Below are 250,239 nucleotides of genomic sequence, written 5' to 3'. Positions count from 1 at the left end.
ACTGATCAAGGAGCTATTCTTGATTCTTTGGAAGGAAAAAAAAAAGGTTAGTAAGCTGGGAATAAGCCAAACAAAGAGAAGTGGGAGGGGAGAAAAGGGGACATTGATGTTGAAAGTAAGGGAGGCCAGTGGGAGAAAAGCAGTTATGGAAAGGAATTACAGACTGGGAAAGTAGGAGAGAGAAGGGATTAGATAACATGATCAATTGCCACAGAACAGAGGACACCCAGACAGAGCCCAGGAAGGACACTCCAAGTCCAAAGGCTCCTACTTTGCCTGCTTTCACATAATCCACTCCTCTTATGTGATGCAAAAGTTTACATGAGTGATCAATAGTCTAACCTCCCATGGAACATCTTTACCTCAGCTCAGAATCTGCTTTTCAAGTCAATTTTTAACACTATCAGCTTCAAAACTAAATTTGTCTCAAGCCAACTCCTCCATAGTGCTGAGTTCAAGTCTTAGTTTTATAGGGGCGTCCAACATGAATATTTTTCATATCTTAAATAGTAGCAGACTCTCATAATTATTAATTTTGTTATACAGTACTTAAAAAAGAAAAAAACATCATTAACCAATGGCATTTATGGTTGTGTAAAATATGCCTAGATCACTAATCTGTTATTTTCGAAGTCAGATTGGCTTGTCGTTCCTTTTCAAGTTTCCCTACTGTTTTTCACATGCAAGTCTCTCTATGTTCTACACGCTCTACACCTTGCTCTATGTTCGCTGTACCACAGCTGAATTTAGTTCATATTTGTGTTTGACATCCGTGAACACTTTCTGCTCTCTTTACAACTCCTGTAACTGGTTTTATACAGCTCACAAGGCTGCATAAAAGGATCTGACCATAGGTTAGTTCTGTTTTAGCTCTGGTGTCCTTGTGTTGCTGTACTTTTGAGGTTCCTGCCAATAAATAGCTCACTCCCCACAGAATAACTGCTTGTGATTACTTTGCATTAGTTTAAAGAAGATTCATAATGTTTAGTGTTAATGCTCCACGTCTTTACAAAGCTAAGCAAAGGGCAAACCTAGGTAGGTCATTATCCTTTAATAACGATATAATAATCCAGCAGGAATTGGATAACTGTGGTTTCATCTAAACAGCATAAAAAACAAATCACCAGGCTGGCCAAGACAAGCCCAGAGAGAGTCTGGCAGATGTCAAGACTCCCCTGATAGTTTAAAACAATGCTGCAACCAGTTCTATGCCACAGCAGCTCCACGTTTCCTGGGCTACAGCACAGGTGACCCAAACACTGCCCTCTTGGTGAAAAGACCAACACAGCTCTGTCTCCCTGGGCAAAACTGGGACTGCTGTTCTCTCCTACCTCATGTGCTTTTATAATTAAAAACACAACTTTGCTCTCCAGTAAACTTCCTATCTGCAATCTCCTACTGTTTCACAGCTTAATATTATGAGTTTGGGCAAGATTTCAGCTGTTATTTCTGCTCCAGATACTAGGCTTACTCTAAACAGCATCTGTACATCTGACTTGATTAGAACTTTTTTTCCCCCATTCATAGCCATCTTTCCTTTCCTTTTATTAATCCATTATGAGTCAAATTAAATTTGTATGACTTATGTTCCAAGCCCCTATGGCAGGGGGTTGGAACTATATGATCTGCAAGGTGTCTTCCAACCCACACCATTCCATGAGTCCCAGAAATCCAGATTAATAAAATCTGAGGGAGTCTCTCAGCACTCAAGAACAAAACTGTTTTATACATTTATTAATGGAAGATTAAACTCCAAAAGTACAGTTGATACAGAAATCCTGAGTAAAAGAGTATATATTCAAGCATATGCTCTTTAACTTTCAACAATAAAAGTGTTTGTCACCTCCACATAGCTCAAATAGGAGTCAGACTAAAAAGAATAGGATTATCCGAAAACTGGGATTGAATAAACTCGTCTGGATTTTTCTGCCGGTGTAGTCCTACAAATTATGCTTCAGTCTTACCTGCAAGAGTATCCTCACAGCTACAATGATTAAAAACACTCCTGAACAGGCCCAGGGAATTTGAGAGTTATTAAAACACAAAGAGGCTTATATCAAAACCCCTAGAAATAAGTTTCTAGGAATCACAAGTCTGTAGGCCATGGAACAGGCATGAGAAAAAAAGCAGGAAGGGATTCCATGAACTTGTTTTTCTCAGGCCATAACCTTGACCACTGAGTACCCTGTGTCACACCAGAGCATTTCCTGCTGAAATCCTTTCAAAGACTTTGAGTTTCTCATGCTCCTTCCAGTGCCCTCAGAGCTGTTCTGTCATTTCCTTAATTAATTTTTTAACTTGGAGATTTCTCTGCAATTCTTTAACAGAACAGTACAATCATTGCAAATTTTTTTTCCTAAAAAAATGCTTTATGGGGAATATCTTAGAGTGTTTTCCTTTAAACAAAGGCTTATGAATATTTTTCTGTAGCCCCTTTCTAAATCTTGGGGTGAAGAGTCTACAGCAATTAAGAGAAGTTTGGAAGAAATACCTCATAATTGGTTTACTAAACATAAAGAGCAGGCTGTGTTGAAGCTTAGGCAATTTTATATTTTGGAAATTGATAAAGGGCAAATTCATTTTAGAAGATGGAAGTAGAAACAAGAGCTGTTCAACAGCAAATATGAGAGCTGTTCAAAGAGTGATTTTTATTTGCCATCCAGGATAAGGATTCATCATAAAAAGCTTCCACTTTTGTTGGAGTGGCTGGGGGAAAACCAATCTTAAATAAGCCAAAGCTAAACACGGAAGAACGAGTGAGAAGAACTCAAGGGAAAAAAAAAAAACAAAACAACAAAAACCACACCACCAAAAGCACCCCACCCAAACAAACCGTTGCTGCTTGTTTCGACTACACAGCATTTCTTTCAAATCAAAATTGTTCCTTCTAAGCCTCAAAAAAGCTGGTTTCTCAAAGTTACTGAAGTTCCCTCCCTGATTTCTGATGGAAGCTCAGACTAAACCAAAGCATTCCTAGGCAATGTTACAATTCTGAGGACGCAAAGTTTTCCAGCAGAAAGATGACTTTTCCAGAAACTGAAAGCATTTTAAATATCAATACCAGTGTTGATTCAGTTACTTTAGATTAACATTTCAGTCAACACTTTTGAATATTGTATAAATTAATTTTCCTGCTATTCCCATACCTTTGAGGATTTGAGCCTAAAAATTAAATTCTGCTTATATTAAAAAGTGTTTCAGAATTCCATTTAAAAACCTTGAAGGAGAAGGCAAACAAAGAAGCCTGCCTACTACATTTATTGCCTATTTAAAATCTTGTGGGTGGTTGTTTTTTACTCCTTAGTGCTGGAAAACAGAAATGGCAACTCATTTGAAGGCCCAGCATAGAAGCATTGGCTGTATATACACTGGCATATAGATGTAACAGTAAAGGTTTTATACAGAACCCCTAAAAATAACCAGAAAAATCTCTCCAGCTCCAGTAGGCTTTGTGCCTATGCCTGATTTTATTAAGGTAACAGTTTTGACTTATTTCCTCTCAGGTTTGAGTTTTCTTTAATGTACTGCCTTTTTCTTTATGTTTTAAAGAATATTTTTATGTTTGCTCTTGTCTGAAAACCGGGAGTTTTATTATGCCTTAAAGGAGTATAAATAAAGCTATTTAAAGAACATGTATATTTTTCTTCCTAAATCTCAAGGTGAAATTTATTTTCAAACTAGGTTTGGCCTTCATTTCTACTGTTGTTTGAATATGCTAATTTTATGCAGATCAAAAGTTCAGCACTTGCTAGCACTTTGAGTTCATAATACAAGAAAAAAAAATATATTTATAGGTGGCTGAAATATAGTTTCAGTTTTCACTCCATAGGAAAAGAGTATGGGAAAAGCCACAGCTTCAATATACTTTGCAAGAGACAAGTGAAGGGATTGCAGAATAGAAACTGGATGAGAAAAAGAGGCACCTGTTTTTTTCCTCTCTGGAGATTACCTGAGAACTCCAGCTTATGAAAAGAAACCCTTCAAACACCGTGTCTTCCACTGTTCTGAAACAGTCATGCTTCTCTGACAAACAAGAAAAAGTTTAACTGCCACAGAAGTTCAGTGGCACTCAATACAGGTGTAGCCAATAAAGGTGCGACAAGACACCGTATGATGTTGAACATAGATTGGCCTCCTTTTGCAGAGATAGAGCAGCAAAAGGCACGTGAGGCTGGCAGAGTCGGTAACCCTGCAGGCTGTGATGTCCCAGCTGGACACTACAGAGTTTGCTCAGCCAGGCTGTGGAAGGAGAGACATCCACCTTACCTCCCCTTCCTGACCTTTGCCTGTCACTGCAAAGGGATTAAAAGCACATTCTCTAAACATCAAGTGGCTTTTTTTCAAGCTTAATGCCATCTGCCATGTGGATCACTAGTGTGCCCACTGTGCACAGCCACGTGCTGCTGCTTGACCACGACAGTCAGGATGAAAATGGTGTCCTGGGCTGCCCTTGGGAGTTGCTTTGTCAGACTCCTGGTGCTGCCCCAGAAGCCCCACATCTCCAAACCGACATTTAGTCAGTACCTCTTAGTTCAGTTTGTCTGATTAGAGACATTGAAATCTTTAGAATTATATCTCATTAGATTGCTCAACAAATATGGAAAGTAGCATTGCTTACTCATTATTAGTAATTTAGTACAAATTCCAGGTCCCTTGTGAAATGATTTCTGTATTTTCTCTTGCTTCTCTCTTTTTAACTCCACAGATTTCTTCTCTGTCCCTTTTCCTTAATTCCTGATGTTTTGTTCGTGCTTTATCACTTCACATCAAAATTTAATGCCCTTACAAGTCACCTGTTAGGAATATTCTTGCATATTTTTTCAGCAGAGATACAAGAGCTGTCCAAAGAGTGATTTTTATTTGCCATCATATCTATGTGAAACAGAAGTATTTGTTCTAATTGAAATAATCAAATTATAAGTGCCCTATAAAATGGGTTATTCTTCTGTCTTCTAAACAGAATTTTTCCATGAGCCTGCCTGTGAGCTGAATGTTTCAGAGGTCAGCCATCACCTCAACATGAATTCATTTATGTAAAAGAGTATGTATTAATGCAAGGCACACAATGTCTACACTGAGGAAAGACAGTGGTCAGATGAAGGTGAAGACTCGAAATTTAAAGGCTGTTGAAGCTAGAAAAGAGGAAACTGTCCTTACAGTACATAAACAGCTCACAAGTACAGATAAAAACACTTCTGGGTATTTGTGAGTTCGGCAAAGTCCTCTACAGCTAAGATGGAAACTGGGACACAGACTGAACCTCAAAGTCCTGAGTTTGGTGGTTTTCTGTGTCTAGGTTGGTTTGTTTGTTTTTTAATGTAGTCAGACTGCAGGGACAGCAAAGCTTTGCCAGCCTTTAAATCCACAGAGAAATGCACACGAGATGAACAGCTGTCATTTGAAAAGGTGTTGCTGTATGTCCCTTCTTTGCCCTTCCCCTGAGAATCCAGTGCCAGAGGAAAAGCACTACAGTCCTGGACTGACAACCCAAGGGATCGGCAGTGAAGCTTTCCCAAGCAAAGAAAAACCTGTGCAGACACAGCAGGACACAGCCCCCTCTCCACACCCCTCCTTCAATTTGACACCAGCCTGAGATCTCAGTTGAGCTGTTTCCAGCTATCAGGATAGCAAAATATTTATAAAGTTAATTTTGGGCCCTCATGGTGGGATAGCACACAGAGTCTGACACCTCTTGAGAAAACTGAGTCACATCAAATCACTAGTCTCTGGCAGAAATTCTATTGGAAACATATGCTGCTACCATAAAGTGCTGCTTTTATTTCAGGAAGAGACGGATCTGAAGCGGTCTGCGTTGCACAAAGAACTACCAATATTGCCATATGCACACTCTATAGAACTGGTCTGAAAGCTGCTTTTAACTTGTGCAGGAAAAACTGCTTTCCATCTCCTAACGGAGGTACAATAGCACCAACTGCTGCTAGCTCAACCGGTGACTTCTAGATCTTATTGCACTAAAGCAGGAACAAAAAAAAAGGCCAGCACAAAAGCTCATTTACCTCATGGATCAGCTGCAGCCCATCTTTGGCCTTAGCTGCCAAGGAAGCTCTTTCATCTCTATTCAGCTGAAACCTTCCCTGATCTGAGCACTAAGACAGAAACCACGCTGAGGAGGGGGAGACCCAGAGAAGAATACATCTTCCTGGTTACAAAACAATAACCACACCTCTCCCCCTGAAAAATCAGCCGAGAAGTATTTCCTCCTTGCAATTAGATGGTATTAAAGAACTCCGATGTCACTCTCGTGCTTTGAAATGGCCTCTCCAGATGTTCTCTATCTCCATCACATATTCCTGTGTGTCTGTCCCACCCCCTTTGCCTTGCTCAGCAGTCACACTCAAAGCAGAGATGCACGGAAAAACCCAAAGCCGGCTCCAGGCTCTAACGAAAGGACTGTGGGAGCTGAGAGATTTTAGAAGCCACATTTAGCAAATGTTCTAAAGAACTTGACTTGAACTCCATTTCTAAACTCTCTACTCTAACAAGAGTATTCGGGAAAGGAGGAAACTTTTTAAAGGGAAAAAGGATTACACTTCGGTGCTCTATTCTTATCCAAAGAAGCCTTCTTTCACACGTGATGTTCCAGCATCAATAAAACACAGCAGATTGTGTGGGCAGATCCTTTAATAATTTGAAGGTAAAAATAATGGAGCAATTACAAGGTAGCATATACATCTGTAAAGCTCCAATCTTATGGCTAATAATAGTCAACATTGCTAAGAGTTTAAGTGTTATTCATAACTTCTGGTTGCCTCTGAAGTGCAGCAGGTATGAGGACCTTATCACTTGACCTCCAGCCAGAGGGAATTGGCCATTTTCTAACCATGACTGTCCACTAATCTGTGCTACAATTTGACCATTATTTTGACTATTAGCTTGGCTGTTTACCTGTATTCTGATAACTACAGAATTCCAGAGCCCCAAAACTCTCTTGACTGCTGCTTGTGAACAATTAGAAATACGTAACAAAAGACTCATGTAGAGGTCAGGGAGGAGATTTTAAAATATGATACACAAAAACATCAGACTGTTAATAAATGTAAATATATTGATGACATCTGTAAACACTGCTTGGAAAGACAACACACCTGCTTTTCACCTCTAACATGTCTACTTCAAGAACTAAGCAAGTCATGGTAGGGTAGCAGCTCTAACCCAAAATCTAATGCCCAGAATCAAACCCAGCATCCCAAGATAAGGTGTTCCATGGCTGACAATGGGCTCTGGAAAGCCAGATAAGGGCCCTTCCATTTGCAATGTGCCACCTTTCCACACAGGAATTTGTTTCATTTTAATCCACTGCATTTCCCCATAAAGGCTGTCATAATCAAGTGAGCAAACTCTGGCCTTGGTTCAACATCTTTCAGGGGCAAGACATTTTCAGCAATTGCTATTTTTAACATGTGTGAACCTGCTCCGCTAAATTTCCTTTTAGCATTGTCCAAATAAACCTGCCTGAGTATGTAAATGGTTCATATGTTCTGCTTTTTCCTTTTTTGAGCTACTTTGGATAGCAAATGACATTCTTGTGACAGTTACAGCAGATTGTATTTTCTGGTACAGTAAAGCAAACTCTCAAATTTTTTTCTGTACAGTAAAGCAAACCATTTTAAATATCACTGCATTTTAAGGCTAGAAGAGACTGAAATGCTCACCCAGCTTCCCACAGAATAAATCAGAGAATTTCATCCTGTGATTGCTATATCTAACTCATCTCTAAAACTCATTACTCCATTTACATCTTGAAGTATCTCAGTATTTAACAAGCAACATTCTTTTGACTTCAAGAAATAAATTACACTTCAATTTAATACTGCAGCTCACTGCAAGCAAGAATCCAACACCTTCGTAATTATCAGACAGAGCATGTTACTGTAGTTCATTAAAACTAGAGTTCTACCAGCATTGAAACAGTCCTTGGTGCTTTAACAGTAGAAAAAGCCTCATGAAACTGTTGCGTTTACTTTGAATGGTTCCTTTGATATTAGGAATGGGGATGCTTCCCATTGAATTCCCTCCCTAGACAACCCTGGTAGAGGGATCTTTACTGTTAACCATCACAGGAACTGTGAAACAACAGGATGAAAAAACAGATGCTTCCTGAAATTGGCAAACTGATAGGTAACAGAGCTCGACTACATTTCCCTTAGCATACAAGGGAGAAATTGGAGCTCGCTAAACTTGATTAATCCAAAACATTCAATACTCAGTTCCAGTAATGAGAAACACTGAAAAACCTGGTTTCACTTGGTGAGGTAAATGCATCTCAGAGGTCTTTTTGCTGTTAGTGAAAAGAACCTTTACTGATGAGGAGCAATAACACTGCGAAGAAGATTGATGCCATGAGACAAACCACAGTGAGACCAGATCAGTGAAACTCCAAAAACCTCTGAGATTTGGCAGGAAAAAAAAAGATCTCTGAATGTTCCTAAGACACATAAAACTGTCTGGATAACATAATTTTGCCTGGTATCTCACTGACCCTAACCATCAAAGACACTTTTGGTCCTGTCTCAGTCAATAGCTTCAGCCGGAGGGGAAGAAGGAACATACCTTAAATTAAACTATGAAAATAACCGGCAGTGGCTTCTGACTACGAGTCTTGATGTTTCATTAAAAAAAAAAAATCAGATTACCCTGTTAATCTGCCAGAGACAAACAGAAGTCTCTCAGAATAACCTGAAACATAAAAAAACCCTTCTTAAACTGACATGATTAATTCACCAGTGGTCAGAGGACCAAGGAAGAAAACTGAGAGGCATATTGGTTAACCTGTAAACAGCAGGGGAAAAAAAACATAGCTAACACTCGAAAAAAAGCAGTGATACATTTATCCACAAAAAAAAACCCCAAACAAAACCAATCCAAAACCTCAAACAAAAAACCACCGGGCAAAACAAACCACTGGTACGGGGACAGGCTTGTGTTTAAGGTACGTTATAAAAAGTAACTTATAAAAAGTAACTTTCTCCATCTGGTTCTGGTAAAGATAGCAAGCAACTCTTGTTCTTTGCTGCAGAAGCTGAGATAGTTGTGAATAAAGCCAGGCTGCTAATTAGCAGGGAAAACAATCAGCAAATAAACTTGATTGTTAACATTTACATAGCAAAATCATCCTGGCCATTATTAGAAGATTACTCAGAACAATATTTAAATACCACCACCTCCCGCTGATTACAAACTGACTGATTAAACTGAAGAGACAACTGAAACTCACTGCTCCCCTCTGCCTCGCAGCGCCTCCTGCTCTGTGGGCAGGCACCTCATCCTCACAGTCACTCAGGGAAAAATTGCCTGGTTCTTGGTCAAAGATCTGGAGCCGCAGGGCCAGCAGGGTGTGAGGGATGAGCCACAGCTCCTGGGGAGAGGCATCCTGAGGTGCTGCAGCAGCCCTCTTGTTAGAGGGTAGGAATGAGCTAAGACACAAGCTTCTTGTTTATCATGGCATGAAAAGGGTCCTGCTTTACAGCTCAGCCATCCCGACTCCAGCTATTCACTGGCTCTGGCTGCAGCAGGCTCCTGCACTGTAGGTTTCCCTTGCAGCCTCTGACTACTGGTTATTTCCTGCCTAACTCTGACTGGAGGGATCAGTGTGCAGACTGTGGCTGCAGGTTCCAACAACAGGTTCCAACTGCACACCCAGACTGACCTCACAGCAGTGATTCTCTCTCCTCAGCATCCTCCTTCTTCATGATCCTCTGGTTCCCTCTTCCTCAAGGTTCCTCCGCCCTCATGATCGCCCTCACCAGCCAACCCACTCCCTTTTATCACACTTGTCTTTATTGGATACAGCTGTGACTCATGGGGTGAGGCTGCATTGGGTAATTAACACAGCTGTTAATTATCAGGGAGAGGTCACCTGGAGTCCCTTCTCCTACACGGAGGCAGCTGAGGTGGGGAGAGGGAAGCCCTGAGGCAGGGGTGGTTGCTGGGACAGAGGTCCCAAGGCACTGGAGGAGCTTTCCCTGGAAAGCACCAGTCTGTTGACATGGAAGCCACTGACACAAAGGAACGTCAGCCTGAGACTAACTTCACACACTTCTGTTTGATGACAGACGCAAGATTAACTGGGTCTTAATACTGAATGGCACATTGTACATCTCCACCACATACAGGAATGATCAGTGGCCTTGAAACAACGTGAGATAGTAAGGAGACAATGCAGAGGATCTGTGGGCTCATGGAAAAGTCCAGGTCTTTGGAGATCCCTGGGTCCACCCTCCTGTTAAAAGCAGGGTGACAGACTGGGTGAACCAGCGCCCATAAAGTCAAGCCTGGAGTACTTGTGAGCGTCCAGTGAGGAAAGAAGTTTCCAGTATTTTGTGGGCAATCAGTTCTTATGGGTAATTGCTCTAATGAAGATTTTTTTCCCCCTTTTCTTCATTCCAGACAGAGCTGTGCCTGAAGAAGCTTGTCCCTGTTTACTCCTGTTCTGTCACTGTGCATTCCTCAGGAAGAAAAAAACCATCTTCTCTTCAGCTACCTTTTAAGTACTGGAAAACACAGTAGACCTGCCCTGACCCTTCAAAAATCCCACATTAATTTCTCTCCCAGTGATGAAATAAATGACTGTCAAGACAGGAGAAACATACTGTATAAACAAACCAACACAAACAAATGGCATTTCTCTCAGACAAAACTTACAAAAAAATACATCCCTAACCATGAAAGTGAAAACAGAATAATCCATTTACATTGAACCATCTAAATACACTAGCTCCATTTAAAAAATAGTTTCATACAACAGAGAAGTCCCCAAAAGGATTAGTTAGCAGGGCTTAGATTACAGGCACAAAGTGGCCCTCCAAAACTCAAGATGAAGCCTACTCAGTAAATACAAGTTTTAGGTTAAGACTGCAAAACATTCACTTACCCTGAAGGCTTAGATCCTTCCACAGCAACTGAATCACAAAAGCCCAAGTTTCATGGATTTTTTTTTTTCTCCCAGAAATGTATGTTACGTGTTCTTGACCATTTTATGCAGAATCTAGAGTGAGCCTTAAAGGATGCACCTACATTGGTGCTGCAGTTTGGGGGAAGAACAAGTTCCCACAGAAAGCCTGGATGTTCTCTGCTTAATTTGCTTGCATTCTCTGTTGTTACATGCTATGTAGACGTTTCACATCTAATTTGAGAGAAACTTACTTTAATACTGGAAATACTTGATCTAGAATCAATAATTTTCTTTCTCAGTGCTCTTTCATAAGCATAATAGTTAAAAAGTCACCTGTGGAAAATTATAGGTAAATCATATTAGCTCTGCATGACACAGATAATTATATTAGACTTTGCACTTTACCCTGCAAGTTTGGTAAATCAGGTTTATCATTCTGTTGAAGGATGCACACATCACTACAAGTAATTAGAATTAAAAGGGGTGCACAGGAAGGTAGAAGTTAATAGAACAGAATGTCTTTTCAAAGGGCACAAGGCATGCCATTTACAAGTGGAAGTCAACAGCAATCATTCACACTCTCCAGCAGTCAGCAGGCAGAAATTCTGCCTTCCAGGCACATACGATACAATGCTTGGACTTGCTACCTTTACAGGGAAATAAAGTCATCAAACACTAGTGTCACTGGACAAAAGCACTGAATTTCTAGAAAATGTAAGGATTCCAAGTCATCCAGCTCAAAAGGAGTGCTTTACAATGTCATTCGGACCAGACAGGCCATGGCACTGCTCATGCAAAATGAATCTGGTGCCGTGCAAGCAGCTGCTTTCTGACACTTCTGAGGACCTGCAGCTTTCTCCTAACATCAGAATAGTTAAAGATGTTTTTTTTACATTGTGATCAATTTTCAATAACAGAAAAACTGCTGTCTTTAGCAGTTATTAGCTCCATACTCAGCTAATGTAAAAGCTGTGTCAATTTACCTCATGACCTAAATTATGTTATGCAGGGTCAGCTAGCTTACCCAGGGAGAAGGATGCCATAGTTAGCTGAGTCAGATGACCATTTCATTAAGATTGTTTCAGTTGCACTTTCTAATAAAGGCAACGGCATGATGAAAAAATTGTATCATTTTTTTAGCTTGTAAATCTTAACCTAAAAGTTCACATATAGACTTTTTCTGACATATTACAGAGAATCTTCTGATGACTTCATCTAACCTCCAGAGCATAAAACCACAGCAAAATAAAGTTAAGCTATGATAAATCATGACTGCCTGTGGGCACTGTAGAAATACGACTCCTTTGATGGTCCTGAACCTCCTCACCTTATCATCATTTTATGACACAGCCGAACCCCCATTTCTCTGTCTGGATGCTAAAAGCTTCAAGGTTATTGCTGGTTTTAAGGAGTCTTTTAGTCTGCAGACAATGCCATCCACTGCATTGCTAAGTGTGGCATAGAACATTAAGAGCTGCATTAAAGAAAACCAGACATTTATCTCTGTATGTCATATATAAACTTTATATCATCTTTTACTACTATAGGAAAATATTTGACATGGATATGAGATAGCCCATGACTGTTTATAAGGTTAGCAATATTGTTCTGGGCAGCTGAGTTATTTTCACAGAGAGTGGGCAAGTACTGCAGTAGAGTACAAAGATGGGAGAGCCTGTGAGAACAAGGGGAAGTAAATGCTGTGAAGTAGCACTGGACAGCAGGTAAGAAAACCTGGCTAAGGGTTGAGACAGTGTGGGAATGATGACTTCCTAAACAATTGGGTTGCTGTGCCCCCTAAATCAAGCAATGAGCACAATCCACTTAATTTTCCTGTTTTTCACTTAAGCAACTGCTTAGTTGTCTTTCAATTAAGACACACTGCTACCTGCACTGGACATTAACTCCTGTTTCAGGAGATACTGGTTATTTAAGGAGCCAAAAATTAGAAAATATTTACACCTGCCGCCTCCCCTGATGCGACTGGTAACACACCCAAAGGTATTAACACCAGAAAAACCAGTACAAATCACAATTTCAGGCTACAAGATGAGCAGCATTAAAAAATATGTTGCACAAAAAATTGTTGGGCCAGTGATGGCGAATTTATTACCATTCTGCAGACTTGACATGTGACAGATGAGAATGTTTTGAAGACACCTGCTTGACATTTCACATCTCATATCAAATGGGTAAATCCCTGACATATTCTATGCATTTCAAAGACTTCTGGCAGATTTTATTATCCTGAAGTTCTCAAAGGCTATTTATTGCTCTTGGAGATGGCCTTCAGTCTGTATCAGTGTAAAAACAAGCCCCTGAGAGGCAAATTACTAAAAGTAGAGTTCCCCTTACCAATGATTTCTTATATAGTTTAGTTAAGGTATCGATTATTGTCTCATGCTCTATGGCCAAGTGTCAACTGTGTTCTGAAAGGAATTAACATGTGGAGAACACCATACCTTGATTCTGATACATTACAAAAGTCATGATATAAAAAAATGACAATGTCCATCATGATGGATGCACATTTCTCAGTAGAACAGTAATGTACATGCACAAAGACACAAAATCAACTGGGTTTTTTTATTTACTTAATTCTGTACTTATAAGATCATCCAGCTGCCTTGATTTTTGGGTGAAAGAAAAGGCAAGATGAACAGACCTACAGCTACTGACCAACGCCAGAAAAATCCAATACGAAGTGAAAATAAAATCCAAGAGGAATTTTACACCAGTGAGCGGATTTGTGGATCAGTCAACTTGACAAAGGTAAAACAAGATTATTTGGAACACAATTTAGGGCATTAATCCACACAGAATAAATTTGTTGTATACAGACTTCACAATGCATTATTGCAAATGTATTTCAGTTTAGTACTTTCTATGTTGCTTGGGTTTGATGGTGTTCTTGTTAATTTGATGTTGTTGTTGGGTGGTTTTTGCAGGTTGTGGGGTATTTTTTTTGTTGTTGTTGTTGTTTTGCTATTAATCTTTAATCCCATTGTTACCTTTTTAGCAATTTTTCAGCAGCCAGACTAATTGCTTCCACTGTGCATAAAACACAAGCTCTTTCTTGCAGGTTTTATTACAGAATAAAAAGATGTCCTGTCTCCGGTGGAACTTTGCAATCCAAGTATGGACACTTCAGCTGAGGAGGGGTTCAGCCCAGAAGTCCCACGACAGACACAGCTGCTGAGGTGCTGTTCAGCTACACCCTCTTTTTCTGTGACCATCTGAACTTTCTAAGGGCATGCTGCAAAATTTATTGATAACTCCCAGCCCTGAAAAACCATCAAATCCACACTTTCTGCTCTTGGGATTAGTAACAGTTGCTGTGGTTATCTCACAATTCTTACTCAATTGGAAATAGCTCTATTATAAGAGTTGAATAGCACCTAAAAAACAATTATCAATTTTTTTTTCACTGCTTATGATTTTATTTTTTTAAATTTGATCTGTCTCACAAAATCAGTAACAAAACTAATGTGGTGCTCCTCAAACCCTTTGCCAGCTGTGAACAAAGGTAATTAAGTGTTCAGATTTCGCTCAGTCTCAGGTTAAGAATGACTCAGTGGAGCTCAGGATAACCATTCTGCACCTAAGACTAATCTGCAGTAACTGGGAGAACTCTGCACTTAAAGGTCCTTAGAGAATAATTAGTGACATACCGGTAATTAAAGAAATACTAACAACTAGTATGCCTTTGGTATTTTTATGTTCAAAACTTCAAAGCTTCATTGCTACAAGTCAAAAACTAAACTAGAAAGAAGCAAGATGAAATATTCAGCAGGTCATGCATGCATTTTTACCGCTTTTGAGGTTTTTGGTGGTTTGGGGTTTTTTAAGTTTGGAAACAACTTTAAGACACAATAGGGAGAAGTCTGTCCTGTCTGTGCCCTGACAGGGCAGAGGAATCATTCCTAGTGGTATGCTTAGATAAAAAGACTGTGGGTCAGGGAACAGTCCCAGTTTGGCAGAAACAAGCCAGAGGAACAAGTCAGAGAAGCAGAAGGGTGGCTGGACAGGTCTCTGGAAAGGATTTCAAGAGGGAAGAAACAAGTCAAACATTAGAAGCTGTTTCTTTAAGGTATTTTTTACATCCTATTTCACCGATAAAAATACATTCAGTGTTATGAAACTACAGGTTTTGCCTTAACTGATAGGAACATGAGAACCATGCCTTGTTTCTTCTTTCAGGGCTAAGATGACTGTTGCAATTAGAAAGACGTCCCACCTTTTGAAGTCCACAAGATATTTTTCCTAGGAATTTTCAGAAGTTGGACTTGAGCTAATGCTGATCTATAACTCTAAAACATCATTAATACAGTTCAGATCTTAAATAATGGGTCATGTGACAAGATATTTCCAAAAATTTAAATTTAACAGCCTATTAAACACAAGTTTATGACAGTTATGTCATAGTTCAAAGGTTTAGTCTCATGGAAAGTTTGTTTTCTCTGTCATTCAATAGTAGCTAATCCCATAGGGTTCTTCTGAGATTTCATTTGAATTTCAACCTTCAAAACCACTATTAAAATTTGAGCCACTGACACAGGCCAGAACTTATAACCCACACACTCATAAAATCTCCAAACTTTCAAGCAATTGCAGCTGAAGATTTACCTCTGACAGTTTCCAGTGATACATGCAGGAACCTTGTGAAGCAAGTAAACAATTTTTCTGCATTTGAAATACACCAGAAGAATTTACAGGTGGAAATAAAAAACAGACACTAAGTTATTTTTCTTACAGATTTTCTGTACCACCTCATCTCTTTCATTTTTACATGTGAACTAGTATCTGAAATAAAGTTTGAAACATTTGAGATTGTTCTTTGCATTTGCATTCTCACTGTAAAAATGATAAAATTCTTGTTTAAAGAAAATTTAGCACAGTAAAAGTCTGGATGCATGGCCTGTCACTGTGTTCTACCAACCAACAGGTTGTGCTGGATTAAATCTCATTCTCAAACCTGCCCTCTGTGCAAGCATCACCACTGAGAATGACTCAGGGAGAATCATTCAATGACAGCTGAACAACCACAGAATGTGCTGAGTTGGAAGGATCCACAAGGACCATCAGATGTTACCCACTGGATCAGAGGCCCATTCAAACCAACTTTATCCTTGCCAAGTGCCTGAGCTCCACTCCAACAACTCCAGCCTCAGTGATCCGTTTTCTGTCCCTGCCTCAGAATCCTTGGGTCATGCAGTCTCAGTGTAAACCCAAACCTAAGATGGGAAACTCCCCAACTGTGGCTGAAGTATGCAAATGTACAGCAAAGGAAGCAGAAGTGCCACCTCTCTAAAAAAAACCATTCAGTTACAAATGAGCAACTCGGGATATGACATTTGGAGATTCCAGCTCGTGGTACATTTTTCCACACATTAGCTGCACTGTAACCTACTTGGCCAGCAGTTTCTTCAGGCAGGGATTTTAATTTTTCATGAACACATTGCTCTAATAAAGTACTTGGCATTAGTTATGGCTTTTGAACTAAAATGCATTCGTGACATTAAATTTTAAAACCACTACGCCATTAATTTTGATCAGCTTTTTTTTTTTTCCTGGTATAGTGTTTGCAAGAATTAGCAACTAAGTGCATATTTCACCAGCAAAAGAATAAAGGCTGTACTAATAAAACTTACTTTTGCCTGTCCCTGTAGAGAATGCCAATATTTTATACAACAACTGCACAGCAAATGAAAGCCAAAACCAAATTTGCTGTCAAATATAACATAATAGTTTAACTTATGATGAAGGGTAACTTAGCACACAAATTTGCTATCTAGATTTTTTTCTGAATTCAGACAAAAAGGTTTACAGCATTGCAGAATAGTTCCATAAATTGTCTAGCTCAAGCACTGACTTCAGTACCTATTTGTAAAACCACCTTCCTACAAAAATTTCCAGGTAATAGCTAAATAGCTGAGCCCACTCAGCTGAGGATGCTGATCTGCAGTTTCTTCAGGTATGCAAGTCTCTGCAGTTGCCCTACTTTACCTTCCAAAAAATTTCCTCTTTTGTCTGCTTTGTTCAGACTAACATTCAGAAGCTCAAATAGTATAAATCACAGGTATTTGAGTTTTAAATATAAAATCATTACTTCAGGTACAACGACTGGCCCCACTAACCCTGTTACTGAAAGCAATAATCACCTGCTGACAGTATGTGAGCCCAATTACAGACTGCAAACCAGTTCTCAACTTCTCATGCTTCATCTCACTCATCTTGTACTCATGGAACAGTGCAGAGTTATGACACTGAAGGTGCACAACAGGAACAGCCAATTTGCTATCTGATTCTCATACTCGTGTCTTTCAATTGTTCAATAAACTGCAGTCAGGGAAGTAGCTCAGCTATAGTTGTACATTTTAATTGAATACAATTTACACACTTTATACACCTCCAAGCAGTGTGTAGAATTTGCTCAGCAACAAGAAAGCAGCTCAGTAAAACAGATGTCTGCTCCTCCAGCTTCCCCACTTCTTAGTATCAGTTTTCTTTATTACTCCACATTAACGTGTAGATAAATTAAGCATAACATAAGTGTCTAAAATTCCAGCTGCGTTGCAAAATGCTGCTGTAAGGCTAAATTTTTAAGTCCAAGTAGTTTCATAATCTATGTGCAGTTATTTATGAAGCAGGAATGCTATTCTGACAACCTAATTAAACTTCCAATAATGTCAGCAGGAATCTGATTGCAAAATGGCTCATTTTATAAACATCACTACTTTTATGACTGACAAAAATATGCACAATCAGGTGCCAGCTCCTTCACAAATACACATTGTATAACTTGGGTCACAAACTGCTTGCCAGTACAAAATTCTAAGATGTTGAAGATGTCCTCAACCTATAAAAACCAACACAGGTCACACAAAGATTGCATGGATGTTGCTCCTCTGCCCATTCCACATCCGTGTAACTTCAGTAGTTTCAGAGGAGTTAACTACCAATAAATCCATAAATCTACATCTAAAGCAAGCCATCTCTTGTATACAGTACTGGATCTGGGATTACACCTGCATTGAAAACACAGGTGAGGTACAGGACACCGAAAAGGTAACTGAACCTTGCCTATTGCAGACCCGCTCTATGGTCTGCATATCACACTGCATGTGAAGCACACACTTGTCCAAAATTTGCTCTTGGAGTTGACTGCCTAGAAGTCTCTTTAAAACATAGACCATGACGCACTGAGTCTGAAAAAATGACATTTCTAATTGGAAATGTTCAAGTTAAAAAAAGCATACACAATATCTCACTGCTTAAAGCAGAACTGAACTGTAAATTGAACCACTTGCTCGTGTAGCAGCTGCTGTGCTGGAAGAAGCCATTACAGCTTTGCTCTGTACAGTACAGGTTAAAACCAAGTACTCAATGTTTTAGCCAGCTCTAGGATGACATGGACACATTTCTAATAAGCTTAAGTACAGGGAAAACACAGTAATGGGGTACTGCCCACACAAACAGGAGACAGCCCAGGAGTCCTGCAGTGCCCACTCTTCCCAGTCACCACGCTGAATCCATTCCAAAATCCGGGCTCAGCTGCTCCTCATCGTGGGATTCACGGGGGGTTGTTTTGGTGGTTTGACTTTTTACATTTCCTTAAGACCATTTGAAAGTTTTACATTTCCAATTAAGACCATTTGAAAACACAGTCTCAATACAGCAGGGATGCAAACATACAACTAAAAGTCAGATGTCACAGTCCTCATAAACTTAAGGCATACTTTTAAGAACCTCTTATGGATATGTGACTTTGGGTTTTATTAGAAATGAAGTTAACATCAAATAAAAAACCAAAACAGAATAGGTAGAACATTTTATTTTTGTCAAACCTTAAATGTAAAGTATATTTAAAAAACATGGTTTGGAATTTCAAGAACAGGAATATAAACATGTATTTTTCTATCCCAGAAAAAAAAAAAATCATGCAGGTGTTACAGTATTTGATCATTCTCTACATTCACTGGTATGCAACATCAACTTAATGTTATTCCATAGATACAGAGATGCTGTAAATTGGTACAAATACCAGGATCCTCTGGCCTCACACTGTAGATGAAGCAAATCTGTTCTTTGGTAATTGGAGAAGGCTGATTTTCCCTTCCAATGCAGGACTCTTAGGAGGCCATATTAGCCACTCAGCTCAGAAAATTACAACTCCTGTAGACAGTCTGGGCTACTTTTGTCACGAGAAAATAGTATTAGAGGTATAAATGCAAAGTTAAAATTATTCATTCCTTGTGGTGGCTGTTCCAGGAAAAAAAAATTCCAACTTTCTCCTCCCTCTATTCATCATTTAATCTAGGTAACATTTAGACTCATATGCAAAGATATTTGCTAGATGGGAATGTACACATGCATACTTTCAGTTTAAAGAAAGAGACGTGTGGAGAATGGCAATTTAAAGTTAACGTGACTTGAATGTACACCTGTAATAAAGTTTAAAGATTTAGGAAACTGGGACATTACAAATCCAAAAAATGTGTTAATAGATTTTTGATCTTCCCTTTTCGAACAAAGACTGACAGAATATACATATACAGGTTGACATTTTGATTTATGGAAAACAACTTTCACTTTGCTCAGTTTGCAAGTCCTATTGACTAAAATGTAGTATCATTCACAACAAAATATTTTCAGTAAGTGAAACATTAAGCAAAGAAACCCCAAACTAAGCTCAGAAGCTAAGTGGTTTAGAAAGCCTGGGAACATCTATGTGTGCATCAGTGTGTCTATAACTTTTTTGTACACTATATCTATAGACACACCCACACATTTATTTACACACATCCGTGCGCACACGCACACACGCACACACACATGGGGAACCTGCCGTGGAGATCCAGCTATCATCTACTCAGGAACAAAACACATTATTTAAAAATGTGGCTAATTTAACAAAACAGAGAAGAAACTGCTGCTATCAAAATATACAATTTGGATTGCAGACTAGAAGGCTAACAACATTAAAAAAATAGTTTTAAGCAAAACCCCTTTGCTTCTGAATAACAACAGGTATCAACCTGCCATAGCGTGAATCATCCAAGTAAGGTTTTATAAAAAGTTTAAACTGTGACCCTTGCTCACTTGTAAAGTTCTTGACATATATAGTGCGAACTCTGGTCTCCAAACTGGAGCCCCTTCCATTTTTTTCAATCCATACTTCAGGAAACAAATGGCAGCTGAAGGATTCAGAATCTCAAGTGAGATTTGTGCTTTACCATATACCTGCAAAAAAAAATAACAGAAGACAGCGTTACAACCCTTGTGGCATTTATAGGAATTTTACTCGCAGGAATAAAATACACTGGCATTGTTAAAAGAGAATTCTTAGGGAATTAGAAAGTTGCCAAAGAGATGCAATGTGTTATGCATAGGATTTGCCTCACTAAGTAACAGCTGGCTACTGCCTTGCCTCAAAGAAAACTCATGTTTTCCAAGGCATTGCATGACCTCTAACACTGAACGACTGTTGTAAAGACAACTAGTTCATTCTGGGAGTTCACATACATTGTTCATCTGACACTTTTCAATAGAAAGCCATGGAAAGTTTGATGATTGTATTATTTTTACAATTCCCACAGGATTGTTCTTTTTCACTCAATCATTTAAGCAGTTTGCTGTGAATGAACATGAACAAGTTAAACATTCATGAAATGCATGGGCTTCTCCCCTCCCTCAATATTTCATCAACTGCTTCATGACAACAAAGTTTCTTCCATGTTCAACATGAACAAAGTATTGCAGTGAACTTCACCTTCAGGAGGGTTCTGACCCAGAGAATCAGAGTCAGAAGGTGGGGAATCATGGGATTAATCAATAATTCATGGTAACTACCCTCCCTTTAAATCCACACTTTGGAGATTATTACTTACAGTCTGTAAACATATACCACAACGTTTTATTAACTGTATCATCAGGGAAAATCAAAACAAACAGTACTTCCAAGCTAAAACACTGTTCAGATGTCTAAGTTGTAAACAATTCCCCTGGCTACCAGGACTTTTAATTCCCACCAAAACCACACAAGCATGAATATCAAGGACTTTCAGCAGGAAACGTACCTGTCCAAAGTTTCCCAGAAGCGTAGGAATACTGGCCTGTCCAAGTGTCTTTTGTGGTAGCTGAGTTCTAACACTGTTACATCCCATTTCTGTACATTGGGATCCAGGCGCACTTCATCGTATTTGAGATGAAAAGCTTTAACTACAGCAAACAGGAAAGTATTTAGTATAAACAGGAACACTTTAGTGTTTCTTTACTGGTCATAGAAAATTCCCACCCCACCCTTCCTTTTTCAGAATGAAGTCTGAGAGTAAACTTAACAAGCCCATAACCCAAAGAAGTCAACTGCTCACAAAAGGGCACAGTTAAATATAGAGGTCAGTGGCTCTCAGGCTATTCTAGGGTGAAGGGAAAGGGCAGCCCCTACTTTTAGATGCACAGATTCCAAGGGAGCAGCAGAAACACACTGCCAAGTCAAGAACATTCTCTTTGAGAAACAAAGAAGTTCTTTCTGAAAATCTCTGAAATGTCAAAGAATTAAAAATAATAATAAAAAAGGTATTTCTGAGACCTCTGAGTAGGAAGCCTGGTTATCTCCTAAAAGAATCTGTAGAAGATTGATAGTAGAATGCCAGCACAACCCCCACATGCTACATAAAGCATTCTGAGAAATTTAGTGACTGCCAATTTCTGCTGATCCGGTACTCAGTTAAAAATGGTAAAATAATTAACTGCTATTTTTCTCTTGGGAAGTATTGTCACACATGAATTAGGTAAAGCCTAAGCATTTACACAGTGATCATTAAAACCAACATATTTAAGCCTTGTACAATTCCTATCTAGTAACCCAATTTGATGATTTTAGCAGTACTGGAAAAGTAAAACACATCATCAGTCTTGTGGAAACTAGTTGTTTTTAATTCTATTGTCGTAGCCTCTTCGGATACCACACCCTTAATTTTGTCTTCCACAAAATCAGTTCTCTTTTCCAGATCCATCTGGGAACTTCCTAGAAGGCTGCTATGTGAAATTAGCATTATTTTGTTGACAAACTGAAGAAATGATCATCTGACTTGTATCACCGACCGATAAATCTCCAAGCTTTGTGATTAAGAATACATATACATTATCTCTGCTACACATTGTTGCATGTACTCATATAACTTCAGAAAAAACAAAGATATACCAAGGCCATGCATTTACAGAAAACTCCATTAACACCTAACAGAGTCTCTGTATTCAAGTTAAATGTTACTAAGCACAAGAGGATGCACTACTGAACCTGAAACTAATGACTATTAAAGCTCACTGATGTGCTCTGGGAGGAACACCTTTCCAATGGTATTCAAAATTAACTATTTGTTTGTGAAACTGACAGCATTCAAAACTTCATCACAAACATTCACTTGTAAATGTGAAATTAGGCTGGTTTGGTATGTGAGTATGAAACAGGAGGCCATGCAGAAGGAAAACTAAGGAGCACAGTTTTAGAGACTCAGCTAATGAAATGTTCTGTGACAAAGCAATTGATGAAATAAAACCAGTCTGGCAGGCTCTGGCCCAGTACGCATTTTACTGAGGAGTTCTTTCTGGTAAGCTACCTGCTTTTCCAACAGGACAGTAACAAGCCTTGAATACTTGGTAACCAGAACAGACCCAGAGACACAGAAGAAGAAATGCAAACTGCAGGTGAAACAATAAGCAGCTGCAAATCCCAGAAAACACATTTGTGAAGACGACTGAACACTATAAATATGACAAAACAATAGCTTCAGATAAAAATAGATACATAAAACTGGACTGATGCTGTCTGTGCTCCCTTCATTTACCTGTTTTCATTTGAAGAGTGAATAAAGTCATTAGGGAAAGTTCTAGAAACACACTTTATCAGGAAAATATTTTAAAAATACCATGCCTTGTAGGAATGGAATGCATTTCTAAACTGAAGATCCATTTCAATGTATGAATTAAGACTAGATACTCCTCTTTCACTTGAAAAACATAAGAATTCGTACACCTTCAGCCTGAACTGTGCAGGCTGTGATTGTGATCTTTTGGCATGTGAAGACCAGGAATGTCAAATTCCTATGGCCCTCCATACATGTGTATATTTAAAAATTACAAAATTAATAGGAAGCAGCATGTAACTTCTAGCTAGACCTTCAATATTTCATTGCATTTTTCTTGGCTATGCTTTTCGCAATTGCCATTTTCTCAGTATCTTTATTTTGAAGGGCTATTTCCTTCTTTGATTAGTCTCTTTTGTTAAACTCTCTCCTGTGGCAAAGTTTTACTTTCACAATGACTTTCAGGCTCTTTCTTTCCCTGCTCATTCTCGATCCCCCCTTTAAGTAACTCATTCTATTTTCTTGTACACAGACCTATCCTTAGCTTTGTGTCCCACCCAAGTTTTTGCCTTGCTGCTCACCAAAGCAGCATTCTCTTTCCAGATTCTATTCCAGTTCCACATACCAAAGAGGGGAACACACAAAACCTGATCAAACCTGTTTCCTCATCGCACTGACTGCAAGATGACAGGTGACTGAACTAAGGTGGGTTTGAGTTTGAGTCTGTTGCCTTTTTTTTTTTTTTTTAGCGTGTGTATATGTGTTGGTTTGGTGTTTCTTGAAACAATCGGAAACCATAGGGCACCATCAAAAGGTCTGTTTTCTAAAGCAACTCCAAACTGAAGCAACAGAGAGGAGAAGCTGACAGATTCCTTAGGTATGATGGCCCACCTCTCTGTCAGACGGGTGAACTGTGCCAGAGAAGTGCCTCAAAGCACCACAGCTGTGGGGACTCAAAAAACCTGTTCAGATCTACACAATGCGAACATCTAGCTCACTTGAAACTTAAACTTTTTAAAACTTGGAAGTTTTTGTCAGACACCAGATCACATTTTCGATGCTTTCTTAGTGGCACACTAGGTGATTAATCCTCTCTTCAAAATAGCTCTGGAATGTGAAGACAGCCTGTAAACCTGTTATCTATGAATTGTTGGAATACACATTGTCTGCTCACCCTTCATTTACAAGATTGGAAAGGAGATTTGTACACCAGCTATTTGTGACTCTGGCAGCTGACAGCTCTGAGGTGATTTCCATGAGCTTCCACAGATCTGAGCAGAACAGCCACAAAGGGCATGGGAATATTTGCCATCGTGAGGAGACCAAGGCCCAAAGTCTGCTCAGCCACCAGCGCCCAACAGCACTTTGGCAGCTCTGTTACCAGCATAAACACCCTACAAGAAACCCCAAACACAACAACAACCCCCAAACCAAGGAACAAAACAAATCCCTTACTTTTTGCAAAGATATCAACAGGAGATCCATCGGGCAGGAGCCAAGGCCAGCCCTTGAACTGCCAGGCGGGCCCCTGGACAAACACGGCCACCACGCGGTCCCTGGAACACACAGAGGGAGGCACATGGGCATGGCCTGGAGCATTCCAGTACCTGCTGTCCCAAACAGGCAGTGTGCCTTAGGCAGCCGCTTCTTCTATACAGCAGGATAGCACATTTAACAACCACACCTCCAGCACAACTGCTTTTCCTCTTGTAAAGAAAAAAACCCATTGCCGTGATTCCTCTGGGCTTTCAGCCCTGTCCCCTTGCAGAAGGCAGCTCAGTTTCTCAGGCTACAATTTTTAGAAGTCAGTGTTTATTCGTGGTCATCATTACTTTGCTTTTGAAAAGTGCTCCATCATATTCGGAAATAATCTGCAAACGGCCCTTGAAACTGAGATGTGCAAATTTAAAAGCCTTTATTCTCAACACTGCTGACTTCCAGGCTGAAAATTAATGAGAAGCAACAGCTGCTAAATTTCTGCAAAGTGAAATGTCAGGTATTTCAGGTATTTTAAGAGTACACAACCATTACCTGTGGTCTAAGAAAATAAATTTGTGATTAAGATTTTGCCTTGGTAAAATTTTAAAAATCTCACCTTTGAGAATAAATGACCTCCCCACAAATGGTCTATCTTTCTCTTCAACATTTACATCATCCAACCATGGTTCCTACCTACCACACCAAATAATTAACACTCTAATCTAATCCCCAAATTTAATTTATCATTAAATCAACTAAAATCCAAATGAAAAATAATAATCAAGGTGAAGTTTTGTGGTCTGGGTTTTCGATTGGTTTTTTTTTTTTTTTTGCAGGTTTTATAATGGCTTCCTTGGGTAAAACAAAGATAAAAAAGCACACACCATTTCATGTCTTTGGTCAGAAATACTTTAGAAAGTAGTTTAGATGGTTCTTAATGGTTTGATCATTAAACAGTTTAAGTCCTGCTTAATATCCAGAATTTAAATCCACTGATTTGTGATTAGCTCAAGTTCTAAATACAAAGAATAACTGATTTAGGAACAGAACCTTTTCAAAGTATTCCTCTCCATTAAAATCTAATTTGGAAATTACAAAACCACAATATGTCATTGTCCACGTCCCTGATCTTCTCACTTGTGAGGCAGAAGTAAAAATGCTGCATAATGCACACCATCAAATAACAAAAAAGGTGTCAAACAATAATAAAAAAAACTTCTCCGGAGTTTTCCTGTTCAAAGAGAGCTATTTTTAATAGCACTGAAGAATGGGCTACAGACCAAATAATCTACTTCCACCTTCTCATGAAAGTAAAAACTACCTGTGATTCTCTTACTGCAACTAGGGCTCTTCCTTCAGAAGTAAAATTCCAGTAGTTACAATACTGGAATCACAATTCAGTCTTTACTGTCTGATGTATTTTCTTTCTTTCAACTACTAAAAAATTTGGAGTGTCAGATGCTGATGACCTGCAAACATATCTTCCCAACAGGCTCTCCCTCAGAAAGCAGACAGGACAGGAGGGGCTTTCTCGCAGCTCACGGTTCAGTGACCTGCACATTACACTACCACAACCCAGAACAATAATATGAACATTTCTATTGGAATTTCGGGAACACCTCTGGCAAACCCAATAATATTAACTGCACTGCTCACACTGTTAAAATATAAAGTGTTGCAAGTTTTAAAGATCTTCTGGATTAATTTAGTTTCATATTATTTTCAGCTGAGGACTCCTATACAGTTAATACAAATCTATCCCTAGACTTGTATCTTCACTTTTCAGTAGATTTCAGTAGATTATTGCTCCCCTCCAAATTCTGCATTGCCCTGGGTAAGAAACTGTGTAAAGGCGAAATGTTCTTACCAGTCCTGTGGCATGAGTTTCAGAGGTTGGTCGACGACTCGGTAAGGGACAGTGACGCTGACTGTGGTTCCCCCCGGCTGCATCTGGTCCTTCCTCCTCTGTATTAGAGTCTCATTCTCTCGTTGACAGCCCTGCTTCTTCTTCTCATCTGATGGTACAAACCTTAGGGAATAGCAAACCCCTCAGTAGACAAGGGCAATTTACTGGATGGAATCAGCAGGAAAAGTAACAGCTTTATCAGAACTTGGCGTTATTGACAGCAGCCACTGAAGCCACCTCATTCTCACGATGCCAAGTCTCCATCACTACTCATTCAGAACACCAAAAAAAATGTAAGGATAACATTTCAGAAGCCCTGAGGATAAAAACAGTCACACTAAAAGGTCCTCTGTGGCTCAAAAATACAGCCTGAGCCATTCTTAGACATTTGGGGCCTTACACAACACATCTGCCAGATGAGGAGCCAGACCACAACCTGCAAAGTGACCACAACTCTTGTTTTTAGTGACCAAGGGTAACCTGGGCATTAAAACAATTGCTTCCAGGAGCAAATTTTAAGAGCTCTTGGAGCCATTAGAATCATTACCAATTAGAATTTTCTCAAGAAAGCTGGGATTTTTGGTCAAAAACAGGTATGAGTTAGGTTTTATTTTTTTGGAGGATGGCGATTTTACATTACCAATTATTCATCCGGTTACTATGATACATGACACTACAGTTTTTTGGGGTTTTTTCCTTAAATAGATTCTGTCATGGAGTAAGTGCTTGTAAAATCCAGAAAATGGCCCTCATGTCATATATAACCTCCATATGACAAGATAAATGCTAAGATGTGACACAGCTTTCCTCCCTCCAATTAATTACAGATCCTTAATCTTTCAGCCCCCTCACCTTAAAAAACAAACACAATTGCATTTCAAGGCCCTCTTCTTTACGGTGATAATAAAATACCCAGAACAGGTCTCAAAATTGGCATCATAAATGTGAGAGTAGTGCGGGCCTTTTTACCGAGAAATCTCAGGGGATTTTGAGACAGATAAAAGAAAGGCAACAGAGTCATGCCTTTCACAGAACTAGAAGTGTGTCATGGAAAGGGAAGATGATGTGACCAGCAGCATCTTCCAGGCCAGCACAAGAACAGAGTTTAGGCCTGTGTTCTCCTAATATTCTATTCAGAAACACCCAGCTGCACTACAGCCTGTCTGCTGCTGACATTTCATTGCCAAAGCTTCTGATAAAAATAAAATTCTGTTTCCCTTATCTGCAGTTGTTAGCAGGAGGATTTGTGATACATTTTAAAAGTACAGTACATAGTTGGTAACATTTCTCTTCATTACAGTGCATATGGTGCGTTTGAGCAATTTACTACATTTTTTGGGTAAGTTGTTTGCAGCATTTCTATTTGTTCTCTTCAATTTATTTCTCTTTGAATACGAAAAACCAAATCTGAATGTGCTTTAACAGGCAGACCGCACTTCCTATTGTTGGATAAAGAGGAAAAAAAAATGCAAGTTTGAATATGAAGAAAAGTTCATTATTCAGTCAACTTGAATACATTAGTTTTCACTACATATCCAATGAGAAAATGGTATTTGGGGAGGAAAAAAAAAAAAACCAAAAACAATAAAACATGTTTTAAGGCAGCAGGTGAAAACTGTCCACAAACCTCCAAGCAAAATTGTTTTACTTTCCCAATGTAAATTAACAGATGATGTCCCCTCATACTCCTCATGATTTAACAGTGTTTCAGAAAGAGAAAGTCTCAAGTAATTTCTGAAACGTGTGTCCAAATGCATTCAATTGATATAACTGCACTGGGAAATTAAAAAAAGCCCAACACCTGCAAATAACTAAGAACGATGCATTAAAGCTGACTAGCACTGCAAATACAGAAAAAGCATCACAGGTGTTAAATGAGGAGCTATAAATTAAATTATGCTTGTCTGTCTAGTACGCGTGAAACACCACCATTCTAAAGGAAATACAGACAAAAAAGCTGTACAGGGCACAAAGAAATGTACACATTGGCCACCTAGAAAATATTTTTTTAGAAGTTAAGATAATCATTTCCCTAATAATTGAAGTAATTAGCAAACAGTTAATATTTACATACGTTTTATCCATCACAACAGACTGACACATACAATTGCATGCTACACAGAAGCATTCAACTGAGTTCTGCAATGGAAAAAGCCACCCAGTGTGACACTAGAATTTAAGTATTTCTCATCAATTTGCTAATTTAAAAACTTTAAAGTGAGGCACACCTTTATCATGAGCACTCCTAATGGCCTGTCCTATGTCCCAGGCTTTGCTTTGCCAATAATAACTGATAGGAAACCCTGTAACCTAAAATAAGGATTTGCTTGGTGGTCCTTCAGCTTCTAAGAGAACTACTACTGAGTCTCTCATCAACCATTAGAATTTAAGGAATCTGGGCTATAAAGAACGAAGATAAATTAAAAAAAATTTTTAGAGAAACAAGCCCTCAAACACCTTTTATCCATATCCAACTGGCAGGGTTTATAGGCAAAGCCAGGGTCACCCAAAATGGTTGGCAGCTTAGAAGAATTTTGTTATTCTCTGTTCCCTACACTAAACGAGAACAAACTCTTACAAAATATGTAAATAAAAACCAAACAGCCCTACACACATTACGGTGATAATCAAGTATTCATCTGAACAGGGATCTAAAAGGTCACATTTTACATTTAATTTGTAAATGTGAGGAAGCAAACACATTTTAAATGGAAACAGGAAAGCAAAGCAGCCCTGACAAATGAGAGCAGAGCAATACTGCTGTGCTACAGGGTAACAACTTCACCACTCTGAGACTTCCCCCACTCTCTGCTTTAAATGTTTCAGGGTTTTTAAGAATTCATTTCAACACTAGTTTTTGGCAGTTTCTGCCCATTTCAGCTAGAAACTGTGTTACAGCCATTGAGGCACCATTCACTTGTGCCTCAGTTATGTCCCTGCTACACAATGGCTTCAGTTTTATTTCCTGGAAAAAATCTGAGTTTCTGAGTGCAATTCTCTAGGACACAACACAAAGATTTCTTGTTAAGGAAAAACTATCAATGAGCAGATTCAAATGGCACAGCAGAGAAGACAAGTGTCACAAAGCAAGCATTGAAGCAAGCACTTACAAACAGATAAACACACAGAGGACAGGAATAAAGGACAGCTTACAGAAAGCTTATGGAATATATGCCTGCATTTCCGGGAATCATTGACTCAGTAGGCACAGTAAAAGTCATGTGCTAAAGAACCAAGAATCAATAGAAATTACTGTGTGATTATAAATATATATGGCCTGTGTCATCACTACCCAGACATAAAACACGAGTGTAAGAAAACTGAGTGTTAAACAAACAATCCCATCTTGTTTTGGAGATTATTTATAATATTCCCATATATTTATAATATTTCTATATATAAGTCACTACAGCCAGTGGCTTAACTACACGTTTGTACTTGGCAGCTTTTTATACACCAGAATTGGGTTCTGAAACCTGAGTGTGCAGGAGCTCACAGTTTCTTGATGCTTCTTCAGATTACTATTCCTAATTAAAAAAAAAAAAAATCCAGATCTACTTAGATTGCACTTTTTTACCTCTAGTAGGGGCAGGAAATTATTAGCCCTTGCTGTTAATTGTCAGAATCATTCTCCGCATGAAAAATGGTGCACTCTCACTTTGCAAAAGCAGCAGGTCCTTTCCCGAAAGTAAGAGGCAAGCAATTGAACACCATCAGACTGTGGGAGGTAATTGGTAAGACACCATCCACTGAGCTGCCTGAGCTACTCCTGCCTGGGCTCTGAACTCACATCCACTGGCAGCAGAGCCTTTAAAACCCTCTCACTGAGGTTACATCAGCACGTTCTGGCCTCCAGCTCAGGCACACTGAAAAATGCATGAAAGGAGAATAAGGCAACTTAGCAGCAACTGAGATCATCACAATACACATTTGATTGTGTTCAGAACTGGAAACTTATTTTTACCACCTTCTCAGTATTTCTGTTAAATTACAGTATCAAAAGCTTTAGACACCTATTTTTTGCAAGAGAACAAAGCTTTTTTATACTACATCATGCCTGAATCCATCCCAGATACTTCACTTGGTATCAAAGCTGGAGAAATCTCCAGTGAGCTGCCAGGCCACATATGGTTAAATGTATCACAAGCAAGAGCATCATCATAATAAAAATACATAATCACCATTTAATCATTCTCATCTGCCTGACAGAATTCCTGCTTTGCTTTGGTTCCACGTAAAGCAGAAGCCTTGCCTCTGAAAAGCCTGAGTTCAGGTATTCTCAAATACTGAGTCACAATTTCACATAGTAATTGTGATACCCAGTGTTGCATTCAGATAGTGAGTAAAAATAAAATGTATTATATGAAATATTTTACAGAAGCGTCACAACATACCACAATGTATTGCAGCTCTGATTTTAAATTAAATTTTATCTTTTTACTATTTTAGAAATTCTTCACTTTATGTTGTACTTGGCTCCTTAGAAAAGTAACCTTTCAAAAAAACTTAGCAAGAATATTTGCATATTATCTAGCAAGTGAATTGTATATATTACAATCAGAATTGCACTACACACAGAATTGTATTTCAATATACAATTACAATATACAATACAGAAATGTCTCCCTTCAAAATCTAGAGTTGCAAAAAATATGTTGAATAGAAAAATTAGATCTCTTAAAAATAAAATCTTAAGCCAGTGCCATGCTTTGGGTTTGTCATATGTATTTCCTTCTACACATGACAGTTTTCCTGCTTTCCATATTCTCTACCTTAAAAGAGAGCCTAACATAAGTGATGAAGTAAGATGCTAAGTGTCATACAAATGTCAGCCAAATTTGGTATGAAAAGCTAATATATTACAGAGCAATGAAAAGGCTTTAAAATCTTGGTATAATTAATAGGTTTCTCTTGGTTCTTGGCAATTCAAGTCCTACCACGGAACTACATGAAGAATCTCCTGTTTATTTTTCAACCACCAACCTAAAATATCTGGCAATGATACCACAAATAATTTTTCTCATCCAAAATGACAACACATTGCAGTCCAGTTCCTTACCAAAATAAATAAATAAATAAATTTTTTTAAAAAATTAAAAGAATAATAAAAAAATATCCAGGATTGTAGACAAAAAGTATCCTGAAAGACAAATTCCCAGCATCTTCTTCAGCAAGGGAAAGGGAGGGAAGATTAATTCAGGTGTGTCTTTTCTACCTGGACAATATTTCTTTATCCCAAAAGTGGTGGCAATGAAAGGAGTCTCTGAAATCTCTGCTCGTCTGTCAAATTTAGCTGCAAATGGGGAATGAGTTAAAGAAGGTGCTGACTTATGAGGCAGAAATTAGCTAAGTCTTCTTTCTGTGGAAAACCATCACATATCTATCAATCACACTCTACATCAAGGCTAGTTCTACAGTCTGCATACCTTAACAGTAAAAACAAACCCTGAAGCCATTCCTGCACAAAGTACTTCCATAAATCTGAATGCAAACAAATACAGGCCAGGTGCCATATTTTCCAGAAGAGTGCTAGACCTGTCACGGCTAAATTAATATTTTACTCTTCTGAATTCTGCTACTGCACTTCTGATTCATTAACATACCTTGCTTCTCCCCTTTCTCTTTCATGTAGGCTAACTATACAGTGTCATCCTTTGAACCCTTAAGCTTCCTTTTAGTTTGTTCTGGATAATGTTCATTGCACTCTAATACAAGCATCCTCTTGGGACAGGCCTTGACCGATGACTGTGACTCTGCCCCACTGCAGCTGAGAACAGCTGAAAACTCTGACTCCTGACACAGAGGCACTTAGACATGACAGACCAAGTGTCCTGGGTTTGCCTTAATTGAATTTTTGGTGAGGAGGAAAAAGGATCAGACATGGAAGTGACTTTCCCAGTGACAAACATCACAGCTTCCCTGGTAGCTGACAGAACCAATGGCGAGCTGGCTCTGAGAATGGATACACTGCTAAGCCAATTAGAGAAGCTGGACAGACTTCTGTGAATCATATTTGAAAATGAAAAAAACGTGGAAAGCTCTCTCTTACTTCTTGCCTTCTACAGAAGAGAGAAGGTCCCACCGAGACGAGATTAAACTTTTCAGTGCTGAAAAACTCCATCTGCGAACAAACAAAACTGTGGATGCCAATCTTCTCCTGAGTCAGAGAAAAGGAAAGGTGAAGGTACGTGAAGAAAACAACAGCACAACACCAAGGTTAGTGAAGAAGGAGGGGCCAAAGCCCAGAAGAAAGGAGGGGAGATACTCTGATTTTGGAGCTGAAAACCTTTGGAAGCCAAGGTGAGAATATAATACACCAGACTACTTCCCTGTAATTCATACAGAGCATGGGGGGATGCAGCACTCATCCACAGCTCAGAAGAGAACTGGAGAATAGAGATGTTGAAAGAAGCTGTGATCTGACTTGAACAGAGAGAGAGAACCTTTGCATCCAGAGACAGAAGAAGAGAACCTTTGCTTCTATACTAGAACAGCTCTTCCTTAAAAAATTGCACCCCATAAGCCAACGACCCAGGGGGCAGTTGTGAGAAGACTGCCAAAACATGGGAGGGACCTCATAATCACAGATTTCCAGGCAGGCTGCTGTTTGTGAAAATTAAAACCACAAGAAACTCTTTCCTGTGGCATGGCAGGAGAGACTCCTCTCCCAAAGCAAACTGAAGAAAGATTTACTATCAGAAGTGGTAAACTGACTCAAAATCCCAGGTTTTGTTTCTTTACATTGTCAGTGGAAAATAGAAAGAGGCTGGGGGGGATGAAAGGTGTTCTAAAGGTTTATTGTAGTTCTTACCATTCTCCTTTTAATTCCGTTAATAAAGTTTTCTTTACAGTTTTAAAATTTTGAGCCTGTTCTGCCCCTAAAGCATTTTCTCCTAAGCCTTATCTCAACCCATGAGCTTTAGTTTAACTGGTTATTTTCCCCTCCTCTGCTCCAATTATAGCAGCGGAAGATGAGTAGATGATTTTTGTGAGTGCACCGGCGTTTGGCCAGCGGTCAACCTGCTGCACAGGTGCTTCATTCCTTCCTGGGTACACCTGTGCCAGGAAGTCACAAATTACACAGCTGTAAAAACCAGGGCTTGTTGTGAGTCTTTTTTTAAATATAAAAACCCACATAAACAAACAACAGCCTCTGTCAACCCAATTAGATCAGTGCTGTGATGGCTTGCACATTAAACTGTAATGTTAAAAGCCAGCCTGCTCCCAAAGTATTTCAGAAGAGACACCAACAGTCCATACACTCACTGGATCTTTGATGGGCTGTGGCAGTAAGATAGGAACTGGAACGAGCTGTGGATGAGAAGGCACCTGGTATCTCAGAGCAGAGTTTTAAACAATTCTAGGGTAACTCCAGCAGAAGCTGTACCGCCACAACAGCCTGGTTTGGACGAAAAGTGTAACAGTATGACAAAAAATGAGTGCTGGAGGTGACAAAAAGATGAGCCCTCCATTTTTTGGACATACCATTGCAGACAACCTACAACAGTGTATTTCTCTGTGAAAATGACTGTTTCCAAAAAATTACCTGATATTTACTGATAGGCAAGTCTAAAAACCATGATCTGTTGGAAAAGCAGAAAGATTCATTCACCCATCATGAATTAAATCTTAGGATCAGATGTGTATACAATAAACAAGTTTTAGCAACTCACTGAAATTTCCCTGGATGCATTTGCATCAATACTTAGTGACAATATGTGAACTTCAGAAAAAAATCTTTATTTGCACAACCAGCTGGGATGCTTGGCTGATACAGCCTGATACAACCTGTCTGGTCACTTTCTCCTTTACTGTGGTCCTTTTCCAAAATCTTTTCTGAGCTCCCTTGGTCAGCTTCTCTCAGCTTTCTTCCATGGGAAGGGTTCACTTGCACGAGGCTGCACAGATGTTGCATCAAAGAAAAGCACTGCACACATTCCAACTGCTACTGCAAGAGTTTCCCTAAACCTGCCCACAAGGTCACAACTGAGCCAAAACTCTGAATTAGGATTTTGCTTTTTTCCTACTAGTCAAGAGGACTTAATTTCTTTTATACTCTGGTCTGTAAAACTATCTTGTCACAAGAGAGTAAATGAACCCTCTTGCTTAATTACTAATTAAGTGCTAGTATAACTTTGTATCTGAAAACAATTTGTTATACAGTATGTTCTAATCATCTACTTACTTCAGATCTTGCAGAAGGTCCTTCGCATTAAGCATTGTTATTAAAGAGGTCGTGGCTGCTGGAATAATGATTATGGGAGTTCGAGATCCTGTAGAGATAATAAAGTTAGACTTGCCTGGAGGGGGTTTTTTGTTGTGCTCTGGTTGTTGTTTCCTCCCCTCCCCCTTTTTTCATTAAAGGAACTGAACATAACAAAACTCTTGCTTAAAAGGTTCCAATCATGAAAAAATAGTCAAGGAAAATAGTAGTAAAGCCTTTCTAAAGAATTTTCATTCACCAAGACTTTCATTCACTCTGCATCATGAGTCTCTCAACATGTGTGGGACCCATATTTAGAAAAACAGAATGCAATTATGCTATACAGAATACATGCTATATATTCCTCTGCTCACTTATACTCTTGCTTGTAGTGTCAGAAAAAAAAGAAAAAAGGAAAAGTGGGCACAATTCACACAAAAATGAAAAGGATCCTGTAACAAAAACTGACTCACCTTTTTTCTGGTTTGGAGGTGGTCTTGCTTGAGAAACTGAGAAAAGAAAAACAGCAGAATGACTAGGACATAAATCCAAACGTCATTGCAAGGCATCTGTTTAATTGAAGGAGTGAATAGGGAAGAGTCACACTATAGTCATTAGATCATTTTTACAAATGCAAGACACTAAGATGAAGAAGGCATTTATAATTTGGGTTTGAGTATTCAGAAAACTAACAGCTTTTGACCACCTGAAGCAGATGTTAAGAGAGTTGAGTCAATCTCTCCAAGTTCAACTGAAGCTCATCCCTCTTCCATCCTCTGAAAAAGGCCAGGACATGACACTAGGGGCAAAATTTCCCAACAATCTTGAAAAAAACCTTCACAACAAACTGATCTCTACACCTCAACTTTTCATTTGTAGTTATTATTGAACATGACGTCCATGGGATTTAGCTATCCTGAACATATACAGAACTTTCAACAATCAAAACCTGAATTTCAGGCTTGCTCAGGTTAATTTTGGATTGCAGCTTGAGTTACATGAGGTCTTCAGGAGCAAGAAACAGCCAGGCTTGACACTCAAAGGGATAACCACCCAAGGAACCTAAAAAAGCAAAAAACCAACTCACCCCTAAACAAAATAACCCTCAACCACCAAAGAAACCCACAAAACCACTGTTGGACTGGTAGAAACCAAAGAACTGCTCCCCACCTCTCCAGTAAAATGTTTCCCCTTCAGTCTTTCAAGTAGTGACTCCCTCAATACGGGACACACTGCAGTCCAAGAGCTGGAAAAGCATCTTTGTTTCTTCACTTTGGTGCTATTACTGACCAAATAAACATTTCATAGTTCAGTTTTCAGGAGCCCTAACTTCAGGAGAGAAGTGTAGCACTTGATCATCATCATCATCATCATCATCATCCATGTTTATCCTAATTCAGAAAATGGTGAGTAGTAGAGAGATTGATGCAGACTAACTCTAGCCTCAACTGCTACTATGCATGACAGATTTCATTAATTGACTTCCAATTGCTTAGCACCAACTTGCTCATGTTTATTTATGACCAACTGTTTCAGAAACTTCCTAGAACAGTATAAATATTCACAGCACATACTTGCCATTGTTGAAATATTGAGACCATATCCTTAATTATCTTTTCCTGACACTGTCAAATGCACAGATATAATTGGCAATGCTATATTGAACTACATGAACTTTACCTACCCAGTGATTTTTTTTTTTTTTTTTTTTTTTTTTGGATCTAGGGATCTCCTGAAAGTAAAAATGTTCTTGAAATCATGGGCAGAGCCAGCTGGCTTAAGGCAAAAAACAACAGAACAAAAAGGAGGGGGAGGGAGAATAAGCATCTGTAAGAAATTTAAGAGCTGTACAAAGACAGGTTAGGAGAAAAAGTTGGTAATGCAAAATGGTGCCAAAAAATATAATTTAAGAGCACATCTCAAGTATTTTCTTCAAATCACTACTGCACAACAGCTCAGCCTAATTTAACTATTGATTCCTATGTGCAAAACAGCATCCTCCTGGAAACAGCAGGTTTTAGTTGCTCTGACTGCTAAGAATAGAACAGCTGAATACTTTAAATATCCAAATATCAAAATACAAAAATACCCTAGAACAGACAGAAAGAGAAACCTCTCCTGACTACACCCGTCTTCTTTATTCTCCTTTCAGTTACCAATACAGAGGCAAGATAATGGATGGGGCTGGCCTTAAAGCGGGGCAGTATCAATATCACCTATATAATATACAAACCCCACACTGCTGGCAGGAAATGCCCAGGAAGCCACAGCCAGCAGCAAGGACTGTGACAGCACAGTCACATTTCCATTCTTGCCACTTCTACCCTTTTCATAGTGCTGTCTGTCAACTCCATCTGCATTAGGATGCTTAACAGGGCTAGTGAGATAAGTATGACAGGCAGTATGACCTTTCCAGTTCCAAAATAACCAAACAGAAGAATCTGTGCACAACAGCATTTAGGCATGCTGAGAACATTCAATATTAGAATGGATTTTGGGGGAAGAAGCAGCTTTACGATATTAGTCTTAGCATTAAATCCTGCAAACAAATCTCAAGGAATTAGCGAGACACACACTGAAAGCATTTAGAGTCTCAACAAGGATATACAGTATTCCAGCAGTACTTCTAGAAAAAGCATATTCATTTTAACTGGTAGCTTTGTTTCCAAGTCCCCCAGAATATCCCCAGGACCTTCAGAACATCATCTTGTCCTGAAATAGCACCTTTCACTTGAGACCTTCTTCCACCAAACCACTAAACTCTCAAAGTATGCAAACCAGGGGCAAACCTGCACATCAGTTGGCAAACTCTGTCCCTCTCATGTACTGGTCTGACAGGCTTCTAAAAACTCATCCTAAGGGTTTCTTATTTGAACAAAGTACATTTATCATTCCATCACTGAATTAAAACTTGAGATTCAACCTGACAGACAAATGGACTTGGTAGCCAAAGTCTACTAAATGGGAATTAAAAACCCAGCTGAGGATTTCGGCCCCATTACAAATACCTTATGTGCTAAGAAGTGTGAAGAAGTAATGATAACACATTCAGAGAATTACTTATTTCTGATATATTGATCCTAGAAGTAATAATGTATCTCTTTTTGAGATTAGCTAATCTTTTTAAGTTGTTTATCCTTGAAGTATTAACCAGCTCTTGTTAGACATTTGAGTGGGAATTTTGTGGAATTTTAGTTGGTGACATACCAAGCCCACAAGCAAGTCTGTGACTTTCTCATTTCAGCAGTGCATCCTTTCAATGGGCTAACTGGGCAACAGAGTGAAGAGAATGACCCCAAGTCCCATGGTATAGCATTCAACAAAAGGCTATGGGAGTTTTTTTCCAATAAATGCACAGTTGAAGGCCAAAAATAAATGACCCATACTTCATTCTTGAGCTAACTACAGTTTTAAATAGAATTTCTTTGAAACTCATGCCTGTGTGGGACAGAAGCACATGTGACAGTGGGGCCACCTTACCTGGTCGTGGCACAGGCTGTGCTGCCGGAGTTTGTGTTTTTCGAGCAGATGCACCTTCCTTTGAAAAGACAGAAGAGGCAACATTATCAGCTGACCTTCATGTCAGGTACACAGGTTTTTCAAATGAGCATAGAGGTACAGAAAACATCATGATGATGAGAGCAGTATGTTTCCATTAAAAAGTTGGAAGAAAATAGAGAAAATACTCCAAACTCTTTAAAGATGCTGCTTGAGGTTTAGGGAAGACAGATAATCTCAAACTTCTACAATCTTACATTTTAACCAATCATAAACTTTTTTTTAATATACATTCAAAGAAACCTTTCCTATTTATAGTATTGTTTCATTTTACCTACTATCACTTTCATCAAGGGTTAGTAATGTAAATGGAAACAACTGGCTGTAGAAATTTCCAAAGACGATCTGCTTATGCTTTGGATGGAAAACCAGGACCAAGAAATTGCAATGCATTCCTGACTTGAGGAGTTTCAGTGCCCAGAAATAGCACTCTCATGATAATTAGTTCTGCTCATGCCTTATCCAATTACCTTAATGTAACACACAAAAGGCCTGCACTACTGTTTATTCTTGTTAACTCCCCAGAGTCAACACAGCACCAAAGAAAACAGTGAGGTCACACATCTGCTTCCAAAGCAACACAATTCCTGTAAGAACAAATTCTGCTCTCAGTTACTGCTGTGAAACCTCACTGAACAGAACACATAGCACCAACATGGTAAAAAGCTGCAGTATATTCCAGCCACTTCTATTTGCAGAGCTGACAGGAAAAAACCTTTTTAAAACATGCATTTTATCTGAAAATTACTTAAACACTATGTGAGATATCCTACAAGCATGAGACATTGAGAAAGGTGAGAGATCCCACTCAGAGGAAAACCTGTTGGAAAGGACTCCAATACTGCATTATCAGACTTCTGAGTCCATGCATAAATAACAGTGTGTTCTGTAATGCAAAATAAAAGAAAGCTAATGAGAAGGTTCATGTTCCATGATTTAAATAACGCTTAGGGGAACTGCTTTTAGGTTTCTGTCATGAAAGTTAGAACTCTTTATCTCAAGATCTCTGAAGTACAAATAGACGCTTCTACACAAGCCCATAGAAAACACAAATTTACCCAAAGCCTCTCTTCCCTGAGCATTAGTGAAGCCACTGATGAATAGTTACAATAAGCTGGAGCTGACATTTGGTGCAGTGAGCAGCTTCTGTAACTTTTACAGGCAGCAACCTCCCATTAATCTTTAGCATAAGGATTTAACCCTGCACTGCAAGTAATGGGTATCCCAAATTTTGCTGTACTCTTTTCTGATTATTAAAATACCAACATTTATGTAGGGCAGTTGAGTCAGTACCTGTTATTTTAAGACATACTTTTATAGCAGCAAAGGTATTTTTGACAATGTCCTTTCACAATAATTACTCAGAAAATCATAAAAATGAAAATACCACCACACTCTAGAGGAAGAGCAGCAGGAAAGGCTGACTACCTTTGAGACAAGCCTTGGAACTGAGATACAGCATCTTTCTTTTTACTTCCACTTTCCAAGAAAGCAAAAATAAAACATTTTGCACCTCTTTCTGTAGAAAGATACCATGTTCTGTGTCAAAAGAACGATTCTGTGCTGCACTAGTTACTCATTTTGAAGAAACCAAGAATTCCTCATGACACTTCCTTAAATTCACAGTACTTGATGAAATGTAAAGAAAATGATGGAGCTAAAGAAACATCAACTCCTGCAATGCCAAGTTTCAAGTTTCTAAATCCAGTTCAGATGCATAATCACCACTGTGTGCTGTCCCACACCTTCTTTCCTCCTTCCACCCCTACAGAATCAGCAGTGCAGCATTGCTGCCTCCTCTGCCACTGTCTCAAACACACCCTGCAGTGAAGAGAGGCACCCAGCAGCTGCTGCAGAGAAACCCGGGAAGAATTCGAACCAAATAAGAACCAAAGCCACCCCAGTGCCTTGAGCCTAATGAAGTAACTGGCAAATTATGTGTTTGGGAGTTCTCCACACTCTCCTCTGAACTGCCTGCTCTACAGCAGTTTATGGGAAACTTGGTGCAGGGGCCTAAAACAAAAAAGAAAGGCTTTGAGAACATGGCAACTGAAAGGAACAAAACATACACCCCCTGCCCAAACCAACAACAAAGTACAGGAAAAAAATCACATTAAAATATCTGATTAATAGTAGGATATAAATTCATTCAAATGAGTAAATACCACTTCCGTGCTCATGACCATTCTATTCGTAAGACCAAATTCTGCAAATCAATAAATTATGGAGGTCACAGCTTTTAGTTGTATAAATTAGTACCTTAGACTATGATAATCTCAGGAATGAACCTCCCTCAGCTCACAGCTCCTGATATTGAGGTATCCTCAAAGCTCAGCTGTCACCTGATTGAAGGTGTACCATCAATCCTTTGGAGGTGATTTACACCCCTTCTCTTTTTACAATTTTCAGTGATCTAACCGCTGCCTCCTATTTTGTAAAAGCTGCAGCCACTGTAGCAAAAGAAACTCTGATCAATATTTCACTCCCACAGTTCTCAGAAGATTTGTAAAGAGAAATGTATTACTACTAGGGTGAGGAAAAGAACACAAGTACAGAGCTGTGATGGCTGACAAGACCGGCAAGTGGAGAGGAAAATGTGGTGTCAGTAAGGAAGTCACTATCAGGATAATTTTGTTAATATCTTCCTTTGTCCTGCTAAGTTTGGATTTAAAATTAATGCTCTTCAAAAGCATTCAGATAGAGATATAAGCTTTTCCTATGACAACACACTGATTTAAGCCAAGCTCTGTTCTTAAGGCAGGTATAACCACAGAGTATTCATCTGACAGAATAACCTCTGTAGCCGCTTCATCCAACTATACCACAGAGGTGCTGCTGGTGACGTGTGGCCTCTCAGCTACCCAGAGGCAACTCCTTGTTTGCACACTCTCATTCCCTCTAAAGACCAGAGTTATTTCTCACTGAGCACACAGGAAGGTATTTCAAATCTTCTCATGTGAAATTTTCAATCTGAAAGTTACTGTGAAATAACCAGCATGCTGCAAATTCAAACTCCAGTCAAGGGAGCTTTTGTTTGTGCAGCCGTACCCTAAGCATCACAAGCAGCAGAAATCACTGTTCAGCTATTTAAAGAACATTCATTTCCTCAAAATTTTTGAATGCTTAGACAGTTTTGCTAGAAAATGACGTACCTAATTCTCATGCATAAGCTGTTTGACACTGTTAAGGAGTATATTATGAATATTCATAAGTTGAAACTAATCTAGTAACAAAACCATGTAATTTGAAAAATACAAATCTTTGAGACAACCACTTAACATTTTTTTTTAATCAAAAACATATTACTTGGTTTACTTCTGCTAATTTACCATAGAAGGTTATACAGAGAGAGAGTTTACTTATGATTTACATTTTAACCATTCAGAAGCAACAACCTGACAGAGAACGTAATCAGGTCCATACTCCCCTGAGCCTCACTGCCTCATTTCCCTACAGCGCTGGATCTGCTTCTCTGTGGGACTCACTTTAGTGCTTGTATTCCCTGTCATTTTAGACATTTAAATTATCTCTGTCAGCAATGTTTTTGTGTTCAGTGTATTCCTTCTGCTATTGAGCATTGTCATACCTAAACACCTAAAAATACTGGGTTCACAAACCAATGCATGAGTGAAGAACAGCTCAGTACATGTGGTTAGTACAGCGTTGAAGTTTTAAGAGTGGGTGTTGGGCGTTTGTTTATCTGTTTGTTTTCTTTTAGACACCTTTTAAAACCTTTAGGAGTGTTTTTTGACTTTTCTAAAAATAACATTTTTTAAAAAACAGCAATTATGTGTATTAATTAACAAAAATGACCTATTACCGATATTTACCTGACAGACTCATCAGGACCCAACTGTTATTTTCCTATATTTTAGAAAAAAGTCTGTATTTTAGATACTTAATGCTTTTCTTAGGTCTAAATGAACATTAACATCCAGTTAGGTTACCTTTATTTCCCACCTGGAATGAAAAATTGCCTGAACAGTAAGTCCTGCTACACTTTAGAAAATAAACTCTCCTGTTTAAAACCAAATTATTAAAGACATCTTATGGCACCTTCAAATGGTGGAAGGAAAAATTCTTTCATTGCATATTCCCTTTCCCAACTGGTTTCTATGTAGACATTGACAGAGCCTGTAGTATTGTGACCTTAAAAAAAAAAAAACATTAAGAGCAAAGGACAGAGTTGACAATTTGATGCCATCTTGTGGTTTTAATTTCGTAAATTAAATTACTATCTTGTTCCTTAATAATATTTAAATTAGTCCCAGAATTTCACCCAAAATCTGAAAATTATTGGGTAGCTTGTATGCTCCTGCCCAGATGTAGTGGAAGCAAAAAGGAACATTTGATTTTGCAAGAAGTGTTAGCAACTGCTTGCATGTAAAACACAGAGCAGCTTCCAGCTTCACCAGCCATGACAGAATTCACCCAAAGACAGCTCTGTTTGTGAGGAGGAGCACAGGAAAACTTGGATTCAAAAGAGAAAGAAAATAAGTACATGTGGATGGAAAGCCTGCAAAATTTATCTTTAGATAAAGATAACAGAAGAGACTTCAATATATCTATTCAATCTAGGGTATAAGAAACTGTAAAAAACTCACTTTAATTACCGGCAACTCTATTATCGTTTCCTGACTTAAAGTATTGAACCTTTGAAAATTTTTGTAAAGCCAGCCTAAAGAACTATGAAAAAACCTAAAACAACTGCATAGTTTAAAAGAATACGACTTTTCTCTAAATTAAATATTGCATATATCACTGTATGAACAAACAGCCAAAACAAAGGGTTGACTTCAAAGCAGGTATCTAAAAATCTGGTCCAGATGCCCTACCTGAAGCCTGATAGAAACATCTATTTCATATAAATTGGATTCTGAAAAACACAGAGCTTTGTTCAAAAAAATTAAAGCCCCTAGAAGCCTTGGGAAAAAAAAATCCAAGCCTTTCAGCGTCACGCAAAATAATCCAAATCAGTGGCTCTGCCTCTGCAGCCTTCCCAATAATTCTCTGACTTCTCTTTGAATCATGAAAATTTTAGTAATGTTTTAACTAGTGTTTCACATAATCATTTTATTTATATATTAAACTGGTATAGTTTATTTTCATACTTCTATGCACACACAAATCTGCAGGCAGGCCCCTAAGACATACTTAAATAATAAATTGCAAGCTTTTAACTGCCTTCCTAATTTTAAACTATACAGTAAAAAAAACAGAATTTGATAACAGGATCTAACTATTGTACAAATACTTCTAATATTATAGTCACTTTCACTTCCACTGTTTGCAATATTAATGAAAAGGTCATTTCTACTGTTTATATTGTTTCAACTTCCTTATTTCCTGGAAGGGAGAGTGGGAGTTTAAGCAGAATTAAAGATATTTTTACAGAACAGATTTTCACAGAGGTTTACCAGTATTTATCAAAGGACTCCCATACCAACTACCTAAAGAAAATAACAGCATAGATTCACTTTTTTGTACTTGGACAACTAAATGTTGATGCGACAAGACAAAGAGGACCGATAAAAATATACAGAACATTTTTATTTCAAAATACAAAACTCATCATAGAATTATTAAATTTGGAAAAGACCTTCAAGCTCATTGAGTCCAACCTTTAATGTATTATAACAAAATGTATTATAGTGAGGGTCATGTCTGATCCATAGAAGACTTCCAATCCTGAAATTCAGTTTCACGCCAGAAAATTCAATGTCAATCTTACAAAGGTAATAGAAGCCTCATTATAGTTTTCCAAATAATGAAGTACATATAACAGATTTCACAAGAGTAAGGAAATCAGAATGAGCACAGCACTACAGGGATGGAGGTGGGGGGTAAAGGAGAACCAGGGGAGGGTGGCACAAATAAAACTCTGCTGGTGCCACCCAGGGACTACCCAAACTTAAACACTAACACTTGTTGTACCACACCACCAAATTAAACTTTCACTTACAAATCTGGTCCTTTATTAATCCATTACAGAATTAAAACTGACAAGATTATTCAAATTTGAAAACCCTGACACTGTTAAATATGATAAACAGAACTGATGGGTGTTTTCAGTCCCAGGCGAGACCTGGCAATGGGTGTCATTGAATGAAAAATATTCACTGCAATTTCCTGTTCATTACCAGGTTAAAAGAAATTCACTCTAAACGTGACTGAATTACCTGGACTGCTTATTGATATCTTAGGAAGTATTCTGGTTCAGCAAAGAAAACAAACCAAATCACAACTGAATCTAAAAGAAAACTGTAGTGACTAGTGAGCAACTAGGGACAAAAAAAGCATATAAAAAGGCTGCAACAATAACAATAACAGAAATCATTGGAGAAACTTTTGAAAAGAATTAATCAAAGCCACAACTATTGAGATGTTTTAAAACCATTACCCCCAAGTTAAGCTGTGACAGATATAGCTGGACTATATCTGCACAGATGATTTGTCTTAACAGACACCAGCTCCACCAGCCCAGCTCGAAGCAAACAAGGCCCCAGACACAATGACAGGTGGGATTCAATCCCAGACAGAGAACCTCAGCCGACCCCTCTGAAGCACAGAGACCCCATATCAGTGCCCAGTGAGCTGGGCAGAGCTCAGACCCTTACCCAATCGTGTCTGTAAGCACGGGAAATGCGAAAGCCCTGTAAAAGGAGCTGCTGCACAATAAACGTGAGTACAAACTCAATGTGTTAATGTCACATCCCTGTCTCACCCCACAGCGACATTAAACTATCCAACCCTCTGAAGAGTCCTCTCAGGAGTGTGCTAGAGCTCCTCCCACCTTTATTGTACAGAATATCTGTAAAATTAAGAACTTGGTCTTGAATTTACATCTGTCACATAAACTCGAACTGTTGCTATAGAAATAGCAATTTTTGAGCACAAGAGGGATGTTGGTGATGAAGATTAAACATTTAAGCATTTCCATTTTCCTGGGGATAAGCTGTTTTCATCAAAAACAACAACTCTTAATCCTGAGAACTCCAGAGGACTTGTTTGTTCATTTGAAAAATAAAGGCTTGCCTATACCCACCTATGTTCATTTCAATGACTCATTTCCTCGAACTGAGTGAAAAGACAAAGGCAGTTAACACTAAAACATTATTTTTGCTTAGAATTCTTTCCCTTTGGGTTAGTTATCTAAGCCAGCCTCACACATATTACTTGGAAGCCAGGAAGGGTTTTCAGAAGCCCAGTTTAAGTGATTGTTACATCCTTCTCAAAAGCCAGGTGTAAAGGTTTCTACCCTACTGGTTTTCTGCATGCCACAATCAGCCCAGGACACATCCAGAACTGGATTTTGTATTCTCAGAACTGGAATTTGTATCTAATTGTGAATTTACTGCAACTGGCTCATGTTTGAGCCTCTAACTTACAATTTCACACATTCATAACTATCTAGTTCCAACACTGCCTCTGAGGACAGGGACTAGTCACTCACAGGAAGTGGTTTTCATCAGAAATATCACAGAATATGGGGCTCAAGCAATCCATTTGCCCAACAGCACAACTGGCATGCAAATTCCAAACACAGAGAGCAGCACTGTTGTTTTTGTGTTCAGATTCAACTTTGGAAATGGGATTCAAGGGAACAGACACATTTACATTACAGAAAATGCTGCTCAGTACAGAGCAGCAGGAAGACCCCTCTTGCACCTTCACTCAGTGAACAATACATGAGCAGAGGTCTCCGTGACCTCAGAAAGGATCCTTTGCAACTTCTAGAAAGACTCGTGGAATGCTTGGTGTGAGAAGAATATTTTTAAAAGCTCTGCAGGTACCTAAATGAATACAGATGGATCCTTGACTTCTGTATAAAAATTTCTTTAAAAAAAAAAAAACAACAACAACAACAAAAAAAAAAAATTAATCAAGACCCAAGTAACTGAATAACTTCATGGGATGCTGTCAAACACGTCAACGCAACAGAAAGTGCTGAGGCTCTTTCCAGCCTTCCCCTGCTTATACTGGCTCCTATTGCTACAACACAGGGGATGCTGGATTAGAATTCTAATACACAGGCAGTTATTAAAGACCTTGGGTTATTTCATGATTGCTTGTTCGACAAATTTATCCAGCACCAGTTGTTCTCAGTTGTACTTTATCCTGATGTGATCTTCTCCTTTCTATTCACTGAAAAGTAGTTTTAATATTATTCTTCTGTACTTCACCAGCTTTAGCAATCCCAGCACTATCTCATATACTGCATTATGTTACAAGAAACACAATTTTCATGGGTGGTCATGGGCAGAGAGATGAAAACAATTTTCCAAGTAATCACCCAGCAAGAATTAAAATATCTGGGGAAAATCCTGAAACTGAATTCCTTGAGGAGCCAATGTGCAAAGCTGAACAGTAGAGCAATGAACTCCAAGTTGTTTGTGTTGCCTCGAAAAAACACTGCTGAGTTCAAAGATGTGTTTTTCAGGATCAAAAGCTTTAGCTGCAGCTATAAAAAAATGTAACAAACAAGCCAAGAGATGAGGGCTTGAGTGATGACAGCGATGGATGTGAGCTTTCAAGGGACTGTAACCACTTGGATATGGAAAGGGCTATTTTGAACTTCCACAGACCAGAAAAAATGGCTAAAAAATGTTCAAATTGCAGAGTGCCTTGTACTCCAGGCTTCCTGGATGAACAACAGCTCATCTGCTACACAAATTCAGCTGAAAAAGCACAGATACTTTTTATTAAACCCTAAAAGGTGATGATTGTGAGATCTGCTGTAACTGTAACAAAGCTGTCGGTAATACTAAACCACACATTTGCAGTCAGCTGAGTAATTCTGGTCATGAAACTTGTGCTATCTCTTCTCAACTCTTCTGGTACTTTTTTACTTTGTGACTTTTACAAATGCACATCCCAAGAGATTCTTGTGGGATGCCCACAAGAATCCATTTTGCTTTAATGGCTATAGCAAAGTTAAGTGACAGAACATTAAGTATAGGCAAAAGTAAAACATAAGTGTATTTATTGAAATTATCTATGACATTTGCAAACAGAGTAGTGAAACCCCAGCACAATACCGGTTAAAGCCCTCGGATCAACACATTGTCTTGTTCAGACAGAGCAGATTCACTGTCTTGGGTGCTGGTGATAAAACTATTGACAAGATACTGAGGCACAAGAGAGATCTGTACAACATGAGACAAGCAAGTTAGAAATAGAGCAGTAATTCTCTGCAAAAAACTCTGAGTTTTAGTCCAGCACAAAAGTGTTAAGATTTCTGGACTTGGATATGCTGCAGTTATCCATACCCTGTAATTCCCCCAGACGGGAAAAACTGGATATTTTAACCTGCCTACAAGATAACCAGAATTCTGTCTCTGAACATTTGTCCTGCCCCAGCTGCCTCAGTTCACAAGTTCAGTTTTAGCTGACATCCGGGAAAAAAAAGTTAAAATTAACCAAAGGAACACCACAACTCACAGACCCCCCAGATCCTGTCCTGCTCTTACTTTACAGATTTTATTGCTCTAACTCATTTTGAAAGAAACAGGCTGAAAGGAAGAAAATATGTTGTTTACCATGAAGATAAAGTGCATCAAATCAGGATGCAAGCAGAGTTTTCTTGAGGACAGGGGTGAGAGGACCAGGGGAGAACAGACGTTTTTTGGTTTATAACACTGTAGCTAAGCACCCCTGACCACAGTGGCAGCAAAACGTATCACTTCGCCTTGCCAAGACCACAAATTGGTAATTTCCCCTTCTTAGAACAGACCCTGTGAAACGTTTATTACGCACTGCACTTAGACCCAGCATATGCAAGGTTAAATGCAGGGGAACTGTGACAAAAGCTTCCAACAAAGCTTTCAGCACCAAACCCACCTGCACCTGGGGCTGGGACTTCTCCCGTCCTGCCAGCCCAGACTGTGCTCCCCATCTCCTTCCCTCACATGCAGCCCCACAACAGTCCTTGTTAGCAGGCTGATAATGTGTTCAGAGGAACTGAGCTACGCTCAGATTTTACCACAAGAAGCTGGAAAATCTACCCCCAAGCACAAAGTTACTGGTCATGTTGTGAATGAACTTTTATTTCACTACAAATCCAAAAGGAGAGAAACCAGTGTCCAGGCTTGCCCTATGAAAAAGCCTTATTTTGAGAACTATTATGACCACAGCTGACATTTGATTGCAATGTTTCTTTCTGCCCCATGACTTTACACATTTGCATCAGGCAAAACAGAAGATGCCAACACAAAGAAAACACATCTATTGTTGGACTGAAATGTTTATATTCAGATTTCAACAATATAAACACACTCTTGGAAACATTTTCCCACAAGAAAAGGGGATGGAGACTATTTGGGATTCAAAAGAATTTACACAGAAACTTCAAACCTACAAAGTTCCTAAGCAGCGTATGGATAGTACCACAAACTTAATATTACACTTTAGGAGTTACTTACCTGCAGGTTCCCATAGGTAAGCTTAGATATTCAACACAACCAAACATCTTTGAAAAAAAAAAAACAACCCAAACTTGTGCTCTCAGTGTCCTCAAATGGCTGCTCCCACCTAGAGTCAACATCATTAACCTATTTTTCTCAGTACAATATTCTGAAGCCAGCACTCCCAAAATTTGCAGTAATCGCATTCTTCTTACACCAGTCACAGCAGCTCTGACAAAAACTGCCTTCTAGACTACCTTTTCTTTGGCTGCAGGATGCAGAAATTTCATATGCAGCATCATAATCAAACACCCCGAATAAAAATGCCAAGGGTTTGGTGCTGTTATGTGCCATTTATCACCCTGCCCTCCAGTTCTCTCTGTCTCCAGCTTTCCCTCTGAGATCCATTCCAACACATACTTTTCATCGTAGAACTCTCACTCCAGAAGTCTGTTTTAATTAAAATATTCTTTTATTTACAATTAGGAAGGAGCGTTCAAATCAGACCAAAACATTTATTATTCCCCTTTCATCAAGAAATTTCCACTGAGTGCAACTGGGTAACTACAAAAGGCCTGTAGTTTCCCTCCCTGGGTACAGATGTAAATAGATAAAAATGTTAAAGTATTTTGCAGGTATCACTACTACAGAGCACAAAATCATACTACTGTGCATGTCAGCAGAAAGAGCCAGGCAGCCACCTGAACCCAAAAATTCTTCAATTTCCTCAATTAAGCCTTTACGCTTGTCCTATAGATTCCAAAATTAAAGAAAACAAAACCCAACCTAATAATCCCCCAAACACAACAACAAATTAAAACCTTCTGGTTTATACCCAGAGAACAAACAGACAACATACATTAAAGTTTCAGTTGTCTCCATTTCAGCGTGTCCTAAAAGCCTGGCTCATTGCCAAAAGTAATACAGCCTTTGGACATGGCTGATTTCCTTCCAAAAGTAATCACATAGGAGGACCAAGCAACAGCATCACAATATTAATCATCACCTAACAAAGCCACCTGGGACACAAAAGCATTCCAGTCACACATCACAGATTCTTATATTGAGGACAAACAATAGAAGAATATATACTGTATTTGCAGCAGAACAACAAAGCTTTCTACTTTTGTGCTTCTTGAGAAATAGAGATGTTTAAAGAAGTGTCTTCAACGTTTTCAGTGCTAGCATGGCTTCAACAGGATCTGTGTATTATTGCTACAATACCATACACAAAGAGATTGTGCAAATGGCTGTTGGCATTGGTATCCTGAAGAAACATATCATTCATACTCCCCTGCTGGAGCAAATAAAAGCTGATGATGTTACATGCCCATATCAAAAACTAACTGCAGTGGCAATAAATCATGCATTAACTTAAAATACAGGAAGGCTTCTGGCTGTATCACAAAAGAGGAATTTTTCCATTTGGGCTTCTGCCTCTGCTTTCAGCTTCCTTTGGCATTATATCTAAATTCCCCATTATTCTTCTCTCTTTAGTACAGAAGATTAAATTAAGCCCTTCTCAAAGCACTAAGATGACAGCATTCAACTTTAATTTTTTTTCATTTTACACACAATCCATACACCAGATAGTCTATCTCCAAGCTTCTAGCATCGCACTAGGAGAACTGGTTTATCACATGACTGTTCTCAGCTGTATTTTTGGTAGTGCAGAAATGCATTCTCTTAAATAAAGGTCAACTGACAAGGTCTCCCATAGTCTGGGGCCATTCTGTTCAAAGATGAGGACAGGAAAAGGGGTCCTCAAAACCAACAGATTTTAGGATCTTCCTGTAACGCTGTAACTTTTATACAGGCTTCACCCATCGCTGCAAAAAAATAACCCCTAAATGAGCAGACCCAAAAGTGCACCACAAAACAGGTTCTGAAAGTTTTCAAATGGCTCTGCCCTCTTGCTCTGTACACACACACACACACACACAAATTCATCTTTAAGAACCTCCCACTGTGAATAACCACTGGAGATGACAGACTGCCAGTCAGCACATTTCACAGGTAAGGTTCCCTAAAACCATTATTTCTGCTCCTCACGCATAAGCAACCATCAGTCATCCATGATGATCCTGGGGATTTCACAGTTTATCTGAAGGAAATCTGCCATAAGCAGAAGACCTCCTCAGCTCTCCTTCAGCCCTCACATCTGTCCTGGTACTCCAAATAGCTGTTTCACCTTTGAAAAGCCTAATGTCAATGACAAAAAATAAATAAGTTGGTTTTTTTTTTTACAGCAGTGTGTTGCAAAGTAAAATCCCTTCAGTCCAGAAAACTGAACACTTAAGTGGCAGGAAATAAAAATGAGTAAACCACTAAGAGCAGACAATGTTTTGGAATAGAGTTAGGCTTTCAATGCCAAGATTTCAATGAGAGACAAAAAAAAAAAAAAAAAAAAAAAAAAAAAAAAAAAAAAAAAAAACCACAAAGTGTAACAAGATTCCCCTGTTATGACATCTTGGAACTTTCTGTACGTGCTTAGGATGGCTTTACCAGTCACAAACAGATTCAATTTCATAGAGAGACTCATCCAATAACTTCCTTGTCTTAGTCAGGTTGTGCTCTACTTTTATGAGAAAAACACCAGAACAAAACAGCAGCATCACCTTTTGAGCACGGGCAGCAGAGTAATTTTACATGTAGCTCAATGGGCTGATAATAAGTACACAGACCAGAGACCTCACACGTCTCTATTTATTCCTGTGCTTCCAAAAAGACGTTTCAAAAATGTAAGAAAAAACAACTAATCAAGAGTTAATGCCAGACTACATATCTCTTCCTTATTTTGCAGGTTCTGCATTGGCATATCCTTGGGGGAATGAATATGTGCCTGTTCTGAAGGGGAGCAAAAATCCTTATCTCCTCCAACAAAAATTTCTGTCACTGACTAGTGCCTAGTCTGAAGAAATACATCTGAAGGCACTACCACTATGAAAGCTGTTCTAAGGAAAACCCCAGCTTATTATCACCCCCAGATCTCAATCAGCTGGGATCAGATACTTGCAGGCAGCGTATTTTCCATTCCAGATGATGCCTCAGATTTCACAATTTCCTTAGCTCAGGGCAGCATCTCAGAACCACTGCTCACTTCCTTCCCAAGCCAGCAGGCCTTCAGCCACAGCCCTGCCACCCAGCATGGAGCTGCTATTTATAACTCCTGCAGGCATCTCATGGATGCCTCAGCATTGTTCCAGGAATGAGCAGGCAATTCCGCACAGAGTCATCAGAGCTTAGGAGCTCCAGCCACACGGGACTTAGGGCTGCACCAGCCTCTTCTGAGCAGGCTGGTGCATCTATTCCCACATGGTCCACATTCCACAAGGCTCAGGAGATTGTGTACATTATCCTGTGCAGACACAGAGCCAGTTTGACTCTGGCACTGCTCCCAACCAACCTGCCAGGGAGAGGAGAACAGAGATCCCAGAGAGCTGCTCCAACCTTTCCTGCTGCACCCAGCGTTTCCCACCTCACTGACGGATCTCCTGGCTCACTCCCTTCCTCCCATGCACCTCAGATAAGTGACATTTAATTACAGGGAATAAAAAACCTCTTCCCCTCTTGTCATCAGGCAAACACAGCTTAAGAGTACAGATACTGGCACATCATAAGGGAAAAGAGAAAAAGAAAAACCAAAGAAAATAGCAAATGCAAATTTTTCACAGTAGGGAAACCTTTTCTTTATGAGATGACCTAGATTCTCAAACAAAGGGATTCCCTTTCTGTACTATATCCAGGCCTTATTAAATTAAGAAGGAATTTTTATTCTATTTATCACTTTGCTTGTTTACCTAGAAACACAATAGAAGGGCTTTTTATATTTGACAAAATAAGGAACACCAAGGCAAAGACTAACATGGAAATCCAAAGGTGTGAGGGAAAGAAAAAACCCATTAAAAAAGTGGGTCAGATTTGGTCTCATCAACAGTTCAATCTTTTGATATGCAATGTAAATCATAATACTTGCACATTGATAAAACAAGCATGCATTAACCAAAACTTACAGAAAAAGCACTTAGAGAAGTCTGAATGTTTGATTACACAAATCCTCAAGAGGAGAAGACTTCAATGAATCTACAATATGCAATCCATCATCCAAGGTCATGAGATTTTGTGGGGTTTTTAAGAGGATGACAGGTTTTTGTACATTTTTAAGAAGCAGGGTGGGGTTTTTTAGATGACAAATGCCCTCTATGAATTTACTACAGCAAGACACATCAGAACTCTTTGCAGATGCTGATTATGAATTGCAAGATTATATACCTAACAGAAAAATATCATCTTGAATTTTAGGCCAAATTTAATTAATTTAGCATTATTATAGTAAATACAACCAGTATTTTTTCTGTTACAGACACACCTCCCTACAGAATGCATTAATGATTCTCAATATTGTGTCTTGAGGTTGACAAGATGCAAGAGAGCTGTCTCTGATTTCTTCTTCTGTTAGAAGCCACTAAATTGCAGAAAACTAACCACCTGGAATTTCAGCTTGAAATATAGCTTAAGATAGTAGAAAATAACAGAAAATAGAAATTCTCTAGTTCTCAATCAATATTCTCTGTCAATTTACATCATACAACTCAGACTCTGAGGATTTCCTCTAAATCAAGTATTTGAAGACTAGAAGTCCTGGTTACTGACTCTACATTAGTAATTTGTGTGAGAAAAATCCTCAGGCTCATGAAATTAATCTAGAGTCTTACACAGATTACAGAAGGAATTATGAGCACAGTTATTCAGACAAAATCCATGATTTCCATAGCAGAGCTTCCTTTTCCTTGGAAGCCACTCAAGGAATGGTATCATTTAAGTTTAATGTGAATTTTAGAAGTGGAATGTCTGCAGCCTAATCTCCACTAATTGGGAGCTACAGAAAATTGAGGGAAACATGAAGGTGGAACAATATTGGGTAAAACCAGGACATGTCCCCAGCTGGCCAGGCTGAAGCAGTTCTGTCAGACTGGGTGATGTGCACAGTGTTTGGAGCAATTGCAGTTCCTCCAACATGTCAAAAAAAGGGCAATAGGGAATTGCTCTTAAAAGGGGATTTATTCTCCATTTTATGATCCAGGTTTTCTGTTGGCTATGAACAAATATTGCTGAAATTTATTACACAAATAGGATCTCTTGAGTCACTGAAGAAAGGATTTTTTTTCACAGATTTTGTTGGTTTTCCCAGTTTAAGCATCTGTGCTTGAAGAAAAGGATTCAGGCATTTAAGGCACTTGGTAAATCTTTGTTATTTCTGCTGTAAACCTTTCATGTCCCCCAGAATTAGCTGTAAATGAGGATACCTACAGGATGGAGCTGTCGGAATTAACATAGTAAAGCTACTGAGGAAATGTGACAGATGGAAAGAGTCAGTACAGGTCTCAACCCCAAGCCACAGGAAATTCTGACAGCTCTGGAAGTCCAGTTCTTCAATTTCACATTATTTAACATTCACTAAACAGAGGCATCACCAATATCAGTACTAAAGAATTTGAGGCTGACAAAATGTCTCCATATTCCTGTACAAACCATACACACGGGGGAAAAAACTTAGTGAGAGGATGAACAGTTGGAGCTGCTAATCTCTTAATTGGTCTCACACACACACACACACAAAAAAAATCATTTGCGTAGCTTCTTCAGCATGGAAGAGTGCTGGGCAGGATATCTGCATCCTTTGCTGAACCTGATGAGCCAAGCCTCTTGAAGTTACTGGGAGAGAAGTGTGGGGTGCCTCAAGAGTCTGAGGATAGCCTGAGGAAAAAGGGGCAGAAAAGGAAGGAATCAGGCAGAGACAAGGCCTGGACAGGTGACAGCAGCTGGAACTAGACATTTTCCTTCCTCAGAATAAAAGCTAGTGCCTATTATCTCCAACAGGATGCCATCTTCATTCCACCTTCCATGCTTTGATATTGGATATTTAGTACCAGCTCTTCCACCGGAGTCTCACTTTCTGTAAGAACTGGAGTTTTTATTTCTAATTCTCATGCTGGGATTGTGAGGGTGGGTGTTAGGGGTGCCTTGATCATATAGTGCAAGGTAAATGAAACAAGCCATGAGGTAAGTGGGAAAACACCAGCCCATTTCCCACCGTAAACTGCCTGTGAATTTTTGGTACTTCAGCTGCTTGGCTTCCTCTCCCCTGCTGTGCTGAATCAAAGCTTCATAAAGTCCCTGCTCTTCTCAGAATGCAAAAGCAATACTTGTGACAGGCAGAAAATATTCTGCTGGCAATGGCTTGTCAGTTCATCAGGGGAGAACCACACAACCAAAAATCCTGCACAATACAAATGAAATTATGTTGTCCATCCCCTGGAAGAATAAAATCTGCATTTAGCACTTGAGATCAGCAATAATTGCATGCAACGCCTGGGGGAAGATATGAAAAATCAGAATACAGAAGAAAGAAAAGATATGATAAAGAAAACAACACAGTATTGAAAAAAGAAACACATCTTGAAAGTAGTCCAATATACATTTGTGTAACACACAAAACCAGAAGTGAATCAAAGCAGACCAAAACTTTATATTTTGTATTTTGGCTTTTTGAGTGATTTTTGAAGCACTCCAAACCTGAGTTCCTCTAAGAACATAGCTGTGATAGGAGGACAGACTGAATTCTAACTGGACTCCTAGAACATCAGTTTACTTAATAAAAAAATACAAACTTTAAAATTATAGAATATCTCCTTGAAACGATTCCCAAGAAACACCCTTCTGACTTAAAAACATCACTTGGACTTTCCCCTCTCACAACCTTGTGAAGTTGGGGATGTGCTTATATTCCTTATGCAGTAAGATGTAATAATCAACTACATAAAACATGATGCATGTTTCCTAATAACTGGGGACTTTTTCTAGTTCTATAGGTTGATCTATATTGCTGCATTCCAGTTCTGAAGTTAGGACACTCAGTAACTAATGAAATCACCAAGTTTATGGCTTGGGTGTTATTAGAACAGAGTGCAAAATCTTGACCATTTATAAAAGAATGCACCAAGTGTAAAAGCTGCGTTTCACTATCAGCTAAGCAATGGTGAAAATCTACTAAGCAAAATAAGGCAGGCAATACTGACACTTGTGGTCATTTCCAGATTGCTATTTTTCATTAAATTACAAACATGTCTGGGATAGCTAAGAAACATGCTGGGATATCAGAGTAGCCAAGCAAATTCCAAGTATTTTCCAACCCTGTCTCTACTCTAGACAAACTTACTGGAGAAGTTTTGGGTTGGTTTTTTTTTTTTTTAAGAAAAGAGCAGAATGAGTATCATTCTCAACATGGAAAATTAAAACTAAGCATTTATGACACTCTGTATTAACAAATTTCCAGAAGGTAAAAATAAAGCTCAGAAATAAGAATACCCAATCTTGAAAATGTTGCCATTAATCATTCTGAACTGTCACTTGAAAGGTTTTCAACACATTACAGTTGATATAATACTCCATTTAACTATGATAAAATGAACTTTGCAAAGTATTCGTAGAGAATCCAGAAAGCACAGTCCATATGGGAATAGTGATAGGTCACCTATGGCCTAACTATTTGAACTCTCAAGGGGCTTGTGCCACCAGGCAGAAGTTACCAAGCAGTACATGCCTGACTACTGCAATTATTCCAAATCAGTTTGAGGAATTTCTGCTAATGTTGTCAAGACACAATTTTACTGAATGGCTCAACCTAAGTGTTTACTATAAAACCAGTTAGACAAAACTCTGCTGACACCCTCTAAAAACAACACCTAAAGCGTTGAGTTAATGGAATATTCCAAATCACCACAAGTTTGTTTTGCACTGGTCCATTTTGCTCAGTTCCAAGTGGTCACATGCACAGGGTATTGCGAGCAGCCCTCTCCTCTCCTCCTGGTCTGTGTGCAGGACTCGCTGAGCACTCGGGCTCCTGGTCACAGTAACTCCGTATTCCTCACACAGGCTGTACATCTTCACTTACTCCTTGGAGCCTTAATAGGTGGCAGCCTTTCAAACACTAACATTGCAGCTTCTAATTTCGGATGTAACCATAGTAACATTACAGAACACACTACTCCCTGCATCGAGAACAAGCAGTCAACTGACCCCTCGCGCTGAGATTGGGCTGAAATAAAGCTCATTTCAACCTCCAGCCCAGCAAGATTACTGAAACCTGCAGCTCCTATTTCCAGTCCAAAGCAAGACCTGCCCTCCTGAAATACCCACAAATGCACAGTATCATAGGAAAGCAGCAAAGAACAAAGTGCTAGAAAAGAAAAGGAAATTCATCCCAAAACTTTGACTCTAAAGCTAAATCAGCCACTCCCAGATGGAAAGCAGTACAAAAATCAAAGTTTTTTCTTACTTTTCTATAAGATGACTAAAGAACTGTTCATACTTTATTTGGAAAAAAAAAATAAAAAGAGAATGAACAAAATAAATTGATCATTAATATTTAAGGATTCAATACTCAATTTGTTCACAAGGCAAGATGACAATTTTTACACATACCAACAGACAACAGCTCTGCCTGAACTTTACAGGCTACACACAAGGGATATGGCCATTTAATTAAAAGCCGAAGCTGATGTCTGTTCCCTGCTAAATTTACTTTAAAAAGGATTCTCTTTAGAAAACCAGCCCTTGGGATTTTTGTACCTTTAATATTTACTAATGAGCACTTATAGAAGAATAGAAACAGCTCTCCTTCTTCCAATATAATACATGAACATCCTACCTATAGCTCCCAAGCTTTAGGAACCAGGTACAGTGAAGCCATGGCAAATAAACTAAATTGAAACAGCATCGATTTTAATAACCATTCTGTTAAGATTTCAACTCATTTCCCAAATACAAGGTTACGTGTCTTGTCTGAAAACTGAAAACTCAGAAGCAGATTTACATGTTAGCGTCTGACAAAAGCATTACTTCCTTCTGCCTAAGTCCCCACGGATGCACTGACCACATGAATAACCCACCTGGTTTCCTACTCATAGCCCAGAGTGCAGTAAACTGGGACGAGTCCTGGCCACACTCTCACAAGTTTTGTGTGCCCAGCAACTGACTACACCAAATTCTGGATATTATACAGGGCAGGCATAAGAAAGTTCTGTGGGTTTAGGTGAGAAGTTGAATAGACTGGGCACATATGGAACATCTCAATGCACTGATTCTCAATTATTCATAAAGGTCCCAGATCAGTGAGTGGTGCTGGACACAGACCCTGTTCTCATGCTCCAGGCCCCCACTGACCCCTCCCCTCCATTTTTTAAACAGTCATTTGTTTAGATTGGAGGAGATACAAAATCTTTACTGATAGGTACTTTAGATTTATAATTACTATTTAGGAAATATGCTCATGATCCTAAAATGTCCTCAGATAGGATCAAAGGATTTGTGGAAACTGCTATTAGGTTAAGAAATGCATGCATTACAAACAAGACTAAATTAATAGAGAGAGTTAGTGTACATAGATGATTTAGTTAGGAGGATCTAAATCTGATTACGTTTCTAGTAAATTATCATATTGTGTATCTAGAATAATAAAACACACTGACTGCCTGGGGAAGCCTTATTTCCCAGTAAGGGACATGCCTACCCCAAACCCTGCAAATCAGGCACACCAGATAAATCACAGTTTCTTTACTTTTTGGCTTAAAAAAAAAAAAAAAAAAAAAAAAAAAAAAAAAAAAAGCAGCCTAAAGAGCTAGTCATTAGCTTTTCAAAACAGAGTGGGCAAACACAGTGACTAATAAATACCTGGGTAAGTACGCTGCTAGCTCTCTATTTTCTCAGGTATTATGGTATTTTATTTATACAGTAAATATAATAAGATGCTTCAGCAGGGAAGGGTCAGTCATTGAAAGGAGAGAAATGAAAGGAATACAAGTTTACTTAGGACCAAAAAGACAAATTTGATGACACAGGTATACCTGTAAGCAGACAAAAGATATTTTAGGTTCATCAATAATTGAAATGAAGTGCCCCTGACTTTGCAATGCCAGACCATAGTAGTACCACCGCAGAAAGCTATTAACAGCAGAGGCAGCTTAACAGCATGTGCTTAAACATCACAGCCCAATTGAATAACCCCAGATAACAAAAAGCAGCTTTTAAAGAGTAAGCATGAATAAAGGAAACATAAACAAAGACATTTCTATCTTTTCTTTGGCGTGAGGGCACAGACCATTTATATTCCAAGAGAGCCAAATGGGTTAAATCAAGCTTCGGCATTTAAATGCTTATAATTCCCTCGCACTGCAGAACAGCTTTTGGAAAATGGGAATAGAACGTCTAGCATTAAAAATCTCCTAGAGAATCATAACTCACAGTGTCAAGGAAAAGTGAAAACAATCTTTAAAACCCCTCACATTTTCACTTAATGATCATACAATTTTTATACTATTCACCTACCACTGTGCATGAACTGAGTATGTATCATTTATCATATAAGAGCAAGAGCCTGTAAAGCTTCCTGTCTGCCTGTGGATTTAGTCAAAATGAATGCAAACAATCACGTGGGATTCAGCCAAGCAGTGACGTTAAATTCTGCTCTGTCAGAAGACAGCATCTGTCAAAGCCCACATTTAAACTGCTGCCTGCCTGTGCAGCAGCCGAAGAACTACGGAATGGATTTTATACACCACAATTCTGGGTTAAAACAACTCCAAACCATTTCTATTACTGCCTAGCAACAATGAAGGAAGGAACAGAGGGAGATCCTATTACTGAAGACAACTGAGGCACTACGCACGAGCCCTCCCTGCTAACATTTCCACCAGAAATATGGATCCTGAGGAGAGGAGAACACAGCCCCGTATTGTCCGAGCCGAGAGACACCAGATGTGAGAGCACCAATGCAGCGGCTGTGAGCGCCAGCCCGCCCCGCGCCCAGCAGCAACAACTCCCGTCCTTTTGTCTGCAGCATGAACAAAAAGCCCCGAGACAAGGACGCCACTTCCAAGCAAGGAAGGTAACACGGCAACGGGCAGGCAGATGGACACGGTGGATCCCGAGCAGAGCGGTCGCAGGAAGCAGGGCTGGTGGGGGATGTGCGCATGGTCGACAGCATCTTTTTTGCTGAAGTGATGGCGTGCCCAAACTATTTTCTGTGGGTATAATCCTGCACCATAAATGGCCTGACCAAGGAAGGTATGTCAAACCCTTGTGTGTGATATTCATTCGCTTGTCTGTTACCTTTTCAGCCATTACAGATAGTGATCGTTCCTAATTTGCAGAACCCTGAGATAACACTGTCTCTGAGCGGGGAGAAAGAATTCTAGCAGGTTTTGCTCTCTCCCAGCACAATGTCACTCCCTTACACTGACTAAATGCACTGCTCACCGTCTGCCAAGGCTGGTGTGGCTGGAGAGGAAGGATTAAAAGGGATAATGGAGTTCCTGTAATGATTGCTTTTAACTGAGAAATTAAAAACTCAAACCCTTCCAATACAGAAAAACCAGTTAGAAATCCTCCCAAACTAGGTCAGAATTAATCCTTATCTGAAGTAATCTTAAAGCACGGTAAAATGGCCATAATGTGACATACTGAGAGCACTGAACCATCAAAACAGACCACACAGTCAAAAGACATTATCTTAGAAGTCCCCTCAGCCCTTTTTACACTTGCTTTTCTGCCCCCCAAACACAAGCAAAATGTCACAAGGGCACTACCGGCCAAGCATAAATGGGGAGCATGCAAAAGACTGGGCAGGATTTAAACCATCAGCAGTGCAAGCAGACACCGCGATTTACAAGTAACATCAGCCTCCCTGACATCCCAAAAGGAAACCTTCAAACGCTACACACTCAAAATTATAAGCACGTAACTTATCTCCTGCCATCACTGCAGTTTCTGTTTAATATGAAAAACACTGACTGTTTAACTTGGATTGTAAAATGACATTCCATCTAATTGCCATTCATTCCTGATTTTTGTTGAAATTTAAATACTTCTTTACAAGTGGCAAAAAAAAAAGATGAATATTTGCAATACAAATTTAAGACCTAAATCTACAGCAATTCAATACACCACAAAAAGAAAGTCCTTATCTGCAGAATCTACCAATAAGCTATAACAAATCATTAAATGTCAATATCAATGTGCTTTCTTTGCCCCAGGCAATGCCAACATGAAGTAAAACAACTGCAGCTGGAAAGCGTTCACAAACCAAGGGATGCATACATCAGACACCAGTTTCAAATCAGTTTTAAGACATTTAGAATATAAAGTCACTTGACAGAACTTTTAAAACAACAACAAAAAAAATGTACCTTCAGGCAACACTCCAGGAGAAGCACACCCGGCTAATGTAAGACATTGGTATCAGGCATTTAAAAACCTGCACATCAAACCTTATCCCAAATACTGTTTTGTGCAAAAGATTAATGGACTTCATAAGGGAAGTCAGGCACATTAAATGAGGCCCAATATGCAACTGCTGTTCATCAGAATACAGACTCTGGCTGCCTTTTGAACTCTTCCCTCTAATTGAAGAGTTTGCCCACACAGCTAATCAAAATATGAAAATCCAAGACGTGTGAATAGGAAGTCAAATGCTTCAATTTTCTAAGCTGTAATTATAGAGCAGAACTGCAAGTACCAGAAACCAAAACACCAGCAGAGCACAGACCACAAATAAAAATTCAAGAGGCATTCACAGTTTATGTATTTGGCATTTGATAATGCATCAGTGACTGCACTGCCAGGTGCCAAAAATGAAGCAGCATTATCACAAATGATATCTCCAAAATGCAGCTACATGCAACAAAACACTCTCAGAGGACAAGATAAGTGTTCTAGAGACCCTCTGCTGAACTTAGGTTTTCTTATCTACTGTCAATAGTTGGTGCCTGTTCATAACCTTTCTGTGAAATGGAATTTTAAGTATTTGGGGAAAAAATAATGCTCTAGCCCTAATCAAGTGAGAGAAAATAATATTTTTATTATACAATTTGATGGTGGGTTTAATATCTATTGAGAGTTTTTTACATTATTTTTAAACCATGCACCCTAGCGTGGAATATTTTTTTTCAAAGGTGCAAATGTTGTTGCTGTATTTTCAATGCTTAATACCCTACTGTATATTTTGAAATGTTTTACACACAACTGCGAAGAAAATAAGCTCAAAGTTATTTGGGTTTTTTCAGTCAATAGCTCTATGAAGATGCAATATAGATGTGGGTGCTTCCCCTATTCATAAAATGCCTTTTTAAAGGGCAGAGACAGATTTTCTAAGACACTCCTACCTTGAAAAATCAAAGAAATATGAAAAAAAAAGAATAAAGGAAATATGACTCTTTTAAAATGTCTTCTGATTCTAGTTCTGCCCCTCACTGTAAAACTTATTTTCATATGCATTATATAAGCATGCAGCCTAATAAAAAGGGGCTTCTGCCATTGCAACTGCCTTGGCTGGGACACTTCCTCAGTGCACCAGGGAAACACAGCACCTGCAAACCGTTTTCAGTTTACACAAATAGTTATGGAACTTAAGATTCTCACTTTCGCCTATTGCCTTATCGAAGTAGGTGCTCATCAAAACACTACCTCAGTTATAGATTAAACAAAGATTAGTAACGCAGTGCACTTTTGCTCAAGTATTTCCATCTAATGACTGTAGTATAAAACTACAATTGAACAATTCTGTGTGACAAAATTAATCTGAGTTCTAGCTGCTACCCCGCAATCGTGAAATTCTGGCTTTGATTTTCTTCCTGAACTGTGGACGCATGCAATGGAACAGCAATTAATCAAACATTCCCACTGCTGCCCTCCAATCTGCTATCAAACAATTAACTTCCCTGAGATCCAGGCTATCCTTTGAAGTGACATTTATGTTTGCTTATACAGAGATATTCCCGAAGAGCTGAGTGTTCATTTACAACTCACTGCACACTATCTGCAGACAAACTAAAAATTCTGAGCTTTGAGGGGAAGCTTCTGTTTTTCCAACAGGTGCAAATGGTCGCAATAAACACGAGTCTCGCACATTTGGGGCTTATCTTCTTTTACCGTAAGGACAGCACTCGAGTTAAAGCAGCACGAGCGCGGAATGCCAGGTTAATTCCTGAAGTGCACAGTTTAGACACAAGCGTTTATGATTTCTGCAGAGACAGCTGAGTCTCGGGAAGTGGCATGAGCCCCGAACAGTTTAAATAAGAAAATCAGAGCCGCTTTCAGCAAGCTTTAAAACCAAAGGCACGAAAGCAGCCCGGGCCGTTCGGGCGCCCCCCGGGCCGGGCGCGGGCGCTCCCCAGGAGTGGCGGCGCGCGCCCTTCCCGCGTCACACTCGCCGCGCAGCGTCGCCCCCTGGCGGCGGTGGCTGAGGCGGCGGGGCCGGCCCTGGGGCAGCTCCCGCTCGCCCCGGAGGGTGTTGGTAAAAATACCGGCGGGAAGTAAAACAAACAGCACTCGGACCCCTCTGCCCACCCTTCCGAAATACAAAATATTCCCTTCCGTGAACAGGGCAGACTGAATGTTGCGTCACACACATACAACTTAATATCCTATTAGTCGATTGACATCTCGAATTACTCCCTTACAATGTTAAACCCTGAAATTTCCCATGTAACATATCGCTTAGTTTTTAAATGCACAAATTAATCCAAATATTGGTTTAAGAAGATAGCGAAGCAATTAATAAATTACATATTTCTATTAGAAACTGCATTTTCTATGGACTCTTGTTCGACTGTCATCCTTTTTCCCATACAAAACCCTAGGGCCCAGGAATAAATTAGAGCAAATTGAAAATCACAAACGAACTGCTATTGTACAGTGAAAGTTCATTTACGAGATGATGTGATCAGCTTTTAATATGCAGCATCATGAAGCTGCCATACTGACTCTGCTCCTGAATATGAACAAAAACTTAAGAGAAAATGAAGCACAGATTACTTTGGCACTTTTTCCTACAGCTACAGCTGCCAGTCAGAATACTTGAAATTTCCAACTGCTGCGTACCGTAGTCACATACACTTTTATAGAGGAAAAGAAAACCAACCCAGTATCGCGATCATCAGATAGCTGGCCAGAAACTTAGTCCTGAGCAATTTTATTTCCAATTAAAATGACCATTACCCAAGATCTCTGTCTATTAAAAATCAAGAGCTTCATTTTAATTCAGCTGCCTCTGAGCCTGGCACCACAGAGCCCAGTGTTCCATTCGATGTGGAGTAGAAGGTGAAAGGTACCTGAAAGGTGACCGGGAATGTTATTCTGCACTAGCATCTGAGGGCTGCGCAGTGAAAATTAATTTTGACAGGTGCATCTTCTCCTTCACTTTCCTTGCACAGTGGGGGCCGGTGGAGACGCGTCAGGCAGTGTGTCCTGTGACTAACACAGCTCTGCCACCGCCAACCCCGCGCCGTCTGTCCCACCACCAGGCATGGCCATTTGCAAAAAGGGCTTTAAAACTGTGAGCCATCCTAGCCTCTGCATGTCAGATCAATTTTAATTAATGCCAATAAACCTTCCATCTGCCAGCAAGGCTTTTTCATTCAGTCCTTCTCAAACACTCCACCAGGATTTCACAGCCATGAATATGAAGCAATTTGCGTCTACTTCACACTTTTTACTGCTAACGTGATCCATTTTTTTTTCCTCTTAATCTTTGGTATCCAGAATGTTTGTTAAAACTTCTACCGGGCAAAAAAGCATTTTTAAAAGGTAACAAATCAAGTTAAATCATAAAACAAGGTTGGCTTTTGGCATAAGTCAAATCTTGTTTCCATTGACATGGGCTGTTCTTTGGAAAAGTAAATTTAACTCAATTTTATAGTTTTTCAGCTTCTGTTTGTAACTGTATGAGTGTGTAAAATCAAAGATTTCTGATTTTGTTTTTTTTAATTCTTTGCAGAGTGAGCCATTTTCAGACAATTACTCAACTCAAAGGAAAATGAATACCAAAGAATAGCAGTGGATTCTAAACCAATAGGAAAAGCCTTTTCCTTGAGCATTGTCTCATATCCCATCACTGGATCCTTACAACATGCTTCAGTGGAGAAGACGACACTGCTGCTTGGCAAAGATGACCTGGAATACCAAAAGGTCTCTATTTCGCACCCATCTCATTGGCCTGGTGTCTCTGGTGTTTCTATTTGCCATGTTTCTGTTCTTTAACCATCACGACTGGCTGCCAGGCAAGGCTGGATTCAGAGAAAACCCCATGTCTTACACCATACGAGGATTTAGGTCTACAAAAAGCGAGACCAACCACAGCTCTCTGAGGAACATGTGGAGAGATGCTGTGCCTCAGACACTCAGGCCTCAGACAGTCACCAACCCGAACAACACAGACCTGTCCCCACAGGGAGTCACTGGGTTGGAAAATACCCTCAGTGCCAATGGAAGTATTTACAACGAGAAAGGCACTGGGCATCCAACTTCCTATCATTTCAAATACGTCATCAACGAGCCTGACAAGTGCCAGGAAAAGACCCCTTTTCTAATACTGCTCATAGCTGCAGAGCCAGGCCAGGTGGAGGCCAGACAAGCGATTAGACAGACCTGGGGCAACGAGAGCCTGACACCTGGCATCCAAATTGTGCGGATTTTTTTGTTGGGCTTAAGCACCAAGGTAAATGGATACCTCCAGCGAACCATCCTTGAAGAAAGCAGACAGTACCACGACATCATTCAACAAGAATACTTGGACACCTACTATAATTTAACTATAAAAACTCTGATGGGAATGAACTGGGTTGCAACCTACTGTCCACATGTTCCATATGTTATGAAAACTGATAGCGATATGTTTGTCAATACTGAATATTTAATACACAAGCTTCTGAAACCAGAACTTCCTCCGAGGCACAAGTATTTTACAGGTTATTTAATGAGAGGTTATGCACCTAATAGGAACAAGGATAGCAAGTGGTATATGCCACCTGATTTGTATCCAAGTGAACGTTATCCTGTATTCTGCTCTGGAACTGGTTATGTTTTTTCTGGAGACTTAGCAGAAAAAATCTTTAAGGTCTCCTTAAGCATCAGACGTTTACATTTGGAGGACGTGTATGTGGGGATCTGTCTTGCCAAGCTGCGGATTGACCCCATGCCCCCACCCAACGAGTTTGTCTTCAATCACTGGCGAGTTTCTTACTCCAGCTGTAAATACAGCCACCTAATTACCTCCCATCAGTTCCAACCTAGCGAACTGATCAAATACTGGAACCACTTGCAGCAGAACAAGCACAACGCCTGCGCCAACGCGGCCAAGGACAAGGCCGGCAGGTACCGCCACCGCAGACTGCACTGAGGGCGCTCTGCCGCCCGGCCCCGCGGGGCGCCTGTAAATAAACAGCGCATGGACAGGGACCACGGAGCAGCCCCAGCACAGCCCTGACTGAGCCCAGCACACAGGGCAGGCCACAAATTATTTTTTTAAGTTAAAGAAAAGAAGTATAGCTCTTGAAAATGATGAAATTATAACCAAAAGGTTTTCCCAGCTAATTTGAGACTTAAAAAAAAAAAAACCCAAAATGGTACGTAAGGATTTCTGTGTTAACATGCAATAACAAGCATGCACACTTTGGTGGTACGATTGCTGATTCATGTGCCAGTAAAATATAATTGAGCATATTTTCCACACTGAAATTTTATGGTGAGGAGTGCATTCATAGCTCTAGTTCTCTTCCATGTAATGATTTCTTATTATCCAGAACCGCTATAAAATGAAAAATTAAAAACTAAGGAAATGCACAAAGGGCAGATCAGTTTTACCTTCAAATGCCACATGACAATTATTATACACTACTTTAATGTACAACACATTTAGCAATGTCACGATTTAGTAAGGCACTACCAATAAATTCTAAAGCACTAAGAATGTACTCCCTTGAAGTAGGTCCAGTTTTGAGAAGTTTGCTTATTTGGTTTGGAAGGAGAGATAAATGAAATCGAAGTTGCAAAGACTTGCTTTGTACATTGCCTTCAGGAATGCAAGTGGGGTTCTGGATGCAACTTTCAGTCCACAAAGAGCTCACTGAAAGTTATTTCATTCTCTATAAGTCACAGGGCAAGCTCCTAAGACCTGGTGCCAAGTAACATTCATTCCACTTGGAACCTTCATGCAAATTCATTGGATCTGCTATTAATTTCCCTACATAACTTCAAAGTAACTCAGAGGCTGATGAGAAATGTAAAACCTAAGTTCCAGTCTTGCACTATTCTTGACAAAATTTCATTTTGTGCAAAGCGGAAGAAAACTAATCAAACGTGTTGTTTTGCCCTTTCCTGTTTGACAAAAAGCAAGGGTAAACCAAGTGAAAACATATCTGCTGGAGAAAATGAAGCCCCACACCTGAGTTTATAGGTGGGGAAGACTAGGTCACAATAAGATTGAGAGTTCCAGCCAGCAGTATGGGCAGGAACAAAATCTAAGCAATTTAAAATCACAACCACTGAAAATAAATTGTGAGAAGTGGGTTTAATCTATTTACAGGTTTGCAGTTTTCTAACAAACAGAACTTTTAAAGCTTATTTTCCAACTGTTACAGCAGAGTTGTATCAGATTCAGGTTATTACTGCTTGTCACAGTGCCAGGGTAAGCAATACCCACCTCTGATCATCAGCAAATGATCAAACTGCAATTAGTTTTCTGGTTGACTGGGACTTATTAATTGGATAAAATACAAATATTTGATGTACTTTTATTATTTAATAAAATTGATTATATTTATGGTCTTAAGATTTCACTTTTTCTGGGAAAGCTACTCAGGAAGAAAGAAATTCTTAGCTTTAGTATTACTTGGTTTTTGTAGTGTTCCCTAGTCCTTAAAGTCTGGTTTTCATGCACAGTACAGAGATCACATCAGGGTTTTCTCCTCTGTAATGAGAAGATAAATTGTATTACTGACCATTCTCAGCAGCTCTCAGGCTGTCTGTCTGCAGGAACTCTCACATATGAACAAACTGCAAGGCACTGGATGCACCTCCGAAGCAATTCCAGCAGGTCCTCTGGAAGGTGGAGATGGGAATTTGCTCAACACCATTTTTTTTTAGATCCTCCAGCAAATATCGTCCTCTGCTGTATTTGGGGTGTGCTGACTGTGTCTTTCCAACACACCTCAAATCCTATAAATGTCTGGTTTTGGTGAAAGTAAGAATCTGTAAAAGTAGTAGCTCTCTTCTGCAGAGATTTCTCCAACTAAATTGAAATTCATACACTCAGTTTACACGATGCCTGCTGGCATTCATGTGAAGAGAGCTGCCCTGGACAGATGTTTTGGGAGCTTTCAGCACCCACTGCAGCTTTCCCCACTCGATGTGCTGCTCACTCCCAGCTAACACAGGCCACAGCTGACGTCCAGCTGAAAGGCACCTGGCCGAAGGTCACTGTGGGCAGGCTCAACACCCCCAGAGTGAGCGTGGGAAGCCAGCTACTACTGCAGGGGACTGAATTTTGGAAGATGCCCAATGCCATAAGTGGCCTCTCCCCAGGCAGTGCTGGCCAAGGACACAATCCAGCCTTCTGGAGAGGACTTCAGTGCTGCTCCCAGCCCTTGGCACTTTCCAGCTCCACTGTGATGTACTTGATTTTACCAACTCTGGCTAGTCCTAAATGCTCTTCCTGGCTCCTGGGTGTAGTCCAAGAGGTTAATACTAAACCATAAATAGTTTGGCACTGGAATCATCAAGTTTGGCAGCCAAACCACCTCTTGGGTGCTGGGCTTTGGAGCTCCTGCACAATGCTGATCTGCCCAAGCTTGGTAGAACCACGGCACAATGCCCATGAGCTCAGCATACCAAACCTCCTGCTACTTACAGGACTAGTGAGGAGCACCACAATGCTAAATAAAAAGCCATGCTTAATGCCCTTTAAGGGCCCAACATAATTTTTTAAATTTGTATTAATGTTTGGGTGCAAGTTGAGACTACTCCATAAACATATCTGAATCCTTATCAAGATGGTCAAAGGCTACTAAAAACATTTGCATCCAAATACCGTTTTCTTGCAGTTTGTTGCAAAGCTTTCAGAAACAAAAGGGAATCATTTTGTATGATGAAATATGCAATTAGAGAATCAACACTCTACATTCTTTTCTCTGAATGTTTTACCATTTTCTAGCTTGTGTTTAAGCTATTTGCTCACTCTACTAGAATATAAAAACAGTTCATGTTAAAAATAGTGCAATAATTAATTCTATCATTAAAAGCTTGGACAAGTTCTCTTACTTCCTTTCCCCATACAGCAAGGAAAAAATGCATTTTTCATTAGCAATAGCATACAAACTTGTAGCTAAAACTCTAACATGTCTGCAATGCAGTAAAGAAAAGGGATATAACTATTCGTTGAATACAGAAGTACAAGATTTTGTATAACACTTGCTTTAAATGTTTTTACTTCTCCGTGTGTGTGCTTCAGGTTGAAAACAAGTATAAAAAGTCATAATGACTCAAAAGTTATTATGGGAGAAAAAATTGTGATGTCATCAGCACCATTATTATGGCAAAGAAAAATCTTAGAAAAGCTGGCCTGGTAACAAAAATCAGAATTTGAAATTCCATCATTTCCCCGTATTTATTTAACTTTCAACTTAATAAAGACTTACACATTGATACTACAGGACCAAAATGAAATACGACCAAAAAAAAGTTGTTATTGAACAACAGAACTGTTCTTTTCACATCTCCAATTAAATCAGTGGAGTGAGATATATGCACATCCCACACCAATAGAATTAAGAATGCAAAATGCTCAACCACAGCTTTTGGTGTCGTAGAACTGATCCCATCCCCAGTCACTGAGAGCTCTTTCATGAGTAAAGTTCACAATCTGTTCTAAATTTTAAACATCACATGTCAAGGTACTTCTAAGCGTCAGTGGTTGTTCTTAGAGAAAATTCAGTGCCCACTAAGATCTTCACTTAAATTTATAAACTTAAATTATGGGATGGCAGTGATCTAGAAGAGATGAGACAGACTGCTTTTCAGGTTAACCTTACTAGAACAGCAATTTAGAATCTGTTTTTCTTTGCAGTGAAGTAATAGAAGATGTGTCAGTCCTCATTTACAAAATATTTTCAGAATATATCAACATGTTAAGACATGCATTAACTGTCTCCAAGCCCAGGCTAAATCAGGCACTGGAGGGGAGGGAAGCACCTAAAGGCCATTACTTTAGACCGCCTCCCTCTTCCCACTTATTTTCCTGATATGTTAACACAGTCCCTAATCATACATCAATCTAAAATACCTACATAATCCCAGAGGGCAAAAAACCCTTTTCTCTCAAATGAATGCTCATTGCAATGCGTGGAAACATCCTAGGAGGGAATGAAAGGGAGAGGGAAGATGCTAATGTAGAAGCTACTACTTCCATTTGTGCTTTTGGGAAAAACAGGATTGTAACTGATTTGCAAAAACATCCCTTGTTGTTGCCTTATTTTCCCAATTTTAGATGCTATTTCTCAATCCCTCTTTTGCTGTCGAATAACACAAATAAGTAAATATTAGACAATCACTCAGTTACAGTGTGAGAACTGCACCTCTCAATGAAGAGCATTATTGTCCTTTTCATTTCAGATTGTCCTTCCAAAGCAGGATGTGACTTGGGGCACAGTGTCACCCCCCTTGCTGAGCACACCCCTACTGGACATGGCACATTCCTACAGATGCCATCTCCAGCCCACCCAGCCCTTCCGCCCTTCCCCAGCCCTGCTTCCCAAGGCCAGTCCAGGGGAAGGAGGGAGGCAGGGAAGCTGCACCGCCCTCTCTGAAACACTGCACTGTGCAAATGCAGGTCAGCAAGGACAGAACGTGGGCTCTGCTTTGTACCAAGAGTGAGGGCAAAGGCTTCTGGGGCAGGAGGATGGGGGAGAGCTCTAAAAACAACTTGCAGCAAGTCAGCGAAAAAGGAGCTTGAATGTCAGAAAACAGAAGAGTGAAACTAAAAATGCACAGCTGATCAACACCACACAGGCTGGAAACACAGGGCAGGCTCAGTGGCAGGGAAAAGCATTACAAAAGTGAGGCCAAATCAGAAAGCAGGATCTAGAATTCTAGTTATAAGTGTTCACACTTCTGCACATAGAGAAAATAGGAACCTATGAGGTAAATCCATTTTTCTAACAAAATTTTTAGTTTGTGACTGCAGTGCCTGTGTTTTATTAAAGCCCAAATTCCAAGTCATGACACGATGGCATGAAATGCAGATCAGTAACTCCACAGAGAGTACTTTACACATAGCACACAAGCAAACCAAGAGCAAAGCAAATTAAATCACTTTTGCCTAGGATTTGTATTTAATCTTCACACAAAGAGTTAATTTCAGCCTTCATTTGTTCCAGCTCAAACGAAACAGAGTCTGGTACAATATGGTACCTTCCTTTCACAGTTAAAAGACCGCAAAGGAATTTAGCTGAACATGGGATATGGATGAACACTACCACGTTGCTTTTCTGATATTGCCATGGCAACGGTTACAAGAGCTCTCTTAAGCATTTAAATCTGACAGTTTTCCTGATAACACTAACTGAATGATAGTAATGATGCATTTTGGTTCATGAGCTAACTGCTCTATAACCACAGGGCACAAACCGTTCCCTTCACTTTTCTCAAGACTGTGCTTTTGGTCAAACCAAGACAGTAACCTTGAATTATCACTCAGGAAAAAAGAAAAAAAAAAAAAAAAAAAAAAAAAAAAAAAAAAAAAAAAAAAAGTCCCTCCAGCTCAGGGAGTACTCATGGCTTAAAGCTTTATGTACTCTCAAAGGTTTCCATCTGAATGCTTAAGTTGTGCACAGCATCCAGGGTGGAGAAGTCAAGACTGCTAAAATCTTTGACGGGATTTTTCTCAAAGGGCTTTCATTTTCCTGGGAAGGCTGGAGGAAAAAAAAAACCACTTTCTGAAGGGTGGATTGAATAGTTGGTGACCCTCAAGATGTCATTTGCTCAAGAAAAGAGAAGGAGGAAGAAACTGACGTTTTTGTACAACCTTTATCAGTTTGTAACCAGTATACAATATTTTTTAAATAACAAAACACTGCAAGCTGTTCTACCTCAGTGGAGTCCAAAGTGAGGAACACACAGTGTGCTCTGAGGACACGGGCACCACAGCAATACCTCCACCTCCTATTAGCCCATTTAGCTTCAGCTAATAATAAGTGGCATTTCAACTGTTTAATAGGAATATTCTGTGAACCACTTGCTCTGATCTCCCAGATGCTCAGTGTGGGCATAATGGAGAAGTCTCTTTTTCTTTACCTCATTAAAAAGTGAAGTGTGTGAAACATGTTTGTCAACCTAACATTTTAAAGATACCAGCTTTGATAATGTCTTGCAATATAGTCAACTAAAAAAGATTAAGATGCTGAAAAGAGTGTGAAATCTTTAAAAATTTCCCAAGATGACAAAAATTCAGATTTCAGAAGAAAGAGTCATGCTTGCAAGGATCTAAGAGAAGAATCTTTTCAACACAAAAAAAATCTTCAGAAGGTAAAGTATTCCCAGCTCTTTTGCTGTTACCACTCTTTAAAGTTTTATATTAAATTAAAAATTAAAAACATCCATGCCATCCTAAAACCACCAAACGCCTGCAACACTCTTGAAAAACCACAACCCCACCACATCTTTTCTTCTGGAAAGGCCAAGTGTTCCCACATCTCAGTAAGGCTCAAAGCTTAAAAAGAGAAAAACCAACTGCCACAAGAAATCCTTTGTTAATAAAATACCAGACAAGACACCAAAGGAAACTAAAACCTTCCTCACTGCCTTTCCTAAATATTTAACATACCCTGCATTTAAACAACCTACGGACTATTTTGAGAATAACAATAACCTACAATCTTGCAGGTTTCATTCAGGATTTGTGTCACTGTCATCACTTTCGAAAGAAGCATCAGTTTACGTCACATTTAAAACCCGTTCTGCCCTAACATATAGATTGATCCAAGATGACAAAACAAAAAAAGAAACACTAGAAAGTACCATCTGTGACTCAGTCAAAAATTTAGTGCTGCTACTTAATGCAAATGCCAGTCCTTTTACAGGCATTCTTCCAAAGTCCACCTAGACATCGATTTTTGCTGCCATAAAAATTCAGCTCAATTATCCAGCCTTCTGAATGAAGAGAAACAATTTCCCTTTGTATCATCTTTAACTAATTGAAAATATTGTATTTTATTGACTGGTTTTTGGGGCAGAAAAGGATAGCATTTTTATGTCCCAAAAATGGAAAGAAATGAGACAATTTAGAGGTACTCTTAATGTTACTCGAGACTCTAAAATAAAGGTAAATAACTCATATACACCTGAGGGAACAACTAACACTTCTGTTGCTTGAAAAACAAATTACAAAGCTTATGCTGTACCCACAGTGAGGCATACCAAAGGGAAAAAGGGAAAACCAACCAAAATCCAACAAACCCCCAGAAATCACATTGTTTATATGTAGATGTATCTTCAGCAGTATTTTCAGTAATACCTCTATTTATGTCATGACAAAATTCTGTCTTCCAAATCTGAAATGATTTTTAAAACCTGAGGCAGCAGTTTGCTTTTATTATTTGATCGAATTTTACATGATTTAACTATTTTGGAAGTTATCTACATTAATTGAAGGATCTAATCTTTTCCCTGAATTCTCAAAATGGTTAAAAAAAAAAAAAATTAGGGCAACAATGATAGATAATCACAATTCTTTTACTTTACAAAAATTAAAATTTATTCAGAGTTAAAAGCTGTAGTCACTACTTCCTCCTATCCAGGTATGAATCATCCCCTTTTTAAAGTGCACGCAAATGTGTTTGCTACATCCATCAAAGGTATGATTTTTTCCTAACCAAAATTCAGTTGAGAAACGGATGCTGCAAACAACTTCAGATATCCAGATTTCATTAATGTTAATAAAGGAATGAGAGCCCTGTGACAATATTTTGGAGGCTCTATGCCTGAATGAAATATAATGCTGTCCTAGTCATTAAGAAGTGCACTGCCTGGATCCCTCAACCATTTTATTTTTTTTTTTCTTTCCGCCATTTCCATATTTTCTACAAGTAAAAGTTAAGCAGTTTGAATGATTTATTGTCCAAATTTCATGCTAGCAGAGCAGAATGGGAAAACTAGAATAAACTACACAATGCAATTTATTCCCTAGCCATCCTCCAATTCATTAAAATAATTTACACCCATGAGCACACTTTTGCTAAGTAGCGTCTTCTCCACACATTCCATAAACTGAGAGTTTTATGAAACACTTCCTTGGTTTTGCCTGTAAGACTCCTTATGACAACCAGACAAGTACTAATGTTTTACCTTTTCCAATTCTGAAAGAAAAAAACACCTATGAATCTTGTATTCATTTTTTTTTTCATTGTAAAATATTTTACATGGAATACAGTGGGGTTTTTTCCCCATTTCTTATCACAATACTCTCCTGGACTTACATGTATTAGCACCTGAAGCACTAACATAGTTCTTGAATTCATCAGATCCTGAGTTACTCATAGAACAGATAAATCATAGGATGTTCATGACAAAACAGATGATCAGGAGCATTAAGTGTTGTTTCTTTTTTCTCTCAACAATGGAATTGCAGTAAGCAGTCCATGCTGACCTATCCTGGTAGGACATAGCAAAGATCTCCTGCTCCAGTTCCAATGATCCAGTCAAATTTAACATAAATTGCAGTTGGGCAGTGCTCACACTCTGAAAGGATGGACACTTCTTCCACATGTTGTCTGAGCAACCTGTTCCAGTGCCCCACCACCCTCACAGGAAAGAATTTCTTCCTGACATGTAATTTAAATCTAAATCTCCCCTCTCGGTTTAAACTGCTCTCCCTTGTCCTGTCACTATGTGCCCTTGTCAAAAGCCATTCTCCCTCTTTTCTATCAGCCCTTTTTGAGGAAGGTCTCCCCAGAGCCTTCTCTTCTGCAGGCTGAGCAGCCCCAGGTCTCAGCTTGTCCTTGGGGCAGAGCAGCTCCAGCCCCACCAGCACCTTCGTGGCCTCCTCTGGACCTGCTCTAACCGGCCCATGTCTGTCTTGTGCTGAGGATTCCAGAGCTGGATGCAGCACTGCAGGTGGGGTCTCACAGGGGAACAATCCCCTCCCCTGACCTCTGGCCACCCCTCTTTCCACACAGCCCAGGGTTCAGTTGGCCTTTAGGGCTGTGAGTGCGCACTGCTGGCCCATGTCCAGCTTTTCATCCAGCAGAACCCCCAAGTCCTTCCATGCAACCCTTCTCCCAGTCTGTGACTGCCCTAACCCAGCTGCAGCACCTTTTGCACTGGGCCTTGTTGAACCTCATTAGGTTCACACCCTTCATCATGTTCACTTGTGTAACCCAAGGTGCTGGACAATTTCCTTTTTTTTCGACTTGGGCAAAAATAGCTTTACATATTTGCTGAACATATTTCACACTGGCTTTGTCAGTTACTAGAAGTGAAAAATGATGACAATGAGATATGTTGCCATAGGGGGAAAAAAAAAAAAAAAAAGGCAAAAAGCTGCTTTCCACCACAGCCAACTAAAGCATTGGGCATTTCATTTGTTTCAGTGGCCAATACAGATAAGAATGTGTTTGTCCCTGGATTTTGGGAAGTAAAAAAAAAAAGAGAATTGTTTTTCCAACTATCAATAAAGCTTTCTTTTCTTGTCATCCTATATTCTTTTTAAAACTACCTCTTCACAGCTAGAGGTTTTCTCAAGTTATCAGAGATATGCTGTAACCCCTAGAAGCGGGTCTTTGCAAGACACAATATGAAAAACTAAGCATTTTCTATACAAGCCCTATAACAGTGTCCCTCCTCATCCAAACACCTCAAAAACACATTAAACATTCACTCTCAGAAATTTCTAACTAAACTAAAATTTCATTCTAAACTAAACAAGTGAACACTAACTCCCTAAAAACCAATTCTTTATGACTCCCTAAGATGACACAAACCTCTCTGCTTCTAATACCAAACTACAGTTTCTGGATTTTCTATACAACATTTTCAAGCTTACTAACAAGTTTTAGTCCTTTAGAGAATTGATCATATTGCAGATCAACTCTTTACTTAACAGTGGCATCAGATGATATTAGACCAAATCAAAATTACTTGTTTCAAAAAAAAAACCCCGGTAAGTATAAATAAATGTTGATACTGTTATTACCAATACTCCTTCCCTAAAAACAGTTGGTAAAATTTAGCCAACAAAGCACAGAAATATTACCCAAGTTTCCCCATTTACTGAAAAATGTAAGGGCAGAAGACAGAAATTCACCTACACAGATTCAGCTATAGGGATGTTGTAATCTAGGACTGTACCATCCTCTACACATGCAGAAATTATCAGTGCCTTTATCCTGCTGCTGCTAACTGCATTAAATGAAAAATGATTTTAAAAAGCAGTAGAAATCCTTTGGACTAATGGACAGTAATTACACAACTTGTAAGTCGTGACACTCCAGTTAAGTATTACACAGTACATCTCTTTCTATTAAACAGGGAGATAAAAGATGCAAAACCCACAAATTCATACTTCAGAGGAAATACACAGGCAGGAAAAGCACTTAAAAGAGAAAATATTCTGCCTTAAGGAGCTTATGTAAGTAAGTAAGTGGACAAATTTCAAGTGGTAGGCTTCAATTCATCAGTTTAAGTACAGGAAATGGGTGTTTTTTCTTGTGTAATGACAGTTGAAGTAAAGTGTGAAACCACTGACTATGCCCTAAAATAAACAGTCTATTAAGCATCCACTGCAATTTAATTTCCTATTCCTTTCTCAACTTAAACACCCCGAACATAAAACTGAAAGCAAAACAAATTACCCTTATGCTTGCCAACCAAAATAAAACTAAAAGTTAAAAATACCTTTACAATTTTTACTCTCTCTATATACGTATACACACAGAACAAGTGCATTATGGAAAACATAGAAGGTGCTGAATTTACCGCTGGATGTCCATGAGATCTAGAGGATCCTGAACCGTGCATTGCGGAAAACAGGCAGGCTTTGCAGGTTAGTTAATAAATACTATCGTGGCTCTGTATAATCCAGCCATTACTGCCTGGAGTGAAGAGCAGCAATTGAATTTTATTTGTGGCTCTGGTGCAGATCAAATCTGTAATCCCATGTGAGCCACACACAGCACAAAGGAATGGGACCTCATAATGGGTGAACAAAGATCTGAAGGTTTATCAGGATTCAAGGAAAGGTGAGAAGTCAAAACATATTAATTTAAATGCACTGAATCCCCATGTGAGTTTTCCAATGCAGAAGTAAATTGGCCTTCGCTCACTGTAAACCAAGGAAATTAAACTACATACAGCTCACTGAATTAATTTTATTCCTAAAGACATCACCAGCCAATGGCAATTTAATGCATTATAACTTATGAATGTTGATGTTGAACACTTTGGTAATTTGCTTTAATTTGCTTGAGTGCCTTGATCTAGATATAGCCTTAAGGAATACTTGCATATTGCCATTTTAGATTGGATCATCCATTGTATTAAGGAGAAGAGGTTATTTGTGAATGGCAGAACTATGAAGTACTTGCTTTAACAGCAAACACAGACTATTATTGAAGACTCTTAACTTCCTAATGACTTTCAGCCATGCTCATGTGGCAACAGTTTCACCCTGGAAAGACCTGATGTGTATCATTACAAATGAAGTATGAATTAAGATTTTAACCCATTAAAACAAATCCCGCTTTGGGGAGCTCAGGAGCTATAAGAGGAAGCTGGGAGGAAGTTCCACAAGGCCTTCAACTCCCTGAAGGACACTGACTGACAGAGAAGCCAAGGCTACCAAGAAGAAGCATGGTCATGTTTCAGACAAAGGAAGGGCTTTTTTCACCCCAAAGCTCTGCACAGCTGTTTTTTTAATTGCCTTTTGCGTGAGCACAAAGGCACCTCCAGAAACCTATTTATTTGCCACAAAATCCCTTAACAAGCCTGGAATCCAGGAGGATCCAAAGATAAGAAAGACAGGTAAGTTGTCATTTTAAGTTATTTAATGGCTCCCAGGTCAGCACCAGGCTGGAGGCTACCACAGAGAGATGAGGCTTCAGGGCTTAAGCATCAGTTCATTCCAGGATGAGAATTCTGTGAATTCTGCTAGAAAGCACACAGGGTCCACCAGGAGCTCCTCCTACAGGAGCTTGGTCATAAGGAGTAAGCCAGACTGCAGCCAGGGCTTTCTCAACAGAAAAGAAAATTATTAGAATATTAAGCAAAAGAATTGAAAACTAAGTAAAATGAACCAAGATATAAATAACGCAGGAAAAGTCTGAGTTTTAAACATTTGAAAGTGAAAAACAAAGAAGTGAAAAGCTAATAAAATTCACAGTAACACCTAAATTTATCCTGAAGCGTAACAGATTCACTACAAATCAGTGTTGGAGTAAATGAACTACTAATACATAAACCCAGAATACATCTTTATTTTTCCATCAAGATAAGGCCAAAGAGCACATGAAATGTATTATGATATAAAGGTATAAATGCCTTCCTGCAATTTAACTAGAAGCAAAACATTCCCTCCCACCACCATTATCTTCAGACTTGCCAGAGAAGCTCATGCTACTTCCTTCACCCCTGAGAAAATAAAACATCTGCCCACCCCATCAGCTTTTAATCTTCTTATGGACAGAATTCATTTAGCTTCCTTCTGGGAAATGTGGTGGGAGAGGAAACTAGCCAAGCCTATTTGAGCCAAAGTCAGTCTTTTGTTTAAAGGAGAAAAAAGAAAAAGAGCAGGGAGGAAGGGAAAAAAATCATAACCTGTGAACACTCTTTAGTTATGCCACATTTATTAAGTATCAATACATTTCTATGCATTTTACCATCATTTAAACATAACTTCACTAAAGAAACACCACTCTACTGAACATATGGCAGAAACTCCCTGAAGCATGCCGAAGATTAAATGTCAGGTTAATCAATCACTTCCATTCCACTTAGGAGAGGCATCAGAAAAAGTTACATTATTTCCTTAAAGGTATGGTTTTTATTCATAACTGAGAACTTTCACAAATATTAGTACATTAGTAACATTATCCTAGTGTTTAACTTTAATCCATTCTGGATCTTAACCTGGAGGATGTTGAGTACTTATTGCCTTTTCTATTCTATTTCTCTCAGCTCCATATAAAGGAGTAATGAAATAATAGCTGAAAATATTTTCTGTGTACTGCAAATTTCCATCTATAAAATATAGATTCCTGCATATGGATTACTGTTATGGTACTCATTCTTTAAAATTACCTAATACCCACATTCGTATTTGAAAGTATTACAATTCACAGCGTTTGGTATTACAAGCCAAGTGCAGGCAGCTTTCCAGAGAAGAAAATAAAAGGACATTAAAAGTCTTGCTGAGCTCTGCCAGGGGAAGGAATATAAGAGACATATTGAATCTGTGGTTTTGTTGTGCAGTAAAATAACACACATATGCAAGCTACCCATATTAAACATTTAGCTCACCTTAGGTGAGCAAACTGCCTGATTAGGCACTTTGATTATTCTGAAGGGGAACTGTAACAAACCAGCAAACACAGTTTTCAAAAAATTTCAGCTATGAACAAGGAAGCTGATTTACTTATTAAAACCTCACCTTTGAAATCTGAGCCAGCTATAAACCTACCCTTTAAAATCAGATGTAACATCCAGGCAGTTCAGAGTCCCTTTAGATTTTCATTTCTAAGACAACATTAAAATCCATTTAGGATTTTAATGTGCACTTTACTACTTTAATCTGCATTTCACCTGCTGTTCATGTCCAGATATTTTTGGAAGCTTTTTCTTGACATTATTTTCCAGACGTAATTATACATGTGAAAGCTACTATAAAAATCATTGTTTGCTACAGCACACAACATCACCCTAAAACAGAATGGCTTTTATAGACCCAGATGAGGTAGCTGCATATGTTCTGTATATTATTATATATTCTATGTATTATTAGCTACAAAATATTTGTCTTAAGGCATTATAAAGCCCTCTTTATCCACAAGGCTCTTGTTTTAGTTAGCAGTCATGATAAAACACAACTAATCAGGCAAGTTATCCGCTTTAATGATGACTGTATTCCATTTTTATTTCAGTTCTATGTAAATCTGTTTGCCTGATTTACATCAGCTGCTCCAAAGGTAACTGGGAAGTAGGGCTGATGGATAGTGCTGCATAATGCACGCTCAAGTCTCCCATGCTAAAGCAAAAGCAGAGTTGGTTTTTTCTCCACCTCAGGAAACAGAGCTCTTCTCAGTCTACTTTAGTAACATTCCCTCCTTTCTCCCACAGTATGGTTGGAAACTACTTCCCAATTTCAATAAAACCTGGAGGAAAGTTATTGCCTTTGTCAACTTTTATGAAAATTGCTGGCCAGGGAAATTAAACCCTCAAATTACTGCTCCCAGGGAGCGAAAGGCAGGCAGTGCTTTCTCTGTGTCACCTAAAATGGCAGCACCAAGCCACACAAAATCACACATCTGTAGCTCAGTAGCCGCACTTCTCTCCAGGCCAAGGGAGGGCAGGAGGACACACCCACCTCACTTGGAGGAAGTGTATCTCAGGCAATTAAAGAGACAAACCCCATTATTTATATGAAGAAACCTCGAATTTTTAAACTGTATTCTAAATTAGAAGTCCTATGAACTCACAGCCAGCAGACTGATAGTTAACTACAAGCAAACTTATCACATCACTACATCACTTTGCTTAGTCACACCAAGTTTTCCTTCACACTCAAACTGAATTTTAAAAGCGTATCTGTTGCTCATGCACAAAACCTACTCATGTATCTTTATGGAGAGACAGAAAGGAAGAGATTTAAATTCCAAAAATACATTCTAAGTTTCTTAAAGCAGCAAACCAGCTGAATAGTTGGACTTCCTCCACCTTAATGTGCCAAATGCAATGGAAATGGACGATGAAATAAAAACATGTTTTGTTAATATTCAAGTTAGAGAGAGTCTAACCAACAATTCTATAGGTGTGAGAAACAAGTCAGTGGGAATTGGCTTTTGCAAAGTATTATAGGAATTGATATTATAATGTTACTATTAAGATAATAATGTATGTTATGAAGTGGTTAATGTTGTTAGAACAGCCCAGTTGTGAAATCAGCTTTCACAAGGATAGTATGGTTTCATGTGTTGTAATGTGGGTTTATGAGTTTGCGTTGGACAGACTGCTGCTAGCCAAACTTTTGAGACATGACCTCAAAAGGAGCAGAACTTCATCCAATGAAGTCCTGAAGTTCACTGTGGTCCCTGGTGACCATAGTGACGGAACCACGTCAGCGCCGAAGAGTGACATGGGGCAAGGTTATGTAAAACCAAAAATAAATATGCATAAAAGTGATGCAATATCAGGAGTACAGAAGGTGAACTCACCATGAGCCTCTGGCATTTTGCCATGCTCCCAGTGCTGTCCCTTTGGCTTTGCTGATTTTTTTGTTCTCAATAAAACTTCTGTAACTCATTCCCACTTGGGGTCTGGGTCGTTTATAACAATAGGCCAGGCTAATTAAATGATGTATTTGTAAAAAACACTGTTGTTCTCAAAGTTATTTATAAATTTCTTTCAATTTGCCAACTGCCTTAGATAAATTTGACATTTTAAGTGCATTGGACAAACCTTCATTATTTAAAATAGTTAAGTACTACAGATGCATAGACCCAATATTAGCCTTTTACATTGAAAAAGAAAATCAAAATGTTTGTCTCTCAAAGCAATTTGAATTCAGGCTACACATTTATTGACTCACAAAGGTAAGGAACTACTTTTTTTTTTTTTTTTTACCAGATCACCTTCTTCAGTGTTAAGTCCAATTTGCATGAGGCTCATGTTACTTGGAAAAATCCCAAACCAAAAATCTCCAGAAAATCCCACAAACCTTTTGGGAACAGAGGGGCAACAGAGAAAGTGGTGAATGAGAATTAAACCAGCCAGTGCATCTTTCAGTGCCTACATGCACTTGCACACACACACATCTCCCCTTAACTCCCTCAGCTGAGCAGAGTGAGTTTGAGATGAATAAAGAGCCAGGACCCACCCTTGCGGCAGCAGTGATGCAAGTGGTGTCAGCAATAGCATATTGCTCAGTGTAAATACAAAGCCAGCTCCAGATGGCAGCTCAGCAGCTCACAGTCACAGGTATATTCCAGGAGGAATGATCAGCACTGCCCAAATGCCAGGTGAGTGAGCCATAACTAATGCAGAGTTCATTATTTGGCCTTTACAGGCATTTACCTAAGAAGAAAGCCTGTGCTGAACAGACTGTTATCCAGAGCCACCAGGAGCAAACGTGACTAAATCAGGAGTTGGCCTACAGACATCCTAAAAATGAGGATGCTGATTCAACAGCAATAGTGGGGCTGCATAAAAGACACAGGCAGATTAACACCTGGATTTAGACAGAACACTAAAATCTCACAAATTTCGAGATCTAAATATAGTCACTCTTAATCAATTACCTTCTTAAATGGTGCAAGAATGAACTGCCAAAAAGCTTAAAAATATGTCCTGTTTTGCTATTCTGACTGGACCTTTTCATTAGTTATGTTGCACTACCTGGAAATAGTGCCCAGTGACATCATTTATAATCCATCCCCCTAAAGACTAAGAACCAGGGCTCTTGCCTCAGCATTTCATCAACATGTGCCTCTAAAGCTCTGTAGGTTTAATGTGCTTTGAAAAGACTATCTTTGCCTTACATATTCTGATTGAAGAACTGAAGAACACCTGCCCATACCACACTGCTGTAATAACTGTGTACCTGTGCACAAAATCTGCCACATTGAGATACCCTCTGGTATCACACACTCCCAGCCACATACTGAAAGAATTCAATAGAAGGGGAAAAAAACTTAACAACAAAATAAGCCCACAACTGCAAGAAAAAGGAAAGGAAGTGGACCTTTAAAAGAACAACACCAGAACAAAGTCCACAAATTGAAACAACAGTCCTTATGTGTGTTCAAAGAGGGTAACAATATGAACTAAGCACAGAACGTATATAAACAAATCATAATGGAGAATGTGCTCTGGCTTAACCAAGTAGTAGCAAATGACATGAGTGAGAGATGTACATGAGCCTGGGCTCTGAGGCAGTTCCTATGGATATTGCTAAGGTAACAAGCCATCCTACTTGTCAAGCTCAGAAGAAGGTATGACTGTGATACTAAGTTAGCTATAAGCAAGTAGTCCAAGCAGAAAAAGCAGAAAACCTGTCTCCACAAATAATGAATTCTGCCTTACTCTATTACAAGCAAACAACTAAGTAGTAAAGTGTCACAGGGTCTAATGACAATGGTATAATCTCAAAAACTGACCAGAGAAAAATCTTGACTCACATCTGTTACATAAATTACTCAGGTGATCAATAAATTCTTTCATTGTAATTGATTTAGTTACTGTATGTGAATTGCAAAATGTGCTAGAAATCTTCAAAACTTTGTTCAAACTCTAATTCTGAGACAAGAGGATAGCTACCCATAACCTGCAGGGAGAAAAAGGTATGTTAAAGTGAATTATTTTTTGATCCCCCATCTGACACATGTTCATTTCTACTGGGTCTGCAAGGCCTTTACACCACCTTCAGTAGCTGTGAATAAATTACAACCCTACATAACAGCAGAGTTGTTCTTCCCCCAGAACTGTCAAGTGAAGATGCAGCTGTTATACATTCATTGGATGTTTGGAGATAATTTGTAGAGGGAAAGGTGTTGACCCAGTTGTTTAAAATAAGCCTGTGCAGTGCATGATGTCTGATTGTTCAGAACTATTAGGACAAAGTATAAAAACCTGTAGCTCAGGTTCAGCTGGTATCACTGAGCAGCATCCTATAAAACTGATTACACACAAACCCAAAGAGCTGTGAAACACAAATTAAACTAAGCAGAATGCTATACAGGACTCAAGTAAAGGTGGACATCCAACCCAAAGAACACAAAAAGTGTCGTAGGCAGTTTTATTTGGGGCTGTGTTTCCAAATGAGAGTGATTGCTGAAACATTTATAAAGGATCCCAGTCATAGTGCACAGTGTGCATGGCAGATGAGTTCCCCAGGGGATACCCTTAGGGCTGGCAAATACACTCCTGTCATGCAGCTTTGGATCAAGGCAGGTCTAGAGGGTCATCTCAGAACTCATACCAAGCATGTCTGAGGCTCTCAAACCTTTTGAAGTAAAGCTTCCTGGATGTCTAAAACTCTAATTGAATGTATTGAATATATACTCAGAAATGCTTTGGGTTCTCACATTTGGCCTGCCAAGGACCTGCCAGCCGTGCCACGAGCACCCTGAGCACTGACAGTGGAGTTTTCCACACAGCAGGGACTCCAGGCACCCTCATTCAGGGGCAAAGCTGCACAGCTCCAGGTCTCTCTCTCTCTTGTTCAGCAGCAAACTGGTGCCACACAGCAATGCCTAACTTCCTGAGGCATGACTGATTATACAACATCCCTGTCTTTTCTTGAGTTTGCAGTTCTCAGCCTCAACATAAAACAGGCAGTTCTATTGTGTAACGCAGTACAACAGGCAGATATCTTGGCACAGATGTACACGATTTACAATCCCAAAGAAAACAAGTGCACCATTGTTCAACCTAACACATTTTCTTGAAGGCAGCATTTGTATGTGGTTTTTCTTGGTCTGGATCAGCTTTACTATTTACACTAAAACTCTTTAAGGAAAGCAATTTAATATTTGAAACACAACTGAGGCAATGAAATGCCAACCACTGAAATTGTTGTGTGGGCCTTAAATATAAAATACAGTAATAGCTCTTAGGAAACTCAGTTGCATTTTATTCACTCTCATTGGAGTAATACAGACACACAAAGCCTTCTTGTCTGCTACCCCAGAGCAGTGTAAGGTTGTTGTCAGACTGTTCTGGAGAAACAGCCATTTCTCCAGCTGAAGGATTTTTTGAGTTCGTGGTCACGTCATGGCCCTTAACCCGAATGGACAAGGACCTCATGGGTATGTCTGAATTAGGGAGTATACTTATGGTAAAAAATAATCTACAAAAATAAAATATAAATAAAAATAAAAATATAAATAAAAAATAGTATCTACCTCAAGTATCATCTATGCAAAAACATCTGCCCTCCATGCAAATCTACGTAACTTTACAATGCTATATTATTACCATTTTCTTCACCTCCTCTTGCTGGTTAAAAACTGAATAGGATTTACAGAGAGAATTCACAGAATGCTGCTGAGCCTGCAGACAGGAGTGGGGGCGGAGGCAGGCTGGTGTTGCACTCACATTGGGAATAATGACCACCTTATGCACAGGCTGCATGAAAATTATGGGGCACTTCAGAGCCTGTTTCAAACATTTCAAAGAGTCTGTTGTTCTGCTGACTCCTCCCTCAATCCCACTGTCCTCCAACATTTTAATGAGATTAGGATATGACACAGAAAACGGATGTGGATAAGTAGACATCTCTCTTCCATCTGTAATATGAAAGATGTATTAGGTTTTTATTTCTTTTTAAAAGTACTATCTATCTGAACACTGAGTGACAATGTCCAACTCCACCATATGCTTCTAAACAGTCATTTTGAATTTTGGCACTGAATCACAAATTTCTCACGATCAATTATAGGATCCTGTGGATTTACCTACTCACACAGAAGCATATCAATTTTCTTAAGTCTTTTATATAAAAAAAACATGCACACACCATGATAATTGTTTCTGCCCCAACTGCTTCCTCTCCAATGGCTCAGTCTGTAAAGTGCCATAACTTAGTAATTCTGTTCGTTTATACCACACACTATTCCTTTGAAAATACACCAGAGGTGGTTAAACAACCCCTCAGTTAAAGAAAAATCACAGACATTATACCCAACTCAAAAGATTTTAAGAGCAATAACAGTAACATCCTTTGATTAACTAATTCCCCAAATCTGATACTGACCGAAAAATGCTGTTGATCTTAGGAGCGCTGAACCAGTCTCCAATTCTTCTGAAATTAGACCTGCTTGTACTGTGGTTTACACAGGGACTCCTTTTTAATTACTTGGTTTCTGTTAGGACTATGAAATGTATTTGTTGTAACTGAAATGTAATGCATTTACTTTAATTATTGATACTCTCATATGTTTACTCAGGGCACTTTTACCCAGGGATTGCTGTGAAGCCTGGCAGTGTACAGTGGTAAAAGGGACATTACTTTTGTCAGTCTGGAGGAAAAATATCACTCAACTCAGAAGCACTGAAAACTTACAAAGAATTTCTTACTTACAGAGCTTAAATACACCACAGAAATTTGCATTTGAGTTTGTGCTAAGTGAAGTGCCGCCAGTGAAGTCCTCGCTAACTGCACTGATCATCCAGGTGTAGCTCCAGACTCCCCGGGAAGGCCATCAGCTCAATCCTACAAGAGCTCTTGTACCTGCCTGATTACTGAACAGGAAGAGAAAGAAATGCCAACAGTGGCTCTGGCTGCTTATGAGTGCAGATGATCAATGACACATTCCATTACCAGCAGCAAAAACCAAAGACAAAGGAAGTTCCCAAGCTTCAGCAGCCTTGAATGCTAAAAGAAACCCCAAGTTGAAAACAGGAAAGCTTTCCAGCAATTAGGAAAGAAACAAATTTTCTAAAGGGCCTACTGCAGTGCTATGTAGTTCTTGTTCACTTGAACACAAGTTTCCAGCACCCTGAATCACAGCTCCTGATCAGCCAGGGCACTCAGAACTCAGAGGAAATCACCCTACAGAACTCCACAGCCTTTCATGCTGTTTCTTTCTTTCTTACTAAAGCCATGAGAACTCAAGGATAAAAGCACAAAGATGAGTAAAACCAGCATCACCATTACTGTTATTGTAATGGATAAACAAATACTATTTGCAAGTGCACACAGACAGTACAAAGCATGCCCTCAGCTTGGAAGGGTTTAGCTTGGAGCTGCCCACAAACAACTTTATCAGGTGCTCACAGAACAAGCAACTTCTTCCTATCCTGCCCTAGAGGCGCAGATAACTGGTCCGTTCTGATTTTTACATCTTGAGCTACACTAAGAGTCAAGTGATTCACATATCCTAGTTACAGAAATGAATAGTCCAAAATTCAATTTCATTGTTGTAAAAGGTAAGACCCACCTTCTAGGCTTCCACCACATGACACTGGCCTCCAAGTTAACATTACCCTTTAGAAAAGCAGGAAGCTAAAGCCCCAAACATGTCAAATTTACACAAGTAACAAAGAATGTCCAGAATATCAGCTTAAAATTCTCTCTCAGCATTACCTCACAACCCGTGTGGTACAGAAATACAAACATACTTCTCTTCCAAAGATTGCTCCACCTCAAACACCAAACTTTCCTAGGTAAAAAACAGAAGTTGTTCAGCAATATAGGGGATTATGCTTGGAAGTGAAGCCTGCAGGGAGACCTGCAGATTTTGAAATGTCATGCTGAACAGTTTGCTACATGAACGGCTGGGGAACCAGACAGCAAGACATACCACCACCAGCTTACTTATTAATTTTCCACATCATCACCAATTCAGGCAAATAGAAGGTGCCACAGGTATTAAAAAATGGAAAAAAAAAATTTGAATTTTTTTCTGAGAAAAATGCCCTGCTATAAACAATTCCAGGTTCAGAATAATGAGATCATGCCTTCACAATAAAAATTCAATAAATAAGTCAGTTCTTCCTAAGAGATAGTGTGCCAATCAAGCAAAAACCCTGTTACAGGGAAGAACTGCCAGCAGCACAAGTTATTTTAGCTGACGTTACTTCAGAAAAAGCCCACCATTCACCATCTGCTCTGGCACAGATTCTGAATGCTAAGAAAGTTTCCAACATCACTGATGAAAAGAAAGCAGTCGAGATGAAGTTTTTGTTTTGCTGTTAAAAAGAACAAGCATCTAGGACAGCTCACATTGCAGCAAGAACAAACACAAAACAGAAGTTCTGCACATTTCATAAAAATCATTACAGAGAATTGCAGTAGGGCAGAGTGCAAGTGTAAGGAATACAACACCAAACAAAAAAACCTTTAACAAATTTTGTATAAGAAGCAGGTGGGCAGTTCCAAACAGTGGATCACTTTACACTGGAGGTAACAACTGTAAGTTTGAAGGGAATCTGACCACACTTCAAAAACACATTAATGGAAGCAAGCACCACAGAAAAAACAGAGGAGCCATCATGTCAAGGAGAACAACGACAAAAAATAAAAAAAAAAGCAAAAGCTTTCAGACATGAGCATCTGTCTGGAAATCAGAAGCCCAAAGTTTGAAGAAAGCCTCTAACCAAGAGCTACCTAGCACTCTAATTCCTTTGAAGTGTTGGATGAGTTCCTACAGGGATTAAATCAAGACTCTGAGGACAGCAGATGAGATCATGCAGGTGGAATGAACTCTGTATCATTACGATTTAGCAAATGAGTATAACGTACTTTCCCAGTAAACACCTAGGGGAAGCAACTACTTTCCCATTTCCTCCCTAATTTTGTCCAGCATAAAAAAATATAAACAAAACACAGAAAACCTTGAGTAGAAGCAAAATATGAGACTTGCCAAGTGGCAGGAGATTAACTATTCTCCACAAAAATACGATCTGATATTAAGGGCTAGAACTGCGCGGTCCATCACTATGACAAAGTTTAGACAAAAACAGATAACAATTAACAGATTTCTTTCTCCCCCATCTGAAACACAAAGCCAGGATGTCACTACAATTTATGAATGAGCTAAATATTGAAGGCACCTTTTTAACAGTCCGGAAAATAAAGCTCCAAAAATCCCACACCGGTTCTTTCTTAGACAAAAGCTAAGTGACAGATGGAGTTTTAATGTTTCTCATGACTCCAGATGATGTTTTATGTGCAGTCGTGCACTCTTAAATAGTTATTTCAAAAAATTCTGGTTTATGTTAAAAAAAGGTTTACTTGTAATTTAATATCTGCTATATTTTCTTCCTAAATGGAAAAAAACAAGGAGAGTTTGATAACCTCAAAACCCTAGGCAGTATGCTCAACACATGAGGTAGTATTCCTAGAACAAAAACCTTAATTACATTTATGACCTTAAAAAAAACATGTATTTTTTACAGTTACTGTACATCCCTTCACTTTTACAGATTTTACACTGATAAACTTAAAACATTTCAACATTTCTGTTTTACTATAATCTTGCTTTTCTCTTTCTTCTTTCTTTTTCCTCTCCATAGAGCAATTTAAACAGAATCTATTTACTAACCCATTTCAAATCACTACCCCTTGAAGCAGATATGATATCCCATAGAAACCTGGGTTTGGTATAACAACACTTCAATTCCTCATAAAGCAGCCCAAAATTCATGCACAATTCGAGGACAAATCTTCAGACATAATAGCTTCTCTTTTTTCTTCATCCAAGCAATTTCTGAATTCATCTAGAAATTACACTATTTACTGCTAAGTAGATTCTTTCCTTAAACATTCCCTTCCATTTTCTTTTACAGTATCCTAAGTCAAGAGGAGCTGGGAATGAAAGATTTGGGAAAGGACTTTTATCAAACAAAAAACCTTTGAACAGTTCTCAGAAATTTCTACGTAATTACGTTCAAATGAGAAGTGCAAACTAGAAGTAGCAGAGTGTTCAGTGCTGTCTATTCATCACATTTACATAGGTATGCAGCTGGCAAAACCTTAATGAGGGCACTACAGCAGTTTTGTAGCATCTGTCATACTTACCAGCAGATCAAAACAGCATTTATTTGAGAGCATTCAACCCACTTCCACAAAAGTAGACAAAAGTAGGCCAAAGAAAGAAAAGGCAATCTGTTTGAGGGTCTCTCTCTCTCTCTCTCATCTGTGAATGCTTCAATTCCCACTGACAGCATTGTACAGTCATACAATAGAAGTCCATCTCACCAGGCTAGAAAGCTTTAACAGTAATGCTGAGGTCTAACTCTTCCACCACCGAAAAAATGTATTTTATTAAATGCAGACTGGGAAGCAGAGAAATACTCCAAAACCTGGCTTTATTACTTCAGTTTTCTGAATATACTTTTATCACTTATGATTCTGATCACTTATGTCCTTTCCAGACACACCTAAGGTCAGCAAAAACCTGGGTATGTTAAGTATAACGGAAAAAAGGCTGCACCTCACGAAGCCTTCCCAGCACACCTTGTTACTGCAGACAAACAAATTCCTGGGACACACACCTCTACAACATGCAGATCAAACAAAACACATTTTGTCTTCTCATAGACAAGAACTTTCACCAATTGTTACTCAGCCTACATGCCCTTCCAGAGCCTAGGCAAAGAGGACAAGATATCTCTCTCTAAACATATATTGTACATATGTTTACAATCAAGTCTATAAAACATATTTAAGCAAAGACTTTGCACTCACTGTCACAGACTTCAGAGTCATCCCGTGGTAGGTGCCCATGGTGTCAATCTTGAAGCCTTCCGTTTCTGCAAAGAAGAAGAAGCCTTCTGTAAACCCACAGCAACGTCACATCAAAATGGACAACACTGGAGATCTCTCTGAAGTTATTTTGTTAAAGAACACATGTTGCTGCTGCTGGTGGTGGTTTAGGTTCTGTTCCCAGTACAAAACCTGGGTAGTCACTAGGAAATCTGCTTTCTTTAGACAAAGGTCAGTTTGATATTGCCGCTTTCTGTAACCAGAGTAAGCTTTTCCTGCTGCATGGAATAATTGAAAGCACTTCAGAGAAAGGCTATAAACCTAAATCTTGGTGACAATATGTGAGAATATGTTACAACTTGCATGCAGTCTCAGAAATTCACCTCACTACAAGATTGAGAAGCCCCATTCATATTCCCAGAATACATTATAATGCAACGTATTCAACTTGTATTAATGGAAAGATATACCTAAGAAACCGATTTACATGCCAACTATAAAAAGTGTGGCCATTAAATTGATAAATTCACTTCTGGAGTGCTGAAGAGCAACACTGTCATTGTCATATGATACAGAGGCCAGAACCTGCATAAATACACAATACCAGACTAAAGGTTATAAAAAGGGGCATTCTTGGGGTGGGTTTTTTAAATAATTTTAATTAGATTGAATTCATGCTAAGTGCCAGAAATCTGCAACTGCCCAATGACTAAACCTGCTGTCAGTAGCCCATTTGCTTTTAAATACTCCTTCCCTGTCCCCCTATTCTCAGCACTTAAAGAACAAAGAAAGCCCCTGAATAGTGCCACCAGGGCTGGAAAGAAAACCTTTTTCCTTCTGTAAACTCCCTAGCCTCATGCATCTACCATGAACTGATCCCATCACCCAACCATCCAAACAGTTCCTACCTAAAATGGCATGATAATCACCACTCAAAACATGATAAACAAGCATTTGTCTACATCTAAGCAACTTTCGGGCTATTTCGGCTAGACTTGGGTAAAGGTAACTGACACTGTGCAGAAACAGCTACTTGGAAGTGGTATGTTTTTGTCATTTCTTACACTCCCTTCATTTTGTGCACCAGCACGAAATCATGATAGACAAAGAAATAAGGCAGAACCAAAGCAGGGCTCCTACCTGAGCCTAAAAAGTCCAAGAAAAAAACTGAATTTTCAAAGCTGTTAGAGCTTTTTGCTCCCATCATGAGTAAATCAACTTACACTGAAACCCAGATAACCTTGAATGCAATGCACATGTTCTGGGAAACATCTGTGGCTGCTCATTCTTTCTTCCTTAGATGAGGAAGATCATCAGGCACTTAAAGGAAATGCAGCCAAAAAAGTTTCCCAGATTTAAGAACTCTCCAGTGCCTATAAAAAGATACTCCAGAGTTTGGAACTTATCATACTCTTCTCACCACAGAGACAGCTATCTACTTACTGAACAGTTTGGGGTTTCACCTCCTCCCCCTCACTCCCTCAATTATGCCACCAGACCTGCCACCCACTACCAAGTCAAGATCCTCAGTGTCACTGACCATATTTTGTTTTACACTCACCTCGGTTCCAGTTCTCCTTCAGCTTCACTGCTCAAGGCCAACCCTCCCTTTCTCCCAGATTTAACATTTCTGAACTACAGACATAATTCTGAGAAAGTAAAACGCAGGTACAGACACATATGAATCCAGTCCTTCCTACAAAAAAAAAAAAAAGAGCAGCCTACCCTTCCTATAGAAATTGATACTACCTCCCTATATAAGCCTTCCCATCTTTCCCCTCAACCCCAGGCTGTAACTATGCCTTGAGTCAAAAATATTTTCATGGAGAACAGTTTGCTCTGTGACTATATAGGTCACTGCTGCAGGACAGGGAGCATGTTAATATTTCAGGTGGTGCCTGGAGCCTTGTAGAATGCTTGGTAGAACTCCCTAAGTTGAAGGGATGCTTGTGGTGACTTGGAGTGACATAAATCAGAGGTAACTAATCTAGGCTGACAGTTGTTTGTGAATTTCGGGACATCACCACCAGAAGAACCTTTATCCTTTCCAGGCTGACCTATTATGGGTTCCTCATGCCTGTGACACAGAGTTTCCAACTATTTTGGTCAGAACTTCTTTCCAAAGAATACAGACACCCCATCGCAAGACCAGCAGAGCGCCATCCTCTGTTGTGCCTGGCCTGCTGTGGCTTCTTTCCTCTCAGCACAAACCCTGACTTTGTAATTAGTTCTCCCAGTTTGTTCCCTGTCTCCATCAGCATTGCAAAGGGAATAAAGGCCCAAAGAGCCAGCAGCACAGTTCGAAAGTAAATCAAAGGGGAGAGAGGCACCTGGCAGGGAACAAATCTCTGCTCAACTGCCACGGGTTTCATCTTTTGCAAAAGTCTTCCCAAGTCTCTCATAAAATCTGTCCTGGTTCATTTAATGAGCCCTGAGAGCCACAAACCACAGCTCTGGCACTCATCAGCTTCCTGCTCCCAGCCGTGTCCTGACCCTTCTCTCTAGCAGGAGAAGTAAATAACTTGGATGAAGAGCTACTTGTTGCCTCAAGCAAACTCCAGCTTCCTGCCTGACGAATGTTCCCAGCAGCTACACAGGGGCCCCAGTACTATTTAGAAGCTATTCAGGTAGCAAATAAAACAGTTCTGATAATTAGCAAATAACGGCACGGTAGCTTTGTGTACTAATTCAAATATAAGACATGTTAAATGGTCAGTGTAGGTACCCAAATACATCCCTGCAGCCTCTATAAGAGCTACTGCAGGGCCCCTGCTCTGCTGTCTGCAGGGAAGAAATCACATCCCAAACTGCCCACCAGCTCTCCAATTTCCTGCCTCAAACTCTCAAGCAATTGGTGAATTAGAGTCAAGCATCTTCAGCTTCCAGAGGGCCACAGCAAACGCCCCTGAAGCAGGAACAGCACTGACATTTCTCAGAACACAGCTGTATCGATTCCATCTCACGCATGTGATATTGTACCTGCCAGCCAATCCCTTCTCTTACAGACACAAACACTGCCAGAAGCAAGAGCCCTGCCCCTGGCACATCTGTACCATTTTGTAAGGTCTCGAGGGTTTGTACACTTGGGGACATCCCAGCAGCACCCTCAGCTCCACTCACTGTGCGCAGCCTGGGTAAAGCAGGAAACAAAGGTTTCCAGGTCACGCACTCCACTGTGCCAGCTTCATTCCCACTTCAGAAATTGCTGAGGGTGTCAGCCAGGTTAATGCCGTAAAAGATATTCAAGGACCAGGCTAGAAAGCAGAGGCACTTCTTCCAGATTGTTCTCCAAGGCCAGGGTCTGACCCTGATAGAGCTGCTCAAAAGCAGGTCAGGGATACAAGAGGAACCACGGGCACAGGGAAGAGGAGCAGAAGAGCAGCGCCCGGAGCCCGCGGGCCATGCCCTCAGCACTCCTCAGCACAAATGCTCGGCCACACCCTCCACGAACACAAAAGCAATGCCTCTCCTCTCCCTCTCAAAGCAGCTCCAACCTGCGCTGCTGAGTCACGCACTAGCCCTGAGATGCACTGGTAACATCTGGCCAAGAATTAGTCTGTAACTCCAGCTGCAAAACCCCAGCTCCACTGGTGGCAATAGAAGCAGTTAAAATGATAAGCCGTCTACTAAGAAAGGGTTATTTAAGAAAAAAGAGCCTCATAAATAAAGGTACCATGATGGTATCCTTGTTTTTAAGCTTGGAATTAGATGCAGAACAATTATTAAAAAACTTACTTAAGGGTCTACAATACACTTGGAATTTTCAATATAATTACTACAAAGTTTCAACACACATTTCCTTTAGGCAAAGAGCAGTTCACATTAAATGCTTCAATCACAGGTGTAGCACTAAGGACTAAAGAATGCAAGCAAAGCCCAACAATAATTTCATCATGAAAAACTGTACTAAGACCTTTTGTTCGCCAAATATAATCAGTTTTAGAAATACACACATTGTTAAAAACACCGACATCAACAGATGCCTTACATCTTGAGAGACTAAACATAATAACTAGAACTGAATAAGCAACTCTAATGCTTCAAAAACATGACCTGTCACCAGGGTTTTTTTCTTCTTCAGTCATTGTATGTATTATGGTCACAGTTTCTCAGTTCCGTGACCCAAAGACTGGCAAAAGAACCATAAACATTTTCAGTGTGATTCATCACTAGTTACCTTTCTAGCATCCCCATGCATCTATCTGAGTGCCTTTTCCTGTTTAAAATCATTTCACCTGGAAATTAAAATATGCACCCTAATGCATCAGCTTTTTGGACTGATTATATTCTCCATCATCATTTGGGTGCATGTTCCATTTCCTTGCATATAATTATTAATGCACAGAGTGCCTTCCACTTAAAGCCACTCTCCACATCCATCTAGGTCACTCTGCACTTTGATTCTGCACCTTCTGCAGCTCAAGTCATCCAATCCAGCTACAAACTTGAGCTCTGATACATTACCAAAAGAATAAAAGACTTGAAAAAGACTCAAATTAACCTGAATTTCTGGGAAGAAGTCAAGGGAAATAAAAACAGAACAATGCAGCACGTCTCAGACACTGAAGAGCTCAAGTTAAAGACTTGGTTTGAATTGTGGATGAATAAGACTGAATAACCACTTATTTTTTCAGCGGTATACTCTTCAAGCCCCAGATAGCAACACTCTGTAGACTGCCTGGAAATGATTCACTACCCCACTTCACAGCCCCAGTAATTTAATCCCTGACACCACACGTCACTCTGCGTGAGAGTTTACTGAGCACTCCTTTACTGTACTGTACCCTAACAAGTCAAAGTTTCACCCCTGAAGTTCCAACCTACACTAAGTGCTTTACAAATCCTCTGTACAGTTCCTATATAACAGATCTGTAATAATCTTACCAGTAATTAACGCCAACATCTTAATTTTTTCACAGTTAGAAACCATTTATGCATATTTGCCAGCACAAAAATGAATGTACGGTGCTGAAAGTTTTTAAACTAGTTGGTCACACCAAGCCAGAAAATACAGATAGACCACATTCTTTTTCCAAATGTGCATCTCTCTCGCACATATTGTTTGTTAGGAAAAAAAAAAAAAAAAAGGAAGAATATAAATCTTAAAGTGAATTCAATAAATAAAAGTTTAACAGGTCAGACTAAGCCTGACCAGTAAAACTGGTCACCTTCAGAACCTTCTATCTCCTGCTCCAAATTCTACTCTCCCTGTGTAAAAGGGTATCACACAATTTAAAACAAAGTAACTTATAATAACTGATTTATAAAGAAACTTTCTTAACAAGGTACAGAAGAGAGAAACAAAATGTTATGGTCCAGAGTCACCTCAAATACAATAACTTCACAGTCCTCTCTTCCCTGGCCTTAGCACTCAGGACTGATTGAAAGCCAGACAAACCTCTGGAAACTGGCAGCTGTGTCTGAAAGCCCAATAAAGTTATAAATAAAACATAAAATGACAATATCAGGAAGTCAATAGCAAACTCTCCTGAAGGAAACACTTGAACACAGTCAAGAATATTCTTTTCACCATTCTGGGCTGAAATCACACAGCAAGACTCTAATTTACACTAAACAGGACTGAATATTGCTGGAGGCTTTGGGGTTTTTTTGTTTTATTTTGGGGAGAGTAGTAACAATTGGCTTCTACTATGTGGAAACTTTGAGAACAACAGGAACACTTCTGGAATAAGCCTTAAAGGCCTGACCTTGGAACAGCACTAGGAAACTTGACTTTGCCATCCAAGCAGAGGTGCACTCAAGGGGTCACAAAAATGTTACATCTTCCAGAGTACCACCCCAGCAGTACTGTACACTTTGAAATTACAGAGCAAACAAGCATGTGAAAGAGATCTTCTGAGGTAAAGCCACCCAAGGAAATGGGAGAAAAACAAGGTATAGTATCCACAACATATATATCGATAATGTGTACTTAAATATCAAACATTAAGCCACATAGGAGAGGACACAAAATAAGCTCCTAAAGCATCAAATGGCATTTGAGCACAGGATTTTTAAATCCTGAAAAAGATTGTAAAATTATGTTGCTCAAGAAGATATGACAAACTGCAGTTTGAAAAAACATCCCCAGTTGTAGAGATGCATATTAATAAAATGTAAGAAAAAAACCTGACTCAAGCAAGTAATACGAAGGAAAGGAATAGGACCACCAAGGTAAAAGCAGAGGAAGTTTAGCACAGGATGGAGCTCTGTGCTGTTGAAGAGAAGATACCATCACTAACTGCCAGCATGAAAGAAACCAAAGCAACAGGAAGGAAACAGCACCCAAGCAAAGTGGTTGCAAGCAGTTCACCTCCTCACCTCAAAAACATTTGAGCGGCTGGGCAGGATGGGTGCACTGCCAGACAACGTGTTCTTCCACTTTCCATGTGGAAATACCTTCCTACTGCAAACATTCTAATGCATCACACAACCTGAAGAATGCCAAAGGAAAGGTTTCTCTTTGCCTGACCAAAGCTGCAGGAACAAGAGCCCCGCTGGACAAAAGGTGACCAAGCCCTACCCCAGGGCTGCTGAGCAGTTCCACTGACTGCAAGTGAACTCACTGTTTGCTCTTCAAGAACAGCACAATTACCATCCTCTCACATTGACTATTAAACCACTCTAGCAGCAAAGCCTATAGCATCTGGCATGAAAATTTTAAGTGAGTCTACCAGAGAGGCATCCTGATACACCAGGCATCAGAAATAATGATCCATCACGAGAAGCAGAGAAATTTGGCTGCAACTCAACAGTTTACTTAATGCATGTTAAAATTCCTAAATTTACTCCCTTAGCTCTACAAGCTTTGAATTTCTTATGCTAAGGACAAGGCAGCTAATGGGAAAATTCTGTATTAAAGCACACAAGTATTCAAAGAAAAACAGTTCACCTCTTTGCCGCCTAAACTTTAAATACTTTAATATCATCCAAAACCGAATATAGGCAATACACCACAATCCTGCTGCAACTAGAAGAGGACTACTGTGAACCCTTCCTAGGATTTCAATACATCTGAGGAAAGAGCAAACAGGTGAGACAGAAAGAAAAAAGCCTAGAGACATTGCCTTTTGGCTTTGTTTCAATCTTTAGCCAAACCCACCACTGCACCCATTGCTACAAGCATCACACCATCCTGCCTTCCACAATTTGTAGCCAACCACAGGCAGTCGCAGAGGGCAAGGTGTGCAAACCCTCAGAATGGCATAAATCTGTAGTTCATTTCTTTCTGGTAAGTGCTATCCATCATTACTAAATAAACGTGGATACAATGGCATGAAGACTCCAAGTTATTGCCCTTTGAACTTAATTATCTTAATTTTCCTTCAGAATTCTTTCCCAAAAGTCCCAGTACTTCAACTTTTCCATAAACACGTGTAGTTCTTAAGTTCTTACTAGACTTATTGTAAAAAAACAGAGTTTAATGAAAAAAAAAAAAAAAAAGCCTTATTTTATTTTTATTGATGACTCATTCTGCTTGTAGTCTCACTTCTACACTGGATTTTTGGGAGCGACAGCTGCATTTTGAGGGCAACTAAATTAAAAATCCCAGAAGGAATGAGTTCACTTATGACAGAGCTGCAAGAGATGTGCATCGTCCAGTTTTAAGCAAATGACATTATCAGTGCATTAATGCCTAATTATGATAGGAAAACCGCCTGTATTCAGAATCCCAGTTAGACTACAATTTAAGAGTTAATAGTTTTACAATAGAATACCCTAGAAGTAAATGAGATCTTTGCTATATTCTGAAGATAATTTGAAGCCAAAGAAGATCCCAAATATCTCTAGGTCCTCTCCTAAAAAGCCCAGATGCTAATTACTAATTCTGTCTAACTTCCATGTGATGTACCAATACCTTTCACAAGTCAATCTCATGTTTAAAATACTTTTTTTCCAACACCTCATTTTTATTTCCAGTGCTAGCCTACACTTAGCTAACTTGGTATTCTTCACCTATGTATTTCTTTAAATATACCTAGAAACCTGAAATACAAAATTAACTTTGTGTGACTACACCAAATATAAGTAACCAGAAAGTTAAAGCAGATAAACACACTCTAGAATGGAGTGTGACAGTGAGTCAGCCAGGTAAAATATGACCACATCACAAAGGAATCTTTCAACTGGAACAATTGCTGCAGTCCAGTCAATCCCATTTCAGCACCAAGAGAAAACCCCAACACCACATTCTCAGAATCATGCAACACCGAAATGGATTTCTCACCACTGCTAATTACAGACAATCTTTTTTTTTCCCTGTCAGTCTTCTGATCTCATCATAATGAAGTTTCTACATTCAGCTCACACTGATGAGCTGCTCCACAAACTCTTCTGGCTTCTTCTTTCCTGCCATGCAAAACTTGTTATTTCCTGTTTCCTCCTGAACCACACACATGTGGTAAAAGCAAACAATCCACCCACCTGTTGAGGACAGATGTTGTCTGCAGGGCTCCTGATCAGAACCATGTCATTTGGCAGCTAGGAGGACACAGACCACCCCTGTACCTGAGCTTCTTGTTGTAAAAGAGTCCGCAATGAATTACAGGCTTTGGTGCATTTGAACTGTTACACCTGACCACTGATTTCTTGCTCTGCCTTTTTTTATTTCACACCGTCCACTACTAGATATTTACTACTTTTAAATCTTAAAAGGAAATGGTATTAAAAGGAAAACTACTTGGCAGATAGATGAGTTTTGAAGGTTTAAGATATTAGCAGAAGGAAACTGAGTAAGGACTAGTAAAAATATTCATGGAAGGGTTGCTTTAGCTTTATATTTTTTGTTCCTTTCTTTCCCAAATTGCCTTGGCTTTTCCTGTAACAATTCATTCACCACAGAAGCTACTTCAGATTATTTTTCAGTGCTGAAAAAGCTACAAAAAATCCTGCTTTGGCTTTTTTCTCCATCCCACCATGCAACTGACAATGAGCAGTAGTAAATAAAACTACTGCACTGAAAATGAAGTATATTGAGACGAACAGGGATAGACGTCAAGAGGATATAATACAATATCTGACCAAATTTCCCACAGGAGGTTTCATACACAAACAAACACCCCCATAAACATAAAGGATGTATTCATATGTAGATGCATCTTTACAAAACTTTTTTTTTAAATAATTTCAGGGATGAGTTGGCTACAGTTTCCATGAACAAAAAATGGTAATAGTTTGGACAAAGCCAAATATCCTAAAAAATTCAAGTTGAATTGTTCACTTACAATTTAAAATAGCATTTAGCAGCATGTAAGTCCTTGAAGCCAGAATAGAAAGCCATTAAAAACATTAAGCCCTTAAAAACATGGAAAGTTCCATTAAAGAGGAAAATTATTTTGTTTGAGAACTAGGAGGAAGAGGCAATTCAGAAGTGTAACAAAATTTGCATGACCTTCTGCAAGAAGCACAAAACCATCCAAGCACAACAAACACAAGATTGCAAAATCAAACCACAGCAAGACATGAAAGTGAAGTAACTGAACTTGTACTAAAAACAAGATTGAAAAAAGCAATGGGGACAGCAGAAAAATTGCATTAGAAAGACAAATCATCACTCAAGTTCAATGTTCACCATGTTTTAAAACTGGTGAGAATTCTTCAATATTGTAGATTGTTTCCATCTCCTCTCCAGAAGGGCATTTGTGTTTTGCACTGATGTTCCCAGTTTGTTTTTTAATTTAAATAGACACAACTAGATAATATCAACTTGAAATTACTGGAGGCAACTTTTAGAGTAACTGATTGTTTGAGGATAAGGATGAGGATAAGTACATGTTATGCACTTGACATTTATCCTTGCATTTGTGCTTTTTTATTAATGCATAGGACCCTCCCCAAACAATTTTTCCCCCAAGAAGTTCTGGTTTTAAGCTTTCAGTTTGCTTCCTAAGAGGTAGAAATAATTTCTACAAAATAATACTTTTGAATTTTATTACTTGGAAAGGTATCTTTAGGCATAGTTACAGTACTTTTTTTGTCTTTTCATACGTTTGTGAAATAATAGCAGAGAAAATCCCCTAATATGAACTTTATGACCTGTCAATTTTGGTTATCATTTTTTTTTTTCCTTTGAAAAAAGCATTGCAATCAACTTACCCTCTTTGCCTTTAAATCTTTCCTGATCGTATCTGTTGTAGGCAGCTGGAATAGGTTGCTTATTTCGTAAAGTGGGATCCTAAAACAGGTTAAATAACATTTGTCAAACATACTAAAAGGTATTTCATGGTTTCTGAATTTCATACTCAAGAGTATAAAACCAGTTTATTTTCATAGGAGTTTCAATACATTTAAAAACTTCTGATGTTTCCATTCAATATCCACTTACAGTCTTACAGAAACAGAGTTTAGTACTGAATGCAAAGAGAACAACCTGAGGCAAAACTAAAACAATGAACAGTCACAAACTACATTACTAAAATCTCTACTAAGGTTTTGTTATACTTAAAGAATTAGTAAGGCAAAAAACATCAACTGACAATTCATGATTAAGCCTTCAGCCACACAAAATTTCCCTTATCAGCCTAATTAAGATAAAATTTTGCATTTAAAAAAAAAAAAAACCGCACCAAAAAACAATTTTGAGGAAAAAAGGCATTCTGGGAAAAAAGTTTTTGAAAAGCACCAATCTAGAGGTACACTCGATACCAATTCAATCCTTTGTGTGAATGGCTTAGTTATGTATTCACACCTATTCTGAGTGGGACATTGGAATAATGCCATGCACAATTTAAGAAATTCAACATAAATCAAATATTTACATGCTGGAATTCATCTTGCTATTTAAATTTAGTTCTTTGTTAAATGCAGTAGCAGCAAAAACAAAACACAGCATGATTAAATAGCTTTTAGAGCAGACTACCACCATGTTCAAAGATATATTAGGTTTAATAGAACACAATAGTAAACAGCACAATTCTAAACAAATCCTGTCTAATACCTAGATAGAAGTAAACAACACAGCTCTAAGTCTGTCCTGCTTTATTACAGGCAAAAGAAAGCTGGTTCGAGCTGTTCCCACTCATGAGTCATGTTCCAGATTCTTAAACATTTGCTACCCTATCTGTCAGAAAAGCAGCAAAACATTTCATTTGAAATGGCAGCACTCTCATCAAATACATTTTTTGCAAATAGATGCAGCATGTGGCTAATGCTTGATAGATGCAGAAGCTGGCACTAGCAGATTAATCTCTCAGTAACAAGAGCATATTGAACTAATTAAACTAATATATTCAACTCTTTAAATACCAATAAATGCAACTTAAGTCAAAGAGTAGCAGTGAATTTATGCTTGAAAAATGTGCATTTTTTGGAAGCAAACCAAAACAAATTGTGTTTGTAATACTGAGAAGACCTGTCCTCTCACTGTTGTTGTCCCAGCCCTGGTGTCCAGGCAAACACCGTTCTTACCGTTGGTGCCGTGTTGGGTGCAGGTCTTTGCTCGGGTGCTCGGCCTTCTTCTCTGGCTTTCACTGATTGAAGGATTGCAAAAATATTCTTGGCAAAGTTCTGGAAAAGATATCAGGTACCTGTGAACCTTACTGACCATCTGCATTTCACATACCAGCCATCCAGGTAGAAGACACCACTTGGTTAACTTACATTTCACCAAAAATCAAAACCGGTGCACCAATTTTCTAAATTGCTGATTTCTGACCCCTTTTCTGTGACAGGACCCAAACATGAGCAGGGTTTTAAGGCATCATTGCTACCCCCTATTCTTTAAACCTGCTAAATCTAACTGACTTCATTACACCACAGGGTAAACTAAACTCCTCTCAAAGCACTTGTAACCTACATGCTACAGAGTTAAGCGTACACAATGTCTCTTACTAATGTCAGTTTTCAGTAATGGTTCATCAGTTAAAGAAACCTTTTATCAATTAGGGAAAACAGCTTTTTTTTACTGGTTCAGAACAACAAGATATTCACAAAATGCTTACACTGTTCCAGAGTACTGTATATTAACACTTAAGTGGTATTAACACCACTGGCATCATGAAACAAATATGTGTATTACAAAACAAAGACTTCTGGGGTGAATTTTGCAGAAATCACTTAAGAGTCGTACTGCAAAGCTTCCCTAAGCCTGCTCATTTTCCTCAGTGGTCATCTTGTCAATCCACTGCAAGCCACCAAGGGCAGGAATAGGAAGACCACTCACAAAGACAAAGCTATCCCCTGAGCAAAGCCAGTTCTTTTGACTGACAAAATCTGAAAGAATGCACACAAAACTGTGGTTTAAAGTTTTAAATTTAAAGTTCTTTTCAGTCAGAAAAATCCTGGGGGAAAAAACCTTTCAAGAGCTGCAAGCTATGCATGTATCCATTATATGAGGACACCCAAAGTTTAAACAACAGGCTTTTTTACTGCAAATTCAGATTTCTCCCAAACTGTGGCCTGGGCATTGTATCAATCACAATTCTTGTCATTGCTGTGCTTTATCACACACTGTCTCTAGGAAACAAGGCTACTCCATCTTCTGAAACTCACAAGGAGGAACTAATTAACAACAGGAGCAATGTTTTAAGAATGCTTGTCATGAGAGTGATTGTCCATGCAGAAGCCAAATCTCCCAGTCACAAGGAAGTTACAACCAACACACACATCCATATTTTACTCATAAAGCCTACAGTTAACATAGTCCTAAAGGCAGTTTGGACTTCAAATGATGAATTTTTCAAAGGCCTTTAAACATATGGGACTTTAATAACCTTAAATTGCACATCCTGGACGAAACTCAGGTTAAAACATCCCAGAAGAGTCTTTCTCCCATCTGCTAAAAACAAGACACTAATAAGCACAGAATTAGAAGTGTTCTTGCTGATGTTTTTTTTTCCACTGCATGAAAATGCAAGACCCCCAGGGCCACAACTAATGGCTGTCTGGAAGAGGAGAAAACCAGCAGTGTTTTAACAAGCACTCAAACTAACATCACCCTCTTGCTGGTCACTGGCTTGGTCAGGGATAAGGGATTATATTAGTGTGACAGAAAAATGATTGAGCAGGAAGTCCATTGCATGTAGCAGCTGATTTGTAAAGCCCTGCAGAGTTGAAGGCTGCTAAGTTCTCATTGTTCATCCCTTCAGAGATCAGAATATGAATATCCATTAGCTTCTGTCCTAGATTTAGTTCAACTTAATAATCAAGTACAACATTTTTACTACCAAAAACTTCTGATCTGGGGGACAGAGCAGAAAAGAACACAGAAGAAAACCACAAACATCAAAATATTTGTTTCTCTGCACAGATGCTCTATCCCTTGCCAACACAGTGACTAACACACACCAAATCAAGTTACTATCACTGGTGGTAACTTAATGCCAGGATGTTTGTGGAGAAATCCCAGGGCCAGTCAAATCAGACGGCTCTGATGAGGAAGGCTTAATGAGGCCACATCACTAACTAAACTTCATTTGTAATAAAATTACTTCCATCACAATATATCACAGTTTATTCTAAAAAATTGCAGCCTTTGTTTACTCACCATAACCTTAATTCCCATTAACAAAGACTTCTAGTCACTACAGCAGCTTTATCATGCTAGCAAAAATAAATATATTTTTTCTAATAGTGATCATCAAAGATAAACATTGGTTTCAGCTTCATTGAAAACAATTCTAGAGGAAAAAAATTCAAGTGTACCTCATCTCAATCATCTGACAAAAATAAAACCTTAAATCTAACACGTAAAACTACAAGTATATACCCTGTTACACAACATGGCTTACAGTGCTTCAAAACTTTCCTATAGCTATGTTGTAACCAATTTTTAATCAGATTTACACTCTGGTGTTTCACTGCAGAGAAAGAGGAGCCTAAGAAAAATCATATAAACTCAAAAAAAACTCTTATTTGAACTGACAGTAAGGATTTCTTGGACACGCATCCGAGGAAATCAAGAGCTGCAGAATGTTGTAAACATTGTCCAGACTCAGACTAGGGCTGGAGAAGGAAGAATTGAGCCCCAACTACATTTCTTTATACATTTGGTCGATATGCTGAGACATACTGCTAAATCCTTTACAGCCATTGGCAGACTGAAAGGCATGATGCTGTGCCAAAAAGGCAATATTCCTATCACACGTTTTCAGTAATTCCTATATATGGCATGACAAGAAAAATGAAAACAGCATTGAGATGGCCTCATAAAAAGTACAGCAGGAATTAAAACACTGCTCATAAGGAACATGAAGTGATAAACTGTATATTTAAAAGAAAATATTTTGCACATCTAAAATTAGAGCACATATTTAAATCTGGAATTCAAACCAAAAAGTAAAAAAATCATTTAAGGCATCACTCTCCCATGCCTTAGAATATGTATCTTCAATTTGCAAACTGTTCACCAACTTTGAAGTCGATTTTCTCTCTTCCCTGCTCTTGTAATTCACAACTGCAGGGCCTCACGGTACCCCTCAAACTGTTCTCTGCACACTTCTGAGCTAGACAAGCCATGCTGGGGTACACAGCAAGCACACTGCCACACAGGAGATTGCAGATTAACCCCCTGAACAAACAGGTGTTTGTGATCCAGCCTTCAGGACAATGGTAGCTTATGAAATTCACGTTACACTACTGGAATTTATATTGCTAAACAACTGAAAGCAGAGCACATGATGACACTGCCAAGCTCCAGATTAGGGAGCCTATTAAAAAATGTTGATAAAATTGAACTTGTTACTGACTGTTGGGGGGAAAAAAACTAAAAATCAGACATTCCTTTCACAAAAAGGTAATCTGGCCATTTCTTTGTGTTCCACTCAAAAAGTTCACTGTGCATTACTAAAGCTGAACTGAAAACATAGCCATATTTGCTCCCCCCATATATAGCTGTGGACTGTGCTCCCTGTACAGCTCCCTGTATATTTCTGGACTATGTTTTCAGTAAAAAGGTGCAATTTTCACTTGTTCTGTGTTATCTTCACTGAATTTTTATAGCAGGAATATTATATGAAAGACAACAGAAACATTCAATTGGAAATGTTAATTCAGAAGTGTGAAAGAGCGGCAATACTGTAACAGCCTGAAGATACACTACAGCATAAAATCTCAAAAATCCCAATCCCCTTGATACATAAGCCTAGTTTATTTCTCCTATGAATGCACCATATGGAAATACATAATTTTTAATAGTTATGTTAGAGTAGCATTAAAGGAATTACTTTATAGCTGACCTAAATATTCTTTCAGGAAACATAATGCTTTATTCTACAAATTTTTTTGTCGAATTAAAGGCACGTAGAGAGAAAACAAGGGGTTTTGCTGCTCAATATAAATAAAATTTTTCAAATCTGGCCCATCTTTCCTTTAAATGCTGCATTCAAAATGTATGCAGTAGTGACTGGCAGCAAGAAAAGAATCTGCCTGGTTTTACTAAGAAAGCCCGTCCTGCATAAACTGGAGTTTGGGCACTCAGGCTGTACCATTTCATTTCTGCGCAGACATTCCAAACTCACCTGAAGGACTAATAAGGACACCAGTTGCCTGGCACACCTTTCCTTTTCCAATTTGCTATTAAAGTCCCACTGCTGTGAATTTCACGAACGTGAGACAATCCTGCCACCTAGAGCCCACACATGGGATGCTTTTACAATCAATTTCTTTTAAAATATCCAAAATTTTACTCCCAGACCTCTTCGTTGTCTAAAGTGATTAAAATACTATTAGTCTTGCTTCCAAATTGTTTTTCCATCTAAATTACTGAAACTGTAACTGATATTCTAACTGTAGTATTAAGCTCCTCACAGGTCACTTCACTACTAAGAATGGCCAAGAGTCATCAGAACAAAGAAGAAAACTGAAACTGAAAACACAATTTCTCACAACATTTACTTCAAACACAGTAGTTACTGTGAAGAGGATCAAACCTATAGAGAAAGTACATTAATTGTAAAAATAAACACTCAAGTACTAACTGCAGTAGTAATACTTTGCAGGTGGTAACACAAAACTAAAAATCATGACCACCACAAAGATCAGCTCCATATGTGGAAAAAAACCAGTTCTGCTCCTTAATATTTGCAAACAAGAATACAGAAGACCACAAAATAACAACATTCTGGAATAGTTCAGACACTGCATTTGATAAATCTGTAATTGTGGGTTACATCCAAGGTAAATGCCACATAGCAGGAAAATGCCAATCCCTCTACCTACGTCAGCTATAAACTCCAATCATCCTACTCAGGTCTGCTCTTCTCTCATCACCATGCACACAAAAATACCCAGAAGCTGGGGGTGGCACAGTGGGGAAATACAAATCAAGATGATGAAATTTAATACATAAAACTCACAGTCAAGAGCTATGAAATTAAATTGGAGCTTCAACTCTGTTCCCTTCTGTATTAACATCCTGTGTCATGGAAAACAATACACTGGACACGAAATAACTTTCCCAAAGGAAAGCACAGAGAACTAGTACATTAAAACAGGGCTGCAATAACTAAAGATATAAAAACTGAAAAACCATGAAGGCTTAAAAGACAAAGTTTTTCATTTCATCAAATTACTTGTTATACAGTATAAGATTTCCATGCTTCAAAACAAAACTTAAGAAAATGTGCTGGGTAGCCCAGTCTAAGCCTTTCACATATGAACAGAGGACATATAAATATAAGGATTAAGGCAGGAAAATATTTTATTTGATTCAGGCTTAGTCCCTACCTTATTAGAAAGAAAACCAAATTTATATTAAAACAGCTGTAATTTAGAGTATTTTCTTAATTTTTTTATTTAGATTAAGCAGGGAAAGTCTAACTACCCAAACTGTGAGAGAAGCAAATTCACCAGTCTGCAGCAGTGAAGCAACAGCAGGAAAAAAAAAAACAGACCATGCTTCAACATCTCGACCTTGACCTTGTAAGTAATATACACTTACAGGAACAAGGTTACACTTACAAAAGGATACAATTTCATGATGTAAAGGTTATGAAACTACAGAGACTCAGCTCCACCTAACTCTGATCCCATGCCAATTCTTAACAGTTTTCCCATTATAAAGAGTTATCTGCAGAAAGAGCCCACATCCCATCGTCCTTAGGTTTTATACAATCCTAACTCCACTAGAAGAAGTACGTACACCTCAAATGCCAATTTCTCCTGTCTAACTTACATGGTTCTACTTCAGTGCTTTTCCCTGGACTGTCACCAGGCAGGCAGTAATGTTAAGATGCCATAAAGGTCACTCTAGACTCCCAGTGCCTGGCAATGGCTTCAAAAGATTTACACAAGGCCCAGGGAGGAAAAGATACTTACATACATGCTAAAAGCTGAGAAATGCCCCAAAGCAGCAGCTGGGCCAGCTGCTCACAGATGTGTAAATGTCTGCCTGGACAATGCACCTACGTCAGGAGCGTGTAGCTAGTGTTCAGCTTCTCGGCTGCAGAGATTCAGAAAGGTTATGTGCTATAACCTTCAAGACTTCCCGTATCTTTGACAGGCTGGATTATGTTATTTCTTTGTACATAGGGTTAGAGTTCACTTGAGAAAATGTACTTCTAATATACTTGCAACTGTGAGAAAAGATAATTGAAGAGTGCTGGCTGAAATTTAAACTTTTAGCAATAATCTGTAGCATTTTCACGTGAACTGGGTCTGCCTGAGGTGGAGTTAATTCTGTCCCTGCTGCCCTGGCAGTGCTGCACCGTGCCTTGGTAGCCAGAAAGGTGCTGATAAGAGCCCAGTGTTTTGGCTGCTGCTGAGCAGTGCTGGCCCAGCACCAAGGCTGTCTCCACACCCTCTCCTCACCAGTCAGGAGCTGGGCAGGATCTTGAGAGGACAGCCAGCCAGGAGAGCTGACTGCAGGGAGATTCCCCATCACATGACATCTGCTCAGCAGAAGAAGCTAAGAGAAAGGAGGAGGGGCATTTCTTGTTACAATATTTGTCATCTGGAGCAACAGCTAAATGTACCCAAGCCCGGCTCCCCAGGAAGTGGCCAGAGATTTCCTGCTGATGGGAAGTGGAGAATACATCTTTTGTCCTCCTTTGCTTCCCCACACAGCCTTTGTTTTTATGAAATTGCCTTTATCTTGACCCACACGTTTTTTCACATCTTATTTTCTCCCAGCCATCCTGCTGAGGAGGGAAGCAGCTTGGTGGGCACCTGTCATCCATCCAAACCAAGGTCAACCCACCACACTCTGCAAAGAAAAGGATCAGAGTTTTGTTTTTCTTTAAAGAACATCTGAAATGCTCAGAACTGTCCATATCAGAACACTGGCTCATTTCAAAAAGTTACAAATTCACAAGGCCAGTATTAGTGCATTTCCAAGATTCCAGCTTCAACATTTCACTACACACAAGTAGGGCATGTTCAACACAGCCCACCCAGTTACCTTGCTGCTTATCTAAGGAACACTTCTGAGCAGTCTGGGAGATTAAATAATGAAATATAAACCAAGTACACCAGCAGTCATGGACAAAAACACACTCCCCAAATACACCTGTGAATGCTGAAACTCCTGCTTAGTCTACTTTAATTTGTTTCCACAGAAAACAGTCAAGTGTCAAATACATTTACAGTAGAGATGAAATGAGGAGGTTTTTCCTTCAGAAAAGACTGCTGTTGCCTGCTACAGAAGATTATAAAAACAAAAGGATTTTTAGGAAAGAAAGCTAGAGGAAGGATGTGAACAGAAAGAATCAATTTCAGTATAACACAGGGGTTTTTCTGGGTGTTCAATGATTTGTTTTACAAAACAGCCTCCCATTTATCTAAAAACATGCACACAACTGAAACCTGTGCAGAGCGCTGACGCAAAACCTACCATTTCAAACACGTATGATAGTAAACAGTCTATGTATGGATTCAAAACTCCTCCTGAAATTAAATCCCTTTCAACAACATATACTGTCAAAGAGTTCTAAAATTAAGTTACTATGAGAAGGAGAAAAAACTCCTTATACTAAACAAATGCAATTCGGCTCTGAAAAGTGATCTCATAAAAATGCCACATTATCCATAAAAATCTAGAAGACTACACTACAGACTTGGGGAAAGCCAACAAATATTTAAAACAGACAGAGCAGGATGACTCATCTACTAGGAATTAAATCAAACACTGACTTTCCAAAAGAGGTAGAATTGCAGAATAATCATAAAGAAAACTACAGAAAAATAGCTCAACCAAAAGTTTTAAGGAAAACGTAACAATAAGCAAGCAGATAAATGCAAACGTAGAACTCTTAAAGCCAAAAGAGGAGAAGTGAACTGAAATGTCTGGTTTTACAAACAACAGGAACCTCACAGCAATCAGTAAAAGACATCCAGGGATCAATGCAACATCTGATCAAAAGAATGTAACAGAGAGGTCGTATAGACAAGGGACCTGTGTGATGCATTACAGAAATCTTAAGGGTCAAAGAGACTGAGAATGAGAGGAAGCACCTTCTACAACAGCAGCATCAATGCAAAATTACACATTCTCATAAACCAAAAGACCCCAGAGCCAGGAAAAAAATCTAACACTAATTTCAGCAAGGGGAGATTTGTGACAGTGAAGATGCTGGCAATAAAAGCAGCAGTTAAAAGGACAGAATGCATGAGAACTTTTTAAAATGTTAAAAAAGAACACTACATCACTGGAGACTTAAAAAAAAATCCTGGAACAGTTCTATAAAGCAAACTTCAGAATCGGGAATTGTGTCCAAAAGGAGAAACAGTAAATGCTTCAGAATTACAGTTAATATTATTGGCATCTATGAAGAATTTGGAGGAGCATATTGCTGGAGGAATCAATATTTTCTTCAAACATATCAAAACCAGAGGAAACCTGTCAGTAAGCTGAAAAGGTCAAGAGATTTTTTTTTTTTTTTCTGTACTGTGTCCTGATCTTCCTAGTGTTACCTTTTTGCATCTTATGCTGTTTCTGCATCTTAGTTTACTACAGAAAACTCTGAGAAAACCTACACACACAGGAGAGTTTCTCTGTGGAAAAGTGCTTGAGAAGCAGCCTTGGACTGAAGCAATTTTTGCAAAGAAATGACAAAATTTACATTTAGGAGTGCTCACTGTTTGTTACCATTCACCCAGGAGTTCCAAAGGAATTCAGATATTAAAAAGGTATGCACTGCTGAAGTCAATTTTGGGTTTAAATACTCTAGGAGGATTCAAGAGACTGCAGATAAACCCATACCAAGCAGATAGTGAAAATTCACAGTAAAAATAACTGTCAGGCACGTCAGCAATTCAAGTATCATAGAGAAGAGTCAAAACAGCATTTGCAGAGCAGTATCATGCTTCCTTGATCAAAATTCTTAAAAGGAACTGGGAGAAGGGAAGAAATTATTTGCCTGAGATAAAGTATCTAAGTTTCTTCACAACTTTCAAGAAAGTCTTCACAAAGGTTCAAAGAAAAAAAGACACCAAAAAACCCTCCCAACCAAGGCACAAATGAAAAACCTGAGCTGATCTGGGATAAATCACAGCCCTCAGTAACACGTGATGTTTCCCCATCCACTCACTCTCACTGCAACTTGGAAAATATAAACATTAACACTTGGTGGTTTCTGTCCAAGCGATTCAAGAATGTTCCTGCAACCCTGCACGAACCAAAATAGAAGATTTGCTGTTATACCCATACACTCATCAGGCTGCTCACAGTAACTGCACGCTGGAGTCCAAAAACAAACTTCATCTCTTGTTTCTTGTCTTTCTCTCTGTGTCAGATCTCCAGATTCAAAAAAGCAACACTCATTCTGTAGATGGCACACAGGAATGTGTTACATACCCAGTAATTATCCCATAATTCATGAATTAAATTATTCTACCACTAATGCCCTGGGACAATACTGGGAAGTGGAGAGCTATGTAAAATACTGTTAAAAATAAGACAGATGAAGACTGAGAGCTCATTTACTTCTAAACACTTATTCTCCTGTGACAACACTTAAAAGTAGTTGAAGGCAAATGATCCAGTTTGACAATAACCTCAGGAAAACGGACCCTTGAAATCTCTTAGAAATTGACTTACTGCTTCCTTGAGAAATTTAGTGCCAAGTAGCTCTGCAATAAAGAAACCCTCACTGTCCAAAGAGAGCAAGCTGTCAGCTGTGCCTGCAACCATGTTCAGAACAGCACATAACCAAAGACCAGAAAGAAGCATAAAGGGACAAAAACCTCTCCACGGTAACACTTCCTGGTTTTGTTCATTCCAGCATTTTTCCTCCTTTTTTCTTTCGTGTTTTCCACAACCTAGAGGCCTTTGGACTTGCAATGTACACGTGTTGCTCTTTCTATCAATTACTCCCCACTTTGGTCTGTTTCCAACCCAGAGGTATTTCATGGAGCCCTCCCCACCGCAGGGCTCAAGCCAGCTTTGGTTATGAGGAATTAAGCGATTACTTAGTATCTTTTAAATGGCTGAAGCAAGTAGTTGGAGACACAATTTAGACTTATTGTAACATGCTAATGACAAACTCTTCTGTCACTATGCCAACAGCCCTGCAAGCCCACCATTACATGGAACACCAAACACAGTCCCCCGGTCATCTCTGATTAACAAATTAGATACAGAAAATAAAAATGCAGTTTTCCATAGGGATTATAAAACCCAGCTTTGTATCCAGAGCATTACCTTGCCTGTGCTTTGTAAGATTGTAGTTCTTGTCCTCCATACTCTCTCCCTGCTGACAATATCTCTAGTTACATCCACTTCAGCATCAACAAAACTTCTCTGTTTAAGAGCAGTTATGTCATCATCCAGATCAGTTTTGATAGTGGATCTTTTCTTTGCCATGATTTTGGCTTTGATGGCAGCAATTTTTTCCACTGACATAGCTTCAGACAAGGACCTAAATGAGCAAAAGTAACAGCAGAGACTGAATAATTGTACAAACAATTCTTCTGAAAAAATTTGTGAATGAGTAACTTCATCCTGCCAAAGTTTAAGGCTATGCTATAAACCACAAAACTATCACTTGTATATCCACTGAAATATTACATGGGCTTGGCATTGCTGTTTTGGGCATGTAAATCCAATCTGTGACAAAAGACTCACATTACTAACATGAAGACCATCCAAAAATCCCAGCTATACCAAGCAAAAATAAAGAATCCAAACGTAAAGCATCAGGACCAACACCTTCATTTATAACAACATCCGAATTTCAGTTCCCTTTTATTTTTAGTGAATTCTAATTTTGAGCCCAGTCAACCAACCCCTGGCTTCTCTGAGGCTTTCAAAGCATTACTCTACATCTTGGCTGAGGTGCAGTTATGGGGACTTGGTCCCTTGGAAGACGTGGCACCTTCTCAGACCCTGCAGGCCATAAAACAACAGATGGTGGTAACCTTCTCCACGTTAATCTGGGTTTGAGAGAGCTCACTCCAGTCCAAGAGCACAATACCTATGTGTGTTTGCTTTTAATTGTAAACACAGAATCGGGCTGTCAGTGAGCCCTACTGTTTTGCAGGTGAGGTGAAGAAAAAAAGAGAAAGACTGAATTGCACAATACTAACTGTCCATACCAAATTCACTATTACATGGGGTTGTTATTTTTAATATTATGTGAAAAAATGAATGCAAGTATTGGTTGTGAAGCATTGTCCTTCAGAACTATGTTATTGGAAAGGAAACTTCTTTGTGTTGCTACTTGGTTCACAGTAGGGTCAAGCATGGAGTTGAAACTCACCAGCAGTAAATATCTGTACTTTTTTTAAAGGGCCATTCTTTTACATTCAGCATTAAAAGAATTGGTAACTAGAGAATACAAACTAATTCAAATAACACTTAGTAATCCTCACTGCAGCACTGCAAAGTTGTGACACGCTCAAGGTAGCATCCAAATTATTAGTTTATACAAAATCACAGGTACTTTTTTTTTATTTTTTTTAATTCTTATGCTTTCTAATCATGCCACAATCAGATTTTTTCCCTATAGTTTCTTTTTACGTACACCTATATAAGAGATAGGAAGAAGTCATTCAAAATACCTATTTTTATGTGGTTAGCTATAACTATGGATTTCATAAATGCCTCAAATCTGCACTGTCGTGAGTGTTTCAAGGTCTGACTCCTCAAACAGAGGAGGAGCGGAAAATTACCTCAAAGAGAGGAAACTTTCCACTGAGGGCTGCTGGACAGGAGTAAAACTGGCTGCTGGGAACAGCACAAGAATTGTTCTCCATGCTGTAATGAAGCATTAGGCAGAAGGAAAGGACTCTCACCTGATCTGCTCCGTTTGCACGATGCCCTCTTTATGTCCCTCCAGCCGAGCCGCCAAGCGCTCCTTGTCGAGGCGCACACACTCTTCATCCTGCAAGGAACACTCATGTTTCGGTTCTTGTGCGTTCTCTTTTCAAATATGAATACAGCTAGAATTAAAGTTATTCAGAAGTATTTTCTTCACATTTGCAAGGACAACCTTTATTTCCGATGATTTTTGATCTGGGCCACTAGCATTAAGCACAGAGCCATTGGAAGTTTCCTCTCGAGCCACAATTCAAGTCTAACTTCCAACCCCTTCCAGATCCCATTCACACGAACAGAAGGACAGGTAACGCAATGGAATTCCAACCCAAACAGATAAACACCATCATTTACCTCCACCCCCAGTTTGTATTGATGACAGTCACTGTCATTACCTCTATTCTTGGTTTCTTTGCTTCTGCTAATATTTCATCTGCTGCTCTTTTAACTACAAGAAAAAGAGGATATTAAAAATGCAAGACTGTAGTAGATTCCCATAAAACAAACCTCAAAGTTATCTTTTAGTTAAATTGTACCTTGAGTGGATCGTTGAAGACCAATTTCAAGTGGAGCACTTCTGTCTATGCTTGATGAGGTTGCTGCATTCAAACAGAACATTCAGTTTAAATAGAAAATACTTGCAATAATATTTGGGTATAAACAAAAGAAGGACAACAGATGAACTGCAACAATGGAAATTCTACATATCAGGTAGCAAAGGTGGTCAAACACTGGGACTAGCAGAGTGGAGATATTCAGAACCTTACTGAATGCAAAGTTAAATCATGTTGCTCAGGGTCATTTGGCCCTTCTTTGAAAAGGAGATTGAAGAAGGTGACCTCTGCTGGTCCATTCCAACATAAATTAATCGATGATTCTATGATCTCTATATACAATCCATACAGAATTAGAATTTAGAATCAAGATCTACTGGTTTGTCTAGGTTATTTTTGAAAGAACAACCTGCTGATCCCTTTAAAAATATACATATTAAGTTATTTTAATCATGATATTACGGAAATAATTTCATACTATAGGATATTGAAAATTTTAAGACCACCTACGAAACAGAGCATCTTACAAAGGTGATATTTCTGTTTTTGTCAGAGAAACTTCTTTTCTCTGACTGTTGTTAACAAAAAATTTAAGATGATGAAATGCTAGGCAAATTCTGCCAGACTGACAAAGCAGTGATATAATATATTTTATTAAACTGAAGATTTCATCCCACACATTTCTTGCATTTAAGATCAATGTACTACTGGAAGCTTCCCATAGTCTGGAGTAGGAAAAAACATAGATGCTAAGCATTCTAACACATAATTATTAACCAAAGTGGCCTAACAGTAATAATAATGTTCACCCCTAAACATGCATGTAGGAATGCAGCTCCTATCTAAGCAAAACAGTTAATTTAAGAGCACAATTTAAAATGCAAGAAATAATAACTTTGTTTGAGAAGTTTCAGCACATTCAGTTAAGATGCAAACTGCCTGCTGTTACCCAGTCTTCCCCTCCTAGCCCTCACGTGTGCCATGAATATGAAGCAGTAAACAGTACTCTGTGTGCAAGTCAAAAGAACACATCACTCACATGTTTCCCCATTTAGGTATGCAAGCAAGTCTTTCCTATCAGGTCTTCTTACAACAGGAATGTTTTCAGTCTGAAAAGAGAGCAGATGTGACGTTAAACTGATCTTCCCTCACAGAGACTCTTGCTGAAGGTTTTTCACTTTTACTGAAAACTACTCATTCATACAAAGACATGACCACACGTCCTGCCACCCAAGGAAGCTTAACTGTCAGGCTTAAAGTGCAAGCACATCCTAGAGGATGTTCAGCTACATAAAATTAAACATACAGCCTGCTACAAACCTGAAAGAGAGGGCAGTCTTTTTCCTCCTTCCCTTGAAACTTGCAAATTAAGAACTAGCTTTTATCACACACACGCTTCTCTGCCAAGAGTCTGCGTTGATACATAGAGGTCAAGTATCTCAGTTGTGTTGTTCCAACACAGCACAGCTGTCTCAGGTAACAATGAAGCACAAGAAAGATGAAGAGTGGCCTGGCAGAAAGCAGTCAAATGGAAATCAAAAGGCCTTTTTCAAAATTTCTGTACCTTTATTTGAAGGGCTCAACCAGTAATTTTTTTAACTGAATGCTTATTTCCAAGTCCACTCCAAAGCTGTTCTGCTTTTCTGCATCCTGTAGATCCCTGCCATCTAAGGCACTAAAGATCATCTAGATTGGGATCACTCCACACAATAGATGGACAAAAGTACCCCTGAAATAGTTTAGTGCTGGAAACAACTATATCCATAGAACATTAACATAAATGCTGCCATTAGTGTTAATAATTGGTTGACAATCTCCTGCTGTAAACATAATTTGGTGGTTTGAAGGGATAATCTGTTAGAAAGTGAATTGTCAAGAAAAATACTCCACCCTGACAGGACCTGCCATGTGATCCTTCTGCAGAGGTGATTGTTTTTAAACACACACTCACACACTCTGCTGCATATCGTTCTCACTTTCCCCAGCCAAATTCATACACTCAAGTGCTATTATCATTCCCTGAAAATAGCTACACACACGTTCATTATCACAAGACAAAAATCACATTTTGTATGGTCTACTTACCGCAGCACGCCGGACATACACAGGATGGGAAAGGTGCACGTTATTGAGCAGGAACAAGATGGAATCCAAAGTGTAGTATTCCCTGGGCTGGCCCTCTTTCCCTGTCCTGTAACACAGGAAAAGATTGTAACATTTAACTTCTCCATCTCTGTCTCAAGCACACCCTCTTTTAGAAAAGGTCTCCTTTCTTTCCCGATAGCAGTTTAAAAAGCAAGCAGTTAATATTATTATAAGGCTATTGCCAAATTGGTGAGCTCTCAATTGTGCTAAAAAATACAGGTGAGGGAGATGAGTTCTTGCAGCCTCTTTACTGAATGAATTATTAAAAAAAAACCTTCCCAAAATAATCCAAACTAAGAGCTGGATGTGTTGTAACATAAACAAGCAGGACTTGGGAAATCATAAGTACACATTTCCCCTCATTCACGCTATTTATTCTGGTTATCAAAGGAACTCTCTATCCTGTGGGAGACAGCCAGGGAAACAGAACTGAACTGCAGACAAAATAAAGTGTTACATCGTGTTCAGGTACAGCAGGCCAGAATTTGCAGCACTAGAGAAAGCACAGTGAGAACTTGGAATATAGATATTCCATAAGGTCAAGGGAGCAAAGGTTTCAAAATGGTGCCAAAAGATCAAAATAAGGAGCGACTACAAACTCATTGCACACAAAACCAGCAAAACCGTGAAGGATACAAAATCACAGTGAGCTCCCATACTGCAGTCAGACCACATCAGAGCAACACAACAGCATCAAGTTCAACCTCAGCTTTCAAACAGCTTGTTTCAAAGATACAGCTTTTAAGTCTAAAAGGGAACTTGTTCTGTGCAACTATTCACACACACACAAAAAACACCCAAACAAACCACACCAAGCAAGGCTCAATAAATCCCTGGCTCAGTTTGGCTCCATGTACCTTGAACATAATTCCCCCTTCACATATTCATCCATTATGCTGTCACTATAAGATTTTGTAGGGGAAGCAATGCTTGCCCTTCTTTCAGAGAACCTGACTGCCTAAACACCCCAACTGCTCTGAGAAACAGACCTGGCAGTCAGGAGAACAACGAGAGCAGCAATTGCACTGCCCACTCTCACTTAGGGACATGTCAAACCCCAGCTCCAGGCAGGACAGGGCTCCTCCACATTGCCCAGCCCCTGTCCCTGACCAGCTGGCTCACCTTAAAGCCTGAGGAGGAGAAGCCACCACAGAACCAGCCCAAAGCTATGAATTGAAGATTGGTACAGAATTTTCAACAAACCAAAGATTTCAGGAAGAAACCCTTTCATTAAAAGAGTTTTCCCTCTAAGTACAGTGGCTTTACTCATGGCTCATCATCAGCACCAAAACACACACCACCAAAGTGCAAACCTCACTGGGGGAAGGGAGAGGAAATAAAAACTACTCAGTCACAACTTTATGGAGCCTGAAAGAGCCACACAAAAATCTACTAAACCAACAGAAGTGTAAGTTTGTTTTCTCAGTGTACTGTGGATTGAATGCCACCTACTGCTTTGCTTGTCATTACTTTTCTGAAATTAGCTCAGAGTGCCCAATAACCTGTTCAGAACTTATTGTCAGCAGTAAAGTTCAAAACCTCACCTTCACAATGATGCCTGAGTAAACCAGTGTAAGAATAACAAGCAGAGAAAAGGGATTCAGGATACCAGAATTGTAGAATAAGAGGAATAAAGGGTCTCTCTTACCACTGTCCATTCCTTCTCAAAATTTGGTCTGCACAAGGTGGAGGGTGCCTGTACTTTCTGTTGCTGCAGAGGAAAGGGAGTAGACACAGGATCTTTCTTTCAACTGCTTAGAAGCCAAAACTTGGCTCCACAACTACAGGCGGCCACCAGAACTGGATACCTCCCAAAGGAACTGTTTGACCCAGCAGCAAAGCAGTAAGGATCCTTGATAAGGTGGTATCTAAATATACTGGAAGCAGTAACAGAAACAAAAGCTTCCTCCACACGGGCTTGGCTCTGAAGCAAAGCCATGATGTCACATCATACACTTGTCACTTCATTTTAAAACAAACACTTTAGATTGTCTTAGTTCAGAATAACTCATTATTTCTTTGAAGTGTGCCATATGCACTGACCATGACAGAAAAGTCCAGCTGGCCATCTACTTAAGCTTTAACAATATTTAGCAAAAAACGACAAAATATAAAAACAAACAAACACTGAACCATTATCTATTAATTGAAAATATACAGTATTACAAAGGCACAGGCATTGCCAAAGCTTAGCAGGGCACAGCTGGTACTTCACCACCTCAACCACACACACAAAAACTCCCAGTGCTCACTATGGCTCCAAGAGGATGTTTTATTGGAAGGACAAGGTATTGCACATACATTGGAAATCATCAGACAGATAAGCATTGCACACAAGGGGAAAACTTCAGCCTAAACTGACATGTCAACATCAGTGTGTGCTCCTGCTAAATAAACAGAGAACTAAAACCAGGCAGTTCTGAGGGTAGCTTGCCTCATTCAATTTACAAACATCCAAAGTAGAAACAGAAACTGATTCTGTTACTTCCCATATTCAGTTATGGCATCAATTACTTAAGAAAAAATTAAAAGCTTAGGAGGCAGACCTCAACAAACCCAGTGACAAACAATAAAACAAAAATATAAGGAAGAGTTGCATCTCTTACAAAATAAACTCCAGCTCAAAAAATGGAGAAAAATGTTTATATAATAGGAGAAAGCAGGTTTCACCTGCTCATTTTTAACACCAGAAACTTACTTCTTTCTCATGCATTCACCTTGCACCTGCAGGCACCAGGAATTTATTCATTTTTAACAGCTTCATTTCCTCTTTCCTGATTCAAAGCCTGAAGTTTTACAGAGGTACTAAGGACCTGCGTGTCATCCACAAAACCAAGCAGAAATCTTTAAAAACACAAGACAAAGCACACTGAGTATCACACAACTGACAATACCCAGGGTCAGCTGCTCACTGTCTAAAAACTCAGCTGCATATCCAAGCCCCTTGACTAGGCAAACAAAGCAATAAATTTCTCTGGCAGACTGATTCCTTCCTTTGGTTTTGAAACAGATTCGTTAATCACTCTTCAGGGCCCATAGTTCAAAACACACAAACCACTTCATGTCAGACCACCTAGCCTTTTTCACGTGCCAGCAGGAGCATTCCTATAATTATCTGGAAATTAGACTAGAATAAAATTGCTTTCCCCCACACTTTTTTTTTTTTTTTCCTCTAGGTTACCTTTAACTTGGCTTGATTCCTCAGCCCAATTCCCTGTTTGGGTGACGCTTGTGCTAGCAGAGAGAGAAGGCACTGCTGACTCCTGCCAGCTAAGCTGCTCCAGGAGCCAGAGCTAAATGTCTCCTGGGACTACTTCTAATTCTAGCAGGGACAAATGCCACTGCAGCTCTTCAGCCTGGCATTACTCCCTTCAGGCTGGAGATGCAATTACAGCAACCGTGCTGTGGACACCTCAAACAGAACTCAGGGTTTGTTCTGTGAAAGACTAAGCCACCAACACCTGCTCAGTGCAGCCGTCATTTGGATCCTGTCAAGTGACCTGAATATAAAAGGGTTTGAATCTTTAAAGTTTTTAAAAATGTCCCTCCTGAGTGTGGTAATTACCTAAATTAGCAGCTCCCAAAGTGTGGTGTTCAAGCTCCTGAGCACGGCTTGCAGAACTGGTCTCATTTTTACAGTGTCTTCAATTTAAAGCTGAGAAATGCAAAATGCCACAGTGGTTGACACAGATGCTGTGAACTGAGAGCAGCCTGATCCTATCAGGAGTTCAGAAGCCACTGGTCCAAACCAAGATTGACTAACTCACCTCAAACAAACCAAAGAACAAAACCCCTCCAATTCTACCACACACCAACCCCAGGAGGGGAGCACTGACAGCTCTGCCCAGGAGCTGCTGCTGCGCTCAGAGAATCCTCTGCTCACCCACACATCCTTCTTGACCAGCAAGATAAAGCTGCCTGGCTGTACATAGCAAAGTTGGCTCTCCAGCTGCTTTTAAGCTTTTGGTAACAATTTCTGGGTCTAATCCAAGCTCTCCTGAGCAATAGGATAGGGCTGGCATTTCAGTTTCTTGCTCCCTGCAGAAGGGCAAGGAAACTTGTTTGGCTACTTCACCACTACTTGTTACCACTTGGGAAAAGCAACTTGTAGCAAGGAAACCACCACAAGTGTCCACACACTGCCCAGCAAAAATACAGCCAAGGCTTCCAGCGGCTTATCCAAATATTTTTCTTCCTCTTCAGTCTACATACCAGTATCCCCCACTCAGCCAGGAAGCACAAATAACTCCAAAATTAGTTTCTGAAAGCTTGAAACAGGTAATGAAAAAGCGTGTTTCTAGTAATGTGTAGGGTACAAAGTAAAATCAGCTACAAAAAGTCCACCTACAACTGAAGATAATCAAGTAGGCTTATTTCTTTTCTCTCTCTCAATCAAAGGCTGGTTATATCATAATTATGAGAACAAAACAAAAAAAAACAATTCCTGGTCAGGCTCAATTGCAAGTTCGGAGTTTTTTGAGAAATCTGCAGGTGCTTTGCTTTTCCACAAAGGTTCATGGGATAACATGGCCTCTTTGATCAGTACCTGAGCTTTAACAAGAAGCATTTTTCTCTCTTAAGTTTGAAAAAGATACATTGGAACCCTACCAGTGAAGGCATTAAGAAGCAAGCTGCTGCTAAATTCTGAGGAAAGGCAAACGAAAAACTCCTTGGCAATGCAAGCAACCCATGCTATACTAGGAAATTCAACAGGTAAACCCCCTCATTTTCTCTAAGTTTCCTAACACCAGGCATTTTATCTAATCCAATTATTTAAGCCGCTCACTCTACTTGTTTATTACGATAACACCAACTGGGAGACAGCCAGCACTAGGTCCTGCCCAGGGAGAGGTGGGGCAGAGCAGCGGCACAGCTCATCGGGGGAGCGTCGGTCCGGACCTCGCTGCCTTTGTCCTGGTGCATCAAAGCTCCAGGAGACGAGCAGCAGCCCCGACAAGCCAAGACAGAACCACAGACTGCGCCGAGCGGGAACGGCCCCATCGGCATCACCGACTGCAACTCCCGGCCCCGCTCAGAACGCCCCGGGAATCCCACCGTGTGTCTGAGAGCAGTGTCCGAACAACAACACAACGCGTCTTTTTCACCGAACACCCGGAAAAACTCGGGAGAAGCCGCCTCCTGCCATCTCACGGCATGAGTCTGCAGGACGCGGCCCCGCCGGGCGGACGGACGGGAGCGCCGGGAGCGCAGGAACGGCCCGGCCGGGGCTCCGCGTCCCCCCGGCCCGGGGCAGCACCGGGGAGCGCTCCCCGCCCGGCCGGGCTGCCGGGGGACAGGAACGGCCCCCGGGACACCCGGACAGGCTGCCGGGGCCCCGAGGCCCCGCGGGAAGCGGCAGCGGCCCGCCCGTCCCCGCCCGCCCCGCTGCCCGCAGGGCGCCGGGGGGGCCAGGACGGCGGGAGCCCCGTCCCCGCTGCCCGAGCGCAACTTCGGGGCAACTTCTCCCCCCGCCCGCCCCTTCCCCCGGCCGCGTCGCTCACCCCCAGATGACATAGTTGGTCTTGACGTTCTTGGGCCATGAGAACTCTCCGAAGATCACCTCGTCGCCCTTGACCACGATCTCCTTCTTCTGCGTGTTGTACTGCCGCAGCACGCTCAGCACGTCCGCCATCTTCGCCCGGCCGCCACCGCTCCGGCCGCCGCCGCCCGCCGCAGGACCCCGCCGGCGCGCCCCGGGCTGCCCGCCGCGAACGCCTGAGCCAACGTCTCCGCGCCGCCTACTAAAGGCGACGCCGGACGCGTTGCCATGGGAGCGACGTGAGCCCGCCCCGGGATGGGCGGTGCCGGCGGGGCGGGAGGCCACGCCCCGTTTGCCCTCAGAGAGGCCACGCCCCCTCTGCCCCCTTCCCAGGCTGGGCGAGGGCTACGGGCGCGGCTTCCCTATGCTTGCTGTGAAAATCGAGCCTTTACACACAGCCGCTGCCTGAGTTTATCGGCGCTGCTTCTCTTCCCTGGCGCCTTGATACCCCCAGGTGTCCGCCGAGTCACGGCGCGGGGCTGCGCCGCGCTCCCCGGGCGCGCTGGGATGGTTTGGGTGAGGGTAACGAGGAGTTTCGGTGGTGCTGACGGGGTTTTAGGGGTGCTGGGGCGGAATTGAGAGTGCTGACAGAGTTTTACAGCGTGCTGGGACAGATTTGTGGATGCTAAAGCACAACTAAAAAGGGTTTCGGGGGTGTTGAGGTTTGAGGGGGAATTGGGGATGCTAGGATCGTGTGTCGTGCACTGGGAGGAGTTCTAGTGGGGCTGAAGAGGTTTTAGAGGGCGCTCAAAGGGATTTGGGGTGCTAATGGGGCTTTAGCACGTACCTGGAGGGGTCTGAGAGAGCTAAAATGGATTTGGGGGTGCTGAGGAGGTTTGAGGGGGGTCGGGGGTGCTGGGATGGTTTATGGTGTACTAGGAGGGTGTTTAGTGACACTAAAGAGGCTTTAAAGGGTCCTGAGGGGGGTTTGGGGGTGTTGGGGAGGTTTTGTGTCATTGGTGCCTGGCAGCCCGTGGTATGGGCTGGGACAGCACGGTCACAGGAATCCCTCAAGGAAACGGTGTAAAAGGACCAGAGGGAACAGCAGGAAGCAGTACCGGTGAAGGTTATGCTGGACATTAGGAAAAGGCTCTTCACCCAGAAGGTGGCCAGGCTCCCCCAGGGCAGTGGTCATGGTCCCAGGCCTGCCAGAGTTCCAGAAGCTTTTGGGCGATGATTTCAGACACATGGTGGGATTACTGGGATGTCCTGTGCAGGGACAGGAGTTCAGCTCAGTGATCCTTGTGGGTCCCTCCCAACCCAGGATATTCTGTGACTATGATTCTCTCAGACACTGTGTGTGCATCTCACTCTGCAGGCTGGAGAGAAGATCTCCTGGATCCTGGATATAAAGCCGGATTTTAAAAAAAAAGACAGAAAAGTCTCTGCTTTATCAATCACAATAATGTCCTTTCATTCTGATACAAATAAGCCATCAAAAGACCATAGCAAAAAAAAAAAAAAAAAAAAAAAAAAAAAAAAAAAAAAGTCATTAGGAGAATGTTGCCTGTAAATCTGAAAAGGGCAAACAGTAACGCCACGGGGCACATCCTGCACCACCCTGCAGAATTTGGGATAACAGAGCTCTGTTTGCTCACCTGAGCAACTGCACAGCTGCAGCTGGCACATGCTCTCTCCATGTTCCAGGTTAATTTCTTCTCCTCAAACACACAAAAACCGGGAGCATAGCATTCCCAGCAGAACCAAACAGACTGGTACCCCCTGGGGAATACTGATTGCAGGATTTGAGGCCCCAGAGCAAGCTCTCATCATGACTTATTCTGACCTTTGATGCTCAGAATTTTCTTAACGCTCTGCAACACTGGCAGAAAACATTGTTTCATCTTAAATTTACAAAAGGCAGAATTGGGTCATTTTTCTTCCTGTGAGTAACATGTGCTGAGACTGCCAAAACAGACTAAAAGCCAACAGCCTATAGAATTTCCTGTTTGAAGTATTTCCCCATCTGTGTCAGAACAACTGAGCATGCAGAGCACCACTAGTGTATTTATCACATTGCCGATATGGCATTGAAATAGTCTAGCACACAAATAGGTTCTACAACACCCACTATCGTGGTGAATTATACCCATCACTGCCAATATTTATTTGCCAATGGGTATAGAGTAATAGTTATGTGTTTAGAAGACAAAGCCATAATGAATAAAGAGTATCATTTCCTGAACTGGATTTGGAATTATTACTGGAGCTACAGCTCATGAAAATTGGAACAGGAGTTGAAATGCTTCCAGCAGGCCAAGTCTCACTTCCTTCCCTCATCCAGAAGCCTCAAAGTATCCCTTAAACCAGGGCTATGTCTTTAGAAACACATCCTGGACATCTCCTGCACTACAAGTAATACTTATTTTCAGTGAGACACACAAGTTACAATGCCACCCAAAAGCCCCTCACTTCAATTCTGCGGCTCGGGGAGCAGGGAATGCTGCAGTGCACAGTCAGCTGCACACACGGTGGGCAAAGAGATTTATTCTCAGGTTTCCAGAAAACATTGTGGTTCTGGTTTCCTCTTTCACTTAAGGCTGCCTTCGCTGGGGAGAACACTGAAAAAGCAAGCTGAGCAAGAAGGGTGTGTACATCAGCAGGGACCAGCTGCCTGCACCCTCAGGAGCAGGATCCCTGCAGGAGCTCGGAGCGCTGCCCTGGGAGGAGGGAACAAAGCAGGGAGCAACACAGAGCGGGTTGGTCTCGCCCTGCTGAAATCAATGCAGGTATGAACAAAGGATGGAGCAGCACAGAGGTGCTGTGGTCATGCTCTGGCTTGAACAATGCGGGTAACAGGAACTGAGCCAAAGGAATGACCCAAACCACGACCCAGCTTTGTGACAATAACCCCCATACATGCTCGTGACTAAAATCAAACTCCACTGAAATGGGAAGTGATGTCAGCCATAACTTCACCTTCTCCCGTCACTCGCTGGAAACAATATAAATACAGCTTTAGTGGGAAGGGAGGTCAGAGGAGACTCCATCTCTGGATCCTGGCACTGCAGAGGGCCCTGCTGATCTCCTCCCCACGGGGACACCTACTGGGTAAGATTCCAGCGCTCAGCTATACCGGGGGCTGCTCAGGGAATTTGGAAAGCCAGCCTGTGTTTGTGATCATACCCTTAGGGGTCCACTGGCATCTCCCAGCTGAACGTGCTCGGGGCTGGCAGTACTGTTCATACTCCCTGTGTTCACATCACACACACCTCTGCACACAGGGTACTCCCCACCAGCACAGAACCAGAGCGGGCTGGGATGGACGGCACTCCAAAGGTCATCTCGTTCCAGTGCCACACCAGCTCTGCCTGTCTGCTGCCGAATTGGCCACAGTTCAGAAGATAAACCCAGCTGGCCCAGTCCCTCTGATACCTGAGGAGCAGCTGGAATGCCAGGGGGGTGATTTTCTGCCAAATTGTATGCAATAGATCTAGTGGGTTTACTCCTAACGTGACACTTTCATTACAAGTTTTAACTGGGAGTTTACAAAATAGTTCTCATGGTTTGCTTTGGGGATCATAGTGACATCATTAACCAGCATTTATTTTATATCATTGAATCAGGACTTGATATGAAACTATTTTCATGTGGCATTAGATACCTGAGAGTTTATCGGTTTTATCACGGAAGATTAGCCTACAAAATCATTATCTGAAATGAGCAAGCAAGTTACCCTTTAGTAAAATGCAAGTATGTGACATGGGTACAATGTTTCAATTGCATTTCCTCGCTACTTTAGCAGGTTATGCTGGTGTTTTGTAGGAAAGCAAAATTAAGTTGCAAAACAACATTAGACAATTTTACATCATAGGTAAAATCATTTAAGACTAATCAACATCCAGAAAGGCAACGCAAAGATACATCATGCATGAACACACATTCCTTTTTTAACAGATACATTTGAGAGAAACCAAACCGGTACATGAGTGCATTTCCTTGCAGCATTTTTTAAAACATAGGGCTGACCACTGAACAGTGATCCAGAGCACAATTTACCCTCTCACCTAAGAGGAGGGTAAGAAAAGTTTCTCCAGAAATACTTGTGCAGACCCCAGAGGAAATGGCCAGAGGATACTCCATAAGAGTGCTCTGCCAAGGACACGTATTTGACCAGGCCCCACAGCAAAGTGTGTGGGGGTGAAATAACAGAATACTGTTGAACAGCTTTTACTGGGCAGACTGAGGAAATAAAAAAACACAACACCTCCACATCAAATAAAACCTCCAGGGTTTTTTTGGCCCCCAGGAGCCACTAAAAACATTCCACACATTACATGATTAGCCAACTCCGCTAACACAACTTCCCAGGCACCAGGAGGAATTCCTCATCCCCCACACGTTTTTTACTCCATTCCCAACACTCCTGTTTCACAGGTCAGTCTCTGACCGAAGAACAGCAAGGCAGGAAAGAAACGCGAGGAAGAACAGGCCAGAGAAACGGGGACGGAGGAGATTTAAAGTAAGTTTTACACTGCACAAAGCAAAGGCACCGCCGAAACGCCCGCATCTGGGAAGTCGGCCGGGCAGGAGCCAAATCTCCCCAGTTTCCCCTGATCGGGAACGGCTCCGGGGCCTCCGGGAAATCCTGCCCCTCTCCACGTCTCTCCTGACCCCCATCCCGGGAAATCCAGCCTCTCTTTACTCCTCTGCCGACCCCTATCCCGGGAAATCCAGCCTCTCTTTACTCCTCTGCCGACCCCTATCCCGGGAAATCCAGCCTCTCTTTCCTCCTCTCCCGACCCCTATCCCGGGAACTCCTGTCCCTTCTGCCCCGCGCTGTCCCCGCGGTGCCGCAGGCGCTCCCGGCGCACAGGCAGTGCGGCGGGCAGCCCCGGGAGGCGGCGCGGGGGCCTGCGAGGAGCGGTTCGGACCGCGGTGAGGACTGAGGCGAGCGCCGCCCCTTGCTGCCGGCGCCATGGCCCTGCGGGGGGCGCTGCGGCGGGCGGCGGCGGCGCTGGGGGGGCGGTGAGCGGGGCCGGGGGGAGCGGGGGAGCGGGGATCGGGATGGGAACGGGGTGGGAACGGGACACGGATAGAGACAGGGGTCGCCACCGGGACTGGCACCGGGACAAGGACACGGTCTGGAACAGGGACCGGGATCGGCACTGGGACTGCAACAGGGATAAGGATCGGGACACGGATAGAGATAGGGATCGGGATCGGGACACGGACCGGGACCGGGATTAGAGTCGGGACAGGGACCGGGGCGGGGACAAGGACAGGGATCGGGATAGGGACCGGGACAAAGAGAGGGTCCGGAACAGAGACCGGAACCGAGACCGCGACTGGGATTAGGGTCGGGACAGGGATAGGAACCGGGATCGGGATCGGGACCGGAACCGGAACAAGGACCGGGATCGGGATTGGGATTGGGAGAGCGACAGGATTCGGGATCAGGATCGGGGCCGGGGTGGGGATGAGGACCGGGCTCGGGAGCGGGGCGGCGTGCCGGGGTTCCCGCAGGGCAGGGAGGGGTCGGGGCGGTGTGCCGGCTGTCGGGCGGTGTCACACGTGTGTGTGTGTGTGTGTGTGTGCCTGTCACCGGCAGCGGTGTCACACGTGTGTGTGTGTGTGTGCGCCTGTCACCGGCAGCGGTGTCACACGTGTGTGTGTGTGTGTGTGTGTGTGTGTGCGCCTGTCACCGGCAGCGGTGTCACACGTGTGTGTGTGTGTGTGTGTGTGTGTGTGTGTGTGTGTGTGCCTGTCACCGGCGGGCGCTGTGGCGGTGTCACACGTGTGTGTGTGTGTGTGTGTGTGTGTGTGTGTGCCTGTCACCGGCGGGCGCTGTGGCGGTGTCACACGTGTGTGTGTGTGTGTGTGTGTGTGTGTGTGTGTGTGTGTGCCTGTCACCGGCGGGCGCTGTGGCGGTGTCACACGTGTGTGTGTGTGTGTGTGTGTGTGTGTGTGTGCCTGTCACCGGCGGGCGCTGTGGCGATGTCACACGTGTGTGTGTGTGTGCCTGTCACCGGCGGGCGCTGTGGCGATGTCACACGTGTGTGTGTGTGTGTGTGTGTGTGTGTGTGCCTGTCACCGGCAGCGGTGTCACACGTGTGTGTGTGTGTGTGTGTGTGCGCCTGTCACCGGCAGCGGTGTCACACGTGTGTGTGTGTGTGTGCGCCTGTCACCGGCAGCGGTGTCACACGTGTGTGTGTGTGTGTGTGTGCCTGTCACCGGCGGGCGCTGTGGCGGTGTCACCCGTGTGTGTGTGTGTGTGTGTGTGTGTGTGTGTGCCTGTCACCGGCGGGCGCTGTGGCGGTGTCACACGTGTGTGTGTGTGTGTGTGTGTGTGTGTGTGCCTGTCACCGGCGGGCGCTGTGGCGGTGTCACACGTGTGTGTGTGTGTGTGTGTGCCTGTCACCGGCGGGCGCTGTGGCGGTGTCACCCGTGTGTGTGTGTGTGTGTGTGTGTGTGTGTGTGTGTGTGCCTGTCACCGGCGGGCGCTGTGGCGGTGTCACCCGTGTGTGTGTGTGTGTGTGTGTGTGTGTGTGTGCCTGTCACCGGCGGGCGCTGTGGCGATGTCACACGTGTGTGTGTGTGTGTGTGTGTGTGCCTGTCACCGGCGGGCGCTGTGGCGGTGTCACACGTGTGTGTGTGTGTGTGTGCCTGTCACCGGCGGGCGCTGTGGCGGTGTCACCCGTGTGTGTGTGTGTGTGTGTGTGTGTGTGTGTGCCTGTCACCGGCGGGCGCTGTGGCGATGTCACACGTGTGTGTGTGTGTGTGTGTGTGCCTGTCACCGGCGGGCGCTGTGGCGGTGTCACACGTGTGTGTGTGTGTGTGTGTGTGCCTGTCACCGGCGGGCGCTGTGGCGGTGTCACACGTGTGTGTGTGTGTGTGTGCCTGTCACCGGCGGGCGCTGTGGCGGTGTCACACGTGTGTGTGTGTGTGTGTGTGTGCCTGTCACCGGCGGGCGCTGTGGCGGTGTCACACGTGTGTGTGTGTGTGTGTGCCTGTCACCGGCGGGCGCTGTGGCGGTGTCACACGTGTGTGTGTGTGTGTGTGTGTGCCTGTCACCGGCGGGCGCTGTGGCGGTGTCACACGTGTGTGTGTGTGTGTGTGTGTGTGTGTGTGCCTGTCACCGGCGGGCGCTGTGGCGATGTCACACGTGTGTGTGTGTGTGTGTGTGTGCCTGTCACCGGCGGGCGCTGTGGCGGTGTCACACGTGTGTGTGTGTGTGTGTGTGTGTGTGTGTGCCTGTCACCGGCGGGCGCTGTGGCGATGTCACACGTGTGTGTGTGTGTGTGTGTGTGCCTGTCACCGGCGGGCGCTGTGGCGGTGTCACACGTGTGTGTGTGTGTGTGTGTGTGTGTGTGTGTGCCTGTCACCGGCGGGCGCTGTGGCGATGTCACACGTGTGTGTGTGTGTGTGTGTGTGCCTGTCACCGGCGGGCGCTGTGGCGGTGTCACACGTGTGTGTGTGTGTGTGTGTGTGTGTGTGTGCCTGTCACCGGCGGGCGCTGTGCCGATGTCACATGTGTGTGTGTGTGTGCCTGTCACCGGCGGGCGCTGTGGCGGTGTCACACGTGTGTGTGGCTGTCCCCGGCGGGCGGCACGGAGCGTTTCCCGTGTCACGGCACGGCGGGGCTGCTCCGCCGCCCCCATCCCGCTGCTCCCCTTCCCTGCGGGCACGCAAGAAGCCGGGTGGCTGCAGGTGTTGCAGCTCCAGTGGCCTTGCATGGAGAAGTCAGTTAAATATCGAAACAAAACAGGGCAATGCGGCGTTTCTTTGAAAGCTCGAATATCTGACTGTCATTTCTTTTTAGTTCTAGAATGGGGAACAGCCAGACCGCTGTAGGATTGTCTAATGATGCTGCTGTGAATCAAATACAGGTAGCATTATTTATGTTGCTTTTACTGATTTTCAGCATTTATAAAAGCCAGTTACTTCAAACCTTTTCTTATTTATACAAAGAAATACTGTAAATCGTTCCACCTGTTGAACCTGTTCCTATGTTTATTATGGTTATCAAGCCATGCTGGCAGTTTTGTTTATCCACAGCCCTGGAACCTGAACTTCCTAGGCTGCACCCTTTTTATGGTTTTTTTTAGACCTCTACTCAAATTCAGTGCTGCTGTTGACATTGGGGATAAAACCTTGTAAAATTACTGATATCAAGTAAAGTGAAATATTTTAAAGGGTTTTTTAATATAAATGTACTGATAGTAAATTTATAAAAATTTAAAATCACAGCATGAAATCCCCTTGAATTTACAGTAAAGTGATAAAGGTGTCACTTCCACCCCGCTTTTGGTCACTGTGCTTGCCACTGGCACATCCCAAGTGCCTTACTGGCAGGGAAAACTGTCCTAAACAATTCGGGGGGATGCAGGGAGTTGGGCAGAGTGCAGAGCAGAGTTGTACCACACACTCCACCATCCTTGTGCTCAGTTTGAGCCAGGTGCAGGTCAGACCTGCCTTCAGAGGTGCCAGCAGAGATTTTCCTGTGTTTGCTCCTCCAACTGCAAGTTTTTAACTTGTGCATTACTTGTATGCCTGTTCAGTACTGTTCAAAGTGCATTGGCTTGAAGTTCGCTGACTTGTAACTTTCTTTTGAGCATGCAGGACATTATTTCACGCAACTGTGTGGTGATTTTCTCTAAAACAAGATGCCCGTACTGCAAAATGGCAAAAAACCTATTTGAGGGTTTGAATGTGAATTACACAGCTGTGGAACTGGATGAAAATACAAACGGAAGGCAGTTCCAAGACATTCTGGAACAGATGACTGGTGGCAGAACAGTGAGTATATTCTCTTACACGTAACAGGTAACAACTTGGGCTGCACACATCACTCTTGGGTTATATGCATAGCAAGTCCTTAATTGTTTTGAAACAGTTAAATTTAGGATACAAGCTCCTAAATTAAGTACTGCAGGAAGTTTCTGTCTTCTAGAACCCCTCTGGCTATCCCTGAGAGTTGATCTTTTCTATACTGCCACTGAAATAATTGAAGTATCAAATACATTTTTCCTTTGTATATTTAAACCATTGTGTTTAACACCTGTATTTTATTTTATATAGTCACACTTGACTCAATTATTGGAATTTGTTAGAATTACCCACACAGTGACTTTATCCCACTTTTGAGGGGTACATCCAGTTTCCCATCTCTGTAAAAATGATGGAAAAGTACAGGTTGTACACTAATATTATACACAACTCTGGAAGAACAGAATCATTGTGTGTAATGGAGTCCACATGAGCTTGCTTGAATGTTTACCTTTTTTCCAAGAAGTAACTAATGCAACCTTTGTTTTCTTCATAGGTCCCAAGAGTGTTTATCAACGGGACTTGTGTTGGAGGTGCAACAGATACTCAAAAGCTCCATGAGGAAGGCAAACTGCTTGCTTTAATTCATCAGTGTCAAATGAAAGCAAATTACTGAGCAACCGTCTCTTATCTTCGTCTTCCTTGGTATGAACAGAATTTCAGATGAGTTCAGAAGATCACAGACACAGCAGGAGCTGCACTTAACAACCTCAAATCATTGCTTCTTGAGCTGCAGATCACTCTGACAGACTTTATGGACTTGGTGAATTACTTTGTGTCCTTGCCTCAGCCTTCCCACAACCCAGATGGTTATTAGCAAACATGATGTAACTCTTGGGGCTCTAAGTGAGACATTGATGTCATTTCGTGATTACATCCTGCCCCAGGGAAGTCCAGGCTCTGTAAAAAGAATCCTGTGGGTTTTGCTGCACATTAGTTTGCTTTCCGGCTTTGTCTCAATAAATTGTCAATTTAATGGTTTCTTTAAGCATAATTCTCCTCTGTCAAACTGAAGTGTAAAGCAAACCCAGTCTGTAGTCATATTGGTGTGTGCACGTCTGCCTCTCTTGTATTCCAGTGCCTGATCACCCAGCTCCCAAACCGTGTGTCCAGTGGAACAGAAAAGGGAATAAAGATTCTGGCAGCTTTAGAGAGTGACAGCTTTCATCTTTACTCTGCACTGTGAGGTCTCAGTCTGTGCTGTCATTCAGGAATGCCCTTCCAGGGGCTGAGGCAGCTCGGGCGCTCAAATGCAGCTGCAGACTACGGTACAACTACTCCAACAACAGCATGAAACATAAGACCAAGTGAAGCAGATCTAATATGCATAGAGTTTATTTAGTACTTAAATTCTACAGTCAGAATGCAGTTTACTAGCCATTTTAACTTTCAGTTAAATGTCTAAAAGAAATGACTAAAATTCCATAGTTTCAGTACAATGCACACCCAAAGCCAGACCCGGCAATGCCAAGACTCTTGGTTATTTCAAAGAAGGTCATATGCAAGTAGAAAATTATATCCCATTCTTCAGCTAAAGGGACCATCACACAACTAAAGGTGCACGTATTAGAATAAAAACATTAGTCAATGAATTTTTTACTCACTTTTTGTGAATTAAGACTGCTGTTATTTCCATTCAGCACTGCATGGACCTAAAACTACTTTTTCCCCCTCAAGGGAAGAAAACATCAATCTTTAATTCCAGCTAACTAGGACGGCAAGGGTATCATTTAAACTTGACAGCTTCATTTTTGTGATGCAGGTTTGAACTAAGTTTAAACTGCATCATTTCTATAAAGTCTTTAGTATACGGTTGCCTGCATTGTGCATCTTTAATATGTAACCAGCTAATTCAACACGGTGACTTTGTTTCATTTTCATTATTGCAGTTTACTGTATGGTGCTAGGACACCGTCATCAAGGTAAAGACACAGATGTGCATCTCTCTCTGAATTTACACTTAATAAACCAATTTATTTTACGCATACAGTCATATAAGAATACCGAGTATTCTTTTTCTCTGTGTAGAGTTCTTCAGCCAGTGATGGTTTTTACCAGAAGATTAACAATAATTTTGTCCCCAAAGCTGATACACCCATCACTTAAAAATAGTAACAATAGTATGCAAAAGAGTTTTTCAAAGACATTTTCATTTTGTTCCCTGTTTAGAGGCTTGTTTTTGTAACCAGTAGTCTAAAATAACCCTTTGAGTTCCAAGTTCTGGAAATCTCAGGGCATTGTCACTTAAGGCAAATTCTCTTGCAGCTGTTGGAACAAGCTGTGTGCCTGCAGATGCAAGTGAGTGCCCCATCATTAAACAGGATCTAGCTTAAGGCACCCAAAGGGTTAATTATTTCTTTTTAACCATATTAAGGCTCCCCATCCCAACAGTTTTTTCATAGTGTACAATTTCACAGAAAGTAGCAGCAAGACAGTGCCTTTGTCACTGGATGGTACAAAGCCATGTTATGCTTAAGTTAATTAAACATGATCTGGCCGTTAAAGTGTGGTTCTACTCTAGGGAAAAAGAAAAACAAAACAAAACAAAAAACAACCAAAATGAAGAACCTCAAGAATAGTGATTAAAAATTTCCTTTTTTTTCCTCCCCCCAGCATTGTTTCCAGGACAAAGCTGTTTATCTTAAAATATGCTTGTCCTGGGATCTGAATGTTAAAATTTATCCACTAGAAGATCTGGATCCCTGCTCATCCCTCTCAAATCCCATGCTTCCAAGAAGCAGAAGAAGTTGAAACAAACACTGAGTTATTTTATGAAGCCCACAGAGCTGTGAATGTGCCCATGTGTTGCTTTTTAAATACTGAATTATTTTTAGAGAGTAGAACTGCACTTTTACAAGAGAATGAAAAGACATTTTATTTGTAACTAGTTGTGCTTAACTCTTAAGCTGGTAACATTAGGAAAACAGCTATTTATATTCATTATTTGTTAATGAAGCATTTGTATAAGTTCTCAACATACCACATATATATGCAAATATATATATATTTAAACTTAAATTCAGAATGCAGAAATACCTAAAGAAACCACGCTTTACAGTATCAAAATCATAAATCCAGATATGCAAGCACACATAAAGACATCATACCTTCCTTCTGCTGAAATGAGCTCATCTTTTATGATTTCCCTCAGAGCAGCATACCCGTAAAACACTGTCCTGGTCAGTGTTTTACCTTTTCCCCAGAACTCTTGCTCAGCCATCTGTACACTCCACTGTGTCACAGTAAGATATGAAATCTCTACCATTCCAGCAAGAAAGCCACTAGAACAGCTGCTTACAGCATATCTGTGCACTGCAAACCACTGCAGGCAGCAAAATAAACCTAGAATATGGTGGAATTTCATAGAAACTGAAGAAAAGGATTAAAACTAGAAGAAAGACAAATGGTTTTTTACTTAGGTTTATTTCTATAGCCTATTCTTTAAGAGTTTCTCTCGTCAATACTGCAAAGAAGCTGCCTGTTTATCCACAACAGTAATTTAAATGTTTTCCTAATTCTCCATCACAGCAGCTTGATACTGTTTAAAAGAATGAAAAGTTTCAAATCACCGAACTAATTCTAGAAGAAAGCTTTACATTTAAAAAGCCAATTTGAAAAGCCAATTGTAAGAGGTTACTTTTTTCAAATAAAGCCATTCACAGGCACATGTTGGATTTTTGTAATAAATAAAGTATACTTTTGTCACTGATTTTTACACAGAGTTTTACCAAAAATCCGACAGATATAGCAAATTAGATGTTTTGTAAGAGATTTATGTAATTAAAGAACAGAAAAAAAATCATTACTAAAAACGTTAAATACTATGCCATCAGTTCTGGTGCAGGGAGCTAAGCAAGCACACTCAGTGACAGCAAGAAGGCAGAAGAACAGAGGCAAAAAAAAAAAAAAAAAGGAACAGATGAGAGCTTGTGAAAAAAGATTCAAATATAAGCCTGAGGTGACAAGATGGAGAAGGAGAAAAACCCCCAATACTAACAAAGAATGGGGTACAGCAAAAGAAGAAACAAAACAAATGGAACCAAAACTAAAGCTTCTGTTATGGTGCCTGTGAGCTCAGGACAGGGTTAGGCATTATTTGCAATGCAGAAAAATATTTGCATAATGTTCTTACAGACAGAGCCATTATTAAAATACATTTCCCTAGCTGCTGGTGTTTTTAAGCCAGGAATATATATTTGTTGAATAGCTGTTTAAAGCCATACCCATTTATGGGCACCAGTTAACAACAGCAACATAAAACCCCAACATAAATCCCCTAAACTTATGTTTAACAACCAGGTTTAACAGTGGTTTTAAGCAGCAAGGAATTTTAGTGCCAGTTATTAGCAGCCCTCACACAGTGGGCATTGAGACTGGCCCTGCTGACCTCAGAACTACACCTACCTTTAGACTTCTCTTTTTTGAAACACAGAGAACTGCCATCTAATTCTACAAGCACATCGAACTCTCCTACCCCTTGCTCCAGGTCTAAAATTCCTGACATGAGATCCTATTTCTTGGCAAAATTACTATTGTCATTACTGAATTTATTACACAATGCTGATGTGCTCACTGGATTATTTTTAAGAATACAAGAGCCTCCTGCCCCCTCCATATCATTGATTGTGTCCCTCCCATGAAAAAAAACTGACCTTTGATGTTCATTCCTTACAGAAGAATGTTTCACTTCTGCTGTGCTTCCAGCCACATCATTCTTCCTTAAAGCTAAAATGCCTGAACATTACAGTCGTTGACACAACAGTCTAATGCTCCAGAATTGTCAAGGGGATCACAGAGAAATGGCAGTCAAACCGAAACCAGTTAACTGTTAGGTATCAGGAAACCGGCATTTGTCTCGTCTACAGTTGCACTCTGCATTTAGACCTTTTTTAATTCAGTATTTTGAACTAAATTAACCAGCTTTAAACTTGTCCCTGCTCAATGTTTACTGATAAACTGCAGTGCACAATTATAGCCCCCTTTCTGCTTTTCCAGTTAGTGTTCTTCCAATGCAAAGACCACTATTTAATTTGGAAGTCTCCTTTTTGGTGAAAGTGTAGGTTGCTTATTGTACACAGAACTAAAGCTTAAGCTTAGCAAATTTGCCTTAGCTCACTTTTTTTTTATTCTTTTTGAAGCATTACAGTAATTATTGTCTCTTTACATGTCTAGATGTTGTTTTGGGAATTACCAGTTTAATAACTAAAGACTAGAAAGAGGACAAATGCATGTTATGGCAAACCAGTCATGCTGTTGCCAAAATTCAGTGTATGGGCAGGTAAAAAAGATCCAGTCTACGGACAAGGAATATGCAGCATCATTCTTCTATGCTCCTTACTAGAAGAGAATGGCAAAACCAGAAAGAAACCCTCAGAAACAAAGGTCCACATACCATAAGAATTCAGCTATCAGGCATTTACTTCAGTTTCTCCTCGCTGTGCAACTCTTAAAGGAGGAGCAGATGACAATGTGGTCTCATCAGTGCTGGTTTCACATAAACCACTGGCAAGGTTTTAGTCCAGAGATACTATGAATGTTTAGGAGCACATTCTGTACCCCAGCAGGGATGACTACCTTTTATCACTGGTCAACAGATACAGGGATCTACAATTTCTATCATTCCTACTGAAAAGTTCATCTTTACTTCCACACTCTAGTTCAAGGAACTGCATTTTCAACTGGACTGCTTCCAAAGATGCAACACCACTATAACCATACATTCAATCCTTTAGTAGCTACTCTAATTTTTATTTGCAATAAATTTACTTGAAAGTTAGTTGAAACACCTGTTTTAAGTTTTTATTTTATATTTAGTTCAAAATATTTCCTATTACTTCACAAATAACTACCCCAAATAAGAAAAAGTACTTGCAAAAGATACTCATCTATCAGGTTTTTATGACATCTCTAGCTTAGAAGGAAACACCTAATCAGATGTTTGACTATTGTGTCATTTAAAATGCATTACTAGCAAACCCACCCCAAAACATCAGTGCATTTACTTGAAATAATTATTAACATGTACTGAGCAAATGAGTTTACTCCCCATACTCATGGTGTTCTGTTTAGACGCTAAAAATGATACGCAACTTTTCACGAGAAAGGGCTGGTTCTCTTTTTACAAACCCCAAAGTGCTACGTGTTAGCTTCTGTAGGAACACTTGGTTTGTTCTAGAACTGACCTGAGGAGCTGGTGGCAGTCCATTCTGTCAGAGCAGTTGTGTGAGAGCAGTGATAATTCAGGAGTGACTTACATTCACGTTGGCTGAAAGGCAACACTCTACCCAGCAGATCTTTAAGCCCTGCTTTGTGTCAGGAAAGGCTGCCCTCACTGGATTCATTATGCATGAAGGGAGAGTGTAAGTGAGTAGCAGAATACCTTCAGTAACATGGAACATCCTATTTTAGCACCAAAAGAGATATCCTGGCTACGGAATGCAAGCTTTGAGTTTATAATCAACAGGAATGAGGCATAATGAGAAGTGTTACAAGTACCAAAAGTAGAGTAGGAACTTCGATTTTGCATTTAAAAGCTTGGGTTTTAGGCAGAAAAATATGGTCTTACGTGTCATTTACCACTCTGGGTAAACATGATATTTTTATAAATCATAATTATTTTCAAATGAACATCAAATTCACTGTTTAAAACAGTCAGCATTAGCATAAAAGAGGCTGAAATACATGTTTTAGAGGAAGTCGTAAAAGCATGACTAAAAAACTTTTCAAATCTTCTAAGACTGATCTACTAAAGAGATCTTTTAACTTCCCCCCTATACACACATATAGAAAACACAGAATTAAATACATATAAACACAAATTGCTATCAATTTCTGTTCCAAAGTGGTAGAATACTCACTGGCTTTCTCCTTGTCACACTCTTACTATCAAACTAAAAATAAAAAATGAAAAATAAAGAATCCAGTTTCAATCACTCCCTAAACAAGATTTTGTGAACATGAAGGAGGCAACTGTACAGTTCATAAAAATTTTTAGGAATTGGTCACTATAAACTGGAGGTAGTTTTGAAGTATGTTAGCTTGAATTACTTTATGAAATCAGAAGTAACATTAATCTACAAAAAGATATTAAAGAATGAAATACTCTCCTGTCAGGAAGACTGTTTCTCAGTCATTGAATACATTCTTTTGAAAAAAAAAAAAAAAGAAAAAAGAAAAAAAAAAAAAAAAAGTAGCTTTTTGTTTCTGGTTGTTCCCACTCAGCTTTGGTGAGCAGGCCAAGACACATGCGCTTGTTGATCTCGCTCACTGAAGGTGTGCTGATGCTTCTTGAAGTTGTGACAAGGACTGTATGTGACATCCCAGTCATTTCCACTTCTTTTTCTACTAAAAACAGCTTTTAGAACTTCCTGTAAAGTGTTTTAATTCTTAACTAGTGCTTCTGAAACAGTATTGTGCATAAACTGCCCCTCAATTTATCTAAAGAGGTATTTCCTCCTGAAAACCCAAATGATAATCCAGAGAGAAAAATATTAGCATGAGCTCTTGCACTTTCAGTTTTATCAGTATAAAATGTCCCTGGGTAACTTTTACACTGTATCACAGTCACATGGTCTCAATACATACCAGGAAACACTTCTTCTGTAGGTTGTAACTGTAACCATGGAAACCACTGAACATTAGTAACACTTAAAATACAAAGATTTTAAAAAGCCCAAAGAAAAGTCCCTCTCAATAAAGTTGCCCTTAAACTGCCACTATTAAAAATACTAAGCCCATTTGTTTCCAGCCCCATTCTAAAAGTAACTCATGAATTTATTCCTGTAAATAAGCATTCCACAGCAATGGGGGAAATTAAAAAACTCTCCATATTTATAATCTACTATAAATGAAATTAAATTATATACTATGCAACCCTGTAACCACTTTTAACAAACTTCTCACTGTTATTTCAAATTGTGTGCAACAGGAAAAACAAAAAAAGAGATTCCTCATCTGCTTTTCTTGTTTTCCCTTCACAAAAAGGTAATAAAGAATCACAAAATCATGAGGGTTGGAAAAGAGCTCTTAAGATTGAGTCCAACCATCAACCCAACGTTGCCAGGTCCACCACTGAGCCATGTCCCTAAGCACCAGATCCATGTGGTTTTGGAACACTTCCAGGGATGATGGTTCCACCACTTCCCTGGGCAGCCTGTTCCAATGCTTGGCTGCAAACAGGATATGTGGTTCAGCCTCACCAGTGCCATGTAAGGAGGAACAATCCCTTTCCTGGTCCTGCTGCCACTCTTTCTGATCCAAGCCAGGATGTCCTTGGCTTTCTTGCCCACCTAGGCCCAGCTGGCTCTTGTTCACCCACTCTTGACCAGCACTACCAGGACCCTTTCCACAGGGCGGCTTTCCAGCCACTCAGCCCCAGCCTGGAGCGTTACATGGGACTGTTGTGACCCAAAGGCAGGACCCGGCACTTGGCCTCGCTGAACCCCACACAACTGGCCTCATCCATAGATCCAGCATGTCCGGATCTCTCTGCAGAGCCTTCCTGCCCTCCAGATCAACTCTTTGACTCAGCCTGGTGTCATCTGCAAACTGACTGAGGGTGCCCTTGATCTCCTTGGCCAGATCAGCCATAAAGACAATGAACAGGACTGGCCCCAAGAGTGAGTGAGCCCTGGCAAGCACCACTGGTGACCAGCCAGCAGCAGGATGTGACTCAGTCCCCACCACGGTCTGGGCCCAGCCATCCAGCCAGTTTTGTAGCCAGTAAACAGCACACCTGTCCAATCCACAGGCTCCTATCTCCAGGAGAATGCTGTGGGTAACAGTGTCCAAGGCTTTCCTGAAGTCCAGGCAGACAACATCCACAGCCTTTACCTCATCCACGAGGGAGGCCACCATTCATAGCAGATCAGGTTGGCCAGGCAGAACGTGCCTTTCATGAGGCCATGCTGGCCCGGCCCGATCCCTGGCTGTCCTGCATGTGCTGTGTGATCAAGGTGATCTGTTCCATAACCTTCCCTGGCACCCAGGCCTGTGGTTTTCTGGCTCCTCCTTCCGGCCCTTCTGCTCAATGGGCACCACACTGGCCAAGCTCCAGGCACCTCCAGACCTCCCTGGTTAGCCAGGATTGATGATAAATGGTGGAGAGCAGCTTGGGTGGATACCATCCGACCTCACGGACCTCTGAACATTTAAATGGAGCAGTGGGTCACTGCTTCCTCCTGAATTACAGGGACTTCATTTTGTTCCTTGTCTCTGTCTTCCCAAGGACAACTGGTCTGACTATTAATGACTGAGGCAAAGAAGGCATCAAGTACCTCAGCCTTTTTCTCATCCTTTGTGGCAATACTTGCCCTCACATGCAATAAAGGATGGAGATTCTCTCCTTGGGCTCTTCCTTTTGTTGCTGATATATTTGTAAAAACACTTTTTGTTATCTATTATGGCAGTGGCCAAATTAATTTCTAGCTGGGGTTTCACTTTTCTAACCTTCCTGCATAACCTAACAACATTCCTGCAGTCCCCAAGAGCATCCTGCCCCTTCTTCCAAAGGTCTTTTTTCCCTGAGTTCCAGTGACAGGTCCCTGTTCAACCAGGCTGATCTTCTTCCCAACTGGTTCATCTTTCAGCACATGGGGATAGCCTGTTCCTGCATCCTTAAGATCCTTGAAGAATGTTCAGCCTTCCTGGACCCCTTTTCATTCAGGATTGTTTGCAAGGGACTTTCTCAATCCTAAAAGACCAAAGTCTGGCCTCTGGGGCTCCTCAGCTTCCTCGACACCCTCCTTGACAACTCCAAGGTAGTGCTCAGGGCTCTGGAGGTGATCCACCTGCTTCCTGGCACTGCTGGTCCCTGCTGCTGCTCAGGTCCTGGGGGACAAGAAGCTGGCCATGCTGCAGTACAAGCCCTGCTCCTCTGTGGCTGATGAAGGCAGCACGTCCTCAGCAGGTGTTGGGGCTGCTGCTGCAGCAGGGGTACCTGCAGCACAAGAATTCCAAAGACCACAAGGAGCTGGACAACATCGTGGTCCTCTTTATTTACCCTGCTGAGGAGCTGGATGTGGCCAAGCTGGCGTCTGAGCTGACTCCAGCACTGGTGGAGAGCAAGAGCAGGGTCCAGCATGCTGACACAAAGCGTTTGCTGTGGTGTTGTCTTCCTTGGGCCCTGGGCAAAACCACCTTCTCCTCAAGGCAGTGGATGCAGTGGAGCTTGAGGACAACACGCATGTGGTGCAGGCCAGGCTAGCCATGAAGACTTTGGTGAAGCTCAGGGACCAACGGTTTGTAAAATTTGTGGTCCTGCCATCATCCCATCATAACAGGGGGTCCTGTTTGCCCCCTGGGACAGAGTCAGACTGGCTGCTGCTGGCCCACAGGACTCAGAGCACAGTCACTGTGGAAATCACACAAGAGATGATGCTCTTCGGAGCTCCAGCTCACACAGAGCCCAGGCTGGTCAGGGAATTAAGTCCAACTGAAGTTTTGAGTGCATGTTTAGGAAGAAACCAACTGCCTTGAGAGAATGAGTGTGCTGGATGCAATGCAGGTGGTTGAGGAGTGGAGATGCCTTTCTGAAGGGGCATGGAGCAGGGCTGCCAGCTCTGCTGCAGGACTCTGAAGGGCAACGTGACTGCACTGCCAGCCATTACCAGGAGTGTCCAACGCACAGTGTGTTGCTGCATGGCACCAAGTCCCAGGGTGACACAGTTACACGGCAGGGGGATCACTGGCTACAGACAGTCAGTTTGACATCAGAGATGCAAGCGCTGTTTCTCTGAATCTGTTAGATTTGCATGAGACTGAAGTTCTGTTCAACCTTACAAACACCTTAGTAAGAAGTTCTAGTCAGAGATGCTTGAAGTGCCACCACCTCCCGTAACCTTCTGATATGTATACAATATGCCATAAGCTAATAAAGTATATTTGGCTGGGAGTTCCCAGGGTGAAGTCTGTTGCCAGCAATGGACCCACTGGGAAGATCAGATGCCTAAAAAACTTAAATCAGATCCAAAGAGAAGTTTCGAATGACATCCAGAGCTCCCGTATCAAAGCCGCAGATATCCAACATGCCTCTGTCATCCGGGCCCGCGATCGTAAAGCCATGGGAGGTCATGCCACAAACAACCAGCTTGGCAGGAATGCCCATCTTCTATAGGAAGGAGAGCAAAAAATATCAGAAAACACATACAGAGTAAAATATGTACACATATGCAGTAACTGAAATATGCCAGAGGGCCAAATCTCACTTGCATAAGGCGCTGTCTGAAGAGCTGTACTGACAGAATCAGAACTGCAGGATGCCTGTCAACACTGGAATGGCAGCTAACCTCAACTAAGGAAACCAAATTAAAGACTTTTGGTTTACATTTCAACTGGGTGGAAACCATGTAATCATTATAGTCCATACACCTATGCCTGACAAACATATTTTTGATAATGTAAAAAATTCTTTCAAGCATTGTTTGCTGAATAAATAAGGGTCTCCAATAGCAATGTGCTTGGAGAAGGTAATTTTCTTTGTTCTACTGTAAAATTATAAGCTGTACAGCTTAGAGCAGTCCCTTTAAAACACAGTGGGCTTTCTTCCCAAGATACTGTCATCCTCTTGACACTTGTCTTCATCATTTCACTGAAACTTTTTGACATTTACTGCAGACATCAAAGTTGAATTTAGTTCTGAGAGTCAAACTTCATTCTGTAACAACTATCAAAACTTATTCCAGCAATTATATATAGGATGCAGAAATTCATACAGCCCCTGAGTAACAAAATTTCATAGATATTGCAGCACACTGAGCAAACAGGCTAATTACAAATCCTTTTAGCAATTCTGTGCAATATGCACAATTCGTGCAATATGTACATTAACTCTGCCTAACTGCAGTACTGATTAGTTTTTAACAACATATAATTATTTACTGAAGAAAGCCACAACCAGTCCAATCTCTAAAAGATTTTTGGAGCTGATACTTACTTTGTACAGTATTTATTAATCATAAACAGTCAGAAGCATATTTACCTCTCTGTACTCTGCAAGGGCCATTGCAGGAGGAGTATTCCCAGCAAAGGTCTCATTATCAGTAAATACAATGAAGACATCAGCAGCTGTCTGAGTTTTTTGAGCCCATATCATTGGAAGGGAACAATCGGTGGTACCCACTGGAATCTTATAGAAGAAAAAAAAAATGTACAGAGAACACATTCATACAGACATTAACAAACCATGGAAAAATTACTTTTGATGTAAGTTTCATGTTTAGCCACGTGTTACTACACAAAGAGGCTTTCTGCTAAACTTGGTCATTTTATCTAAGCTTGTCCAGTTGGGTTTTTTTGTTTGTTTGTTTGAACTTTTTAAAATATTCTTTTCAAGTTAACTCATCGTGGCCTAGTGCTGCCATTCTAAATTGCAATGTTCAACATCCAGCAAACGAAATAACATTTCCTGGGCTTTCTCTGAATAAAATGCACCAAAAAAAAAAAAAAAAATCCTTCTTGTACTAGAAAGATACAGATTAAACAAGGTACAGAACTGATTACAAAGAAAATATTGTAACTGCTGAGACTTTTTTTTTTACATACTTCATACATTTTCACTAAAACTTGAGGTAAGGTCATGTCAGCTGTCACTGGACAAGGGACCATTTCATGTGAAAAGGCAACAATTTGGGAATCCTTCTCAGTCCGTGCTACAACCTGAGAAAGAGGGAGAGAAAAATAATTCAATAACATTACTCTGAATTTTTAATGTCTGAACTGAGCCATTCCCTACCAACACACAGCATGACAAATGCTTTTGTATTTAAGTCACCATGGCTCCTCATAAACAGTAACGTTCACTCTACACTTTAAATATTCCGTAATATAACTGCATGTAAGCACGGCAAAAAGAGCTGAACAGCTGCTCTAATTATTCTGACTAAAGATACTTCCATTTATCTTCCCTCTGACATAAAACCTTGACCATTTTTAAGGGCCAACAAAAGTTCAACTCCTCCACAATAAAAGAACACAACACAAGAAGCTCTAGAATATTAAACTGAGGGGAAAGTGATTGTGAATAAAGGCCACATCGATAACTCAAACAGACATAAGAATTATCACCATATTTCTTAATCTAATCTGTATTTTTCTATGAATGTTTCTGAAAAAATTACAATGTGTAAGATAAAGTTATCATTTTTACTTATAGTAAGCCATTTTATTATGGCTAAGATAAGTGAAAAAGCTGCCCTGACCACTTTGATGTACAACAGAAACCAACGTCTTCAAACTGATGTTTGTGAATATGGTTGCTAGTAGCTTTCAGCAATGAGGCACGAGGTCACACCTTCTGTACCCAAAAAATAATATATGTAAGTTTCCTCTCAATTTCTAACCAGCTTTAGAGCACCTTTGTATCAAAAAAAAGCAATGCAAGCTAAAACCAGTTATAAATAGAAGAAATGGAAAGCCTCACCATACACATTACTGCTGCCACTGTGCTGGCATTGAGCACACTGCCCAAAACCTTTTGTGTCATTGATGCACTCACATCAACGGCAATTACAAAGCGTTTTCCTGTTGGTTCCAGTGTCTGAAAGAATAAAGGATAAAAATATAACAGGTACATGTAATTTAGATATTAATTTCATCTTCTGCTTTCACTCCTGAAGTGGGCATTTTTTCATCTTTCTGGGTAAAAAAGACAATGCTGTTACCAAAGTTTCAGAATTGTTACCCAGTCCAGGAACTGTTCCTGATAAGCTTTCAGAAAACACGTAACTCTTAAAAAGCTTAACAAATTGGAGAACTATTTATTACCTTGAAAGCTTTGTAAAATGAGGCATCTAAAGCTTCTAAAATGTCTTCATCAGGACGCCACCAAAGTTTCCCTCTGTTTCCATGTCCAGCTTTGTAAGTTTCTAATGCAACCAAAATATGGAAGGGATGTATTCTACCCTATAGATAGAAATCAAAAATAAGGGTATGAAAACTTAACCTCCTTAAAATAAGTTAACAAACTAAATGTGAAATTAAGTTCCTACTACAAAAAAACCTCAGGTGTAGTATATGATTACTTTAAATACGTTAAATCTAAAGAGTTCATGCAGTCTTTACACAGCTGTTGAATGAACTGATACTTGCAGGTTACTGATAATGGACCTTACTCCTCTAATTAACACCAAATGGGACGCCATCACCAGAATTGTGGTAAAATTTTGCAGTTCTATGATTGTCCAGTAGTATTTTCCATCACGGGCATACAGCAAGACAAAGTCCCTGCTCAGTTGAAGAGAAAGGGGCTGAGCAAGGAGAAAAACCAATTTAAACCAGCTATATACAAGATACAGTGACACTGGACAAGAAATTATTTTTGGAACATAGCATTCATTTTTCTCATGCTATAAAACACTACAAACAATGTGGTTTCTTTAAATTTTTTTTTTTTGCTTTCCATGTATAAACTTAACTCATATAACCTTATCAACATTTTCTTATCTTTATCCGAAAGGGGGTTTCAGTCCTTAATCACTGCCAGCATCAAAACTCAGTAAATCTGAATGCCTGTCCATTGTCTATCTTCCATCAAGACATTGCACCATGATCTTTGCTCTCCCTTCTCTAGTGCCTGTGTCTGATTAAGGATGAAACCAGAGAAAAGGAATTGCAGTGGGATGGGGGAAAATGGACTCTTGTTGTGCTCAATTCAGCTCTGGTGCCGAAATTTTAAGTGTCCTGATTTTAATCTTCCCAGCTCACAAAACTGCTGTTCAAGTTACTTGTCCTCTCTACCTTCAACTAAATCCCTGAAAATTTTGTTCTCTCTTTGGAGAATACTCTTTTCCCTCTTATTTTCCTACCACTCTGATGGACAATAAAAGCAATCAGAAAAGCAGAAAGTCTCCTCGCCCATCTTGTTTTTTCCCTCAGCTGCTACACCATTTTCTTAACTCACTTAAAAATTATAAGACTCAGAAGAAATTGATGAACCCAGTTAGCTAAGCTTGCCACAGCCCTCATTTAAGAAAAGATCCAGTAGCTGCCAATACACTCATTTTATCAGAATGTTTCAGAAAGCAGGTAGGGAATCACATGAGAAATTATAAACAGAAGTTTTAAAATAAAGTTGCAGGCATTAAACTGCAGTTTTTAAATAGAATAAACTAAACATTAAAAATTAAAATCCACAAAGGCTGGCACTGATTATAAAGTTCTTACCTTTTTTAGCAGTTTCTCATTTCTCAGTTTTTCACACACTATTGCCACTGCTGAACCTCGTGGTTCAAGCACTGAATTTGCTGCCAGCTTTCCTAAATTTCTTAGCAATACAGAAATAGGCATCTCCTTGAGTAATGCCTTCCAAACCTATGATGAAAGAGAAGGAAAACACAGAAAGATGAGATTCTCAAAGTACAAGAACTGCCATCTGTACACTGAATAAGTGTATTTTAAAATAAATGTACAAATTATATTAAGATCTTAATTATTTCAAATTAACTATTTGGGTAAACAACGTGAAAAACAGTGTAAGGGTTTTTTTAAAAAAGAAATCTAGACTTAAGACTCTAAACAGCATTTCTGTATGGAGAATTCATATTTATATGGAGATTTCAACTAAGGAAGTTTACCTACCTCCTTAGATTTCAGGTGGTTTGTCAGGAGATGCTCTCTAACTAGACCATATTCCTCTATCAAATGAATAACTTCCAATTCATCTTTTGTGCACTTTACTTTCTCCACAGCCTCCAGATACTTCAAGAGTTTTTCAGTCTCAGCAGAAACTGCTTTCTCTTTATAAGCTTCTTGGACATCCTTCCACCCCTTGGTAATATACTTAGTGACTATAGCAATTCCTGATGAAAAAGAAAACCATTTCTCAAGCAGGATTACCATCTGTATATTGGCATTTATCATTCTAGCATGCAAAAGAATTAGCAGATTTCATTCTCAGACCTGCCAAACACCTATTGAAAAGGTCAGCCACACACAATTCACAGCAGTACTTTTAATTACTGGATTAATCTCCTTTGAAGTAAGGAGCTTTGTCGATTTGCTACATTGCCCAGAGATGCTGTGGATGCCCCACCCCTGGAAGTGTTCAAGGCCAGGCTGATGGAGCTCTGAGCAGCCTGGGCTAGTGGAAGGTGCCCCTGCCCATGGCAGAGGGGTTGGAACTGGAACTTTATGGTCCCTCCCAACCCAAACCATTCTATTATTCTAAGATTTGCAGCCAACAGATCTTCCCATATAACAAAAAAAGTGTTATTTCATCATTTGTAAGCAAATAGGAACAAAATGAGGGAGTTAACGTTGTTTTATCTCCTCTTGGCAAAAGATAAGAAGGAAAAAACCCTGTTTACCTTGAAGATAAACAGGGTCTGGTTTTGATATGAACACCCACTTTTTAAAGAGCAATTTACAGCATATTCTCACTGAGAATTCATCTACAATGGCACTTGGGTTTCCAAAATACTTCCACAGTAAATATAAACGGTTTAAAACACAGTATTTTCAGGTAAATAAAAATTTATTACCTTCACTGGCAGGTTTTAGGTGGGACAACCTCAGAAGATCTTTATGAGACCAACCACTTCTTTGTTTATATTTTGTAACTGCTAAAGCAAGAGTCATGCCATTCTTTCCATTGTACCAATCTGCAACAGCTTTCCTCAGAGCACGGCCCCACATGCCACATTTCATGCCCTCCTTCAGATCTTTTTTAAACTGGATGAAAGTAAAGAGATGGGTTGGTATGCAACACACCTCGGGGACAGCTTTAAACGCCGCTTGTTTTGTTTTGGCATCGGAACACTGCGAGCAAACTGCCAGGGCAAAGAGCAGGGGCTCCTGCTTTGCTGCTCTGCCCTCTTGACTAAAAGCTTTTATCTCTTCAACAACTTGGCAGCCTCTGCCCTCTTCGATCATCCTTAGCAAAGCTTCGGCGTTGCCGAAGGCCAGCTTCTGCTCCTTGACGTGGTAAGCGGAGCCCTCGGAGCCGAAGCAGAGGAAGTGCCGCAGGCGGGCGGTGTCGCTGAGGTCCCAGTCGGTCCCGCGGGCACAGCCGGGCTCCGGCGCCCGGCTCTCCTCGCCCTCCATCCTTCAGCCTTCACGGGCTCTGCCGGAACAGTAACACCTTTTATTGACAGCTACGGTTAACTAGTCTTTTAGCAAAGTAAGTACATGTCGTCTGTAAACTTGTAATCTTAAGTTTTCCTTCGTAAATGTAATCACAGCGTACGCCAAGTGTGCGGCAACACACATCATTTAGGGGAAAAGAAACAAAAAACTCTCTGAGCTATAATAGCAACTAACTTATTTATTTAAAACCAACTCAGAAACTACTTGACCCCAAACCCATCTGGTGTTATAGCCTTTTGCCACTAATATATTGCATCACTTTTTTAGGTAGATTTTTATATTGCAGACTAAATGGCTCTAAATTCAGATCTTGCACTGCTCTATTTTGCTTAAGAATTGCTAATACCAACCAACCGAAGAAAAACGAGACTAAAATGAAGAATTAAGACACAGAAAAACTGTTTAGTTGAAAGACTTTGTGAGTGTATATATATGGTAGGTTTCAGTGAGGCTTAGACAACAGCTTTTTCAACAACTGAGTAGCTCAAGAACAAATTATCTTTGCTACGAGCTCAAATTGTCTGCTGCTCCAAGTGAGGTCCAAGAAAACACAGAAACATAACAGATTCTGTACTGCTTTACATTCGAAGTTAAGAAGCAAAAATCAGCACAAAAATTCACAATCATTCAGATCTTTCTATTTATGCACTCCTGAGCTGCAAGACAGCTATAATATTTGTAGGGCAACACCACTGCTCTTCCTTGGAGAACATCCAGCACGGTAAAATTCAAGCCATGACATCTAAAATTAAGCAAATGCAGGCAAAATGAAATTAGCAGGGTAAGGGTAAGAAAACTCCTCATCACCACTACCTCCAAAACATTAATAGCACAATAATAAATTTAGTTTACTCAGTTCTCACCAAACCATAAAATTCCACTAAATAGCTCCTACTGAAAACCAAATAGGCAGAACCAATAATCTACTCCATCAAACTGCACATAAACCTTATAACACAGGGACTAAAGTCAGAGCACACACAAACGGCATTTCAAAGAAATCCACTAAACGATTTCCAGAATTGCAGATATCTACTTCTGACTTTTTTTGCTTGTTTAAGTAGTGAAGACAAATAGAAGCCATTTTGCTCCATTTACCAGGATAAGCTAGCACACACAACTGTCACTAATGTAGACAGAGGGTTTCTCCCCCCTCCAGGTTCGGTGAGTAACACTCTGATTTACAAACAACTTCCCTACTTCTTTGACAGAGAATTTGCCTTTCTCTGCCAGCAACCAGAAAGGCACCTTTCCTCTGTTTTTGCATATCTGCACTAATCTGCACCCAGAATTAAACAGCAACCACCAGCGCTCCCACTGCATTCTACAAACTGACAAAAGCATAAAAATAGGAGCCATATGCTGACAACTGGTTTAAGAAAGCAGGTTTCATTGAAAATTAACTAAGAAATACCTTTCATTGTATTATTTAGAGCATCGGTGCTCAGCTATAATTACATATTCTAACCAAGTTTCCTGCCAAACCAATTTAAATACACATCATGGCTGAACTGCCTTTTTCCTTGACATCTGAAGCATGCAAATACATTGAAAATAACAAAGATGGTATTCCCCATGCATGAATACCACCACATCAGGACTTTTTCATGTCTAAGTACGTTTCATTTCATACAGTTCCATTAGTTCATTTCATTAAACACCCAGTAATGTTTCATAATAAATACAGAAAACTCAAACAAAAAATCCTGAAATCACAGTAAGCATCCATTCATTTATCAGGAAAAAAAAAAAAAAAAAAAAAAAAAGGAACACGAGAGATACTGAGAAACACCATTATCTTGAAGGAAAAATAAGAATGGGAAGCAAAAAGGATCACCCATGGACAACAAGATCACCATGTATATAAAATATTGAGAATGATTTCTTGCTGTAACTTTCATACCCCTGCTATAATAAATATTACTACATTGAAATTAGACAAATGGGAAAACTCTTATGCATATTAACAATGGATAATTTTTATGTTTACTTTTGTATGGGGCAGGCTATTCATGGACCCACAACACTGGAAAGAGGCATATGCCTGCATCCATATGCTTCTGAAACAAACCCAGAATAAAAAAGATCATTGCAAATCGTTTTTCTGACACCTAGCTCCTTAATTTGCTTTGTTAGGAATATGCTATAAGCTACAAACCCAGATTCTGTTACAATTTCTGACAACTGTCTAACACAAATTGTAAATTCTTAAAAATGAATCAATATTTCAAAAATTACCTTTGAAATCCTCAATTGCTGATGCAAACCACCCATCTCACTACTAAACACTCACAGCAAAAGTAACAGATTTACACTTCACCAGCAGCTACTGGAAAAGCACTTATTCACAGCTGAGCTGCATGTTGGCCATTTCTAACCCTGTTTTACATCCCAGCCTCACAAGTTCCCAAAGCTATTCCCTCCCTTGGACCTGTCCCTCTCCTCTGCCCAGACCTCAAGCTTATTGTTTCGTTTAACTCCTGTACAACACAGACAACTTTCACCCTAACAGGTGGATAAATGCAAATGCTCCCTTAACATATGCTCTACTATAAGCCTACTCTTCACCTGCTGAACTGCAGCAGGGAACTAGAATTTTAAACACCTGTGATTTATGCACAATATTCTGGCTCCACAAGCATTTTCAATTTCTGAGCTACGGGAATGCAAAAAACAGTTCCCAGACTTAAAAGTCCCAGACTCGGAGTTTTATAACAAAAATTGCTAAACTGAACTCCAAGGCTGTTCGCCACTATTAATGAAAGAGAAAATCCACTATATTTCAACTGCCATACAAATCTGTATGTAAAATATGGCTTTGAATGCTCTGAAACAGTCTATACACCAGTTACACATGAATCAGTTAGCATGAATCAGTTCTCTAAGTTAACATTTCTTAATTTCGACGACTTTTTCAACCTGCTCTAGCTTTCCTAAGAAATAAAATGTCTGACAAGTTTCATGGATGGATGAAAAAAACACATAAAGCTTTAACAGAACTACAGATTCTAATTTAAGTTCTTAAGTTTAACTGCTATGTTAGCAACTAATCAAACTGTGTAGCGAAATCTCATGGAGTAAAACTGAAAAAGTCCGATCTTTTATGACAAAAAAAAAAAAAAAGCATTAACATTTTAAAGACAACATTTCAAATTGCCTTCGAATACTTCAAAACCGTATATGCTTCAACCTACAGGGAACTGCTTTCCCCTTCTCCGCTCTCTAAATTCGGTACAAGAATTAAACTGAAGACAATAAGGAATGTCACAGTTAATTGAGCAGAGAGACCACAACCATCACACTGAACCGCGGCTGTAACAAAACCGGCTTGTGCTAGAGATCAGCTCAGACAACATAGTTCGCATACTTCAGAAAACAAGCGTCTCTGTGCCAACTGGGATGCCAGGAGAACACTTCCCAAATCGCCAACGTGTGATGCACGACAGCAGCACAGCAGATATCCGACTATACGAACCACACACCAGCCCACACATTTCCACTAAAGAATTTGCAAGAGTCTGTCTGCTTAAAAAAATGTACTGACTGGGGGGCAAAGGCAGCTTAGCTGACGTAGCACAGAATTAGGAGATAGAAGCATCTAAAGCGGATACCCGAGGAGCTGCGATCGCAGCTGTCAGTCTCCATAAAGGCGATAAACACGCGTGACGGGGAAGCCGCGCAGGGCCGGAGACGCGTCCGGGAACGCCCCGCGGGCCCCTCACGCCGCGGTGCTCTCCGAGCGGCGCCTGCGGCCTCTCCGCGCTCCCCACGGACCCCTGGGGCCCCGGCCGGCCCGCGGACCCCGCACCCCGCTCCCCCTGCAGCCCGCGAAGCGCCACTTGCCTGCCAGGCCGCGGCCCAGGCGGGGCCGGGCGATGCCGGAGCCCCGGGGCGATCCGCAGGGGAGGCACCGGCGACACCGAGCGGCGGCCGGGCCGCTCCGGGCGCGGGGGGCGGGCAGGGCCGTCCCGCTCCGGCCGCCAGAGATCCGCGTCTCCCGCCGCAGCCCCGCCCGCCGCGCCCCGACGGCATCGCCGGGACCCGGATGGGGCCGCGCCCCCCGCGCGGTGCCCGGATGGAGCCGTGCTCGGGGCCGGGGCCGGCCCCGCTCCCCGCCGCGCTGCCCGAGGGCCCCGCGGCCGCGGCCCGCCCCGCAGCCGCCCCGGAGCGCATCCCCGAGGCGCGGCGCGGCCCTCCCGCGGCCGGGGCGGTGCCGCCGGCGCCCGCAGCTGCCCCGGATCCAGTCCCGCCGGCGGATGTCGCCCATCCGCTTCCTGCGGCCGCCCCGCCTCTCCATGGCGCGGCCCGGCGCGAGTCCTGCCGGGTAAGGGGCGGCGCGGCTCGGCCTCGCAGCCTGAGCGGCGGCGGCGGTGCCGCCATGTCCGGGGGCAGCAGCGCCGGCGAGTGGTGCCTCATGGAGAGCGACCCGGGCGTCTTTACCGAGCTCATCAAAGGCTTCGGTGAGGCTCGAGCGGCGCCGGGCGGGCGGCGGGGGCTCCGCGGGGCTGTTCCTGCACCGCTGGGTGCCCGCCCGCTGTCCGTGCGCGGGGCGCTGGCCGGGCGGGAAGGGGATGCGGGGGCTCGCTGGGGACTCCCCGCGGGGCTCGGTCGCTGCAGGGCCGGGAGGGCGCTGGGGGCGCTCCCGCGGGCGAGCGCGGCTTCCGTGACCTCCGCGGCGCCGGCCCGGCCTGCGGGCAGCGGGGAGTCCCCGCCCGGGCGGCCCGGCCCCCGCGCGGCCTGTGCGGCTCCGGCCCGGCCCCCCCCGGCACCTGTTGCTCTGCTGCGGGACAGCCCGGCAGGGACGTGCCGCGTAGAGTCACAGCGAAAATCAGGTTGGAAAAGGCCTCTCAGATCATCGCGTCCAGCCTGTGACCCAACGCCGCCTTGTCAGCCAGACCGTATGACCGAGTGCCACATCCAGTCTTGCCTTAAACACCTCCAAGGGCGGCGACTCCATCACTTCCCTGGGCAGCCCGTTCTAATGTCTGATCGCCCCTTTGAAAAAATCCCTCCGAATGTCCAATGTGAACTTCCCTAGCGCAGCTTAAGGCTGGGAACGTGTTCGGGTTCTGTGCCTACGCTGAGCTGTGGGGCTTGGCAGTGGCTGGGTGGTCTGCAAGCGGCTGCCTGGCCTTCTAGAATGTTACATTTTGTGTTGAATCGCGTTTAAAATCTTTGGTGGAACTATGAATATATGGTTATTACAAGAGGCTTTCAGCCAAAGAACCAAAATGATTTTACTCCACGTTTCATTGATTCATAGTTTGTGTCATGTCTTTTTCTCAGAAATGAAGTCCAGACGTACTTCTTTTATGTTTTTTTTTAGCTAATGAATTAAACTTCCACATACTAAATATTTGAACCTTTTGGGCCCTGTGTTGTGCAGATGTCTTGCTTGAGCGTACAGCATTTTTGGTCTACTATCGTGGGTCTTTGTCTGGAGAGAGATGTTTAAAGTTCTGCTTTGGACTTGCTGATAATGCCTTTATAAACAGTATTGTTTTCAATTAAGCAAAGGACACAAAGTGACCAGAGATATTTTAATTTTCTCTGCTTATTTTTAAATGCAACTGTGTTGTAAAGACAGCATCACTGTACACGGGTTCAGAAATTCCTGAAATAATTTCTCTCTGCCTGCCTTGTTTGTTTTTTTTTTTTTTTAATCACGGTCTGTTAAAGCCAATAGATACACTTTTCCATAGCCTGGCCATGCTAGTTGTAAATATTATGTAATGGTTTTGTGCCTTCTTTCGTAAGTCTCTCCTTACTGGCTGCATCCCTTTTTAAATGGGTTAATTGGAGAAACCTGTATTTTTTCCTTATTTCAGGCTGTAGAGGAGCACAAGTTGAAGAAATATGGAGTTTGGAGCCAGAGAACTTTGAAAAATTGAAGTAAGGCACATGTTTTTCATTCACATTTGTCTGAAGTCCCAGAAGGAGTGTGTACTAAACTCATGTGGATTTTTTGTTTGGGGCATTTTGTGGTTTTTTACTTCAATTTCTACAGAAGTTGAGTAGGATTTTGATTTAATGGAATGCCTGGCAGTTAAATTGTTTTTTTTTTTTAATGCTTTGGTACTTAATCTAGCTTAATCAGGTTTTGGAAGAGATGCAGATAGTAGCTAGAATGCGAAAGTAGATTTCTAATGATTTTGCCATTAGCTTGCCTTATAGCTTTTAACAAATCCCTGGCTGAATTTCTGTTCCTTGCTTCCTCACATCCCATCATGTTGTCTCTGTTGTCTTAAATTATTTTCCAGTACTTGGATACCTTTGCAACTCGGTTTTCCTGCAGAGCCACTTCCATATGTATGTGAAGGCAAATAGGCTTTTTATAACTGACAGTGACTGGTGTCACGTGGAACAATTTGGCCCTCATTAAACGACATTAATTCTTTTAACATCTTGTCCACCATGTGTTGTTACCTATGTTTACATACTGGATTTTAAGAGGAAAATATCATTTAACCTGGACTATGCTCTTGTATCTTGTGCAAATATCCCATATTTGTAGGATTCATCTTTCAAAAGATGCAGGAATTGGTATAGATGTACTTCTAGAATTTTTGACCAAATATATTTGACAAGCAACACCTGAATGGCAGAAATGTTGCCTAAGAAGTGGTTTATTTGCTGTCTGCACCATCAGAACACTTACTGTTTGTTCATTAAGTGACAGCTTTGTGTATCCTGGGAGATGTGTGTTTTTCTACTCCTGAGGGATGACCAACCTCCCTCCTCCCTTCCTATTTACACCTGCAATATTTTACACACTGTAGAAACACTGGGAGGGAAAGAATATAGGAGCATCTTTGTTTTTTAAAATGCATCTCAGCCTTCTGGTTAGAGCGTAGGAAAAGTTTCTTATGCAGTACTGGTGTATGTTTGTCTTTTGTAGAGAAACCCTTTGTGGCCTCTTTGTGGTGATGACCTTAGACTTAAGTTGATGAATAAGTTTTTGTCTTACTGTAACTGTAGATTATGTAAGACCTATTTCCTTTACTGAGAAATTTTTGTGTTCTGGGAATACTAAATACAGTGCAACATGTAGTAAAAGCTGTTTACTATCCAAGACATGCAGTCTGAAAGGCAAGACACATTTTTACTAAAGAGAAAACTGGGTTTCTCTTACTTGTTGGTGAGATAACTCAAAGCATGAAGTTTCAGGAGAGCTCCTCTTCAGATGTTTCATCTGTGTCTAGAAGGATCACCAAGACTTTAGTTCCTGCTCTTGTACATGACTGACAAATGCTTTGACAGCTGTGTATCAGTAACCAATTCAAATTAGAGTTCTGCAACTATAAAAGTTGCAGTAACCAGGAAAACCGGTCCTGACTTTTGAAAATTACTGGCTAAATGCTAATTCTGATTGGGATTGTTTAGCACTTGCAGAAAGAAGCCTGAATTGTCTTCTGCCTAATTAAAAGAGCACATCTGAAAATCTCAGTGCGAATTCCTGATATTTAGAAAGAATTAACAGAATTGCCATAGCAGCATACAGCTAGACTACCGTACAGATAATTTTAATGTTTTTCATCAGTCCTGGTGACCTTTTTTCTATAAATTTTGTTTTTCAGGCCAGTACATGGGCTGATTTTTCTCTTCAAGTGGCAGCCTGGAGAGGAGCCAGCGGGTTCTGTTGTCCAGGATTCCAGACTGGATACAATTTTTTTTGCTAAGCAGGTATGAGAAAATCAGTAATTGTTTTAGATTTCTCATGAAACATAAACTAAACATAACTATTTCTTGTTGCTATGTTCACAGAAATTAATATTTTGCAAGGTAAAATAACTTCAACAAATTCTGAGAGTAGGAGCTGTGTATTGACAAAGCAAATCAGTTTGATCTGTCAAGTCAGACAAAAATAGCAGCTGTGGAAGAGTAAAGCTCTTATTTATTTGTCAGCCCTCACCCATAAAGTAACTCAGTCTTCTGCACAATAAATAGTGACTTTGTAAATGTTCTCAGCAGAATGAGTGAATTACTTCTTTTGAAACCACTTTCAACAACTTGTTGGAAGAAGTTTATTTTGGTCCTGGTTTTATTTCTTATTTTTCTTGAATGCTCTAAAGCTGGGGCAGGATTTGTAGGATAATGCTTTCCTTTAAGGGTTTGGAGACCATTTTGGCATGCAAGTTTTAAGTATTCAAATCAGAAAGGTGAATTTAAATTAGAGATAACAGGGAAAAAAGGGGTTTGCTGATGTAATTCATTGTGTCTTATTAAATGCAGAGTAGTACTGAAATTCTGTCTTAGAGTTAAAAGACTGCTGTGTGTGTTGCTTGCAAGCAAGAAAAGTAAGAGAAAGCGGCCAGAATGAAAATAGGAGTATTTAATACTGGTCTAATTACAAAACATTGATATCAAAGGGCAAATTATTAGGATTTCTGTGAAGACTGTTACGTAGTCTAGTTGTCGGGGTGTTTAGGGTGGGGGTTTTGGGGGGCTTTTTATTTTGGTTGAGTTTCTTGTTTTATTTCCCACCACAAATGCAGAAGTCTTTTGAATGTAGATTTCAGGATATGAAAAAAAAAATCTCCACATACTTCCAGGCAGAAGTGTAGAAATATGGAAAACAATGCAAATAGCCATCCTGGCCACTCTGTACCTGCACTTCTGTTTTGTTCCTTTTTAATCACCTTCCTGTTTCATGCTGTTATGGATCAGCTTTTTTCATGCTGATTTTCTTCCTTCTTCCCCTGCTGCAGCTCTTGAGTCCTGCCAAGCACTGCCCACTATTTTTATGATACAGTGATCAGCAGCAGTTTGCTGATTGTCTTTAGGTGGCTCCCACAGACACTGGTTTAGGTTGTGATTTCTGCCTAACCAAACATACTGTTAGTAGCCATGGGCTGCAGCTAAAGAACTCAGAGAAAATCCTTGATGTAACTTACAAAAGGTAGTTGTGTGGTGGGAGGAAATTACTCTGATCAGAATCTAGAGAGGGATTTTTTTGGAGGATGTTGTTTATTTTAAAGTGAAGGTAAATTTTCCCTCACTCAAGAGATTTCATCTTGTTTCCTGTGAGTAGCTGAGGTTGTCCTAGAATTGTTGTTCTTGTGAATGCTGAAAAGTTTCAAAGCATTTGTCTGCTTGTTCCACTTCTTTTGCCTTTTCCACCCTCCCTTTCCTTTTTTGAAGCTTGACACCGTGTTTAAAGGCAATAGCTAAGAGAGCTTTCTTGAGCTTTAAGATGAGATTGCAGAATGTACATCACAAAATTTGGATAATTTCTTTTTTAGTTCCCTTTGAAACAGTCATATTTTGACGTGTTCTTAAGCTGAAACCTCCTTTCTAATTGTGCCTTTCCTTCACCTGTTGCCTTTAAAGAGAGCGTGCTGCAGTGACTCTTAACATGGAAAGCAATTTCTAGAGATGTTGACTCTTACAGTAGTACTGCCTGGTTATGCCACTTGATGGCATGGAATAGATGTTTCAAAAGTCATTTGCAAGAAGTTTAGAATTAGTATCTTTTTCATTTTTTAGTGTTATCTGTCTGTGAAGTGCAGTGGGTTTGCAAAATTAAAACATTCCTTGTAGATAAATTAATGCTTGTGTTTCATATCAGTTCAGTTTTTCCTGGACTGAGCTATTGTGACTGAACAACTAGAAATAGGTACAGAGAAATTATTTAAAGTCAACAGAAAGGAACTGGTTTGGATGTTTTGGAGGCATCTGTTTAATACCAGTTTATCTCTGGTGACTTTCACACTGAAGAAACCTAGCCTGGGTTAGAGATCCAACTTGACAAGCAATGTTTTGAGGACTTACAGTGTTTTCTTGAGCAAGTGTCTGATCTTCTGATTTGCTGCTGATGAGAGCAGGGTGCAGTGAACTTCTGTGAGCCAGTGTAGCTCATCCCCCAGCAGTTTTCTGTGCCTGTTATCTGGGCTGGTCTCTGCTATACTGTGAGATGTGTCTGTTCAGCGAGTCTTTACAGGACAGAACTGGGAACAGGTAAGTGAGAGAACAGAGGGTTCTTTATGCTAGTGCTGAAGTTACTGCATTTCCCAAAACCACAATCTGAATCCTTCTGAGTCACCCAGGAGCACAAAGAAAGATGAGCATTAGTATTGAATATTTGTATTGTGAAAGAGCAAGTCTTCCCAGTCATCATGCAACTGGGTTCATGTGTATTTTTTTTTTTCTCTCAATGTTTTATTTTATCTAAGCCAAATTTTATGCTGGCATTGAGGGTCTTTCCAGAAGACCTTTTTCTTCATTACAAAAGTGATGATGTAAAATTACACTATGTTCATTTGTAGGCTGGAATCCCAGAACAAATAGATTGGTTAGGGCAATTTTTATGACATTTAAGGTTTTTGATCTGTTGATCTGTATCTTCAAAACTGTCATGGCACTGGAGCCTGAAAAATACCAACAAGTCTTTGCCTCTCTTTCCTTTATCACACATTTTCTTCTTTTAAATGTTCCATTCTGAAGACATTTGGTACAATTTGTCTTACTGCAGACATGTTTTCAAGTGTCCTCCTGAATCCTGTGTGAGCAAGACAAGGTTACTGTTAATATATAACAAGAGTTGAGTAGAGGAAATAAATTTTCTGTTCAACTTGATTATTTGTTCAATCTTAAAAATTGTTTCATTGTGGCTTTAGTTAGAGGTAAAAGGCTACAGCTCTCGAACTGTCTAGTAAAACATCTCTAAATTTCATTAGGAAACATAGTTTTGGTAAGAACCTTGTGCCTGCTCACATTTTCCTCATTTCCACTTCCATAGTGATGTTGTAGTTGAATTCCAGATGGCAACCAGATCTTGTTCCAAGTTAAATCATTACTACGTTGGGGGGTTGAATTTTGAAGTTTGTCTGGTATGCATGCATATTAAAGGTTTTTTTTTAATGGTCACTTTTATGTGCACTCATGTTAAATTTGGCCTCCCTGTTATGCCTAGGTATGATTTGGTCCTCTAGTTGAGGCCACAGAACTCTGGATGATCTTACATACCCTTTGAGCTAGGATACCTAGGCACAATGAGGTGAGTTAAGGATACAATTTCAGCCTTAACTCTGAATTTCCTGATTTCTGTGTTGCTTCAGTGGGCCCTTGCTGTTGTTTTCACACACAGTGGATACACGATTACACCTACTCAATGTATCCAGCTCCCTGCCACTCTCTTTGGAGGATCTCTGGACAAAAAAGAATGCCAATGTTGCAGACCTGAAACTACTGTTTTTGAGTTTAATGAATTCTTCAGCTTTTAGTATTGGTATCCTGCCTTTCTTAGGTGCCATGTATTTATTTTATTTTGCATTGTCATGACAGAACATTAACTTCATTAACTGGGAATACCTTCAGGAGTATCTTATAGATGATACTGTTAATAACAAAACATTGGTCTCTGGTTATGTTTATGGCACTAATGGAAGCATATGTATTATTTTTACATTTCCAGTACTTAATTAATTTCAAACTCCAGATTTTTGACCCTTTCAGATTTGGTAACATTAACATAGACCAGATATCTGTGTTAAAGTTAAGTTTGGGATGACAGATAACTTACAAGAAGTACAACTTCAAGACATGAAACAAATCAGAAGGAGGTTTTCCGTAACTGAATATAGCTGGAGAAAGATTATATCTTTACTCCAGCAAAATTAATATGAAAAAAAAAATTGTATCAGGTTTCTAAAAAAGAATAAATTGTGGAACTTTGTGCTAATGCTGATTTTTTCATGTTGAGCTCTGTAAAACCAACTGTTCTGTAACGTTGGGATATTTAGTAAGTGAAGCCCAGGGATTTGCTGGTTATACTACCAATTGCAGCACAGGCTTGTTCACAGCTGTTTTGAAAAGCAAAATGCATAATCCATCAGGTAGAAGATGTGAGTCAAGATTTAAAGGGCTTCTGCCTACAGTTGATCCAGAAGGCCAGACTGGATCCATAGAGAAAGGTGCATTCTTAGGAAGTAATGCATCAGACAGCAGCCTAATCAGGTGGTTCCTTGGTTTGTTTTAAGCTGAGCTTCACCTGGGGATAGGTCAGTCTTCTCCTGATACATTTCTGTGTATGTATGTTGCAATTTTCTTTCAAATATTGTTAAATACATCTTGAACTTTTGCCTACAAAATCTCTTAACTATGAGTGTCTGCTTTAAGTTGGAGTTGTGTACTGATCAATCTAATACCTCACCACGACTTCCTGGACAGAAATATCCAGGCAAATGTTGGTATTTCTGCACAAATACAGAAAATCCTCTAAATCTTCAAGTCCAAATAAAAATCTTTTGGGAACAACCTGCATTTATTATCATGTTACCTAAATGCGAAAGATGTTTTGTGCTAACACTGGGGCACCCTAAGTAAGAGATATTGGGGTACCCTGAAGGATTCTCTCAGTTGTGTGTGGAGCAGTGCTGGACTGGCTGTGTGCACTGATGGCATTGTGTCTGTGGGACAAATCCAGCACTTGCCTCCATTTGATCCTGCAATTACATCCTCACTCTGCACTCTTCACCCTGCCTGTGAGCCACCATTAGCTAGATATTCCCTTGTTCTATCTTGGTAGTTCTCCTGTGTCACCTACATCCAGGAACACACGGGATCTTTATGCACATCACCTGCATTTCCTTCTATTCCTCTGCTACAGGACTGTTGTTGCTGCCTTTCTTTACTTCTTGCTTCTCACTTGATTGAAGTTCTAGAATGTATTTCTATAATGTATTTTCATTTCAACAGCTGGAGGCTGTTGCCCTCAGATCTGCATCTTTTGCATGTTGTTTTGTAGCAGTCAGACTTTGTTTAGCCTGGTCCCTATATACTTCATCAGACTTGTCTCATACTGTAGTTGGAATACAAAATATGCTTAAAGGCCAATATGTGATGAGCCCATTAATTCTTTGCCAAGTCTAATTTGTCTTCTGATTTTATTTTCTGTTTCAAGCTTCTATATCCTGCTATTCAGCAGTTTCAGTGTTGATCTTGCCTCACAAAATCTCAGTAAATTTCCTTTCCTTTTTTGAAGCCATTATTGAGTTGTCTGTAAAGAGAGCAACTGATTGTTCCATCTTGATTTTTCAGCCACGTTAGTTGCCGTTTAATCCTGTCTCTCCTATAATGCCCTGTATTAATTACCATCGACAAATCCAAATTGGTGTAGTGACCCTGCCTTCATTGTGACAGCACTGTTCTAACAGTGTGTCAGCACAGGTGTCCCTACCTTCTTTTGCTTCTCTATCAGCTTAATTACACTGCATCAGCTTCACCCACTCTGATCCACTTGAGATTTCCCTGCTTTCATCCTAGCACTACTATACACTCTGATAACACTCTTTAGTTGTACCTCAGAGAGTCTTTAGTTCTTAGTTCTTTTTCCTGTGTTACAAAGTATGCCATTCTGGTCTGGGGGGTTGAATTTTTCTGCTCCTGGCTGATTATTTCACTGCCCTTGATGGATTTTCCTTGTATGTCCTTTATTTTGCATCTGTGTGTATTCTAGCCCTTAGCTTGTGTTGGTTTGAGTTTGGGCTGCTGTAATCTGTTCCACATGTGTAGTCGACTCCCTTGATTACCATTTAAGTCAACTAGATTGTATTTTTCTTAAATTAAGAAGTGCTTTATTATTTATCATCTGCATACAGACATAATCTGAACTGAGAACACCCTGAAGTATAGAAAATAAATTTATGGTGTGGCTTTTAGTATTAACATACTAGGTTTTCCTTTGTTAGGACTAACCTTGATTGCAAAACAGGTTGCTTGGGTTTTCTCTTTTTTCCCTGCTTTCTTGTTGGAAGTGGTTTCACATTCACAGTTCTGAACTAATTTTCTTTTTTTCTATACAAAATTCACATCCTCTCGGGAAGTTTTAAGGTTTAAGTAGAATTTTCAATTGCAAAATAGTCTCAAAGACTAATGATACATTACTCTTTCCTAACCTATAGCTCTCTGAGAAAAAACTGCTAATATAAAGCCTTGTATTAATGGCCTCACACCATTTGATTACAGTGCATTTAGTTAAATCTCAGATTATATTTAATAATCCTTGTAGCCTCTTTCTTTAAATACAATGTTTTAGTTTGGTTATTAGTAGACAACATTAAAGACATGGCTGTAATATGAAGGGGGTTGTTTATATTTTCTAAAAGTGGAATATTTAACACTGAAATGTAACAATGACAAACTAGTAACTTAAACATTAACTTGAAAAGGACTGGTATGTTGGACAAGTATATTATTCAGCTAACCATCATTTAAACAATCTCTACATCTTGGAACACTTAAGTTTCATTAGTTTAGCCCTAGAATACTTAAAATTTTGTCCAATAAAACTTTTTCATAAAAAATTCCAGGTTCCATAATGTGCTTTACTGCTTCAAATTAATTTTTTTTGACCTCTTGCTCCTAGTAGGAGATCTCATTATTTGAAGGACTTTTCCTGGGAGAGTTGACTTTTTTTAAGGCCATAGATAAAGTAACACAATTTGGGCAGCTTGCTTTGAATATTACTGTGCATTTTTCCACAGGGTTCCCAGGATTTCTGCCTTTCTTCCATGCCTTTCATTAATCACTTCAGACAGATGGTGAGGCAGTGGAATGACAGTTTCTGAGGACAGCTATGAGATATGAGTTTTATCAGTGAATTGTATATGACAGCCATGCAGAGCTGGTTTTATTACAGCAAGGGCTTTTTTATATTACCTACCCAGGCAGTAAATCCAATCTGTGTTAGGGTGCAGCTCTAATGTGAATCAGCATAGAAAGTATGTGTTTGTAACAAAAACAAACGCAGTTTGGAGCGAACTTTTCTCTCCAGTGCTGACCAAATTGTCCATGCTTTTTTCTAGGTCATAAATAATGCCTGTGCAACTCAAGCCATAGTAAGTGTGCTGTTAAACTGTGCTCATCAAGACATTCATCTAGGAGAGACCTTGTCAGAATTTAAAGAATTTTCCCAAAGCTTTGATGCTGCGGTGAGTGAGCAGTTTTCTGCATTTTAAGTGTCACAGTGTTACAGCCGGGGTGCTTTACAGGTGTTTTGTTACTTCCTTTCAGATGAAAGGTTTGGCACTGAGCAACTCGGAAGTGATTCGGCAAGTTCACAACAGTTTTGCCAGGTATCATATGTTTTAAATCTGGCCAAAATTTGAGCAAATCCTTTTTAATCTCAGGGGTTTTAAAATTTTCTTTGCAGGCAGCAGATGTTTGAGTTTGATGCAAAGTCTTCAGCAAAGGAAGAAGACGCCTTTCACTTTGTAAGCTATGTTCCTGTTAATGGGAGGCTATATGAGCTAGATGGCTTAAGGGAAGGACCAATTGATTTAGGTAACATTTTACATTTTTGCTGAACATCCTTTATTTTAACAATGCTTTTTGCAACAAATTGGTCATATGTTATAGGCTCAAAACAAATTATTTATTAAAATAAAAAATATATTAAAAGTTTTCTGAATGTGCTGTAGGCTTGTACTTGCAGTCATTTGTATTGTTCCAGTTTTGTTGGTCAGAAAATACAATTTTCTCCCTCCTTCCTCTATGTCTCTGATGCTCTTTTCATTTAGTAATCAAATGATCAGGTCCTGCAATCCCTTCCAGAACCTTGATAGTTTTGTTGCAAGAGAGAAGTTTACATAAAGGAAAAATGTACACAGCTGACTCCAGACACTTTTTTTCCATTATGTGGCTTGTGTTTACACGCTGCCCTCTTTCTTCTTAGATAGCAAGTGTTTTCCTAATGGTTTGAAAGAAAAGAGCTTTATTCTCTGTAAGACGGGCTTCTGTTTTGTATTCTTGTTTGAGATGTGTGCCCTGTTGAGTCTTAAAAAGCTCTGCACTGCTTATCGTGTATCCGTACTTTGGAGTCTGATACGTTGTCAACAACAATATTCCACACTCCATTCCCAGAGTGTTTTCCCAGATTTGTTGACAATTTTATTTATGTTTAGGTTGAGCAACAGCTTGCTGCTTAATCTTGCCTTTAGTCTGTCTAGAGATACTGTACAGTCTGCAGACCTAACAGTAACATCATTTGTATGGTCACAAGATCATGAGTCTCCAAATTTACTTTAAGGTCTTGAAATTGCAGAAGAGGCATTTTCAACTTAGGAAATCACCTCTAGGTATTCTGTCATATGTCTTGAAATCCAGTTCTCTATCAAATACCCTTTTATGATTTTTCTTTTCTGCCTTTTTTAACATTATATTGCATTTACATAGACAAAATCAAGAGTTAATATTAAACAGCTGTACCTGTCCATAGTGTTTTCCTTTGCTGTCTACTTCAGTGTTGTCATGCCAACTAATTTCCCTTGTGTCATAAAAATCTTATGTAGCATACTTTCCCCCACCCCCATTATTTCTTGTTATCAACAAAACAAATGTTAGATGCTTATGCCCTTAAAATTCAGCTTTGTTCCATTGCTTTGGCTACTGCATTATCTAGCTATTGGTAGTAATCATGTATCTTCCACCTCCTGAAAAACCACCTGAGTTATCTCAGACTGCCATAGTTAAGGAAAAATTGTTACATGCTCTGAAGTTGCTGCATAAGCCTGAATTATACGAGCCAACTTTGCAATGAGTTTTGCAGTGATATTGAATTTTTTCCTTTGTTCAATTTTGCCAAGATGATGAATTTTTGCTGGTTTTCCCCCAGGTGCATGCCATCAGGATGACTGGATCAGTGCAGTGCGGCCCGTCATAGAGAAGCGCATACAAAAGTAAATGGTCGTGATGCCTTTGACATGTAGCACCTTACCTATGCTTAAAAATTCCATAGCCTTCATTCCCTTCAGTGCAAGGATTTCCAGCAAAGTCCTAAGCAATGACACTTATGCATCATTTTTAATGCATATCACTGTGTGACTTGAGAACTTGTTGCCCAACAGGAGGCAAATGTGATGATAGATAAATCTCAGATACACTGTGCTGCTGCATAATTAATCCAAGTAGGTGTCTGTGTAGTGAAGAGAGATCCTACAAGTGCTCTGGAAAAGAAGATTGTTATCTCTGTTACACAGCTGTGGATCTTTGTGAGTGAAAGCTAAGAGTGTCATGACCATGAATTCCATTTGCCTATGCACTTCAAAATACTAGATAGTCATTCTGTCCATAGAGCTGGTATTTGGAGATAAGAAGTTTTTCTTAGGAATGTGGCTTGTCTTAGAAATTTAAGCTAGAAAAAGAGACTATGGAACTTTGTTTCTTAATTCTGATTTCAAATTGCAGTCCCAAATTTGTTAGAAATAAAGTTAATTTTATGCCATTTTAAGAAGACAATTCTAAGTTTTTGCTTGAGGACTTTTTTTTTTTTTTTTTTAATAAGCAAAACAGGACTACCAAGTTGCTTTAGGAGAATTTAACCTCCAAAAGACCTTCCAGTCTAACTGCTGAATGTACTTCTAACTGCTGAATGTACTTCTCACACTGTGTGGAGAAGTCTCACATATTTTCTCACACTGTGTGGAGAAGTTGCCAATATTTTTTAACAAGTAATCGTATTGTGTGAAGCATCTTCAACAGAAAAAAGTTCTGTTGTCGTGTTTTCTTTTCTTTTTTGGACAGTTTCAGTATTTGTTTTGTCACCACAGATAGGAATAGTAAATTTTGGGGAGAGAAGGTTATTAGTAATTACATATTGGATAGAGTTAATTTGTGGTCTGGTTTTATTTTGTAACAAGATTGGATCTGTAGCACAACATAATTTAATAGACCCATTTAAAATTTTGTTTCCATGAAATGCATTCCTTAAAATGTAATCAAGGAAGGGGCTTTTGAGTTGTCATGTTGGTAACTACTTTTGAAAGTGGGTTGTCTTTGTTGTTTTGTTTTTCTGTTCCTCATTTAGATACAGTGAAGGCGAGATAAGGTTTAACCTGATGGCTATTGTGTCTGACAGGAAGATGATATATGAGCAGAGGATTGCAGAGCTACAGCAGCAACTGGCAGAGGTAAGCCATGCAATTTAAATTGCTACTATTAAAAGTAGTTCCCTGATAGTTCTGTGTTGGCTTTACTATTCCCTTCCCTTCCTTGCTCCAAATGGAGTAGCAGTAAAAAAAGCAGGGAGTGATTGCTGGAGATCTGTCCAGCACAGTGTGGATGCACTCAGTGCTGCAGCTCTGAGCTGAGCACTCAGCACAGTGTAGACCATGTCACTTTGACTTTCTGCCCTGACTCATTTGCTGTGGTGCTGGAACTGTTCTTTTTGTAGTACCTGCTTGTAACTAACTGCAGAAATTCCTGGAATGTTCCTATAACAGTAAACAAAACTGAATCTTTCTGTGATAGAAATACCCTTGAGACAAAACTTGCTGAAAAAAAAATAAAAATGGAGTAACATCATCCATTTAAATTTTTGTTTTGTGGAAGGAGGAGCCTATGGATACAGATCAAAGTAGTAATATGTTAAGTTCTATACAATCAGAAGTTGCAAAATACCAGATGTTAATTGAAGAAGAGAACCAAAAATTAAAAAGATATAAGGTATGTAGCCTTTGCTTTTCTGATGAAATTATTGGAACAGTTTTAAGAAAAAGCCAGCTTTATATATATATATATATATATATATATATATATATATATATATATATATATATATATGTATATATATATATATATGTATATATGTGAGCTTTGCAATTAATCTGAAGGAACTGGATGGGGATTAGAAGATAGTTCAGCTATATAATAATTTTGTTAATGCTTTTAATTTATTTTTAGATTGAAAATATTAGAAGAAAACATAACTACCTTCCTTTCATCATGGAATTGTTAAAGACTCTAGCAGAGCATCAGCAGTTAATACCATTAGTAGAAAAAGTGAGTATTTCCTAGCTGATAGTGTATTACTTTGATTCTTCATACCTTCTCTTTTAAATAAACAGGCCCGTGTCATTTATTGTTCCAAGATCTTGGGCCAGGGCCGGCTCCCAGCACTCCTGCGGCCGCTGTAGCAGGCGGTGACCGCGTGGTGGCAGCCGTGGCACAGCGCTGGCAATTCAACTCCTCCCTTTGCCCTGTTCCTGTGCTCATTTACTGCCTTGGGTTTCCCCTTTTTGTAGGTATCTAGCCATTAACATTGATTTACTGCCAAGGTTTGTATTCAGACTTTAATAAATAAGCGTGTCTGGCACTTTGGCAAGGTTATTAAATTGGTCAAGTACTTGAATTGTACTCAGCTCTGTGCTGGCCGGCACTTACTGAGTGGCAGAGGCAGGATCCCTGATTTTGTACTCATTGAGAAAGGATCTCTGAATTAATATTATGCAGAAAGAGCTGTGTGTTACTTCATGAGTACATTCTTTAGCTGAATTTACATAGGAAGGTAAATTTGCAGTCTTGTAGTTTCTAAGAGTGACTTGTGGAGTTTTAATCCAGTTTCATGTTAACAGAAGTCATTTATAACACCCATCAAGCTGCTTTCACAAGTAAATTACCAGTGAACTGGTGGTAACAGATCTTAATTCTAAATTACTGAATTAGATGCTGTTCTGTTCAGAATTAACTGATTAACTAATTAACTAATGTTTTGACAGAAAGTTGTTGGCGTATTGCTTTTGAGTTGTCCCTTCTTCTTGCCCAATCTGTTTCTTAAGTAAATTCGTAAGGAAGAAAGTGCCAGTTCCCTATCAATTTGAACTATTATGGTTAATATAAGTTACGAGAATCTGTCTGCATATATTTTGACAGGAACTTTTGTGGGGGTTTTTTCCACTTGTTTGAACGATCTAAACGACTAAGATCTTGGTTCCTTTCAGAGTTCAGTTTTGATAATCTATATGTCTGACAGTGGTATTTGCTTGTGACATAAAACGTTTCCATTAGGAAGAGTCTTTTCTATGTTAAATGAAATTAGTATGAAAGTCTGAAAAATGGAGGTTTAAATTATCTTTTTTAAAATAGTGCTTTTCCCCTACAGATATTACCTAATCTCAGTTTCTCTTGTATAGTTTAGTTAAATCTGTATTTATTCTTAAAAGGCTTTATATACTAACATAGTAAAACAGTAATAGGGTGCTTCTGAAAGGTCCAAATTTGCATTTAAATCCTTCTTTTTCCAGCGTAATTTTAATATTTAGAACTATGAATAGTCATTCAAAGCTCCAAGATGATCTTTGTCTTATCAAAGCTTGACATCATCTCCCCTTGTTTCCTAGGCAAAAGAAAAACAGAATGCCAAGAAAGCTCAGGAGGCCAAATGAAGATGACTTTGCAAAACACATACAGTTACTTGCTTCTGATACTATTTTCATGACAACAAATAAAACTTTTCATAAACTTCAATTTTTGTCCGGTGCACGTCTGCCAGTTGTAATGGTTTGTCTTGTACTGTTTGCATGGGTCTGACTCTTCCTTCCTCTGCATCTTCTGCATGTAGTACTGCTGAGCAATGTTTAGGTTCTCCTGGTCACTTTCAGTATTTAACAGTCTGTCTGATTGCTGAAGGCTTGGGAAGCGGACCCAGAAATGTGCAAGGAATTGTCCCCATTTTGTCCCACTTGAACATGATAATGATACAGATGCCAGAGGTTTAAGTATAAGCATGAGCTTTCTTTGCTCATCCCTACTAACAGTTACAATCCTTTCCAGTTGTTCAGTGACATAGCCTGTGTCTTTGTTTTTATGAAGTATGTGTCTAATTTTTTTACAAAATGGAAAAGTATGAATTTAGCTGTAGAAACATTTGCAAAGACCAATGTATAATCTCAGAAGAACTGCATTGCTTTAGTAGAAAGGATAATAAATATTCCCATTTTTATTTTGGCAAACTTTTTTCTGTGGTATTTTATTATGGGATAAGATGATTAGGATATAGAAGTCATCAGCCTTGTGACTTGAGTATATGCATTCTAAATTTGAAGTAGAAAGAAGGCACACTATTGTTTCGGGGAGTTAATGTTCTTGGATATAGGGTATTCATACCCTATATGAATACCCTATATTTAATACCCATATTCATAGGGTATTAAATTGAACATACTCCTTTTATGGAGTATGTTCAATTTAAATGTTTAAAGAAGTGACTGAGAAGTAATATAAGGAAAAAGGTGTATAAAAGATTATTGTTGATGACAGCATTGCTGTGGAAGATGCTTAAGCTATGTCCCATGGACCAAAGGCAATACCTGGGGAATGGAGTTCACTGCGTGTCCTGACACCTTCAATGCTGCCTGCATGTGAGCTGTGAACGGATTGTTTTGGTATGGACACTAAAAGGCCATTGCAACAATACACACTGTTTGAATTACTCACTGTCAGTGTACACTATTTGTTTAGAAAACTTCCAGTTTCTTCCTAAAACACTAGGATAAAAAACAGAAAGAGCTTTGATTTCCCCCCCCCCAAACATTCAAAACTGAATAGTAAAATATGTTTGTTTCCCTTATTTTACCTGTACTTTATTCATTAGACTGAGAATTCCTTTGGTCTTGTAGGCTGAATTTTTTGAAACCCTGATATGAAACATTCTGTTATCTATTGGTGCTGCATATATACATATATAAACAGGATAAAATTTTGGCTGAAGAAGTAAAACATAGACTATGCTCTTCACTGCTGGAAGTATCTCCTCGAGTCATTGCTCTGGCTGGAAAGGTAAGATCTGTTTCAGAAAAACCTGAGATCCATATCTGTGTTTTCTACAAAATTGATCAGGTTAATGAGACCATAAACTCTGTGAGAATTTCCTACTTTAGTAATTCACTGCAGGATTACTGTCCAAGGAAATGGAAAGACACTCACAGAGGAAGAGACATTCCTGCTTCTAAAATTACATTTGAAACTCCTTTTCAACCTGTTGAAAACATTTGTGTCTTTTTAAGTGGTAGCCTGATAACTCCTGCTGCATCCTGTCATCCTTGGGGAATTTTGCAATTTGGTATTAGATGTCAACTTAAAATCCATTCTGAAGTAATTTCATTCTCTGTTTACTGGCATACTTGGGCATGTACAAAAGGAGAAGGAATTTTGCTGAAGCAGAAAATCATTTCTGGAATGGGAATTATGTGAGATTGTAAAATACACATCCAAAGGATGTTTTCCAACCTAAATAATGTTATGCTAGGGTTTGTTTGGTGCCCTTTTAGCAGCTGACTAAAGGCATTGAAAGGCAGACTGAGGGTGAGAGCTTTAGAATTTTCTTATTGCATCCCTAGGATTCTCCTTTGGATTTGTGAGCTTGGGAAGTGGAACACTAGTGGGTTGATGCTGGCCAAGTGTCTGGCACCCACCAAAGCCTCACTCCCCTCTGCAACCAGACAGTGGAGAGAAAATCTAATGAAAGGTTCATGGGCTGAGGTAAGGACCGTGAGAAATCACTCATCAACTACCATCACGAGCAAAACAGGCTCTAATTAGGGATATGAATTGAATTTATTATCCTGCTCTGGTTTTGTTAATAATAAGTAAAATGAATTTGTAAAAACACCTTCCCCCACCCCCTGTTTCCCATCTCCAGCTCCTACCCCCACGGGGATGGAAAGGAGGGTTACGGTCAGTTCACCATCCGTGGTTTCATCTGCTCAGGGAGAGGAGTCGTTCCCCTCTGCACCTGGGCTCCCTCCTATGGAGACAGCTCTCTGAACTTCTCCAACATGAGTCCCGTGTTACAACCAACAGTTCCCTGGAGCTGCAGCCATGTGAGTCCATCCCACAGGGAAGAGTCCTCCCCACACTCTTCACAGGGTGCAGTCCTTCAAGGACAGGCTGCTCCAGTGGGGGCCCTGTCTCATGGGCCTCCCACAGCGTCACAGCCTCCTCTCAGGCATCCCCCTACTCTGGTGTGGGGCTCCTCCATGGGCTGCAGGGGCACAGCTGCCTCTCACCATGGTCATCTCCACAGGCTGCAGAGGAATCTCAGTTCGAGCTCCTGGAACACCTTCTGCCTCTCCTTCACTGCCCCTTGATATCTGCTGCTCTTCTCACATATTCTCACTCTGATTTCTCTGGACACAATTACAACTGTGCAACAACGTTTTTTCTTTATTCTTAAATCTGCTATCACAAAGGCATTACCACCATTTCTAATTGGCCCAGCCTTGGCCAGCATCATCTCCATCTTTGGAGCCACCAGGGATTGGTTTGGCCAGACATGAAGGAAGCTTCTAGCAGCTTCTCACAGAAGCCACCCCGGTAGCTCCCCCTGCTACCACAAAGCAGGCCATGCAAACCCAATACAGCTGCCTTCAGCCTCTGCCTCCCGAACCTTGTGAGTTTTAGTGGCTGCACCTGAGAGATCAGAGAATGACCCTGTTTGCCCTAACTGCTTTTCAGTGTTTGACTCATCAATGTAGGGCAGAAACAGTTTTATCTTGTCTATCAATTATGCAAATACGTACACACATGCCTATGTGCTTCCTGTGGAAAAAAGTCCAAGGAGAAGGTGGGATTTGTGTATGAAAATACAGGACACTCCTTTTATTGCCTTTTTTTTCCAGAGCACTGTGTTAATGGAAACAATGATAAGAAAAACAGCTGCCAGGAAGAGTCTATAATAAACTGCCACATAAACAACCTTCTGATATCGAATTGCTGAAGTCCAACTACATTCAAGTTGTAAAGACTGAGGACTTCAGAAGGAAAATGAGTAAGTTATTTTATGGCTCACATTTTTCATGCAGGTAACGTGTCTGCCTAGCAAAGCCACCAGAAGCACTGGGGACAAACAGACTGGAGACAGTGTGGCCTTATGTACAAGAAATTTCCCTAACAGAACAGAAAGTGTGCTTCTCTAAATAGCTGGCATTTGTTAACAGGCTAAAACTTGTACATTCCATGTGCCTCAATGAGCATATAAAAATATATATATTAATCTCTGAGAAATTGATGACACTCGCTTAAAATAAATGAGTTTAATATCTCAAAAACGTATACATAATGTAAGCTCTGTCTGTGCTCACAGGATGTTCTGATCCTTTCACTGTTTCTTCTTTAGCAACTATATCAGTAGCTTATGTAGAAAAATAACATCAAAAATAGCTAACTCACCAAACCACAAATACTCTCTCTTTCTGTCTGGTAATGAAAGCCAATTCCAGTATTACTGAACTTCATTGAACTTACTGATTCCCTTCAGTGATTTAGCTTTTTCTTCTTCTGTAAATGCGGCTTCTTTCACCTGCTGGAATCAAAGAAGAGTAGGGAACATTATTATAAAAGCCTTCAAGAAAGCTTGAAAAAAATCTTTCTAAACAACAAAAAGATAGCAACTTTTTTTTACAAAATCTGTCATCTTTTTGTGTGTGATAGAAATGCTTTTCCCTGGCAAATTCAATTGGAAAAATTATTCAGATGGCAGTTTAGTCTTAATGTAATTGCTGTAACTTGCATGAGAGTGGAGAAAGCACAAGGTCTAGTGATTGGAACAGGAGGCCAGACCATTCCTCATCTTGTCACTCCTTGCTACGTGAACATGAAATGTTGCTTAACCTTTACAATTCAGCTTACCCTGCAAAACAAGCATGAGGCTATGGGTTTACATGCAGCTAAGCCAAGGTACTAACTGCATTACCTTACCTGTCTCTCAGTTTCTCCCAGTTTTATAGTACATGAGTAAACTTGCCAGGAAGGAGCAAAAATTACATTGTTAATTTAGGTGGTTTTCAGCTTTATATACACAATGGAATTCTTGTAATTGTCTTAATTGTTTATCATCCCAACATATTATGTGTTACCTTCGTAAGCTCATTAAGAGGCTGCTGTAAAATGTCATGCAGCAATGCTATGAAGAAAAATAAGAAATTTCAACCACTGTACCACTGGAGCAAGGAAAGGAAATAAGGGGTCATACTTGTGCTTTTCTGTTGAGACAGAATAGAAAAGGAAATACAGCAAGGAAGTCAAGTGCAAGAAAAAGAAGTGGTAGCATACAGCACTTGGGAGATGCTCCTGCCCCTGCCCAAGGGGACTCAGAAGCCAAGGAGATGGTGACTTAGGCAGAGGGCACTGCAGTAACAAGGCTGTGCTGTGGTGCTAGCTCTGCCTAGCTCTGCCTAGTGCAACGTCAGACTTGGGATGCTGCAAATTCTTGTACTTTCTGTTGCTTGAAAAGTTTTATCCCAAAAAGAGAAAAGATGAGCTGAATAACACTGGAAGGTCTGGGATTGGAGCACAGCACAAAAGGCAATGAGGAGGAGAATGTGGGGCGTGTACTCCTGAGTCAGCATCCTGCATCCCACAACACCAGGGGGACAAGAAGGATGGTAAGATGGGATGGTTAAGGTAGTGAAACCTCTAATGAGAAATCATCAAAACAAACTTTCTTACCTTCCTTATCTTCTTTTTCCACAGCAGCAGCAGTCAGAGGGTATATTTACCTTTGCATTCCAAGTAGCCTGACAACACAAACATTAATAACTGTACTGATATTCTACAAATTTATTATAAACAGTGTCAAAGAACTGCAAAAAGTTTTTAAACAAATCTGATGTTTGGTGGGTTATATGATACTATTTATTTGTGCAACTTGTGAATTTGTGAATGCTTGGGAGAGAAGCTTTCATTTTACACATATGGACTACACATTCCTTTAGATCCTCTAGGCTTCTTTTGTACATGGGAGATCAAAACCTTGTGTGTTGTGGTGGAGATACTGAGCATGTCCACAGTGGAAGGCTGTATTTTACTGTCATTTTTTTATTCTTTAAAATAAGCACAGAAAACTAGCTCCAATAGTTGCATCTGTATCTCATGGGCTTGGATGACATTCAGGGTACTCTTTAATGAGCGTGTGAATTTTTTTCAATGATTATGTTGGATGGATACAGTCTTCTGCTTTTGTCAATGGAATTTTATAAAAATGCAGGAATTTAGGTTTTGTTAACGTGATGGTCAATTCTCTTAACATGATGGTCAAGCATATACAAGTGCTAAAGGTTTTCTTTCTTTATTTTCTGTGGTTCATGTGCAAAAATCTTCACTGTGTGAAATAACAAGGACACGCTTGCAGCCACGTGGAGAAGTATTTCATTCTTGCCTTCCATTCTGATATCACAGGTTTCAAAATGAGAATTTTTCCATTATTATCAGCTTTACAGGTCACATTGCTATCTAAAATAGCAAACTGAAACACTGCCAAGACATGTAAAAAATACACATTTCTTTTTATAAAGCCAGCTATCCTGGTACCACACTTCTAGAGCAGTTTTATATAGAAAGAGTAATATAAAAATTGAATGGTGAGATGATACCATTTGACAGTTACGCTGGTATTTTAGGTATTTCAGTCACACAGGCTAAAATGGGGAAAATTTTTTAATGTATAATTTGAAGAACATTACTAGTATGGCCACAAACGTCACATCTTAGAACCATGCCTACACATTATCCCCTTTTGGATGGAGAAAAAAAGAGAGAGGAACTGAAAATTGAGACTGTATGTGGTAGAATAACAACTAATTCCTGTGGGGTTTTAAGAACGTAAAAGAAAGAACAATGTAAACAACTGGAGATAAATTATAGCAGATTTAATAAGCTGAAATGGTATTTGAAAACAGTAATCGTAAAGACAACATTTTGTTTCAAATGCTAAAGCAGTGTATCATGCAGGAAGAAACACTGTGTAACCGGGGAAAGCAGACACTAAAAATAATCCAGCTAATCTAGTGGGATCAGTTCCCAACAAGAGAACAAGCTCATCTACAAATTTCTGAACTTTCAGAAAACATAATAAAGAATAAACATTGGAAAAGCCTGGCTCTGATGGAAGTCTAAAGTGGAGTTTAAGAATTAAAATGGTCACCTGTGCAGTGTTACATAATAGGAACCATAGGTAATTTCATATCCCACTTCTTTAAATTTTAACCATGTAGCACTGTGGTAACCTATGCTGTAATACTGAAAATTGTTGATAGCATGTTCATACTGGTAATGGACTTAAATGTTGAGGGAAAACATAAACTGCATGAAAAATGAAACTTTTCCACAATACAGGAACCAAAAGAGAAAGCAGCAGAAGTTCTCAGACTGGAATATTACAACCCAGACTGAACAGAGCATCACAACACTGGACAATCACTTGCTAGAAACTAAATAACAGGATCTCCTCAGGCCCTGACCATTTCTAGCTTCTGTGACTTTAAACCAAGGTTGCAAAGAACACCTACCATTTTAGCTAATTAATTAGCATTCCTAATGCCATCTTCTGCTTCTAATCAGGACACTGACAACTCCAGCAAGGTTCACACATTTCTACTGTAATATTTAAAAAGGAGTCTGCAAAAGATGGCAATTGTTGACTGAAAAGTTGCTGTGCTACAGAATATCAGACTGGTTGGAAGCACCAGCTCCAAACCCTGCCACAGGCAGGGACAACTTCCACCAAACCAGGCTGCTCCAAGCCCTGTCCAATCTGGCCTTGGATATTTCCAATTTACACTTCTTTACTTTTCATAGTAAAGCTCTTGCTAAGTCAAAGGTGCTTTTTGTAAATATCTTAACCTTCTGTGTTCGTAAGATCTCAATGCCTGTGACTGTGGCTAGAAAACTCTGTTTTCAGACTTTAATAGCTTTTCTTAATACTGTTTTATTTAAGCACTGATCCTTGATAAACATTAAGGCTGTTTTGGTGGAAAAGGCCTAAATAATAGAGACTATTACTTTAGTAAAACAGATAGAAATAACACTTTTAGTTACTACCACCATGTTTCTTGTGAAGTTAATGAAAATCTAAGGGCAGTACAAGAGTCAGAAATAGGAGCTGAAGAGTAACCTTACCCTGTGTTGAAGTTTTTCCCCGTGTGTAAGAATTTGCATCTTCTGTCTGCATGTCACAACCCAGCTGCGTTTTGCAGGCTGCTCTCTCTGGGCCCTTGCTCTGGGCATGGCTACTTCAGACTTGAGGGTATCCTATTTCAATTGTATTTCCAGGTCATGCAATGCTGCACTTCAGATGTTGGACTGACAATGATACACTGGGTTACAAAAGGAAAATAGAAATGCAGCGATTCCCTGCACAGCATCCTGCACAATGGCATCACAGCAGGGTTGATCCCACAGAGCCTCTAGCTGGGCACAGACATGATAAAATATATGGGCAATAAAACGGGACCACTGAATACCATTTTTGGTCTTTAATTTAAATAGGGCTAAATTCCTTAGTATTTTACAGCATATTCATGTTGTCATAAACAGGCATCAAGTTGATGTTACCATGAAATATCGTGATGCTTAGCTCTTGTAGTAATTTATAACTGTCAGTCAGTATGTGCTTAGTAAATGGTGCAAGTCAAGTGACTGCAAGACATTCTGTAACTGCGTTTTAAGATTTCTTCTGTATCCCAACCAGTTCTGACTGTGATACAGGAAAGCTTGGAGGGTCCCCAGACATCTTACCTGTGGTGTTGGTTAAAGCTGAGGATGATTTGTGTCCTGCAGCACACAAAGCTACGGGGGACCTTCTCCAGCAGCGAGCCCAGCTCTGCGCCTTCACTTGGCACTGGCAGGCAAAACCCCGAAAGCTTTGCCCTGCACGCCCACGTAAGCGAGAAGTTAATTTGTGTTATTTTTCCCTGACGTAGAAGAGTAACGGGCTCGAAACAATAAGGTGTGATGGCAAGAGGCAACCGCAGGGTCCGCCAACAGAGGTTCCTGAGGGACAGAAAATGGCGGGCGGGGGCCCTCAGGAAGCTCCCAAAACACCGAGCGCTCCCCAGGAACCGCTCCGGGCGGGAAAAGCCTCGCCCACCGCCCCCGAGCCCGCTAACTATGACAAGAGGAGGTGACAAGGGGGAACAAAAACCCCACCTGGAAAGAGGACGGCATCTGAGATTGAAAACCGTCCCTGACGGAGCGTGAGGTACCCTCCCCGAGACGGGCCATAGTTCCCCACCCCTGCCCTCACGGGCTCCAGGCCGGGACTCGGCTCTTTCTCCCCGTCCCGTCCCGTCCCGGCTGCGGTGGAAGGCGGGCGCAGGAAGGGGCGGGTGGTGCGGAGAGGGAGAGAGAGAGAAGGGAGGGAGCGAGCGAGGGAGGTGGGCGGTGAGAGGAGCGGTCGACGCACAAGATGGCCGCTGCCGGAGTGGCAGCGGGGTGGCGGCGGGCGATGGCGGCGCTGCCCCGGGGCCCGCGGGTACTACCGGAGGAGCAGCAGCAGGGCGCGGTGGCAGCCCCGGTGTGCCGGAGCTGAGGGGGCCGGTGGGCGCTGCAGGGAGCCCGGCCCGCGTGGTGAGTGCGCTGCCTCCGCCGCGGGGTGCGGGGAACAATAGGGCGGGAGAGCTCTGCCCGCCTTGCCGAGGAAGGAGGCGGAGGGGCGGGCGCTGGGACGAGACGATCTCCGGAGGTGCTTTCTACTTCTAACAATTCTGTGACTTTGTGCCTCGCCAGGCCTCAGGCGCCTGCCGGGCTCGGTTTCCGAACGCGTCGAGCAGGCAGGGAGGGACCGCGGGTCGCCGTGCCCGACGGGGGGAGGCGGAGAGGGACTGGGTCCGGCGGGGGGTGGGGAGAGGCGGCATCACCTCAGGCTGCGGCGGCCGAGGGACAGGCGCCTTTTGTGCGTCCCCTCTGCCTGCTGTTGTTTTTTTCCGGGAGCTTTGCCTCCCTCCGCGTGAGAAAACTCGTTCCTGTGTCGCGTTGAACAGCAGAGACGGCGAGAAAATGATGACAGAGCCCTAGCCGTCCCCGGGACACCTCTCCGCCCTGGGTTGTGGCTCTTTTGTCTGTCGTGCCTAAGGGAAGAGCGAGGTGGCCGCGGCTCCCTCTGCGTGGGGACAAACCATGGTGAAACCGCACAGGATCTCCCCGACTTGCACTAGTTTTTCCACCCTGGCATTGTTTTGGCTGTTGGATTACACCCACAGAGTGGGTAGGGTTTCGTGCCGGGGGTGCGGTGTTGGTGTAGCTGGGATTGATGCCTGGGAACGGCCTGGTGTCAGGTTTTGTCCTCAAAAGCCATTGTGAGCTCCGGCTTGTTTTAAAGCAGGGAACTGAGGCAGGTTCGGGGTTTTTTTCCTAGGAACTGGGAATGTTTTGTTTATCTTTGCATGCCTTTTTTGTCCAGAGCGTACCTCTTATTTTTATACATGTAAGTCAAGTACGAGCGACAAACCATTTCTTCCTCCAGCAGAAGCTATGGTTTTCTGTGTGTTTTTTGCCATATTGAAAATGGCTGAAGCGGGGGGAAAAAAAGGAAATGTGCAAAAATTATTAAAAGGTTCAAAGTAACCTGGATTGTGGCTAAGCTGCTTTAATCATTGTAACTGGCGTGGTAATGCTGTCATTTAATGACTGCTGGAAGATAAATGCAGCTGTTAAATTCAGCATTTATACTCTAGTCACATTATTTGGCTATAGAATTGTGAGATAGCACAGGAATACTATGAGGCAGAAGTTAATGTATTCCTAAACTTACCTTTCCTTGCTTCTTCCAGGCTTCTAAGGATGTGGAGGTGGTTGACTTTGTCAGCTGTAAGTGTCTGTATTGCTGCATTTGAAGTCAATGAAGCTAATATGGGACTTCATGGCTTTTAAAATAACCTGTGCTCAGGAGCAGTTTCTACATTATTGTACATATAATTTCTAAGCTTCATCAGGAGCACCATGGCTTTCTTCAATGCATTAATACACAGTGCTGATAATGAAATTATACTTCCCACTAACATAAATAGAAGCAGACGTTATCAGGCACCTTTTCCTTTCCCAGAGATAGCTTATGGCTTTGCCTTCCTGTCCTAGAAAAGGGTCTGTCAAAGCAGACAGCCTGACAGGCTGCTTGGAGGCAAATTTAGAAAAGGCAGGTACCATCAGAGCAGTCTGTTTTGACAACCAGAGACTTGAGTTTGTCAATCACTTGTGAGCAGCAGGAACCTTCAGCGAATAAGTGGGAAGTAACTTGTATGGTTGCTGGTGGTTTGTTGTTTATTTTTGTGAGGGTTTTTGTCAGCTTTGTATCCAAACCAGGTTGGTTTAAAGCGAAATATTTTAGAAATTTCTGACGGGATTGTTGTATGCTGATAATTTTTTAAATGAACGTTCCAGTGAGCAGATGAACGTATGAATCTGGAAACTGCAGACATTAATATCACAGAGTTTAATTTAGGGGCATCTTGAGATGAGTATTTTTATATAAAAGTGCTCATGCCAAAGCAGATGAAGAGAAATGAGCAGGAATGCTTTTGGAAACTTGTGACGTGTTGGGAATGATTCACCAGCAGTCTGGGTGGAGCCATTATCAATCTTGTTGAATTAAGCATCACAGAAGTTGGGATTCAGTGAGTGTGTATTGAAATAATGCTTTAATTACTTTGTACATGGTTCAGAAGTCTCGTGTGACACTGATGCTGGCCACCTTTGATGGTGATGGCAAAACCTGACATCCCATTAAATTCGGGTCTCTATCTCTTAACTAACCAGTGCTATAAAAGGATGTTTCATGATACTTAGGAATTCACCTTTCCCAGTCTGTAATGTGTAGTGATATGAAGGATAATTGCCTTTTTTTTTTCATTTTGCACCAAGAATTATAGTTTATATGCTGGATACGTGGGGAAAAAAGTTTCATCCATTTGAAAGAACTTGTCGAGTTGTAGCTTTCCAGTGGTATGACATGGAAAGCTGAATTAAAAGGAAAGAACTCATCTGCATGTAGGTTCCCAACCTTCCCAAGAATCTCAGAACAGTGATGCAGAAGCCACTATAAGGTATCTTTTAAGCAGGTGACTTTTATAAAACTTCGTAATTTTTTGCAAAGCCTACTCATTGTTTAAAATTCTTCTCTCCCCTGTGGATTCACTGGATCATTTTGCAGATGAAAATCTGTGTGGTTTTGTGGTGGTTTTTCCCACACCCAGTAAATCAGGTGGTTGGTTGCTGGAGCATCCCAAGTAACATTGGCTGGTGGGCCAGAAAAACAAATCTGACTTAAAGTACATGACAAATAAACCATGGGGGAATCACTATTTGGAAATTAATATCTTAACCTGTGCTAGGTAAGGAATGGGAAACCACTATCATACAAGAATAAAGATATAATATGCTCCTATTGTGAAGGATTATTATATAAACACTGCACCAACTGAAATTTCAGTGTGACCTTCAAGATTCACGTAGGCTCTGTTACAGTAATGTGGTCTGAAGCTTGGGGACTCTGCTAGCTGAGAAGGAAAGCCACAAATGTTTCCTTCGGCTGTATTCCTTTCTTTTCTGTGCACAGATTCCACAGTGTGCCTGGACTTAGGTGCACTTCCCATCACTGAGTCTGACCACTTGTTTTACTTCAGAAGTGCATCTCTTGCTAATTCCCTTTTGCATCAGTCTCATTTTCTTCATTACCAGTAGGGTTAACGTTGAAATGGTATTAGGTTTCTAAGTGTTAACTGATTTCCTAATGAGGTTTTTTATTTGTGGAAGTGTTAAATGGGCAAGAAGGTGCAAAAGTCCTGATGGCTTATTATAAATAGATTTTACTGATATAAAAATAATTTCTGGTTAGAGTGCTTGAGGAAACAGCTTTCTTATTACTGCCTGGTAGCAACATATTTGGTGCTATCAGCTGGAGAAGAAAGAGATTTTGGTGATAGAACTAGCAAGAATTGGAAATAATTTGCTGTCAATTAGTATTGTCAGAGGTAGTAGCAAGAAGATTGTTTTGGCACACAAAAGGATTCTTTTTTTCTCATTCTGCTACCTAAGAAATGTACATAAGAAAAAGATACGCAGTTAAACTGAGAAGTAGTGGAAGTGTTGCTGGAGGAAGAGATCTTTCACTTGCTTCGCATAGATTGTGACAGAGTTGCCATGTCGTTTGATACAAAAAACACAGAAGAGAATGTGTCAGGGAATACTGGGGTGAGCCTGGAATTCAATATTACACAAGCTGGTGGATTTTTTGACAGTTTTACCTTCCGGCCATGGTCACTAAAACCACCATAAGGTCATGCTGTTCTTGCCTCTTGCTGTAGAGACCTTTTACTACAGATTGCTTGCCAAACCACTTTTTAAAGTATTAATTTTCAGTTACAGAATTTCTGGTGTTTGTGGTGTGCATGTTGTATTGGTCTGAGACAGGACTGCTTCAGCTACAAGACAACTGAAGAAACAAAGTGTTTGGTGCAGCTGAAATGTGCTAGGCTGGGAAAATGAGATTGCACAGGTGGTTCCTTATTTCTTTTAGGTTTTTTTTTGTTTTGTTTTAACATGGGAAGTCTGGTTGGTCTCATCTCTCTACTATTCCAGTTCAATAGGTGTTTTTTTGGGTTATCTAATTTAATACTCTTTCAATGCAGGCTGTTGCATTAAAATCTGGACATTCCAAATGTAATTATTTTTCAGGATGCTTCTGTGTTTATTAGATGCTGTCAGGATAAGCTTTGAAGATTGAGGTATGGTTGTTTTTAAGCCTGTTGTTGTTGACAAAATGCTGGTTGCTCAGCTGATGGAGCAGGAATGTTTGTAGCCTGGATCTAAAGGTCTTCTCAGCACTTTCTCCTCAACTCATTTTGAGGAATTACTTTGATTCAAATGGTGAACAAGTTGGAAGGGTTTTCAACTTTTAACTTCCTTATTGTTTACAAAAGAGACATCTACTAGAGCAGCAGGAATCTCATCTCTTTGCTGTGAATTAGAGATTTTCAGAGACTTGAAGCTAAATATTTTTGATAAATTGTGTCAGCCAGCGTTGGTCTCCAGCTCAAAATTAGGTGCTACCTTTAGGGCAAAAGGAGTAAGGTTTAGGGAAGATATTGTAAAGTGAATGAATTGAAATTCACACCACAGAGGATGGTCTTAATTACCTGCTTGTTAATCAGCCGAGTTCTGTGGAACACTCCCAGTGTTGGCTAGCATTTAACTTTCTCCAGGCTTTGTTTTCAGAGTAAACGTTACTCATAATGACTTAGCACTCTTCACTTTTTGTAGCAACTGTGTTTGAATTAGTAACTTCTCTGTGTCTTACTACAGTGACTGTGTAATAGAAATGCCCTTCAAAAGTGGCTGAAATAAAACTCTTACTGTTGACTTACTTTGCCTGTAAGTCACATTCTTTCAGTTTCTTCTCCTTCCACCTCCCATGCCTTTGTTACCACTTTAGAATGGAAGTCCTTCAGGTACTATTGGATGTTAGAGCTGTACCAACAAATGGAACTGTAAGGACTTCATTATCCAGCCACTCACTGTACAGCAAGACCGAAGCGTTTTGTCCTGGGGGTTTTTTAAAAATTCTGTGCTAAGATGCAAGAGCTGAAGGAGAGACCCTGAAATTAATGGAAACTAAATTGTGAAGCAACAGTAGAGAGTGAATTTGATTAGCTTGTGTGGCATTTCTGAATCATGGCGTGTTGCATAAACATTATTTTATGATCATTAATGATTCTGGCAGTTATGCAGGCCTAATGATAATTAAATCTGGATATAGGCTGTTCTCTGGGAGGCTCAGAAAAAGTTCCCCTGCCTTTATAAGTGAACATTATGCTAATGAAATTTTGAAAAGTCTGCTCATGATTCCAGTGAAGCAATCATCTCTGTTTGTGGTGTGTCACAATTTAAAATTCTGATTTCATTGTACAAAGATCAAGCCTGGGGTTTGTGCCACAGATAGGAAACAGCAATATGCTGTCCTGTGTTACAATCTATTCATGGAAGAAAGAGCAGGAATTGTGAAGCAGGTCTCAGCCTTCACCCTCTACAAATGAAAAATCTTCACAGCCATGTGAGATGTTGTATATGTAATTCTTGAGCTCTGCTGAAGCAATTGTTTGTTTAACATCTGGGCAGTTGGTTCTAGGTGTGTCTGAGGGGCTTCATACCAAATCAGCAGCCCCCTGATGTAAACAGAACTAATTAATCACATTTGAAGGATCTTTATAAATAGCTGTTTATCATCATACAGAAATTGTCACTGGTCACCCACATTGTTGTTAATTATTGTATGGGTAGACAAAATCCAGAAAGTTCTGGAAGTTGGAAAATGGCTTGCTCTTATTTAGCAGCTCTGAAGGACAGTGATTCTTGGTCTCGCTTGCTTTGTAGGGGGGATGTGGATTTTGGATAAAAAATAGATGAGAACAGGGCAAAGTCTCACAAATTACTAAAGCAATTGCAAAGGAAATACCACTCTCTGATGTACCTTTCCAGACCTGAAGTAACTTTTCTCTGACAAGCCTTTATCTCTTTGCTTACTAGAATGTTCTGTTTTCTTTGTAGGATTTTTATTTTCCTGGATGTATGGTTATCTTTACCTCTCCTGTTCTCTTTAATGATCTTTCATTCTCTGGTTTTCTCTGGTTTTCTTCTAATTATTTTTTTTAATAAACTTTGTTCTGGTCTGAGCCACTCATCAATCCAGCCACCTAACGCAGGTACCTGAGACGGCTTATTGCCCCTTAGCTTCATTGCTTTATTTCAGTCTTGCAGGATGGCTGGTTTGGATAATGGAGCAGCCTGTGGTGCTCTCTATTCCTGGACTTCACTGAGGACTCCCAAAACATCACTGCTTCCTCTGGAACTGATGAGAAGTGAGGGAGCATTGTGACAACTTTGTTGGTGTAAATTTGAAAGGAGAGATGGAGAAAGATAAAAAGAAGTTAGGCTAAACTGCCCTGATGAGATGGACTGGGTTAGTTAAACTCAAGGCAACAGCCGAGGCTGTCCTTCCTGTTTTATGAGTCATTCTGCCATTGAATTGTGTGAGAAGGCCTCCTGGAGAATTAATTAAAAAGGAGGCTTTAGTAGTGCTGCAAAAACCTATAGTCAATTTTAAATTTAGTCTTTGTTGTTTAAACCAGGCCTTATGGATAGAAGCCTTGGCACTGTAACTTCTCTGTAAGTGAATCATAACATTGGAGAGAAAATGTTATTCAGGAGGGTGAGAACTGCTTAAACTTGGGTTGCTTGGACTAGACCAGACTATTTAGAATGTAACTGATTTGTTGCCAGCTATTGTCAGGTTCTACTGAAGAGATGTGAGCCAGCAGGACTGTCTTCTGGCTTTGCTGCTGTGTGTGTGGATTATTGGTTTCCTGTACTTGGTGCTGTATTAAATCATGCTAGCTGAAGATACCTCTTGCATGCTACCTTTTAATGCTGCTTGTCCACTGTTATGTAGTTTATACAAAACCATCTTCTTGGTTTGAAGATGTCTCACTTTGGTTGCATCTGGTTTCGTCTCCTGAACGTTTTATTCCATTTTAAGGATGTATTTGTGTTAAGAATCTTTAGGGACGTGAATAATTTCAGTGCACAGAAAAACTCAAAGTAAGGGTTGGCTGTGTCTGGAAACCCTCTAAATCATCCCATCTCTGGTTTTTTCGAGGAGGCTCCCTGTTGATAACAGTGTGAGAGTGGAGGTATCAGAATAATATCAGTTCTAAATTGTGCCAAAATGCTTTGGGAAACTGAGCTGCTCAGTCTTCTCTTCAGTGATGCTGCTTAGCATTTTACTGGTGCCCTGTCTGTAGGCATAAAGGTTCTGTTGGAGTGCAAGGTACTTCTTACTTTTATTAAAATAATAAAGTGAAAGGCTGTGCACAAAGCTCTCAAACACCTTAACCACAAAGCAAAAAGACACAGCCCAGTTGGTTGCAAATCAAAAAAAAAATTCCTTAAATTATACTTGTACTAAATTTAGCCCTTTTCTCTAATTATTCCTAGACTTAAGACTTACCTTCTCTCTGAGCAGTGTGATTTTTGCAGAATATATTCTTAGTGGGGGGAAACATGGCAAAATTGTAATGTGTCCTTAATGCATGATATTCTTTCTCAGGTCTGTTTGCTAAAAGGAAAAAAAAAAAAAAAAGACTAATAGGGTGGTATCAACACTGGCAAGTAGCTTTCAGGGGCTTTTTGTTTTGGGGTTTTTTTGGGGGGTATTTGTTTGTTTGTTTGTTTGGGGGGGGGTTTCCTATTAGCATTCATTCCTTTACCTGGAGTATTCGAAATTCATGAGTTAAGGCAGAGTAACTGAAGTGTCAACATCTGCAGTGTAGTTCATGGGAATGCACATTTCCCTCCTGATTTTGTGTAAATCTGAGGATTTAGGTGACTTCAGCAAACAGAGACCTGGAGAAGGCTTTTCTGGTCACTCCCTTCATAGTGGAACTTTTCTGTCAAATGCTTGTAACAAAATAGCACTCAAGGGCTGGGTAGGGCTGCCTGTGGGTGCGTTTCTGAGGAGAACTGTATGCTCACGGCAGTTTTTATGTGAATTTTTAGGTTCACTAGGCCGGTTGAGAATAGAACTTGAGCTCTGTCAGATTGAAGCTTGGCCATGCTGTAGGTGATTTCAGGACATACAGGAGGAAATCCTTGCTATTGGCATTTGAGGATGTGATGCTGTGGCTGTCACATTAGGCACTGCAGGAGCGGAGAGGGGTGTGGAGTCAGGATTACTCACCAGGTATTAAAACAGTCACAGGTATATTTTAGCTAAAATATCGATTGAAAAAAAAAACCAAAACACCAAACCCCAACATTCTACAGTGTCTTCCTGTGAGTAATACCTGCTAAATAAAAATGTGACTTGTCCTTCCCCAGGAGAGGGGGGTGGGGGAAAAAGCCCTGGCTTGTTTACCAGTTCAGATGACAGTAATTGGGAGCCTTCAGGAAGGGGAAGTGAGTGACAGCAGTCCTTCCCTTCAAGCACATCTGATAATTCATTGATGTAATTTCAGTGCCTTGGTGTAGCTTTTGAGAGGTGGGAATAGCAGTGATGTTGATGTGACAAGCTGCTGTGTGAGTTGGCTTTACAGAATGAAAATTGACAGTAAGCCTGTGGAAATCCAGTGACTCCAGTATGCTAATAAATACATTTGAATACTTTGTTCTTTGTGTGTAAGGTTTTGCATGCTGAATGATTCCCAGTGCAGTTATGAGGGCTTCACTAGTGCTGTTACAGTGCCTTTGGCTTACCCATTTTTAGAATTTTCTCTTTTGAATTGTTTGTCGTTAGATTTTAGCTTACTGTCATTGCTTTAATTCCAAAAACAACAAGTGGCTGAATACAGGAATGTGTAAAGGGACTGCTTGCATGGTAAGAGAGTGTCAGTGCCTAGTTTTCCTTTCCTACACCTTATCATATATTTGGATACCTACTGTTTAGCCAGACTTACACAACGCAAGTCTGAGGAAATTTAAATCATGCAAATATTGGCTGTACATGGCTGGCTTGTCATTTGTCATGGCTTGGACTGCAGCAACAGTGGTGCAGTAAGCAGTTAAGTTCTATTTTTAAGATTCTTAAAAGTAGGAAATGTGAAAAATGGAAGGCTCTTTCTGAGTAGTCCATGTGTGTTGTAACTGTAAAACATGGATGAGATGTACTGTCAGGGTACTATGCAAAACAGCACTGCAGTCAGGGGGTCTAAAGGCTCAGACACTGGTACTCTCAGCAGTCTGGGACAATGCCTGTTAAAAGCTCATGGTGAGCTGTCACTGCTTCAAGGAGGTGGTTAATGGAAATTAAATCACCCAAATGAACTGCAGAGTTGCTTGATTTTGCAGCTACTGTTACTTTCTTTCTGAGCATATTTCAGTCTTATCTTAAGATACCAGACTAGATAAGCCTTATCTAGACCAGTATCTTAGTTTTCCTTGAGGGTAGTCTAAATTTCTGTGAATAAAGTTTACTAGTGCAAGTTTACCCTTTGCTTTTAAGAAGTTAAACTGGTTCAGTGTGCTGTGGAGATCTGTGTACTTTTTCTTATCACAACTCTGGCAGTAGTTAATGAGAGAGTTTGTGAGATTGTATCCCATGTATTTTTTATTTTACATCTTTCTGGTTGTTGCTACTGCAATAAAATAGTAGTAATATGTTTTTAGATATGAATATGTCTTCAAAGTGTGAGAAAAATTCTTCTTTGTGGACTGCTCCATTTAGAATAAGTCTCATGCAAAGTAAGCAGTAAGTAAGAGGACTTTCTTTTAAAAGACAAGATTCCCTGTTTGGAGGAGAACTGTTTTTACAAGTTCATAAGCAGCAAAATTCATCAAGTTGGCACTGGATTTTTAGTAGATTACTCCCAGGATTATTGCATTTTGCCTTCTTGATTGAATGATTTTCAAGTTATGTAACTTTAAACTTCTATAACTAGGGTTATAATTCAAAACCTCCTTATAAGAGAATGTAGGATATTCTTTTTCCCAGCTGAATTCAGGCTCCTGTGAAAAATAAATATACCTCTTATCCATTACTGATAGGAGGATCAGTGAGATGTTGGGGGTTGGATTTTTTCTCTTACACATGACTAGCTTATGTTGTTTGCTCTATTAAAAAAAGAAATGTAAGGCAACAGCTTTCATTTTTGTGGTTAAGCTTGAAATGTTTGTTACTGGTTTAAGAGTAGGTGTTTAATGGAAACCCTGAGATTTGAGCCTTTTGTTTCCACTCACTAAAACTATGGGTACTTTTGTCATGGGTTTGACACTGGCTAGAAGCCAGGTACCCACAAAAAAAAAACCCAAAAGAAACTATTCACTTAATCTCCTCTGCTGTAGTTGAGCAGTGGAAGGGTAAAGAACAACTAAAAGGCTCATGCGGTGAGATAAGGATTAGGAGAAAACACTCTTACGGGCAAAACAGGCTCAAAAATTGAAAGATATAAAGAAAAAATTATTAATGGAAGTAAAAGAGGATAATGAAAACTAAAATAAATCTTTAGTACACGTCCCCACCCCAGCCCTTCTTTTCCCTTCACTGTCAGCACAGGGGGACAAAACATGGGGTTTGTAGTCAGTTTGTCAGTTCTAAAAATCTTTTCTTCAGTTCCTTTAGGGGAAGGAGTCTCTTCTGTTATGCTGTGGGGTCCTTCCCACGGGAGACAGTTCTCTGAACTTTACAAACGTGGTTCTCATTGTCACAAGTTGCAGTCCTGCCCAACCTGCTGCAAGGGGACTCCCTCCCACGGCCAAAGCAGTCTTCCCACAACTGTTTCCGTGGGCTTTTTAGTTCGTGGGGTGTAGTTTATAAGGATGAGCTGTTCTAGTATAAAAGCAAGGGTACTCTTCATCTGTCTCTGGAAGGAAGGGTTCTCTCTGTTCAAGTTTCTCACTATATCACAGCTTTGTCGGCATCCACATGCTCCGGTGTGAACACCCTTTTTTCATGGGCTGTGGGTGAATTCTGCATCTCCCATGCACTTCATGAATTACAGGGACACAGTTTGTTGTATTATGGTCCTCACCACAGCTTGCTGCAGAATCTCGGCTCCGAGATGTGCCTGGAGCACTTCCCTCCTCCCCTTCCCTCCTTTTCACTCACCTTAGTGTCGCCATGTTGTTCTCCTCACACGTCTTCACCTTTTCCTTTTTTCTGACTCGGGAGAGAATTGGTGTCTGTAGGTTTGTTTGTTCTCAAAGTCTATCAACTGAAAAGTTTTTATAGAGAGTTCCCCAGTGCTGAAGGTCTGATTCCATCCGGGGAGCGCATGGGGAATTGCTGGCCATGCCCCTCACAGCTGGTCTGCTCATGTGGCCATGGCGCGAGCTGCCGGCTCCGTGCGCCTCCTCGTGAGGGGCACCGAGAGGGAAAATCTGCTGCCACTTCTGCCCTTGTGCTGGCAGCACGGCCGGCTAAAGGGGCTGAGCAGGCAACATTCACTGCCGGCCATGCCCAAATGGCAGCGACCATATGGTGCCCATTTCGGCCATGCTGCCCCCGGCTGCATGGGTGCTCCCAGCACTGCCCCTGGCCGCGTGGTTTCGGCTCTGTGGCTGCTTGTGGCACCAAGGTGGGCCCCCTGGCAGCATGGCCCTAATGGTCACACTGGGAAGGGGCCCTTACCACCCCTGGGTGAGGCAGAGCAAAGACAAATCACATTTCTTCTTCTCCTTTTTAAATTTGTCATCACAGAGGCATTTCTAACTTCTTTAATTGGGCCAGCCAATACATCCATCTCCAGAGCCCTTAGGGATTGGCTTTGCTGGACAGAGTAGAAATTTCGAGGAGCTTCTCTTTCAGAAGCCGCCTCTGTGGCTTCCTCCGCCCCCACTGAAAGCCAGATTGTGTTAAACTAACACAACTTTTAATGGTGTTGTCAAGTTGTAAAGAAAAGATTCTATTTTTATAAATCTAGAAGGTGAGACTGAAACCAAGGTTGCAAAATATTTAAGGATGGGGTTTTTTTTTTTTCACATAATTGAAGGTTGCATGAAAAGTCTAATTCAAAAGGAGTACCTTGCCCTAAGGCTATTTTTGGCCTCTGGACCTGCTTTTTTTAGCAGTGCTACAAATTGAATCACCGGCTGCCAGTATCATTTAAAACAAGTAAGGCTCAATTACATTCTGAGTCAGAGGTACCTGAATTAACCTGCTTTTCAGCAACAGTTGTGTGACCTCTCCTGCTGCTACTTAAAGAATTTAAGCCCTGTGTGAATAGTAATTTAACACTGCCTAAAAGTCTTGGGCAGGTTTGTCAGTGCTGAATAGTGTTTGGATTTTAACATCAAATCTGTTGGAGGTGTGGCGAAAATCTTGTACAGTGTGTTGAAAAAACTGGCTAGTTTTTTACTTTTGCAGTTGTTAACAAGAGAGCTGAAGTTCTCCAGGCTCGGTGCCATTTCTGCCCCAGCTGCCTCTTGACCTTGGATCACTCCAGAGCTGTAGTGTAGACTAGGTTGTGTTATTAAAGCACAATTGCAGTCTCTGTCATGGAAACAGGTAGAATAAGATAAAGAACATAAGTTTCACAGATGAGTAATACTCCTGCTATTATTGCAAGTGAAGCTATTACAGGACTCAACAAAGAAGTATATCTGGTTTTGTTTGGGCCCTGTAAGCTATTTTTGTATCACCTATTGTAGCATTTACAGTTGCTTCCTTATTTGCAACTAGGTTCTAGGGGCAGTAAGGTGATGTGAGTTATGGACTGCTAAAGCATTCTTTTGGTGTGGATTTAGTATAAAGTAACAATTCCACAAATTACTGCTCATATTCCTTATTCCATTTCACCTATTCTCATCGTTCCAACCTGTTAGTGTAGTCATCCTTGCCATTAGCATTGCTGAATAGCATTTAGGTCGCTAGTTAAAATCTAGTCAATACTTTCAAGATGGCTTCCATTAATGAAGAAATACATAAAAAGTCTGTGTTGCCCTGGTTGTGCCCAAATAAGCTGCTTATGAAACTACACCTAAAAACTTGACAAGTTACTTGACAAGTTACTGATGCTAAAAGCGTCTGCCTTGAAGTTCCTTCTTCTGTGCTTCCCACATTTTTACCCTTGTTTCCAGGACTTCTTAACCATTTAACAGATCTGGAACGTCTTTTGAAACCTTTACAAGCAAATGTGAGAAGGAAGGGAATTTGGTTTGGATAGGCCTCAGTCCTCCGCAGAGATGAAGCACATGGGCCTGGAGAGTACTTTTTGTGAAGCGGTTTAAACTTGCCCTACTCTGGAGATGCACTGGAAATACTAAACAGGTGAAATTTCAGTGTCTGTCTTCCTTGAGTGTAGAATGCAAGTATGAGTCTTGGCTCCTCACAAGGCTGAGGTGGTTAACACATACTGGTTTATTCAGAGGGATTACATTCTGTTGCTGCTGTGCTCAATCTCATTTGAGGTATCATGCTTGTTGGTAGTGGCTGTGATTTGCTCTTTGTTTACAGCTTGGGTATTTTCAGAGAATCAGAGTGGATCAGGTTGGAAGGGACCATAGTGGGTCATTGGGTCCCTCCTCCCTGCTCAAGCGGGGTCATCCCAGAGCACATGGCACAGGATTGTGTCCAGCCAAGTGTGGAATATCCCCAGTGAGGGAGATTCCAGATGCTCTCTGGTCTCTGTCCCAGTGCTTGGTCACTGCACAGGAAAGAAGTTCTTCGTCGTGTTCAGGTGGAACTTCCTGGGCATCCATTTCTGCCCATGGTCTCTTGTCCCATTGCTGGGCCCCGGGGAGCAGAGCCTGGCCCCTGTTCTGAGCCCTCCCTGCAGACAGGGACAGAGAGGGATCAGGGCCCCTCTCAGCTGGGTCTCCTCTCGAGGCTGAACAGCCACAGGTCCCTCAGCCTTTCCTTGTGAGAGAGCTGCTTCGTGTCCTTCCTCATCTCTGCAGCCTCTGCTGGACCTGCTCCAGGAGCTCCAGGTCTCCCCTGTCCTGAGGAGCCCAGACCTGGACACAGCATTCCCAATGTGTCTCACTAGGGGTGAGCAAAGGATTAGGGTCAGCTCTGGAAGAGCTGGCAATGCTCTTCCTCATGCATCCCAGAATACCACTGGACTTCTTGACCACAAGGGCACTTGCTTAATTAATGTTTAACAATTCTCTTAGCAGCTAGACTTGACTGCTCCGGGAGAGAAATGAGGAAAACCTAGATTATCTTTTCTTAGCAACTTCTCAGGCTGCCTGCCTCAACTTCTTGGTAAAACTGCAGTGTTGTGGTGAGCACGGAAGCATTTTGTTGTGCATGGTGTTTGTAAATGTGCATCTTTTCTCTGAAGCTGATGGTGCCATGCTGTTTCATCATAATGCAGAAATGATAGCACATGCTTAATTCAACAGGTACATGAAGTAGAGGAGCTGATTTCTTGAAGCTGATCTAGTTAAATCTGTATCAAAATCTTTGAGGGAATGGTGTAATGGATAGAAATATAATAAGGCTCAGAGGGTGAAAAAAATGTTCCTTGTCATTGTGAACTCCTACTGTGATAAAATGTACTGCCACAAAAACCAGGTGCTCCATTGCCTTTTGAAATAACATTGCAGTAGTCTAGAGGTGGCTTTGTATGTAACATAAAAAATAATCCTTCTTGTGGTTATGGTGTTTAAAATGAACTTGTACATAAACAGACAGGCAAGCATTGGTAGTTTTGTTAAAAAAATTCATTAGTTTTCACTGCTCTTGACTTTCTGCTTTTATTAAAAGATTTTTTTGATGTTTAAATGCAGTCTTCCAAAAGAAATTGCTTTGAAGGTAAATAAAATAACTGAAGCTTTATTAGACAGCTCTGTTATGTAAACAGTAGTTATTTTATGTTATTAACATGAAGCTACTTGACATCTATTTTTAAAATGAGGGCAACATCTACTAAGTTACAAGAAAAGCCACCTCCCAATCAGGGGAATGAGAAGGGAGAAGAAAACATTATGAAGAAGCCCTGAGACTTAAGTTTTCAGGTGGACACTGGAAATGTTTCCTGAATACCTGTGGAGTTCTTCATAAAATGGGACTTTACATTTCCATTTTACACTTTCAATAGCAATGAAATAGAAGCCTCTTCTTGCCTATGCTGGGCAGTAGCATTTCTATTCCCTTAACACTGCTCTTACAGTACATGTTGACATTTCCTTACTATTGCACCTGGAATTTTTGACATAAGAGGTTTGGGTTTTTTAAGCCTGCCAGTTAGTTTGAAAACAAATAAATAGAAGAGTGACAAGTGTGATGCCAATACTTGGACGTAAGGGGAAGGAGGCAGGGAGGAAGTTCAGACTATTGCTTGGTTCTTGCCTTGTGAGTTTATCAAATAAAAATTTTCAGTAGTATTTTCACAGTACACAACAAAAAAAAGGAAAAATTTCTGGATTGTTTTTCTTTTTGGAGACAGTATTCTTACATAAGTTTGCTGGGGAGCAGGGGGTGGGGGATAATTGCTAAAGGTTGTATTATAGATTAGAGGGCTTTTTTGTCCAGTTTTTGACCAGTATCTCCAGCCAGACTGTAAGTCTGCCCTTCGTTCTCATTGTTTGCCATTGCAGTTGTAATGTTGTTGTGGCTGTAGTATCACTGACATCAAAGCAGGACTGGAGCTGCTGAGTTAAGTGGGGAGAAAAGCTGTTTCTGAAGAGTGGGTAGTACTTTAGAGCAAGCAGTACTTTATACTTTTTTGTTAGGTTGGGTTTTTTAGTGCTTTCTTTTTCATTGAGTTGTGCTGCGTCTTCTCAATGATTCATGGCTAAGGAAGGATAAAGGCATTGCAGTTGACACCCAGATCTTCCCCTCTCCTTTCCTTAACTCACTGTTCATTTTCATCTACCAGATGCCTGTACTAGTAGCAGTCAGGTAACTGTAGATATTCTTGCATGGAAGAGAGCAATACTGGTCTTGGTGATCCAGAACACTACTCACTTCAATTGCTTTCTCCTCCTGAAGTCTACTACTTGGAGTTATTTTAGACAAGCTGTTTGTGTGGCTGATTTGTTGCCTTGTTTGAGTTAAAATGAGGTATTGGTTGTGTAATTGCTGTCCACCCACGCTTCTGCCTACCTGTGTTTATTAATAAAGATCTAACTTTAAAACTTCAGCTGGGACAGCTATGCAACCAGTCCAGCTGGAATATCTTAGGAAGGAATAAGAAAGAGTAGTGACTTCTCTAGCTGCCACTGACAGGTAATATCTGTCTGTACCCTTGAGTCTGAAGACTTTTACAAGCTTATCCTCTTTATCTTTTCCATGGCTTTTTCCAAACATGTCTTCTCTGGGAAAAGCAAATTGTTAGCTTGCTTCCTTGTCAGCAGGATTGAGAGCTCCTGAGGATTTGACCAGTTGAACCCAAGTCCCTGTCCTGAAAACTACTGTGGATTTTTGAAATGCCTTTTTGCCTTTCTTCTCTTAATCTGTTTGGGTTTTCCTTGATTTTTTAAATCCTGGTTTAATCATTGTGTTACTGTTACAGTTTTCATTGACAAATGCAAGAACTCGTAATTTGAAGTGAAAGGAACATATTGTAGAGCTGTTGTCTGCTATTAACTCCCTAGGGTTTATCATCTATTGGTAGAAAAAATTTTCTAGGTGGTAGATCATAAAACCATTTGCTATTAAGAATAGGTCACTTCCTTTTTCTTTTAAATAAGCTGTAAGGGATGTATAATAACAACCAGAAATTATTAAGCTGGTCATGTATGTCTTCCCTGAACATGTATGATTTATGCACATGCAGGTTTTATATTTTAGAGGACATGAGCAAGAACACTTAAATTTTGTCTACACATGTTATCTTTTAATGTTCATGACCCTAATGGTGGTTGGGTGAGAATAAGGGTCAAGAAAATGACATATCACGTTTCAAAAATGATATATCAGGTTTCATTTCATGTTTTTCCTGTTAAACACCATATAAATAACTTCATTCAAAAGTTTTCTGTAGGAGGACCTGAGGTCTTGCCTCACAGGATGTTGGGAAGCTTAAATCATTGTAAATTGCTTTCAGAGCATCTGTAGGGAGGTGCTGTGCTAGAGTTGTGATGTTGATTGTTTGGTTTTCTTGCTTTCCTTGAGTTATTACTGGGCAGGAAGCTTCAAATAAGGAATAACGTCTTGTCCTTAACCGCCCCCGTTTTCCTAAAGCACTTCACTGACTCTACCAAGTAAGAGACTTCTACCTGAAATTACATTAATTTCCCCCTTTGTTTTTGCAGTCAAAAATTACTGAGGAGAAAAGAGAGTAGATCTTGAATCTGATTTAACTGAGCTTCAGTTACTTTGGGACGTAGCTTTGATGATGTTCATGATTTTCTTTGCCTTTTTTTTTTTTTTTTTTTTAAGAGCTTTATTACACAGCTGCTAAAGGCAGCTAACAGTTTGAAGGCGGGCTAGGAGTGTGCCCTAGGCAGAGTCCTGCAGGCTGTGGTGTTGGGTGGGGATTTCTGCGGGGCTCGGCGCTGCGGGCAGCGTCCAGCGGGGTTGGGTGTGTGCTGGCAGCGCGCATGCGTGCAGCAGGAATGAGGAAGTCGGGCCCGTGCTGCCAGCCCAGAGTTTACTGAGAAGTTGGAGAGCAAACAGGAAGGAGAATAAAACCCTGAATGTGGATATATTTCTCTGAGCTTATGGTATATGTTGTTCATGGAGCCTCCCAGGCAGAGGTAAGAAACTACTTTCTTCTACCTCCCTACTCTCCTCTGATCAGGTATGGACTTTCCCTCTTTCTTTAAAAAATTTCAGAGGTTTTTCTGTGGAACTGGATATGGAAAACATAGCTAGAGTGATTTATCCTTTTCTGTGAACGGTGAAGTTGGTAGTACGGGGTGCTTGTAAAAAAACACATTTACTTTCAGCTGGTCAGTTTTTTCCCCAAATGAAATTCAGGACTTTTAAAAGTATTTGCCCAGGGAAAAGAAGAAAGCTACTTAAGTGCCCTCAGAAATACTGTTTATTACAATGAGCATACTGGAGTAGAAAACAAAAAGGTTCTGTGAAGCACCGGCAAAATTTTGTCTGTTTGGCACTAGACAAGAATGGAGGAGGTTCAGCTGCTGGCTAGAACTGTACTGTGGATATCTGGTAATCCTTTTGAGTTACGAATTGCTTTACTGTTGTCTGTTAGTTTAAGTTAGGTTGTTGATTTATTTTTGATCTCAAAGTGTCAGAGAGGTTTCAAAGTAGGTAATGTTTTGAAGTAGTTAATGTACTACAGAAAAGAGAAGTGTGCCTGGTTATTTTTTCTCAGAAAAGTGTAAGTTATTATCAAGGAGTAAGAGTCTTTAAAAGAATTAATGAAATGGTGTTTTCTTTATTAGAATAAATAATGATTACTCAAGAGCTGTATTTGCATGAGCATTTCAGCTGGCAAGCCTGAGTTTGTTTTGGCTCTGGGGAGCTGCTGTAGTGTTAAGCTTAGCACTAAATAGGCTTTACTTGTGTTCACTGGTAACTGCGACAGGAAGCTCCGCTGGGTGAGACTCAGGAAAAATGAAACAGCTTCAACTTAACCGAATCTTGGTTAAGAAGGTGATGGTGTTGTTTGGGTAATGAAATGCCGTGTGAATACACAAAACTCGGGAGTGAGGAATGTATGTACCCAAGTGGCAGGAGCGAGCCAAGGGTGCCCCTTAGGTGTGCTGAGTCATCTGCTTAAACTGTGACATGACTTCGTGTGGACTGCTGCTGGGAGAGAGCACTGCCAGCTCGCCAGTGATGAAACAGCACGTGATGTGTCCATGGGAGAGCAGGCTGGGCCCAATAACATGTTTGTGTGGGAATTTGGGGTGTGTTTGGAACCTGCACCCAAGGACTCCCTCGGAGAGCTTAGTTCAAACTGAAAGCAGAGGAGTTTTCCTGTGTGTCGTCGTGTGTGAAACTTGATGCCAATGGATGTTGGTACAGACTGTTCTGCATTTTACAAACATCTTTCTGTCCAGAGTTGAATCTGCAAAGGACATGTGGAAGACTCTGGTTGCCACAGACATAACACAGCTTGGACATGAGGCTACGTCTGCCTCTGCATTGTAGTCCAGCAGAGTAAGGATTGAGTGGTTGTTCCAGTGGTTTATGGAATAATCATGTCTTACTCTGAAGCACTGGCAGGGTCCCAGAGGAGACAGGTCACCGATCTGATTACAGTGTGACATTTCCAGTCTGAGTTGAAGGATGGAATTTCAAGGATTTTTTGGGGGCTGGGAGGCCCAGAAGAGAGGAGAAGTTTTTCCAGGTGGTTCTAGATGTGGATAAAACAGCTTATGCTGTTTAAACAGGAGGACAAGATTTGCATACAGGAATTTTATCTTTTCAAACTCAGAAATAACAAAATAACAATCTCTGGTTTCAGTGTCGGATTCAAGCTGTGTGTCTTGGGGCATCTTCATTCTTAATTGCACCTTTTTGTCTTCCAGTTTATGTACTGTGGGTGTGTCTTTTTAGTTTTTTCCTTTCTTGGGTTTTGACCTATCTATTTTCTTCAATCATGCACAAAGATGTGTATATGGATGTATATTTTACAGTATTAGAAGCTATTGAGTGTGAAATACTTAGTGAATTAAGGGTGGGCTAAAAATATAGTATTATGGGGAGGCAGGCTATTTAAATAGTTATGTCTTTTGTAAGTTTTTGCAGTTTTTATGTTTTGCTTACCTCTGGTATAATGCTGAAGAGAAAATTGTTTTTTAAAAGCGCTGTACTATAAAAGTGAATATACTTTTCCTACTGTACATGTTGAAAGAAGTGTTCTTTTTCTGTAGTGGTGATAGCAGTCAGTGATAATGAAACTGTCTTATTTCCACTGTTCTATTGCTGTTTGTAATATCTCCTGTTTATAAAGTAGCTTTTTTAAGTTAGAGGCTGGTTTTTTCCAGTTATTTCCAAGGTCATAGTGAGTCACAAACCTTGATACAAGGCATAGGTTTCTTTTACAGCTTCGTGTGTCTACATCTGTAAGCTTTGTGCCTGGAAGAGGTTTACATTGTATCTCAGCCCTTGACTCTGCTCCCTTGTCCAAAGGTTGAAGATGTGGTGGGAAAACCAGGACCATATATGTGGGAAGCTGTGGCACCAGCAGCAGTTCTTGGTTTGGTGCCAGGCTGTGTGCATGTGGCTTGTGAATCCCCAGTCCCTGTGATGCCATTCCTGTCCTGTGTGGGGTGAGAGCAATTCCACAGTTCTGTGCTGATCTGCTATGAAGATTCATTAGAGGTACAGGGTTATTGTTCCAACAGCTATTCTGTTCTGTGGGGAAAAGGTTGGCTGCGTCACACCAGTTAGCCATCTGTTGCAGCTGAAATGGATGGCTTTCTGAGGATTCTCACAGCTGTATGTTCTATTGGCAGTGCTGTCTGTGGCCTTCTTTTGGCATTTAGGCACCAGAACACAGCCTCAGACGCTGTGGATCTCTGAGAGTTGTGCTTATGTATAAACTTTGCTTCCCTTGTTCCCCAGCCTTTTGAGACCTGTCTTGGTACAGGATCATGGATGCCACTAATCAGTCCCTCCATCTCCAGACTCCCCAAACCTCTCTTTCAACTATTGAGTTTGTAAATAAATATGACCTATTTCTTTATGCCAGAGGTACAGGCAGCAACAGTGTGGCTCTGTTTACTGGGGTTTTTTAACTAGTTCACTGACATTAAAGTTGCATTCAACTCCTTTCTTTCAGTTCATAGCTTGGGATGGTGGCATCTCTACGTTCACATCTGCTTTCTAGACTTGATGGTACAGCTTCATGTTAGCTTCTGATTTTAAGTCTCCTCAGTTAATTAAAAACTTCTTTACCTGAATGCTTGGCTAATAATTTGTTTTTAATAGACTGTTCAGTTTGTTTCTGAAATGCAAAGGAGTCTGGGAAATTGTTGCTAGATATTCTAATAGCAGTGTGGTCAAAAGGAAGAACTATGATTCAGTACTTAAATTTTGATCCCTAAAGGATATTTCATAGTACAGCCATGCATACAGTAGATTCACCAAGCTGTGTACTGCTCTTTGCAGAAGGATTTCTGTGGCAGATTTGTTTTACAAAAGATAATTGTAGCTTGAAGGCTTGTTACCAAAGTTTACTCAGTATATAAGAGGGCAAGTAGCCAGGGAAGGCTTGGATATAAATTTGCTGAAGGGTTTAGGGTATCATCTCTCAGTGAAGTAACATAAAAGTATAGAAGATTTCATTTGGCTTGTGGTGCTACATTAGTAATGGGAATGATTTGACTCTGTGCTGACAAGATGGAAAAAACTGGCTGATTTGCCATTAAAGAGGTGTTTTGGAAGGGGGAACCCTGAACAACCTTGACATGTTGTCGTTGTGCAATGGTGGTGGTAGGGTTAGCCACATGTGGTGCCTCTTCCTTGTTCCACCCTGCCTGGGTAATACTGATTTCTTAGTGATTCCTTTTTGGCTGGGAACCAGAGGCTGTGTGGCATTGTCCATTGTCTTTTGAAGAGAGAAATAATTATTTTTTTCCCTCGAATCATAAAGCATCATGAGTTGGGAGTGACTCAGAGGGATCATCATAATACAACTCCTTTTCATTAGCTCTAGAGCTAAGGTTGGGTGTTTCATCAAACTCGGCTAAAAGCTTAACTAGTAACACTTCACTGTTTACCTTGGCAAAATAATGTTAACTGTGAACAACATTGCACTAAACTCTGAGAAAAAGAAGCCTTTTTCCCAGAAAAAAAGTGGCAAAGGCTTTTCAGAGTCTTTATTTTAGCCTTAGATTTTTCTTCTGTTTTAAGATGCCTTGACTCTGAATTGCACAGGTCCTGATATAAAGTTTCTCTCTCTGCCTTTAGAATTTAGATTTTAGTTGTAAATGTTTTTAAGCTTAAGATTTGATTAAAAGTTGCAATTTTGGTTATGGAGGAACTTTCTGTCAGAACAGATACTAGCAAGCAAGTATGCAATCCTTGGTTTGAAACTGAAGCCAGTGGTGTGTAGGAAAGAGAAACTAATACATATGGGTGGTTATGGTGGGGGTTTTGTTGTCATTTTGCTTCTTAATTTAGAAAAATCTGTTGTGAATCAGTGACTTGCACTTTTTTTTTCTTTTTTCAAATTCCTCTCGTGAAAGTAAGCCAGACATCAGAAATTATTTTATTACCAATTTTCTTTTTGATAATAATTTTTTTTCATATCATGTGATCCATCGATTCTTCTACATGTCTCCTCATATGAGTCCTGCTTTTTTCCTGTCCCAAAGGGATTTCTTATCTTCCATTCCCTTATAATGAGTAACATTTGATCTTAGTATTTTGATTTGAAAATGCCAAGTAATAAAGACCTCCCAGCTTTTTTTTTTTTTTCTATTGTAATTTCAGTGTGGTTTCTCAACAGAGTAAAGATGTTGCTCTCTCTATCAATATCTCTAGGCAGGCAGTGAATTATATAAATTAGGGTTAAAAAAGGAACTGCTGTCAGTTATCCAGTCATGAATGACTACTAGAAGTGGTCATCCAGCTTTTGAAGGATTGAGGTGCTTGGTGGCAGACAGAAGGCAAATTAGCAGTGCTGAATTCCAGCAGGAATTCATTGCAGGTTCCCAGGGTAACTAAGATGTGTGTGGGTAGGTCCATGTGGTACCACACAGCTCAGTACAGATCAGGCTGTGTGAAGGTGCTCTAGTAGCAGCACACAGTATCCCAGAGTGAGTGTGAGAGCTGCACTGCACAGTGTCTGACCGACCCTGAGCCATTCATCCTTTCTCCCTCGAGGCTCGGGCAGCTCACGCCTTCCCAGAGTCATTGTGTGCCAATCCAGAGCCCACTGGACTCTTGAGGAAAGGCTGCTTGTGATAGAGGCTTTGCATAAAGCCTTGTCTAAGCAAAATTATTTAAATACTTAAATATTTTGTACAACAGATACTGTACAAAAGTGGATCAGTGGAATTGTCATTTTTATTCGCATTTTGTTAGTGTCAATTTGCTAATTTATAAAGAGATAACATAAAAACTAAAAGCTAATTAGTCTCATAACTTCAATGTGATAGTTATCTTCCTTGATTTACTCTAAGCTGTATAACAGCAGAAATCGTTTACACTGGCTTTTGCAGAGCCAGAGACTAGCTGGAATGAAAGCAAGTCGTGACTCAGTCCTGTATTTAATGTCAGCACTGCACTCCTGGTTCAGCTACACCTCCATGAGTGGTGCTTCCCCAGCACACAGGAGCTCACGTGCCTGTTCTGTCACAGAATGCTAACTTTGTATTTCTGTTTTCTTCCAGGTTATGTTTCACACTATGTGCAGACTGTCTGTACTTACAGAAGATATTTAAAACCAAACAGACTGTTTTGCAAAATTTTGATTCCAGTGGAATCTGCGCTTTAGATTTTTGTCTTGTCAATTAACTCCTGAAGCGATGCCTGTACAAGCTCCACAATGGACGGATTTTCTCTCCTGCCCCATTTGCACACAGACTTTCGACGAGACCATCCGAAAGCCCATCAGCTTGGGCTGTGGCCACACTGTCTGCAAGATGTGCCTCAACAAGCTCCACCGCAAGGCGTGTCCCTTTGACCAGACCACCATCAACACAGATATTGAGCTCCTTCCTGTCAACTCCGCCTTGCTGCAGCTTGTGGGTGCTCAGGTAACCGTGCTTGATTTTTATTGTTTCAGTCTGTTTCAGTGTTTTCCTTCTTTTAGGAGGACAAGTCAGGAATAATAAAGAATGTGATATTGTCTTAATGGTATGAAATGAAGGCATCTACCTTTTTGTAGATGTCTACAAGAGGTAGTGAAAGTGCCTGGAACAACAGTTTAAATCTTTTTTCTGCTGGTGACTTCTGCTGGTGACCATGACTTTTATTACATCCAGAATGGGTTTGTAGTGTTTCCGTCATTCTTCCTCGACTCTTACCTAGCCTTGCTCTGCCAAAAGGAGAGCTGGATCAGTGAGCTTATCTTGTGGGAAGACATCTTTCTGTGGTAGGTGATGTGCTTTACTGTATGCACCCTGTGAGACCTGTTGTTGGTTGTTCCAAAAGCAGCAGGGGAGTGTGAAGGATGTGGGACAGATCTCTCTGGTAGCAGCCTTTATAAAGCCTGATTTGAGACTGTGCAGTGGAAATATAACTTCCTGAGATGGCATGTTACTCTAAATCCATATTGGTGCTTGGGGGAAGCCTGCTTGAGACTCCCTTTTTTGCTGGAATAGAGACTGGTGAGGTCAGTTGAAGTGGTGATATGGTGGGGGTGAGTGGCACTGGTACTGACAGCAGCCCCAAGAAAGGGCAGGGATGTGTGGAAAGCAGGATCAGTTCAGTTGCAGCACAGACTTCAGCTGACAAAAGCTTATTGATGTCAGGTGTCAGGTAGCTCCCTGTGACCCACACTTTCCAAGGCTTGTGGACAGGACTGTGGTCTTAGGAGAGGAGGGACAGTTGTGTCTAACTCATGGGTGAAGAATGAATATGTAGATGGGATGCAGTTATCATGAAGGGGTTTCTGTTTTATTTTGTACTGCTTCAGTGTCTGAGCTGAGTGAAATTAAATGCAGCAGAAACTTCAATGATATCTGTACTTTTGGGGAAAGGAAATAATTGTGGACGAGCTGTAAAACATGTGGAGGAAAGAGATGATCTTATGTTGCTTTTTATTAGGTCCTGCAGCTTACAGGTCCAGGTGTGCTTTTGCCACTTCTTACATTTTCAAGTATTATGGCTAATTTGTTGTTTTTCTTTCATGGTGTATGGCATAGAGGTTATTTCAGAAGCTCAAAATCAAATAGTGTTTCTGATGTGCTAAGTGACTCATCCTGCTCCCCAGGAGGAAGCAGTGAGATTGTGCACTCCCATTCCTGTGATACGCTGCCATCTTTGAAGAGCTTCCACGCAGTATGAAACCTGTGGGTGATGTCATTAAAAAAGTTGTAATTCTCTTTCTCTCTTATATGTTCTTCCTTCCTCTCTGCAGTTTCTTGAGTATTTCCAGTTGCATCTGAACGTCCACATTTGTGATAAATGTCTTTTTTTTCCCCTTGCACTTTTTGGTTGTTTTCTGTGCTTTTGTTAAGCTTTATGAGATAGCTTCAACTTAACCTCTGCCAGAATTTAAATTTTTATAAAAACAAGATTTCTCTGGAATGAGATGGAAACCCACCCTGCTCTGTATAGGTAACTGAGAATTTTTTTCTGGTTTTACTGGTTAGCCAGCCAGAGTTTTCTTATCCATATGTGTGAGGCATGAAGAAAGGTTTTATAGTATAGTGTTGGTCTTGGGAGCACTCTGAACTGTGGGTTCTGACTTTGCACTAAGGACATCATTTTGTGCTTCCTTTTTATCTGAAAATTTTGTGTGATTAAATTTCACAGGACCTTGTTTCATCACAACCCTAAAGCTGCAAATGCCACCAAAAGATACAGTATTGCCACCCACCTTTGCTGCCCATTTCAGGGTGTTTGCTACTCCCAGCATTGTTACCTGTAACAATAACCATGGATCCTAGCTGGGTATTTATTACTGACAAACTTTCCCCTTAAGAGAATTTGAACCACCTTTGCCACCTCCTAATTTCAAATGAGCATGTGAATGAAACCAGTGTTCAGTATAACTCACTCTCCTTTCTCTTCCCTTTCCCGTCCTGGCAGCTGTTGCAGTGTTTACCAGACGCTGGACTACTAGAAAATAAATACAACAACTTTGCTGTGAAGGACAGGAAAACAATTGCTATTTTCTAATAGACTGTCTAAGGCCATTTTTTAAAATCTTTCTACAGAAAAAGGCTTGGTTAAGGACATTTTTTTAAAAAAAATATACTTTAGAGAAAGTAGTGATTTTGAACTGTCCCACTGAGAGAGTGCACTCTTCTGCTATTTCGGCAAAAATGGTCTGTGAGTAGCAATCCAGCTTTCAAAGCATGAGTAGTGTCAACTTCAGTTGAAACCTATTCTGTTTGTTTTTTCACTTCTGGGTTCAGTTTCAGGAACATGTGTGTGTCATTAGTGTCCCTTAATCTCCAACAAACCTCTGTATACCTTAACCTGAGTCTGTAGAGACCTGTAATACTTTATTTGCAAATGCTAAATTCCAATAAACCAGGCTTCATTTTGGAAGGAAATAGAGTAAAGCCCAACTAAAGCTTTTATCTGTAAGGGGGAAGAACAATTTGTTCTTTTCCCTTTGGAGTGACTTCTGACAAATTCACACATTTATACTTGTTAAGTGTTTTTTGCTGGTGGTGGAGGAGGAGACCAGGCAGTTTAAAGAAACAAATCTATTCTGCTGTGACTGGCAGCAGTGACGGGATTTCAGGGCAAGTCACTCTGGCTTTTGCACAAGTACAGCGAGTGAAATAAGCAGGACTGTACTTCTGAGGAAAACATACTGAATTTGTCACACAGTCACCCAGGAAAGCAGTAATACATTTCTCTGACAGTAGCATTCTCTCTCTGGATAGATTTTGTCGCTCTAAGGGCGAAAAGAGTTGGTTTGTTAGTTGAATTAGACTCTTTCAGTTTTCCCTCTCCCCGCCCCTTTCTGAAATGAAACCCATTGTCCAGGTTCTAGCCACCCTTGGTGTGACTGTTAACTGTTGCAGACTCGGATTTCTGCCTGCTGCCCTGTACCATGGTGCACATCAACACTGATGACAGGGGCTGTTCTGGATGGCAGCAGTCATAGAATCACAGAATGGCTTGGGTTGGGAGGGATCTAAAGAGCCATCTCATTCCAGCCCTGTGCCAGGGGCAGGGACACCTTCCCCTAGACCAGGTTGCTCTAAGCCCCGTCCAGCCTGGCCTTAAACACTTGCAGGGGTGGGATATCCACAGCCTCTCTGGTTAGGTAGTTCAGACCATGTCCAGGTCAGTTTTGCTACATTATATGAGGGGAGGAAAGGGATCATAAGGGGAAGATGAGAATTCTTATTCCTGGGACATAGCTGAGTACCTAAGCAGGAGCTGTGAGGGAAGGGAGACACAATGGCTTTGGACACAAATCAGCAAGGCATTGATAGGATACCTTGCTTCTTAGACTTCCTGGGTAAAGGAGCCCCTTAAGTTTGTTTTTGTGGGAATAAGGTTTTGAATTTTAGCTATTCAAGCATCCACATATTACTCACTATACATAACTACTTTAAGCATTCACCTGGCCAGTGTTTTGAAGGTACCTAATCCTGGATCTGTCATCTAAGCTCTTTCCTCGTGTTTTTTTAACCCATGAAACAGCAGCATGCACATTCCAAACAGGTGACATAGAGTGGCAGAAATGCCTGTGGTGCTTTAATTTTGGCATAGCCTCCTGCTGGACATGGTAAATATGATTCTAGACATTGGAATTGTACATGATGAGAGACTGGGTGATCTTAACTCACAGCCCTTTCAAAAGGGGAACATTGCAAGTGCAGAGCTATTAGGGGCACGTTTGATAATTTTTTCTTTTAACTTTTGATGATATGAAGTGCCACAAAAGAGGAATTATCTGTGAAAAAGTTGTCTTTAATATAAACTTTTGAGAAACTGAAGATGGTAGGCTTTGTGTTTTGTTTGGTTTCTTTTGGCAGGAAGCCAATCATTCATTTGCAGGGAGGGAAATATTTCTATAAACAGTTTTCAAACTGTACAAAAAGTGGTTTGGTGTGTTTAACATGATCTCATTCTGGGCAATTAGATGTCTAATGGTAATTACTGACAACTCAAGCTGACTTCCTTCATCAAATTACACTTAAGTCACCAATTCAAAATCACTGCCTGGTATGAGGTGATGCTTTAGCATTCTTTTCCGGTCCCCTTCCTTATGCTGTCATAACCTGTCTCTTCCCACGGCCACAAGCCACGCTGATGGGTAACATTCCACTGCCAGGATACTTGCAGTCATTGCCAAAGCAGATACATGCAAAACCATCCCAGATTTAAAGCAATTAAGCATCTGAGATCATTTTTCCTGTCTTGCTCTCATCCCCTTTGGGAGGTGTTGATTACATGATGGGAATATATTTGCAGTGGAAACTGTCATAAGGGTGTGATGTCTGAGAGAACGGAATATGGAATGAGGGTGAAAATAGTAAGCTCACTCTGCGGGGCAGCTATTCTGGGGCTCCTGAGAGGCATTGTAAACAGCAGTGACCATAGGGTCATGCATGCTATTTAAAGGATATTTTGGGAAGGGGAAGTGAAAATGTTTTCGAGTCGAATTATTTCTCAGTTGTCCCTCAGCAATTCTGTGATGGGGCCAAAGTCAAAATTCACATTTCCTGTCACTTTTATGAATTATGTCTTTATGATTTTTCTCTTGGTAGATGCTATTCTTACCATCATTCTAACCCAAAATATTAAAATAAGTCTTGGAAGTGGATATAATGGAACCAACCAAAGGAAAATGACTTGTCAAGTTTATTGTGAGGTGCACTGCATGAGTGAACTGTGTGTGCATGAGAAATAAATTCTCTTCTCCTGAACACTCCTGAAAACCACAGAAAAAACATGTTGTTTTACTCTTCAGTACTACACTTACTCCAGCTTCAGATAAAAGTTTCATCTCTTTTGGGCTCATTTGGCAAACAGTACAGTTGTACAGAGCATTTAGATTTTTATATTGATGCATCCCTTCAGAAGAGAAGGAATGGGAACAATATGCAGATAGTGTTTGAATAGCTTGATTAGCTCTTGGAAGTTTTTCTCTGCCAGCTTTTCCATGGGGGAGGGGGAAGCTCTCTGTTAGTTGCTAGACAGTCCTTGTGTCTCACTGGTGGTGTTGTGCTGTGTCTGGCATTCCAAAGCGCTGCTTTGAATGTGTGCTAAACCCACTTCAATTCAGGGTGGAAATCCAGGGCTGAACGTGGCTTCCTGTCCCACGTCTGTTCCGAGCCCCCTTTGTCTGCTGGGGGTTGTGGCACTGTCCTTGTGTTTTGGGTTGTCAGCGCTGCTGGATGAAATGCTTGCACGAACAAGTGGGGTTTTGCACAAAATATATGACTGCAGTAGGTAGGGCAGTGTCTGGACACATGTACTTGAGATGTGTCCTCTGCTCAATAAGTCGGGTCTGCTGTGTAACTTCCATGGCAGAAGCAGACAGCTAAAGTGGCAGTGCCTTTGGAAAGAAGGTGTGGAATATTCTGTTAAGGTGCAGGCAAACATTGCAGGAGTTAATAATTGTTTCCCAAATCCCAAGAAACCACTCAAGGCTGTTGTGATGGTTTACAGCTGATCACTCTAACATAGAGAGTTGCAGGATCTCCTTTTGTTGAAAATATTCTTGCTTATAGACACAAGAACTCCTCAAACCCAAAATACCCCAAACAAATGCTGGCCCAAAATTAAAACCAGGACCCCACAGAAATCACAAGTTAACTTCCATCAGTGAAAAGTATCAAGGCTAACCTTGTTGTCTTGGTGTGATTGAACTTGGGTTTTTCTCTTCAGTAGGAATGAAAGCCTAGATCAGACATAGCCTCTATCTTGTTTATGTTAGTTTGGGGATGATACTATGTTAATTGCAGCGGATATGTTGCATTTTGAGACTTCTTTGTTACCTGCTGGAAAAGCAAGATAGTAACCTTTTGTTTTGCACTTTGTGTCAAATGAGAAACAGCTTGGTGCGACTGTTGTCTGAGGAGAAGTGTGATCATATGGCTGAGGCATTGCTTTCTATTAAAATTGATAGGAAAGCTGTTCACGTTGGCAGTGCCAACCGTATGTGTGTATGTATATGTATTTTATATCTATTTTCTGCTTTTATCTGGGCCTGCCATCATAATGTTGCTCTTGCCATGGCTGGATTACACATGAAGGTGAGCAGGTTTGTAGCTGTATTTAACTGAAGCATTAAAGGCTTTTGCTTTTAGATTGAAGGCCTGGGTTGGTCCCTGTAAGCAGCTATGTGGGATTAGCATGCTGTTATTGCCACTGGGATGGGAATTGACATGGAAATAGAAGTCTGAGATCTCTTTGCACTTTGACGGCATATACAAAAAGTGCTTGTGTTTAGTTTTCTGAGGAATTCCAATTCTCTCTACTGTCATATTGGGTTGATGGCTGAACAGTAATATTGAGAAGGGTTAGTACAGTGCTGTTTTATTGCACCCTCAGATTTGATGAAAGCTTTAAGAATTTACGAAGAGGAAAGTAGAAACAAAATTATAACTTGAGGGGGGAGGGGTGGTGCAAATCCCTTGGAAAAATCCTGATTTCTGGTGAATGTCTGGAAGAAGAAATAAATGCCACCTGACAAAAAACCAACACAAAACCCCAAGAATGTAATGAGCCTCTATTGTCAGATAAATACTGACGGGGTGTTCCTGTGCACTACATGGGATAACTTGGTCATGCTGCTTTGTAACTGGGTCTAGTCAGAATGTGTTCTAAGGGTATCTTAGTGTATTTGCTGCTAAGTCTTTCTTCCACTAATCTTAAGTAGCTGCAGTCTCTTATCCCTGGGTGATTTTAGAGCTGTGAGGCCATAGATACAAATTTGTACTTACCAGCAGACCAGGGTTCTTTTTCCCCTTCCCCCCCCCGAGTTTTTTGACCAGTCAGCTTTGGGGTTGTTTCAATGTGTCCTATTTTATAGTTACAGGAAGTGCCATGTTAAGCCTTCTCCTTCTAGTTCCTTTCAGCCAGCAAATAAAAGAAGTCTATTAAAGATAAATTCTGTCTTTTTGTTTTCATTTTCACTGGGGATTTTTATGCTATTTGTTTGGTAAATAAGCTGAAAAAATACTAAGTAATATAGAAAAACCACAGAAGGAGAACAAAACAGGAAATGTGCTATAGTAATAAGTGTTTATAAGCATGGTTGCCACATATTTGTGCATATTCATAGTAGATGTGCATGTCATCTCTCCTTAGGTTCCTGAGCAGCAGCCAATTACTTTATGCAGTGGAGCTGAAGATACCAAGCATTATGAGGAGGGCAAGAAATGTGTGGAAGAACTGGCATTGTACCTCAAACCACTCAGCAGTGCAAGAGGTAGTTCCTGCATTGCTTCCTTGGAAAATGAAGTCAGAAAAACAAATAAGATGCAAAACATACTATCCAAATTAGTAGTTAGTATGTTTGAAAAAATGGGTATAAATCTAGCTTAGAAACAAATGGAAGCATATTTCTTAAACATTAAGGTTATGTTTTCATGGAGGGGAGGGGGATGTGGATTTGAAAGGTGTCAAAAATAATTCAGAGAAAAGGCTGAGGTGCTTGACCATGACATAATGAGTTGAGACAAACTTTGATCTTTTCAGAGTAAGTAAAAGTAGATAATTTTGCCTTTTTTTTTTCAGTTCTGCTTTGTGATAACTGTAGTGATGCAGCTGTTCAGTAGAGGATGAATGAACTGATATGAGAAAGTTGCTGCATATAAGATAGATAAGGAAAATTATAAATAGTATTTTGTTTATACAAGATTATACACAAGAGCTGGGTCAATCTGGATAATTCTAAGTTAGCAAACCTGCTCTGTGTTGAGGAATATGGATTTTATATATATTACATTATGCTGGATTTGGATAGTCTGTCAGCTCAAGTAGTGGAGTTCAGCATCATGGGCATTAGATTATAAAATTCTCTTTTTTTTTTTTTTCTTTTTTCTTTTTTTTTTTTTTTTTTTGAGAAGCTGTCTGAGTCTTTGGTGACCAGTGCAGTGTGACAGCAGTGTCACTCTGGGAATTGGTGGCCCAGTGAACAAGCTCTGGCTGTAGAGCAAACTCAGCATGGCAGCTGTATGTCTAGTGAGTCACTTGTTCCTTTAACCTGAGTTAAGTGGCTCTCGGCATGTTTGTGATTCAGAGTTTTGGCACATAATTAAACATCACCCAAGCAGTTCAGGACTCATGTAAGCTCTAAACGAAAATAGTGAAGGTACCACATGTAGGTAAGAAACTAAATGTGTTGTGAAAACAAACAAATGTCCAAGTGATCCCTAAAGTCCGTGAATAAGGGATGAACTGGAGGGATGAATGAGAGGGTGTGGGACAAACTGCCAACATGGGGAAAGGTTTCATTAGAGGTTCCATCTTCTTAAAAAGCCACATTAGTCAATCACAAGATTAAGCCTGTGGGGAAGCTGACTACCAGAAAACTGCTTTTATTGCCAAGTGAAACAAACTGGCAGAAATGAACTTCTGATATGCCTTGATTAGTATTCCCTTTCACAAAATGGACACCAGGAGCGCTAGGTTTGCACTTGTCCAGTACAGTCACTGAAGACTAGCACAAGAAGAGGAATATGAGGTAGTTTATTATTCTGTTTCATTTTGTTTTGAAGGTGTGGGTCTTAACAGTACTACTCAGAGTGTGCTGAGTCGTCCCATGCAGAGGAAACTTGTGACATTAGTCCATTGCCAGCTGGTGGAGGAGGAAGGGCGGATCAGAGCCATGCGTGCAGCTCGGTCGCTGGGTGAAAGAACAGTCACTGAGCTCATTCTCCAGCATCAAAACCCTCAGCAGCTCTCCTCCAACCTCTGGGCTGCAGTGAGAGCCAGAGGGTGCCAGTTCCTTGGGCCAGGTAGGTGACATCAGAGCATCACTGCTGCACTAGGAGCAATTTAGAATTGAGCCATTGATAAATGGCTCTCCAATTGCCCAAGTTATTTTATTAAGCAACAGCTGAATTTCTTAATAGTAATCTTTGGAATTAATAATGTATCTGTTGGGCTGCTGCTGTTGGGTTTTCTTGTATTTTTAATGCTGTTTCAAGTCTTCTGTAAAATTCAGGATGGGTGTCCTTTGTTCTTGTCATAAGATAAATGGCCAGTTGCTTCTCACTTGCTATTCCTTGAAGACCTTTCTAGAAAAATAAGGTTACTGGAAGTGACTGGCATGGCTTTTCCTTCTCTAGGGCAGTAAACGTACAAAACAGTTGTGGGGATAGACTTGTTACAGTTACACGTACACATTTTTAAGAAGTTGTGCATTTATAAATTAAATTCCTTTGCTTAAAATACTAGAAAGAAATCAATGTTGCTTAAAAAAAATGAAGTCTTGTTATTGAAAATATAGTTGACTTCACTTGTTGAGTCTTGAAATATGAAGCCAATTTCTTAAAGAAAAAGTAGTAAAGCTTTTCCCAACTGAAACAGATGAAGGCTAATTTTGAGATACTAACTTCCATACCACTTCAGGGAAGAGAGAGGTTGGTTATGTAGCAAAATAGCAGTGCTACAGCCTGGTTTATTGGTGTGGGCACCCTTTTTTTTTTTTTTTTACTTGCATGGATATGAACCTTGCTCTTCCTTAGCCTGTCAGCTTTTTCTTCTGGGGTAAGTGTGGGATGTAGGCAATACACGTGGAAAACTCGTATTAATGATGAGGAAATGTACAGACAGGAATCTTCTTATCAGATGATACCCAAAATGAATGTTGTTGTAGTGGTGGTAGTAGTAGTAATAATAATATTATTATAATAGACAACAATAAATTATAATAATGATAATAATATTAAAGGTAGAAAGTCCTGTTTTCCCAAGTCACAGTCTGGGAATCTGGAAGGGTTCCTCCTCTCTTTGCTCTCCCTTCTTGCTCAACTCCCTTTTTTCTCTGTGGGTTTGTGTGTTTGTTGGTGGGAGTTTTTAGCTATTATCCCAATCATAGGTGAACAAGAAAGGGCAAAAATTTTACTTGGGCTTCTCTCATCCTTTGTCTCTTTTTGCATTTCCCCTGACTCTCAGCAATGCAAGAGGAGGCTTTAAAGCTGGTTTTGCTGGCTTTGGAAGATGGATCTGCTCTGTCACGAAAGGTCTTGGTTCTCTTTGTGGTGCAGAGACTGGAGCCGCGGTTCCCTCAGGCTTCCAAAACCAGCATTGGGCATGTTGTCCAGCTCCTTTACAGAGCCTCGTGCTTCAAGGTAGGAAGAAGATTCTGCCCAGAGGTTTTGTTAATGCTGTGAAAGCCATTGGTTTTCACTTTCAGTTTTCATTGTCCTGTAACATTGAGTGTGCCGAAAGATATGTTTAGTTAGAGGAAGTATTGCTCATTAAGTGCCACATGAATTTAGAGAGTTCTTTGTCATCCACCTGTGTTGGCAGTGTAGGCTGAAACAGCAACTTGAAGTGCAAAGTTAGGTTTTGCCTCTTTCCAATTTCATAGAGGCACAGTTACAACACCTGTATGTAAGGCAGCATACTTACCTTCTTAGAAGTGGCTTAAAGGCAAAAAAAAAATCCCTGATTCTGTTAAATCAGTTGTGGTGTGGTTAGAATCAAAAAAATAGGAGACTTTTGGGTGTCAGCTGTATGAAGAAAAACTGCTTAATGTACTTTACAGTATTTAATATCTGTTACTAGATGCTCATTTTAAATGTCATTCACTCTTGCTAAATGAGTAGAAAAATGCTTTGGTTTTGCTAATTCTGCCCTCAAACAAAATTCTGCAAGGCCAACAAAATATCTTGATTGAAGGTGTGGATGCTGTAAAGTCATTTAGGAAATGTGATACTTTGACCAATATGTGAATCAGAGTCCAAGTAAACAATGTTTTGCATCCATTTTATAGTGGTTCCACTCTATGGAAGGGCGTGTTACTTTAGAAGGAACTGGTGTTCGCTGAGTAGTGTCATAGTTGATTTTAGTTTGGGGGAAGGACTTAGTTACTGACTGAAGACGTCACTTGCTTTGGACTTCACGTAATCTTGGACTTATCCTGCTTAATTGTATTTGGCTGATTTCTCCTTGCTAGGTGACCAAGCGAGATGAGGATTCCTCCCTGATGCAACTGAAGGAGGAATTTCGGACTTACGAAGCTCTGAGGAGGGAACACGATTCCCAGATAGTTCAGATAGCCATGGAGGCAGGTCTGCGCATCGCACCAGACCAGTGGTCCTCGCTGTTGTATGGAGACCAGTCTCACAAATCCCACATGCAGAGTATCATCGACAAGGTAAAGCCACCTAAAATCAGCCCAGGTCCTCTTGTTTGCAGCTGCAGGAAATTTAAATGTTTGTGACATTGAACTTAGAAACCGTGCCCATGTGGACTTACCCGTTAATCATTTGTCCTGTTATTTCAAAATCCAATATGTCCTAAATAATTAGAATATATATTTGTAACCTAATGAATCTCTCTCCCTCTGCCATCCTGGCATTTTTGCTACTTCACTTCTTTCTGCAGATGAAAACCCACAAAGTTTAGCTAAATAATTGGGGGGTGACCTTTATGAAGAGCTGATAAGTGCCAATGTAGTGACAGAGGCTAATGGTCCATGTTTCCAAGCAGGAAGTTAGTGCATAAGTTGGAAAAAAAATGAGTCCCCATGTCTGTGTCTGAAGTAAAACAGAGAGGTGAAAGCACATTTTATAAATAAAATACCTAAACTCTGGAAATGCCCAGATCTCTCTGTGTTCTGAAGGAACATAGGATAAATGGGCTTTTAGATTAGGGGATGCTTTTTTAAGTGCCTAAATTAGGTGGGAAACCTTGTTGAATGCTTATGAAAGCTGTGCAACAACTTCTTTGGCTGCTGTGGGAGAGGATTAGCTTTCAGATAGCTTCTGCTGTGTATTTATGCCTTTGCCCACCTTTTGTAGTGTCCTGCCAAACATCTCCTGAAGGATCGAGGTAGAATTAACAGTTTTAAATGGTGGAATTGTGTGAAGTTAGGAAATGGAACGTTGCTAGCTATCTTTTCCTTCAACCATCTTGTTCTTTATTTTCTGCTTGCTGTACTCAGTTTAAAGCAGGGTGCAAACCTGTTGGTATGGGGTTTGGAGATATTAGACTCTCCAGGAATCTAAATTAAATGGTTTCTAATATGGCCCTTTTTTTTTCTTGGATGGCAGCACAACACAAAAGAAATGGGGTTTATTTCTAGAAATAATACCAGCCTTTATTTTGTCTATTTAGAAGTGTAATTTAATGCAGTGTCAAAGGACTGTGCGTTCTTAGTATAAAGAGTTCACTGGTATGGGCCTCGGTGAAAGATGTCTCTCTCCAGTTTTTGGGAGACAGTTCTTGTGAGCATGTGGAGCAGCCTTCAGAAACCATGAGGACTGCTGTGCCTGTAGAAAGTTAATGATGATAATTTTTTTAAGTTGCAGACCCCAGCCTCGTTTGCACAGAGTGTTCAGGAATTAACTATTGCTCTTCAGAGGACTGGAGATCCAGCGAACTTGAATCGCCTTCGACCTCACCTAGAGCTCCTAGCAAATATTGATCCCAGTCCAGGTAAATCTAGATGTTTTTATGAAAACCTTTAAGTTTAGCAAGGTGAGTTTAATGCTGTTCAAGGATTGAAAGCTGATCATCAAGTGTAAGGAAACATCCTCCTTACTCGTCAACTTAGAAGTTTTGCATTCCAAAGTAGAATTTTGATAGATTGAATGGAGAGAAGCTGGGCAAAAGTCAGTCTAGATAAGAATGGTTTGTTATCCTGCAGAATTTAGTAATTTTTTTGTTCATGTGTAATTCTGCAAAACTAGGAAAGAGTCTGGGAAGTGGAAGACAGTTGGAAAGAATTTAACTGGGAAATGAAACCTAAGATGTTGACAGAGGAGAGAAAGATAGAAATCGTTTAAAAAGTCAACAGTACTGTAAGGATGGACCACCTGAGGGAGAAGGAAGGAACAGAAGTCCTATGCCTGAAGTTTATTGTAAAATCAATATTGTATATCAAAATAGTAAAAAGATATAAACTACAACTTCAGGAGATGGAAAATTGTCCTTCGTATTTGTTTAAACAAACAGAAGATAAACTTCCTTTCTAATGAGGACCAGTTGTGCTTCACACCTAAAGGAGATGCAGTGCTTTCTTCCCAAATCTTTCATACTGGAACAAGCTGGGAACAAACCTATGTACTGCAAATCTGTTTGCAAGAAACTGATATGGAAGGTGGCACCACTAATAGCTTCCCTTGATTTCGCTAGCCAAGTCTGGTCTTGGTGGTTTTTTCTGTACTGTTGAGTTACCTAAAGAACAGCAGGGAAGCATGTTGAAGTACTTCTGGAAGAATTTAGTCCCTCTGAGTGGAATATAATGTAATTAATTCTGCTAAAGGTCTTGAAAGGCTCTTTGAGGTACTGTGCTTTGTAGCAGAGTGTGCAGGCACACAGTGGGAGTGTCAGCTGCTGGAACAGATTCAAAAACTCACCAAAGTAAATTGGCTAAAAAGAAAAGGTGCTCCTATAGAATTGAGACTGTACAATTTATTCAGTGTTTTAGATGGTGGTCTGATTCATAGATCTGCCTTGTGATGTTTTTTTCCACATGAGAGGCATTAATTTCTGTTGCTGTTCCACGTCTGTGCCTGTGTAATCAGGCCAGCGATTACTGTGTTCGTACAGAATGATTTTACCTCCAGGAGTCTGAATACAAAGAGGGATTTTGAACCTGATGTTTTTCTTAATGAGAAGAGTTTGTGCAGTGCCTTTACTCTGGAGTTCTTGTGAGATGTGAAAGTTCTTGTAAAAGGAAATAATTTGACATGCTAATAATGGTCTTACTTGCTCATTCAGTATTTTGTGCAGTTCAGTCTTAAGTTTATAGATATCTCTATCCTGTAAGAGCTAAATGTCCCAGAATTAAGGTGCTGAATGCTTTTTTTATCTACTGGTGAAACATTCTTTATAAACTTGGCTAGTCAAGTTTTGTGACACTGATGTGGGGTTTTAGATCTGGTTTTGGAAATTCTGTCTGATTTTTCTGTTTATATTCGGTGTTTGCTGTCCATGCAACAGATGCTCCACCTCCAACATGGGAACAACTGGAAAATGGATTAGTTGCTGTGAGGACTGTGGTTCATGGCTTAGTTGATTATATCCAGAATCATAGCAAAAAAGGAACAGATCAACAACAGGTAAAAGTTAAATCATTTGGGAAATACGTAGCCTTAAGTTTTACTGTCTGTATCCTATAGTAAAGGTTTGCTAATGTCATCTGGAAAGATCTGGTTTGACAAGGAGCTAGTTGAAAACACCACTGCTGACTCATATTTATCGAAAAAGAAACAAGAAAGGAAAAAACACAAAACAACACATATTTACCTCCAGAACCCGTTGAATTGATTTTCACAGCTGACTAGGGTGGAAGGAGAACACTCTGATCCAGCTGCAGGCTTAGGGAAATGAATAACAACCTTCCTGAGTAGAGGGTGGGGAAGGGACGCTGGGTGCTGCTGTGACTTGTTGGGAGTTTTCTTGGTTTTGTTTTAATGTGACATATTTCAGCCAGCTGGCTCTCTGATAATGAAATCATCCTTATACCTGTGCTCAATGGTCCGTCAAGCATGAAGATTTAAGAACAGTTCATATGAAGGTGCAATCCAAGCTCCTGGAACAATTTTATTTTTTTTTTTTATTTCAGCAAGGACAGTGTAATTGTATATTAGCTTCTCTCATAGTTACCTTATTACATATTCCTTTGATGTCCTTTTGTTGTGTAGCTCAGTTGATATAAATGCTGCTGAAATCGGGAGCTTCCTGTCCCAGTCCTACTCCTCTGTCGCTTTGGCACTCATCCTCTTGGAGAGCTGGTTTGGGGAGCTCAACTAGTACAAAGATTATCTCTGCCAAAAAAGAAAGGCAAAATTAAAGTGAATTATTTCTGCTGTTTCATGTTTTTGCATTACTTGGAATGGATAATGAGCACTGTCACCAGCAAAAGAAAAAACAGTAGAAATGCATAATTGGGCATCTGGGAGGGGAAAACAGCAAGAGTTTTTGTTGTGGAGAGCCTGTGGTACATGCTCTGCTGCTTGGAAGGGAACCTGGAGCCTCCTGAGTAGGAAAGGGATGTCTGCTGAGCTCTGGGTAAAGTTATGCTATCTGGCAGCAGTATGTAGCTTATGTTCACTCTGCCTGGATCTTCTCACTAGAGTAGATGGCAAAAATACACAAAAAGCAACAAACAAACTAAGACCAAACAAAAAACCCAAACTAAACAACAAACAAACAAAAAACCCCAACAGTTTGTAGATGACTTCTTACAGATATACACCTTTTGGCTTCTCAGAAATCACATTGACTTTTACAGACCTTTCCCTCGGTGGGAACTATTGATAGGGTATATCTGATTATTGGTAATTTTTTTTCATCCTGTATTAGTTTTGTCCACTTAACTGTGTCCTAAAATGTACAGCTGTGTTCTAGTCAAGCTCTCCAGTAAGGAGTTTGAATAAAAATGTTGTAGAAACCTGGGAGTGACTTACTTATCAAAACACATACTCTTGCCTCTATTGGTTCTGTTGAAGAACCAAACCCAGGTTCTTCAGTCATTTATTTCATATCAGGTATTCCAGGAACACTTAAATTTGAGGAATTATCAACAGTCAAACATCAGGCCTTTGATCAGATGATACATTCAGCTTGCTTAAGTGCACTTTCACGTTCAGGTGTCTCATCTGGTTTCTTTAACCTTTTAGCCCCCTCAGCACAGCAAGTACAAGACATACATGTGCCGAGACATGAAGCAGAGAGGAGGATGTCCCCGGGGGGCCAGCTGCACCTTTGCACACTCACAGGAGGAGCTGGAAAAGTAAGTGTACCTCTGCTAGTAGAAAGCAATCTAGTCTTTGTTTCATCTTGTCTGTAAGAGTTACTTCTCATATCTAGGAATGAGGGGGAAAGGAGGTATAACCTGTTAAACTAGCAAGAAGTAATGTGATAAGTAGCAGTCATCTCTTAGGTTTTGGAGCTAGTTGTTTTTCCATACAGCAGGATATTTTCTTTGTTCATCAGTAATGCAGCTCAGAAAGTTTGAGGTTACACGAAGTTTCTTGGAGGTGGGCTGTTTTCCCTACTTCTTAAGTGTGACTAAACATGCTGTGTGACAGCATTCTCAGTGGCTGGTATTTGGGAGTACTTCTCATCTTCCTTTTTTATTCAGGTAGGTTGCTGGCAGTTTTCCAAATGTAAGGAATGTGTTGCTAGCTAGCTCTCCAAAGAGCTAAAAGCAAACTTTCCAAGATTTTTTCCTGCAACAATTCTTCATGCATTATGTCAAAAAGTTTCATGCAGGTACCTTCAATTAGTTACATTTATTGTTGTAGAGTTAAAAAATGATGGTCATATCAAGTCTGCAGTCTAGATGGATTACAGATTTAGGAGGGCTACCAGTTATACAAGAGCAAGATGCTGTTGTTCTGCAGGTTAATTTCTTTTTTAAGTAAAATGGGTTATTTAGGAGCTAAAAGAAACAAATACAGTATCTTTTATGTAGTATATTAGCTTGTTACTTGCTTTTTGGGCTAAAATAAGTCAAATAAATGGTGCTTTTTGATGAGAAGAATACTGCTAATGCTCAGAATTGGCATGCAGTGTTTCTTTTTCCTTTCTTAATCTGAAACTTATAGCATTAACGTCAGTTCATGGGCTGTATAGCCAGCATGCAGTAAATAGACGAAACATGAGGAAAGAAGAGCAGAGTGTGTGGTGTCAGAGTGACAAAGGAATAGGACTTCAGTACTTGCCTGCCTCAGAAACAGTTGAATAGTTTTTTGCCCTCTGTCATGCTAATGAAATGGCGATTGGTAGGACTGCTTTGGGTTGGTTTTGTTAACCTGTGTTGGATGATGAGTCAGTGTTACACCTCTGAACCTGTTGTATGTATCGAGGACTGTTTGTCAGCTTTGCAGGGGGGAGAGGCCTATTGTAGCCAGATTGACTTGTGTGCCTTGGTATTAATGTTCTGGGCTGAAGAGAATGTTTGTTCAGTATCAGATTCTAGCAGGGTGGTTGGGGAACTTGGTAGTTCTGATTGTTCCTTGTACCTTTTAGCGTTGCTTAATTCCTTTAAGTAGCTATTGTGTTAGTGCTCCTCCTTTTACAAAGGCTTAGTGTGAATAATATGCATTGCTGTTGCTGTGTGACTCCTGTATCTCCCTATATAGCTTTAAGTTTGGAGGAAGGTTATGGGGAAATGCGTGGTAATGCTTTAGATAGCATATTATAATCTGAACTTGCTTAAACAGCAGCTCATTCCCCTCTTGTCAAGGGACAAACACACTGGGTGCATAAGCAAGCACTGGACTTTTTAAAATTAATTTGTGTCCTGCACATGTGGAGACTGCAACAACATCTGAAAAACAAAACAGCCCCAACAATAAAACCCCTTTTTACCTCTGTTGCATTGCTGTTAATGCATGTGGGCAAGTACAAAGATTATCTAAAGATTGAGTAATAACTGCCACCTTTTTCTGCAGTAATTTGTGTACCTTCCTTGTCTGGGTTCCCATCTCTTTGACTGTTATTTATGATATGAAAGTGTTGGCTTCAACCCTGCTGAAGAAATAGCCTCGTGTTCAGTGAGAACACTCAGGTCTGCAAATATGCTCTCACACTTGCATTCTGGGATATGACCTAGTGGCAGGACATTTAGTGGAGAACCTTCAGCTCTGGAATTTGCTCTCCACTACTGTTGGCCTACTGGTTTCTGAGGAACTTTTGTTAAAGTGCTTCTCTTAGTTCAGGCTTTAGTCAGAGGTAGTTAGATTTTTTGAATTGCTGCGTGTTCACAGAGTTTGTATCTCTACAGTCACTTTGTCAAACAACAGAGATGCTGTAAGCTGCATGTTGGTATAGTAACATAAATCTTAAACTGTGCTTTAAAATATATCACATGGTAGTGAACACTTGGCTTATGATTGGACAAGTGGAGCAAAAGGGCATAACTTCATATTTTTTCACTTAAATTTTCTGCTGTTGATTTCTTTGAGTAAAACAGGCTTGAACAGTCTGTGATTCTTACTCTGAAGCTTGTGTTACTGTATTTTATGTGATAATAGTGCTTTATGTGATGCTTGGTTTTGGTTTTCTTCTCTTGAGATGCATATATGTAAAGAAAGTAGGATTTGTAGATTTGCTGTGTGAAGTTTACCTGTGAATTCTTGATGTACTTGTCAGTAAAAGTCCATCCTTATTCTGATTGAAACTCCCTATCAATAGATCAACTATCAGAGAAGTTGTATTCTAAGAGCTATTCTCACGAGCCCCTTGAGGAACTTCACTAAAAAGAAACTTTCAGTAGAATCCATGTTTGAAAAATCTTGCAAGTACATCTCCATTTACTTTTTGTTTGTTTGTTTCAATTTTTGCTCCATGGTTTCTCTTTTTGAAGATTCCGTAAAATGAACAAGCGTCTCGTTCCCAGAAGACCCCTTAGTGCCTCCCTGGGCCAGCTGAATGAGGTGGGCCTGCCTTCAGGAGCTATCCTCTCAGAGGAAGGGGGAGTGGACTTGCCCAATAGGAAAACTTCTGCTCTGCCAAATGGAATTGTGTCAACAGGCAGCACAGTGACGCAACTAATTTCTCGAGGGACTGACTCCGGTTATGAAAGTGCCCTGAAACCAGGGAAGATGGACCACCTGAGTAGCAGTGCCCCTGGATCCCCTCCTGACTTGTACGGGTCTTCCTACCTGTTGTTCAAATTGTTGTGTGTGTAAATGTGGAGTAGAAACAGAGTAAACCAGTTCTTTAAAACAGAAATGGAATGGGGGTTGTGGTTTCTTGGGTTTGGTTGGTTTGGGGTTTTTTTAGTGATTATATGGTAGAGTAAAAAGCTAAAGCTAAAACTCTAGACTGCATTAATTCCCTGTTTGCTTATATTTTTAGTGGAGAAGGGTGATAGAAGCCTTCAGAAGGTGGAGCGTAGACAAAGAACAGTATGTTAGGGTACAGCGTACTATACCAGGCCTTAATAAGCAGTGCCTTCTTTCCACTTTTTTAGGCTGGAATCTGTTCCCAAGAGCTCTATTTCTGCCTTGCCAGTGAACCCTCATCCTGTGCCTGCTCGGGCACCAGCAGATCTGCCCTCGGTGTCTGTCACCAAGCAGTTGCAGATGGTACCACGAGGGTCTCAGTTGTACAATGCACAACAAGCAGATATGTTTTATCAAGACCCCAGAGGGGCTGCCCCATCATTTGAGCCAGCACCCTACCAACAAGGTAAGATTCACCCCAAGCTCTTTTATCCTCATGCTGATTTTAGTCTTTCTTCCCACCCTGGTTTTTAAGCCCTTTAATTGAAGTTTTCTTCAAATGACATGGATGAAGGACACTAATATGGTGACATCATAATAAAATGGAAATTGATGGGATTTTATGCCTTGACTGAGGACTTCAATGCAAGTGAAAACAATACTTGTATCTGTCCGAATGTTATAAGTCCTCCTGTCTTCAGTTCTTCCTAACTGGGCTGGATGAGGGATCCAGTATGGTAAACCTTAATTCAGTTTGACTCAGGGAGAATAGAAATGAAGTACATGTGATGACTAGAGATGAATGAAGTTAGAGAAGGGTGTTCACAAAAAAATAAAACATCATAAAAAAGGAACTAAGAGGAAAAACTAACTAAAAAGGGAGCACATAGAGAAAAATAATATTGAAGGAGATTGAAAAGAGAAGATATGTCTATCTATATGAAAACAGAGAATGATTCTTAGGCAATGCAAGGTTGCAGAGAGAAATGAGATAAAGTGAAGATAATATGAAAGAAAAATAAGCAATAAAAGACCAAAGGAGGTTAAAAGTAGAAAAAGCTCTAGAAAGGAAAGGTGAAATGGGGAAGCCATTTCTGGGTGGTTGCAGGGCATTTTGAAGAAAAACAAACTACTTACATTTGTTCATTATGTGCCAGTGAACATCTGAGTTGTCCACAAAATTTGATGTCATGTACATATCCATGCTTATTTTAAAATTATCCAGAGATCCCAGATAGGATAATAAAATCTTCAGGTAACCAGGGAATGTGATTTTACAAGTCTTTGCTGATTTACCGTTCTGAAATGTCTTTCTCCTGTTCAAGACACAGAACAAATCTCTAGATAACTCTAAATCCTAATAATCCAAGTTCCTTTACCATTGAGTGGCTCTGATATGTTGGGAGAAATTGAATTTAATTGCATGGATAAAGATGTACAGGACAATATTCAGTTTACTTTTTAGGTCTTACCTAGCTGAAAGCATTGGTAGCAATCTGCAGAGGCATTGTGGTGATTGATTTCTATTCAGTGTGCTGGCAGGTCTTGTGAGGCACCTCTGTGGGCTCAGTCTCACCAGCTCTTCATCAACTACTGTAACACTGACACCCTGCTGGTATCTTAGATAATTGCATTATGTCACTTGAGCTTTGGATCAACTTTTGCTTCTTCAGGATTTTCTGCGTTCAGTTTTTGTGGACAACTGTGCTAATCACTTTCTGTATCTTGTGTTTTTCTCCCCTCCCTGCCTTGCCTTGCCTCAGGAGTGTACTATCCCACTCAGTCCATGTCTCGCTTTGTCCGACCTCCTCCGTCGGGGCCGGAGGCGGGCGCGCCGTACCTGGAGCACTACGGGCCGTACCTGCCGGAGCGCGTGGTGAGCCCGCAGTACCCGCAGGGGTACCCGGCCCTGGCACAGCCCGTCTACCCGCCGCACTACGACGGCCGCCGCATGTACCCGCCCGTGCCGCCCTACCAGCGCACCGAGGACGTGGTGCGGGGCAGCCCCGTGCCCATCGACATCCCGCAGGCCGCCGTGCCCCTCTACGTGCCCGAGTCTCGAGACAGATACCAGCAAACCGAGGCTTACTGCCCAGTGGCTCCACATCTCGGTCAGATCAGACCTTCGTGCCACAGGGTAGGGCTTCTACACTCTGCCTTTGTAGTTGTTTTGAGAGAGGGTCTGTAAACTGCTTGAGGAGTTGAATATTTTTGTACTCAGGGAGTGGCCTTTGCCAAAGTCCGAGCTTTAGGAAGCGGGTCAAAAACTGGGAGGTAATTTAGTTACTGGTCAACTCTGCAGTTGTAATGATGTTAATATGTAAAAGTAGGCTGCTTTAGGGCTCAAAGTAGAAAAGCATTGTAATTCACTTTGGAAATCTCATAAGTCTCTAACTTTTCCAGCAAAGATTAGTCTGGTGAGGGCTACTCAAGTGCAGAGTAAATACAATGTGTGGGAATGGTCACATGTGCATTCTTGTATTGCCCATTTGTGACTGACCGACTCTGTACCTAAATAATAAGCTTAAAACATACCTGCCTTGATAGAAGAATTAAAAATTTTGCTCTTCTCAATTTTTTCTAGTTGGGTAGCTAACTGGAGGGTCTTAGTATTGTAAGTTTACAAATAGTTTTTGATAACTCACCAGCTGGAATTGAGTTCCGTAGAACAGTTGGATTGAGGTCATTCAGATTAAAGGCTCTGAATCCTATTGCTGAGTACAGGAAGTGTCTTTAACATAACTTACAAATGTATCAGTTTGAGTGTGCTGTGTTTCTGTTTAATTGTATTGCAAAGTGGATAATAAATGTGGCTAGTGACCTGTAGAGTTCTATCAATTTACTCTGTATGACTGTAATGGGAATTTGCCATGCTGAACATGTTCCAGTGAGAGCTTTGCCAAGTTGGAACACATTCCCTGTTTGTGGGATGTCTTGAACTGACACTGGCCAGTGTAGGAACATGTATGTCCTGTATAAAAGTTACCAGGTAGACTTTAACAAAGTGTTCATTACTTTAATGATGCTGTCTATCCTCTGTATTTCCCTCTCCCTGCAGTATGTAACTGCCTTATTTTGTTCAGGTAGACAATACTTAGAAAATTATTCATTTTGTACATTAGTGCTTCAGGAGCTCTGAAACAGTTTCCTGTCTTCATTTCAGCCTCATCCCAGTCTGGATGAACTTCACCGACGAAGGAAAGAGATCATGGCCCAGCTGGAAGAGAGAAAGGTGATCTCTCCACCTCCTTTTGCACCATCACCAACCTTGCCTCATCCTTTTCACTCAGAAGAGGTAAGCATATTTTGACAAAAACATGAGATGTTTAGAAAACACTTGGGTGTTTATGTGCTGATAGGTGTAGACAACAAGCAAATCAGAGCAGTACAGCACTGGCAAGTGTTGGGGAAAGTAGATTTTGTGCCTAGATGGGGAGCCCTTGTAGTACAGTCTCCGGTATTTCAGCTGGCTGTTGATGTACCTCTGGTCCTAAGCTCTCTGCTTTCAGTGCAACCAAGAAAATTAATTTTGAGCCATTACTAATTGAAGTAATTGCTCTTCACAGTTACTAGACTTTACTCCTGACATATTTAGAATGAAGTAACAGCTTGATAGAGATTAGTTTTTTAATCAGTGTCAAAATATCACCTTCAAACTGGCCAAGTGAACAGTCAGCACTGGGAGCGTAGCCAGGGCCTCAGAATTTCACGCAGTTCATGCATTCTCTGGCCCAATTCCAGAGGGTGATGTATCTGATAAAAAATAATCCTGGTGATGTTTCTCAAGTTCACTACTGTTGAAGTGAACAGGGATGGCTGTGAAACTGCTTCTTCCCTTCACTTACAGAACCAGATTTTTGTTTTTGTACAGTACTTGGATGAAGACCTGAAGGTAGCTGGGAAATACAAAGGAAATGACTACAGCCAGTACTCTCCCTGGTCTTGTGACACCATCGGCTCCTACATTGGAACCAAAGATGCAAAACCCAAAGATGTTGTGGCAGCAAGGAGTGTGGAGATGGCGGTATGCAGGGTTAAGGGGAAAAGAGAAGAAGAGTGGCTATTTCTGTGGGTTGGGAAGGACTTTCGTTTGCTTTCCACAATGTTGGCAGTACTTTTATTTAAGCTCAAAAGTGCACTGCAGTCACAGAAAGCATTAGCAGGTGTGTGAAGTACTTTGTTTTCAAAGTTATGAACAGTCCTACCTTTGTGTAGCTGGTACAAAATTCTGCATATAGGTGCAGGATAACCACTCTGCTCTGAAGCCATGGATAGGAAGAATATTTTGCAAGGATTATTCTTTGCACTTATTTGAAATGAAAAAATATTCTGTCCTGTCAGCTTGTTAATTAAGCATGTCCATCTGCTGCTCCTTGTACTTCTTTCTGTCAAAGGAAGATGCTGTAACTTAACTTTAGGCAATTAATTCTTTTTAAGGTGGGTGTTATTGCTGTTAAGGTGTTACTAGTTTTAACTTTGAAGGACTGTGATTTTTGGCCACAAGAGTACCCAAAACTTGCATGAAGTTTCTGAGAAAAGCACAGTCATAGCATTGTGCTAGGCCGTTTCTTCTTGAAGGCAATTTGTAGCTCTATGCTGAGCTTATTCAGCCTTTCCCTGAACTTTGGGAGGTGGGCTGTGACCTTGTGTTGTACTGCTCCATTTTTGCTAGGTCATTGTTGCAAAATGAAGGGGCTACTTGGGTGTTATTATTGGGAGTCATGAATGGAGAAGAAAAATAAAGAGGAGTATTACATCCTACCACTATTCAGTTTCTTCCTGACATTCAGACATCATCAACACAAGAAGTAGGCTGGTAGCCCGTGCACATAGGAAGTCATTCAAGTTCTTCAAGAGAAAAGACTGTTTACCCTGAGGAACTATTTTACAGAGATTCAACTATTCTCCTTCACCCCCCATCTGCAAAAGTGATCTATTTACCTTTATTTTTGTGTTGTCAGAGTCGCGGTGGCCTTTCTTTGGCCAGTAAGAGGTGGGGGGGGAACATTTCTAATCAGAATCCAAAAACACTTCTCTTTTCTTCTCTGCCCCATTGGAATTAAATTTGTCTTTTTTCTGTCTACTGAATTGCTTTCCTCTTAAAACCTTGAAGCCACTGTTGGAAATGGATCCAAAAAGGAGGCTTTCTCCTGAAAAAAGCAGGGCAAAAACCTGCATTTCATCTGCAGCTTTGGCCTTTTTACCTGTCCTCCTGCTCTCAGTCCTACACAGAGTGTAGGAGAGAGAGTGGTTGCCTGGAGTTATCACACTGCCACATTTGACCTGGGGAAGTCCTGAGATTACTGGGAATCAGCTTATTGCTGTCCAAGTGGCAGTGTCCAGGAATGATAAACAGCTCTTGGCTTTCTTCCCTGCTGCTAGAAAACAGTGCAAAAAAACTGCAGCTCAATTAAGAGCAGTAATAAGGTTCTGGAGAAGTAGCCTCCTTTCTCAAGGCTAAACAAAGTATTTTTCTGCCCCAGAGCTAATTTTCAGATAAGCAAAATGGGATCTCTGCTGCTTTTCAGGTTTTGTCTCCTCATGGGAAAAAATTATCAGGAGACCTTTACTGAATTAATTCTTCAGTAATTTTTTTTTTGGTCATTCATAAGAGATTCCTTTTTTGAAGGACAGGAGTAGTATCATCTGAGACTGCATATTGCTGAATATTCTGCAGATGACATGCAGCTTTGCTGAGTAAATAGAAGTATATTAAAATCGGTACTAACATCCTATGGCCTTGAGATAAAAATGTAACTTTTTTCCAGAATTCCGAAGCAGATTTTCCCAAAGCTTTCAGTTTCCAAGTATTACATTTCTTGAGTTAAGCTTCCAACTTAGTTGTTACTGCCATTTTCACCCCTTTATTCCTGCCTCAGATATGTTAACTCTTTCTAGTAATTCTTATCCCCACTGAAAGTTTGCAGAGTTTTATTTTAATATTGAACTATACCAAAGGTTGTAGCCTTTAGACAATTTTCATGGTGTAGTGGCCCCACTTACCTTGCTCTTTTTGTTTTACTGTGAACAGTTTTACTTCTTTAGCAAAGTCGTAACTTGATTTTGGCAATTCTTACCATTTTACATTTTCTGGTAGTCAACAGATAGCTTTCCTATTTAACTCAGTTCTTTGAGGAGAGAGTGAACGCTTTCTCTCTTCATATGCTGACCCATTAAGGTGTTTGAGTCTGAAACTCAGTTGGAAACCAGGATATTCCAAACAGTACTGCTGCTTAATGAAAAATGCCTGAGAAGATATGCTAGACATGTCCAAGTAAGTGCAGTACTGAAAAATCCTGATAATTTCTGGGTCATTTGCGGGCTGTTAGGTGATACAGTCCTTAACACTTCAGGCTTCAGAGAAGTTTCTTTTGGATTCTCGAAGGAATATGTATTCCTCAGAGATGCCCACTGATCTCTTCTTTGAGTTTATATAAGGGGGAGGTTTTTTTCCCCCCTTCTCTTCCCATTAGACTTTCTCTGCCTCAGTTTCCATTTGCTGCTGCTCTCTTCTTCTGGATTTGATCACAATTTTGCAGCTTCTACACAATAGTGTAATAATGATCATCTTAAGGTAGAACCATTAAGGAGAGATTCCCTCTGCCTATGGAGTTAGAAAGTGAAAAATAGGAAAACTAGTTGAAAAGTGAAGGGAATAGAGAATACGAGAGAAACTTACTGAACATAGCGAACTGTTGTAAACGGATTGTGATCCTGTTACTTTCTGAATGAGTTTCTGAGTGCCTTTTCCGTGTCTTGTCCAGAATGTGGATAGCAAAGCCCTGCGTGAGCAGCGACTGGACATGCAGCGGCGCGCGGCCGAGACCGGGGACGACGACCTCATTCCGTTTGGAGACCGACCAACTGTGTCGAGATTTGGGGCCATCTCTCGTACTTCCAAAGCCATGTACCAGAACTCTGGGCCCATGCAGGCCATGGCAGTTCAGGGAGCTGCCACCAAATCCATCATTTCAGGTATGATCTGTTCCCTTGGATTTTGCTGCCTGTTGCTATTTCCTTTACTGCTGCAGTGTTGAAGACAAGCCCTGTAAACTAGTATCTTGTCTTAGAAATATAGCTATGGTGTATGTTAATGCCACTTAAAATAACTTCAGGTAGGGTTATACTGAGAAGACTTCAGTATATGAATTCAGAACAAGGTTGCACAGCTTTCTGAAATCACTTCGTCTGAACAAGAGGAGACTGAGGACAGACCCCATAGCAGTGTACAGCTTCTTCTCGAGGGGATGCAGAAGGTCAGGCCCTAGTTTCTCTCTAGTGACCAGTGATAGGACTTAATCTTTGTGAGGGGAGGATGAGGTTGGATATCAGGGAAAGGTTCTTCCTTCAGAAGGTGGTGGGGCACTGAGCAGGGGATGGTCACAGCCCCAGGACTGCTAGAGCTCCAGAAGTGTTTGGACAGTACTCTCAGGCACAGGGTGGGATTGTTGGGGTGTCTGTGGAGGGCCAGGAGCTGGACTCTGTGGTCCTTATGTGTCTCTTCCAACTCAATGTATATATGTATTCAATATTCAATGATTCCATGACATGTTTCTGCATACTTAGTGTATTTGTTAGTCATCTGTTGTTGCTGTTTGGAAGAAGTTACTTTGTTCTGCCAGTCCCTCTGATGTGAAGCATATTTTAAATCTGTATCAGCAGAATCCAGAAGCTTAGCACTTTCCCACATACATCATGCAAAACCATTTTGATGAAGTACTGTCCTGCTGCTCTCCTGCCTTATGGGTAGCTGCTCCCTGCAAGCTTAATGCAGCCATTTTCTTATGTACTGTTAGGCAAAGCAAAAAAGTAGGAGTAGTTCATTTCCAACATGTCTATTTCCTAATCACATGTATAATACGGCTTTCTGTCTTACTCCAAAAAATTGTCTCTTTTTTGAGGTGCGCTGAATAATCTTACGAAAATATTTAGTTATTATATTCCCCCAACTTGCTTCTAGCTTGTTCAGGCAGTAATTTTTTAGACTATATTACAGGTAGAACTCTAACTTCCCTGAAATCTTAATCTTTAAACTGTAGTTACCTAGGTATGTCAGAATAATCAATGAACTCCTGAGTCTTTTAGGAACTTCAGTAGTAAAAATAACTGCAGTCATCATGTATGTAAGTTTTGTCCTGTGTTTGTTCATCTCCCTGAGTTACTGAAGTCCTTCACAATCTCTGGAAGGCTGTCACAGACTGTTAGATGTACAGCAAGAGTCGTGTATTAGACATTTGAGACCAGTCACAGAGAGTATTTCTGTGTTCATTTAATCAGAAGAAATGTTGAACTTCTCATAATTGGAGGGCTGGCCTTTCTTCTTCTTCTCTGTTTAGTTCTGTGTTGGCTGAATGACTGAAAGGGTGATTTCGTAGTAATGCAATGTGATTTTCTTCTGTAGATTACAGTCCTTACGAAACCCACGGTGGCTGGGGAGGCTCTCCATATTCTCCACATCAAAATATACCTTCTCAGGGACGTTTCAATGACAGGTAGGGATTGCTTTATTTTTTCTTTGACTTTTTCTAAATCTGCTTTTATCTATTTTTACTGTGTCAGTTGAGTAAAGTTTTCTTTGTTTGTTATTTTGAAATCTCCTTATTTTCCAATCCCCCAGGGAGAGGCTGTCCATGTCGGATGTGGCTGGTCACGGGAAGCCGCTGCCGTCAGCGGAACGAGAGCAGCAGCTGCGCATGGAACTGCAGCAAGTCGACCATCAGATCAGCCAGCAGACACAACTGAGGGGACTGGAGGTTGGTACCAGCACTTGGAGCAGCACTTGGGGGTGGTATGGAGAGATGAGTCTGGTAAAGCTTTTATTTGACTGACCTTTGTAGTGATACTCAGTAACAATACTTAATCCTGTGATGCCAGGCATCAGGGCTGTGGTCCCAGTGTCAGTCTTGAGGTTAGCAGCAGCAACTTCCCTGCACTCCACGTGCACATCAACGCCATATTTGAATCTGCAGTCTGTGCTCAGTCTTGTTTGCTGTCATTCTCTTTCTCGCTCCCCCTCTGTTCAGCTCTACTCAGAGGCAAACTTGTGGTATAGGTGCCTGTTCTTGACTTCACTGCTGTTAGAAATGTCTGATTTTATGTACAGAAAGTCATGAACTTCATCTGCTTCGTGTTTGGCTTTGTGTTTGTACCAGTTTCTTCCTAAATAGCACAAACCACAAGAGTCAAGAAAGTAAATATGTAATATATTTAGCTTGAAAAATTAAGGCTTAATATTTTATGACTCTTTGCTTAGGAGTAACATAGTTGTAGTGTAAGGAAAGATGAGTGTGTGTTTGCAAAAGAATTAATGAGCTGAAATCTTTTGATTTTGTGAGATGGAGGGAGAAATGTCAAGCCATAATGAATGCATCATTTCAGAAAGCTTTAGTTATTTTTTTCCTCTTAGGAAAAATCAGTAAATAATTACCAGAAAACTGTTCTAGGTACCTCAGCACCTATTTGTGTTAACATTTTCCCAGAAGAAATTGCTGTAAGTAGTGGATAGCAGATTCTGCTCAAGCTGTGGTTAGCTGAGAACACGTTACAAAGGAGGGTTATTGCAGATTAGTTTAAGAGCTCACAATTAAGACACAGCAGTAGTTGCAGTAATATGCTTTCGTTAGTTACTCGAAACATAGTTTGTGTTCTTGTGCACTTGTTTGGGAATGAGAGGAGAAAATGTTTTCAATCTTGCATGTCTGCCTTTGCCATAATACAAGAGTATTGGAAAGTTGCAAAACCTGTAAGTGGCCTTCTCCTGCTCATCATTGTTGTGATTGTGTCAGTGTTAAATCCTGCGGAGTTGAATGTTGAGCCCTGATTTTGCCATAATATGAATTTTGCAGAATTAGTGAATTATTTTGAGTAAGAACAGCTTTCAATTTCTCTCTTGTGTTTAAAGCTGCATGTAGATATCAGAAATCAAGGAATCTTCACCGGTTTGCCTATTACAAGGTTGCAGTAATCAATTCAGCCAGAACATGAAGAACTAGATCATTTTGCTTTTGCATTGTATGAGCATTCCTGCTTAAAGACCAGCCAGCTGTTGGGCTGTGTGGAGTACAAGATGATGTATCTAAATGCAGAGCACACACTTGCAGAACTGATTTGCCAGTATTAGCAGATTTTCAGAATGGCTGACACAGCTACTGCTTTTAGTAACTTGCAACTTGTGAACGACCGTAGTCACTTTTCCCTCTCTGTTCCTCTGTTTCCTAATGTGGGTCAGTAGAGACCTGTATATTGACAACTACATCTCTCAAGATGATGTAATAATAATTCTGGCTCTGCTGTAGAATTAGAGAAGTTCTACTGCTGCAAATAAAGCAGCAGACTTGTTTATCTGCAGTTCTCTTTTGTTGAATATAGAGCTCAGAAGAGAGTAGTGGTTTTGTTCATGGGCTTAGTCTTAGTTTTGAGAAGGGAGTGGTATGTGAAGAAAACATGTGCAAATTTATGACAGCAAGAGGCTTTTAACACTGCTTGTTTAAAAATGAAAGTACTTGTCTGTTTGTACAGAAACATGTTGAAACTTGCATTGGAAGTGATTTCAATTGGGACATTGTGAAGTGTGGCGAGAGGCAGCCTTGGTTTTGTCAATGAGCCAATACTCTGGAATTATGGCCTTAGAGCTCTCTGTGCTTGGTGTGTTGTGTGCTCAGTTGTGTATGTGCTTGGCTTTATGCATTTAGGCTGTTAGTAACAGGCTGCTGTTGCAGAGAGAGGCGACTACTCTGGCAGGCCAACCACAGCCCCCACCCCCACCTCCCAAGTGGCCTGGGATGATCTCAAGTGAACAGCTGAGCTTGGAGCTACACCAGGTGGAAAGGGAAATTGGGAAGCGAACCCGTGAGCTGAGCATGGTGAGTGCTGGGGCGTGGAAGGCAGAGATGCAGTGGAGAGCTGTGTACCTGGCTGCGGCCCTTTCACCCTGGCAGAAAGGCTCCCTGCTGGATGCCCACAGCTGGAGTCACCCGTTTTCCTCTTCACATCTATTGTTCAAAACCTGCTCAAGAGTTTCATGAGTCTTCTTCATGAAGAAGTTTAATGTGGCCACTTTAAAATGCTGGTAATTTGTCACCATTTGAAATAAGTGTGGTGTTGAATTTGGTGGAAACCAAATGGTCTCCAAGGTCACTGTGCCATGAGTTCTATAAACTGCTTTAACATAGGAAACATCATCTACAGGTACAGGCTAGTGTTCAGAAGTCTGTGTGCTGTTACAGTCTGTGGCCTTTGCTTGTTGTTACAAGGATCATCCCTTCTTTGTGGGAGATACTGTGTCCTGCAAGGATGAGCATATCTATAAGTCTGGTTTTGTCTCATGGCTTTTGCGGGTTAAATTGTATGACTGCAATTTACAGGTTGCCTTCATCATCCCTAAGGGATGAAGTCTCCAATTCTTTCAACACACTCTTTAAGAAGTTTTCATCTGTCCTTTCTTTAAAGGAGAGCCAGTCTTCACTGGATATGAAAAACAAGCTGGGCACGACTAAGCAGACAGAAAACGGACAATTAGAACCACAAAACAAGGTTCCAGCTGAGGACCTGACACTAACATTCAGGTAACATGGGCCTTCAACCTGTCTTTGTGTAACAGGAGACTGACTTCTTCAGGGCTGCTCTCCTGTTGAATAATTACCCTTGCCTCACATCAGCTATGATGAGGAAGCACCTACTAGGAAAAGAGGGTACAAATCAAGTTTTTATAGTGCAGGCTTGAATTAGGGACCTCTCTAGCTGTGGAGTAGATGAGTGGAATAAGACTGTATATAAATTAATAGAACAGAAGTCATGCAGTGTCTGTCAGAGAAGAATCCATGTAATCAGTGTTGGATGATTAGTCGGGAGAAGCAGGAGTTATGCAGCCACCACAAAAGATATCCTTATCTGCTGTTATAGTTTCAAATAAAAGAAATCTCCCAAATGTGAAAGTTACTCCATCCTGCTAAGGTTTATGATGTGGATGTTGTTTAGCAAGGCACACCCTTTGAAACTAAGTTCACTTTCAGTTGTCAGTAGTGGACTTTGATCTGTGTAGATGCTGAGATTGATTTCAGTTCACATTTAATAGACAGTTGGAATCTACATGTATTCAGGCCAGCACTGAACAGAGGAGCTTGGCTGTTAATGTAACTTAATGTGAGCAGTTTGGAATATTAATATTTATTCAGAATGAGCATTTTCTGAATAAATTCGCTGTTGCTGATGAAGTCTGCACCTTCTTTGTGTAACCAGTTCTGGTGTTCTGTGCTGCACCGTCAGATTGACATGTCCAGGGCAGGAACTAATTTTTCCGTATGGTGCTGTGAGAGTAATGTAATCAAAACAACTGTTTATTTTTTATTAATTAGGGGAAAAAAGATAAAATATTATTTAAATAATTATTTAAATATTATTTAAATTATTATAATTTAAATAATAATTTAAAGTAAGTTAAGTATACTGGAATGTGTACACAGAAGTCCTCATACTTAAAAATAAAGGAAAAATCTTAGTAATTGCTTCTTTTCACCCACTTCCCCTTTCTCCTCAACTTCCCTTCAGCAGTGATGTTCCAAATGGATCAGCTTTGACCCAAGAGAACATTGGCCTCCTGTCAAACAATATGGCATCTCTCAGCCTGTCAGAGGAGCCCGAGGGAGGAGGAGATGGCCATGACTCCCAGCGGGCAGGAGTCACACCCACATCTGCTCCATGAAACAAGGCCAGCACACCCTGGAGTTCCTTCTGCTGGGGTGTGGCAGCTTCCATCTCGTGGTTTTTTCCAGGGATCATTGGAGAAACCCAGGAGCAGCAGCAGTAGCAGAGCAGCAGGTCCAGAGGCAATGTGCACAAACACAACTACTAGAAACAAATCCTGCACATAGTTCACATTAACGCATTTTTTAATTAAAAAAATGAAAATTAGCAGTATCTGCAAGCAATTCAAATTAAATTTGTTTTTGTTCTGTGAATGAACTTTATTTTAATAACTTTGGACGCCTTGAATCCCAGGGCTTAAAAAAAAGATATTATATATATACTCTGTTTGATTAATTGTATGATCTTAATGAAGTAGGTTTTTTCTTTTATTTTGGTATTATTACATACCCAGTGCATAATTCCTTATTACCTTACTAAAAGAATTAGGCCACTTCCTTGTATGGTTTAAGGGTAAACAAGGAATGAGGGTTGGAGAGTAGCTGTGAATTGCAGTGTCAAAAGATGTGCAGCAAACTTCATGCTTGACGCAATTCCTCCTGTTGTGGCCAGGAACTTAACCTGAGCTTCTTGTTTAAGTCGCTGAATTTAAACTACAAATGAAGGGGTCTTTGCAAAGGTGTGGTCCTTTTTAAAGGCCGGCATTGTTTAAGATCTGTATGTGTTAGAATCTGACACCTGAATATCAACCTGCAGTTCCTCAGAGCTGCAGTGAATCCACCCTGGATTCCTGTTTTATGGGGGAAGAATTGCACCAAAGTAACCACTGAACGTGCAGCACAGATCTTGCCAGAAGTACTGAGAAGCAAATTTTGCCTGATAGATCTGATACTTCTCTAAGTAGATGCTTTGTAAGAAGCCGTAAGCGTCTTTTAATTTTTTTTTTAATTAAAGATTTTGTTCTTGCTGCACATTTTTTTACTTTTTTGGCATGTGCTGAGGTAAGATCCTGGTTATGAAGACCTCTTGAAAATGATTTTTCAAGTGCTGCTCCCTCTTTACCTTCTTGGCCTGTCCTCATTTTTTCTTTCTGGGTTAGACTACTAAGTGGGAAAGCACTGGTTATGTAATAAATTACTGCATTGCTTTGGTTGGGTAAAGCAAGAGTTAATAAATTTTCTTGGGTTTTAGTTTTTTTTCCTTAACCTTAACTCCTGCTGAGGTTATAGCAACCTTGGGCTAAGCTTTGCATTCATCATACTGTTAAATAAAACAAAAGGGGGGAGGGAGGGGATACAGTCTCACTATTGCCTACCAGTAGGAGAGTCCAAACAGAAGACTCTTTTGAGTAGCAATTATTTAATTTGCCCAGTCAAGGCACCGCGTTTATATACTATTTCACATTGAATTTGATTATGCCCTACAGACCTGGCTGGTCAAGGATTTGATACACATATTGGCTTGGGATTCGAGCTTTCTTTTTTATTTAAATAAAAATTTATATATAAATATATATATACATATATACATAGTTATATCTGTATATATATTGGGTATGTTTTAAGAATTTTTTCGCATGAGCGCAGCTGTTGTGATCAAATGTCTGGGAGGTAGAAGCACTGAATGAAAATAAAAGCATTTTTCAGCACACCCCCCCACACTTTCCATGTGTCTTAACACGGATTTATTTCACTCTTAGTTGAACTTTGGCCTCTTAATTGCCTAGAGTAGTTGAAGCTTGCTTTTTTCTAACACCTCTTTAAAGTTTTTGCAAAGAATCAACTTTGCACTGAAACAGCTTCATCTCCCCTTGCCCCTATCCATCTGTATCTCCTACTTGAAGCCAAGCATTCCAGCCACTCCCCTTGGAGCCGAGCAGAACTGGGGTGATGTAGTTGGGAGCCCATCAGGTCTGTTCCTCCCTTCTCAGCTCTGAGCATGAGGAGGATGAAGGTCTTTTCCTGGCTGCCTGCTCCCAAGTCACCTGACACAGCCCCTGGGCCCTCTCATCCTTCAGTGCAGAGCACCACCCTCAGGTCAGACTTTTCCTTGATTTTAATTAGTTTGCTCCTTCCTGCTGTGTCTTTATTAACGCAGGGAGCTCATCTTAGTCAAGATAATTAGTGCAATATTCTAATCTAGGAGGACAAGCCCAGAACGTGCCTTTTTTTGACTGTAGTAATTGTGGATGTGAAATTAATTTTCAAATATGGTAATGATAGGTTGGACACTACAGATTCATTTGTAATACTAGGAAAAAAATCTGGAGGGGCAAAAACCTCTTTACCTTTTACTTCCTAGTTCCCTCACCAGGTTAGGGATTATTCTTTTCTCCACATTTTCTCCTGGAATTCTTCAGTAAGCACTATCTAGATTGCTGGCCTACATATGATGAATGCTTCTGAAATCTGTGGATTAGAAGGGAGACCTTACTGGGTTTTTTTTTTTCTCCTTCATCCAGCTCTCTGTGGTGTACTTTGTGCATAATGTCCTTGTCGTGATCAGTGTGTCCAGGTGAATGCCCTGTTTGCCCAAAATTATAGTTTGGCTTGTTAAATAGTTTGTTTGATATCTACTAACAGTATTGATTTTCGACTTTGCTTCATCCCCTCCTCCTCTTTCCCTTTTTCTGCTTTTTTTGCAGAAGTTTAGTTGATTGAACAAATCCAACAGCAAAATGCAGTGCATGTTCTTAAGTTTTTGTCAGGAAACTGCACCTAAAATGTTCCAGTTTTGTGGAAAAACTGGGAGACCAGGGGGGACAGATAACTCTGTATGTATTGGCAGCATTGATGTTTACACCTAACAAGCATGAAAATGTCTGGAGTGACTGTATCTCGCTACACTCATTCCTGTAGCCCATCACTGTCCCAGTCATACAGGAATTCTGGCCACCTCAGTGAAATTGGTCTTGGCTACCAAGTGGTTGAGTTCCTTCTGTCGGGCAAGAAGAAGCAGTGTTACCATGGTGTCAGGGCACTGCTGTGTCTTTGGTAGGTAGGTTAAATTTTCTGCTACCCCAGACAACTCTGAACCCTCACTGATATCTGGCTTTCAGCCAGGTGGACAGCATGGACAAACCTTCAGAACAGGAAGCTTCAAGTGGTAGGTTAAGCTTCAGTGTGTCAGTGATTCAGTCAGTATATAGGTGATGTCTGTTTATTCTGTGGTGTTACTTCCCTCCTTCTCTCAGCGTCTCATCTGTCTGTCCTGTGACCTAGTTCTTTTTTCTTAATAGGAGAAGTTTTAAACCTTTTCTTCTGCCCTTCTTGCATGCTGTCCCATTCTAGAGTAGGATTTTTGTTTCTGTAGATCAGAGCACCTTTCACGCTAGCAGTGCTTTTATCCCTGTTCTTCTCAAGTTTTTCTCTGGAGTTTTTCTGAGCCGTCTCTCCCCTTTCTGCTCTTTTTCTCCTGTGGCTTGCCCATCCACCCTCCCTGATTGTGTAACAGTGACAGCTTGCTGCCTCAAAACAGAGCATTCAAATGAATTCGCTTAGCCAATAACTTCTGTGAAGTTGCCTTTTCTAATGGTGTTATTACTCAGTGATGCACAAATGTGATATTGCCCCTACTGGTAGGCAAACAGGGGATCTGTATAAACATGGTAAACTGCTGTTTTTCTTTAAAGGAGAGCCAAAGACTTGTGCTTTACACTTTTTTCCCCCTGGTGTAGCCATTTTGATTGTCAGACATTTGTGTAGGGTATTGTGAGTTGACTGTATTATCCTAGTAACAATCTCCAGAAGTTAATGATTGTCAAGCCTTGCCCATACATTGAATTGTGGAAAATCATTCCATTTAGTCATACAATTTGCAATGTACTGAGATGTATCTGAGGTGTTGTGATGTGTTTTCAGTCTCTCATGCACTCTCTCAGCTGACTGAATGGCTCATTTAGAGAGGGAGAAGGAACTTAGAAATGTTATAATCCAAGAAGCCTTGTTTTTAAGTGTTTCTAAATTGAATACTGATTGAAAATTTCTTCAGTTACAGTAAAAGAGAAATCTGTGTTTAAAAAGTGACTGACTTTTAAGTCCAGTGGGACCGAAAAGATTTGTGAAACACTCGCATTGCATTAAATTAGATGTGGAAGAACCAAACTTGTGATGATATTGTCTCTTGAAAGCATGGATTGAGTAAGGTGGGGCCAATTTTATATTAGAAAGGGCCAGGATTGAGGCTTTTATAATTAATACAAGAAAGCTGCTGGCATTTCCCTTCCTTGAGCTACTCAAAGTCTCACAGACTTATTACTCAAGTTTTTAGGTTCAAAGGGAAATCCCTTAAAGTAAGTAGCATAAACCCTCATTTCCATTGCCATTTATAATTTTGGACTATAACAAAGCAGACTTACATGACAGTCATCTGAAACACCCCCAGTATAAAGCTTCTTTCCTGGAATGTCTCTTTCAGACCTGCTTTTATGGTCCAAGAAATTGCCATGCCAGGGTTCAGGAGGCTCAACAGTGGGAGTGCCAGCCACCTTCTCTGCTCAAAAATGGGAGAAAAGATCCTAACATACGCAGTGTGCAAGTTTTTGTGCTTGTCTCTGTGTGTATGGAGAGGTGGTTTTGGTCCTAGGATAGATAGAAGGAACACAGAGCTATGCTGCTGGGCCATGTTACCTTCATACTCAAATTTTGTCATCATTCACTTTCCAAAGCACAGCCTTCCATTCCTGCCTCCTAATGTCGCTGATTTAAACACAACCCAAAAAAGTTGACGTGTCAGCAACTTAATTTCTTGTAGCACAATAAAACAATTCCTCTGGGGGTGAAAAAAAGGGAGTGGCCTACATGGTAATGGTGTTATGAACAGGAAAAGCATCCACCTTGCTTGAGTAAGTGTAAACTGAATTTCTGAGGAAAATGAAGCAGCTCTTCTAAGCCACCTTTTGTGTACAGCTGTAGTGCTAAGAGGCAGGTGGTTGTTACTTGTGGTAAATCAACGTACAGATTATTATGTCGCACAAATTGATTTGCTCTCAATTCAAATAGATTCTTAAAATGTCAAAAAACTTCATTGAGAATTTTTATTTCCATAGTCAACTGTTACCAACTGCATTATTTTCTGTTGGAATGTCAGGGGATGACAGAGACTAAGTTAATTCTAAGTTAATGACAGAATTAAGTTAATTCTAGTTATACACCACAAGGAAGGGATTTGGAGAAATATTAGCCCAGCACAGTGTCCTTCTACAGTTAACATGTGGCCTTTATTCTTCTGTAGGAAGAAGAATGTAACTGCTTAGTGTTGTCACAGTCTTCGAAGCACTTCTTGTGATGCAGGTAGAGCCTTGGTTAGCAGAGAAAGGAGAACAAACTTAACATTTATTTTCTTTATAATTTTATTTCCTCTTGGCAAGTGTAATGTTGTTACGTGGGAAGTGTGGCAAGCAAAGAGGCTGCAGCTTTTTCCGAAATTTCCCGATATAAAGAACGCATGGCAATGTGGATTTGTCTGCATCAGGAACATCAGAGTCATTTGATGCTTAAAATATGTGGCCATAATAATCAAAATTGGATGCCTGTAGCTTAGTAACGTAAATAATTAAATTATCTTTCCCAGGCAATCTTTGCAATTCCAGTGAGTTTGTGTATGATTTTTAGTGCTAATTGCAAGGTCTTCAGCAGTTGGGAAGGTTTAGGTGCCTAACTTCATCCAGCAAGGCAGCTTTCCTTGGATATACTGGTGGGATGTTTTCATATGCCAGGAAACAACTGTTTTGAAGAACTGCAAGTTTTAGGAAAACGCAATTGTCCACTTCAGTTTGAAAAATACAGTATTGGGAGATACAGAAGCAACAGGTAGTGCAATCTCTGGGAAAAAAAAAAGCATTAGACATGATGGAATTACATGTGAAATGTATATGGGGTAAATATATGTGTAAGTGGAAAAAAAAAATATTGTGGAGTATTTGATGCTCAAGAAATTATTTGTTTCTTCATAATGTTAAAAAAGATTTTATTAATAGTTCCATGGCAGACAGTACTCACAAGTCTTTGGCATCCAAACCAGATTGTATATCAGACGGATCCCACAACTGGATGTGTGCACTGACCTCTTTAATTGTAGCTTTTTAAAAAAATTTGGCAGCAGCCTTTAATAAATTCATGGAGTGACCTAAGAGGAAGAAGCAATCCCGTTCCCATCTCAGCTGCTGCACAGCTCACAATTGGTGCTGTTCATCTGCAGCCTCTCATAAGTGAAGCTGATCAACATGGGCAAAACTGATCACTTTCAGAGTTTGTCCTAATTTTAAGGAGTTCCCATTCCCCCTTTAGCCTCTGCTTGCTGTGTAAGCAGCTTCCATGCTTAAAAGGATCTTTCCTTGAAGTCAGCTTAGCAACTGTTCTGTAGCTTGGCTATTTTTCCCTATTTTCTCTAACTGGTAGCATCGTGTTAAGCTCTTCCCCCCCTTGTATTTGTTGCTGTGGGGAGGAAGAGGTGAAGCAAGACCTGTGTGAGAGGAGGGAGGAAGAATTGTGGGATCTATATTACAGCTCCCACTTCTTCTTTGAAATCATCTACTTCCAGTTGTGGGATTTCTCGATATATGATTTTTTTTTGTGGTTTTTGTAAGTCTAATTTTCTTTGATCTTGTTAGTTCCTTACAAGTCTCCCCGAGACATTCTGCAGTCATTATCACCTTTTTGGGTGGAGTTTATTTTATTTTTTGGGTTGTTTGTTTTGTTTGGTTTTTTAAATAACTTTTTAACATTGGTGCATATATGCTTGGGATAGAGCTCATGTAATTATCCAATCGTATTGATTGTATGTGATTGTGCCCTGCAGAGGTATATTTAATAAAAAATAAAATAAAGGATAGTCTAGGTAATAAAGGAGACCATGAGATTTGTTGAGTCAGATTATGAACTATTTCTTAAATTTATTTAGGATCCTAGATAAGTGAAATTCCATCTGCTGTTCTCATGAATCAATGCTAAACAAAATATCATTCATTCTCTCCTTGTGTTTTTCCTTGCTTTTCTTCTCCTTCTGCTGTTTTCTTCCCTTCCTGTTTCTCTTTCCTATAAACAAAAATTCTCAATCCTTCATGGAAGTGGCTGACTCTGGGTTGATACTGTGGATATTTACTGTTTGTAACTATCAAAACATTTGCAGTAGGCGTAGAGATGAAGTAGAATGTATGAGAAGAATTCCATTAATTGAATTCTTTGCAAGTTCAGGGGAATTACGAAGTCTTGTACGTACAGGCCTGATCATGGAGGAGATGTTCAGAGGTACATGGGGAATTGCTGTGTCTTTTCCAGGAAAGGTTAGCTGCTGTGTTACCTTTTGGGAAAACTGAGATAATAAAAGGAGTAGAAGAAAGTTCTCTATATCCAACTCCCTATGTCTTTACTCCTACAATATACTTTTTAGACTTGAAAGAAAAACCTTCTCGATACTCTGCTGAAGTGGGACAGAATGCATTGAAGGAGGCAAAAGGCAAGAGGATCCAGAGATTTGAAAATCAGTATTGGTCTCCTTTGTTTAATTCTCAGACCTACAGAACCAATGGTGTCACTCTGTGTGAAAGAACAAGGGAGTGGAGACCTACTGTACATGCATGGCAGTTATATAGAAAAAGCCATATGTTGAAATGCTATTTCTTCTTTCCTCTTCACCTTGCTTTCCTCCCTCTTGACTCAGCCTCACCTTGCTCTCACAGAATGTCTGAGGGTACTTAGAGCTGCAGATGGAACAAAGAAAAGGGAGTGGAAAAGTGATTCACTATTTGGTTTGTAAATAGATGGAAGTGTCTACAAGGTCTTACCTGCTTTTTTGTCAGCATTTATATTAAGTGATAAATTAATGAAGAACACTTTGAAAATCTCTTGTTTTCTGTCTGGGATGAATGTACATTCGTCTAAACTTTGTGTGAGGTGTAAGACTGTCGGACCATCTGAGTAAGATTTTCACCAGCCCAGAGGTGTGTGTGTGTGTGTGTGTGTGTGTGTGTGTGTGTGTGTGTGTGTGTGTGTGTGTGTGTGTGTTCTCTGCCGGGCTGGAGCATAAGAGATGCCAAATAGCAGAGAAGCCACAAAGTCTCCTGGGTTTGGTCTGCTCTCTTTTGACCTGGAAATCAAAGTGGCTCCTTTCTTGTTCACCTGAGGTGAACAAGAAAAGATACTCAAATTAGTTTTGTTAATTGCTCAGAAGCAAACCAGACACTTCAGAGCATAGAGTGAGCAGCATTTGTCTAATGCTGAGCCTGATTTGGAACTTGCCTTAAAGTGAGAATGAGTTTTGCTCCACAGTCTACTTTGTGGTTTTTAGTCTTCTCCTTTCACATCTTTTTGTGGTCTTTAACAAGTCATTGTCTGTAAATCTGGAACTGGATGAAGCAGCTGCTTCACTGCAAAACTGTTCCTTCTCCTACTCCAGGGCAAGCACAGCCTTCTGCCCCTCGAGTTTGTGCATAAAGTTTATTATTATTGTCTTTATTATTCTTGAACCTGGGCACCATGGATCAAGGTAAAGTGTGTTTTTCTGGGCTGAAGCCCATCACTGCTCATTATCAGGCCCCCTCACACTTCCACACTTACTTGCTGGATGACTTGAAGCATTCAGTTCCTATAAAGGAATTGTATTTCGTGGGAAATGCAGCAGAAAACAAAGTTTCAGTTGGAGATGGTTTCCTCTACCCTTTCTCCCTAGTCTGAGGATTCAGGATCCTCATGTAGTGACTCACTTCAGAAGGAAAAAAAAAAAAAGAGAGAGAACTGAATTCCTGCAGTGGCTGGCTTTTAAACAGAAGATCTGAAGCACTGTGGAGAGTCAGATCCTTCTGGAAGGATGTGGTGGGTGCTCTACATCAAGAGAGACTGGGGGAAACTTGCTGGGTTTCTTGATGTGGAAAAGAGGGGAGACCAGGCTCGAGAGTGGATGGTACCTGCTGGAATTTCTTTTTCCCTTTGGATATGGATAGCAGGACAGAAAGAATCTTAAGAAGGCTAACTTATGAGATTCCTTGATCCCATCTAGCTCTGTGTATGCAAGAGTCATTTTCCCTGTGCGTAGCCATGAAACTCAGCAGTGAACACCCAAAGCACAAAACAAAATTAAGGCAATTTGTGTTTCTCCTCACCGATCAGGTATGTTTAAGAACTGTTTCTTTCCAGCTAGGATGTGTTCAGTTGTTTGCATAACCTCCTCCCTCCTAACTGTGAACTACAACTCCCTGTCTCCATGTGGGAGAAACTAAAACCAAAGCATGATGCTTCATCTGGCTTGCCACAGGCTACCAGGCTTTGGTGCTGGTTGGTTTTGAGCCTCTGATCTTTGCTTTGGGTCTAGGAGCAGCAGCTTTGGGAGTAAAACAGCCCCTCTATTAGAGCCAACAAGGCATCTAACCGTTTGTATTAGGACACTGGCTATCTTGGGTGCTTCCTTCGGGATAGCTCTGCTCAGGTGTGAGTGCTGGAGCTGAACAAGCCATAAATGACCATTTACATGCTGCATTCAAAAGACAGATTTACTCAGCTACCCTAGAATAAATGCCTTGGGGGCTCTGTGGGATGTGCATAGTTGTTTGCTGTTGGTTTTACTGCTTTAAACTACCTCTGGGCACTGGGTAAGTGGAAACCTGTGCTTGGATGTCTGCCTGCATATGGAGCATCTGAATCACTCTGAAAACCTTGGGATCTATGAGCATGTCAGTTACCGCAAAAAATTAAACCAGCAGCCACCTGGAGTAACCTTCATGTCCTTCCTTTCTCATGGAAGACTCTTTTGTCATCATCCTTCACTTTACCTCCACAATCTCTGTCCCATTTAACTATGTCCCACACTGATACAGTAAGATCTACTTAACCCAAACCACTTTGCAATTGCATTTTCCGTTAAGGGAAAATGTTCCTTTTACTGGAGGCCAGGAACAGGATTGCTCCAGCACCTGCTGAGCCAGCCCACTCCTGAGATTTGAAATTCAGGGGACAGTGCTGCAGAATTTGTAGAGCATCTGCCTCCTGGATCAGAAATGGTGTTCAGTCCTGCTCACTACTCTGCCTTGTGAATTTGGAGAGGATTTGGGAGAGCTGCTGTTAATCCTCAGCTTTCCAGCTGTGCAAGTGAAAGGTCACAGAATCAAAGAATATCCTGGTTTGGAAGGGACCCACCAGGATCACAGAGTCCAACTCCTGGCCCTGCACAGATGCTCCAACAGTCCCATCCTGTGCCTGAAAGTGTTCTCCAAATGCTTCTGGAGCTCTGGCAGTCTTGGGGCTGTGACCATTCCCAGGGGACCCTTTTTCAGGTGAGTGTGTTTAAGATGGGATGTATTTGAAACTGCAGAATGTGGGGCAATTTTTCCCAGCTTTTGTCTGGACAGGGCTTGGGACAGATGGGGGAAGCATTTTGCTTAGCTAGAAGATCCCAAAATTAGATCTACAAATAGCTTATATAATTTTTATTCAAACTCTTGAAGGCGTTGAGGTTTTTCTCATGGGATAAGCAGTTCATTTTCTGTTGGCAAAAACTGAGGGCATGTGGCACTTGTGTGGGGTAGGTGCTCAAACTCTCCCTTGTCAGATTGAACTTTAAAACCTCTTTCAAACTAAACATTACCTCTTTTTTTCCTACTCTTTGCTTAACCTTCAGCAGCTGGTCATCAGCCTTTGGCCTCAGCATCCCACTCCCCTCCCACCATCCCCTGCTGCTGTTTCAGCCCTGTTTGAGCAGAGAAATCCAGTGGGGAAACTGCTTTAGGCTCAAGCAAGACTGTTCTCTCAAAAATTTGCATTTACCTCCTAAAAGCAGAAGGCTGGAGGTACAGCGGCAGGTAAGAGAAAGAGATTCCACTCATCTTTCACTGTTAATTAATTCCTTGAAACAGTGTCTTTTCCTTTAGTAGGAGCCTAAGAATTGAGAGGCTGCCACAGCGGCTTTTTGTTCTATTAGTGAGGGTCCTCCCACCCCAGCTCTCATGAAGCTTTCTAAATTGTCAGGCTTGACTTTTGTCCCCAGCCTGCACCAATCATGGTGTGGAGGGCAGTTAATGAAGTCAGGATGCCCTGAGTAATTGCTGGCTGTGAAACAGCACTGCTGGTTTGCTTTGGACTCTGGTTTTGGGCTGTGAGGCAGTGGGGAAGGTTTCTCGAGCGCCTAAATTAATCCCCAAATAGTTCAAGCTATTATACATTAGCTGGGCTGTGTAGCACAGTGTGTGGGTGCCGTGGGACATTCCCACCACTAGCAGCAGCCCCAGTAGGTTCAGTAGGGTGGGTGCTGGGGGTCTGCAAGCGCAGTTAATCATCCTGTCCTACAGCCATGGAACAGTGGGGTGGAAATGGCGTGGGCTGGTGGGAGTCAGCCATGTTGCACAGCAGCCAAGGGATCGGGGAGTTTCTTGATGCTTCCCCAGAGCCTTCTGATTTTCAATCAGCGACTTGTTTCTTGGCTTTCTACACTTTTTGTTGCTTCACCCTTGTAAGAACCTTTTCTAATTTCTACATTCCCCCTTGCCAGTAAGCCCTTTTCAGGCAGTGCTGTTGTGGGAATACTTTTGGTATCCTTCCAGGTTGACACATGGAGTGCGTGTCAGTGCTGCAGAGGAAAAGGGAGAGTTGAAGAGCTGTGGGGGGAGGAGGAGTGGGTTTTGGCCAAACCCTATGACAGGAAACAGCAGGGACTCTTGCCTGTAACAGACAAGATTGGATGTGTCAGAAGCTGGGTCAACCTTAATGGATGGTAAACTAGATTTAAAGCATTAACATAAAGTCCTGCATCTGCCCTGAATTGACGGAGTCAGGACTTCACTGCAGAGTAAAAATAGGGAGTCTTTCTCACTTAATGAGGACAGGGTGAGGATGGAGGTGCCCTCGCCACTCTTGTGCTTTGGCCTTTAAATAGGAATTAAAAATTAGATTAGCAGCACTTTCTGTGATGGCAAACACAATGAGCTGCTTCTGCCTTGACAGAAGCAGGTGTTTGTCCTTGTACAGACAGGGTCAGGACATGCCTTTTCCTGGAGGTGAGTGGAGTGACGGGGCAGGGACGATGGCGAGGTTGTCCTTTCCATGGTGGGACTGGCCACAGGTGCGTTGGTGCTGCTGGAGCTGCAGGACCAAGTGGTTAAGGGAGGGCTGCTGCAGGCAGTGAAGGGCTCTGCTCCTGGCCCCAGCATTGCAGAACTCTGGAACGTGTCTGGCTTGTTGCTGACTATCTTTTCCTGTGGGATTGAAAGTTTCGGAAGAATAGCACTTCCTGGAGTGTTTTCAATTGTCTTAATATTTTTCCTTTCTCTTGCCCTGGGTTTTGTTTTTGTAATTGGTTAACTTCCCTCCGCTTTTAGATTCTTTTTTACCCTGTATGGTGCTGCATCTGTCCTAAACCTTTTGCAAGATAATCCATGTGTCATTACCAGTGAGAGCTATGGCCATGGCCTGAGTGAGTCCCTCTTGTTTTGCTGTGCTGTCACACAGCCTTGGGGCTCCAGAGGGTCTTGGTGGCAGATGAGTTGGTTTCTGCTTTTGCAGGGAAACTGGAGCACAGATGAAGTCATTGGCCAAGAGCCCAGGGAGGGGGTGGTGGAAGAACCCAGAGGTCTCCTTATCCCAGATCAGCCTTTGAGCTGCTCCCGTTTCGTTCCAGCAGGTGCTGGCCCACCAGCACTGAAAGATCACAAACATGGAGGTCAGCAGTGCTAAATGCAGGTGACTTTTAATATAGTTGCTCAGAAGGCAATGCTTGGTAGTCACGGCAGTATGAGAAGGCAGGCAGAGACTTACCCAACTTAGATACCTGTTGGGAAAAGTGCCCTGTAGCAGGCAAGACCTGGGCAGGCTGCCAGCCCCCCCCAGTAGTTGTATCCCACTCTGTTGTGGCTGTGGGGCTTGAGCTTCCTCCCATGGAGTACATAAACAAAGCAGTCATGCAAACGGCACCTTAGAACCACAGCATGCAGGATATGTTCTGTCGGCCCTGGGATGGCTCACAAGACCTTCCTGCCAGGGCTGGTGGGTGATGGGGTTTAGGAGGAAATTGTTCCCTGTGAGGGTGGGGAGGCCCTGGCACAGGTTGCCCAGAGAAGCTGTGGTTGCTCCATCCCTGAAAGTATCTAAGGCCAGCTTGGACAGGGCTTGGAACAACCTGGTTGAGCAAAGGTGTCCCTTCCCATGGCAGGGGGTGCAACCAGATGATATTTAAGTTTCCTTTTAACTGAAAATTAACTTAAATTCTGAGGTTCGGTGTGCTTTAGCAAAGGGGAAAATATAAATTATCTCTCTCTAGCTGGGAGATTTTCAGAGATCTGCTTTTGCTGGAACACAGTAATTGCCATTAGCCTGCACTCTTTAGGTGCCAAGGACAACCAGTTTTCATTGAGGTGGTATGAACTTTGGACAGGAATTGGTGTGATGCACCAGCTACACCATACACACTTATAAAGTACATTTTTTGGAGATTAGAGATGCTCAGTCCATGGAGGGACCAACTTCCTCGGAAACCTTTTCCTTATCACCTTTTTTTCTCTGCCATAGTGTCTCCTATATTGTAACTGAAAAGTTCTGCAAAGCTGAGGTGAGCCTGGCAGGGTCCTTCCACTGTAGCCACCTCACTGGCCAATGGGGAAGACTCAAAAGTTCAAATCATCCATTTTGGTACAAACTTGTACCAAAAGCATTGTGTAAAAGCAGTTTGTGCTCACAGGCAGGCTTGTCCTGGTGCCGTCTGTCTGTCCTCGTTTGTCCTGCAGGTCCAGGGCAAAGGGATCATTGGAGAGGACTGTGGGGCTCGTGTCACTGTGATGTTGGCTGGAACAGACCTGTGGGCTGTGGTGGCAGCGTGGGTTTCATGGACAGGCAGCACGTCTAAGCTCTCTCTCTGGTTCCAGGACAATGCATCTGTTCGTGGTGTGTCTGCTCAGTGTCTGGGGGCTGGCTGCCCCTGAGCGCTACGCCGTGGAAGACGTCTGCACCGCAAAGCCACGCGACATTCCCGTGAACCCCATCTGCATCTACCGCAACCCCGAAAAGAAGCCCCAGGAGGGTGAGGGGCAAGAGCCAGCAAAGGACAAGATCCCAGAGTCCACCAACCCCCGAGTCTGGGAGCTGTCAAAAGCCAACTCTCGGTTTGCTGTTACCTTCTACAAGTACCTGGCTGACTCCAAGGACAATGGGGAAAACATCTTCATGTCACCCCTCAGCATTTCCACAGCTTTCGCCATGACCAAGCTTGGAGCCTGTGGCAGCACCCTCCAGCAGCTTATGGAGGTTGGTGCAGATTCCTCAGCCTTTTCCTGTAGCAGGTCTGAAAGACAGGAAAGGTTTCATGGCTACTCTCAGGGTCAGGGTGGCTCCTTGCCTTGGGAAGGAAGTCCCAAGTTGGAAGGATCTTAAAACTCATCTTGTTCCACCCTCTGCCATGCGCAGGGACACCTTCCACTAGACCAGGTTGCTCCAAGCCCTATCTCTGGATTTGTTTACATCCCAGCTCTTTTCCCTTACTCCCTACTTGGATCCAGCATTCCTGGGTTTGAGAGATTAGTTTTCATCTGAAGGAAAGGAAGCCCATTTGGATGGTGAGGGAAGGGAACCGCAACAGTTTGTTTCTTGCGGATTGAGCTCAGCTTTTCCTTATGTAAAAAGCAGGAAAAGCCATGATATCAAGTCCCATTAGCAGAGGGACTTTTTCACATTCCTCCTCTCTCTTCCTTGGGACAAAAATCAGACACACAGGAGACCTTGCAGTCTACCTGACTTCCAGGGCAGGGGAGCCTGTACATGGGGAGCCTCTCCCTCCCCACCTGTAGGCCCTATACTCATGGGATAGTTCTGATCCCAGACTAAGAGGTAATTCTGAGTTCTGGTTCTTCCATGTGACTAATTTAACTCCCTGTCTCTCCCAGCACCCTTCTCAATGTCAGACCCACCCACCTGACAACTTACCTGCTATGTGGGGTTTGATGCTGCCCATACCTTTTTCTCCAGTGGGAGGCCTCAGCCCAGAGGAGCCTTTCTCCCTGCAATGAGGAGATGTGAATCAAACTGCTCTGCTTGTCCCCTCTGTTGCTGTCCTTACAGATCCTGCCTCTGGAACAAGTAATTTTGGGGGCCTCCACACAGCCCAAGAGGAGCAGCTATAACCACATCTCCAAAATCTTCATTTGTGCGTTCCCCTCTGGCAGCCCTTCCCCACTGGAAGGGGAACCTTCTCCCATTGAGCCACCCACACCTACACTCCTAATCCCCCTTTCTCCTACGAAATGGCTGCTGACACCAGCTTTTCCTTACAGGAAACTGTGCTAAAGATCTTGGAGGTTCATAAAGAGCAATGCGCTGTGGGATTTTCTCTGCCTTAAAGCCCTAAAGTAGGATAGAAGTAGAAAAATCATAATTGTCCTTCCAGCTGGCAGCTGGGAACAGTTAAAAAATTCCCTGGGCTGCAAAAATCTACCCTCAAAATGATTGCTACATATTCCCATTCCCTGTAAAAATAGATAAGATGTACCAGAAGTACTCAACAGGCCATGAGAATTCCTCCTGGGAAGGAGCAGCCTTTGGCATTGTCACAGGAGGGTTTAGCACATGTGGGTCCTCCCATGACCTGGTATGACCCAAGAGCTGTTTCTACGCCCTGTTGGTGCTGTGCTCATCTCTGGGGGGTGGTAGGGGGTTAGGTCCCAGTGTCATAACTTGAAATTAACACCGTGTTAATTTTAGCAGCACTTAAAGGGGAAGCTGGGGCCAGTCAAAGGTGGGGTATAGAGAGCAAGAAAACTGGTGTTGGAAAGAGGAGCAGCACCTCCACATCTGAGCAGAGTTTAATCCTCCATTTGGACTCTCCAAGGGAGGTCTTGTGATGATTTTCTATAAATTTGGGTTCCCACACGTGCAGGGTGAAGCTCTGAGGGCCTGCAGGTTCGTTGCTGTTGAGGCAAGGGCTGCACCAGCATTTCCTCTGTGGCCCAGGAGCACAGGAGCCTCCTCACGGATTCCTTGTTGCTGTTTGGCTTGTCCAGGTCTTTCGATTTGACACCATTTCGGAGAAGACATCGGATCAGATCCATTTCTTCTTTGCCAAGCTGAACTGCCGCCTTTACAAGAAAGCAAACAAATCCTCAGAGCTGGTATCAGCCAACCGTCTCTTCGGGGAGAAATCTCTGGTCTTTAATGAGACTTACCAGAACATCAGTGAAATAGTTTATGGAGCAAAACTCTGGCCCTTGAACTTCAAAGTGAGTTTGAACTACTCAGGATTTTGCTTTTTTTTTGGTTCCAACCCCTACCCCCAGTCCATCCCTGTCTTTTGCCCAGAGGAAGTGCTCTGCTCTGAGTGTGTGGGATATCAGTGAATAGGGAATCTGAGATGCAGCTCCTCTTGCCTCAGCTCACCTTAACTACAGCCACTCCTCATACCTAAGCTTCACTGTCCTCCCGCAGCACGTACCCTGTGAACCTGTCTCCTGCAGAGGGGGTACAAAGAGGTGTTTAAAACCCTTGGCTTAACCTTTTTTTGGTCTCTTCCTTTAGGAGAAGCCAGAACTTTCCAGGCAGATCATTAATGAGTGGGTGGCTAATAAGACAGAGAGGCGCATTACAGAAGTGATTCCAGAAGGCGGTATTGATGATCTCACTGTCTTGGTCCTAGTCAACAGCATTTATTTTAAGGTACAGCTAACAAAACTGGGGAGCAGCACACTTCCCTGCAGGAGACATGGTGCTCATGTTTGTTTTCCCCTTCTTCTTTTTAGGGGCACTGGAAATCGCAGTTCCCAGCTCCAAACACAAAACTGGATACATTTCATAAAGCCAATGGTGAGACCTGCCAAGTCCCAACTATGTACCAGGAGTCCAAATTCCACTACACATTCATCCCCCAGGAAAAAGTCCAGGTGCTGGAGCTGCCTTACAAAGGGGATGATATCACGATGGTGCTGGTTCTGCCCAGTGTTGGGACACCGTTGGACAACGTGGAGCGAAACCTGACATCGGAGAAGCTGCAGGGCTGGATAGATTCCATGAAGGAGGTGTCTCTCTTCGTCTACCTCCCTCGCTTCCGTGTTGAGGACAGCTTCAGTGTCAAGGAACAGCTGAGGAAAATGGGACTGGAAGATCTCTTCAGTCCAGAAAATGCCAGACTCCCAGGTGAGATGTGGAGGTAGGGCAGTGTAGGATAGAGGTGAGGAGCAGCTGTTCCTCCCTAGATGGCAGGGCAGTAGGTGCAGCAGCACATGAGGAATGAGAACGTGAAAGCATTTATATGTTGCTGCAGTCAGTGATGGACTCTCTGGTAAAGTCTCACCATGGACCCTCACCCCTGCTCTGCACTGAGGACATGGCAGTTTAGCAGTCAGTTGCACGTGGAGGAGGATGTTTTTGTTTTAGGGTAGCTGTGCCTTCTGCCTGATCCCAGGCCATGAAGGACGGGAATGTGGTCTTTCTTGAGCTGTCTCTAAACTCACAGTTTTACCTTTGTATATTTTTGTATTTCAGGTATCATTGCAGAGGGCCGCACAGACCTGTACGTGTCTGAGGCCTTCCATAAAGCCTTCCTTGAGGTGAGCTTTGTTTTGTGCCAGCATGTCTTCCTCTTGCTTAAAGGGGAAAAAATAGCTCTGAACCTGCAGTGTTCACTTCTCAGCAGTCTGGGGCTTTGGAGGGAGGCTGCTGGCCCCTACTTTCTGTGGAGGAGGACGGTGAGCTCTCTCCATGCTGCATAATGCCTGTCTTTTAATCCCATCTTCTCTCTTGGTTGGCAGGTGAATGAAGAAGGCAGCGAGGCCTCAGCTGCTACAGCTGTCACCATCTCTGGCCGCTCCTTCCCTATGAACAGAAAAATCTTCAATGCCAACAGGCCCTTCCTGCTTTTCATCCGGGAAGCTTCCCTCAACACCATCATCTTCATGGGCAGGATAGCTGACCCTTGCTCCTAAAGGGGCTGGTAGGGCCTCACTTCTCCCTCCTCTGCCTCGGCACAAGGGGAGGTGGGGTATTGCCACGAAGCGTGGGCTGCTCCTGGGGTGGTTGGTCTTGCTGTTTGGTGCCAGCTGCAGGGAGGGACTGCATCCAGCTGGGCTGTCCCTGCTCTTCCCTGCCATGTCAGGTGAGGGGGCTTGTAGGTCACCTCACCTGTCCTGTCCTCCGTGGTAAGGAAAACTGAATTTCATCCGGCACCAGTATTTTTGTGGCACCCAAGTCCAGCATTGCTGTCCTTCCTGTGCCCAACCCTCTGTAACTCTAACTTGGTTCATTAAAACCTATAGATCTGTATGTAACAGACTGCTCTCTGAATGCACAGTTTACACTAAGCCACTTCCTAGACTTACTTAAATTCTTCTTTTCCAACAAATGAGGCCCCACAGGAGAAAGGTGACTGCAACAGCAGCAGCCTAAGACTTGTGCTGGCTGGGCTAGGAACACCCTTCTGCGGCTCCCTGAGGGTGCAAGAGCTGCCAGAGAGCTGTGCCCTGCTTGCCAGCAGCTCTGGTACGTCCTGTGTGCCCAAGTGCTGAGAGTCACTAGTGACAGTCTTGCATAGCCAAGGCTTTGAAACTCTTTTTGAATATTAAGATTTCATCTAATAGTTATTGTAGTAGCAGTGCCTATGAACCATGACAGGAAAGGTAACCAGTACCTGTGGCTTTGATAGAAATGTATTAATTATTTCACCTGCAAGTTTACTCCAGGAGCTGAGGTGACACGTGATCAGACCTCTTATCTTTTCAGGGTGGCTGTACTGCTGTAGGACCTTTGGCAGGGCTGTCCTGAAGATGCAGATTTCTCCATTTCAGGCAGCTGTTTCAAACCAGACAGTGAAAGCACAGTTCCTGTCCACAGGAACTGATGGAAGTGGAACATGCAGACAGTGGGTTGCACTCCCCAGAGGGCCGTTTACTCTGGATTTTGTGGGACCAGTGAAATACCCACCTTTGTAAAGGCTTCTCTTGGCAGGAATTGCCAGAGCAGCCAAGCAGTGAGGGAGTTAACTTGGATAGAGCTGGTATGTCAGATCTTTGGTCACTGGGTCTCTAGTTTTTGAAGCTATTAGGGATTTGACTCTTTCCTGTTCCCAGTAGGATTGTTTGAGCATCTGTGTAAATTGTGTGTGATTGGGAGATGGAGAGCCACCTCCTCCATTGTCCCAAGAGCTGTGGCAAACTGTACTCAGCTGAGGGGTGTCCCTTAGGGGCTGACATGCTCCCCTGGAGCAGTACCTTGGAAAGAAGCTGTGAAGGGCTGGGACCCTGGGAGAAAAGGGGAAACGTTTTGAAAATAATGGAGTTCAGAAAGCACCTCCTCCTCTCCCTGCCCTCCTCTGGCAGTTACCACTGTGGCTTTCCTTGCCGGATCCCATCTTCCATTTGTGAATATCACTGAGAGACACACACAACCTCCTGTAATCTCT

The 250,239-nt window shown here is 40.9% G+C and overlaps 6 protein-coding genes and 1 long non-coding RNA gene across 23 annotated transcripts; 4 read left to right on the top strand and 3 right to left on the bottom strand.

Moving 5' to 3' along the window:
- Positions 1-18,714: 18,714 nt before the first annotated feature.
- CDC73 (cell division cycle 73) lies at positions 18,715-121,216 on the bottom strand. The gene is made up of 17 exons (XM_066192269.1): positions 121,016-121,216; positions 115,455-115,560; positions 114,409-114,478; positions 113,352-113,414; positions 113,211-113,263; positions 112,794-112,882; positions 111,202-111,418; positions 101,034-101,132; positions 99,723-99,801; positions 89,610-89,674; positions 37,848-37,905; positions 34,841-34,876; positions 34,350-34,437; positions 26,126-26,287; positions 24,235-24,335; positions 20,992-21,133; positions 18,715-20,155 (listed from the first exon to the last, which is right to left on the bottom strand). Exons 1-17 carry the CDS (start codon positions 121,144-121,146, stop codon positions 20,119-20,121), a joined length of 1,596 nt encoding a protein of 531 aa, XP_066048366.1. The 5' UTR covers positions 121,147-121,216; the 3' UTR covers positions 18,715-20,118.
- Positions 58,887-66,982, top strand: B3GALT2 (beta-1,3-galactosyltransferase 2). The gene is made up of 2 exons (XM_066192267.1): positions 58,887-59,452; positions 64,161-66,982. The coding sequence occupies exon 2, from the start codon at positions 64,293-64,295 to the stop codon at positions 65,559-65,561; it is 1,269 nt and encodes a 422-aa protein (XP_066048364.1). The 5' UTR covers positions 58,887-59,452; positions 64,161-64,292; the 3' UTR covers positions 65,562-66,982.
- Positions 121,217-125,942: 4,726 nt separating the features above from the next.
- GLRX2 (glutaredoxin 2) lies at positions 125,943-131,788 on the top strand. 2 transcript variants are annotated; one of them, XM_066192265.1, is made up of 4 exons: positions 125,943-126,021; positions 128,816-128,882; positions 129,616-129,792; positions 130,319-131,788. In XM_066192265.1, exons 1-4 carry the CDS (start codon positions 125,972-125,974, stop codon positions 130,436-130,438), a joined length of 414 nt encoding a protein of 137 aa, XP_066048362.1. In that variant the 5' UTR covers positions 125,943-125,971; the 3' UTR covers positions 130,439-131,788. The 2 variants fall into 2 exon arrangements, with proteins under 2 accessions (XP_066048362.1, XP_066048363.1); XM_066192266.1 differs by lacking the exon at positions 125,943-126,021 and adding an exon at positions 126,331-126,466 and having other exon boundaries at positions 130,319-131,783.
- A 2,333-nt stretch (positions 131,789-134,121) lies between these two features.
- RO60 (Ro60, Y RNA binding protein) lies at positions 134,122-147,039 on the bottom strand. Of its 3 annotated transcripts, none has more exons than XM_066192263.1 (8): positions 146,298-147,039; positions 145,396-145,616; positions 144,982-145,128; positions 143,584-143,721; positions 143,240-143,356; positions 142,363-142,476; positions 141,800-141,946; positions 134,122-140,926 (listed from the first exon to the last, which is right to left on the bottom strand). In XM_066192263.1, the coding sequence occupies exons 1-8, from the start codon at positions 146,857-146,859 to the stop codon at positions 140,777-140,779; spliced, it is 1,596 nt and encodes a 531-aa protein (XP_066048360.1). In that variant the 5' UTR covers positions 146,860-147,039; the 3' UTR covers positions 134,122-140,776. The 3 variants fall into 3 exon arrangements, with proteins under 3 accessions (XP_066048360.1, XP_066048359.1, XP_066048361.1); XM_066192262.1 differs by having other exon boundaries at positions 134,122-140,929; positions 146,298-147,036; XM_066192264.1 differs by lacking the exon at positions 134,122-140,926 and having other exon boundaries at positions 141,819-141,946; positions 142,370-142,476; positions 146,298-147,036.
- Positions 147,040-151,216: 4,177 nt separating this feature from the next.
- Positions 151,217-167,142, top strand: UCHL5 (ubiquitin C-terminal hydrolase L5). Of its 4 annotated transcripts, XM_066192257.1 has the most exons (11): positions 151,222-151,361; positions 152,730-152,793; positions 154,479-154,584; positions 161,706-161,831; positions 161,914-161,975; positions 162,053-162,183; positions 163,514-163,577; positions 164,705-164,807; positions 165,229-165,342; positions 165,580-165,678; positions 167,016-167,142. In XM_066192257.1, exons 1-11 carry the CDS (start codon positions 151,280-151,282, stop codon positions 167,058-167,060), a joined length of 996 nt encoding a protein of 331 aa, XP_066048354.1. In that variant the 5' UTR covers positions 151,222-151,279; the 3' UTR covers positions 167,061-167,142. The 4 variants fall into 4 exon arrangements, with proteins under 4 accessions (XP_066048355.1, XP_066048354.1, XP_066048357.1 ...); XM_066192258.1 differs by lacking the exon at positions 165,229-165,342 and having other exon boundaries at positions 151,217-151,361; XM_066192260.1 differs by lacking the exon at positions 152,730-152,793 and having other exon boundaries at positions 151,346-151,361.
- Positions 156,869-175,718, bottom strand: LOC136294488 (uncharacterized). 6 transcript variants are annotated; one of them, XR_010722414.1, is made up of 6 exons: positions 175,600-175,718; positions 175,189-175,443; positions 174,571-174,767; positions 172,123-172,190; positions 170,845-170,977; positions 156,869-157,399 (listed from the first exon to the last, which is right to left on the bottom strand). It is a non-coding gene; the product is annotated as an uncharacterized lncRNA (long non-coding RNA). The 6 variants fall into 6 exon arrangements; XR_010722416.1 differs by lacking the exon at positions 156,869-157,399 and adding an exon at positions 166,291-167,011; XR_010722412.1 differs by lacking the exon at positions 156,869-157,399 and having other exon boundaries at positions 170,694-170,977.
- A 101-nt stretch (positions 175,719-175,819) lies between these two features.
- On the top strand, positions 175,820-249,096 carry RC3H1 (ring finger and CCCH-type domains 1). Of its 6 annotated transcripts, XM_066192256.1 has the most exons (25): positions 175,820-176,019; positions 199,135-199,500; positions 206,696-206,816; positions 208,108-208,347; positions 209,510-209,685; positions 210,516-210,716; positions 211,867-211,999; positions 213,509-213,627; positions 215,191-215,303; positions 217,884-218,165; positions 218,493-218,710; positions 220,008-220,381; positions 221,408-221,539; positions 222,098-222,268; positions 225,009-225,219; positions 226,646-226,736; positions 226,862-226,997; positions 228,936-229,106; positions 229,693-229,808; positions 244,727-245,105; positions 246,854-247,069; positions 247,365-247,502; positions 247,586-247,979; positions 248,328-248,392; positions 248,594-249,096. In XM_066192256.1, exons 2-25 carry the CDS (start codon positions 199,270-199,272, stop codon positions 248,765-248,767), a joined length of 4,602 nt encoding a protein of 1,533 aa, XP_066048353.1. In that variant the 5' UTR covers positions 175,820-176,019; positions 199,135-199,269; the 3' UTR covers positions 248,768-249,096. The 6 variants fall into 6 exon arrangements, with proteins under 6 accessions (XP_066048353.1, XP_066048351.1, XP_066048350.1 ...); XM_066192254.1 differs by lacking the exons at positions 244,727-245,105; positions 246,854-247,069; positions 247,365-247,502; ... (1 more) ...; positions 248,328-248,392; positions 248,594-249,096 and adding an exon at positions 230,794-237,708 and having other exon boundaries at positions 222,116-222,268; positions 228,963-229,106; XM_066192253.1 differs by lacking the exons at positions 244,727-245,105; positions 246,854-247,069; positions 247,365-247,502; ... (1 more) ...; positions 248,328-248,392; positions 248,594-249,096 and adding an exon at positions 230,791-237,708 and having other exon boundaries at positions 222,116-222,268; positions 228,963-229,106.
- Positions 249,097-250,239: the final 1,143 nt, after the last annotated feature.

This window comes from Chamaea fasciata, unplaced genomic scaffold, assembly GCF_029207755.1.
Source record: "Chamaea fasciata isolate MVZ Bird 193981 ecotype frontalis unplaced genomic scaffold, bChaFas1.0.hap1 SCAF_10, whole genome shotgun sequence".
In the NCBI taxonomy this organism is placed as follows: domain Eukaryota; kingdom Metazoa; phylum Chordata; class Aves; order Passeriformes; family Sylviidae; genus Chamaea; species Chamaea fasciata.
This window is presented reverse-complemented; position numbering and strand designations above follow the sequence as displayed.

Bases quoted from the DNA above. Each gene is read 5' to 3' on its own strand.
- CDC73 (XM_066192269.1), bottom strand. From the start codon at position 121,146: ATGGCGGACGTGCTGAGCGTGCTGCGGCAGTACAACACGCAGAAGAAG. The intron at 89,675-99,722 runs GTAAGTTGATTG...TCTTCTTTGCAG, and splicing joins AAGATTTAAAGGCAAAGAGG to AAACGGAAGGCTTCAAGATT. The intron at 37,906-89,609 runs GTGAGTGCAAAG...GTCTTTTCAAAG, and splicing joins TGACTCTGAAGTCTGTGACA to GAAGGTGCATCTGCTCGAAA.
- B3GALT2 (XM_066192267.1), top strand. From the start codon at position 64,293: ATGCTTCAGTGGAGAAGACGACACTGCTGCTTGGCAAAGATGACCTGG.
- GLRX2 (XM_066192265.1), top strand. From the start codon at position 125,972: ATGGCCCTGCGGGGGGCGCTGCGGCGGGCGGCGGCGGCGCTGGGGGGG. The intron at 128,883-129,615 runs GTAGCATTATTT...TTGAGCATGCAG, and splicing joins CTGCTGTGAATCAAATACAG to GACATTATTTCACGCAACTG. The intron at 129,793-130,318 runs GTGAGTATATTC...TTTTCTTCATAG, and splicing joins AGATGACTGGTGGCAGAACA to GTCCCAAGAGTGTTTATCAA.
- UCHL5 (XM_066192257.1), top strand. From the start codon at position 151,280: ATGTCCGGGGGCAGCAGCGCCGGCGAGTGGTGCCTCATGGAGAGCGAC. The intron at 161,832-161,913 runs GTGAGTGAGCAG...ACTTCCTTTCAG, and splicing joins CCCAAAGCTTTGATGCTGCG to ATGAAAGGTTTGGCACTGAG. The intron at 164,808-165,228 runs GTAAGCCATGCA...GTTTTGTGGAAG, and splicing joins TACAGCAGCAACTGGCAGAG to GAGGAGCCTATGGATACAGA.
- RC3H1 (XM_066192256.1), top strand. From the start codon at position 199,270: ATGCCTGTACAAGCTCCACAATGGACGGATTTTCTCTCCTGCCCCATT. The intron at 199,501-206,695 runs GTAACCGTGCTT...ATCTCTCCTTAG, and splicing joins TGCAGCTTGTGGGTGCTCAG to GTTCCTGAGCAGCAGCCAAT. The intron at 218,711-220,007 runs GTAAGATTCACC...GCCTTGCCTCAG, and splicing joins GCCAGCACCCTACCAACAAG to GAGTGTACTATCCCACTCAG.
- RO60 (XM_066192262.1), bottom strand. From the start codon at position 146,859: ATGGAGGGCGAGGAGAGCCGGGCGCCGGAGCCCGGCTGTGCCCGCGGG. The intron at 145,129-145,395 runs GTAGGTAAACTT...CTTTCATCATAG, and splicing joins ACCACCTGAAATCTAAGGAG to GTTTGGAAGGCATTACTCAA. The intron at 142,477-143,239 runs GTGAGGCTTTCC...CCTCTTTCTCAG, and splicing joins TGGCAGCAGTAATGTGTATG to GTTGTAGCACGGACTGAGAA.